The sequence below is a fragment of the Vicugna pacos genome, chromosome 21 (genome assembly GCF_048564905.1).
Source record: "Vicugna pacos chromosome 21, VicPac4, whole genome shotgun sequence".
In the NCBI taxonomy this organism is placed as follows: Eukaryota; Metazoa; Chordata; class Mammalia; order Artiodactyla; family Camelidae; genus Vicugna; species Vicugna pacos.
The window spans coordinates 32,810,609-33,085,632 of NC_133007.1; the positions used below are offsets into that span (position 1 = coordinate 32,810,609).

At 56.4% G+C, this 275,024-nt stretch overlaps 11 protein-coding genes, 2 long non-coding RNA genes and 1 other non-coding gene across 58 annotated transcripts in view; 9 read left to right on the forward strand and 5 right to left on the reverse strand.

Annotated features, from left to right (window-relative positions):
* Nucleotides 1-3,535: 3,535 nt before the first annotated feature.
* LOC140688145 (uncharacterized) lies at nucleotides 3,536-7,404 on the reverse strand. Its single transcript, XR_012062927.1, has 3 exons — nucleotides 7,222-7,404; nucleotides 6,966-7,130; nucleotides 3,536-3,794 (listed from the first exon to the last, which is right to left on the reverse strand). It is a non-coding gene; the product is annotated as an uncharacterized lncRNA (long non-coding RNA).
* A 128-nt stretch (nucleotides 7,405-7,532) lies between these two features.
* Nucleotides 7,533-140,704, reverse strand: ANKRD11 (ankyrin repeat domain containing 11). 9 transcript variants are annotated; one of them, XM_072946831.1, is made up of 15 exons: nucleotides 140,407-140,704; nucleotides 85,143-85,226; nucleotides 33,138-33,278; nucleotides 30,825-30,963; nucleotides 24,229-24,325; nucleotides 23,605-23,775; nucleotides 23,310-23,513; nucleotides 22,231-22,373; nucleotides 20,087-20,234; nucleotides 13,716-19,885; nucleotides 11,710-11,808; nucleotides 11,500-11,643; nucleotides 10,227-10,319; nucleotides 10,020-10,094; nucleotides 7,533-8,452 (listed from the first exon to the last, which is right to left on the reverse strand). In XM_072946831.1, the coding sequence occupies exons 4-15, from the start codon at nucleotides 30,849-30,851 to the stop codon at nucleotides 8,267-8,269; spliced, it is 7,557 nt and encodes a 2,518-aa protein (XP_072802932.1). In that variant the 5' UTR covers nucleotides 30,852-30,963; nucleotides 33,138-33,278; nucleotides 85,143-85,226; nucleotides 140,407-140,704; the 3' UTR covers nucleotides 7,533-8,266. The 9 variants fall into 9 exon arrangements, with proteins under 9 accessions (XP_072802932.1, XP_072802927.1, XP_072802929.1 ...); XM_072946826.1 differs by lacking the exon at nucleotides 24,229-24,325 and adding an exon at nucleotides 71,090-71,203; XM_072946828.1 differs by lacking the exon at nucleotides 24,229-24,325 and having other exon boundaries at nucleotides 23,310-23,510.
* Nucleotides 22,368-23,556, forward strand: LOC140688144 (uncharacterized). Its single transcript, XR_012062926.1, has 2 exons — nucleotides 22,368-22,583; nucleotides 22,761-23,556. It is a non-coding gene; the product is annotated as an uncharacterized lncRNA (long non-coding RNA).
* Nucleotides 140,705-151,424: 10,720 nt separating the features above from the next.
* SPG7 (SPG7 matrix AAA peptidase subunit, paraplegin) lies at nucleotides 151,425-175,066 on the forward strand. 4 transcript variants are annotated; one of them, XM_072946834.1, is made up of 17 exons: nucleotides 151,425-151,668; nucleotides 152,683-152,785; nucleotides 153,833-153,922; nucleotides 157,804-158,045; nucleotides 159,242-159,381; nucleotides 160,302-160,404; nucleotides 161,004-161,129; nucleotides 161,326-161,488; nucleotides 161,692-161,865; nucleotides 167,382-167,506; nucleotides 167,600-167,702; nucleotides 168,182-168,310; nucleotides 169,536-169,651; nucleotides 170,900-171,056; nucleotides 171,597-171,763; nucleotides 172,255-172,332; nucleotides 173,923-175,066. In XM_072946834.1, exons 1-17 carry the CDS (start codon nucleotides 151,456-151,458, stop codon nucleotides 174,082-174,084), a joined length of 2,391 nt encoding a protein of 796 aa, XP_072802935.1. In that variant the 5' UTR covers nucleotides 151,425-151,455; the 3' UTR covers nucleotides 174,085-175,066. The 4 variants fall into 4 exon arrangements, with proteins under 4 accessions (XP_072802935.1, XP_072802936.1, XP_072802937.1 ...); XM_072946835.1 differs by having other exon boundaries at nucleotides 168,200-168,310; XM_072946836.1 differs by lacking the exons at nucleotides 169,536-169,651; nucleotides 170,900-171,056; nucleotides 171,597-171,763; nucleotides 172,255-172,332; nucleotides 173,923-175,066 and adding an exon at nucleotides 168,448-169,521.
* Nucleotides 175,067-177,616: 2,550 nt separating this feature from the next.
* On the forward strand, nucleotides 177,617-179,860 carry RPL13 (ribosomal protein L13). The gene is made up of 6 exons (XM_072946839.1): nucleotides 177,617-177,744; nucleotides 177,919-178,039; nucleotides 178,125-178,266; nucleotides 178,480-178,653; nucleotides 179,132-179,188; nucleotides 179,678-179,860. Exons 2-6 carry the CDS (start codon nucleotides 177,936-177,938, stop codon nucleotides 179,834-179,836), a joined length of 636 nt encoding a protein of 211 aa, XP_072802940.1. The 5' UTR covers nucleotides 177,617-177,744; nucleotides 177,919-177,935; the 3' UTR covers nucleotides 179,837-179,860.
* LOC116277538 (small nucleolar RNA MBII-202) lies at nucleotides 178,328-178,411 on the forward strand. The gene has a single exon (XR_004186997.1). It is a non-coding gene; the product is annotated as a small nucleolar RNA MBII-202 (small nucleolar RNA).
* Nucleotides 179,861-186,488: 6,628 nt separating the features above from the next.
* CPNE7 (copine 7) lies at nucleotides 186,489-197,883 on the forward strand. The gene is given in 18 exon segments (XM_072945933.1): nucleotides 186,489-186,670; nucleotides 187,366-187,585; nucleotides 188,107-188,289; nucleotides 189,956-190,038; nucleotides 190,827-191,100; nucleotides 191,158-191,165; nucleotides 191,263-191,431; nucleotides 191,604-191,702; nucleotides 191,971-192,011; nucleotides 192,013-192,055; nucleotides 192,389-192,448; nucleotides 193,106-193,239; nucleotides 193,606-193,660; nucleotides 194,056-194,107; nucleotides 194,171-194,304; nucleotides 196,707-196,933; nucleotides 197,392-197,401; nucleotides 197,528-197,883. Coding segments are annotated over 18 exon segments (2,277 nt in total). The 3' UTR covers nucleotides 197,831-197,883.
* Nucleotides 197,884-205,852: 7,969 nt separating this feature from the next.
* On the forward strand, nucleotides 205,853-227,789 carry DPEP1 (dipeptidase 1). 5 transcript variants are annotated; one of them, XM_072946841.1, is made up of 11 exons: nucleotides 205,853-205,913; nucleotides 221,996-222,198; nucleotides 225,431-225,563; nucleotides 225,811-225,943; nucleotides 226,025-226,175; nucleotides 226,308-226,377; nucleotides 226,618-226,794; nucleotides 226,884-226,968; nucleotides 227,041-227,116; nucleotides 227,290-227,425; nucleotides 227,499-227,789. In XM_072946841.1, exons 2-11 carry the CDS (start codon nucleotides 222,095-222,097, stop codon nucleotides 227,664-227,666), a joined length of 1,233 nt encoding a protein of 410 aa, XP_072802942.1. In that variant the 5' UTR covers nucleotides 205,853-205,913; nucleotides 221,996-222,094; the 3' UTR covers nucleotides 227,667-227,789. The 5 variants fall into 5 exon arrangements, with proteins under 5 accessions (XP_072802942.1, XP_072802944.1, XP_072802945.1 ...); XM_072946843.1 differs by lacking the exon at nucleotides 205,853-205,913 and adding an exon at nucleotides 215,085-215,319; XM_072946844.1 differs by lacking the exon at nucleotides 205,853-205,913 and adding an exon at nucleotides 215,086-215,245.
* A 3,132-nt stretch (nucleotides 227,790-230,921) lies between these two features.
* Nucleotides 230,922-236,100, reverse strand: CHMP1A (charged multivesicular body protein 1A). Its single transcript, XM_031671894.2, has 7 exons — nucleotides 235,972-236,100; nucleotides 234,129-234,148; nucleotides 233,312-233,389; nucleotides 232,346-232,492; nucleotides 231,952-232,080; nucleotides 231,394-231,581; nucleotides 230,922-231,094 (listed from the first exon to the last, which is right to left on the reverse strand). The coding sequence occupies exons 1-7, from the start codon at nucleotides 235,976-235,978 to the stop codon at nucleotides 231,073-231,075; spliced, it is 591 nt and encodes a 196-aa protein (XP_031527754.1). The 5' UTR covers nucleotides 235,979-236,100; the 3' UTR covers nucleotides 230,922-231,072.
* A 53-nt stretch (nucleotides 236,101-236,153) lies between these two features.
* On the forward strand, nucleotides 236,154-240,740 carry SPATA33 (spermatogenesis associated 33). 2 transcript variants are annotated; one of them, XM_031671895.2, is made up of 3 exons: nucleotides 236,154-236,245; nucleotides 236,475-236,612; nucleotides 240,514-240,740. In XM_031671895.2, exons 1-3 carry the CDS (start codon nucleotides 236,209-236,211, stop codon nucleotides 240,714-240,716), a joined length of 378 nt encoding a protein of 125 aa, XP_031527755.1. In that variant the 5' UTR covers nucleotides 236,154-236,208; the 3' UTR covers nucleotides 240,717-240,740. The 2 variants fall into 2 exon arrangements, with proteins under 2 accessions (XP_031527755.1, XP_072802960.1); XM_072946859.1 differs by having other exon boundaries at nucleotides 236,159-236,375.
* Nucleotides 236,479-250,066, forward strand: CDK10 (cyclin dependent kinase 10). 14 transcript variants are annotated; one of them, XM_072946847.1, is made up of 13 exons: nucleotides 240,688-240,816; nucleotides 244,641-244,713; nucleotides 245,303-245,374; nucleotides 246,029-246,131; nucleotides 246,251-246,332; nucleotides 246,437-246,504; nucleotides 247,158-247,210; nucleotides 247,391-247,460; nucleotides 248,194-248,253; nucleotides 248,645-248,768; nucleotides 248,838-248,977; nucleotides 249,201-249,253; nucleotides 249,464-250,066. In XM_072946847.1, the coding sequence occupies exons 1-13, from the start codon at nucleotides 240,688-240,690 to the stop codon at nucleotides 249,568-249,570; spliced, it is 1,134 nt and encodes a 377-aa protein (XP_072802948.1). In that variant the 3' UTR covers nucleotides 249,571-250,066. The 14 variants fall into 14 exon arrangements, with proteins under 14 accessions (XP_072802956.1, XP_072802948.1, XP_072802947.1 ...); XM_006212399.4 differs by lacking the exon at nucleotides 240,688-240,816 and adding an exon at nucleotides 242,461-242,618; XM_072946855.1 differs by lacking the exon at nucleotides 240,688-240,816 and adding an exon at nucleotides 236,479-236,612 and having other exon boundaries at nucleotides 249,201-250,066.
* A 25-nt stretch (nucleotides 250,067-250,091) lies between these two features.
* Nucleotides 250,092-254,558, reverse strand: SPATA2L (spermatogenesis associated 2 like). Of its 3 annotated transcripts, none has more exons than XM_015246252.3 (3): nucleotides 254,394-254,558; nucleotides 253,673-253,976; nucleotides 250,092-252,031 (listed from the first exon to the last, which is right to left on the reverse strand). In XM_015246252.3, exons 2-3 carry the CDS (start codon nucleotides 253,973-253,975, stop codon nucleotides 251,099-251,101), a joined length of 1,236 nt encoding a protein of 411 aa, XP_015101738.1. In that variant the 5' UTR covers nucleotide 253,976; nucleotides 254,394-254,558; the 3' UTR covers nucleotides 250,092-251,098. The 3 variants fall into 3 exon arrangements, with proteins under 3 accessions (XP_015101738.1, XP_015101739.2, XP_031527744.1); XM_015246253.3 differs by lacking the exon at nucleotides 254,394-254,558 and adding an exon at nucleotides 254,113-254,339; XM_031671884.2 differs by lacking the exon at nucleotides 254,394-254,558 and adding an exon at nucleotides 254,190-254,325.
* Nucleotides 254,559-257,035: 2,477 nt separating this feature from the next.
* VPS9D1 (VPS9 domain containing 1) lies at nucleotides 257,036-269,094 on the reverse strand. Of its 12 annotated transcripts, none has more exons than XM_072946872.1 (15): nucleotides 269,075-269,094; nucleotides 266,317-266,510; nucleotides 264,978-265,067; nucleotides 264,709-264,871; nucleotides 263,296-263,407; nucleotides 263,166-263,228; nucleotides 262,708-262,760; nucleotides 262,516-262,603; nucleotides 262,289-262,374; nucleotides 261,430-261,923; nucleotides 260,279-260,408; nucleotides 259,825-260,033; nucleotides 259,449-259,533; nucleotides 258,017-258,121; nucleotides 257,036-257,748 (listed from the first exon to the last, which is right to left on the reverse strand). In XM_072946872.1, the coding sequence occupies exons 3-15, from the start codon at nucleotides 265,033-265,035 to the stop codon at nucleotides 257,547-257,549; spliced, it is 1,848 nt and encodes a 615-aa protein (XP_072802973.1). In that variant the 5' UTR covers nucleotides 265,036-265,067; nucleotides 266,317-266,510; nucleotides 269,075-269,094; the 3' UTR covers nucleotides 257,036-257,546. The 12 variants fall into 12 exon arrangements, 8 of the variants coding, with proteins under 8 accessions (XP_072802973.1, XP_072802965.1, XP_072802971.1 ...); XM_072946864.1 differs by lacking the exon at nucleotides 269,075-269,094 and adding an exon at nucleotides 267,788-268,244 and having other exon boundaries at nucleotides 266,435-266,510; XM_072946870.1 differs by lacking the exon at nucleotides 269,075-269,094 and adding an exon at nucleotides 267,788-267,860.
* ZNF276 (zinc finger protein 276) overlaps nucleotides 268,017-275,024 on the forward strand; it is a 13,526-nt gene continuing 6,518 nt past the window's right edge. Inside the window, exons 1-6 of one of the 3 annotated variants that reach the window (XM_072946874.1) lie at nucleotides 268,017-268,113; nucleotides 268,371-268,796; nucleotides 272,391-272,694; nucleotides 272,882-272,928; nucleotides 273,020-273,460; nucleotides 274,429-274,507. In XM_072946874.1, coding sequence (XP_072802975.1) covers nucleotides 268,577-268,796; nucleotides 272,391-272,694; nucleotides 272,882-272,928; nucleotides 273,020-273,460; nucleotides 274,429-274,507 — 1,091 coding nt within the window. In that variant the 5' untranslated portion in view covers nucleotides 268,017-268,113; nucleotides 268,371-268,576. Of the gene's footprint in view, nucleotides 268,144-268,370; nucleotides 268,797-272,390; nucleotides 272,695-272,881; nucleotides 272,929-273,019; nucleotides 273,461-274,428; nucleotides 274,508-275,024 lie in introns of all 3 variants that reach the window. The other 2 variants (XM_072946873.1, XM_072946875.1) reach the window with 2 other exon arrangements.

Here is a 275,024-nt window from a genome sequence, read left to right on the forward strand (position 1 = left end):
CCACGGTCTACCTGCAAGGCACAGGACACTGTTCACGTTGTCACCCTGCAGTAACACTGCTGTTTCCCCATACTTTTCTTTATCTGTTGTTGTACATGTTGTGTTGCGTGTGCTGTAGTCCACACCCTGCACTGTTACTGTTCTTTACACAGGCGGTGTATGTTCTAGAGAACTTTCTAAAATAAGCCTTACCTGTTTAACATGTAGTTAGTGGTTCTAAAGCTTCATTTCCTCATGGAGATGCAGAATTCTGTCTGATTTTATTCTACTTCTGCTGCAGGACTTCTTTTAACACTTCAGTAGTGTGGGTCTGTTTGAGATTATTTTTACTTTTATATTACATACGTCTTTATTTCACGTAAGACTGTTTCTTACTGTGTTAAAATACACATAACATAAAGTTTACTGTCCTAAGCATGGTTGAGGGAAGGGTTCAGTGGTGTGACGTGCACACACATGAACTGTGCCTTCCCGCAGCTGCAGGCCCCTTTCAGCTGGTAAACCTGAGCCTCCAGGAGGTGCTGCTCACTGTCCTCCCCCAGCCCTGTGCGCACCACTGTCCTGTCTCTATGACTTTGACTACTCAGAGCACCTCGTGTAAGTGGAGTCATACAGTATTTGGCTAATTTCATTCAGCATAATGTCATTAAAATATCTATCAGTACCTCATTTCTTTTCTTTTTTCTTTTATTTTTGGTACAGTTTTGTTTATTTATTTATGAGGGGGGGATAATTCAGTTTGTTTGTTTATTATTTAGCAGAGGTGCTGGGGATTGAACCAGAGCCTTGTGCACGCTACGTATGCATCACCCCTGAGCTGGACCCTGTCTGCTCCATTTCTTTTAAAGGCTGAAAAATTCCCTAGTCTGTATGTACATTTCCCTTATCCATCTGTCATCCAGACCCCACTTTCAGTTCTCCTGGGGTATACACCCAGAAGTGGGGTTGCTGGATCACATGGTAATTACATTGCTAATTTTGTAGACAGCCGCCATGCTTTTTTCCAGTGGCCACACCATCACCATCTTCCATTCCCACCAGCAGTGCGCAGAGCCCATAGCGCTCACGTCATGACCACCGCACCTTGTGCTCTGTTTCATTCTTGTGGTTAACAGCCATACCGACGGGTGTGAGCAGCTACCTCATTGTGGTTTTCATCTGCGTTTCCCTGACGGTCGGTCAGGTCCACGAGCTAACTGACCATTTGTTTATCTTCTTTGGAGAAATCTCTGCTCAAGCCCCTTGCCCGTTTTTGACTTGAGATGTTGGCCTTCTGTGGTGAAGTCACAGTCCTTTATTGTTCTGGATATTCATCCCTCATCAGACGTATGACATGTGAGCATTTTCTCCCATTTTCTGGGTTGTCTTTCTACTCCATTGATATAATTTTTTTGTTGCATTTTTGAATGTTTGTAAAGTCCAATTACTCTATTTTTGTTGTGGTCCCTGTGCCTTTGTATCAAGTCCAAGAAATCATTGTCATATCCAGTGTTCTGAAGATTTTGCATTATTTTCTAGTAAGAGTTTTTGAATTTCATGGTATCTGTTTAGGTTTCATCCACTTGGTGTTGACTTTTGTACAAATTGTTAGGCGATTATGGGTCCAGATCCACATTCTGCTTGTCATCCCAGAACCAGGCCTTGAAAAGACTGCCCTCTGTTCCGCTCCTTTGGTCTCTTCTGTGTCAGACCCTGTCCAGGGCTCTCTCTCTGTACCTTTGGTATCTGCTGTGTGTCAGACTCTGTACAGAGCTCTCTGTTCTGTATCTTGAGTGTCTTGTGTGTGTCAGACACTGTCCTGGGCTGTGTTGTGCTCTGCTGGTGTTCGTTTGTGGCAGCTTCACAGTGTTCCATTGCTGTACTTGTGAAGGAAGTTTTGAAAACTGTAATGTGCTTTTTCCTCTTTAGACTTTGCTCAGCTTTCTGAATCTGTAGGTTTATTCCTTTCACCTAACTTGAAATGCGTTTCCGCATTTCGTTTCCTTACAGTTCAGCACCACGTCTCTCTCTTCTCTCTTAGGGACCCCATCTCGTGCACGTTCAGCTTTTTGTTGGTGTCCCAAGTCCCTCAGGATCTTTTCATTTATAAAGATGTTTTTTCCGTTTATAATTCAAATTGAGTAATTTCTATGAATCTGCAGCTTCAGTGCATCTCTCCATGGTGTTGTCAGGTCCACACAGTGAGCTTGCTTTGGTTTATTGTTTCATTCATGAAATTTCAACTCGTACTTTCTTTTTTATCTTTTGTTTCTTTTACGAGATGTTTTATTTTTAACATCAAACATTTGTTTGAAGGACGTTGGCGACTGCTCCCTGCAGCATTCGCATCACAAGCAGTGTTGTGTGTCTGTCCGCTTATCCCAGGACCTCTGCCAGTTTCACAGTGACTGTCTTTTCCTGGGGGAAGGGAAATTTTTCTGGTTTTCATGTGAAGAATTTTTTTATTATGTCCCAAGAGCCTGGATCTTGTTTAGAAATTATTAGGCTGGTTCCTTTTGTTTCTCCAGGACACCGTCCTGGGTAGGTCCCCGCTGTCCATCCTCACTGCCCTGTGGCTGTGGATGCAGTCACTGCAGCCTCCCACCTCTGGTCTGTCCCAGGTGTGGGTCTTGTGGTGGCCGCCTGGGATGTGGGGGTGCAGGGTCTCTGTTCTCGAAGTTTGCAGCGGGCCAGTTGGGGACAAATCCATGTGGCTTCCGGGGGGAGGATGGGGCTGTGCCCAGGATTAAACCCACCTTATGGGATGGCTTGCTGAGCCCCTCTCTCTCCACATCTGCTGGAGTTTCTGCTTCCCTGCCCCCTCCGCTTCTGAACTTCTGCACAGAAACCTGGGCCTCTGTTACCCTGCTCTGCTCTGCACTTGTGTTTGGGCCCCATCCCGGCCCTGCAGCTGGAGGAGGGAGAGAAGCCCTGGGGGTCGGCCCCAGCGTCTTGGCCTCACAGCTGCTCCGAGAAAGTTCTCCTCAGCCTGGTGGGCCTCTGGCCCCAGCCCCGGACCCGGCCAGGGGTGCACAGGGAAGGAGCGGACGGGCGTCCCTGGAGCATCTGAGCCTCCTCCCTCCTCCAGCCAGAGGGGTGGTCGCTCCCGGACCCCAGTCTGGGCCGCAGCACACACTTCTGGGTTTCACGTCATGTCCACTTGGGGCGGGCGAGGCTGGAAGACAGTTGTACACTCGGCGCTGGGTCAGCAGAACCTCGCTTGTGGCGTCTCCCAGTCGCACTCGCTGCTCTACTGGGCAGGCCTCGGACTCCTGTCTGGAGTTGGCGCTGCACGCCGTGCCCCCTGCAGCTTGCACCCTCCTAGCCCTGCGCCCGGGGTCCCGGTGGCTCCATCTCAGTGCCCCCTCCACGTGGTGCTGCAGCGCGTTTTCTCTCCCTGTCAAAGCACCTCAAGAGTGTTTTCTGGTTCCCTGGTGGTTTCGTCTTTGAGGATTTAGGAGTGTGGTTTCTAACTTCCACACAGTTTTTGAATTTTCCAAATTCCCACCTGTTACTGATTCCTGATCTCACTCCACTGTGTTGGAGAACCCGCTTTACGTTACTACAGTCTTTTACAATTTACCAAGGCTTGTTCTGTGGCCCAACATGCGGCCTTTCCTGCACAGCATTCCACGTGCCCCGGAGAACAGGCTCTGCCGCTGTCGGTGGGGGTCTGGCTGGTTCCAGGGGAGCCTCCTGTTTCCTGTTGCTCTTCTTTCTCACCCTCCCCACGATGGAACGATGGGGCGAGGCCTGCCCCGTTGAGCGCTGTCTGTCTGGCTCCCCTTCCTAGTGCGCGGTGTTTGCCGAGGCTCCTGTAGGAAGCATATAGTCAGTCACAATTTTTTAAAAAGTGTTTCTGCCAATCTCTGCCTCTTAATTGGAGAGTCTAAGCCGTGTACATTTAATTCCTTGTAGACGCCTGGCATCCTGCTGCTCTCACCTGCTGCAGGCCTGTCCTCTCTGCTCCCGTGTCCCTGCGCCTTCGTGTTAGGTGCTTTCTTGTGTCTATATAAATTCCCGTTTCTTTTCTACATGTTTAAAAACTTGGTGTGAGGAGCACAGCTAACATCTTAACTAAAATAACCCAGCCGAGATGAATGTAAGGCAGTTTCAGAAGCGTCCTGACTCCGCTCCAACACAGGCGCCTCCTCCCCACCTTTGTGACGCAGAGACGCCCTTGCACGTGCGCCACCATCTTGTCGTTCCTGCTTTATCTTCATGCAGGTGTAAGACGGAAGATTTAAAGCAAAAATGCATTAACACGGTCTGTCTCCCTGTGTAGCTGCTTTTAGCCATGCTTTTTATTTCTTCATGTGAATTCAGGTTATTGTTCTGTACTTTTCAGTTGAGCGTGAGGGGTTCTTACCAGGATTTTTTGAGGGGCAGACATGCGAGCAGTGATGTTTTTGTTTCTCCATTTTTTGAAGAGTAGCTGCAGCAGGGACAGGAGCCTGGGGGAGGGTCTTTTCCTCTCGGGACGTGGCGCTGTCCCACCGGCACGGGGCCTGCGGTTTCTGGTGAGAAGGTGACGGCCGGTCCGCGGAGAGCCCTTCCTCGGGGCTGAGCTCTGGTCCAGGCTCTCAGCGTCCTGCTTCTGACAACGAGTCACGCCGCCTCTGGGTGTGGGCAGCCTTGAGTTTATACTGTTTTTAGTTTATCGAACTTCTCGGAGATAGATTAGTATTTTTAATCAATTTTGGGTAACTTTTGAACATTATTTCTTCAAATACTCTTTCTGCCCCATTCCCTCTCTGCCTAGGACGCCCAGTGTGTGCACTGGGACACTTGACAGCAGCTGGCAGGTCCCCGAAGCTCTGGGCGTCTTGTTGGTCTTTTTGTTTCTGTTCCACAAGTGAGGCCCTCATAACTGGTCTGCCTCCAGACTTGCTGACTCTTCATGAACTCAGTCATGGTACCTTTCAGTTACAGAACTCCCCTCGTCTCTGTATCTTTTCCTCTCTCGGTTCCCTCTGTTTGGTAAGATATCATTCTCTTACTGTCATGTTAATTCTTTAGACGTTGATTTCCTCCAGTTATTTGAACGTAAGTTATAGAAGCTGATTTTAAGTCTTTGTCTAATGTATTATCAGGATTCTCCAAGGAAACAGAATTACTGGAAGATACGTAGATGGATCAATTGTAGATTTTAAGGAGTTGGTTTCCAGGACTGTGGAGGCTGGCATGCTGGAAACCCAGGGATTGCTGCTACGTTGTGGCGTTAGAGCCAGTCTGCTGGCAGAACTCCCCCCTCACTGGGGACATCCGTCTTTTTCTCTTGAGGCCTCCATACTGAGGGATAATCTGCTTTACTCAACATCAGTGACTTAAATGTCAGCGTTATCTAGGAAATACCCTCACAGAAGCACCCAGAGTAACATCTGACTAAATTTTGGGGTACCGTGGCCTCGCCAGGCTGACATAAAGTTCACGGTCTTCCTTCCCAGACCCCCTGTAAGCATCACTGCTTCCCTTGAGCACATCCTGCAGGTCCCTGAAACTGTTCCCTTCCCTTCGTTCTTTTTCTTCCTGCTCCTCGGACTTGATCGTCTCAGCTAACTTACCTTCAGGTGTGCTGGCCCTTCTGCACAAGCTCGGTTACTGTATTTCCAGCTGCAGAATTTCCATTTTCTTTTGAAGCTAGCTTCTCTTCACCGGTATTCTCGATTTGTTGAGACTGTTCTCTGTCGTATTAGTTTTTTAGACATAATTTTATTTAGTTCTTTGAACATAATTTATCAAAGCTGACTTTTAAATTTTTTTTTTAATTGAAGTGTATAGTTGGTTGTCAGAGCTGCCTTTGTCTTACCCAGTATGTTTAACATTTGGGGTTACTCAAAGATAGGTTTGTATTGTGGAAGGAGGCTCGGGGTTCCCCGCGGCACCGGAGCTGCCTGGGCCCCTGTGAAGCTCTCACTCGAGTGTCCAGGCACTGTGTGGGTGTCAGCCCCTTGGAGGCCCTGTCCTCCTCCACCTGACGACAGGGCTGCAACGGCAGGTCTCCCGGCCAGCCCTCCCCTCCAGCCTGGCTGCCGGCCCTGCAGGAGGAAGGCTGATGTCTGGGAGACCGCTCATCTACTCCAGGCTGCTGAGCCTGCCATGAGCTTATGTGCACAGGTTGGAAAAAGGCCCCAATTTCTTCCATCTCTCTCTCCATCTAAGCTGGGGGTACCGTTGGCAGGGGGCCACCAGCCTCGCCAGCCCACGGCACCTGGGTATCAGGCATCCGGTTGTCATGTTTTGATGCCAACAGGTTCTGCCAAGGGGTTGAGAAGCGTCTGCACGGGTTGGGGAGGGGAGGTCCTCTCAGGTGAGGAGGCCAGGACCCCGCGCCCGGGGCAAAGCACTGCTCTTCTCCGGCCCAAGCCAGACTGTCCTGAGGGCGACCTGAGCCTCTCAGACCCGGGGGCCGGTCAGCAGGCTCAGCCCGGTGCCGTTCTGGGCTCGTGGACATTCTGAAAACACCTGCACAGCCTGCTGCACCCAGACTAGGGTGAGCAGGAGAACCAGACGGCCTCGGTTCCGGGACCTTCTTCACAAACGTCTAGTGGGCAGAGCCCACCTGTGAGTGGCCAGACAGCTGGGCTGTTTGTCTCATGGCAGGAAGTCGTGCTCAGGCCCTGTGGGGGGGACACTGTGGCATCACTGTGGTGCCTGAGCGGGGGCACAGTGTGGGCGCAGCTGCTCTGCTCTGCACTTGTGTTTGGGCCCCATCCCGGCCCTGTAGCTGGAGGAGAGAGAGAGAAGACCTGGGGGTTGGCCCCAGCGTCTTGGCCCCACGACGGAATCGGAGGCCCTAAGTGGGCCCGGGCTCCCTGCGCCAACACCCACGGGCTAACTCGCAGCTTAGAAGCTTCTGGGACCAAAGTTCTGCGACTCATTCATGCTCAGGCCTGGGGCTCTGCCTCCCGCTGAGGGACACTGAGCTCGGACCCAGCCGGGGGGTTAGCACAAATCAAAGAGGAAGGGCGAGCCTGGGTCCTCACCCCTGAATGGGGCGTGTCCGCAGCTGTCGCCAGCATGGGAAGTGCAGAGGCAAGGAGCACGAGGTGTCCGAGGCCGAGAGCAGGGACGGTCCACTCCTGACCCGTGGCCTCACACCCATCTAGCTGGACCAGAGAGTAGACAGGTCGCGGACGGAGCGGGGCTCCCTGGAGAGGAGAACCGGGTGAGCATGGGTGTCCTCGGAGCAGGGAGTTGTCAGCACACTCAGCCCCCCGGGGACTCAGGGTCGCGGCTTGCCTGGGTGCCAGGAGACCAGTCTTCGCAGCCTGTGCCCTGGTCTCCCCATGGCCACAGCGCTCAGCCACTGTTTTCATCTCTACGCCCTTGTCTGTCTGTCGTGTACCCCCTCCACTGCCAGCACCCCTGTCGTGAGCAGAGGAACCCCTTTGGGTCCTAGTAAGGGAAAGAAAGGAGAGGAAAATAGCATTTGTTTCAAAATTGAAAGCTAATTGGGAGGAAAAAATTCAAAGACACTGGAGTTTTTAGGGAGTGACCCTCATCTCAGCCACGGCGGCCCTGCCCGAGGGGCCTGTCATGTACAAAGAGCATGTAATTAATTAATTTATTTCTTTACACATAACTGAAGTGATGTTACAGTACATAAGTTATTTACAACTGTGCAGTAATGTGTTGCAAAATAAATTATCTAGAAGGCAGCAAAAGTACATTGTGAACGTGTATAAAACTGTACAGCGTTTACGGGTACACTTTTTATATGATTATTGGCTCTGTAGTGTTTCAAGTTATGTTCTCAGAAAGAGAAACAAAATGCCCAAGATTAAAGGAAAAAATATACAAACCACGTGGATTTGACTCCATTAAAAACACAACCGAGAGCCCTAGCGTCCCTCTGCGGGCGGGCGGCTTGTCTGCGGCCCGGCGGCCTGTCTGCGGCCCGGCGGCCTGTCTGCGGCCCGCAGCCGCCGGCAGCTTCGTGAGGCCAGGACAGCGGCCGGGCTGGCGCCCTCCCTGCCCTCCGACCTGGAGGTCGCTGTCTGTGAGGGGTGGACACCTTGGTTTTATTTTCCTCAGTTGATCACAACGGAACAGGAAATTCTAAAAATCGCACTGTGTCGCAGCTCCTGAAACACCCGTGCAGCTGGCTGGAAAGGCCCCGAGGCCGCCGCGTCCATCCCCATGTCCGGGAGGAAGGAGCTGCGCCCGGGGCCCAGTGCGGGCTTCCCCTGGTGTCCCCGCCTGAGGACAAGGTCTCCCTCCGCTGTCCGGCCCCGGCGGCAGCAGCAGGCAGACGTGCGGCCTGGTCTGGGTCCCCCTGTCTGGGTCAGGCTGGCAGCAGCACAAAGTCGTCATTGACGTCGACCATGGGCACGTAGAAGGACGGCACCTCATTCACGCACAGGGACTTGTGCCCGGCGGGGTCCAGCTCCTGCACCTTCAGCTGCCACTCCATCCTCTGCACCGCGTTCAGGGCCGCCGCCTCGTGCTGCTGCCGCATCAGGAGGCACGTCTGTGTGGGAAACGCACAGGTGAGGGGCAGGGGCTGGGACCCCAGCGCGCCCGCACCCGCGTCCCTCTGGGAGGACGGGCACTAGGACGGCCTCTCACACCAGGGCCTCACCCCGGCTACACGGGGGTCTGGCTGTCACTGCTCTGTGCCCCCCCACCCCCCGGGTTTCACTATAGCATCTAATCAGAATGTGCAAGAGCTTTTCTGTTTTTGTTTCACAATCATGTCTGGCTGCTGATACTGGTTTCAGTTATGTCTGGCACTTACAGTAGAAACTTTGCCTTTTAGAAGTGCCATTTTTAGAAAGAGTTACCCAGGGTTTAGTTTTACAGTGTTTAATACTCCTGGGTTTATTAAGTTGGTCCTAAGAGTGAACAGTCACATATTTCATTTTAGGCAAGTGGCAGGTAGAGACTGAAACCACCACCACCAGGATGACGTGCCCAGGCCGGCAGGTGGGGCCCGAGGCGGGTGGGATAGCACAGCAGGCAGACGGACACAGTGCGACGCGGCCACAGCGAATCACTTTCTTGGACAGGCACAGAAGTATTTAGGTAGGACATCATCATCTCTAATTTGGCTCAAAATAATTCGGTTTAAAAAACACACACACGTGTGGGGATAAACAGCTCCTCCAGCTTGTTCTGAACAGGCCACGTGCGCCTGGCAGGGAAGCCGTGTCCCCACTCTCTCAGCAGCACGTGCCAGCCGGGTCTGACGCCCGGGGCGGACTCGGAGGCTGACAGAACAGCAGCCCAGGCGCCCTCGGCAGTGTTCACTCCGGCCCGGTCGGGGTGCCCAGCCTCCCTCTACTCACTGTTCCTGGGCTTCTAGGGTTCCATTTTACTGGACTGTGGTCCCTGAGTTTTAAACAACTGGAATGAAACCGCTGGGCTACAGTACTGAAATAGGAGACGCCTCCATTCACCCTTCAGAACCAGCAAACGACGCTGGCTGTAGGGCTGCAGGGACTGGGGGCAGGCAGTCTGTCGTCTGAGGAGCCTCACGGTGACCGTGTGCTTGGGAAACAAGTGGTCACTGGAGCGTGGTGTCCTCGAGGTCTGGTCGTCCGTGTCTGGGCGCACTCCTCACACCACGAATCTAGCCTCCTGTCCACACTTTTCCTTCCTAGTTTAACTTCTTTGCATGTTAAGGAAATTAGACTGTGGCATTATTAATGCACCAAACTGAATTTTAATTCTCTTTTTTAAAGAAAAGAAAAGAAACAGCTCCCCTCAAGCCGGCTGGTGGGCGGAAGGGAGCTCTGCACCACCACTGGGGCTCGTCAGACGCCGTGGTGGCTGGGGCCCTGCTCTGGGCCTGTGCCCACCGTCGGGGGCACTGAGGTAGGGCACGCGGAGCCTGGGCCTTGCCTCGTGGGGGTTCCAGGGGTGCTGGCTTCGGGGTGGGAATTTTGTAGCTGGTGCTACTGCTGTGGTTCTTGGAGGTGACCCCATGTGCGGCCCTCACGGCTGCACAAGCTCTGGTTTCGCACTTGCTAAGCTACCCCCCCGCCTGCTGCACTGGCCCGCGCGTCAGAGCGGCGGTGGTGGGCGGGTGCTGTGACCTTTGAGGAGGGCTCAAGGTGGGGTCCCACAGAGGCCTGACCGCCAGCTGGTGACAGGAGCTGCTCCCCGCACACCTGGACAGGAGGGAAGACACTCTGAGAGGGAACACGGGGGTGGAGCGGCCTGGGCGGGGCTCCGAGCGCGGCCAAAGCCATCTCCTGTGGACACGGCTGCCCGGCGCCCCCCGCCGCGGCCCCGGGACTGACCTTCATGCGCTCGTACTTGTCGTCCACGTCTTGCAGCCACGAGATGAACTGGCGGGCGTTGAAGCGGTCCCGCACCGACTTGTTCTCGTCGCCCTGGAAGGACAGCAGGCCCCGTGTGGGCATCTGGAAGGCGCGGCAAGGCCCGCCCGCCTTGAAAGGGTGCAGATTCCAGAATCCACACAGTGTGCCCAGTACTGACCGGCAGGGCCCTCCCTCCCGCTCTGCAGACTTGGGAGGGCAGTGAGGCCGCCTTGCCGCCATGATCCGCACGTGCACAGCCGCCGTGGCTGAGACGGACCGACGGGGCAACCTTGGGAGGGCAAGGACAGTGCCGGCCCCTGGGCGTCAGGGTGGCCATCAGGCCAAGGACGGCATGTGAAGGTCTCTGTCACCAAAGCCATGCAGGACCACCGCCTAGGGGCTGAGCCCAGGCCCCACGACAAGCGTAGTGGAGGCAAGAGACCACAGCCTGGACCCCTCTCCCCTTGACATTCAGAAGGAGCCCAGGCAGTCCCTTCAAGGTGAGCAGATTCCTTTCCTTTTGGATACAAAAGGCGAGACTTCCACCCGATCCCTACAATAACCATCGTGAACAGACGTTTCTGCTGAGAGAGACGTGTCCCTGTGCACAGCACGTTACACGGGGAAACTTTAGAGATAGAGCCTTTAAAGTCTTACATGAATGGGAAATCCTTAACGCACTGAAGTTTTTAACCACCGAACCACGTTACCCTGTGGCCAGCCCAGGAGTGCTGCTCAGAAACCGAGATCCACGTGCCCCCCTACCCACCATGTGCCTGTGCTCACAAGAAGGCATCTGTCAGGAGGGGACTGGGCACCGAAGCCGGAGCACTGAGTGGGGCAGAAGGCGGGCCCAGAAGGACACATCCTGGGCTGTTTCCAAAAAGCCACAGTGGTTGCCGGCAAAAAGCCGATCCGGGTGGCCGGGGACACAAGAGTCCGCTCTCTGCGCGAGTTACCTCTCAGGCTCGACCAAGGACTTGGCGGGGGGGGGGGGGGGCTTCAAGGCCCAGGTAAACAAGCCCAGCCCAAGGGGAGGCGGCTCAAGGCAAACCGTGCGTCTGGGCCAGTGGGCAGCACCCAGCCAGCCCAGGGCTGTGGCCCTCACTGAGGAAGTGCTTGGTGCCGCTCACCCACAGCGTACGTGTTCGAGAGGAAAACCCGCCACTGCCGAGAGGGACCGACACGGAGGAGGCGCTGCTGCCGTCCTGGCCCTGGGCACACCACGTGAGCAGTCTGGGGCAGCACCGACCTGGCTCTCCAGAGGCATGTTGTAGACCTCCGAGTCCAGCAGCATGGTGCAGGCGCTGAACGGCACCGCCTGGTTCGCGATGGTCCTCGCCGCCCGGCAGTGAACCCGCAGGATCTCCTGTTCGCAGGAGACGATGAGCTTCTCCTGGAGGAGAGGGACAGGTGAGCGGGGCCCACGCGTGCCTGAGCCCGCCCAGCCACGCCCTCTTACCCGCTCGATGCTGTGCTGCAGCCGCAGCTTCCCCCGCACGGCCTCCTGCTGCCTGAACAGCTCCTTCAGGGGCTCCGCCAGGGAGGGGGGCGGTGCAATCTGCGGTCAGAGGGAGACGGAGGGTCAGCGGCCCACTCGCGGGAGTCGGCCCTGCAGACACACAGCCCATGAAACACAACGTGCCAGGCCACTGGCGTGCACCCCGCGGACGTGAGGTGGGGAGGGCGGGCAGGAAGGGCGCTGCGGAGGTGGGGATGCAGAGAAGGGAGTGTGTACCGCCCTCTGGTCTCAGCAGGCGCCACGCGCCCCCAGGTCAGCCGTCAACCCCCTGGGACGCAGGCGCCAAGAGGCAGACAGGATGAGCCCGATGGTCTCCTGGGGAGGGGGAGCAGGGAGGGAGAAGGCTCGCCTGGGTCACTTTGGAAAAGACGTGAGGCCAGAGAGCAGATGCCCCCCGGGATGCCGGAGGCCACCCTCCAACCAGCCACGGCGCTTCTCCCAGGAGGCAGTGCTTCTGAAACGCAGTCCACACCTGCGTCTTAATAGCACAAGTTGAGCCAGAACATCCCGTGGGGCCAGGAAGTGAGTGTTTGGAAAAGATGGGCCACCCAGGAGCCCCTGCCAGCCAAGGCCACGTAGGTCACAGGCTAGTGCTTGTCCACAAGCACAAACTGGCAGCCCAGCGAAGACACCTCCCCCCACCGCCACAGTGAATGCAGCAGTGGCCCACGCTGTCTTCAAAGTCTTTGGTCTCAAATTAGTTCAAAATATGCAATTACTACCTCCTGTGAGGTCTCTTCTGCTCTAGCCCCTGTCCTCGATGGCCTGGCCCCAGGGCGACTTCCTTGCCTGATGCTGCACAGCGGCCTGTGGTGGGACCAGGCAGGCGGCAGCTCGTGTCTCCCTAGAGCATCCTGTCCAGGCTGGCCCCAGGTCTGAGTATTTTCAGGGAGCCACCCTTCCAGCTTCCTCTGGCTCCACCCTCTGGAGAGGGTGCCAAGGCCTTGGCCCTCAGGCTCGTTGGGGGGGGGGGGGGGGCTCGCCTCTGGCCTGCCCTCACCTAACAGCCTGAGTCTCAACTGTGCGGCAACAGAAAGAGGAACGGACCTCTCTTCTGAAGGCCGAGAGCCAGGGGAAGAGGAGCGAGTGGTAGGGGCAGGAAGAAGGTAGGGCTGTCTATGGCAGTCAAGGTGCCGTTTTCTTTCAGTCTCACTCTCTGAGACCCTGAATCTAATGCCTCTGTCTCCCTCCCCGGGCAGCTTGGGGTCAGGGCTGAGAGCAGGGACTGCGGCTGGTGACATCAGATAAGCTGCAACGTGCAGGTTGGCAGAGGGTGGTGGCCGGGGCAGCCACCCCTAGCACGAGCCCCTTGCCCCGCTGCTCAGCGCTGGTCCTTGTTCTGAAGATGCTGGATGCGGGTAGTGCACCAGTGCCTGGGGGAGCTGCCAGCAGGGAGCTGAGGTCTGATAGCAGCACACACGTGAGTGACAAGGCCCCTCTGGAGGCCCTGGGAACCGGCTTGTCCTGACCAGCACTGACAGCTGTGACTGAGGCCCATCCTGGGCCCAACGGGCGAACAGAAGGTGGGACAGGACGGTCAAGATAAAGTCCACTGCATGCGTGGGACACGTGGGGCTGGGGCAGCTCTGGCTCCTGCCGAGCAGAGGGGGGTTGAGGGCAGGCTCTGTTGGCCGCACACCCCTCTGCCTGCTGTATGGAAAAGAGACTCCCGTGGGCCAGGAGGAGGGGGTGGGGGGAGCCCAGATGTGGGTGCAACGAGGAGGAGGGTGGTGTGCACGGCAGGGCTTGGGTGTGTCACACGGGCAGACATGAAGGAGTCACCAGGGAAGGGGCATGTGAACAGACTGCTGAGAGGGGTGGGGGACGGACGAAGGCCAGGTCTCCCCGGGAGCAGCCTGGAAGCTCACCGAGGAAACAGCAGAGGCACCCTCAGGCCCAGCGGGAAGAGGGCCCGGGGGAGGCGGGCGGCCTGGGGGCAGACTCACCACAGGGATGTGCAGCTTGCTGAGCGGCTTGCCGTCCAGGAGGTAGGAGCCGGTGTAGGTGACGTACTCGGCGTAGCACTGGGGCGCCTGCGGGCTGATGTAGCAGAGGATCTTGCGCTTCTCCTCGATCTTCTTTCGGATCTGCAGGTACTCGAAGTACGGGTTGGCCCTGTCGCTGTGGTACGGCTCGATGGCGTCCAGCTTGATGGCATCCACGATGGCGGCCAGCGTCTGCTGGATGACCTCCCGCGTCTGCCGCGTGGATGTGTGCATCTGCTGCGTCAGCGGCTGGCTGGAGCGCTGGAAGCGGCGTTTGCGCGGGTGCTGGGCCTGGGGGTCGTCCTCCTCGGAGGCGCGGCCCTTGGCCCTGGGTGCAGGCGCCGGCTCCTTCTCGGCGGGCGGTGAACTCTGCTTGCTCTGGCTGGCCAGCATCTGCGCCCGGGTCCGGGTCATGCGCTGGGGGACCTCCTCCACTCTGGGTGCCTTTGGGGCTTCGGCGGTGGCTTTAGGTTCGGGTTCTGCAGCTTCAGGCTGGACGCTGCCCGGAGACCTCTCCAGCCCCACACTGTCCTGGGGGCCAGCCCCGTCGGCCACGTGTGGCTGTGCAGAGCCATCCTCGGGGGCGTCGGCCATGCCATGGGGGGTGGCCAAGGAGTCGTGGCCCTCGGCCTCCTCATCTCTGCTCCCCAGTGGACGTGGTTCCGAGGGGGCCGGCGTGGGCTCTGAGCTCAGGTCGGGGTCCTCGGGGGCCCTCCCCTGCAATGCGCCTGCCTCCACTGCAGCCTCCAGCAGGATGCCCGGCTTTGGCTCCTCCAGGGACCCCGGTTCGGGCTCTGTGGGGAGCCGGGTAGCTGCCGGATCAGGAGGCAGCACGAGCTGTTCCTCAGCGGCTGGCGCAGCAGCATCCCCACCAGGGAGGCCTGGGGGTGCCCCTGCAGGGGTATTTTCTGGAGGAACAAGAGGACTCTCTTCTACAGGCTCTGTTTCAACATCAGAAACATCCTTAGTCTGGAGGGGAAGCTCTGGCAGTGAGAAAGGCCCCAGGTCGAGGTCGTCCTCAGAGGCAGGGAAGGCACCGGGCCAGGGCGCCGGCTCCACCTGGCCGAGGGCAGAGAGGCTGTGACCGCTCTCCAGGAAGTTACTCTCCAGGGGGCCCAGCACCTCCACCTGAGCCCCGCTGGTCGCACACGCGGACTCGGGGGGGCCGTCGGGGGGCGCTTCTGGAAGGGACTTGCAGTTACTAAAGAAGGGTTCCAACCTGGAGGTGGGGGCGAAAGGGGGTGGCTCTTCCGAAGCAGAGATGGAGGCCGGGACTGCCGCCCCCGTGTCGTCTTTGACTTCGAGTCCTGGCTCAGTGACCGGCAGTGGGTAGGAGACGGGGGACACTGGGTAAGGGGGCTCTGGGTGTGGGGACTCCGGAAACCTCTGTGGAGACTTCAGCAGAAGGTCTGACCCCACGGGCCAGCTGACAGGGTTGTCGGGGGCGCTCCCGATTAGGCCGGAGGTGAGGCCCTGCTCCGCGGCAGCAGGGTGTGCCCACTCGACTGGCTCCTCCGTGATGACCGTGCTGAAGGGGCCCTCGTCCAGGGGCTCCAAGAAGCTGGGCTCCGGGGGGATGATGGCCGCAGTGGCCTGCTGGTCCTCCGTGGCGTCCAGGGGAATGCTGAGGTCCGGGGGGAGGGCCCCCTCCATGGACGGGGCCAAAAGCTCATCCCTGCGTGAAGAGGGGGACTTTGCTTGTAAACCAGAGAAGGCGCCCTCTGGGGAGGGGGTAACGTTGACCACAGCTGCAGGGGGACAGTGCAGGGTATCTGCTTTGGGGGAGAGAAGGCTGTAGTCGGGGGAATAATACCCAGGGGACAGGCAGCTGAATTTCTCGGCGGGTCCTGGGGGGCCCGGGGCCTTGTCTTCCAGGGGCTGCCCTGGGGAGTTGTAGCTGGATGAGGCGGGGACACTCTGCTGTCGGAACAGCTTGTCCCCGATGCTGAATTCCTCCTCGGGGGCCCTCCTGATGTCCACGGACACTGAGCGGTAGAGGCTTGTGCACAACGGCCTCGTGGGCGTCTGGCCTGGGGTTTCCGACACGCCGCTCGCAGCCACGGAGAACCTGTCAAAGAAGGAGGGCGAGCAGGCGCTGGCGGACGTGCTGGAGACGGGCTGGGGGTCCGCGCACTCGAACATGAGGTCAGAGTAGTCGTCAGCGCTGCAGGACGGGGTCCGGGGCGTGTGCATGGCCTCCTCGTAGCTGGGGCAGGACACCACCGAGGCGGGCGTGGGGACCCCGGTGGGCCGGCTGTGGTCGGGCCGGGGAGAAGCAGGCAGGACCTCCTTCATGTGGGGTCCCGCCAACCAGTCTCGGGGGTCCACGGCCGGGCCCGGGTGTGGCTTGTTCTCAGCGGCAGGCGCGGCAAGAGCCGGCTCCTTGAGCTTTCTGTCCTTCAGGGCAGGGTCTGGCCCCAGCGGCTTCTTGGGCGGGACGTCCAGACCCTTCCTGCGTGCGTCCTCAGCCGGCCGCAGCTTGTCCTTGAGCTTGGGGTCCGCGGGCCTGTGCCGCAGCTTCTCCATCTGCCGCATCCTCTCCTTGTGCCGCCTGTGCCGCTCCTCCACCTCCAGGTCCTTCTGGGACAGCATCCTCTCAAAGCTAGTCATCATCAGGTCGCCATCCCCCAGCAGCTTCTCCCGGGGCCTGGCATCCTTCCTGCCTGGGTCCCTGGAGGCGGGGGGCCTGTCGCCGCCGTTGCTGGTCCTCACGGGGTCGCCCTTCTCCCTCTCAGGGTTCTCCTTGAACTTCTCCTTCAGCTTGGTCTCACCGAGCTTGGCGCCCTCGTCCCGGGGCCGGTCCCTGTCCCGGGCGGCGGGCTTCGGCTCCTCCCGGTGGTGCCTGGGGAGCCCGTCCCGCCACCTCTCCCGGTGCTTTTCCCGCCTCCGCTTCTCCTTCAGGAGGCCGGCGGCGCTCGCCCCGAAGGGCCGCAGCTCCTTCTCCACCTTCTTGGCAGCGTCTCTCTCGGAGTCATTCTTCTCCTTCTTTTCGGCGGAGAGCAGCTCGACGGCTTTATCCACGTCATCCTCCGTGTCGGCCTTCGAGCCGTAGGAGGCGCCGTACGCGTCAGAGTCCAGAAAGTCCCGCTCGTACTGGCCGCCGTCGCCCCGCTCCTTCCGGTCGGGCTTGTCTCTCCGGGCCCTCTCTCGCTCGTGGCTCTTCTTGGAGGAGGACGAGGAGTGCCGGTGCCGCTCCCGCTCCCGGGCCCGCTCCTCCGGGGGCTCCGGAAAGGACGCGTCCAGGAGGGCGCCCAGCCCCGGGTCTGGCCCACGGTCGGTGAAGCTGTCGGAAGACACCTCGCTGGCCTTGTCGTTGGAGTCCTCCCGGAACTCCTGCAGCGCCTCCTCCTCCAGCCGCTCCAGCAGGCTCTTCTCTGCGTCGGCACCCTTGGACGGCCTCCTGTCCCGGCCCTGCTCTCGCTCCGGCCTCTCTCGGTGCCTGCTCTTGGCCTTGTCCTCGGCGGGGGGCCGCCGCTCCGCCTTGTCAGGCGGCCGCTGCCTGCCCCTCCTGTCCTGCGCTGCCTCCGCGGGGCCGCGCTCCCTCCTGTCCCTGTGCTTCTCTGGTGGCTCCCGCTCCTTCTTCTCCCTGTGCTTCTCCAGGCCCTTCTCCTTCCTGTCCTTCACGCCTTCCGCGGCCCCCTTCTCCCGCCGCCTCTCCCGGCCGTCCCGGTCCTTCGGCTTCTCCGCGTGCTTCCGCGGCCCCGCCTCCCTCTCCGGGGGGCCGTCCTCGTCCTCGCTCTCATCCGTGAAGATGTCGGCGATGTACCAGCTCTTCTCCTTGCCCTTCTTGTCCTCCTTCTTGTCGCACGAGTCTTCCGCGGCAGCCCCGGGGAAGCCCTTCTCTCGCCTGTCCTTCCCTGCGTCCAGAGATGCCTTCCTCTCCCTGTCTCTGCCGTGTGTCTCCTTGTGCCTCTCCCTGGCGTCCCTCTTCTCTCTGAAGCACTTCTCGCACTCCTTGTCCCTCGGGCCCCTCTCCATGGCGGGCTTCTCGCCCCTGTCCTTGTCGCTGCACTTCTCCTTGTGCTTCTCCAGTTTGCACTTCTTCTCCTTCTCCCGCGCCAGGTGCTGCCTCTCCCAGGGCTCCAGGCTCTTCCCGAAGTCGCCCTCGCCGCCGTGCTCCTTGGGCTCCTCCTCCGGCTTGGCACGGCAGTCCTTGCGCTCCTTGCTGGCCTCAGACGGCTCCTTCCGCTCCCGTGCGCCCTCTGCGGACTCCCGTCGCCTCCTGTCCTTCTCCGCCGGGTGGCCGGGCCCGCCCTTCTGCTTCTCGGGGTGCTCCCGCCGCCGCTCGGATCCCCGCTCCAGGGGGTCCCGGTCCTTCTTCCTGTCACCCCGCTTGTCCCGTGCCCGGCCCTCCCGCCTCTTCTCCTTGCCGTCCTCCCGCACCGTCTCCAGGATCAGCCTGGCCACAGACTCGCCCTTCATGTCCCTGTAGTCCGTCACCGGGGAGTCCCAGCTGTCCTCCCCTCTGAAGTCGAAGGATGAATCGGACAAGTCAGAGAACCACCGATCCTGCTGGTCATCGGAGAGGCTGAACTTGGTGTCCTCGCTCTCCAGAAGCTGGCTTTTGTTGCAATACTCCTCCACAGCAGGGTCTTCCCTGTACACCTTCTCTTTTTTGGGTCTCTCTCTGTCTTCCCTGAAAGGCTTCTCTTTCAACGCTCTGTCTTCTCTGAAGTCACTCCTCTTGTCCGGCTTCGGGGGCCTGTCCTTGGGCCTCTTCTTCCGCTCCTCCCTGCAGAGCCTCAGCCTCTCCTCCTTGGGAGACTTCTCCTTCAGCAGCCTCTCCTTCTCAGCCCTGCCCGAGCGGTCCTTCTCCTCCCGGCAGCCCCTGCCCGCATCGCGGGCTCTCTTGAGGGACTTCTCCTCCCTGGAGGCCTTCATCGCCTCGTCTCTGAAGAGCCACTCCTTCTCCTCCGCCTTCGCCTTGCCGAGCCTCTCCTCTCTCTTGAGGTGGTCGCGGTCGTGCCGTGGCGCCTTCAGCCTGCCCTCCGCGGGCCCGTCGCTGTCCGGCCTCGCCTTGGGGTCCTCGTACTCGTAGGCGAGGCTCTTCAGCTTCAGCTCCTGGCCAGCTGTGCCCAGCCCCTTCTCCTTGTTCCTGTGTTTGTGTTTTGTCTTGTGTTTCTTGACGACTTTGCCTTCCTTGTCCAGCTTGGGGACAGCGCCGTCCACGCCGGGGTGGAAGGAGTTCTTCCTGTCGGGCAGAGCGCCCTGCAGGCCGCCCCTCCTCCTGTGCTCCTGCCGCTTCCGGGCCGGCTTCAGCGACTCCAAGCTGGAGCCCTCGGAGGAGCAGTCAGACTCGCTGCTCAGTCTCGTCCTCGTGGAGTCTGACAAGGAGCTGACCTCGGACCAGGCGGGAGAAGAGATGGTTTTCCAATTGTCCGTCCGCCAGTGCTTGGCATGGGGGTCCGTGTGGCTGGGGTTATGCTTCTGGGTGGCGGAGCTGCCGTGGGACGAGGTGGAGGAGGCGGACAGGGAGCTGAACAAGGAGGGGTCCTTCAACACCAACGGGGACTCCTTGAGGCAGCCGGGGCTCCCCGCCGAGTCCCCGCCCTCCTCGCCGCTCTCCGAGGACTCGCTCTCCGACTCGGACGAGCAGAACTTGTCGCTCCTCTTCCCAAACCGCACTTCTTTGCCTTTTATTTCTTTCTTCCGCTTCTTTTTCACTTTATTTTTTTCCTTCTGCTGTTTGGAGCTGGAAGGCTCCCGCGCCTTGCTGCCGGGCAGGACCGCATGAGCTGAGAGCCGCAGCTTCTCCCCACCGCCCACGGTGACGGCAACGTCCTCCTCGTCCGATGTGTCCGACAGAATGCGGTGAGAAGCCTTCTTGGGCGCGACAGCGCCACCCTTGCTATGCGTCCTCACCTCCATCTTGGGGATAGAGACGAGGCTGCCGGCCTTGGCCTCCTTGCGGTACTCCTTCTTCAGCAGATGCTTGTCGTCCACGGGGGGGACCCGGTCCTGCTCGTCGTCCTCGTCAAACTCGTACTCGTCCTTCACAGGGGTCGCTGTCTTCTGGGGCTCCGGGTTCTTAGCCTTGTGCTTGAGGCCCTTCTCGAACTCGGAGTCCGTGTTGTTGCCGTCGGCAGAGCTGGAAGGTGCGAAGGACGGGGCGTCCTCCTCCTCTGAGCTCTCTGTTGGGAAGGGGAGAGGTGTCAGCACGGCCTGGACAAAGGCCTCCCGGGTGCGTGCAGAGGGTGGGCGTGGGGTGAGCTCCCGCCAGAGAAGCAATGAGCTCTGCGGCCCACCCGGGGCAGAGGGACCCCTGGAGAGGATCCTCCCAGTCCAGACGCTCCAGGAGGCCCCAAGCTGCCCGCGCCACGCCTGGCACTGACCGGCCGAGCTCTCCTCGCTGGACGTGTAGGTGCCCTTGCCCAGCAGCAGGTTCACCATGGTTGGGGAGCTGGCCACCTTCAGCGGCGTCTCGCCTTTCCTGTTGCTCTGCTGAGGGTTCCCCCCGTACCGGAGCAGCAGCTTCACCACCTGCAAAGCAGCGAGGGGCATGCCAGGACTGAGAACACTGCCATGCCCCTGGAAACAGCGGCCCCTTCGCACAGCCTCGCTGGGCCTCTGCGGGAAGGAGCCCGCACTGTCCCCTCCGCCAGCCCCGAGCTCGCCGCCCAGCGGCCCCACAGCAGAAAGGGTTCTGGCAGTTCGGGGGAGTTATTTACCGGGGGTGGGATTTACAGAATGGAGAAAACAAAGACCGAGCTTCCGCAAGCAGGTTTGTGTTTTCGTTTAAGAAACGAGGGCACCTTGTCCTCACTTTCACTCAGGAGGGCAGCTCTGCGAGCTGCTCACAAGGCCCTGAGCCGCGCTGCGGGGAGACCTCGCTCCACCACACTTCCAGAATCCATGTCTCACAAACCCATGGTCTGGGGAGACCCTGTGCCCAGCAGGTCTGTCGGCGGCATTTCCCAACAGCACCTGCTCACTTCCTGTCTGTGTCACATCTTGGAAATTCTCACAGTATTTCAAACCCTCCACCAGCACAGAGATTAACACCTGCTGGAGGTCCAGGGTGGTCAGCGCTTGTTAGCAACGACACATCTCTTAAATGCAGTCTGTCTGTTTCTAGACAGTGCTCCTGCAGAGACCACGTGCGCCTCCCTTCACCAAGGCGCTCACTGTGCTGGGGTCTGGATCTCAGCACACAGCCTCCCCGGAGCCTGACAAATGGTAACGGCCGCCCCTACTTCTGTTTGGGCCGAGAGGAGCGCACGGAAGGAATCTCTAACCTGTCTCCCGGTTTTGCTCAGTCTCTGCTGCTCCACCCGACCCAGCTGACAACCACCCGGTCTCACGACTTGGCTTGGAGTCCAGGTCAGTCTCCCTCCTCCCGGTGCTAGGGCTCTGGCTCTGAGTCCCTGCCTTATGCCAGCTGCTGGAGCCCACCACGTTCCCCAGCTGTGGCCCCTTCCTCTAAGGCCAGCAGCATAGGTCAAGCCCACAGGGCCCCACGTGCCCTCCCTACAACTGAGAAAGGGGTCTCTGCTGTGAGGACCCCTGCAGGCCTCTAGATCTGCCTGGCTGGTCCAGGGTCATCTCCTGACCCTCCGCTTACTCTCTTCGGCAAAGGCGCCACCACCTCAGCTCACATGTTCTCAGGTTCCAGGGTCAGAACAGGGACAGCTTTAGGGACCACTATCCTGCCCCCCCTCCATGTTTCCATGGCCTTTGATGCTTCTGTAGTAAGCAGTTTTACAGAGATAATCACAAGAGTAGAGACCGAATGATGGCCAGTTCCTCCCAGCTCCAAGCCAGCCTCCCATGGCCCGCACCTGCCTACTCTCTGAGGTATTTTTAGCAAATCCCAGACAGTTCATAAATTTTTTTCAGTATGTTTCTTTCAAAGGGCTCTTTAAAAACACCAAAAACCTCGTAATGCCACTATCTTCCCTGAAAAGTGAACTGTCACTCCTAACCTCAGATCCATAATCCGTGTCCAGATATACCCAGGCCTCGTGGAGCCTGTAATTCCAGCCCCTCCCAACCCTGCAGACTTGCCACGTCTGGTCCTGCCCGACACGCTCGCCACACTGCTGGCTCCGACACCAGCTACAGACGCACTGGGCGAATTCAACAGGGCGGGGAGCCTTCCGTTTATCGGTTTTGTGTGCCAGCCTCCCTCCAGCGGTGCGACGGGCCTCAGACCCAGTGGACCATGCTCTGGGGGTAGGCCCACAGCTATCCCGCACTGGATGTCCCGATCAAGGTCTCCCAGGGCTCCTAGCAGCACTGGGACGAGGACAGATGGCTGCCCTTCCTCCAGGGACGGTCACTCACCTACTGAAAGCCAACCACACCTGCATGGCCAGAGCAAGGCCCTGTCCTACACGCTGCAGGTGGTGCGAGGGGTCTGGGTGCTGACCAGGGTAAGGAAGCTGGCCTGGTCAGAGGTCAGCTGGGGGCCTGCCACAGACTCCTGGTGACCCAGCAGACGGAGGACAGAGATGGACAGCAGCCGGGGGGCACCCACCTTGTAGTGCCCGTTGTTGGCCGCGTCGTGCAAGGGCGTGTCATCGTCCAGGCCCTTGGTGTTCACCTCCGCGCCCGCGGCCAGCAGCTGCTTCGCCACGTCGTAGTAGCCCCGGTTACAGGCCTCGTGCAGCGCAGTCCAGCCTGGAAACAGACACTCACACGTAGGTTATTTAACTCCCGAGGAGCACGTCCAGCCGGAAGGCCCTGCGTGTCGAGCATGGGGCGCCCCGGTTTGCTCAGTGATCTCTAGACAGTGACCCTATGGCTAACAGCCTGAAAGAGTCATCTGGACCAGCAGCCTGACGCGGACGCAGGACTGGCGGACGCACAGTGTCATCCATGAACGCTCAGGTAGGAAGAATCTGGTTTTGGAAACAGGAAAGCAGGCAGCGCGCTGAGGCCTCGTGGGGGAGTGGCTGCACACAATGTACACACAGGGCCGCCTGGGGACACAGACTCCAGTGGTTTGGAAAAACCTGATTTAGGGAAATTATTTTTTTTCTTTTCTTTTTTTTTTCTTTAACAAAGAGGCGCTAAATCAGGTTTGGGTCAGACGACCTAGGATTCCGTACAGAGAAGGCTTCCTGGTCCCACGTACGCCCGCCACTCTGAAGGCACAGCTCTGGGACCTGCCGCCGCCGCCGCCCGCCAAGGCCTCCTGTGCACAAAGGCAGCCCCAAGCCACCACCACAGACCTTGAAGTAAGTAAAGGGCCTCGTCCTCTCTCAGCCAGGGGCTCCCACGTCTGCCTCAAATGGTGACTGAGCTTCCTGGGGCTGTGGGAGGGTGTCCCTGGCCCATCCACCCCCATCCTCTGCTGGGGCAACCCACTCCCTCCTGCATGCGTCCGAGGCAGATGCACCAGCACCAGAACAGGGGCTGCTCCAGCACAGAACTGGGGTGTATATAACACAACAGGGTTAACGTCTACAATGCCTCAATTCTCTTAAGGTGATGAAAGACAAGAACGTGACTACTCCGAAATGCTCCTCCTCAGAAGGGCACGTCAGGCCGGGCGGGAGGCTGGCTGCCCCGCACCCTGGGCCGGCTCACGGTCCGGCAGCAGCCCCTGCTCACCCGCAAAGTCCTTGACGTTGACGTCCGCACCCTCGCTGATGAGCTCCTTGATGCGCCGCGCGTCCCCCCGAATGGCCGCCCGGTGCAGGCGCGTCTCTCCACGCTCGTTCCTCTTGTTCACTTTATCTTTGGTTTTGGAGGCAGAGTTGGGCGTCCCCTTTGGACACACGGTCGACTGGGAGGGGTGCTTTGGTGTGGTGTCTACTGCAGGCCGAGGAGAGGACAGGTGGGCGTTACGGGGGAGGAGGCACGGCAGGACCTAGGCCACGTGTCCGCGGGCGCCCGCCCCGCTCACCTGGGCTGTTGGCTGACTCCTCAGCCGTCATCTGCATGAGGAGCGCCACCTGCTGGCGCTCGGAGAGCGGGTAGCCAGCGCGGATCCCAGACAGCCCCATGCCGAACAGCAGCCCGGCCTTGCGGGTGACGGGCTCTTTCTTAATCCTCTTCCGCTCGGGACCCTGCTTCTCTGTGAGGCGGTGGAGGAGAGAGGGGAGACTTCATGCCGCGGAGCCCACAGACGCCAGAGCCTGACCCGGCAGCGCGGAGCCCGCTTCCCGCCCCGCAGCTTGCAGGGGAAGTGGGGCAGAGTCGGCAGCAGCCCACTGCCCACGTCACCTGTTCCGGCTCTAGCTGTGACGGGACACAACTCCAACACCTTGTCGCCAGCCGGTGAAGCCAAGCCTCGGCCCCACCGACCATTCACTGTACTGGGCGCCTCCCCAGACCGTCCCCTGCGCGCAAGGCGGTGGGACAGCTGCTCACTGACATCCTGGCTCACACAGGACAGTCTCAGTCTAGCGAAGCCTAGCATTTGTGGTCCAGGTCCTCCTTCCCCGCCCGCCTCCGCACAGTACAGGTGGAAATGCAAACACAGCTCAGAACCCGTGGAGAGGTCAAGGCTGTCTCGGCAGTACTGTACCTTTCTTCTTGCTTCTAGGAGCCTCCATTTCATGCCATGGCGCTTCGAGGAGCGAACCAGCCTTGCAGTACCACGGCGTGGACTGAGCTGGAGGCATCTAAAGGCATCAACACAGAGCACTAACGAGATACCGGGGACAGCCCGGCGCTCCCCTCTCAGCCTCCTCGTAACAAGCACATCCTCCACGCGCCGGCCCCTTACCATGCGCCCTGCCAACCGCGACAGACACAGGGGGTGCCGTTTCTTTTAAAAGGGGCAAGGAAGACGGGCAGAAGAGACACCCCAACTCCATGAATCAGGAGCCAAAAGCTCACTCTCCTCCACACAGAGCCTCTTGCTCATGGGAAACCGGGAATCCACCGAGAGCCTCAGACTCCTCCCCTGCTGCCCTGTGCATCCTGGGGGAGCCCTGGGGCGTTCTAGGTGACAGGCTGCCAACTGCAGGTGGGAAGCAGGGTTGCCACGGGGGCCTTGGGTCTGGGGGGGGTGTCTCCCTGCCCTCCAGGTCTGCTCAGCAGCCCCCACAGGACGTGTGTCTGAACACACGGCAGATTCCACTCCTAGGGCAACACCCTGCTGCTGCTCACCACCTGACCCCACAAATGTGTCATCTTCTATTTCCTTAAGAGAGTTTCCTATAAACCGCTACTTCCTGAAAAAGTATTATTTTTCAACTGCCTTTTTAAAAACTAAAGTGGTGACTTGCTGAGAATGCTGACCTGTGCGGTTTAGGTGGTAACTTTCCGGGCACCACAGGCCACTGCCGCCAGCAGCAACTGGTTTTTAACCAACAGACAAGGCACAGGTCCAAGCACGGAGTAAATTCCAGCAAGAATGCCCCTCGTGGACGACCAAGGACCCCACTCACCCACGCCTCCCCCCGGCCCCACCCAACCTCGTGAAGGCAGTGACGGGGTGGCTGAATGAGGCGTGGCCCGGCGGCAGGACCTTCGTGGCAGCTGGGACCAAGAGCACCAGGAAGGTCTGACCAGCTGAGCCACCTGCGCACTCAGTCCCGGACCTGGTCCGGGCAGCGGGGTCAGAAGCACGCCCACAGCTGAGTGCTGCACGGAGGGCCTGCGGCCCTGCTTGCCCCGCCGTGACCCGGGCCCCACTTCACCTAGTCTCCCAGGAAGCCCTGCCTGGTCTCAGACCACCGAAAGCCCAGCCTCTCAGGACTCCAACCCCCGAGCACACACCAATCCAGAGCCCACAGAGAACAGGACGGACGTGGAACCTCAGCACAGCACACAAAGCCTGTGCTTCCTGCAGTGTGGACAACGCCAGAGACAGAGCAGCAGCAGGAGTCAAGCAGGCAGACCAGCCCCACCTCTCTGCTGCATGTGTGTCTCCAAGACAGACAGTCCAGTGGTTTTTAAGACGCCAGAGGAACCTAGCAGAAGGGCACAGCCTCTGTCTTCAGGTGACCGTGAGGGCAGTGCCCACCCAGGGGGCAGGGCCTAGCGGCACCGGGCCTGCAGTCTCAGGAAGGGACAAAGGTCACGTGTGGACTACGTGCGGGGTGGGCAGGCAGCCATACGAGTCCACACAGTCACAGGACACATGGATGACACAGGTCTCCCCGAGCTCAGCACAGGAAACAAACCAAAATGTGATCACACCTCCTAAGTCAGTTTCTCAGGCACTGCAGTGGCTGGCATCTAGAAAAGTGTTAAGTCCAGCCAGGCTGGGCGTCTCAGGGGGCCGGGCCCACAGAGCCCACTGCAGGGGAGCTGAGGCCCGGGGCCCTGGTGCTGCAGGTGGGCCCCTCCTGCCACATGCCTCCCGCTGGCAAGGGCCAACCTGGAGGCCAACCCAGGGGAGGCCGACCTCTCGGACCCTGAAGAAGGAGGCCACAAAACCTCCGGCCCCGAGCTGGGCAGTGAGCCTCGCTGCCAGCACTGAGGCGGGGACAAGGCAGAGGAGGCGCACCGAGACAAGGGGCAAGCCCCTCTGGCCTCCACTAAGGTTCTGCGTGTCACACCCAAGCGGAAGCAGAAGAGAACCTGCACAGATTCCAGATGGCGTGTCCCAGTCAGACTGCAGAGCGGGCTGGATCGGCCTGTGGCAGGTGGGGGCTGCAGAGGGCAGGACTTCTTGCTGGGTCGGCCCTCCCGGCCATCAGATCTCCTCATCCCTAGGGTGGCATCAGCGGTGCCCTGTCCCCAGGCTGCAGCACATGGTGACGTGGTAACACCTGTGTCTCCGTCATGCCATTGTGCCTGGGCTCATCCCCTCACAGTCCAGCATCTTCTCCGTGCTGCTCTGTGGCTTCACGTCACTCCCACTCCCGTGTGGAACCCTCTCTCCCCGCAGGCCGCCCTGGTGCTCCTCCTTCACAGCCCTGGGCCGCCCCGTCTCCAGCCTCCAAGCCATCCCGGGGCTGTCCCTCTTGGAGCCTCCGTCCAGGCGCGTCTTTAGCGTCACCTCCAGCTCACTTGTTCTTGCTTATGTCCAGTCTGGCCCCTGAGTGTTCACTGTCAGTGATAACTTTCGTTTCCTTTGCTCCGTTTCACATTTAAACCTGTCTGACCTTTCTGTTCCATCCTGCCGCCATCACTGTCTCTAATCCTCGCCAGAACCCTGGGGCCCAGGAAGCAGCACAGAGGCCCGTCTCTCCAGCCAGAGGGGAGCGAGGGGAATGCCCCACGGCAGCGCACGTGGAGGGCCAGCCCCGCGGGGGCAGGACAGCCTGACTCTCAAGGAGGCCATTTTGAGCCAGAAGATACAAAGGCCCTTGCTTAGGGACAGTGTCCTCTGGCTGAGGTGTCCACAGGTTTGGCCTCCATGGCCCTGACCTTGTGAGGCTCTCAGCCTGTCCACTGCCCACCAAAGCCCTGGGGCTAGCAGCCAGGGCAGGGACACCCACCATCTTTCATCTCTAGGCTTTTCCCACAGAGGAATTTTGGGGGAGACAGTTTACCACACTACCCAAAATGGGAAACCTCCCACTCCTCTGTCCCACGTGAAGCCCTCAGGTGTCAACATCGTCTTGGCTCCACCCCTCGGAGGGCATCTGTGGTCTCCTGTCAACTCACAGGCCCCCACGTCAGGGAGGCCTGGCAGGTGGTGAGCACTGGGGACACTGCTGCCCCGAGGGCGTCCTGTCCCTCTTGGCCTCAGGAGCACACCTTCCACACCAAACAGGGCCTGATGCGGATGTGCAGCCAGGAAGACAGACTTCTTTCTGATCCAGGAGCCTAAGCCCCAGCCAGTCCACGCAAGACCGATGACCCACTGGGCGCTGAGCTGCATGGGACAGGCGCTTTCCCTCGGCACCTCACTCTGGCCCTCCGGGTGTGCAGGGCACCAGCTGCCGTTCAGGCTGTCCTTCCAACCTCCTGGTTTACGTCTCCTCCTCTCTCTTTTTAAGAAGATGACCATCACTGATCATTTGAAAAGAAACAGGTCTGTGAGGCCTTCAGCAAGTCCTCGACCTCTCAGAGAGAGAGAGACTGGGTCCCCCAACACCCCCCTCCCCTGCAGTGGTGCTGCTTCACCTCCACACAAGGGAGACACCGGCGCCCATCCCACAGGGGGCAGTGATCAGGACGTAAGGTCAGCATCGAGGGCCCAGACAACACGATCTCCCACCCAGTGCCCCCCGCCTTTCACTACAGCAAAGCACACTGAGGATTAAAACCAATAAATCAAAATCCAGACCTGCACCAACACACAAACCGTGTCATCAGTTCTCCTGGTCCCTGGGCCTGCCTGGAGGCCGTGGACCACCCCCCTTAAGGCTCCCCCATCCCCAAACCTGGGGGCTCATGGGGCTGAGCGGCACATCCTGACCCAGAGCCAGAAGTGGGCCTGGCCAGCCCTTCTGCTCCACTCAAGATGGAGGGGTCAGCGTCCGCCACCAGTCCTTCCCACTCTGGGGTCCTGAGAGCTCAGGGGTCATGCGTGGGTGGCATGCGCCCTCTCAATCAGTGTGTCACGGTGCATCACTTGCCCTCAGTCCACACTTGGTGGGTGGGTGGGCGAAGCCCCTCGTGGTCACATGTGGGGCATCCGGGGCTCGGCAGGGCACGTGTCTGGGGCTCCGAGGGGCCCTGCAGAGGCAGGGGCCGAGCTAGTCTCTCCCTGCACGCCCCAGGCAGCGCCCTGTCCGGAGAAGCAGCGGGACCAAGAGTTCAGTCCCCAGACCCCAGTACCAAGCGGGTGAGCCACACACTGGTCACCAATGCTGATCGACACCAGGTAAGAGCGAAACAAGACAACGTTAATTGTTCCTCCTTCCAGCAAAACGTTGGTGTGAAGAACAGGCCCCTCTCCGAAGGCCCCCAGGGTTCTAGTCAGGGAGCAAGGCTGGGGTCAGACGGAGCAGGGAGCCTGTGGGCAGGCCGTCACTTAAACCAGCCTCAATCACAGGTGTGTGGAGATTATTTGGGTTGTGGGGAAATTTAAATTTATAAAAAGCAGACAGAACAGGATGCTCTGAAGCGGGTCCCAGACATGATGTGATTTCTTCCACAGCCCTCTAACTGGTAAAACGCTTCACACCGAGACTGGCCCAGGTCGGGGGCGGGCAGGAGGGCCTCCTCTGGCCAGAGCTTCCTGAAGGACCAGTGCGCACGTCCTCCTGCCCTGGAGCTGTCTGGAGGCCAGGTGGCAGCCGACAGGATGCAGCAGGTCAGGGTACCCTGGCGGTCCTGGCCCTGACTAAGCGCTGCGGGGCTGGCCTCCAAGGGGGGGGTGGTCACTGCGGCCCCTCCTGGGGTCTGGGAAACAGGAGAACGTTCTCAGACAGCTGGGGGTCTCTGAGGGAAGCTCACCAGCCTCTCCCTGGTGCGGGGGAGGCGGAGTCGGCATTCGAACATCTTCCCAGCAGAGGGCGCAGGAGGGACACCGAGGAGCAGGCCAGGCGGGGGCGCGGGGCGCCGGGACCCTCAGCAGCCGCAGAGTGGTCAGAGCCCCTATCTCTGCCCCGCACCAGTCAGTAACTGCAGTAACGCTCAGAGAGCCGTCCCCGCCCAGCGCCCGGCCCACCGACTACATAGGCAGGGGGAAGGGACCAGGCTTCGGGGCGGCTCCTGCACAGGTGACATGGACACACCCATCTACTGGGAAGGCCAGCTGTGTCACATCAAGAAAGAGCACACACAAGAAGCTACAGTGGACCCTTGAGCCACATGGGGGGGCCTCCGCAGCAGCCTAGTCCAACACTCCCCCTGCACCCGCATTTGCAGGTTCGACTCCTCCAGCCCCTCCAGCCCTCCAGTAGTTCTAAAAAAAAAAACCCCATGTGTAAGTGGAACTGCGCAGTTCTAACCCGTGTTGTTCAAGGGCTGACGGTCTAGTAAAATCGGCCCCCAAGGGTAAGAGTGAGAGCGCAAATGCTGTGCTTCACGTGTCTTTAGGGCTTCGCAACAGTCCCTGCTAGCAAATCTTACTTCCAAAACGTCTCCTGGCTTCCCACTTCCCAGTGACTCCTCCCGCCCTGGTACCCAAAGGCCCCCTGCTGGGATGCTAACCACAAGGCCAGCTGGAACCCCCCTGCACTTGAGCTGAGCCAGCTCCACAGACACCCCGCGGGCTAGCACAGTGCGGGCAGCGCAGAGTACTCCTAGGCACGCAGGTGCCTCTGCCCAGGCAGCAGTCCTGCCGAGAAGCCACAGAACATCCCAGAGGATGACACCGACCTCCAGAGTCCAGGAAGCTCTTAACCAAACAGCAGCCCCACACCCTCTACAACCAGAACTGACACAGGCACTGAAAACGGGAGTCAGTTTCCAGGCCTGTCTGGTTTCCTCTGGACCTAAGGCCCAACTCACAGCATCTCTGTGAGCCCCTCCACTCTGCCAGGGCCTTCCCCCGGCCCCCAACACGTGTAGGAAGGACGCCCCAATCCTGGCAGGGCCTCCACTCCTTCCCCTGGGGCCGCATTCTGGGCTCCCTGTGGAGTCACTCCAGGCCTGCAACCAGCCTAGACAGCTGCCCTCAGATGACCAGCAGGCTGGGAAGGCCCCAGCCACCAGGGTCGAGAGGGAGAGCGAGCGGGGCTCCCGAGGGGCCCGGTTCTCACCTGGACCCAGCACATGTCCCTGTGAGCAGCTCAAGATGGAACCAACTTCAGACTGCGCACAGCACGTGCTGGTAACCAGCCCACGCTCACACGCACTCGTGGGGAGACGGCACTGGCTCCTGCTTACTCCCACGGCGCCCTCTGACTTTTATTTCCAACAACCGGGTTTAGTTTATGTGCTTCTGTGGCCCTGAGGGAGAACAAGTCTATCCTCCAATGCAAAGCTCTCGGAGGGCTCAGCAGAGCGCGGGTGCCAGGGAGCTCTGGGGGAGAGGCACCCCCAGTGGACACACACGGAAGGTCCCCGGGCGTGCCGCAGCTGGGGGGAAGTGGTTCTTTGCACACTTGAGGGAACTCGGCCTGGAAATCTTCTCTGTCAGCTCCGAGTCATCCCAACATCAGGAAAAGAGGCCTCGCTCCAGCACCCCCCACCCAGGGCTGCAGCAGGACCCCTCGGACGGTCAGCACAAAGCCAAGAGGTGCAGAGAGGCTCGGGGAAACCTGTCCTGGGGGCACCTCCAGGAGACCTCTGAGGGACAGAGAGCAGAGTGGCGGGGGTAGCGGGTACCTGTGTCCGAGTCCTTCTGCTCTCCATTGGCCCCCACGGTGAAGGGCAGCTTCCGCTTAGTCGCTCGCTCCCTCACCTCCTTCCCGCCATCACTGCGGTCCAGCTTTGGGGTCTTGGTTAGAGAAACTTTATCTTTATCCTGGAAAAGAAAGTGACGCTTTCAGACATTATTCTCAAATTGAATTCCCAAAGTCCTCAAGTCTACTGGGATTTAGTTCATGTGCCAGGAAAGCAAAAGCTGCATCTGGGCGTTAAAAGCCCTTGTGCCCAGCAGACTCGGACGTGCGCACTGGGCTTCCACCTTCCTCATAAGCAGACGGCCACACTCACCAGCCAGGCGGAGGGACCAGAGCTGCCACTGAGCCTTGGCCCTGACCCCATCTGACCCCACGTCTTGTCCTCACCTGGAAGGAGTCTCAAGAAACTGCCACTAAGGCACATTCCCATGAGTATAAAGAAAACAGAGCAGATACCAGCTGCAGCCTGCCCAGTTTTCCCAGAGACGGATGAAGTAACCAGGAGACGAGCCTTCCAAGGGACGCTTGACAGCGGAGCCCGCGGCCCACCATGAACTCTCCCCACGGAACGACACGGCAGCTCTCTCACAGCCCGAGATGCTGTGCTTCCCCTCTGTGAGCCCTGGTTTCTTCTTCCTGTGACCCCAGGCTTAAGCTGCCTCTGGCTGCACCACAGACCTGTGACACTGCAAGGCTGACTGCAGGACACCCCCAGAGCAGAGTCCAGTGCAGGAGGCCCACCCAAAGCAGGAGCTGGCTGGAAAGTAGGCAGGCATCGCCACCACCCCTGCCTCGCTCTCATCCCAGGGCTGGTCTCTCCTGCAGTGGAAGGCCCAAATCCCGGCCTGATCCTGACCTTCTGGCCAACCTTGGAGGTCCAACACTGTGGCGGCCTCACTGTCACCATCTGCAGAATGGGAGACAATGCCCACCTCACGAGGCCGGGTGGGGGCTCTGCATGCCGTGCAGAGCTGCAGCACAGGTTCTGAGGCCCCAGCTGGCCACGATAACATGCAGAACCCTGGGGGGCGAGGGTGGGACAGCCCATCTCAAAATGCAGATGGTGGTGGAGGTGCTGTGTGGAGCCAGGAGCCCCTGCCCCTGGCGGACGGTATTGTCCTGGGTGGGGGCTGCTCAGTGGACTCCACTGGCACGGCCTCCCCTCCCCAACCCCAGCGCAGGAAGAGGCAGGGGCACTGCGCAACGTGCGCAGGCAGCGCGGAGGACAGGCTGCTACAGACAACACCCTCCCAGCCCCAGGCCTGGTGCTCCGGGAGGGGGCACCCCGCACGGAGCACTGTGCAGTCTGTCCGTCTCCTGCGGCCCTGGTGGCCCAGTCTGACCATCAGCACAGTGCCCACCGATTGTGGCAGGCAATGAGAGACATTCTCCAGTGTCCAGGGGGACCTCCACCAGAAGGTCTCCACTGCCAGCTCTGAAGGCATCTGGAGTGCAGAGAAGGGCCACTGGGCAGAGCCTGGCCCTGCCACGCTACTGTAGCGAAGGAGGACTCTGGAAGACAGCTGTGCAGACGCTGGAAGCACTGGGTCACTCCACGGTCCACCGGGCGCCAGGACACGGGCCACCTGCACCCCCAGCCCTCCAGTACTGGGAGGGGATGGAACCCCCCAGCAAAACCCCCAAACTGTGATAAGCAACTTCCCACCAAGAACACTCCTGGCCCGGCCGGTGCGTCCGACCTACAGACACTAAGAAAGACAGTACAAGTGACAAAGAACCCAGGAGTGCCAGCAGTCAGAAACAATCAACGTGATTCACCACTTCAAGGGGATAAAGGACAGAAAATCGTACGATCATCTCAACAGCTTCAGGGAAGGGCTGAGGCACTGACACTAACTCTCAGCACGCTGCGGGAAGGGACCTCCTCCACCCGACAGGGCTCAGGTGCACAGGACTGGGCGCTGCCCCAGAGAAGGGGCTGAGGCAAGAGTGCCTACAAGCACCACATCTACTGAAAAACAAAGCAAAAGATCTGAATACGCACTTCTCATAAGAAAACACACAACGAGCCAAGTGTTGCTTGAAAGGTGTCCAGCATCAGGAAAACTCAAAGGCACAAGGAGACACCGGTACTCCCACTAGCGTGGCTGCAGCAAAGGAGGCTGACAGGACCGGCACTGCCAGCAGCCACTCGGTTTCTACGCCAGTGGAGTGAGTGGCATGTTATGCAAGCCTGCAGTTTCGTGCACAACAGTGCAGAGAAACAGCCACAGCCGCCCGCTGAAAGGCAGATGGGTACACCACCTCCAGTGCAGCCATCGGGAGGCGAGCCCACCTTTTTCCCGGGCTGCTTCTCCACCATGTCGGGGCCGAGGGAACGCTCCTCTTGCTGCGGTGTCCTGGAGCTCCCTCCCTTGGGCATCGTCTCCCGCCACCTGGTCCTTGTTCACGCTGCCATCGCTTCGTCGTCAACAGTCTGCTTCGGAAGAGAGGACACAGGGTTAGGGTCTGCTCACCTCCCACAAACTGCGGCAATCCTCCTCGGCCTGATGCCAGCGGCTCCCTGGAAGGGGTCAACACTTGCAGCCCAGAGAGGTGGGACCCTTGGCCCACCCGCAAGGCCCACCAGGCCCAGGAGCTCACGCCTGGGTTGCTCAGAAAGCATGGAGCACCCTGACCCCACACTCTAGAACAAAGGTCCAGAAGGTGGCTGTGGGCCCCTGGGGCTCCCAGAGGTGTGTCCAGGCAGCTCTGGTGCCCTCTCCCACCTGCATGTGGGCCTGAGCCCCTGGCCTGCATTTCCCAGATCACAGGATGAATCCGTGTTCATCATGTTTTTTATTTTCTGTATTTTAGGATGTTCAGGCACCTTCAAGAGTCTGCTGTCTGGGGAGACTGCCCTCCCACACAGGGCCAGCCCGTCCTTGGAGACGCCAGAGCTCCACACAAACCTCCCCCACTAACCCACCTTGCACACACCCTGACAGACCATCCCAGCCGCCAGGCAGCCGGAGACTGCCCTCCTGCCCTGATCGTGGGGGTGCTATCCTGGGCAGCCCCGCCCAACACGGCAGCCGCTCCGGGACCCGGCACGGAGTCTTCCTTGCCTGTGGCCGCCCTGGCCCGACCCAGCCACGCCGCTGTGGGCAGTCTACCCGCTACGCGTCCTCCCGTGTCTGTTCCACACGTCACGTCCAGGGTGGTCGCTGCGCTCAGCAGAAGGAACAGGGTCAAGTGCGCCTGCTCCGTCTTTCTGAGAGCCTTCCTCTCCAGACACAACTCTTCATGGTCAGAAAACACTTCATACGCTCCAGACCACACACTGGCCACCCTGCCATGTTGGATAAGGCTGTTTAAAATAACTCAGCGGGAATTAAACAGCCTCTGCTCTGTATGACCTGGGGCTCTGGAAACACACTGTTCAGAAGGTCCCAGAGTGGCAGCTCCCTTGTGTGCGGAAACCCAACTGCCCTTCACCAGCCTTTGGGAGAACCTGTCTCATTTTTTCATATTAACTGTTGAAATTTCACTGTCTCCTCTCAGCACCCAACTGGCCGGAACACACCTGCATGTACTTTGTGGGGAGGGACAAGGCTGACCTGACCGTCCTCCCAGCGCACGAGGCAGGGGCCGGGCGCCGGCCTCACGTGCTCCCAGGGCTGAGAAGGGAAAAGACAGTCTCTGTCTGTGTTTGAAACTATCCATGCAATGCTCTCTTCCCATCTTCCACTACAACACGGGGCCGCCCCCGCCTGAGGAGTGGTATCCCAGAGCCTGACGCCAGACAGCTGCAGCCACCCAGAGCCGTCTGCACTCATCAGCAAGGCTTCCACAGATTTTAAAGATTATCCAGAAGTTAATTAAAAAAAAAAAAACTCCTGCCTGCCTGCTCTCTTGATGGAAAAATCAAGTCAAGTAGCCACAGGATGGTCAGCCCCTTCCTCCCAGACGTGAGCACACCTGGGCCTGTGGGGACCACGTGGGGACACAGGAGAGCCCACGCGTGGCCTCCGATCCCCGGGCCCGGCTCCTGCAGCAGCCAGACCAGGTGGGCGTGGGAACCGCCAGCCCACTCTTTAAACTCCTGATCTCACTCAGTGGCCCGAGATGGCTCTGCTAGGCAGTCACTCTGTTCAAAGCAGAGTTTCAAGCCCTAAACGGAGAGCCCCCCAGTACCCCCTCCGGAAGGCCGCACAGGAGCCATGGGCAGCATGGCGAATGCCTCAACCTCCAAGCCTGGCTGTCTTCAAATACAGTCACAAAAGCCACCAGGCAAGAGCAAGGAGTGCCGTGGGGAGCTCAGCTCCCAGGAGAGGGCTGGGCAAGGTCTCCGCATGCGGACGCTCGCGGGGCCAAGCGTGCAGAACACACTCCTCGGGGGGGAGAAGGCGCAAGGCCAAGGCAATGACACTGCAATGACACTGCCTTCACCAGAGCAGGCGCTTGAGAAACACTTGGTGAACACACACACACTCTCTCTCTCTCTCCCCCTCTCTCTCCCCCCGTCCAAGTCTGAACCGCCAGGCCCTGCGGGGTAATGCTAACAGGGCCCCTACTCCCACGAACTTTCCCGCAGGGCTCAGATGACACTCATCACAAGGTGGGAACCTAGAACTGCCTTCAGAGGAGGGGAGGGGAGCCTCCTGCCCAGAGGCGGGGCCTGCGTGGGGTGTGGCCGATGTGGCCCCGCCATTCCTCCCACTCTTCACCACCCTCAGCACTTGCCAGCCCCCTAGGACAGTCTATGCGGTCAGACAAGTCAAAGGACAGATGACAATAGGGTTTTGTACCAGTGTGACACTTCAGACATAAAGAGACATCTCATCAGGAAACGGGGCAGATGGAGACACCAACCAGAGTATTTAGGTCAGAGTCATGCTCAGCCCCTCTCCTGCCATGTGAACACATTGGGTGCCACAGCACCGGCTTCACTGGGTCTGGGGTGAAACTGTGACACAGCGTTCTGCCGCACAGGAAGTCAGCATGTCCCAGGCAAGTCCCACAGAGAGACTAGACTGGGTATGTCTCTGCCGGCCCCAGTCTCGGCAGGCATGCAGACATGGGCAGCTCTGTGCACGTGGTCACTTCAGAAAACCAGCGCTCCAGGGAAACCGTCCTGTCCTGCAGCCCACGACCCCCGGTGCACTCCACCATCTGGCCGGACCATTCCTGCAGGGCTGAGCAGGCAGTGTGGACACAGGTCCACACTGCGCTGCCAAGCAGTCTGCAGGAAGGCCGCCCCTGCATGCCCTCACCCACAGCACAGGGGCACCGAGTCCCCCACCCTCCCAGACTGCTTTTAAACAGAGATCATTCCCATCAACTTACTGGGCCACACAACCTTACTGATGCACATGGCCCCGTCCGCACACGCCTCCCCCATCTGACCAGCTGCACCTCGGCTGGCCCCGCTCTGTGTGCTGGCCGGGCCCGGGTGCAGGCACGGCAGTTCCACAGGCTCATCCTTCACCTGAGTATTTCTGTGACTTAGGGTGTCTTTTAGGGAAAAGTCTGTGCTCAGCCTCTGAGCATGGGTGTCTGGGACACGTGGTATGGAACACACCTTGTTCACACTGGCAGGCTTGCGTCACCATAGCTGGGACGCAGCTTAGCCCTCATCCTTTCCTTCTCAGCCCGCCAGGACAAGCCTGGACCTATGTGGAACCCTGGCCTGCAAGGCGCAGCTGCTGCAGGACACACTAAAAACAGCCATCAGAGTCACCTCCCAGCACAGCCAGGTCACCGTGTCACTCCATGGTGCCACAGGACAGAGCCAGCACCCGCCTTCAGTGTGGACAACGCAGCCCTGCATGTCCACCCATCCATGCCGGCTGCCACAGAGGCCATGCGCCTCATGCTGCTGAGCGGCCAAGCCGCATGGTGATGTTCCCCAGGACAACCCTCAGACCAGGACAGCCATGCGTGACAGGGGACACTAAAAACGTGGACATTCTGCCAAACTGAAACGACAGCTTGGAAAAGGCCTGTCTCTCCTGGACACACTGTGTCCAGAATACTCTGGTTTTTTAAAACAGAAAACCTTCTGCAGAAAAAGGCGACGAAAAATGGTCACCTCTGCTCCTCATAGGTTTAGATCATCAGCTGCTAACCTCCCTCTTTTAACTGCAAGGTTTGTCAAGTGGATGCTTGGAGCAAAACCAGCTGAGTCAGTAACCACTAAGTCATCTAGAAATAAACCCGTAATGAAGCCACCTCCTCTGCAACACCCCCCGCCCCAGACAAAATCACCACCACCTGGCCTGTGCCTGGGCCTCCGGGGAGGGACACAGTGTCCATAGTTCCCACCGCTTCACCTGGAACCCGAGGGCCGGCCCAGGTCTCCGCTCGTACACAGGCCTCCTCCTAAATGCACGTCCCCCCGACACGAGGACGAGGCGCCCCAGCGTGAAGGCCCGTTTGCGAGGACAGTCAGCAGGAATGTTCCGTGTGTCATTGTGGATCAAAGAGGATAAAACTGCGTTTGCTGCTGGGAAATCGGGGCGCAGGCTCAGGGGCAGGGGTGGCCCGGCACCCTGTCACCAGAATGGAGCGTGGCAGGTGGGACAACAGAGTCTGCTCATAGCAGGCCATGGCCCGGCTGAACCCCAGCTGGTCACCAGTCCTGCCACACAGTGGGAGTCCTCGGCTCCCAGGAGCACCCTACGCATGTCCCAGCTCCCTCAGCCCTGCCTGGGACACCCGCACCATCAGCCCAGAATGCAAAACAACTGACCACAGCCAGAGAGAACCAGAGCCTCCACCCGGAAGCCCACTATGGACTGACCGCCGCCTCGGACCACTCACTTTGGCAAAACCAAATAAAAAGCTTCTCCTGGATGGAACAGCAAAGTGTCTGAGAAAACCAAGTGGTTTTTCCCTTAGTAAGAGGGCACTAATTCAGAGAGTATATTAAAATACATTTACCCAAACCCCCGACTTTCTGCAGAAAGGCGCTTCATCCACAAACCGTCCACCACGAACAAACCTGATGCGCACGCGGGTGGACACACACAGGGCTCAGGGCTCCGCACCCCAGTCCTGTTGGGAGGAAGCCCCGCCCACCTCAGAGGCGCTGCCGGCGCCCAGTCTCCTGTCTGGAGACGGCCCCGTGTGGCTGTGAGTAGCAGGGAGCGCACTTCGACCGCACACGCACTGTGTTTGTGTCTGATTACATCTAACTTCAAAAAGAGGAAAAAGAAAAACTATGTGTTTGCCTTGACGAAACATTGGCAGGGGCTGAAGGGCAGACCCACTTCAAATGATCTATCCACGCACAACTTGTGAGGGACCTTACCTGGGCAAAGGTAGGGAAGTCAGGCTCTCAAGACACACACCTCGATTATCCTGGCAGACCCTAAACCCAGTGCTAAGGGTCCTTACGACAGTGGGGAGCTGGTGGAGGGGCGGGAGGGATGCGGCCACGAGCCACCAGGAGCTGGAGGGGGCAGGCAGGGTTCCACCTGGAGCCTTTGGAGGGAGCGAGGTCCTGGCAGCCCCATGGCATCACGATTCCGGTCTGAGACCCCCAAGCGAGGTGAGGGTCCCAGCCACCCTAGGAATCAACACAGCATCTGCAAAATGGAGCAGCTCGTGGTGTCCAAGGCGGGAGCCAAGGTAAACAGCCTCTCCCGGTCTCCTCAGGCTGTGGTGGCATTGTAGGCAGCAGAGGCCGCGCCCCGGCGCTCCGCCAGCTTGCTGTGGGCCCACCTGGACACCGAGGGCCAGGCAGCACTTGGAGGAAAGGCTTCAGGCCAGGGTCCCGGCTGCTCCCTGTCCAGCCAGGATGCTCATCACAAAAATGGGGCTTTGTTCACAGCCAACTAAAAAGCTCTCAGCTGAGCCCAAAGCAGCAGGCTGCTGGCACGTGCGCACCTCCCTGGAAAGGAGGGGCCCCAGCAGCTCTCGTGCTGCCCTGCCAGGGCCACCCGGGAGCCACTGGCCGTTCTCACAGCTTTAAATGCTGGCGCCAGTGCCCACGGAACATCCTCCACGTGACTTCTTAGGTGGCAAAGCCTGAAATGCTCACTCACTGGCTTTTTAAGAAGACTCCCAGCCTGTGCGAGACCAAGGACAGACGCGCTGGAGTCCTAGAGTGACACCAGTTTCCACAAACCAGCTCCGAGATCCGCAGAGGCCGTCAGGGAGAAAACCGCTACAAGGTGGTAGGACCTCATTTTTTGCTAAAACAGAACGTGTAATAATAAAATACAATGAATCCATGAAACAAGAATCCAGAAGCTATTAACACTGTAGCCCAAGCAGGAATGCATTTCCAGGGTCTTTTGCATTTTCTAGTTCACTCAGGCAAGTCTGCGGCCTCGGCGGTCGGTCACATAGTGGAATCAGGGAAGGCAGTCTGCGCCCACAACACCTCATCTGCCCGATGCCGCACGCGTCACTAACCACTCTACCTGTGAGGTCCAGGCAGCACGCTGTGCTGGCACAGGATGCACAGTTCGCAGGTGACACGGGCGTTCGCACAGGGGGGACAGCATGCCCAGAGCTGCCAACAGAGCCAATGAGGGTCAGAGTAGAACCACTCCCCGCATATGCCCTCCAGGGCTGCCTGTCTGCCAGCTCAGAAGGGGAGGCCTTACTGAGAGGTAAAAAGGCCTGTCCTAGGTCAGGAAAGGCCTCAGACACGGGTTTTTCTGGAGACAAACAAGGCGCAAGATGTGGCCAGCCTGGTCAGAATGCCACCACCCACCAATTAAAAACAAAAGCAGAACTAACAAAACAAGTAGCAAAAACAAACAAAACTCCTCAACTGTGAAACCTTAATAACAAGATGGTGGGCTGGGCAGGTCAGCAGCGCCAGCACCCTGAGGTCAGATACGAGATCCCCGAGGTCTGCAGACCCCGGCGTCATGGACATTTTTAGTGCCCAGTGTAAAAGCACTTCTTTTTCAAATCATTCCCAGAACCCAGAGTGCCCTAAACATGTTTAAAATGGGCGATTACACTTTAAGACCCTTCACAAGAAGTATTTTCTCCCCTTGTCATCTCATAACAACGGCTAATACTGTCATCAAAATGTATCAAGCAGACAAAAAAGTATGAGAAACAATGTAACAGACATTCAGGTATCCACCATCCCGTGCTTCTGCCATATCTGGTTTGGAACCTTTCAGATAAAAGCTCCCCACACAAGTCTGAGCCCCAGTGAACTGGCTCCATCCCTCCTGCTCTCCAAAGACTTGGGGTTCTGCTGCTCATCATCAGACCTGTTCACACTTATGCTTTACTGTAAACCTACAGACATGGCCCGTGGTACTTTGCAGGGAACACTGCATGCATCCTCAAACACCTTCTCCCCTCCAGATCATGCTTTGGGGATTTATTATGCACAGTTTGACTTCACTAAACTTGCAGTGTGGTGCTCACTGTCTGAAAGGAAAAAACATTCTCTTGTTCACTGGCTTTTGTTTTCTTCCAGCTCTTTGGGACAAACAACGCTACACCGAGTATTTGTCTTTACACTGTTTTACCTGTAATTCTAGAAGCTTCTTCCTTTAAGGTTTGTAACCAGAAATAAATCTGCAAGAAACCAACTGTAAACTCTTTTAAAAATCTGATGAAGCTTCTCAATGTGTCATTCACACCACGCCCTCTTCCTTCTGGTTATGCTGTATGTCTTGAGTTGTAAAAGTATCAAGAGAATCTGACTGAGAAAGGGAAAAAGATATTTTGCCTGTTAAGAGACTCCTTTGTGGAAAATACATGGTTCTACCAAACAAACAAACAAAAAAGTCAACAATGCAGAAAAGACAAGTCTCTTCAGCAAGTGGTGTCAGGAAAGCTGGACAGCTGCATGTGAATCAATGAAGTTAGAACACTCTCAACCACACACACAAATAAACTCAAAATGGCTTAAAGACAAAAGATAAGACAAGACACTATAAACCTCTTAGAAGAAAACACAGGCAAAACATTCTCTGGCAGAAACCTCAGCAACGTTCTCCTAGGGCAACAGAAATAAAAGCAAAAATAAACAAATGGGATCTAATTAAATTTATAAATTTTTGCAAAGCAAAGCAAACTATAAGCAAAACAAAACGACAACCTACAGAACAGGAGAAAATATTTGCAAAAGATGAGACTGACGAGGGCTTAATCTCCAGAATATATGAACAGCTCATACAACTTAATAAGCAAAAAACCAACAACCCAATCCAAAAATGGGCAGAACAAAACAAGCAATTCCCTAGTGAATACATGCAAATGACCAAGAGGCACATGAAAAAATGCTCACTATCACTAATTACAGAGAAATGCAAATCAAAACTACAATGAGGCATCACCTCACACCAGTCAGAAGGGCCATCATTCAAAAGTCCATGAACGATGAATGCTGGAGAGGGTGTGAAGAAAGGGGAACCCTCCTACACTGCTGGTGGGAATGCAGTTTGGTGCAGCCACTGTGGAAAACAGGATGGAGATTCCTCAAAAGACTAGGAACAGACTTACCGTATGACCCAGCAATCCCACTCCTGGGCATGTATCTAAAAGGAACCTTAATTCAGAAAGACACCTGCACCCCAATGTTCACAGCAGCACTATATACAATAGCCAAGACATGGAAACAACCTAAACGTCCATGGACAGATGACTGGATAAAGAAGCTGCGGTATATTTATACAACGGAATACTACTCAGCCATAAAAATAATAAAATAATGCCATTTGCATCAACATGGATGGCCCTGGAGAACGTCATTCTAAGTGAAGTATGTCGGAGAAAGAAAAATACCATAAGGTATCACTCATGTGTGGAATCTTAGAAAAGAAAAGAAAAGAAAAGAAAAGAAAAGAAAAGAAAAGAAAAGAAAAGAAAAGAAAAGAAAAGAAAAGAAAAGAAAACACTAATGAATTCATCTACAAAACAGAAACAGCCTCGCAGACATAGTAAACAATCTTAGGTTTATCGGGGAAAGGGGGTGGGGAGGGATACCTCTGGGAGTCTGAGATTTGCAAATGTTAACCACTGTATATAAAAATACATAAAAACCATTTCTTCTGTAGAGCACAGGGAACTATATTCAGTATCTTGTAATAACCTTTAATGAAAAAGAATTTGAAAACGAACATATGTATATATACCCATGACTGGGGCAGTGTGCTGGACACCAGAGAGTCACATACTGTAACTGACTGCACTGCAATTTATGAGGCTGTCCTGGGCAAGAAGTCTGAGACAAAGGTCACACACAGATGGGGTGATGGGAAGTTCCAGAGAGCTCTGGAACTTCAGAAATCACGCAGGAAAAGTGACCTACACATTTGCCCAGGAAAGGATCCACAGCTGACCCAAAGGAGGTGTGGACAGTTTTTTCTTCCTGAAAGGACAAAGCAATGTGGCACGTGAACAGGAGGCAGCCCCAAACGAAGTCCAGAACACTTCCCTGTGCAAATTAAACCTTCAAAGAGACCAAATGTCACCAACATACTAGGGGGGCATCATGGTAATACATGGCTCACGACTGTATTCAACACTGGAAAAGTTGTTTAAACTGAGATCCACTGACAAATGTCTGAAGTTCTGTTCCTAAGGAAGACAACTGAAAACGACCATGGAAACACACTGCAGAATCTTTCTAAGGTATCAGGTAGAGCAGCCAGGCAGTCGAGCTACAAGGAGTGAGAACAAGGCCACTTGCAGACCCTCGTGTGCACCAAGTGTCCCACCTCCCAGAAGGACAATGTGGGCGGGGAGGCAGCGGCTCGTCACCTTGACAACAGCTCTAAACACACGTGTAGCAATACCAGATGATCTCTGAAAGCTGCACAGAGACGGTGGCATAAAACTCCAGATTAAAGCAAAGACCACCCCCCCCTCCTGCTGCCCTGCCCGTGGTTTAAGCCCCTCTGGCACCATGTCTGCAAACATGTTTTTCATCCCCGACTATATCAAACATGGCAGAATTACATACCTTCAGAAGCTAAATAAGGCCTCTGGACTGATCATCTTCGGGCAAATTCACGTGCAGACACGATGTGGCCATGAGCCAGCAGAGTCTGCGCACAGGACATGCGCCTGAAGCGGGGCAGCCACCTCAGGGAATTCTGAGCCCCCATCCTCACACATCCCCTCATCTCCCCAGGCCCACCCACCGGTTCAGGGTGTCTGTGACTTACTAAGCGTCTGGCTTTAAAGGAAGCCAGGAAGTCACAACAGAAAAGGAGGGGGTGTGGCAGGCCCGCAGCCTGTGGAGATGGTCCAGGCCGTCCAAGGAGTCAGCCTCAGAACCCAGCTCCAACTTCGTTTGAAAATCACAGTCCCTGCCATCTGGGGGAAGACAACATGGAATTTCTTGGAGAGTGTGAGACCTTGGAACCAAATCATTTAGCTGAGGATGAGCCAGCAGTGGAAGTAGGTGTACTCTGACCCGGCTTGCAAAGAGATGGCCCAGCGGGACAACACAAGAGAAACTGGGCCAGTTTGGAGTAACTCCCAGCACCGTCTCCGGTCAGATCAGGAGTATCGATCAGCCCATTACATTCCTTCTTCCAGCATGTGGTGTGGCAAGAGTAATATACTTTTCCCTTCTTTTCTTTCAACCGTATTTTTAAAGCACCATACAGAAAACTAGGCAAATGAGTTAACATTTTCAAGAGAAAAAACCAAACTTGATATTTCATGTTGCAAAAATCTACTTATGGGCCCTACAGATACACTTCTCAGTACAGTCATCATTAAAATTAAATAATATTCCAAGAAAACACACAATTGCATGTTGAAACTGAGATGTTAAAAATGTTCTGGGAAATTATTTTTATGGAATAAACAAACTTTTGTTTACTGTGTCCTCTGCAGTGACTGATCGAACTCCAGGCAAAGGAGCGGACAGAAGGAAAGAGATTCCACCACAGGCCCCAAAAAAGAGATCAAGACGCACTTTAGAATCTGAACTCGGTGCAAAACCAACAGAAATGATGCACAAATCAACACCTAGAAACGCCAGCACTTTAACTGTTTTAAAGATCCAGCTATTTTAACTGCATCTGTGGCAAACTCTTTCAAAGTAAATATTGACTCAGATTTGTCTTTTCCATGAGTTTATTAAAAGCCAGGTGCTCCTATGCACTTGCGGGGCTGGGGCTGCAGGCAAGCCCAGTGTCTCATGTCCACAATCTGCTAGGGAGGGTCTGGTCCAGAACCCACCCGAGAAAATGCCGATGAGTGAGGACATGTCCACCTGGTGCTGCCTGATGAGAGAAGCCCCATCAGAGGGAGGACAGCGGAGCTTCACCCCCAAAGTTCACTGCTCCAGGTTTTCAGGGAGGCACCTCGTGCCCTGAGGAAGGAATCCCAGTGCCAAGAACACTCCCTTCCCTATGCTGGCTCCAAACACTGTGGAGCTGGTGGGGTCAAGGGAATGGAGGTGCCCTGGAAACTGCAGATGACAGGCTGTTTCCAACCTGCAAATCAGACCCCCAAGCCCGTGGGTGTGGCTCTGGACACGAACCCCAAAGCAGAGCACTCCACCGCTCACTGGCTGAAACTGTGAGCAAGCCACTCAATCTGTGTCTCAGTCTCCTCATCTGTAAACTGGGAACGAAATCGCTGTCTCCCAGGGCCCCCTGGAACATAGGCGAGTGTCCCGCACACACTGGCGGCTGTAATTAATGACCGCCCCACTCCTTCAGGAAGTGACTGGGGTTTAACGATCTGTTTCAAATCACATTTGCACGGTGATTCATTTTCATATGGCATTTTACTTAAGAGCCTCTAACTAGCCTTGGCTGAACAGATGGTATTATTTCCCCTTTACAAAGGAGGGCGGGGCTGAGATAATCCAGACACACCCCCTGCGGGGCTCCCAGGGCCAGGGCTCCAAGTGAACTGACTGACACTGACTTTCTCCTCCCAGGATAAATAACTCCATCTTCCTCAATTTGCACAGAATAAAGGAGTGTCACCACTCCCTGGTAGAAAAGCTGCCTCTGGTCCGGAGGAAAACCCTGGGCATCCCTCGGCCGCCTGGAGGAGGGCTGGTGAGGACATGGGCCGCGCTTGGCTAGGGCGATGGGGGTGGGAGGGTGGTAGCGCCCTCACTAGTGAAAATAAAAGGAAAACAAATGCTGAGGTGGGAAACTTGAAACAACCTCACAATTCTTTTCTTCCTCCTCAAGTAAACACCAAAGTGCGTCTTCTCTGGTTTTATTACGAAGTCTCTTATGGAAAATACCAGAAAAAAAAAAGATCATTTGGAAGAAGTGAAAGTTGTAGGTGAAAATGTGTAAACACACAACACAATCACGAGTAGACAAGACCCGTGAAGAAAGGCGGGGGGGGTGTCCCCAGGTCATCACAAAGGTCATGAGGTCACTTCCTCACAACTCCACATGCAAGAAGTTCTTCAAAGCTTTTAAGTTTTCAAAATCTAGAAGCATCCACCAGGGAACCAACAGAAAAGGCCGGCTTGACACACATCAGTCTAACCTCCTAGGTGATCATAAAAAGAAAGTGTATAATTCCCAAATTTGTAGAGAAAAAAATGGAACATGGTAAAAATCTAAAAAGACAAAATAGGAGAAAAAGACAAGTCAGAGTAAACAGAAGCCAAATACAATAACAACAGTATCTTTGCTTTTAGTAACGATGGTGACAGAATTAAATGTTAAGTACAAGAGAAGAGGACCAAGAAGCGCAGCGAGGGATGCGGTCTGTCAGCCTGGAACGGAACGAGCAATCCACCCAGCTGGGAACGAGCAAGGACGTGGTGGACATGAAAACCTGGGGTGGGGGATGGGGGGTGGCAGGGGCGGAGCTGAGGCCGCTGTGCAACACTGGACATAGCTTGGGCGGCCACCTGAGGTCCCCCCCCTGCCACCAGCAAAGGCTCCTTCCACGACCTAGACATGGCCTCAGAGTGAAGACAAAACCTGAGAGAAGCAGGAAGCAGCCCCGCTCAGCAGCCGACAGGCCAATGAGCCACCGGGCCAACATCAGCGCACAGGAGATGGCCCTGGCCTGGCCGCCAAGCAGCACTGGCAAGACACCCCGCCAGGGACCACACCCCCATTCTTCCCCAGGACACAGAGAACAAACGGTCAGGAATACTGGCCACACACAGCCCCACAGAGCAAGTCTAAAACACCGGAAAGGACCAAGTTTTTGCACAACAATGCAGTTCAGATGGGAAAGGGAGGAGACCACGTGTGCCGCAGGTTTGAGAATTAAGAGACACCCTTCTAAGTATGAGGGTCAGAGAGGAATCGGCCTGGGAACTTCAAACCTTCAGAACTGGGAGTCACAAAATGCCACAAGGTAAATTGGGAAATCCAGGGATAGCGGTTTTATTTCCAAAAGGTGCCCCAATAAAGAGGCTTTAAAACTCAGAATACACCTATAAGCACAGAAGGAAAGTTTAACGACCCAAGACACAAAACCAACAAGCAGCAAACACTGGAGCCCAAAACGTCAAGACAGATTCAGTTTCACAAGCCACAGAGCACAGAACCCGAGGGCCGTGCAGCAGAGAGCGGCGGGCAGGCCCAGAGCAGGAGGGCTCCCCGTCAGCAGCAAGGAGAGGGGCTGCGCCAGACCCCAGCCAGGTAAGACACTGGCCCGCCGGGTCTGTCCTCGGTCCAGGTACTGGAGGAGGCAAAAGCTGACGGAAACGGAAAGGTGACCATCACTGAGCGTGGAAGAGGTTAAGATTTTATAAAATTAACAGACACACATTACTTACGTGTACCAGTCAGAGTCCGTCCGGAGACCCAGGAGCACCGCAGGGAGTCAGGGCTGAGGGCAGCTGTGCGCGGGGCCTGGGCGCTGCTGGTCCCGGCCGCCGGCCTCACCCCACCCACTGCCCGCAGGCTGGAAACGGCTGCCAGGGCTTCGCAGCAGCACCTGGGCCCCACTGCCTGACACACACACAGGGCTCTTCTCTAGGCAGTGCAGGTGTGGTGTTCTACGCCTTGTTTTTCCTTGTCAGTATTTCCCAATTCTCCAAAATGCTGTGTATTGCTCTGGCAACAAAGATGATCTTTAAGAAAAGGACAAAAGAGCTGCCACCACGGCCCCACTGCATGTGGCATAGGGGAGAGAACTCAGGCTCTCACAGTTCAGTGCACCAAGGTCACGGCAGCTCTCTTACAGCTGCCCACCAGATTCAGGGAGTCCCTTCCGTCCTCGGTGGGGAGGCTGTTTCTTTCATCGTGAATGGGTGTCAGAATTCGGTCAAGCCCTTTTTTTTTTTGCGTCTTCTGAGATGACCTCATGGGTTTCTTTTCCACCTCGTCAGTACGGCGCGTCCCATGGGTGTTCGTGTCAGGCTCCTCACATGAGTTTCTGAGATAAACCCTACCTCCTGCGTCACCACCTTGTAAGCTGCTATGCTCGATTTGCTCCAAAGCAAGGATTTTTACAGCTATATTCACGTGTGCCTTGGCCTATCACCACACCTTTCCCTGGCTATGGATCAGGGTAGCCCAGCCTGGGAGCAGGTGGAGAAGCCTGTGTATCACAGACAACCCTTACACGCGAGCAGAAGGCAGAAATCACCAGGGAGGCCCTCTGGGGCTGAAGGTTTCTCTGCACATCAACAATTTTAATTAGGAATTCAGTTTCTTTGACAGACATACAGCTATACTCAGGTGATCCATTTCTTCCTGAGTGAGTTTAGGTAGTTTGTGTCTTTTAAGGAATTTGTCCGTTTCATCTCTGTTGTCAAGTTTACTACTGGGATGAAGCTGTTCATAAAACCCCCTTATTCTTTTAGCAGCTACAGAATCACAATGCTGCTCCCTCTCTCATGCCTGATACTGAAAGTGTGTCTTTTTTCCTCATTACTTTCGCTAAAAGTCTGTCAGGTTTATTTCTTTTCAAAGAACCAACTTTTGGTTTCATTGATTTCTCTCTATTTCATTTTTTAAAACAATCATTTTGATAGGTGAAAAAAGCATAGGACAAAACTCCACTCCCGTTTGCATTTAAAAACTCTGAGCAAACTAAGGAAAAAAGAGAACTTTGTCAAGCTAATGAAGGGAATCTACTAAAACCTGACAGCAATGCACTGAACTGTGAAAGACTGAACGTGGCAAGAACGGACAGCAGGTCCTAGAGTGCAGTAAGACAAGAAAAATAAACAGAAGGTACACAGAGTGCAAAGGAGAAAGAAAGACTGTGTCACATCTGACAAAAACCTCCACACAGAAAACTCTGTGGATCTATTTCTCAAAAAATCACTCCAGTGAGTGAGTTTAGCAAAGCTGCAAAGTAGGTCACTACTATAAAAATACCAACTGTACTTCTATGCACTACCAACAAACAACGGGAAACTGAAATTTTAACAAAGCAATACAATTGTAACAGCACCCCAAAATGAATTACTTAGAGGTAAAATATGCACAAGACCTTTCTTTCAACACAACCTCAGGCAAAATCCCAGATGACGTCTTTGGGTATAAACTGATGAACTGATCCTGAAATGCTGAAAAAGAGCACTATAGAAAGGTGTTCACCACCTGATCTCAAGGTTCACCACAAAGCTACGGTCTTCCAGACGGTACAGTGGTGACGTGCAGATCAGCAGAACAGAGCGCAGTGCCCGAAACAGATTCACATTCAACTGGTCTTCAGTAGAAGCAAAGTGCCAATCTTGTCAACGAGTGGCACTGGAAAAACCGGAAATCCTCAAGTTCAAAACACAAACAAAACAAGCAGCCTTTCACCCTACCTCACACAAAAAGGGTCTCAGATTATAGGACTGAAGTTAAGAGCCCAAACTACATGACTTCTAGAAGAAAACCTAAGAGAAAAAGCACGTGACACTGGGTCAGACAAGTTTAAGGCACAAGAATCGTGACGTATCTGAGGGAAAACTGTCAGCTCGGACTTCATCAAAATAAAAACTTTTGCTCTTCAAAAAACACTGCTGAGGAAAACGAGAAGGTCAAGCCGCAGACAGGGAGGAAGTGCGTGCACAACACAAACCTAGTAGTGGAGCCGTGTCGAAAACAGGAAAGAGCTCTCTAACTCACAGAAGAATAAAGAACTCAGTAAGACAACCCGATTTTCTTAATGGACCAAAAAAAAATAGGCACGAAGGGATGGATACTTAACCAAAACCACACACGTGTACACACACACGAATGACCACACCGAGTGACGGTGAGAACGCAGAGCAGCTGGACCCTGGCTCGCTGCTGGTGGGAACACGAAACTGCATGGTCACTCTGGGAGACAGTCTGACAGGTTGTTCAAGTGATCCACCCCGTACCAGAAACCCCAGTCCTAGGTCCCCACCAAAGAGAAAGGAAAACCACCCACAGCGTCTGCGTGCAGCTGTGCACAGCAGCTCTGGTCCGAACAGGCAGGAGCCGGAAACTGCACAAACATCCCTGGACTGCAGACTGGCGCCACGTGGACCCCGTGGAGCGGGCACTAAGGAGAAGAATGAGTGGCTGCACGACTCTGCTCACACTGAATTCTAGAAAAGAAAACCTCTATGACCAAAGCACACCAGAGGGTTCCCAAGTCCAGGGAACTGGACGAAGGTGCTAGTTTCAAACAGGCACTTTGGGAAGCAGGGAATCCCGCGTCACGACTGCACTGACAGTGGGAACTTCCCACACAGTGCACCCAGAACTGCTGTGTCTCACTGTGTTTCCATCTCAGTAAAGCTCTCAGAGAGAGGGCCAGAGGGGATCCATGACAAAGGAACAGCCTCTGTGAAGGGCAGCAGAGAACTGAGATGAGCTGGCACATGGCAGGGCGGGGGGAGGGGGTGGGCAACAAGCCGCCGCTCTGGCAGGTGCGCAGGTGCCCTGAGCACTGCACGCGCCCGCTGCTTTGCCAGGTGACCGACGAGCGGTCCTCGGGTGGCGCCGTGGAGCTGGGAAGGAGGCCGTGTCACGGCAAACTGCTGCCCGTGGGAAATGAACGAAGCTGGCGTGCTCATGTGCAGTCTCACACAGGATCACATCGAACTTCAGACACCTGACACGATCTCGTCAAAGTGTCTAAGTTAAATCACGGACACGTGGCTTCTTTCTGTGTTTGCCGTTACAAACAATGCTGCCACGGGCATCCTTGAAACCTGTCCACGTGCACAACACGCGTGTGCGGCTCTACAGTACCAGGGACGCAGGCTTCAGGACATGCGCTGTCCGCAACCGGCACATCCAGGGACACAGCAGATCAGGGCTTGCTCAGGGCAGGGGAGGGGAGTAGGCAGTGATGGCCGAGGGGTGTGGCTCCTTCCTGAGCTGGAGAACATGTTTTCACCTGGCCGTGGCTACCACACCAGAGACTGCGTGGGGGGCTGTGCAGTGTGTCCATTATTTCTCAGCAAAGCTGTTATTTTACTACAAAACGTGAAACAAGGCTCCCTGGGGTGGATCTGTCCTGGCTGAGCACACCACACCCAAGCCAGGGTTGACAGCAGGTGTCCAGGCCCTGAGCAGCCCCTTGACGGCTCCTGGGCCCCTCCATGCTCCGCTGCTTCTGCTCAGTGCCTCATTTACGCCAAGGGGAGTATGACCACAAGATGACTTTTAAGACCAAGTTTGAAGAAAGGAATGGAATAATTAAACTTATAACATGTAAGTCCTAATGTTACAGGGTTTGTTTACTTCATGCTAACACAGATGGAAAATTATAAAACAAGAGAAAGTAAAATCAGCAGGAAGTCTCTACCTGTGTGTACAAAGCATCTCGAAGGGTCAGAAGCACAGGCAGGAATCAGCACAGGGAGCACCAGTCCAGGTGTCCACACAGGCCTAGCGACGTGTGACATCTCCAGTGACACCTACACGGCACCACACTCATCAGCACGATGGCAGACCTGGGGCCAGCCCTGTGCCCCCTCCCCAGTCTGGGAGGACAGCTCGCTGCCCACAGCACCCCCTCCCCAGGGTCTACCAGCCCAGCCATCTCACAGCTTTTTAATAATACACGGCATCGTGACCAAAAAACACACCTTTCCTCATTCAAATCTTCACAAATTAATTTTATATGTGATAAACAAAGAAACGGTTCTTGCTGAAGCTTCATGTCTCACTCTAAAATTTGATAAGCCTCCTTTTTCCTACTTTCTGAATTTAAGTAAATGGAAACTGTAAAAAATGACTTCACGAACATTAGCCAAGTCTCCAAATGCTTGAAAAGCTTCAGACAACCACCATCTCAGCAAGCGGACCCTCCCCAAGCAGCACTAACGGCAGAGCAGCCAGCCTCCGGCAGCAGCCCATCACCAGGGCAGGGCGAACACGGGCGCCCAGGCGCCCGGAGGGCAAGGACCTGCTCCATCTGGAGGCGCTCTGTGGTCCAGGCGCGGTGCCGTGGCAGGCCCTGTCCCCTACCTCCTGTAGGAAGAAAAGCCCCAAAGGCAGGAGGGGCCGGGAGGTGCAGACAGACCCTCAGAGCTCCAGGGGATCACAGAGCGACACTAGAATTCATGAAGGAAACGCTGGGACAACGGTGCGTTTTCATCTAAAACCGTCAGAAAACGCTCAATGTTGCCAACTCTCCCCAGGCAGAGAAGGGGAGGCTGGCTGTGTGTGGAGCGGCCCTGAGGCCGCCAGGCCAGAAGCACACGGGGGACAGGGGAGCGCAAGCCTTGCGGGACCCGCAGCAGCAGGTGGGGCGACCACAGGAGGCTGAGCTGGCACCCCACTTTCATCAGGAACTGCTGTCGACCTAAAAGACCTACCGGAGGTTGACGAGAACTCGGTAAAACATTCCCAAATTACCACCTGCGGTGACCTTCACCTCAGCGTAAGGCCTACGTGCTGCTTCTGAAAACTAGCTTTTCCAGCTCTGAGCCTCAAAATAAACTCAGAACCAGACCTGCAAATCACAAAGTGTTAAAAGAAGGTACTTTAAAAACAAAAATTTCATTCCATGATAAACAAAATAAAAAGCAAAGATCCTTATTTTCCCTTTGTTTCGGAATAGGCAGATATTCCCAGAGAGTACTCGCGTCCCACCTAACGGGAGGCAGAGCCCTCAAAGAGCTGCCTCACCCGCCAGTCAGATAACCCGTGAAATGAGGGGGCCAGACACAGCTGGGCAGACCGGCGACTTTCCCAGACCACAAGAACCGGACCTATACCCTCCCGACCTGCGGGTGGCGTGGCTGGTGGGCCGGCCTGGCCCTCCACTCCACTCCACCGAGGAAGGGGGCAAGCAGAGCGCGTGGTGAGCTTCTCATAACCAGGCCTCCCGTTCCTACTGCAGGAGCACAGACGCTGCAAGAGCCTTCGGAAAACCTTGCCACGAACACGGGCTGCTTTTCACCAGCAAAGCACAGTATTTTTCTTCTCACATTTCTGATCCTTATCTGTTAAAAATTCTAACAATTATAGACTGCAAACAGTAAACAATATGTTGTGGGGTTTAAAATTTTTTAACTGATTCTCAGCAAGTCCACATGAGACGTCTCTTGTCAAGGAAGTAAAGTGGAAACTTCCAGAGATGAGCACAGGCTTCCCAGGCCACCACCGCCTGAACCCAGGGACACAGGATGTCAGCTGACCTTGCTCAGCAGAGGAAACAGGCTCAGGGAGCTGGGAGGAAGTGAACAGGCCTTGCAGCCAAGATTCAGTGAGGAGGGCATCTCTGTGCGACTCCGCTGCTTCAAACGCCGGCTTTGTGAGCAAAGTATGGTGCGATGCTGGGGACCCCTCAGAAGGACAGTGCGCAGAATAGATGTCAACAGAAGCCAGCGTGTCACTTCCCAGAGCTTCCCCCAGCCCTTCAGCCACCATCTCCCTGGGCCCAGGAGTCCAGCCGCTGGCAGGGTCAGCTCCTGCACACTGTGCACTGCTGGCATGAATGTAAAATTTTAGCACAGATGCTGTGCAAAACAATACGGCAGATCCTCAGAAAAACTAAACTCAGGGTTCCCACATGCTCCAGCAACCCCACCTCTGGGCAGACACCCACCTCTCCAAAAGGAAAGCAGGGTTTCAAAGAGACAGTTGATGTCCCGCGGTCACAGCAGCTTTGCTCCCAAGGGCCAAGAACAAGGAAGCAACTCAAGTGTCCATTGACAAATGGAGGAAAAGAGTATGATTTTCTACACAATGGATATTCATTATCAGCCTTCAGAGGAAGAAAATTCTGCAGTTTGCCACCACAGGGACTGCAGAACACCAAGGACACTATGCTGAGTGGAAAAAGCCAGTCACGACAGGACAAGCACTGTGCGAGGCCACTCACATGAGGCCCCCCAGGAGGAGCCCACGGAGACAGGCAGCAGCCGGGTGACAACGGGCCACCTGGAGTCGCTGGCATCCCAGCCCCTCCGGGCCGGAGGAGCACAAATGCCGGGCACTCCCAAGCGCACTGGCCCCAGGTCCTCACCAAGGGGACCCTGCAGGAGGCCAGAAAGGGGCTGTGCCCAGCACAGAGTAAACGAGGGAGACATCGTGCTCAGGCACCACGGTCAGCCTCCTGGACTCGTCTTGGGGGGCGTCCACTGCCGACTCTCGGCAGCTGCACTGCCCCTGCCTGGGAGCAGCTGGGAGGTCAGCTCCTGGGCTGGGCAGGGATGGGGTGCATAGTCAGAGGGGAGAGCAAGGAGTAGGCTGGTGCCCAGAGTCCCGGGGAGGGGCCCCAGGGAGGCGCCGACACCCTCCGCCCCGGCAGGTCTCTCCTGGCTCTGTCCAGGACAACTTTGCTTTCTATTATTTTTTGTAAACATCACTGGGGCGAAAAGAGCCAGAAGCAGTAACTCCTTCAGAACACAAGCCAGGCACAATTACCCTGCTCGAGTTCTGAAATCTAAAATCTTTAAAAACAGCCCTATGAACATGTCCTCTTCCTTTCCAGAAACCACACACACTCCTCACAATCACAGGGCCTCCCCAGGCCCCCCCAGGAATGACCACACCTACAGCCTTGGGTCCCAAAGACAACCCCGGCCCCCTACTGGTTTTAACAACGGAGAAACTGAGGAACCAGGTGCAACTTCTAAGGCAACATCGCAGATGGAAGGTGAGAGCACTGCGGGAGGCCTGGCCTGAGGCCTCAGAGCATCTGGACAAACTCTGGCCCTCCCCGGTCATGCCACCCATTTCTGAATGAGTGCAGGAGAACGTGGAGATGTCACAAGCACCTGGGCGACCTGGGTAGGACCCGCCACTTTGTCCCTCACGGCTGAAGCGGGCCTCACGAGTGGTTGTGCTTCAATGGAAACAGGTGCGCAGGACCCAGCTCCCTCAGCTGCTGGGACTCTGCTCTCTAACTAGCAGGAGGCCTGCAAGGACGCACCCTGACCTTCCCCTTAAGGGAAGGGCAGCAGGCCCAGAGGCTTCTGTGCTGGTGAGTCAGCCCCACTGGCCCCAGTACTGACCCCAGTGCTCGCTCCTTGCACGTCCTAAGGGCTGCATCTCCGAAGGCAAAGCTCTAAAAGCCAAGGAGGGTGAACCTGCTTCCAAAGTGACACAGGACCTTGCTGCAGCCTATGTCAACGTCGACTCAAAAGCGCCAGCCACGACGTGCCTGCCCTGGACCCGATGCTGGGGACCCCGTGGCAGGCCTGGCCCCACGGCCCACGAGCAGACCCCATGCACCTCATCAGGGCCATTTACATGTCTGCTAGTGAAAACCAAGGGACCACGGGTGCAGTAAGAATGTGGGTACCATGAGCTGTTTCACTGTGTCTCACGAACTGCTTTCCTGCACTACCACAGAGGACCACATACAACACACACGTCCCCCAGGATAGATACCAGCTGTCCACCCGGGACACACGCCTGCACCACCGTCGCTGCCAGAGAAGGACAGTGAAGGACCCTGGTCCACCACGGCCACATTGCTGGGCCTCGCCTTTCCTCTGCCTCAACTTCCAGCACCCACTGCCAACATCCACGTCTTGAGTTAGGCTCCTGAAACGCCGTCTCAACAACAGGACCACGATGTGCCCTCTCATTGCTGCCCCCAGGGAACAAACACCAGAAGTTGGTGGCTCAGGATCCTTTATTTTCAGTGAAACCTAGTAAGATTCCCACAGAAGCTGTTTCCCACAAATCCAACTGCCATGGACACTGAGCCAGGCCCTCCCCATGAGGCGAGAGGCTGGCTTGCTAGGAGCCAGCGAGCCCACTCCTCGCACCTGCCCCCCCACCGCCCCGCAGCCAGACTGTTCCGGCCACTCCCCACACTCTGAGGTCAGCACCAAAGCTTTGGGTTTCACCACATCTACACCTGCCTCCCTGCCACACACACTCACAATGCAGCTGGAATCTCATTCCAGAAGAGGCACCTTCCCTCATCTCCACCCCCAGCAGACGGAACATCTGCACGTGATTCCACACTGCATTCTGAGCGGTGCAGAAAGACAGTGGGATGGCATTCCCCAGGTTCCCGCGCAAACGCTACAAACCCCAAAACAGTGTGTCACGGATGCCAAAATCAGCATCACATATTTTAATCAGTTGATAAACACATCTGTACTGAGCAGTAGTTAAGTTATGTGTAATGAAACCCTGAAAAATTACATACCTTAAATCACAAAATACTTAAAAGATGAAAGGCCTACAGATCTAGTTTCGTTTCCTGCATTCGCTGACACTGGTGCTTGGAGAATGATCATCCCTGAGAACATAGCAGCAACGCGGCACTAACACTGGAAAAACGGCACTCCGGGGCAGCTGCCCTCAAGACAAAATTAACTACCCAGAGCCTGGAATGTGTCATCAACACCCAGCCGCTTCCTCTAATATGCACGGCTCCCCTTCCGCGAGCACACGTGCGTGTGTGAAGGGGCTGCGGCGACAAGAGGGAAAGATTTAGGTCCAACAACAACTCCCATCAGTGCCCACAAGAAATATGTCATTGGGAAAGGTCTTGCTCAGCCAGCCCAGAGCCTCGCAGCAGGAAGGGCAGGTCTGCCGACCACAGCGCCTTCGGCAGTGGCTCCGGGGACATAGGCCCCTCACAGCTCCATCACGTTCACACCTCAGAGCGGAAACTTCTCTGGCCCCCCACGGCACGGAGCAATGGTTCCAGCCCGGGTGGCCCTCTCCGGACAGGCGGGGAGCCCTAGCCAGGAACCCCGCTGCCCAGCAAAGACACACTCCACATTCACAGGGCCACCTGCTTCAGTGACACACTCAAAACAGCAGACACAGTACCAGCAGGGACACCTTCCGTGGAAAAGGTGTGGCTGCGAGAGAAGGCACAGCAGAGAAGCTGGGCTGAAACCAGCCACTCAGCAGGTATGACCCACGTCTGAGTCGGGAACACACATCCACCCATGTTTACATAAAACCATAGTTGTCTCCAAGCTAAAGAATTCTGGTCAATAACATGTAGACTCTTGTTCCATTTTCTGTCATTCACTCTATAATCTGAAGCATCCCCTAAATTTACCTTGTATTTTGACAATAAAGACAAATTCACTATATGCTTAAATGCCAGGCAAGGATTAAGACAGTCTGATAAAGTTTTGAAATCTCTTAAAAAAAAAAAAAAACCTGGGTAGTTCACCCTTCTGTGTCCAGAATTTAGGGAAACCAAACCATGTTTTCTTCTCATTCTATTAAATTCAGAGGCAACCTCTGTGCCGTGCCTAAGCCCACACTTCTTACACCAAACACCCCACATCAACTTCTTCCACACACACGCCCCTGGCTGGACTGGTAATGGGTCTTCTCTGCTCAAGGAGGGAGCCTCTGCCCCTGGCACCTGGGCCCCAGAAGCTCCGGGAACACTCTTGTAACCTCACCAGGAAATGGGACACCCAGCCAGGGCACCAGCTTTTTGTCACTGGAGGACTGCAGGCAGGACCAGCAGAAAAACCACTCAGGCAAGATGAGAATTATGAGAAATAACAAATCACCGATGCTTTAACACATTAAGTTTGGGGGTAATCTGTTCCGCAGCGACAAAGAAATGTCACGCGCTTCCCTCAGGGCACGTTCCCCTTCGCGGTGTGGAGAGCACACCCGAGATGCTGCTGCAGCCACAGAACAGAGCACTGCCTTTCACCCCTTTTCCTGCCCCGTCCCCTACCCCACCCTGCCCTGTAAACGGCGATCCTCGTGCTCCCCGAGGGACTGCAAATGATGCTTGGAAAGGCAGGCCCTCTCCTGGCCCCTCCATGTGAAAGCACTGCCCCGGCCCAGCGCCCCTCGCTCCCCGCACGCACAACCACGTGCTCGATGCTAGTGGAATCCTCTGTATGAGTCAGAGTGAACAATGCTATGCTAATTCTCAAATTTCAGCATGGAAATCACATTCCAAGATCTTTCCCAAACTTTCTGGAGGATGCTGTGAAACCTCTTTCAATAAGCAACAAGTCTGGAAGCCAAAATAAGCAAGATTCTAAAAACGTTCTCAAACATGACAACATGAGTCTCCTTCCCACCACGCCCTCCTCCCTTCTGAGCGGTTGTTGCTTCTGCTCTGTGAACACCCCGACCGGAGTGCTGGCCATGCCACTGCCTGGAGAGCTGAACGTGTGGGGCCCAAGAGCCTGGCAGGAGGAGGTGTTTCAGAGCAGACTGCTGATTTTCGGAGAAAAGATTTGTGAATGGATTCCATGTGACAGCAGCACATACTTGTGAAGCCCAGGGCATTTTATCGTGTATTCTGAACCCCTGGACCCCAATGTGGAACTGTACCCAAGCACGTAAAAGAAAAAAAAATCACCTGCTTTTCATGACAGACTGCAGAGCTTTGAGAGTGGAGAGCATAAGGCTGAACTGTTTTGGAAGAAAAACGCAAAACACAAAATCCACAAGCATCATAAGAGTGAGAGCATCTGGGCACCGGCCCTCCAGGTGGAGCGAGCCCTGCCAGTGGGATCTGATTGAAGTGGGTATGGGACTAGTGGACGTTGCAAGCTGGTAGGTCTGGCGCCCGCCTTCTCAGTGGAGAAGTGGGCACGGCCCTGGCACAGGATGCACACGACAGGGAGGATGGTGCTCAGAGGGCACAGCAGAAACTGTCTTCCAGACAGTGGCTCAGACTTGCCTTTACCCAGCAAACTCTTGTGAAGACTGTGCCCCAAACCCAGCCCCTTCCCTCACTCGCCACGTGGTGCTACCACGCTCAGAGGCATACCAGTGGCACTTAATGGGACAGAATCCAAGAAGCTGGCTTAACAGAGCCAGTCCCTGGGGCCGGCCCTGCAGAGCACACCTTGCACCAAGCCTGGAAGGGCGGGACAGCACACCCTCTGGCCTTTGTGGGCTGTGCTGCTGTGAACAGCTCTTTACGAATGTGAAAACCACCCTCAGCAACCTGACCGAAAGAACGCAGACCACAAATGCAAACACAGCCTGTGGCCAACTGGCGCACAGCCCCAATCCCTCCCCAGGGCCTCCTACCTCTCTGGGTCCCTCCACCTGGAGATGCATCAGATGCCCACTGCCTGTGCCTCCTGCGATGACAAGGAGCAGGCCCACCTGCACACAGGGACAGTGAAATCACACCACCTGGGGTCTCAGTGCATGCGGGCTCCCCATTGGCACAGGTGGCACTGTTTAGAGCAACTCCGACTCCTGCCAGCCCGGCAGCCCCAGGGCCGAACCTGAGACATTGCTGCAAAGCAACCCAAGAAAAGGAGACGAGGCTTCAGCTTTCAAACAACCCCCTGAAGGCGCAGCTGCCCAGACCTTCCCCTGCCTCAGCCCCCTTCATGGTGGCCTCCCCAGTCCAGGGTCCAACTCCACCCGCCCCCCTGCACACGTGTGCTGCAGCCCCTCCCTCCCCAACGCCACCACCGCCACGGGCGCCACCAACCAGCCCTGGACAGGTGTTTAGAAATGCCTCTGAGACATACAACGTACAGGACCTGCTACTCCTCGTTTGGGACTAAAACCAGATGTTTTTAAGGGAAGTGACGTTAAAGCGGTAATTCAAAACTGGAGAACAGTTTGCATTCCCTTTTTGTTTCATTTACACAAAGGAGACCCTTCTCGTCTGTGTATCGTCTTCGCGGGACTCCTCTGCCATGGCCGCACCTCTCCAGGCCGACAGCCAGCTCCAAGTCCATGGGTTTCTCTGTAGACGCTGTGCCTGCAGCAGGCTGGTCTATTTACCTGAAGGAGCTGCCTCTCCTGGGCTCTAGCTCTGTTCACAAGGCCTGTACTCAGCGGTGTCCACAAGAAGCCCTCAATTCCATCAGCATCCCACACCTGTCCAGACACCTCGTCAAGGTGTCCTCTGCAGCATGGTCTCTTGCTCTCAAGGAAACACAGAGCAACAGGGGACCTCAGAACAGGGCGCCCTTCTGCCTTGCGGAGGTGAGCAGCTTGGCACTCAAGCAGGATTTCAAGCAGGGGACAAGCTGCTGGTGGGGAGAAGCTCTCCTGACTCGGTACGGCACACCAGCATCCCACTGTCTGTGTGCGCTTCCCCAAAGAGAGAGAGCACAAACCTCTTAACTCCAGAGGCTTACATCCAAGCAGAGCAGTGCTAGGTTCACTCCTGGGTACGTGCCCAGCAGAACAAAACATATCCCCACAAAACCTCGTGGGCGCACGCCCACAGCTGCACCGCTCACAATCACAGGGAGAGGAGTCGATTCAGGAGTCAACTCACAAACGGCTCAACAAAACACGGTCACCCCACACGCTGAATACCAGCCACAGAAGGGGAGGAGGCACACACAACATGGAGGAACCTGGAGAACACGACGCTCAGTGGAAGATGCGAACACCAGAGGCCATACAGTGTGTGACTCCACCGCTGTGGACTGTCCAGAGAGGCACATCTGGAGACGGACAGCAGCAGGAGCTGCGGCCGCAGGACGGGGCAGGCCTGCTGGTGAGGGAGCCACTCCGCGTGCTGACTGGAGCTGAACTGGGGAGCGCAGGCGGGTAACACTGCACGGAAGTAAACACACACCTAAGTAAACAGCGGGCAGTCTGAGTAAAAGCAGAGGAGTTGACCAGCGCCCACATCCCACCCAGGTTGTGATACTGTCCAGTGGGCAAAATGTTTAGAGAAACCAGGCCAAGTGTTCAAGGCTCCCTCTGTTTCTCCCCACAACTGCATGTGGCTGCAGCGATCTCAAGAAAACCAACACCCAGACATAAGCCAGGCAGAGCAGCCCACCCGCCCCCGCCGCCACCGCCACCACCACACCCTGCCCGGGCCGGGTCCCAGTTCAGGGCTGCCCTTCTGAGAGGCGGGGGGGTCTGGCCCCCACGCCCAAGCCCCCATGACCACGAACAAACCCCGGGAAGAGCAGGGAAAGAGAGGAGCTGCTTCCGCCAGATGGAGGGATGAGGGCTGATGGCTGAAGCACCAGGACCAGCAAGTCCATGTCTGCCTCTGCGAGAAGCCGCGTGCCCTGGGAGCGTGCACAGAGGACCCTGCATTCTGGGGGCAGTATGGGGCACACACGGAGAAGGTTCCAGACAGGCCTGTACATCACATCTGCAGTCTGCATCTCTCCAGCTGGAGGGCATCCAGAGGGGGTGGCAGCTCCTGCCCCTCAGCCCAGGGCGTCCCACACAGCACAGCCTACACCCCGGAGCCCCAGTAACTACTTGCGTGGGAGCCCACAGCACCCGCATCCTGCTAACAGGCCCACATACAATGCCAAATGCCGCTTCACCAAAACCGCATTTTAACTCTTCCTATTGACATGGTAGGCGCTCCTGCCTGCGGAGGGGCCTACGCTCTGCCGGCGCAGCGTGTGCGCCTGCACTTTCGACCAGACGCCCCACCTCCCTGACACGGCCATGCTGTCCATGGACCACACGTCTCCTGAACCATTTCCCTTCCAAGTGACACAGATCCCACTCGGCCTAGCGAGTGTGTTTCTCTGAGCAAGCTGGCTCTCACTTGACCATGCCTCCCTCCTGAACTCTTCCCTGCGCCAGGCGAGAGCCTCGTTCCCACAACACCTTTGGCTCAGCCAGCCAGGAGGATTCGGTCAGTCTCAGCCTCTCACCTCCCTTGCTCTTGAGAGGCCCGTCCCTCTGTCCCGCCGTCCCTCCTGTGCGTCCCCCCACTGCACCCCTAGCACCTCTCCTCCCTTTGGGCCTTACTCCACTGGGAGTGGGGAAAAGAACTTTTCTGGGCATGTCCCAACCATGTGGCATGCATCTCTTGCTGCTGCACATGCGTGGGGATTGTGAGGAAATGTCAGCAGACCTTACCAGCCATTCTCACAGGTGGCCAGGGACCACAACCAGAGGAGCCTTACTTGGACTGTAGGAGTTTCACTATGGCTAAGGCCACAGAGATTCCGTGGGGAGCTTCCTTGCGCTGCAAGCGGTCTGTGGGCAGACTTCGGGTTGGGAGACGGGACCGCTCTGCACTGCCTGGCTGTGGCTGTGATGGTGGGGCCGTGCCCAGCATCCAGCCTGCCCACCCCACCCCAACCCTTCGCACATCCTGCTCCATCTGTGCCCCACCCTTGTCTCACCCTGTCGGGGCAGGAAGGCTCAAGGCAGCTCACACCAAAGCCGGGTCATGCACATAGCCACACCCTGGGGACACATTTCCTGGTGGTGACCCAGGACTGCTGTTGCCACACTCGCCTCCCAGGGATTGCACAGCTCGGGGTGAAAATAATAAAAATAAAAACTCCTACTGAAGCTTTCAAGGTGGCACCAGAGGGATGATGGACCCAAGAAGGCGAGGCAGGCACAAAGGTCTGCACTCAGCCCCTTCTACCGTGGCCAGCCATGGACCAAGGGGCCACAGAGGTCACCAACAATGCTGCCCGTCCCTCACACAAACCCAGTACTTCAACCTCAGTGCGCCGGGAATTACCAGCATTCACACCCTTGTGAGGAAAAACCAAGCACACGCACTGTGCGGCGGACACCACCCCTGAAGTCTCAGGAAAAGGCAAAGGCCCTGCGCATGGCCCATGCGGGAGCGGGGGCCACCTGTCCCGGGGACCCTGCACTCAGCGCACTCAGCCATCTGCAAGGACGTCCCTGCCACGGCTGCTCATACCAGCCGCCACGGCAAGAACCACAGCACAGGTCCAGCTTTTTCTAAGTCTCCAACTGTCAGAGGCACTACTGAAGTATGTGCAGGTAAAATAATCTGCTGCCTCAGATCTACTTCAAAGTACAAACATGTAAATATTTAGAAGAAAGAAAACAGGGACACAGACAAGCAGGGCAGGAGACAGACCAAAGTGCCAGAAGTGCACACAGCGCCCCCGCCCTCTCAAGACCTGCTGAGGGAAGGCCAGGCAGAAGCACCACCTCCGGGCAAGGCCAGGGAGCCGCAGTCCCAGGGGTCACTGAAAGCACTCTTGACGGTGCCCGGGCCACCCCTTCAGGCGGCCGTCGCCGTCCGCCTGTCCCCAGAGTTTTCCTGAGTCAATGTCACCGTCACTCAGAGCGGCAGCTAGCAGAGGAGGAGGAGGCCAGAGAAACCACAGTTGGTGTTTTCATTACAGGAAATGAATCCTCAGGGCAGCACCGCCCTCTCTTCCCCCAACCTGACGACCTCAGAGGCCTTGCGCCCTCTCAGATCACTGACAAGACAATGTGGTCACATGGTGAGAGGTGCTCGAGGAAGCAACAGACGGGATGGGAAAGAGATCTTCAGAGATCACCCAGTCTAACCCCAGTGGCATCCCTCTCCCCCGATTCTAAAGCAAGTTAACGGCTGAACTTGAACAGAAAAGCCCTATTTCTGAAATCACACCAAAATGAGCGGTGTAGCGTGGGGACACCTGCACCACATCCACGCTGGACGCCAGACTGGGGACTCTCATGGTCAAGCATGAGGGCTGTGGTGGGACCGAGAGCAGGTGCCACCTGCCATCATCACCACGACCACGCGGGTGCCGCTCTGTCCACCAGCACTCTGCCCACCGCCCCTGCCCACCCCCAGGGGCCGGAGGGCAATGGCACAGGGAGCAGAGGAGTCCAGCCAGCCTCCCCTGCCGCCAAATGTGCGGGTGCCAACTCCTCAGTCCAGACGTGCGATCCTGGGGGCAGGAGACACGCTGAACACGCACCCATCGCTTGGCTGACCGCGGAGCAGTCTTCTGGAGCCACCACAGAGCAGGCTCCTGAGACGGATGCTGACAGATGGGATGGCCCTGCCAGAAACCGGCTCCTCCAGAAAGTACATAACTAGCATGTGACTTACACCAACACCTCAAGTTCATAGCTCCGTCAGCTGCTTCACTCAGCAAAAAGCAAAGTGCTGTGCGCTCTCACTGATGCCGGGCCGAGATGCGCAGCCCGGGGCTGGGGCGCATGCTCGTCCGCTGCCAGCCTGCCTGCCACAGGCATAAGACCGGCACTGTCAGGACATGTATTTGTGATCAGAACTGCTGACTCCGGTGGGGGAGGGTATAGCTCAAACGGTAGAGCTCATGCTTAGCATGCACGAGGTCTTGGGTTCAATCCCCAGTACCTCCTCCCTCCACCAAAAAAAAAAAAAAACAGAAAAACTGCTGACTCCGTGTGTTTCACAGAGACAGAGGTGGGGGCCGGAGTCAGGCAGGTGACAACCACTGGGCAGGCTCAGGAGGCCTGGGTCCTGGTCCAGGTGAGCCGGAAGGCCAGTCAGCTTCTGGAGGAGCGTCAAGACCTCAAGACTCCGGGCGGCAGCGGCTCTTCCCGGCCCTGGATGGGGGTCTTCTCGCCAAGCCAGCACCCACTTACCTGGGACGTCCCTGAGGGCAACCTCTCATCTTCAGCCACAGAACCCTTTCTCCATCCTGTGGCACGAAGGCTGAACCAGTACATGAGGTACCAAGTACAGGGGCCTGAAATAGGGACGGCGGGTGGCGGGCGGTCCAGGGTGAGCTCTGCAGCTGCCAAGGCCACATGTACCTGTCCATCCGGACCCAGCATGCAGGTGGAAGGTGACCAGTCTTGCTCCCTGGCAGGACTCTATGTGTGTATGTGTATATATTTTATTGAAGTATAGTCAGTTTACAACGTGTCAATTTCTACTGTACAGCAGTGATTCACACATGAACACACATATATTTGTTTTCATATTCTTCTTCATAAGTTACTATAAGATATTGAATATAGTTCCCTTGCTTATCCATTCTGTATATACATTAGCATCTGCAAATCTTGAACCCAATTTAACCCTTTCCACCCTCTCCCCTTCCATAACCATGTTTGTTTTCTATGTCTGTGAGTCTGTTTCTGTTTTGTAAGTAAGTTCGTTTGTCTTTTTTTAGATTCCACATATGAGTGATACCAAATGATATTCTTCTCTTTCTGACTTACTTAACTTAGAATGACAATCTCTGGGTCCATCCATGTTGCTGCAAATGGCATTATTTTTTATTTGTATGGCTGAGTAGTATTCTGTTGTATAAATATACCACATCTTCTTTATCCAGTCATCTATTGATGGACATAGAGGATGTTTCCATGTCTTGGCTATTGTAAATAGTGCTGCTATGAACATTGGGGTGCAGGTGTCTTTTCTAACTAGAGTGCCCCCTGGATATATGCCCAAGAGCAGGGTTGTTGGGTCATAAGGCAAGTCTAGTTTTAGGTTTTTGAGGAATCGCCATACTGTCTTCCATCATGTCGGCACTGAACTACACTCCCACCAGCAGGTAGGAGGGCTCCCTTTTCTCCACAGCCTCTCCAGCATTTGTCGGTTCTTGGACTTCTGTATGATGGCCCTTCTGACTGGTATGAGGTGATGCCTCATTGTAGTTTCGATCTGCATTTCTCTGATAATTAGCAACAATGAGCATCTCTCCACTGTGCCTGCTGGCAATTCTGTGTCTTCACTGGGGAACTGCTTGTCTGGGTCTTCTCTGGCAGGACTGCGCAAATGCAAGTGTGTGTAAGGCTCTTCCAGCTAAAGAGGGTGGTTCTGGAGCCGTCCTCCTAAATCCCCTGCCAGCTTTTAGCCTGAGATCTCCCCACCTCCTACCAGGAAGACAGCAATTCTTCGAGGAGTCTCTGCTCTCTGCCCAGCAGGGCCTCCCCTCTGCCTGCTTTGAGACCGGACTCAGACTGACTGTTGCTTCCAGCATGGAACCTCCCCAGTGCCATCTCTCACCCCCTTCCTTTCCCCAAGGCCTCGACTCCTCTCGGAAGTCTCTTAACTCCCATCAGCCCCACACGTCTCCTCACTTGCCTGTGCCGCTCACATCTTGTGCCTCATTTTATGAACTTATCTGTGAGCGGTGAGGATCCAGGGCCTTAAAAGTACTTAACACAGCACTCAGCACCAGCAGGTACTCAACAAGAAAAAACCTTGTGTAAGGGCTCAACAAAACGGTCCTGTTCTGCATTCTTACTTCCTTGTCGTTCAGAGCAAAGTCAGACCGAGAGGAGGTGGTTTCACCCGCACTCCTACAAAGCTGCAGTGAGGGAAACAGCTACTTCGCGTGAATCACAGGGGAGGCAGTGTTGCAAAAAAGACAAGAATAATAAGTAATTATTTTACTGGTAATTTTCTTCACCTCTTTTTTTTTTTTTGAGTAAAGGTAGATTTATCCAGAAAGACACATACTCCATAGAGTGCAGGCTGTCTCAGAAGGCAAGATAAAGGCCATGAGGTGTGGGGGTTGGGTGCTTGTAGACACTCCACACACAGTGTGACCCATCCCACTCAGAAGGGAGAGCAGCCTTGTGATACCTTTTAAAGAGACCTTTCATGCTGAACAGCTCTGTAAAATGCAGCATCAGATTCTGCAAACGTGCAGTATTTTCACAGAAGTCAACCAGGTCTTAGGCTTTTGACCCTAGTGCTTTGGTCACAAAAATGTCCCCTAGAGAGAACAGCAAGCGGCGGCACTCGTGCTGGGAGTCATGCTCACCAGGAACATGGCATCTGTGGCTCCTTCTGTATCGCACCCACAGAGGCCCTGTGGCCCACCAAGCCTACGACCCACACCACGTGGGCCAGTGGAAAGGCCCGCCCCTGCTCGGGACCGCCTTCCTCAGAGAATCAGGGCCCCTGCGAGCGACGAGCCAGCTCCTTTCCTGTGATTCTAGACCGGGCCATCCACACAGCATCCCAGCTGAGAAAACTACCACTCGGGTCATCTCGGCTCAGACGAGGGCGGCAAAGACATGAATTAAAGCCCTCAGGTTCAAGAGATACGTGGGGGGGAGGGTGTCTGTGTGTGTGTGTGTCTGTGTGTCTATGTCTGTCTCTGTGTGTGTCTGTGTGTCTCTGTATGTGTCTCTGTGTGTCTGTGTGTCTCTGTATGTGTCTCTGTGTGTCTGTGTCTGTGTCTGTGTGTGTGTCTGTGCATGTATCTCTGTGTGTGTCTGTGTGTTCGTGTTCTTATTAAAGATCAAAGTCCACCATCCTGACCAGAGTGGTGTTTAGTTCCAACTCTTGAAACTAATTTCACATCATGACACTGAAGCTTGACCACCGTAACAATCTCCATAGAAAATAACCAAAATGTAGGGGAGGGCACAGCTCAGTGGTAGTGTGTGCTTAGCATGCACAGGGTCCTGGGTTCAATCCCCAGTGCCTCCTTTAAAAAAAAACAAAAGAAAGAAAGAAAGGAAAGAAAAGAACAAAAATGTAGAGCCGGAAAAGATTCCAAGGTAAGTCTGTGTGTTACTAGGGCACAGATAAAGCAGGTAGCAGGACTAGAAATCACAGGCAGCTCCCACGATGTCTTCTCAGGCTTTCTTTAAGACACTAGAATACACAAGACCTTGAATACTGACAGACTAAGACAGACATGCTAAGTTCAGCCATCAGTCCGAGCTGTAAGCCTAGTCACACACAAAGGCAGTCTGCCGTGCGCAGTGGCCGGAAGGTCGGGAAGGCTCCCCACGATCCAGCACTGCACCCTCTCCGAGGCCTTCCCTCAGCCCTGCACACCGCACCACACCCCGGACCCAAATGCACAGGGCAGGAGCCCCCAGCCCCCTGTGCCGGGGGGACCCTCTTTGGGTTAGAATCATTTATGTGACCAGCACAACTTGAAAAAACCAGAACACAGGAGAGGAGGTGTGATCAGAAGAGGCAAGAAAGACTGACCAGAAATTCTCAGGCACTGGCTTTTGTTTCTTCTTCTGTGCAGGTTTTTGGGGGAAGGGTGGGGGTGTAAAGTTGAAAATCCTTTAATAACCAGAGATTTTAAGGGCATGAGTGGTGCACACGAGGACCCTGGACCCTGGTTCTCCCTGAGGGCAGCCCACCAGCAAGAAAAAGACGCAGCACGCGGGCTCACCATGGACACCGATGGTCTTAAAAGAGCTGGCCCTAAAATACGTGAAGCTGGGATGTGTCTGGAAAGCCTTTCTAACTGGTTCCTGGAAGGTGGGGCCACCATGTCTGCCCTACACCATCCATGAGGCAGCCGGAGCCGTCAGGGCCTGGCGGGGCTGGCGTGCACCCCAAGGAACAAAGCACACTTGGGCCCTTCACCTCCTCTCAAAGATGTAAGAGCTTCTGACACAGACCTTCCACCAGTTTCCAAATGGAGTTAAAAGTTTACAGGATAATTTGGAAAAGAAAAAAATCAAACGTTAGCAGTGAATGGGGCTCTCGATGTGCCTTGAAAACTGAATGTGGGGATAGGAGGCCACCCAACTGGAGAGGCACCGCCTGGACCACTGAGCGACGCTGTGGGCTCGGCAGGGCATCCAGAAACGCGAGCGCTCGGGGCAGGTTGCTTTGTCACGTCTCTCCCAGGTCAGTTCACGAAGATGTACACGTGCACAAGTCCATTTATGTGGTCATCGCTTTCAACAATTTCCTAAGGAATATTCATCTAAATTTTTGTAAATACAGAAAAACAAAAAACTTAGGGAAAAAACGATCTGCTACAGAAACTTGTCATTTCACAGTTTCCAATCCTCATTGCTCAAAAATATACACCTTCATCTTTATTCACCAAACACTCTATTTTCTGCATCTCCAAACTACTCAATTCAGGTCCAAATATAAATGCAGATATATAAAACTCCTCCCTTACACCAAGAAGTTCACTGCGGAAAGACGTTATTTCTGGCACCCCAGTTGCAGAACGCTGATCTGTTTTTAACTCCTTTTCTCCTGAGCTGGCTGCATGCCATGAGGCTCCAGGTGTGGACTGTGTAGGCTACACTGGGCCCGGCCCTGAGGCTACCGCATGGCCAGGGGGTTGGTCTAGGGAGGTGGAGAGTCCCATCTGTGCTGTCAGCCAAACAGGTCTCTGCTGAGAGACAACCACCAAGAGTACACAGGTCCACCTGCAGAAAACCCAGAGAAGACAGAGGACCCTGAGCGAGTACTGGGCTGGTGCTTCCCAGGGCGCAGCAGGGACACCGGAGTGACCGTCACCAGGACTCATGTTTGAAGGAGGAGAAGTGTGTGGCTGTGGCGCACACCCAGTGACGTGCATGCTCCTGGGGTGAGGGGCACGGCAACATCTGAGGGCGGCCGCCCAGCGCCTGCTCCAGAGGAAAGCCCACTGCACAGACCTGCACTGACAGGTCCCAGGGCCCGAGCCCAGAGCAGATGGTAAACAGCCGAGCCAAGAAGCCAATGCTGGGTGGATGACAGAGTGGACACTGCAGGAAGAAAGACACCAGCGCATGGCCAGCGCACCCGGGCCTGCTGCCTAACTCACGCTGTAAGAGCCCCAACCTTAAGCCATCAACAAAAAGCCAAACACTACAAGTACTCATGTGTATAAAGCAGGCCGGACGCCTCATAGGACAACACGCTTTCCAGCACTCGTGTGGGACCTCACTCTGCCCGGGGCCGATGAGGCAGCGTCACACAAAGGAGAGCCACCTCGGACCCCTGGGTCCAGGAGCCCCTGCTCCCTGCGCAGGGGCTGCTGGTGGCACGGGCGTGGCGTGACCCCCAGGCCTGCCCTTCAGATCTCCACCGTCTCCACACAGTCCACGTGAACTGGCCTCAGGACTCTTCCAGAAGGAGGGGAAGCTGCATCTGGACCTGACCTACCACTCAACTGAGTTCCCGGAGCCAGCGACTCCCTGCGGAGGGGGGCCAGCAGGACACAGTGAAGACCCAAGGACCCCCCTCCAGGTCTGGTTTCACGGCGGGGCCCTCCAGACAGCGGCAGTCCTCCGTCCAGACCACACAGAACCCACATACAGGCCGGTCAGGGAACACGGGCCACAGAACCAGGACCTCCGAATTCTCACTGTAAGAAATCAGTGCCTTCAGCTATTCAAACTCTGCCTGGAGGGCGTCTGTCAGTGAAGGTGTACTGTGTGCTCACCCCCAAATTCACTCACTTGACCGTCAAATGTTTAGTGAGCACATTCAGCTCCACAAACGGATGCGACAGGGCAGGGCGGGGGGTGAAGGGGCTCTCTGAGGGCAGCAGGGCAGGGGCGAGGCTATCCACCTGCAGGGGTGCACAGGTCGGCTCTGCCACAGACACACTTGCGTCCCATGAGGCAAAGTGCCATGTGCATCAGCGGCACTGCCGTGCAGGTGGGGAAGGCAGAGGAGGAGGGCCGCGGAGCAGGTAGTGGAGCCCCCGCAAAGCCATGAGAACTGCCAACAGCGACCACCGCAGGGGATGCACCAAGCAAAACCCAAAGAAGTCTATTACTTCAGCCTCTGCTGCACCGGGAACAGGACCGCAGGGCTCTGTCCAAGTCCAGAAATCGACATTCTGTCCCAGACTTACAGCCTAACCAAGAAATAAAGCGCAATCTTTAAAACACAAGGCCATTTGTTTACTCAACTAAGCCGTGTCAAGTAACTCTCTCGTCTGGAGTTTCAACTTTCATGTCACTGCCAGTCACTGAAAAACAGTTAGAAAAAGTGACTGGAACACATTCGACGGATGTGCTACCTCAGGCACGACTCGGGCACCGGGTCAGGGCTTGGAGAGAGGGAGCGGGTGAGGCCAGACCTCTACTGAAACAAACACTGACTGTGAGAACAGAAGCAGCATGTTTCTATTGTAAAAAATGTAGATAATGCAGACACACTAAAAGAAAACTAGAAATGAGCCCCCACCAGCCACGTCTCAAGCAGACACTGAATCAGCATCCCTCCACCCCTGTACGACGACAAGCCTCCCGATGAGCAGCGCTCCCTCAATGACCCTGGACTCATACGGCTGACTCCCCAAGGCCACCGGGCATGGTTCCACACAGATTTATAAAGTTGCAGGGGCCCATAATCCTAGCCTGTTTTCTCCTGTTGCTGTTTAACAGCAGAAAAGCAAGAATTAAACCACTTGTGCCACCGGGGCACAGATGGTGTTCACATGCCACCCTGCAGAGCACAGGGCACAACACAGGGTGAGATCCACACAGTCCACACACCCGACCGCCTGAGCAAACACTGGCCCCAGGACTGCAGTGTGGATGCCGCGCAGGCCTCATGAGCCCCTCTCCTCTCAGACTGGCCCTCTTGCCACCTGGAAATGGGTACCTGTGACCCAAGGCAAAGAAGACGCTGCGGTGTTGCTCAAGGTGAGGGACAGGTGTGAGAAGCAAAGTCATCTGGGACATAAATGGGGTGGGATTAAAGAGTCCCGGGGAAACTCAAAAGCTTCCTCCCGCCCACAACCTCCCAGGCTCTCTGGGGGACACAACTGCTTCGCCATGGACCAACAGAGCCAGGAGCAGTCAGCCGCCCCACACCTCCCACGGACATCTGCATCCCAGGGGGACGTCAGGGACAAATGACACCGTCCACCCTTTCTGAGAACTGATTTTCGTATGACTCTGAACCTCAGCATCGTGTGTGTGGATGCCTGTAACTCTGTGTGTGTCTGCAGTGACAGCCAACAGGAAACAAAGCTGCACCGGAAGCGGCAAGCCCAGGGCCCCAGCAAGTCCAGGCTGCATGGGTCCAGTGCTCTGCAGGCTCCAGCCAGGCGGACGAAAGCCAAGAACCTGGTAGCAGGGGTGCATGTGTGGACCCCATGGGCGCCAGAGAGCTGCCTCCACCCTCCATCCTGCCTTGCCTCCCTGACACAGCAACCTCGCACCCGCCAGCACCTGCGGGAGTATCCCACGCTGTGCAACTGTGGAGTCAGCTCCCTCCATGAAACAAGTGGCAAGGTAAAGAATCTAAAACAGCCCTCGGCCCTGAATCCTCAACTCCCCTGGGAGAGAGAAAAAGTCTAGGCTCTGGGCTGTCCCAGACTACAGTCCCTGCGGCAGCGAGGCTTACACGAGTGCTCGGCACCACTGCTGGTGACCCGTCCGGAACATCTCCTTTTGAGCAGGAAGCCCCTGCTCTGAAGCTGCTCTGAGCAAGTAAGACTACGGGGTGAGCCTAGGGATCAAAATCGAGCTGAGACCCAGAACACACCACCTACCTCCACACAGCAACACAAAAGAGCAAAGACAAATCCCAGCCCCAGGGTGAGTGCTGGAGACCCGGACAGGGGGTGGGGCAGGGGAGGGGAAGGAAGGCGGGCGCAGAGACATCACCGCAGGAAGGGACAGAGCGCGTCTTAACTGTTCTCCTCAGCAGGACAGCGTCTGTGGCTGCGTGGCTGGCAGACGGTGGCTTCTCAGCACGCACACACCACCTCCTCAGACAAGGTTAAAAGTCAACTATACCACAGTGACACTGGAGAAAAAATAAAACAAAAGTCTTTTAAATTAGAAAGGGACAGAAAATGGTTTTTTTCCTTCCTTTCACCTCAGTCAGGTGGCCTTTTGGTCTTACAACATTTTACAGCAGCCCACACTTAGTATCAGCAAAACTCAGTGCTGACAGACAGCCCCGAGTTGTCAGAACCAGGGGCAGCCAGGGAGGAGCTCGCTGGCCTGTGTGAGCACACACAAGTGCACTCTCACACGCATGCAAGGACACACGTGTGAGTGACCCTCCGGGTAGCTTTTCATGGCTGAGTCTGTGAGAGAGAAGACAGCTTCCAGGCTGTAGGAAGGCAACTCAAAACTTGTCTGCCCCGTGAGTCCTTACAAAACAAGCAAACAGCCCCCATCCACGTCCTCCAGCGCCAGGAAGCATGAGGAGGGAAGACGCACCACGGAGCCCTCAGGCGGATGAGGGCAGCCCTGCACCCGCGGGAGGCTGGGCTGGTGGCCAACAAGAGGTGCACACGAGTGAAGGTGGCCTCACAGCACCAAGGCCCCTGCCAACCCTGCCTTCAGAAACGCAAGTAATCCACTCACACACAACAAACAAGACTTGTGAACTTTCATCCTCTTCACTATTTCCTCATCAAACTATGTGACTGAGGCCACCCTCATGCTCACGCCTCGCCAACGGAGACCTGCTGTCCGTCTTCAACTCCAGCTTCTTTGGAAACAGGTCCCAAGGGAAGGTCGTAAGACATTCCAATTCTCCGTGGCCAAGAACAGGCTTCCAGGGGTTTACGAGCGGAGTGACTGAGTGGACAGCACACTTCCAGGCACCTCACAAAGACCTTCCCAGGCCACATGACAGCCACACACACCCACGAGCTCAGCCTCCAGATGCCTCCTCCCAGGCCACAGCCTCAAGGCCATCCACGTGGCCTGGACACTGACCCGGAGGCAGGCTTGGGGACCCAGAGAGCCCGGTGTCCCCGCAGTGGGCCGGCGCGGCTCTCTGCAGCCTCCCCGCGTCCCCGGAATGAGAAGGGAGACCGGCCCTCAAGGAACTGTCATCAAAAGGCCGGGTTCTCATCCTGCACTCAAGAATCGCCAAAGAGTACAGAAACAAACTCGCGTTAGGTACAAGCCATCACCACAGCCCGCCGGCACCATCTACCGAGTAACGGAAGGCCTGCGTCAGCAGTGACCAGACCGCGTGGAGAGCCCACTGGCCACTTGGGGATCTGGTGCTTCGAGGGGACCAGAAGGTCAGGGACCTTGCTGCCTCCCCACCGCCCCCCGGGAGACCCTTGTGCAGGCACCCGGCGCACACTACTGGGACACAGGGAGCCAGAGCGCCTCTTGTTCATTTACAAGGCAGCTACCGGGTCCCCAGGAGCTGCCTCCAGGGCCCCAAACCTCGTTAACAAGCCTCAGAGAGTAAACTTGAATATTCAACTGCTCTGACTAAAGGAGAGAAGCCATTCTAAGCTCTCAAATGACTCCACATACTTAAGGAACACACTTGCATGCGGCCACCATGACTAGCTCTGTCACACTCCCTGCAAAGGAAGCAAAGAGACTGCCTCCATCCCTCAGACTCCAGCTGTTTAAGTACAGCCCTTACTGATGAAAATGACGGGGCTGGGCTCAAGATGAACCATTTACCTACTTTCAACGTGGGTCAGAAAGCAAGAAAAGCCACACTGCAAGGCTTCCTCTTGCAGAAAATCACATTTTTAACAGCATGATGATGAAGTCAGCTCTTGTGACCACCTGTCCTGCTTCTCACAGCCGCAGACAGGGCTTGCCAAACCTGATGTCCCAGGAAGCCGGCCCTGCTCCTCCCCGCCACACCAACTCACGAGGCAGCTGTCCCTCCAGACCTGAGGAAGCTCATCCGTGCGGACACCACGGCTCCTGACACTCGCGGTCCAGAGAGGAGCCCGTCTCCTCCTGTGATGGCTGGGAACAGAGAGCACAGCACAGCCCCTGGGCAGGCCAGGCTTTCCAGCAGACGGGCTGCGGCCGTCCTGGAAGGACAGCTGCAACTTGGCGGTGGGGGCATTCAGAGCTGCCAACACCGGCTCAGTGGCCGTTTGTCCCCAAAGATACCTGTTAGGGACCAGCATTCCTAAAACAAGACATCACAACTGTCAACAAAGGTGCAAGTCATGACCTAGAACAATCTACCTCTTCCCTCTGGGGGATGGAGGAAGCAGATACTTTCACAAGTGACAAAACATTTAAGAAAATAACAGTCTTGACAACCAAGATGACATCAAGCGAAACAAACACCACAGTCATTTTCAGGTGATGCAATGAACTCAGCTCCAACTCTGGTGGAGCTGTGGGCAAGCGGATCCTCCTGGCACAGGCACCTGGGTGGGCCCCTAGGAGCCAGGGGGATGCCAGTAGCCACAGGACGCACTGAGAAGGCGCTTTGCCTCCATGGTCACCTCCCTCCAAAACCAAACCCCGCCTAAGAAGAAAACACCAGACAGGCTCCAGAAGACATCTTGCTGGTGGTCCTCAAAACTGCCCAGGTCAGAGGAGACCAGGAAAAACTGAGACTCTGTCCTAGACCAGAGGAGCTGGAGGGGACAGGACAGCCACACACACGGCTAGGCCGTACCCGTGTGGGACCCTGGACAGCAAGGGACAGGCAGCAGGATCTGAGTGAGTGTGGGCACAGTCTGCGGTGACAGTGGCGCTGATACGGGATGCGGGGCCCTCTGCTCTGCCAGCCCCGGTGATGGAGGTGTCCGCAACGAGGGGGCACCGGGAACCTCTACCCTCTTCGCGACAGCTCCACAGACAACACCTCTACAGGAGAGGCTGACAGGAGCTCTCCAGCCAAGGGGAATGACTCTGGAAGGAAACACTGAAGAGCACCAGAAACGGCCATGAGACCTCTTCTTCTGAAGACAGTCCACGGCCGAAGCAAAAGCAGCAGCAACGAGGTGCAGGGCATGCAGCACGCACAGGCAACAGGCGGCCAGCGAGGCCGGGAAGGGCACTCCTGAAGGTTCTCACACTGTGGAAGCTGCCCTCAACAGCAGACTTGCATCTGATCACACCAATAGTCACCCTGGGTGTAAGCGGTGTAAACGCCCTTTATTAAAAGGGAAAGATTGTCTGACTGGGTTTCTTTTTTTTTTTTAAAGCAAGCAAGCAATACCCAACTTCAGGCTGCCTACCTGAACCCTCCTCAAAGACAAATAACCCAGAAAGATGGCAAAGCACACAGGCGACAGCCAGCAGGGAGAGCAGCTGCCCGCAGGGCAGGGGGAGCCTGTGTGCAGGAGGTGGGGAGGAGAGAAGTGCCCGGAGGAACACGCAAAAGCACAGCCCAGCCTCCAAGGACCCTTCCCCACCCACTTCCCTCTCGCAGAGTGTCTGCTGCGTCTCTGCGGCCCGACATCTTTCTGGACGCAGTAAGGGCCTTGAGAGCTGGATGCCTGCCGGTCTCAGTGCTCACAGGTGACACTGCGCCTCGGGGCTGGAGCCCCACACATGCTCAGAACTTCCCTTCCTCTTGCGAGCAGAGTAAGGCCGCCCACCCCGGGGACCTCTCAGGACTGAAGGGAAGCAGCTGGCCTGGGCGCACAGACAGTGAGCAAGCCGGGTGGGCCACCCTCTCCGCCCTGGGAGTCCAGCCCGGGGAACATTGCCCACACGTCCCAGGAGGAAGCTCGTGGGACAGTGAGACCCACCACTGTGACCTGCATGAGGGGAGCTGCAAAGTTCATGCCAAGAAAGAATCACAGAGGAAGTTCTTACAATAGAGACTGTTTCAATTTAACTCTGAGTGTCGCAAGTAAGGAAAGCTGAAGCCACCGTGTGTCAAACTGGAAGTCGGTCCTCACCCTCAGTTTAGGTTCCACGAACACAGCGATGCCATGGCCACTGCAAAGTGAGCACCCACAGAGCACGCCCATCAGGGGGAGGTGACGCGCAGGTCCATGTGCACAACGGGGCGCTGGGCCTGGTGGCCTCCACACCGCAGACTCGTGCAGCTGAGGCCCCGCCAGGCCCCACACCCTGGACAACAAGGAGCCTCGACACGACGATGCCCGCCAGGGCTCCTCTCAATACAAACACGCCTTACACACGACTCAGAGCATTTTCTCACAAAATGATGGTGACCAAAGAAAGGGTAAGGAGGGGTTGGGAGTCTGGGGTCAGCAGACGCACACTGCTGTATGTAAAACAGGTAAACAACATGGTCCCACTGCACAGCACAGAGAGCTGTATGCAACATCCTGTAATTAACCACAACGGAGAAGACTATGTATATATTAGTATACAAAGGGCAGAATCATTCACTGTACACAAGAAACTAACACAACACTGTAAATCAACTACACTTCCATTAAAAAAGGAAATAATATTTTCTCCTGATCTTATTAAACCTGGAAAAGCTCACTTTCATGGGCAGGAGTCATGCTTTATGATGAAGAGCATCACAAAAGACGCACACACGGCTGCATGACAGCTCCGTAACAAACGGCCTGCAGAGCTACTTCTCGGTCATCAGGAAGAGTCCTGCTTCCTCACTTCCAACTAAAGCAGACTGATTAGCATCAGCATTATTAGAAAGTCCGTCTCGAGCTCTCGTAACAGTCACTTCAGAGACAACAATTTTATAAAAGACTACTTAAAAAAATAAAGTTGAGTACACAGTGCTCCATAACTTGAAAAAGTTCTCCAAGCCAGCAAATTCATAACAAATGTCACCTTAAAAGATCTGTGAAATTTGGAAAAACAAAGACATTTTTAAAGCTGAACTACCAAGGAAAAGAGAAAAGTGAGCCAAGAGCAAGAAATAAACGTGGTTCAAATGATGCCCGAGAGCTAGGGTCTAAACCACTGAGGCACAGTCAGCTCTGAGGCAGTTTCCGAGCAGGAAGAGCTCTGCCAGCCAAGTGGAGGAGCCCTAGGAAGGGCCATGAGTGGCCAGAGGTGCGGGCTGCACCTCCCCAGCCGCACCGCACGCGCTGTAGGGTTGCGGCAGAGACGAGACCCCAGGCAGGGAGCCCACGCACTGAGGACACATACCCAAAGACGTACGCACAGACTTACTTTAAAGGGGTCCAACGCTTACCCTTCCCTGAGCACTGCAGGAGGAGCACTCCTCACCAAGGCCCACCCATCAGGAGCCCCCTGAAAACACACCCATGCCGGGAGCTCACAGCAAGGGACGTAACGCGCACAGCCCGATGCTCCCAAGGCTGCAGATCAGCGTGACTGATGAGCACTCAGGCTGGCCTTCTGTGTCCAACTACAACTCCCACAGGGCGGAATCGCTCAGGACAGCTGCTTCCACAGTGTGGCCCAGAGACTCCCACAACCCCTTCAAACCCTTTTTCACAGCAACACTGCCTTTTTAGCTGGGATGATATTTGTACTGAGGAGGCACAGATGATGGTCCAACATGCTCAAGAACCTCTATGGTGAAGCAAAATGACTAACTTATGACACGCCAAGCCCTCCTAGACTTGTCTCTTTCATGTCCTCCCTGACAAACGTGAACTGGACACGAAGCCCTTTCTGCCGTGCACCAAATAACCACCGGCGTCTGCAGCAAGAGCACTGATCCAGCAAACAACATCTTTATGTGGAAGAATGATACACAATCTCTAGTTACAGAGACACAGGTATCTAGAGATTATTTCTAGAAAATGAACAAACTGAGACTGCCCCTTCAAGGAAGACACTTGATCTAACTTATTGCCAGTGCTAAAATTCAAGTATTCGTGAAACACTAGAATTTTGGGGAAATGAGCGGAGAACCTCTGAAGGCTACCCTGGAGAGGAGGGGTAACAGGAACAGAAGGAGCAAAGTCCAGCGTGTGAGCATCTGGGACACCATGCCTGAGCAAACAACCAGCGCAGGTGCCGCAGCACCACAGGCAGGGAGGGCCCAGGCACGGGGCGGACACAGCTGGGAGGGAGCCGCCAATACCCAGGGGAGGGTCCACGCTGCCCCGACCTTCACCACAGGACTTGCTGGATTTTGGTGTCTTATCAAATAAAACCTCCAAAGTTAAATCAAACCCTATTCACATATTCTTCCCTACTCCAACTACATTTGCGGGGCTATACTTTCACCAAAGCATCATACGACAAGTTTTCATTTGGAAAATACAGTGATTTTTAGTAAAGATGTGTTATTCACGGTAATATGCAGTGGGTTTACTCCCACTTTTAAATGAAATTAGTAAGTGAGCATCTCACTGAGACCAGTTCTCTGGGCCCCTCCATGTCCACAAGAGGAACTGCTCCTGAGACAACAGTGCCCAGAACACGGGTGTCCCAGAAAGACGGCGACTTTGGGCCCGCTCCATCACAGACCCTGCTGAAACCCCACCGGTGACAAGACCTGTGATCCAAGTGTCCCACTCCCCGGAGCCTGCTGTAGACACTGTCCCCTGGATGAGAGGAGAGACAGACGCACACGTACAAAATCTGAGCGTCTCTCTCAGAGAAGCGTCAGCTTCCTGACTGCGTCCCTGTGACAGCAGACGCCGGGGCTGTGCTGTTCCGCATCAGGAGCACAGAGGCGAGCAGGGAGGGGCCTTTCTGCCCCTCAGCCGCCTCCACTGGAGATGTGCAGAGCCGGCAGAGCAAGCCTCTGGCCACAGGACAGGGACACGGACAGAGGAGGCCCCTGGGCTGAGGCATGACTGGAACTCTGTCCTTTCTGCTCAGCAAGGATACGACACACTGTTTCAGACTTGGCAGAGCCCTTCCACAGACCCCAGCCTACTTTCATCCTCAGAATGTCAAGACTGAAAAGCATCCAGAATCATGCCGTTTACAGATGGGGAAATGAAGGCCCAGCAGTGAGGCTACAGCACAGGGGTGCCAGCCCCCAGCCGTCCCCAAGCTGGCTCCCAACACCGCCACAGGGACTCTGCTTCAGAACGCAACGCAGGGACCTGAGCATCAGTCCACATGCTGAGCTCACTCGCAAAAATGCACCGTGTGTGCTGAGTTAATGTCTGGAGAACTTGATGACATTCGGAAATAGCTACAGACCTCAATACACTTTAAATGTCCTAAACCCAGGTTAAGAATTCCTAGCCCTGTTTCTGAAAGAGAAGTTAAGTGGTGTGGGCAAAGGCACACTGGCCGCACAGTTACACACACCTCCCAAGGAACCCAGCAAGGACCTTGCACTGTCTCTGGACTGGGCTGTGCACCCTGAGAGACCCCAGACGGACCCCAGCCTGCGGCCAGTTTTCTCCCCACTCCCATCACCCACTCTGCAGCGTGCAGACCTTGTGGCGGTGCTTTCCACAAGAGGGGTTTCGGGTGTTCCCTGAACAGAGTCTGTACCAACCTTGAGGTGTCGTATCACAGGCCAGGGCTCTCAGAACTGAGGGCACAAGTCTGGATGGCAATGTCCCCTCTTCCGGGCAATTCACCAGAGCGGTCAGAACTGAGTTCAGAGGTCAGCAGCTGGTTTTTTTTTACTGCCTACTTCTCCATCAGAGAAGACCAAAGGGACAATTAAAAGTGATCCAAGACAGCCTTCAGGAGGTAAGTGGACACAAACTGTGGGACATTCAGACGATGGAACATTATTCAGCACTAAAAAAAAAAAAAGAGCTGCCAAGCCGTGAAAAGACGAGAAGGACCCTGAAATGCACGTTACTAAGTGCAAGAAGGCAATCTGAAATGGCAGTGTGATTCCAACCCTGTGACAGTCTGGGAAAGACGAACTATGGAGACAGTAAACAGCTCAGTGGTGGCCGGGGCGGGGGGCGGGGGGGCACCGGGGGAGCTCGGGGGACGTTTAGGGTCATGACACTTCTCGTGTGAGCCTTTAGCGGTGGGTACATGTCATCACATACGCGTATCCAAGCCCACAGAGTGCAGAGTGCCAAGAAGGCAGCCCAGTGCAGACAGTGCAGGCGTACGGCCTGAAACAAATCAACCGCTCTGGCGGGGCAGAGGTGTATGGGGACTCTCTGTACCTTCCTAAAACTGCTCCAAAATATAGTCTGTTTAAAAGTATATGTATTTTTTAATGCTCCTGCCAGGAAAACAGAATGTGCAGCAGGAGGGAACTCCGATTCACAAGCTATGGTAAGGGCTGAGTAACACAGGCAGTCCTGCCTGTCAGGCCGGATACTCCCATGAAGCCCCTCCCACCACGTCTGCTTCCCACCCACCTCCTGGGCTCACAGGCCCTCAAGCAGCAGCCCTGCTGCTGACCATGCGCAGCGGCAGAACCCTCTGCTGTGGGAAGGCCAGCAGGGTGCAAGTGGACGAGGCCTCTTTTCCAGAAAATGCAAAAGTAACAATTTTATCAGGCACATTGTAAACCACTCTCTAGATGACACAGTCATTGAGTCACGATTTACGGTTCACATCGTGGGAAATCCATGCAGAACATGAAAGCTGATATTCAGTCTGACCTCTATTTTGTGTAAAGTATATAAAAACATATAAAAGTTTTAATTTATGTTTATCTCTGAGCGGCAGAATTATCCATGATTTTTATTTTCTTCTTTATATTTAACTTTGTTTACTAATTAGTGTTACTCTTTGAATTGTTAGGTCCCCAAAAAAAATTATGTTGGGATACTAAACCCCCAATTCCTCAGAAGCCGGCCTTATTTGGAGACGGTCTTTGTGGCTGTAGTTAGGCAGATGAGATTATGCAGGTGGGTCTCACCCAGCACAACCAGTGTCCTTACAGAAAGGGGAAATTTGCCCACATGACGGGGCAGAGATGGGGGTGATGCTTCTACGAGACACAGACCATCAGAGCTGCCAGCGAACCAGCAGGAGCTGGGAGAGGCCGGGACAAAACCCCCTCGGTCTCAGAAGGAGCCAGCCCGGCCGGCACCTCGGCCTCGGGCTTCCGGCCTTCAGGACTGCGGGAGAGTGACTTTCTGGTGCTGCCCCCTCTCAAGCCTGCGGCCTCACTGGGGACCATCCCACTTCTAGACACTGGGCCCAGCACATCGTCTCCAAGCAGCCCAAGCCCATCACTGTCTGGGAATCCTCAACAGCCAGCCTGGCTGGATCTGCAGCCTCTGGCCACTCCCCCCGAGACCCCAGCCCTTGGACCTGGACACCATCTACTCAAGTCTTGAGAAAAGTGCAAGAGGGCCAGGAGGCCTGGTGCGTGGCCTGCCTGCAGGAACAGGCTGGATCAGCACTAGTTCCTCGGATGGGAAAGGAGGACAGCACAGAGGAGGCCCGTAAAAAAACGGGCTTCTGCCAAGAGCAGCTGACCAGGTCCTGTCAGTTCTGTGCCCGGCCTCACTCCAGACCTGACAGTGGACACACATGACATCTGGCCAGGAACAAAGGCCCAGGGAATCCAGTGATGGGACAGAGACTGCCCCACCCCCACACGGCAGCACAATCACGGTACAAGTTTAAGAAGGGCCCTGGGGACCGCCAGTGCCTGGAGCAGATGCACCAGCTGGTCCCTGAGTACTCCCTGCCCCTCCCCGTAAGTCAGACACTAGCACAGCCACCTCTTCGTTAGTGTCAGAAGGACCCCAAGGTGCACTCAGACTGCCACTGATCAGTTATGGTACCTTGAAAACCCCACTATTCAACATCTTTCAGGCCTAGAATCTTATAATAAAAATGTGGAAAACGCTATTTTCTTGGATTTTGTAGGGAGCAAAGAGGACACAAGTGAAGGAATCCAGCAAGTCCTGCCTCTCACAGATGCTAGGAGTTACTGAGAGAACCAGTCAGCAGACAGCTCCTGACCGTGACCCCTTCCAGGTGGAGGGGCACAGGAGGGGTCGCAGGGACAGAGCCCGACCCCGAGACTCTGATGCAGACACCGTGCTGGAGCAAACACTGTGTCCTCACGTCCAGAACACAGCACACTTCCAGCCTCACAACCCCCCCTTTTTTTTGGCACTAAGAACACCCAAATCCCTCTTCCCAAAAGGCCGTGCCAATAACTGTCCAGGGGCCTCCTCTGGAGTGCACAAGAGGCCACCCCAGCAGGCCCACTCCTGAAGGCGCCTCCCTAGTCCTGTCCTTGGCGATCCCCAGGCACAGCCCAAGGCCCTTCCACCGCCTGTTCCCCACTCCACCTCCTTCACCAACACCCAGGGGGCCACACCAGGAGCGCCTGAGCAGAGGTGCCTGCCCGCTGCCTGGGCCCACCCTCCCCATGTGAGCAAGACCCGCAGGACGCAAGGCGGCATCTCGGCCTGGCCAGCAGGACGTGCAGCACGCTTGAACAGAACACAGGGAGCACCTGCTCTAAGCAAGATACACACAAACCTCCTCACCCTCAATACAAAAAGCGCAGAAAACCCCTCAGCCAGCTTTTAAAATTTAATGGTATTAAAGAGTAAGACAAACTCTCCACGGGAGCCCCTGCAGCTAACGACAGAACGAAAGCCATCACAGTATCAGAACACACCACTCAAGGCTGCAGGCAGCCCACAGCCCTTCGTCGCCACGAGCAGGCCTCTCCGGGCCTTCCTCCCCAGGCCCAGTCCAGCTAGAAACGTCCAGAGGGCGGGGACAGGGCCCGACAAGCCCGAACCCAAGGCACCTGCGCAGCCACTGAGGGGCCCAGGCTGGGCTCAGACCTGCTGCTGTCCACACCCTCTCCCTGAGCACATGGACTCTCCCAGCAACTCAAACTTCTTGGAACAAGAGGACAAAGTTCTACGGACCAACAAGAGCTGGGGTGGGGAGAGCGAGGGCTTTTGGGGGAGTGTGTGTACACAACTGCCAATTTTTACAGGAACAAAACAGATGCGTTTAATGAAATCTAATTCAAGTGACATCAAATGTTCCACAGTTTATACGATTATCTGAAGGGAACCTAGCCGACGAATATTCCCCAGAATTCTAAAAGTACAATAAAAATTACATTCAGATTTAGAATACTCAAATTATATTGGCATAATTAGCTATGAATATTTCTTTGAAAATGAAGCAAAACTGCTTTGTTATCTATTTTTAAATCCTGATAAGCACCTTTGCTACAGTGGGCAACATATTATTAACATTAGGACCTACAAGTTCCTTACAACCTGCAGATCCAGCCCAGCTGCTGCCCTGCCCTCAGGCCACAGCACCCACAGACGGAGAGGAACCCCCAGAACCCACATGTGCCGTGACCAGGAAATGCCACAGTCCCTAGTGGCCAACCAGTACCCAGGTGGTGGCAGGGTCAGTGAATCACCACTCCTACCAGACAAGCTGCAGAGAAGGGCCTGCCCAGAGGCGTGTCTCTCTGACACAGCACCACAGGGCACAGCATGCTCTGTCAGAAGAGACACCAAGGAAAGGGTCCCCTCCCTGGGTCCCTGCCCCTCCAACTCTGCAGTTCAGGTGGGACCTCTGGTGTCACCAGCACATGGACGACAGGCAGGGGGGACTCAGTTCCACTGCTTACGAGACTTCCAGCCCCCAAGTTCCAGGACCAGGCACCTGTGGTGCACAGCTGTTTGCAGTGAGCACAGCCTGCTCAGAGCGCCAGCTCAGCACTGCATCCAGGGACACGAGAAATCATGCCTGTTGCTGCAAGTTCAACATTTTGACAAGTCAAAAAGTGATCACTTTCTAACAACTATAAATGGGGATGGGAGGGAAGGAGGAAGAGGGGAGAAAGAAGGAAGGCCTTTACTTTTGGAAACAATTCAAAACTCCTGTTTCACAGGAAGCAACCGTAACATCCAGGGATTGGGGCTGGACGACACCTGCGGGCGGCCCAGCCTCACTCAGACTCACACCGACACGCACCTCAAACCTGCTGAGACGGGAGCCATCCACTGAGAGCTGCTCCAAACTCTTCACTTCGGGAAGGCCAGACCCTTCCACTTTACCAAGAAAGAGGTTCACAAAGTGAGAATGACCCCAGCTCTCAGCTGAGAGCAGTTTGTACGTAAGAGGAAAGGAAAACAGACGCTAACTCTAGTTTTCTTACAGCTTCTATTTTCACTGAGCTTAGTCTCCACACACAGCATCACGAACCTCTCAGGGTCTGGAGGGCGAGTCCCATGCAGGGACCCCAATCACGGGGCAGGAACCAGGGCTCAAGACAGAAAGAGGACAGTCAGAGCCAGCATCAGCCAGCCCGGCACACACGGGGGCCCAGACCCCTGGAGCCACAGCCACACCTGAAGCGTCCTTCCGAGGGCAGGACCAGCCAAGAAGCCAACCAGCCGGCCCCAAACCATACCCAGGGGAGGCCAGAGCACAGCAGCGAACAAGCCCACCTCTGTCAGAAGTGATCTTCGGTCTGATCTAAATGGCTCCCATTCCACCTTAAGTAGCCAACATGAAAGTTAAAAATAATGATCATATGGATACAATGAAAAATCATCAGAAAGCCTGGAAAGTCACTGTGTTTAAACTTCTGCCTTTTGATGCCAGGAAAGGTGGCTGAGGGTAGACCCAGCAACTTGGGCTCAGCCGTGTGGCCACAGACCCCAGAGGTGCACGCTGGGCGGTCTCCAGCAGTACCTTCACCTTCATCTGACCCACACCACGGATTTTTCTGAAGACAATGATACCCAGTAGTAACTGCGTGTTTCTGGTCCACAAAAGTGACCCACGGCACCAGACGCTGTGGACTACCACTGTGGTGCTATTAGAAAGCCACCCTTCCTGGTCAGGAAAACTTCCACACGTTAGCACGCCTCCTGCCCGCAGTCCTCCAGGCATCCGTCAGCACCGCTGCTGACGACTGGGCTTCTTCTCATGAGATATCACCAAATACTTATTAATAATCTAATTTAAGCAGCATCGTGCTTTTCCTCGTTATAAATTACAATCAATATCATAGTTTTCAAACAAAGGCTGGCTTGGCCCACAGGTGTGGGCAGGCCTGGTCCTGCCCACACGGGTGCCCGGGGAGACCGCGGGGACACTCTGGCCTCATCGCCAACACTCCACTGGCTGGGCCGGCTTCTTTCCAACTGCAGACCAACCTGCAGAACAGAGAAGACAGTTCTAGGCCTATGTCAGAGACAGCTAACATCTCGACTCCTTCATAGCTTGTCCCCATTTCCAAGGAAGTTCTTCAGTCACGTCAGAGGCCAGCCAGGTACATTTAAAGTTGCCCAACCAGTGATGGTGAGCTGGCGGACAGCTAGCTCCTGGCCAATGACGTGGAGAGAAAAGGCTCCTCCTATCTGCCAGGAGCACCACCACAGAGCAGGTCGTACACTTTGGGACCGTCTGCTTTAAATCACTAACACCTGGCCAAGGTATGAAAACCTGAGCCAAAGTTTTCTTTCCAACTGTCCCCAGTCCACACATCAGAGGACATGGGTGTCTGCCCGGGTGGCACCCTCCGGAGGAGGGCAGCTGTCCCAGTGCAGCAGGTGCCAGTGAGCCCTGAAGCCTCGAGAAAGCAGCTGCCCCGCACTCAAAACCTGTGCCAGTAATTCCCAGGAGGAGGCCACGGGTAGGGGCAGCCAAGCAAGGACCCTATTCCATACCCACCTACCACACACGCCACCTCGACTGCCCAGAAAGCATGTGCTACTAAGGCCGGGACCTGAGTGGAGCACAGCAGCCAGGCTGCCAACGCAGCCCGGAGGGCACAGACGGTTCCAGGCCGTGCTGGCGCCACATACGGAGCACGGAACAGCACAGCAAGGGGGTCGCAGTGGTCTCCAGACGACTCAGGGAGGGAGTTATCAAAGACGGTAATGGGGTTGAGGGGATACGAACTTCCCTCACAGGCCAGGCTACCGGCCTGTTTTAATTTTTCCACTGAATCCCTCTTGCTGGTCACCAAGGATGCCACTCACTGATCCCACATGGCTCACTACTGCCACTCTGAAACATCTCATTTAAGGGAAATCCAGGACAAAATCCCAAACACTTAGCCAACACTGCAAAGTCCAAGAAAACCAGCTTGGAGATGCAAGCATTATTTTGATACTGCTTTTTACAAACCAATGAAAATAACACACACTGATAAGCGAGCAGCATGTCAGAGCACTTACCGATTCCATGGCTGAAGGTCACAGGTAACAGGGCAGCGTATGGAGTCTAGCAGGCAAGAGCCCCCGGGCAGTGCTGCGCAGCTTCTGAGAGAGGAGAGCAAAGTCAGCTCCTGGAAACAACCATCTCCACTCATTCCTTTCAGCATCTCAGTCTCTCTTCACTTGGACTTATTATTCGGACCCTACCACCCTCCCCACCCTGTCTCTCCAACTGTGGACAAGCAAGAGCATTTAGGACGTGGGCTGGGCTGTGCAGGCCCAGGAAGGGCTCACACCAGCGGTCTGTCTGAGGGCCCCACCCAAGGGGAAATCTCTGTTCTCGATAGTTTTTTCTGGAAAGCAGTGCCCAGAAAGGCCAGCTAAGGGAAGAACACTCAGATGGGCCTGTCACTCTCCACAGGGTCGGCCTGGGCCTCAGAAGGGCTGTTCCTAGAGCTCCTGCCTGCGTGCAGTCCGACAGAAATCCCAGAAATCCTTCGTCAAAGTCATTTTGCATCCTCTACAGCCCTGCTGTCACACTCAGAATAAAATCTCAACTCCTTCTGGTTCTCAAAGGCCCACAGCCTCCCCTCGCCGCCCTCCGCTCCCGCCCCCCTCACAGGGACATTCAGGCCACCCCTCTCCCCGCTCCACTCACTCTCTCTCCAGCTGCCTGGGGTCCATCTTCAAAGACAAAGGACCACAACTCGGAGCGCACACACACCCCATGACCCCAGGTCAGAAGCCTGACTCTGGCATCTGCCTCGAGCCTGAGCTATTCCTCCCAGGACATAGGAGGAACGGGCAGATCTGGCCCTGAGCACCAGCACAATCTGCAAATGTGACTCAGAAATGGGGGGGAGGGGGCTGGGCACCCAGAAAGCCCCTCAACTCGCCCTCCAGAGCCAGGGCCCCAGCCTCCACCCACAGGCAAATCTCCTCTTCCCTCAGTTCTCAAGGGCAGCTCTACACGGCCACACAGCGGAGTCTCAAAAACCCTAACAATGGATGAGAAAGGGTCTCAGAGGAGTATATGCAATGTATTTGTGTTCTTCAAAAGCACGTGAAACTTAGTATGTCTGACTTACCATGTACACAGTATAACATCAATGAAACACAAAGCATCACAAAGCACAGATCTCACAGCACCAGCTCCTCTAGGGCATCTGGCGGGCAGCCATCCGCTGGAGGCGCACGCCAGGCCTCCAGGGCCGCTGAGGCCGAGCTGCTGGCAGCGGGGGTGGGGACTGGCCCCCACACTCTCATGCATGCCAGCTCGGGTGACAGGCTGCAGGCCTCGTCCCCTCTGCTGCTCAACAGGGAGCCGACAGGGTGAAGGGCTCCCCCAAAGCAAGGGCCCCCCTGAGCCCGGCTCCCAGAGCACTCCCATTGCATGATTATTTGAAATAATTTATTTCTATCCTTCAAAACCAGGCTTTTAAAAGTACAGACACAACTAAAAACATTTTCATTCATCAAACATTTTTACATCAAAACATAGCAATTTCGACTATCTGAAAGTACACCAAAGTCTAATAGCAAAAAAGAGCAAATGGCACCATTGTACAATCTTCCAAAATGACTGTAAAAAACAGACTTTATTGAGAAGCCTCTCCAAAGACCCACATGCCAGAAATCAAATAAATCAAGCAACCACTGTGTCCTTGCCACACGAACACAGTAACACTCTAGTCAGAAAGGGAGATTACGGCAGTAACAGGACGAAAACTGAATAAATGCTACAGTCTCCCAAGAGAACTTCCAGATCTTCAAGAGCAAAACAAACCAGCACTGCTGGGGGACACACCCTTACACCCTTCCCCACAATCCCACGGGGCATCAGGCTCCCTCCCCTTGCAAGCCCCACCCGAGCAGCAGAGCAGGCGACAGCAGACAGGGGACAGGGATACGGTGCTTGTGGACAGTGCGGGCCCGAGGGCCGCACTCAGCTTCCTGACCTGTGCTGACAGGTGTGCAGGCGTGTCTGTAAAGATGGAGTAGGATTTTTCAGGCTTATACTCCTGGCACAGGATTTTTCAGAGCTGACACTAATCTAAAGGACTATGAAAACCAAACGTGGAAAAGCAGCTTCCATTGACCACACCTTGGTTTTACTGAAAAGCAAAAACTAAGTCACTAAGCTTTTCAACTTTCCAATAAAGATAATAACAGAACAACAGAGTTTATGATGAATGTCTGCACCAGGAATGCAGCCAGTAATAACTGCTCCTTGGTGCTGAAGGAAACCTGAGTTTCTCAAACCTACACCTCTGATCCTGGGGCCACGTGGTCTCCACCAGGACACCCTGGGCACCGCAAGCTGCTGAGCAGTGTCCTCAGCCTCCCTCACCCCACGCTGTGACAGCCCAACGTCTCCAAACAGCGTCCAAGTCCCCCGAAGGGCAAAATCATGTGGGTAGACAACCAATGCTCTATTCCAACTGGTATTTCACAAATAAGAAAACTGGCCCAAATTAGGAAAAGTGAGGTAAAAAATAAGTTTTCAGTTGTCCGGGGTCATGCAGGGAATCAAAACCAAGCTGGAAATAGAACCCAGGTCTCCTAAATCCTGGTCTAAAGGCCTTCTCATCTTAAGGGAAAATACATAGTAACTGACTCAATTATTCCTAGAAGACAATACAAACTAAGAGCCTCTGCGGGGAGGACAGAGCTCATTGGTGGAGCACATGCTTAGCATGCATGAGGTCCTGGGTTCAATAATCCCCAGTACCTCCTCTAAAAATAAGTAAGTAAATCTAATTACCTACCCCCCAAAAATAAATAAAATTTTTAAAAAGTAAGAGCCTCTAAAATATTTATCCCTGAGAGAGTAGTCCCATTTCTGGAGAACGCACACTGCAGAAACAGCCTAAAATATGAAAAAAAGCTCACATGTTCACCCCGAAACCACCACCACCCTCATCAAGCCACATTTGCCGAGAGAAACACACTGTCAGAGCTCCAGTATTCCGAGAGAAGACAGCCAGCGGGAACAGAGTGCAGACGAGACCCCGGGGATGTGGAGCTGCCAATGAGCAGGGAGAGGGGACTGCCGGCCCCACCGAGAACCACCAGAAGCAGCAAGGAGAGACCCCTCGATGGCGCCGGCAACACGGCCAAGACCGGACTCACAAGTGCTCACGAGGTGCGGGGGGGCAGTCTGCACGAAGAATGACACCAACGTTCATTTGAGAAAAACCAGGAAACATCTTTGCCATTACAGTGTCACCTCTGAACAGAGGGGCATGCGACAGTTTAAATTTATTTCCCATTCCTTCCTACCTCATCAACTCCTTCAATGAACTCAGAACCACATTAGGGGCTGAGAAAAATTTTTTTTAAAAATTACCAAGAAATATCACGATATTCATGTTAACCCACCTCATCTCATTTCTGCATAAAAGCTGACGCTGAACACTCCTCTCTCTGTGGACAAAGCCACCGCCTACAGCAAACCCAGTCCCCAGCACAGACCCGGATCCTTGTAAGGACCCTTGACAGGCTCTGTTATTATTCTGGGGGAGGGACCCCACACTTCGGAAGAGTCTACTTACACAATTATATTTGATACTAAATTCACTTCTATTTTTAGTATTCAAAGACCTGCAACTGCTAATCAGAGTTTCTGACCATCATGAGACAAGCAGGTTTTTAAACTACCTGGCTATGATGTTGACCCACACAGCGGAAACCACGGTGCCTGCAGCCGGCCCACACACCCAGCCTCCGTGTCAAGTCTCCCTCTGGGCTCACAGCCTGGAGCACTGCTCGGGCCTGGCCATCTCCCTCCTGCCCCACCTTTCCAAATGCCCAAAATTCTGAGAATCCAAATTTGCAGAAGCCTGGTCTTGCTGCACTGGCCTCAGCACACAGCGCTGTTCCATCCCCGCCTCTGTGCGACCGCAGCTCTCATTAGCAGGAGTGAGGATCTGGTCGAGACTGGCCGAGGGAGCCGTGCCAGCAGGCAGGCACCCCTCAGACGCTGCCACCGGGGTTCCAGGTACTGGTCATACCCCGAGGAGGGCTGCAAACTGCTCCTCTCCTGCCTTTCCTTCCTGCCCCCCACAAAAAGGCGGCAGCGTGCCCTGCCCGCCTAGAGCTCTGGGTGCACATCCTGGGCCAGGGGTCAGGAGCCCCACACAGAGCGGTGGCCTCCTGACCAGTGAATGCGTCCTCCGTGAGCGCCAATGCATGCACAGACAGCAAGATGTGCTTCCAGGTGTGTATACGAGGCAGGTGAGTACACAATATCGCCACGCCCTGCTGAGTACCAGACGCCTTCAGGACCAAACAGAGCTGGCTGAGACTGCCATCCTGGTGGGTCTAAAGTGGGCAGTAACTTCCACAGAATGTTCACAGCAGTTTTTCCCACAATTCCCCCAAACCGGGATGGGCACAGGTGCCCTTCAACGGGTGGATGGTAAATACACTGTGGTCCATGGGCCCTGGAGACCAGTGTTCGGCAACACAAGGCAGGGCAAGTGGGGCCATGCTCACTCGGCCCTCAGGGGCTCGTCCGGGCCACCTCAAAGGTGACGTCCACATGCTACCCCGGGCCGTTCTCACAGGACAGAGCCATGGTCACCAGGGTTTAGACCAGGGGTGAGGAGATGAGGCAAGACAAAGGAGAACGCACTTGTGAAAAGGCAAACAGGAGAGACCCTTGTGATGGTGGACGCAGGGAGCCTGCAGGGATGAGACTGCACAGAGCGCTCGAGCGCACACGCACGCATACACACACGTGCGTACACGCACACAGTGTAAGTGAGACCTGCCCACCTGAACAAGATTGACAGGTTGTGTCCACGTCAGTACTCTGGGGGGTGATGTTACACTACACATAAGTTTTATAAAATGATACCATTTCAAGAAACCGGGCAGAGTATCCAAGGGGTCTCTGTATTTCTTACAACTTCACACGACTCTACAATGATCTCAATTTAAAAACAAAACAAAAAACGTCTAATATTGGCAATTTTGTATGGTTTAGACTAATTTAACCCCAACAATCCCATAGGGTCGGTACGGTTGTCAGTCCCACTTCACACAGGAGACCTCTGAGGCCTCGTGAGGGCACAGAGCTGAGCCGAGCCGAGGTGCCCGCAGCACGGGGCCAGGACTCAGACCCAGGCCAGCGGGCTCCAGAGCCCACACTCATCCACCTCCTCCCCCAAAACTGGACAAGGGAAACACAAGCATCCACGCCTTCTCACTGTGGCTTTGAAAACCTCCTTAAAATGTAGTGGAGAGGATGGGGGCATGGCGCTGTCTGAAGAACACACGAGTGGCGGTGCCCCACTTCAAGGTCCTCCGTCACAAAAGCTCAGACAAAGTGCCTGCGGTGCCAGGCCCACCTCTGCTGCGGGCTGGGCACGACCTCCGCCCTCCAGGAGCGCAGGTTTTGAGGGAGGGCTAATTGTTCTTCCCGTGTCTTCAGACAGGCGCTAGCTGTCACTGCTCTCTTGGTCTGACTTGGGTGAAGGCTCAAGGGAACAGCGTGGGAAGGACCCGGAGCTGAGGCAGTAGGAAAGAAGCTGGGGAAGATGAGAGGAGAACACTGCTCTTCTCTTCCATTCAAACCCTTTTCTCCACAGGACAAAACAAGCAAGAAACAGAAGTAATGTTTCAGGACAATTCTCTTCTTACCCTTAAGAGAAGGAAGAGTGGAGAAGGTGGTCTTCAAACCACCCAGGAGGCAGGAAGGCGTAAGGCTCCGTCCAGGGAGAAGGGCCGCTCAAAAGCCACCACACCCAGGGGATGGCGGCAAACAGGCTTTTTAAAGTAACTAGATGCTCAGCTATAAAGACAAACACGAAAGGGGAACTCTGTAAACCAGAAACTGGGAAACTCCTGAAGGTGGACATAGAAGCGTGGACTCGGGCTGGAGAAAGGACCTGGAGCAGGCTGTGAGGCTGGAGGAGCTGACTGTTCACGGCACCAGAAACCCAGACTCCACAGCACGCGCGCCAGCCCGACTCAGAGCAGGAAGCCACGCCGCCCAGTCATGGCCCTGACCCCAGACCCTCAGCACAATGAGCCGCATGAAGGACAGTCGTCCAGACGCCACACACACCTGGAGCCCTCGTGAGAAGAAATGAAGGCGGCAACCCTGCTGAGGTCTAGGTTAGAAGACAGACAACCAGCTCGCGATTCCCACCAGCATCCAGCTCCGAGGACAAAGCCCCAACAGCAGGCTGCTGCCATCCGCGTCGTGGGGACGCCCTGCCCACCCGGACCTGGTGACCAGGGTCCAGCCCTGGAGACACAGGGAGCAGAAGCCAGGGCTGCCCCTCATTCGCGTGGACGACCGCGCACTGGTCTCACGCTAACGACTCTCCTCAGTATATTTCTACAAAAGGAGTAACCAAGGAGGACAGACCACAGGACACTGCCGAACAGGACCTCAGCATCAGTCCAGCTCCACGCCACACGAGTGCCACCGCAGGCACCACAGGAGAGTGCTCAACAGACACACCAGACACCCAGGGACACAGACAGGAAGGCAAACCCACCTCGACAGGACCCCACTAAAGCTGGACCTAAAATGGGATGTCCAGCGAGAAAACTCGCCTCAGGAAAGGCATACGAAGCCCTAAAGAACAAACAAGACACCGTGGGAGCTCGGCCACAAGCAGAGCCCAGCGAGGCCATGGGACAGAGCCGACGCACAAGGCCAGCCGCGCGCCTGCACGCCAGGTGACCCTCGGAAAGGGAAACCCAGGGAGCAGCAACATCAGAAAAAGTAAAACGTCTCAGAATGAATTCAACCAAAGAAGTGCAAGACTTGTCCACTGAAAACCACAAAAAACTCCTGAAAGAAATTACAGAAGGCCGAAATCCGCAGGGAAAGCCTGTTTCTGGACTGGGAGCCGATGCTGCTGAGAGCAGTCCCACCAGAGAGCCTAGGGCTCCAGCGAAACGCCGGCTGCCTTTTCCAGAGCTGGACGAGGGCCCTGAAAGCCACAGGGAACTGCTGCAGTGCTCTCCTTTAGGCACCATGCACACGCGCAGCTCACAGAGCTATGCGTGTTCTCTAAACATTATCTGAGAGTACCTGAGGGAGACGTAGCTGAAATGTCTACTATTCATCTGCCAGGTGTTTTGTTTTGTTTTTCCGTAAAAGGGTGATTAAAAAAAAAGTACTAAGGAAACAGCCCTCAGGTTATTAACCCATAAAACAAGGGCATCAAATGTGATAATGCCCAAAATGCCCTTCATTCTGAAAGTTGAAGACTCTTCAATATAACACTGTTTCTTTAAAAAGATATCACTCTGGGCAGGGACAGTACAGCCCAGGGGTGGAGCACATGCCTCACACGCACAAGGTCCTGGGTTCAGCCCACAGTTCCTCCAACCAATCAATGCCTAATTATCTCTCATCAACAAAAATGCAAACATAAAACTTTTAAAAAAACATCATTTTTCTAATGTGTGCAGCTCTTTTCACTGTGGACAGGAACTCCCACCACTGATCGGTACGGTTTAGCACCTAAATGCAATGCCTGTGCTGTGGTGCGGTGGCGCAGCCAGCCAGATGTCAGAGCGAGGGGCAGCTGGAGCCTCAGCTATTGGCAGGCCTCCGGGGCACACCTGCCTGCTGAGCCAACGCCTGCAGGCCCCACCCCAGGCCTGCTGCACGTGCCACCCTCTGGACACTTCACCAGCACACTGATGCCCAGCCAGGACTGGAAGGAACATCACCAAAATGAACTGGTTTATTTTTTTGGTGGAAAAGAAGTTGCTTCACTCAGGAGGCCGGCAGCCTGGGAGGATGGTGGGCTAATGTCCTAAGACCACCTCCAAGCTGCCGGTTAGGAGTCGAGGTCTTAGAGGCCGCGTGAGGGTGGGGCTGCAGGGGTGAGCGGCTGGAGCCCCACCTTCGGACGCCTGGGCATCAAGGTGCAGTTTCCATCATCACCACCGTCTGGTTTCAACCCGTCTGGGGTCCACATGCTTGCAGTCAGCTAAATTGCTTTCTTAAGACAAACAAGAGGGAGTGCGTTTTTCAATTTTCTTTTCCTTTTTGTTTTGTGGGGGGTTTTTTGAGGGAGGTGGACAATTAGTGTTATTTGTTTTTATTTATTTTAATGGAGGTACTAGGGATTGAACGCAGGACCTCGTGAACGCGCTACTACTGAGCTACTTCCTCCCCCAAGGGAGTGCATCCTTCATGTGGTTATCTTTTCCAGCTTCCATCTGGAGATGACAACATGAGGGATGACGACTGCCCCTCACTCTCCCTCCCCCTACAAACGCAGCCCGCAGCCTTGAGGGGGTGCAGGCGGAGAGACGCAGCCCACGGGTACCGGGCTTCTGTGCCATTGTGTGTGAGCGCTGACACTAGTGTCAGCTGGAGTCCTGCACAGAGGTGGTCCCCACAGCCCCTGGTGCCACCTGGCGCCCACCACCTCACCTGTTCTCCCTGCAGAGCTCCCTGACCCTCACAACCCTAAGGGTTACACCAGCTCTTTTTTCTATTGAGAAACCAGGTTCTGAGAGGCTGAAGCATCTGCCTCCAAGTCAGGACCACACTCAGGCCGCAGAGCCTGCGTGGGCAGAAGGTCACGGCACCACCCCTCCCAGGCAGTCACAGCTCCTGGAATTACCTTCTGTCTGTAAGTGAGCATGCCCTCCTGACCTGAAACACTGACATGATCCAGCATTGACAGTCAGACAGCGCCCAGCTCAGAAACCCCTGGCTCGAGCGCCTCCTCCCCAAACCAGAAGCAAGCGCTCCCGGCCTTGGTCTCTCAGCAGCCTCCACCTGCCCATCACTATGCCACCCCACTCTGCCTCCTGCAGACCAGACCAGTGTCTCCTGCCACCTCTCACTGGCAGTCTGCCTCGCCTATGGTCTCCCTGGGCTGCCGGCCTGCCTCTGTGGCTCTGACAACCAGGCTGGCCCATCAATCCCAGTTCTCCAGCTCAGAGCGCCCGCTCAGCCCACAGAGCCCACACACAACCCCACAGCACCCGCGCACGCAGGACAGGCCCCAGGTCGACAGTGACCTACTTCCTGCCCTGGTTCAGGGTGCCACGTGCAGAAGACTCTCCAAGCCGGAAAGCTGCTGTTCCCCACTCACAATCAAAAGCCAGCAGACAGACTGTCAGCTTCAGCTTCTAAACATCACTCTCCCCTGCCTGTGGCACAGCCCCAACTCCTAATCCAGCAGCCTGTGTTGTGTCTCTACCTGTGTCACCATGACAGCTTAATTATTTCCACTTCCAACCACACAGCCAGCCACCTCCCTCCCCGCAGTGCGGGCAAGTGACCGTGGCACACCTGATTCACCCCGGCGTCCACCTGCTCTCGCCCACAGGACTCACTGGGCTCCCGAGGCGCACAGGCCTGTCTTCCACATCAGGGTGCAGCATGCACACGAACACACCACTGAGAAGGCTTCACAAACACTTCCCTCCCAGCATGTGAGGCACCCCCTTGTCTCCTACCAAAGGCCAGGCTGGCTGCAGGCGCTGCGGGTGTTAACGTGGGTGTACCCATGGAAGTTGGCGTCACAACCCACCAGCGACACCAAGGTGACGGAGAGCCCCAGGGACGCAGGTGCTGCGTGACGCCATCCTGAGCTGCCTCAACGGCAGCTCCAAACTTCCTCTACTGCCCTTAGCACCACGCCTTGCTCTGAGAAGCTCCCGCCGCCCCCGCCCCCACCAGCACACTCAGGCCCGCCACCCTTCTCATCCTGCCACTGTTTTCCAGGTCTGCCGGAGGGACAGGGGCAGTCTCTCACTGTGCTAGCCTGTCACCTTCAGGCTGCGGGAACCCCACGCCGCACCCTGGACAGGAGGCATGCCTGTGAGGCCCAGGCCGAGGGAGACCCCCAGAGCACAGAGCTGACAGCTGGACTAGCCAATGTGGAAAGGAGGCCACCTTTCAGGCACAGTCAAGCTCTGTCCTCACCTCTGAGCATCTGGGCCCTTTCAATCCGGCCTGCTCGCTGTCACTCTTTGATACAGATAAAAATTCACCTCAGACACACCGTGGTTTACAGCCAGGATTCCTCAGAACACAGGAAGTGAGGTGCCCTCCCACCACTGCATGTCACTCCAAGCCCCAGGGCGGGCCTGGCCGGCTCCCCCTCAGGAACTCAGGGATTGGGCACCGCACTGCCCTCGGTCCCCTGGTTCCGCCTCACACCCCAGTGAGCACATTTCCATGAACGAAGCGACAGCCTTGCGCCACCTGGGACCGTCCTCCGCCAGCTGCCCAGCACCCAGGAGCTCTGCAACAACATCACCATGGAGCGCACAGGAAGGACCGCTCGCCAGCCCTGCATGAGCAAGGCCGGGCGCCCAGGGGAAGCGCTGGCTCACAGAGCAGTGAGGCTGCTGTGAGGACGCCCGCCCTGCAGACACAAGCACGGAGGATGTCCATCGCCCGTCTTGTGTCTCCTGCGTATTCCCACCCCTGAGATGCTTCAGGTTCTGTGGGTCTGAGGGTGAGGACTGTAACCCTGGGTTTTTATGTTTTCCAAGCAAATCTAATAAATAAGCACTGATCTAGTCCCACTCTCCCACCCAAGCCTGAATCATGGAACTGGAACAGTCCCCAGAAAGCAGTGTTTCTTAGACTTGAGGTTTCTCGTTACCCTTACCTTCTAAAGTAAGTGGGAGAGGCCTACTCTGAGGAAGAAGAGCCCAGAAATAAGAAGACCCCACAGAAGTCGCGTAAGTGGGAGCGGCAGTGCTGTGCGCACCCACACCCTGTGGAATCGGCCACCCGGAGCCCAGGTGCTCCCTTGCCCCGTCTGTTGACACCTGGTCCACCTCTGTGCGCCCAGCCAGCTCCTCAGCCCAACGCAAGCCTGCCCAGCAGCCCCGACACTACACAGGCCACAACAGATGTCGCCTGGGCCCGAAGTCAGCTATGAGGGCCAGGCCATCCTTACCTCCTAAAGGGGAGGGTGTGGGCAGGCTAACCAGACTCCTACCGCCGCACCACAGTGTGAAGTGTCAGGACCCAAACCCAGTTATCTTCAGGATTCTGGTGACCTAATGTCTGAGCTGTCTACTGCTGTGACCCTAGCAACTGAGGCCATCCCCGCCCTAAAGACTGCCCGAGCACACAAGCACAGCAACACCAACCTGAATGCCTCGGGCAGCGGGCTGCGGGGTGGGGAAGCCGTTTACTGGGCAGGTGTGTCCATATGCGCGACGACTCACCTCCCAGATGTGACGTCTGCCAGGAGCCTGGCGTCCACCTACCAGTTCGGCTGCCGTCCCTGCCCCAAGAGACATGCTTTCAATGTGTCAGGTCAGCGAGCAAGACAGCTTTCTCACTCCAGTGTCTATTTAATTCAATTCGCTGGCGATGCTCTTCATCCCTCAATCACCTCAAGTTTCCAGAAGAACAACCCCGTTCAGTGGCGATGCTGAGCTGCAGAAGCGGTATGCTCCTCAGCCCGCAAGGCTTCGGTGCCCGGCAGACACACACTGATCCCAGCCTCACTGAAGACCTCCAAGCAAAGAGTGGGGTGAAACCTTTTTCTAGCAAAACATAAAATTTCAAGTTTACTTCCTGGTCGATGACCTTCCTCGACAGGAGAAACCCCAAGAGAAAACACACTTGATTTTCTAACAGCGAGTGCCACACAGGACCCTCAAACAGCTGCCTGAGGTGCTCAGAGAGAACAAAGCAGGCTGACCACGCGGCAAGAGCCAAGCCGACGCAGAGCAGAGGGAGCACAGGAGCCCAGACCGAAGGGCAGGAGCAGGAGGCAACCGCAGCCCCCTTCCCAGATCCGCAGTCAGAGCTTTCCTCTAGCTGACCTCCTGCAGATTCAAAATTCACTGGCCACGAAGTGCAGGATACTTGCAAATCAAAAAACTTTGACTACCTATCTTTCAATACCTACTTATCTTAAATAGTTATGAGAGTAACCCAGCCAACCATCAGCTGAGACGCTCTGAAGTAAGGTAAGACGATGACAGTTCTTAAAAAGAGAAGTGATGTTCTGGCCTTGGATGGACCGAACTGCCTACTCTAACTGTACAAAACTCTGAATTTAATGGACATTAATCAACAGTATCTTTAAGGAGATGGGGGCCATGGGGCACAGGCCTCGAAATAGTTTCATCTGAACCAAAGATGGCCATGGCTGACAAGTTCAGCACTACTTGTCCCCAGTCTCCTAAGAAGTGGCGTGCAAGAAAGGAGTTCAAGCGAGATGAACGCTGCACAAATCTAACCTGCCACGCGCAGCTGTCTTCAAACAGTGCACAAGTGAGGGGGCTTCTCCTCCTTGAGGAGAGGCACTCCCTAAACCAAAAAGCCACGTCCACGTACAAACTGTGGGGAACGGGACTCGACACTCAACCTGTGAGTCAACGACGACACCTGTGCGCCTACAACAGAGAACAAGAGCCTGCAGTCACACCAGAAATGGAGCAGTCTGCCTCCATGCCTGCTTTCTTCCGTCCAGAGTCCCACCAGCAGCAGGGCCCCTCACAGCCTGTCCTCTCCTCCCAACCACTCCCGCAGCAGCCCACTCACTCCCCAGCCTGCCACTGTCACCTCCAAGAAAACGGCCCCTCAGCCTCCGATCTCAAGTCCGGCATCTCCCCGGGTTCCCAGGCCAGGACACACCTTCACGGGCTTTGCACACACAGTGCACTCAGCCCGGGGCCTCCCTGAGAGGGCTGGGCTCTCTGCAGGCCGATGCACACCCCTCCTGCAAGTCACCTCTCCCACACTCCTCCACGCCAGAACCAGCTGAATCTTCCTGGGGAGTAACATGGGCAGTGGGTCCAAGCTCAGGCCAGGGACACTGGCATGGTTAGAATTCTGACTCTGCCACTGTATTGGCAGTGACTTGGGTACACTCTAACAGCCTGTGTCATTCTTAAGTTTCCTCATCTGTAGGAAGAGAAGTTCCTGGATGCAAATATAAAGTGATACACACAAGCTAACTGCATTCCTAGACACCAGCAGCAATCAGAACTCATGACGAAGGCAACTGTCAGTGTCCCCAGGAGAGACAACAGACACAACAGCCCAAACACAACACCGGCACACCCGGGGAGACCTGGTTCACAGCAGGGAGCCCCGCAGGACAGCAAGCAAAGAGCAGTCCGCTGGAACATGGAAACCCACCACCAAGCCGCTGCGTAACTCTCACTGCACACAGGATCAGCTTGGGACAGAGTACAGGCTTAAATGTAAGTGGCAAAAGTGCAACATTCTCAGAAGGCATGTGCAGCTGTTGCTGCGGCCTTGAGACAGGGAAAAACTTCACACCCAGGAATGACAGGTCATGAGCCACAGTCTGGAAGACACTGGCCCACAGAACCCGGCAGAGACCTTTCTTAATAAAAGGATTCAACCTCCAGTCACCAAACGGACCTGCACTCCCTCTTCTGCTCCTCTCAGGGGTAAACATCCCCACAGAACACACACTGTTCAAAGGGCAAGTATACGCGTGACGGTAGCTCCTGTCTTCCCTGCTCAGCTCTCAGGTAAGGCCCATCGTTTTTGGTAAACAGAAAAGTTTTTTTGAAAAATGGACAATATTTGGTATAAGCTGCTTTAAGTCATGAGCACAAATATATGTGATCTCTGACTACGTAACACTAACTTAATGGCTTCACTTCTAGGGAGATAAAATCAAATTCACACACTCTGTCAGCGCTGAAAACCACACGGAAGGAAGAAACAAGGGACAAAGCTCTCCATGTAAAACCGTGACTAAGGCATGTGAGCGACAAAAGCTGTCTACAGCACACAGCGAGACTCAGGAAGACGGTGACACCCACAGGAGGGACCCTTGGTGACCAGCTCCCATGGGGGACAGCCCTTCCTGTCAGCCTCCGGACACCCAGCTAGCTGGCAGGTGTCCTCCTGGTGAAGCAAGCAGAGGTCAGTCGGGTCTGGACGAAGGCTGGCGCCAAAAGGGAGTCCCGCCTGCCCCGCACGCGGCCTCCCGGGGGCACCAGCATGGCCTGTGGCACAACACTCGCCCGCAGTCTGGGAGCGGAGCCGGGTCCACCAGTGGGGCTCCAACATAAAGGTGCCCGAGCTCACCGCCCACCCTGAGTTCCTCCTTCCTCTTTTCACGCTCTGGTCTCAAAGCGACAGCAGACTGCCTCCTGCCACAGACTTGCCCCCAAGAATACGCTGTGCTGCTGTTAAACTGCGGACAGCCGTCCAGCACAGCCATATAAAATGTCGATGCTCCCCGGGGGAGGCCGAGCATAACAGGAGCACTAAGACACGACAGCCACCAGACGGCACCAAGACGAACTAAGAGACCAGAGAAGAACAACCCAAAGAGCCCTGAGGGCAGAGCCCAGGGCTGGGGGACGCAGGAGCTGGGCAGAGGGGCACAGCCTTCAGTCTAGCCAGGGCCCTGTGCGTGTGCTGTAGTCCCTGGGAGGAAGCCCTGAACGGTGACATGGATTTTCATTCTCAAAGAGAATTCTCAGAACAGAGAACTAAAGAAATTTTCTATACAGATTTGTTTCAAAGATCTTGCAAATCCAGTATCAGAATATATTCTGACACCCACTAACAAGTGCAGCCACAAAAAAAAAAATCCATTCTTCAAAAGAAGAATTATTTCAAAGATGTGCAAATCTGATTCTAAAAAAATTAACCCTACCCTGCATAATTAAACAGGGGCCACAGGGCAGGCAGGCAGCAACCTACGTAACCCAGAGTTGCCACAGTGACCCCTTGGCACCGGCCAATCACAGCCACTCTCGGAAAGGTGCCTTCCCCATGTCCTCTCTACGGAAAGCTTTCCTAAAGTCATCCAAGATCTCAGCCTGACTGCATTTGTTGGCAGATTTCAAAACAATTTATTCTAGTTTAAATAACTCCAAATTCAAAGTCTGTCAGTTAAAAATTCTTGCAATGGAAGCAACATCAAGATCAGTTGTGACCAAGATCCTAAAATACCTTTTTTTAAACAGTAATAAGCATTAACCCACCAGTCTGTGGAGGGCCTGAGAGCTATGAGTCACGCGCACACAACACGGGGCAAGGAGTGTGGGGATCGTCGAGGGGCCTGTGTGACACCCAGACGGCAGTGCCTTGGGGAAGACGCCAGGACTGTCCTCGTCCTCCTCACTGGGGGCTTACTATCAACATTCTACATTCCCTTCTGACTCTTTGAAACATAACAAAACTGGTTTGGATATGGTGAGCCTTACCTAGGTAACACTTTGGAAATGCGATCTCAGCAAGCCACCTGTTAACAAAAGATTGAGACGTCTAAGACTCTTCCTTTCCCTAGAATTTTGCTCTAAACTGATGCTGAGTGAAGACAGTTCTATAAAGTTCTCTCCAGAAGCAACTTATCCAGAAACACAGTTCTGTCTGTCTGTCTCCCGGTTTCTCAATTCCTCTTGGTTTTAGGCCAAAACAAATCAATTTTTTTAACCTAGCTCGGGTGAGTGGTTTTACACATCTAAAACTCATTTCCAAAAGACATTTGTAAGCGGCTCAAGGAGGCCTGAGTCTTACAGAGGTTGGTTCAGCCCTCTTCCCCGACCACCCACCAGGAGTGATGTGGATTCCAGATTCTCACAGAAGCCCCTGCTCCGCTGTGCAGGGATGTGTGGCTGCCCACCAGCAGCACTGCCCCCTGTGCCCCCGGCCCACCTCCAGCCAGAACCAGCGCCTCTCCCAGCTGGCCCCTGGCCACCGTCATGGAGCGCTTCACCACGAGACCCACACTCCCCCACTTTCACTAGAAAGATGCAAACGCCTTTTCACTCCAGCAAGGGAATTTGTCAAATGTGAAGTATGTGGTACCAGACGTAGTCTCAGTGAGCAGAACAAACAGGTTCCTGCCCCCCAGGGCATGAGGTGCCCTCCAGCGTGAGGGAGACACACGTGGAGGGGCAGACCCCACCGCACCCGCTTCCCCAGCACGTGGCCTCTGTGAGGATGCTGGCCACACACCCTCACCTGCCCCCGCACCCGGAGACTCTTTAAGCAATACCCCCTCATCGGGGCTGCCAGACCCGTGACACCCTTTCAACGGGTTTTGCAAACAAGAGAAATGAATTAAGGACACTGTGCAAAGGAATGAGGAACAGCCTTTTTCACACGTAAAGACACACAAACGGTATGAGTTAAATGGGGGTACAGAGCACCGACCTGTTTCCGAGGCAGGCTGCTAAGAAGCAGGTTTGCACATGTGGTGAGGGATGGACCACAAGCAAAAATGGGTGCAGAGCAACCCCACTGTGAGATAGTATGAGCCACGCCTGTGCTCACATGGGACTACTGTGTGGGAAGGGAGCAGGGACACAGCACCTGTCGCACTGGGCAGGGCGGTGAACTCTGCAGGCTGGGTGTCCGGTTTTAGCAGAACATTCAGATGCACTAACGCTGAGTCAAAACTGCTGGACAATTTAAATCTAAAATCAGTAATTACTCACTTAGATGTTTTACCAAGGAGAGTAAAGAAGTTCTATGCTCCTGCCTGAAACGGTAACCAGACTTATGACAGATAAACACGGATGTGCAAGCTAAATGAACAACACACTATACCACAAGCTTCCACATCAAAAAGCAGTGAGCAAGAACGAAAAGTGGCTGCCTGGACCAGCACGAATCGTGTGCTGCAGAGGGGCACACCCGTTTTCCCTGAACACACCCCAGCTCTGGGCTAGGCACTGGTCGAGGCCCTCACCAATTCCAATGCCTGGTCCTCAAGGCACCGCCATCATTCCATGCCATCACCCTTGGCAGATTAAGGAGACCGAGGCACAGCTCATGCTGCAACACCACGCCTGGGGGTGCCAGGTTCACCTCTCACAACAGGAAGTGCAGTCAGACCTGCAGGTGTCTGCAACACAGCCCTAGGTGGCTGCTCCCGCTGCAGACAGCCTGTGAGCTCGGGACCCACCTCCCAGACGCATCTCAGACCTGGCACAGCCTCCTTCGTAGAACATGAGGAGATATGGGAAGTGGGCAGGGGATCCCACGCTGCCCTGACCAGGGCAAGGGGCATCCACTGGAAGACTGGCTTGAGGTTTCCATGATGGTGGGGCCCCAGGTGCACCAGTGGGCCAAGGTCTAACACAAAAGCTCTCAACAGGCTTCTAAAACCTGAGCCAAGATCATGAGTGTTGAGAATAATGAAAAGGCTTATGTGAAAAAGTGGTGAGGTTTCCCTAACATTTCCACGGCATTCGAATCTAAAAGGAGTTTGAGACAAAGTCAGTTCTGACCACCAGGCCATTAAGGGCTTTGAGGGGAAACCCTGCAATCCTCTGGCAGGTCCCCTGAAACCCTTTGCAGGTGCAGCCCCACCCCATCAGCAGGGCACTCCCTGCACCCATGTGCAGGGCAGAGCTCCCTCCAGGGCTGGGTCTCAGTTAAGGCACCAGTGCAGCAGAGCTTGGGAAGAACCAAGACAAGGCCGGCCTGCAGTCCAGCTGCCGCCAACAAGTACAACGCCTGACTCTGCCTCCTTGCCCCCAGCATGGCCTGTGCTGTCCCCACAGGAAGGGCATGTCCAGTGGACCAATCATAATGCTCCAAGCTCAACCCCAGGGACCTGCCTGCCTCCAATCCACAGCTCCCACCCTCCCCCGCACCACCCTCCTCATGGCACTTCACCCTGGGGACCCCTCAGCCGCAAACAAGCCAATACCAGGGGCTTCCCACAAGGTCTTCCCGGCACGGCACTGAACCAGCCTGAACAACGGAGGGGGTAGGGGACTGAGAAACTGCAGCAGAAACATTACATCAAGATGCAGCTGTGGCCCCACAGAGCAGGGGCACCCCAAGCACAGGGGCCTCAGGCCAGCCTCACCACCCCTTCCCATCAGCGGCTCCCTCTGGACTCTATACCACTCTCCATGGTACCACCTCACCTGGCCCAGGCACTGCCTCTTCCCCTGCTTCCTTGACTGCTCACCCCATGCTCCTCCCGGAAGCACCGGGATTCTGCCAGCCCATGGTCATCTCCTCAGGAGCCCAGCTGTTCTGGGCTCAGCGGGAGCCTCCAGAGTCACCCCCACCAAGCTTTACTTTCCACACCTAGATTGACATGTGAAACGTGCCAGCACACACCCGCACCACACACACTCCTCTGTGGCCGACCCGGCTCTCCCCAAGCCACGCTCAACACTGTCAGCCGGGCTCCTCGGCATCTCAGGCCCTGCTGCCCTTCTGTCCATCTGGTCACCTCCTCACTCAGCCCACAAAACCAGATCAGGAGCCCCTTCCTCAGGACACAAGGACAGCCCCTAAGCTGAGATGGCCACACATTCCTTGGGCCAGTACTCTGCCTTATGGCCACTTGGAGGGTATCTCTAATGCCACCACCACGCTTCCTTTCTGAAGACCCTATCCAGGATGTGCGGCAAGGCCCCCGTGACGTCCTGTGCCGTGTGTGAGCCTCGGCCCCTCTCAGCTACTCCAAGGCAAGTGGCTGCCCCTTGTCGGCAGCAGCAGTGCTTAGCTGCCGTGGGCACTCTTCAGTTGTAAAAGCACAGCAAAGCTTCAGTCATTAATGGGTTCCATAAAGCGCTAAGTCGTTGCTTTGCAAGAAATACAGAGCGGCCATCATTAGGCAGCACTGACTGCGTGCCTCGCTGGCAGGAGTCAGGAGCTGGGAGGCTACGCCATCCTCCTGCACCCACAGGAATGTCCCATTTCAAGGCTAAATCTCAGTGTAATCTTTCAGAAGACATTTGAACATCAACTGTACAAAGACGTTTCGTAACAAAATGTACAGAACAACTCAACGTAAACAGTTTAAACAGCAAAGACAAGTCCACTCAAGTGCAAGGGATTACAGCTAGTTACAAGCACTGCCCACGTCCAAGACTCCCTTTCCAAGCTGTAAAAACCATGCATCTGGGAATCAGTGCAACAGGACAGCAATGGTGGGTTTATAAAGCTGCTTCCTCATAGGAAGCAGAGCGACTTAAGGGCAGATCCTGAGCACCTACTTCTGTACCCAGCGCCCCAGCCCAGGGCCTAACATCTAGCAGGCACTCAATCAACACGATGAAAAAATAAAGCAAACCAGAATCTCAAGAGCTGGAAAGTCCCTTCAAGGTCATTCGGGTCAGGAGCTCTCACACTTTTCCAAATATGTGGGGGTGGGAGGGATGTGGCTCAGGGGTAGAGTGCATGCTTAGCACGCATAAGGTCCTGGGTTCCATCCCCTGTATCTCCACTAAAAAATGGTAATACTTTTCCAAACACTCCATGGTGAGCTGGATGCTGCTTGTCACTCTCAGCCCCACAGGCGTCAAGGGACAGGAACTCATCAGGCTGAGCAGGTTACATTTTCACTTCAGGAGCAAATACACGCATGTATTGCCAAAGAATACAAAAAGAAAGAGTCTCTGTAAGAAGTTCTCAACCACAAAACCAACATACACTGTCCGACAATAAAATCAAATACTTCCTTTAAAACTTGAACTAAAAGGACAAGTCAAATTAATACAAATGCTGTGTTCAAGGAAAAGCTTTCAACAATCTGTCAGAATTCACACTGTGGGCTCCAAATCTGGCCGAAGCTTCCAAGCCCGGCCCAAGCAAACCTCCTGTAGCATATGAACATGTCTTCATTATCTTTGAAAAAAATAACAAAGTTAGCCCTACTGTCATATTACCAAAACTCAAACCAAAAACTGAAGTTAAAAATAAAAGCCTTAAAGATGACACAAGTACAGAAATGCCTTCCAAGAAATATTCAAGTATGCCTTATTAAAAGCAGGAATTAACTGCACAAATTCCACGACTTTAACACCTGCCAGCAAAGCCAAGCCCAGGCGGTGCTGGCGCAGGGCCCCAGGACAGCAGCAGCGCAAGGCCCAGGGCCCGCCCGCCCTGGGAGTGCGCGCCCCGGCCCCACCCCCATCCCCGGCCAGGGTGGGCCCCCACCACGGCATGCTTCTCTGCGTGCTTGTGAGCAGCCACCACCCACCATAAACCGGCTTATGTACACACGTGTTACATATACACACTCACACGTGTGATGTGTTCACGTGTCATCCGTGTCCACGCATGTGTGATGCATGTACATACAGGTTATGTGCACGCTCCCATGTGTGTTAGTGTTGCACAAGCACTCACACACGTGTTACATGCACACCCACCCTCGACTGTGACACACTCCTTGCATTCTTCCATCTTGGAAAGGGAGCGTTGTGTCTTTCAAGGCACAGCACGTCTCCTGCACAGGGTCAGTGGTAAGAGGAAACTGCGGCGCGGGGGTGGGGTGGGGGGTGTGTGCAGCAAAGGGCACTCCTGTCCCCGGACCCCTTCAGGAGGCCAGACTGTCCCCGCGGGAGCACCCATCTGGGGAGTCAGCAAACATTCATGCATCTGTTAGGCGAGCCCACCACCAGGTCACAGGGAAAGCAAGCAGCTGACAGAACAGTGGGGCAACTCTGACTGTACCCCTCCTGTTACCCACATCTGGCACCACGACCACCTCACATTCCTCACTGTGACCCAGCCCGAAGCACCTCAGCTACCCAGCTATCCCAAAAAGCCCACAAGCCAGCTTCTACCTACGGGATACAGCATAAATTATTTTTAGTCATTTAAAATTCAAGCACCTTCTGTAGATTGCTTTGGGTAGTGCGGCCATTTTGATAATGTTGATTCTTCCAATCCAAGAGCACAAGACATCTTTCCATTTCTTCGTATCATCTTCAATTTCCTTTATCAGTGTTGCACAGTTTCCAGGGTACAGGTAACCTCCTTGGTTAAGTTTATTTCTAGGTATTTTGTTGTTGGTGATGCAATGGAAATGTTTATGTCAGTTATAAAATTCTGGGTTTTGAAGTGAGAAAAAAAGTGAATGAAGGGCTGCAAATGTCAAAAAACCTTTCTTTTGTTATGAGTGAGTTGTATTTCACTACATATATATGCTGCATCTTCTGTATCCACTCATCTACTGATGTGCACTTACAATGCTTCCATATCTTGGCAATTATAAACAATGTTGCTGCTAATACTGGGGTGTATGTATCTTTTTGAATTAATTCTTATTTTGTGGTTGGCTTTATTCCTTTGATAACTACGTAAGTTTAAAAAGCTAAAGTTCTAAACGTTCTTAGAAACAATGAATATATGTAAGTTTTTTAAAAATATACACAATATATTGTGTATATGTATTTACATGCAACATATTGTGTATGTTCAAATTGTAACAATTCTATCTAATAAAACTGAAAAAAAATCAAGATACCTTAGAAAAAACGCTATTTCAACATTTGCAACCTCATAGCTTTGTAAATTAGTGTGATTTAGCACTAACTCTACATGGCCACATCTTTGTGCTTTCTGACCAATATTACCTGTCTGGTTATGCCATCCAACAAAAGGAGGTGGGAAGGGATAAACTGGGAGTTTGAGATTTGCAGAGACTGACTACTATATATAAAACAAATAAACAACTAGTTTATACTGTATAGCACAGGCAACTATTTCAGTATCTTGTAGGAACTTATCGTGAAAAAGAACATGAAAATGAAGCAATGTATGTTCATGTATGACTGAAGCACTGTGCTGTACGCCAGAAACTGACACAACGTTGTAAACTGACTAGACCTCAATAAAAATAGTATTAAAAAAATGCAAGCACCTAAAACATACTCCCCCGAATTACGTTGTTACATATCCCTTTCCAAACTTAAAGACTTACTGAAAGCGTCGTGGGGCCGGGAGCAGGCCTCAGGATCTGTTCTTGTCAAAGCCGGCCTGCAGGTCCTAGCGTCCCAACCTCGTCTCCCTGCATGCTGGGTGCACACAGCTCACCTCCACCTCACTGATGAGCAGTGCTGTGCTGCCCTCTTCCAGGAGAACACGCAGGGGCCCAAGAAAGGAAGCCAGTCAACGCCAAAGGGCCTGGCAGCAGAGCACACATCTCACAAAGCTCTACCCCGGGATACAAGCACTCAGCGGAGCTGCCCAGAACAACCACTTGTATGTTTTTATAGAAATTCATGTAAAGATAAACACGCATCATATTAGTCACATCATCTTCCTGGAGTTCCTTTGTAACTCAGAAGTTGTCAGAAGGGAAAAGTTAAAATACTTGAGCTACACCAGAATATAAATTGTGCTCTCAGAGAAGTCCCAGAAAATCCCAAGGCTAGTCTCAATTCTAAGGCACGCAGCCAACTGCCCTAAGACCCACCCAACGCTGTGTTACTCAGGAGGGCTGAGCTGCTTTAAATAGCAGAAATAAATCAAAATAAGGCAGAAAATAGCCCACGGTTCTAGTCACAAAAGTGGAGGCCGACACAAGATCCCGCTGTCAGGGACACTCTGAGTGTCCTCTTGCGAGCCAAATGCCAGATTAAGAAAAATAAAGTCCACAGGCCAGAAATGTAATGTCCTGAAATGAAGGGGGTTGGGACGGGATGATGAACTCAGAGGTTAGGCTTCAACTCGGTCTACAATGTCACTTTGCTGCAGCCTTTCATGTCAAATGGTTCATGGACACAAGCCAACAAAGTGCTCCTGCAGGAAGCAGGTGCAGAGGCCCCACCCCCCGGGAAAACAAAAGCGTGGTCACTTCCTACTGCATGTGTCCCAGGAGCCGTCAGAGGGGTAGGAGGCCCCCTCAAGTCTCCAGCCCTGTAAACAGGGTCACTGCACAGCGGGTCATGCCATTCATCCAGCACACTCCAGGCCAGGCACAGCGGATCAGCCTCTGGGCACTGAAGGCAGTGGGGGACGCCTGTGAGCGCAGGTGGCACAGTAGGTGTGCGGCACACAGGTGCACGGTGCATGCCCTGACTTAAAAAAAAAATCATCCTGTTCTTACTTATGTCCTGGGAAACCTCTGTATTCCTTCCACAGATACTGAATATCCAGCAATCAAAGACGTGGTGGAAAGATGGGCCCAATACAGGAAGAGGAATCAAAGAGAAAACAGCACATCCTAGCACACAAAGGCCTGTGACTTTCATTCACAGATGAAAAGTCACGTTTTAACTCATACACACACCTACGTTCACACACCCGGGACGGGCACCGAGGCTCCATGAGAAGATGCACCACAGACCCACAGAGCACGCTCTCTGCGGTGGGCAGGCACGGCTGGACAGCTGTTCTTCATGTGGACGCCTCACTGTTGCTCAGAACACAGCACTTTTATAGACTGGAGAAGGGAATTTTTCCATTTTGTAAAAAAGTAAAAAAAGCTTAAGACTCAGAGACAAGATTCCCGAACAAGACTGAGCACAGCCTGCTGGAGGACACCTTCCACAGGAACAATCACCCTTAATCAGGACCAAAACCACACCACACAGTCGAGAAGTGTGCAGTGCTTCCAGTTAAATGTAACTGATTGATCCTTAAAGTAATAAATTTTAAGCCTACAACCCCTCGTTTTCATATTTATTGCTGATGGGTGCTTGCTTACGACCTTACAAAACGCAAACACTTTCTTGCAATTATCTTTCCCAAACTCTCTCTAAAACTCACCACTATAAGTGCACTCCTAAATTCCTCATTTCTCTGAAGCATCAGGATAATCGAAATTCTAGCCCTCTCTTCCCAGCTGTCTCCGCATTTCACTCCAAAGAGTACGTGCTCCTGGAAGCTACGTAAGCGCGCTCCACGGCACGTGCAGGAGTCCGGACGGTCCAGCGCCTCCCGGGATGCACAGCGGCAAGCCGGGCCAGGACCGCCCCCCTTGAAACCCGCCACTGCTCCCCCTACCCCTTCACCCAGAGCTGTTCCCGTGCCCCAGAGGAGGGCGCTTCTGACAGACACTACAACCCAGAGTCTAAAACATCGACTATCTGCGCTCAGGAGTTCACTCAACCAAAGATAAAACGTGTCTTCACAGAGACAAGTGAGCAGGCGCTGCTGCTACTCTGAAGGGTGTATAAGGGTTTTTTTATGTATTTATTTTCTCCCCTTAAAGGAGGCACTGGGGGCTGAACGCAGGATTCCTGCACGCCCACTTGCACTCCACCACGGAGCTCTACCCCCAACCCCCGTCTAAGGGTCTTCATTTTAGAAGTCAGTTATCTGCAAAGGCAAGTCTATGGAGGCGGAGAGCAGACTGGCCATCGCCTGGGGCTGCGGACAGAGACGAGACCGAGCCAGCTGTGACCCGCCCAGGCTCTCGACGGGACAGGAAGTTTCTGAACTTGAGCTCTGCTGCTGGTTTCACACCTCAGGAAACTCAGTACAACTCATTAAATTACAGACTTGAAATGAGTCGATTTATGCTATGGAAACTACACCTCAATATGTTTCTAAAAATTCTAGGTTAGCTATCTATATAACTGTGCTTTTGTCACCTGAGACACAATTCACAAAAATTCTCTGCCAATTCCCAAACTCTAGGCCTCACTGAGGCAGGAGGGGCAGAAAGTGGACACCCACACGCCCTGCCCTGGGCTGTGAACTGCGGGGCAGGCACACCCTCCACCCACACCGGTTCCCAGAGGCTAGGTGTCACTGAATATCATCTTTCTCCTAGTGACCACTGAGGGGGGTCAAGAATACTGTGACTACGTTTTAAACCCTCGCTATCCTGGGGTCGTCTGCACGTGTCCCCCCAGCTTCAGTGCTTGCCTTCTCAGCACAACCACCGGCCTCACACATGGGGACAAGCACCTCACATTTCAAGCACATTTTAAACATTCTCTACTATGTTAGGTAGCTTTAAAAATAGTCCTTTGTCATCAAATTTTGCTTTAGTTTGCTAACATCGATGTTTCAACTCTGGGAAATAAGATGATTATCATTCAAGGTAAAGACTCCACTTTCATATCAAACAAATTCCAATGTAAAACTGAAACAGGAATCCCTGAGACAGTACCTAGGTTCCTATTAACGTTCCCTCAAAAATTCTAAAAGGAATTGTATTTAAGTTGAAGTACAAATCAGCCAGATAAAGTTCTCGCTCTCCACGGAAGAGCAGGTCACGAGCCACATGCCTCTCTTGCAAGGAGGGCTGCCTACTGAGGTCTGGCCTGGGTCAGTGTCACCAAGCAGCTGAGAGCACTGTGCCCAGCACCTTCCGGGGCAGCCAACAGAGGTGGCAACAGAGATGAGACCTAAGTAAAAGCACAAATCGTCCTCCCGTGAGCAAGAACACAAACAGGGACGCGGGCAGCAGTGCAAAGGCAGGCTTCCCTTGGCGCCGCACACGTGCTGGAGACACGCTGCCAGCACAGCAGGGCTGTACCCTGACCACACGTGGGTAACTGCCCCCGAGGGGCACGCGGGGCATGTGGGGCACGCGGCAAGGGAGCGGGTGACCAGAGGCGGGGCTCTGCGCAGGGGGCCGAGGGCCAAGGCCCAAACCCCTCCTCCCCACCTCAGGGAGGAGGGGCAGTGCCTGCACCCCTGGGAGTCACAAGATCAGGCGAGTCACTGGTGGAGCCCTGGGCAGCGCGCATGCCCTCTGGCCACCCCTTCAGTGTGGACCAGGCCCCTGGGAGCCTCACAGAGGGCCTGCAGCTGGGCGGCCACGCGTCCAAGACGCTCACAGCTGCTCTCTGCCACTCACAGCGGAAGCCCCTGCCTCCGGGGCCAGAGGTCATGACCTCACCACTGACCTGCCTGCCCACAGGTGAGGAAGGGAGCCGCCACCTGGGCCCCAGGGGAGACCCGTACCTACGTGTGCCAGTCGGACGCCGGACCCAGCCGGAAGAGCACCCTCAGAAAAAGCACTTCTGAGAACCACACTCTCCCCAGGAAGGGGCCAGTTCTCCCACGAGCACCCTCCTTCAATCCTGGACTGCTTCTCTCCTGCACAAACGACAGGATCTCTGCTTCTGCAGCCCAGCTTCTGCAGAAAGGCTCCGGGAGAGCCTTCAGCAGGGACCAGGGTCACCAGGGCCTCAAGCTGGCTCCACACGAGCCGAATGCATCGACTCAGGAAGGAAACGTCACAGAACCAACACGAGCACATCTCAGAACACACGGTGGGGAGACAGCGCCAGAAATGGCGGGCCAGGGAGCTCCAGAACTCCCTCTCCAAGGAAAGCAACGGACAGGCTGAAAAAATGGTCAGAGTGAACTTCTTCAGAACTCCATGACCATGGATGGACTCTAACCCAGGGCCTCCGTGTGAGGGCGCGCTGACAGGGGCCCCAAGCTGGGGGCTCACCTGCCCCCATGCCAGCTCCCTGGAAGAGCACAGCCCACATCCTAGTGCAGCTGGCTGACAACAGATGGAGCGCTGCACACCCTCCCAAAGGACTGTGGCTGAGCTCTGCACTGCACAGTAGGGCTGTAGACAGGGCAACTGTTGTGGAGAAGAGTCTGGTGACTCCCCAAAACAGTAACTTCAAGAACTCTCACATGACTCAGCAATTCCACTCCAAGGTACACACCTGAAAGGTGTTCAAACAAACCCTTACACACCTGCTCACAGCAGCACTGCTGGTTACAGCCAGAAGGCAGAAGCAGCCCACACGCCCACCAACAGATGATGGAAACAAACTGTACTTCCGGACAACGGAAGCCTCTTCAAACATCAAAGAAGGAAGGGCCAGCACTGCAGCGGCACCGGTGACCTCAACACACCCGCGAGAGAGAGATGCCGGGTGCAGAAGACCTGCCTGGTCTGAAGCGTCTAAAGCAGGCAACCCCCAGAACCCAAGGACACCCGCGGCTGTGAGGCTGTGGGAGGGAGGGAGAGCGAGGAGGGACTGCTTCATGGCAACAGGGTTTCCTTTTTGGTGATAAAAACGTTATGGAACTGGATGGTGCTGACAGCTGCACAACACTGTGACTGCGCTAAAGGCCACATACCGCACACTTCAAAGTGGCTAAAATAGTGGGGTTTATGTGAATTTTATCTCAATTTTTGAAAATTACACCATGGGAATCATGTGAGACACAAAAAGATTACATCCTGTGTGACTCTGTTCCTGGGAGATTCTAAAACAGAGGCACAAACCTATGGCAAAGACTAGACAGGTGGCGGCTAGGGCTGGGGCTAAGTGCTGCGCAGAGCTTCTGGGGGCGAGAGAACTGCTGCTCCACACCGCATCAGTCTCTGCTGGCAGCCACACAGGGTAATGCAACTGTCAAAACCCATGCAACTACGGACTTCAGAACGAGCACTACTCCGCCCGAAGTGCACTGTGTGAGTATCACCGACACAATCATGGTGTCCTAGGGCCGCCCCAACAAACACCAACACAGAGCCAGGTGGACAAGAGCCACACAAGAGTGATACGAGATGGTTCAAGTCAGGTCAAGCTGGAGTCCCGGACTCCACCCCTGACGGGCGCTCCCCCAGAAAGACCCCCCCAGCTCAGGGCTAGGGACACCACTGCTGCAGGGCAGCCGGAGTACGAGCCCCGCTCTCCTGCGACTTCGGCACACACTATGTGTGACAGACTGGGGACGTCACTTCTTAGGAAGCACACACCATACATTCACCTTCTTCCTCAGCAGTGCCCTCCTTTACATGTAAGTCAGCTCCCTGGAAGGCTGACCAGCACCCCGTTGTGTTCAGGCATCTTCTATCAGTCCCCAAAGGGCTGGCTGCAAAGAAGCTGCTGCCTTCAACAGTGTCTCTCTGAACAAACACCAAGCTTGTCTCACCAAAGGCAGCAACACTTGACTCAAATTCCCAGAAAGGGAACTAAGCCCACAGTGTGTCTTCTGCACCCTAGAAAGACCTCGAATCCACCCCAACACCAGCTGCAGAGCCAGCCCTTCCCATGCTCACCGACGACCGCCTTGAGACTTTCTCTACCCAGCGGGGACCCCGTCAGACCCAAGACCACCGTCAAAGAGGACTGAAAAATGACCGGTCCTCCTCACGGAGCCAGCATATGCAAGGAGCATAAAGTGCTGGTGCCTCCACACAAACCAAGGCAGGGTTCCGACCCTGCTGTCCTCACACAGCCCCAGCCTCACCCGCAGTGTCACCCGACAGCAGCGACACTCGCTGTTCTGGGCCAGCCAGTAAAAACTAGCTTTACTGAAGTTCAATACTGGAGTGTGTGTTGTTTTAATACTGTGACAAAACTCAAAAGGGCAGGGAGAGGGTACAGCTCAGTGGTAGCGCATGCTTAGCACACAGAAGGGCCTGGATTCAATCCCCAGTACCTCCATTAACATGAACAAGTAAACAAATAAACAAACCTCACACACCCCCCCTCCAGAAAAAAAACAACTCAAGAGGGCACAGAGCAGGCCCACTGCAGGCAAGGGCAGCGGCTCTGAGCCCAGCACTGGTGCAACTGTCTGGGCTGCAACGGCGGCAGAGCCCAATTCCACTTGAACAAACGACTGACGAACCAGAGTTTTCCAAGTCAGCAACTGCCACTGCCTGCTGTTAATGATAAAATCTGAGTTTTCAAGCAAAAAAAGTAAAATTTTAGAAAACTCCTATCCCAGCTTCCACTGTCACCGAGATGGCATGAAAGGGGCAGATCCACATGCCTTCAACCTGGACCAAAGTAAGGCGCTCTGGCTGTCAAGACTCCAGACACCAGTCTGTGAGGAAAGTGACCCAGGGGTGAGAGGCAGGTGAAAGCAGGCGCTCCGGCTGCCTGGGGAGGTTCCAGGAAGCCAGCGCTCTCCCCGACTGGGGGGTGGGGCAGGGAGCCCTGGCCAGCAAAGCAGCTGGAGTCTGGGGCAGAGCTGCATGGGGGTCAGCCGAGACCAAACACTGCTCTGGTCCCACCTGACAAAGCCTGAAATAAAGAACCCACAGAACCAACTGCTTCAAAGCAGCTTAACTACATCCAAAACGAAGCCCAAGGATGTTTACAGCAACACAGAAACATCCAGCAACGAGGTGAAATTAACAATGTCTGGCACACAATCAAAACTCACCAGCATGCAGAAGAGCAGGAAAGTGATCAGCAACAGGGAGGAAGACTGGCCAAGCAGAAGTGACACACAGAGGACGGCCTGGGGACAAGGTCGTGGGCAGTCTGCACAACAGGGAGCCAAAGACCCACACATGCTCTAAAAAGGACCCAAATCACACTTCTCGAGAAATTAAAACTACAGCATGTGCTGTAATGTGTCCTGAGGCAAAGACGTCTGGTACAGCAGACAGCACAGAAGAGCAGTGGCTGCGACACAGCCACAGAAACACCCACAGAAAACAAGCAGAGGAAACAGGACAAGCACTGAACAGGGCGCCACTGCGCTGGGTGACATTCTAAGCAACCCAGAGACATCTAAGTGGTCTCCAAGAGAGAGTGGGATGGACAGAAAAGTATCTGAAAACATAATGGCCAAGAACTTTCCAAATCTGATGAACATGGCACAGACCTATAAAACTCTACAGCCCCAAGCACCAGAGACACGAAGAGAACTACGCTCCAGCATAAATCAAGTCACCTGAAATCTCAGAGCACTGGGGAGTGGGGAGGACGACACTCCATACAGAGGCTGGAGGAGCAAACTGACGGCACATTTCTCACTGGAAACGGTGCACGTCAGAGCTAGTGGGGGCAGCGGGACTAGAGCGCCGAGGAGAATGGGCCAGCCTGCAACTCTGTGCCCAGCAAAGCCACCTTCAAAGACACAGATGAGAGAAACATGTGGTAAGGCCGACAGAAGCTGGAGGAACCCGTGGCCAGGAGTCCACTACAAGAAATACCACACAGAGGAAAGAATAACACTAAAAATGGAAACGATCCTTCCTCTGCAGTTTACTCCTGAAACTTACAGAACTGCCAGCTGTACCAAGTAATTCAGGTTACCTAATTCTTCAAGTCTAGGGAAGAAAAAATGTTTAACTTATTACTTAAATCTATTTGGAAGAAAACTGACCATTTCAAGTAAAAATAACACATTATGCACTTTATAGCATGTAACAAAATAAGACGAAGCCCTAGAGGGGAGAGCTACAAATGTGCTGTCCAGAAGCAGGGAGAGCGCCCCTCCTCCCAGTACCCTAGCGGGGGGAGGACCCAGCACCCGTCCATGGACGATGGGCAAACTCAACGTGGTCCATCCACGAGAGAACATCACTAGCTTAAAGCGGGAGTTCTGACACCTGCTACAGCACGGACGAGCCAAACAGATAGGACAGGTGTTGTCTGACCCGACTTCCCTGAGGCCCCTTGTAGCAGGTCCACCCTGGAGACAGAAAACAGGAGTGTGAGGGGCAGGCGCTGGCAGAGTCCAGCTTCATGGGGACAGGGTTTGAGGTGGGGAAGAGGAAGAGGCTCAGGAGGTGGTGGTGGTGGTGGTGAGGGCCGCGCAGCAGTGTGAATGCAGTGCTGCAGAACTGCCTACTCAGAACCAGCTGAAGTGGCATGTTTCATGATACGTGTATTTTACAATAAAAAGAAAACTGAGGCTGGCGATAATCCCGCCTTGAGGGGTTAGGGCTTTATTTACTTACTGACTTACTTAATGGTACTAAGGATGGGACCCAGGACCTCGTGCACACTAGGCATGCACTCTACCCCTGAGCTCTATCCTCCCCAGCAACAGTCCAGCTTTCACGCCATTTTACTAAGCAGGGGGAAGAAATCACAGAATCACTAACTGCACCTTTCTATTTTGGTTCCCTCAATTCTCCAAACTTTTTCTCCTAATCTAGAAAACTAAGGATAAACTGTTCCTCTAACACTAACTGTTTGGTCATTTCCATTAGAATATTAAGTTTTAAAAATGAGGGTTCTTGTCTGAACCATGCTTACTAACAAACTAGCAACTCAGCCTCTGGAAGGAGCCCTGAGAAGGGACACACAAAAGCTCCACCTTCGTGTGGCTTCAACTTGTGGTCGACTTCCACATGTCACAAGCTTCGTCATCAGAGACGCTTCATCTCAGTGTGTTTCTCCACAGCAAAGTGTTTAGTTCACATTTAATTCAAAATTAACTCCTTAAGCCAGCATACAAGTATTCTGAGTGTTACTAGGTTTAATGCTCCCACAGCTTGCCACTCACTCAAGGAAGAACTTCATTTCTTCTGTACAAGTCAGAACACAGGCGGTGAAAGCGCCTCCTGCTCAGAGTACAGTTACGTTCACAAAGAGATCAGTACTGTTAGGTCGCGACAGTGGAATCTGTCCCTGCAACCCAAAATTTCTCCAAGTGACAAGCAGACAAAATCAATCTGTAGCAATCCTGGAAGACGGAGTGACACACCAGGAGCTGACCAGACGAGATGGACAGATCACCCACAGGATCACCCACGTCAAGGGCGACTGCAAATCAGACGGCACAGGGACCAAAGTCAAGACTGTTAGAAAAGAGCTCCGAGGACAAGTCAGTGAGTTCATGCACTTCCAAGCTCACCTCACATGACAGAGCTCGGCAAACTGGGGCCCAAGGGCCGAGTCTGGCCCACTACTGTTTTTTGACAGAGTCCATAATTTGAGAACGGTTTTATATTTGCATCTGGTTGAAAAAGAAAATATTTTGTGACAAGAGAAAGCTACATGAAATTCAGATTTTCATGTCAATAAATGAAGTTTTACTGAAACGCTGCCAGGCTCCTTCATCACACAAGGTCCATGGTCCCCTGCACGGCAGGGCTGAGGAGCGCAGTGGGGACCCCGTGGCCCATCAAGTCTGCAAAGTCTGCAACGGTTACTACCTGGACCTTCACAGGAAACCTGAGAGGTGAATGGAAAACGACCAGCCTGGATGTTCAGAGAGCTACTGAACACTGAACAGTATGAAAGTCAAGCCCAAACCCTAACAGTGACACTTCAGATTCCCACAAAAAGACAGAAAATCCTACAAGTTACCACAAAATCCTGAAAGATTACCTACGAAGGACCAAGAATTGGCCCAGCGTCTGATGCCATGGGACACAGAGCAGGGTGGGGAAAGCCGACCTGTAGGCCAGGTCCGCGTGCGGGCACAGGGAACAGCTGTCCCAGTAGGAGGGTGGCCCCAGCTCCTCTTTCCAGGTGGCCAGCATCCCCAACAACCATGTTCCTCCCAGGTGTCACAGCCACAGCTCCAGTCACCAGTGACACTCCCAGAATCGTCAGGATGCCGACGACAGCAGGGACCAGGAGGACGAGGCTGCACCTGAGCTCAGCAGGATGCCGGCCACGGGCCACCTCGCTCCCCTGCAAGGGACACCTTCAGGCCTTTCTGTAACGAGCCCAATTCTGCTAACAGTTCAGTTCTGTGAAGAAATGATTCTCTTATTTATCTAAAACCTGAAAGCATGGCTTCCGAACCTCTTCACTGCGCCTCAGTCTAGTCACAAGTAAAGCAGAGGTCATCCCGTCAACCACACGAGACCCCCGGGGGAGGCAGAGTAGGTGGGTGACGCCCAGCATGCAAACAGCCAGGTACTTCAACACACGCCCGCACGGTGTATCGGCTAAAAACGAAACACGTTTTGGAAGAAAATCACACTGACACCAAAGGGGATAAAAACTCAGCTTCAGTGCTCCCTCAGCTACATCCTGACCACAGTGAACTCAGCACCAAGCAGCTCTGAGGTCAGAGAGAACAGCGCCCTGGCACCAGGTGGTAACCAGTGCCCATCCCCACCAGCCTGCACGTGTGCAGCCCACCGCACACACACGCCCGTGCACACAGGGACATCGTAGGGTAACTCCATGGGTTTATACAAGTCACACACAACTGAGCTCCTTGCTCCTGCGCTCTTCAACTCTGTGACACGCAGTCAGGAAACCTGGCAAGAGTCTGCTGGCTTAGGGTTAATCCAGAAGGGAAAATCCAGAGCAGTGTCCAGAAACAGACCTACCCACACACAGACAACTGACTCTGCACAAAGATACAAAAGCAATGAGAGAAAAAGAGATTCCATTCACAGAAAATTCTACAAGATGCAAATTCTCCACAGCAGATCAGGAGCAGGGGGGCAGGGCCAGGCAGGGAGGATGAGGAGTCCCGGGCAGTTTCCAGGGGCGGGGGGTAGACACACTCATTATCTTAATTGTGGTGCACACATATACCGAACTGTGTCAGGCTGTGTGCTTTATTAAGCACAGTTTACTGTATGTCAACAGTACCTGAATAAAGGTGGGGAAGAAACAGCAGCTACCAGGCATCAAACATCACCCTCGGCCAAGCAAAATGGGGGGAAAGTAAGCAGAATTACTATTTAGGGCTAGTGCTGGTCACTGTGCTGGCTGCTTTAATGGTCATCAGCTCACTGAGTAATGTACCCACACAAAAGCCCTGAGAGGCAGAAGTAATCCCAATTCTTCTAAGAAAAACAAAAGAGAAATGAAGTGACTTACCCGTGGTCATGGCTTTCACCCTGTCTGTAATTCCTGCAGAAGAAGGCTGAGGGGCCACGTGCCACACGGTGTGTACGCAGCTCCAGGAAAGCCACCGTCAGTGCAGGGGAGTCTGAGGAGAGGGTGGTGAGCGGCCAGGCTGAGGACAAGTAGCCATGGACCTCACGTGTCCAGACTAAATGGAGGTGGGGAAACTGGTTAATCTAACTGACGTAAAAGGAGAAACAGAGTATTGGCCACCGAGAAATCTCAGGAAAGCTTAAGAACCAATCCCTTCTCTGCTAGATTCTAAACGTAAAAGCACTACTGAACTCCAAACTAGATACTACTTGGGAATTCTAACAATTTCCGTATCACAAGCTATGAGCAGCTGAACACCAAACTCAGAGGACTGGTAACCTGAATTCCTCAATCAGGACCTCACATCCGAGAAACAAAGACCTGAAGCAGGCGCTGACAGTAAGTCCAGGAGAACTCAAGACAAGTGCCAGAGAGTCTAGAAGGAGACCCCCAGGGAGACACTGTCAGAGGCTGCTCGGAGCAGAAGCTCCAGGTTTCCATGACGCCACTGTGTAGGTGTTTAAGGTACGGTTCACGACCCACATCATACCCTCCACTCCCACGCAGCACCACACAAAAGAGGGAAAAGGTCACACCCCTCTGGCCGCCATCTAAAGGCCCAACCTGTGCCCTCCCGGGCCCTGCCCAACCACACATGGCAGCCGGCGCATCACAGTGAAAGCAGCCTGGACAGCACGCTGCACTTGGTCTACCTCGACTTTCTAAACTATTTTCACTGTCTGCCAAGGGCACCTGAGTAGTGAACTTGGTCTAATTTGCCCTGTTTCCCACTTTCCAGGCATAAATTATCACTCACAGGCAGACAAGTCTGTGGAACGAGAGGCGCAGAACACCCAGTCCAAGGCCCCCTCTGGCCCAAGCACGTAGGGACGGGACAGAGACAGACAGTGGCACCTCGTCCAAGGCTCTAAATCTAAGAGCAGGTTTACCATCACTTTTCTGAGGCTGAAGCAGCTGCAGGTGCACCTCTCAAAGCTGCCGTGTGAGCACTCCCAGGGCAGGGGAGCAGCAGCTAAGCAGGAAGCCAGGAGGAGAAGCGAGCAAGGACATGAGCACTTCTCCAATCTTCCAAATCTGGGCAAAACCTAAGCAGGAAGAGGGCACCAGCGTCTCTCAGTGGATGCAGAATTTAGGAAAGGTGGACAATTACTGAAAGAGAACATTTCAGGTTCACACAACAAGCCCAGCGAGGGCACCAAGTAGACTTACTGACACACAAAGCTGATGAGAAGCAGAGATGACCAGTCATGGTGACATGGGTGCAGCCACAGCACTCAGTTTTATTAGGAATCCACTGTGAGTGTGCCAAGCCCGCACTTGCAGATACATGTTTCAACTGGTGGGAAGATAGGCAAGTAACGGACAGCTGCATCGCAGAACAATAAATCACCACTGGAAAGGGGTGCAGAGGGCCCCTGGAGACGGGGGATGAGAATCCAGCCAACTAGGGGCAGAAGGCACACCCAAAGGGAGTCACCCATGAGATCAAAAGGCTTATTGGGACGCTGAGGCCGGAAGGATGAGCAAGCATCGCCAATCAGAGGAAGTGGGGAGAAAGGAATCTCAGGCAGAAAGCACCCCACTTAAGACCCAGAAGACGGCAGTCTCCTGTAAGGAAGGGGGCAACTGGGTCAGATCTTCATTTCAGAAAAGCACTGGTAACTGTGGAGAGTTCAGGGAGCAGTTACAGAAGGGAAAGGAGGACTAGCAGTAAGGGACGGATGGTGGGGGCAGACATCAGTGGACACAGAGGAGGATGTGTAAGAGGCAGACTGAAGAGTGGCCAGCGCCGTCTGAAAGGTCTCATAGAACACCCTCTCCCCAACAGCCCAGTGCCCTCACTGAGCCCAGGCTGGACGAGCCAGAGGTCTGAGAGGCCACAGCAGGTGACAACCCTACACCAACTCCTGAAAAGAACTGGCCCGCGGCCTAGAGAGTGGAGAACAGAGTCCAGTTCACAGCCCTGCCCAGAGGTTCACCGACACACCCATCACCCCACCGCCTTCACCACGCCTGAGAGGGAGACAGGACCTCTGAGACACGAAGCAAACGCCCCAGGGCAGCAGGCCAGGTGCACTATGTGATCCAGGTGCTCCTCCACCCAACCTGGGGCCATCAGTCTCCTTCCAATTCGACCCATGCAAGGAAGCCAGGAGCACAGTGAGAACAGAACGGCCAGGGAGGGAGGGTGTAGAGAAGAGACAGCACCCTAGACCGCATGTCAGATCCAGGGAGGCAGAATTCTAAAAGGCACCCCTTTTCAATGGACAGGTGGCAGGCAGGCCCCGGCGTCCAGTGTCCAGGCCTCAGTGGAGGCTCCTCCTGGGGTGCGGCAGCCAGGACGTGGCTTTGAACCAACAGAATACAGCAAAGGGGTGGAGTCTCCCCCCTGACTGTGCTGCATCTCACGGGCAAAGCTGGTATGAGGCTCTCTCCCTGACGGCCTGGGAGGGTTCCAAGAGCCAACCGTCCTCAGGAGACATGCAGCATGAAAACAGGACTTTGCAAGGAGAGAAACCCTACCGACAACCTGAGAGCAGGGGGTGGACCGCTGCCCACCACAGCCTGTGCTGAGACCACAGTCCTGCCCGTGCAAGCAGGTGAGGCCCCGAGCAGGGACCCAGACATTGCAAGGCCGTCAGCGTGGGCTGCTTTCAGCTGATGAGTTTACGGTCACTTGTGAAGCAGCCGTGCAAGCATCTCGTGTGCCCTCTGCTGCGCCACCTCCTACACACGCAGGTAATGACCAGGTACTGCCGCCAAAGGGGCCCAAGCCTCCAGACACACAGTTCAAGGGAAGAGCAGAGCCCTAAGTGTCCTGGGCAGCCTGTCACTCAGACAGACTGTGCCAACCAAGATGAGACCATGGTCTTTCAACTCACCTTGTAGCTTCCACTAACTATCACACTGCAAGTTTGTTTGTTTTTTTTATAATTTAACAGAATGCTGCTCTCCAGGTTGAAATCTGCCACCAACTCCAAGCCCAGAACAATGCATGAGAGACTAAAATGTACTGCTCTATATTCACCAAAGACCTAACATCTCCTGGCGCTCTTCATCTGTGACCACTCTGGTGCTGCGCCAGGCAGTCTCCCAGATCCCCTGGGCAGTGTCGCACAGGGCCAGCCACGCCCTCTCCTCTGCTCTGCTGCTGCAGTGAGGTGAGGGCTTCAGCTAAAGGCCTAGCAGTGGGGACTCCCACAATGCGGGACAATTTTTAACATTTCTTGTTTAAGCAGGAATTTTTCAATAGACCCTGCTGAATGTTCCAAGGAGACAATCCTACAGGACACGCAGAGGCCGGAGAGGTCTCTGAAGGCGAGTAGGGTTGCACAGACTCAAGGTGGGGAGGAAATGGGTGAAGAACAAAAGCCTCTGGCACTTAAGCTGGAGAGAAAGAAGTCACAGCGTTCTGATCCAGACCCTTACGCCTCTGTGTGCCTGCCCCTCAGAGCCGGGCAGTGGCTGCTGAGAGCTCCTTTATGAAAGCTGGTCACCCCGCACTTGACTAGTATCACTACCAAACTGGGCTGTTTCTATAGAAACCAAGAAGAAAACATAGAGCAAGCAGCTTTAAGTGAAAATTATTCTCCACTGCAAAGAAATACTGCAGCCAGGAAAAGCATTCTGATAAAAAAGCAGGTAGACACCAATACCATTAATGCTGATTATGTACTCACCATCCATACAATTGTTCCTTAAATTTTAAAATAATTTTGTATCTTTCACCCTAGAAGTCTGAAAGCTATTTTATGAGCACTAAATATTACAATCAATAAGGTATGCTCAGTATTCCATTTTTAAATTAGGAAACAGTAGCAAAAGACATCACAAGAGCAAGTCAAGGAGTACAAAAACTGCAACCAAACCAACGTTCTGGTCTTTGCTCCAGTATCTGAGTCAAGGAAGACGTGCCCTCAGACGTCTGAAGAAAGATCAGGAACACAAAAACAGCTGAGCAAGACAGAGAGGAAAACAGAAACATAAAAATTCTGAGAACAAAACTACTTTAGCCAATGCCTCCTCACACCCAAAAGACCAAGTTACAAACCCAACTCAGGAACATCAACCCATTCTCCAAAAAATGGAATTAAATTAGAAAGACCTTGTCTTCAACATCACTAAAGCTAATTCTAACTCGTTACTGCGAGGACAGTCATGCTGCCCTTGAGAGAGAGAAATCAGAACTCTTCCTTGGAAGAACCCTAACATCTGATATTATCCTCTGTCTGAGGTTGCTCACAGAAAAGGAAAGTGATTTGCAATGACAAAATTATTATGTACATGTCAACATGAGGAAGAAACACGAACCAAACTGTGGCGCACACACAGGAGAGGGTGTCTGGATCGTGCTGGGCCATGCCTGCATCTGGCCAGACCGGGCAGGTAGGTAGTAGGTAGGTCCTGACTCAGCGGCTGCAGACGCCAAGACCTGCAGCTGCAGGGACTGGGACGTCCAGCAAGACTCTTCTCCCTGACCTCATGCCTGACTGCGGGTGACGATTCTTCCGGAAAGAGGTTCTAGCCTCTCGCCTGCCAACAGCACTGTGACCACCGCCAGTCCTCACACAGGCGGGAGAAGAGGCCAGAGATGCCCCTCACTTATGAAATGCAAGGCCCTCCCCCTCTCTCTTGATTTGATGTTCCATCCCCAAATCCACTTGTGTCTCTGGAAACTCCCTGCCTTCCCCTCCTCCAGACCTGCGCTCTGGTTTGAAGGTGACAGAAGCTGGGAGGGAAAAAACGCACAGCCCTCACCATGGCCACGTGTTGTCTGCAAAAGGGCTTTCCCGATCTGACTGACATGCAATCCTGTCATCTGTAATTACAAACTAAACCATGGCAAATTTTAGTAAAAATAGCCGTCTAACCAGCAGCTTTTTCAGCCTTTTCTAGACAGGAAGGGAAACTATAAAATACAAACACCCACCAAACACCAGCCCCTCCAGGTGTAAAAGCGGTCAGCCTATTCAGTAAGGCTGGCCACTGTGCCCTCTCTCCCCGAGGTCAGTGTGCTGCTGTGAAACAAACCGAAAGCACTCCCAGCTCCTTGGACAGCGTGAGCCAGCACAGTCTCAGCAGACAGCAAGCAAACGTCAGAGGCTCAGAACCCCTGGCCTAGCAACCCAAGGAACGGCGCCAACAGGTAACACACTCACGCAGAAGGACCATTAGGGCGCCACTGTGTCCTGGGGAGAGGCAGGAAATGAGGACACACCACGCTGACAGACAGGTGAGCATGTGTGTGCCGGCGGTGGGAAACATGCACCGATGCAAAATCCAAGGGTAAGTGAAGACACAAAGCACAGAGAGCCTGTGCCTGCCACTGTGTAAACTACTTCACAAACACACACACTGGCAGGCAGGGCCTCGCTGCAAGGACACCCGAAGGATGGGAAGGAAGCCGCCTGAGCCCAGCACGGGGGCCAGGGTCCAGGAGCCAAGACCTCCACACCAGCCCAAAGAAAACCACCACCTTTGGTGGAAAAGCGGGCCAAAGACAAAGTGAAGCAAACCTGTGGGGAGGGATAAGTGCACAGGCTGAGTCAGCACATAGCCCCTCCATGACGTGCCCACGCATCCCAGCAGCCCTGGTGGGAGACTTCTGCTTGCTTCTGTTAGACTGAAACTTACAGCCAACTGCGTCGCACTGCTCAAGTCACTTCTACCTCCGCTGCGGCACAGGTACCCGACACGCCTCTAACACTCCCCCTCAGAAGTGTTTCTGACCAGAGGGCACCACACACACTGCAGAGCAGACCTCAAGAACACTGCCTTCCTCTCCCAGCCTCCCCGTGACCCAGGGTGACCCAGGGTGACCCAGGCTTGGAGAGGCAGCAGAAAGGCTGGGGTGTGTGCAATTCCGAGCCTCTCTGGGGAGACCCGTCCCTGTGTCGGACCACACGCAACACACACTGACACGTGTGCCCAGGCTGCAGCTTGTGACGTGTGGAGCTGCCAGGGTGAAGGACGACACAGGTGGGAGTCCATCCCAGGAGAAGCTGCTAATGAAAACAAGCAGCTTCAGGGACAGCAAAGGAAAGGTTCCGCCCCAGCCTTCCCCAGTCTCGTCCACTGCAAAGGAGGAAGCATTTCAGCATCTACGTCTCGGGATGGGCACAAGATGAAGACCGCACACCACCTACAAAGTACCTTTCCAACATGAGGGACTAGCCCAGCGCACACACCCATCACCAGACCCGAGGCCTCACACTTCACCTTCTCCTGGCCTACAGACTGTGGGAGCAAAGAATAATCTCCTACAAACCACAAAATCATTCTCACATCTAAATAAACTCACTAATACCATCTGCCATCTGGTTCATATTTTAATGTCCAAGTGTCCCCAGAACATTTTTAATTGAGATTTAATTGACATACAACTCAAAAAACGAAAAACTTCTTAAGAGCGCTTTTGTTCCCTCCCTCCAAGCCAGGATCCAAGCAAGGCTCCCTCACGGCCTACAGGCGTTAACACGGAAGCCAGTGAGACGTCAGTTAGAGTACCTCGGAGACAGCACTCCCGAGGCTGAGCCCATCATCCGGCCAAAGTGGGACTATAAAGACACACGTGTCCCCCTGCAACCAAGAAGTCATCTTAGGGGTGACCCTTCGTCAGTACACGAATACTTTGACCCAAAAATTTTATCCACGAAGATAAAAATGTTTAATCTAAGTTTCACCAAGCCTTCCAACCTAACTTCCAGTTAGCAGGGAACACAGGACAGAGGAACAAGTTACACCCCAGAACCAGAAAAAACCCAGACAACCCAAGAATGCATTTCCATCCTCAGGTGACTGGTCTGGAGTCATGGAGAAACAAGGGGGAGGCTGACCCTAGAGACACCAAAGGGAAGTGTGACTGCGGGGGCCACAGGCTGACCTACAGGACGTGGGGCTGCAGCACGAGACCGTCGTTGCCTGAGGAAGGTGTCCTGAGGTCTGCATTTCACCTCCAAGCTGTCAGGCAGCGCACACCCTGCAGAGAGTCAACACGGCCGAGTGCAAACAAGGGCTGAACCCAGGCGGCAGCCCAGGGGCTAGCCCTAACCCTGCCTCTCCGTATCTCTGGAACTTTCCATACTTAAAAGTAGAGAAAATAACAGAACACTGATTTTTTTTTTGCTCAAGTTTGCCAGACTAATAGGTGCTTATACAATCAATTAAAAGTACTCTTTAAACGAAGCGTAAGATAGGAAATCCTTGTTTATTCTGTTAAGTTTGACAAAGGTAAGGTGACTGCAGGGAAAGGGGGTGGAGGGCTCGACTGGCAGTCTGGGGTCAGCAGACACAGATCATCACATATCAGCTAGACAAACATTCAATATCCTGTAATAAACTGTAAGGGAAAAGAATATGGAAAAGAATATGTGTAGATATGTAACTGCATCACTTTGCCATACACCAGAAACACAATATTGTACATCAACCATACTGCAATTTAAAATAAATAAATTAATAAGTAAAAGGAAAAAAGACAATGTGATTATGTAAGAAACTGGCCAAAATGAGGTTTTTGTGAATCTGAAGTTTGTGTTAAAATATTTCAACAAAAATAATAATGAAGCAAATACAGCAAAATGCTGTTATATGTAAATGATACACATGGGACTCTTTTTACCTTTTGCCTACTTTTCTGCATTTTATAACAGAAAGTGAACAAGCACTCCTTTAAAGGACAAACTGTGTCAGTGGGTGGCTGCGATGGAGAACACTCCAGCAGCCCCTGAAAAAACCACACACAGAATTGCCACCTAACCCACCAGTCCCACTATCCAGTGCACACCCAAACACTGACAGCAGAGACCTGAGCAGATACTTGCACACTCGTGCTCACAGCAGCAAAACCTGGAAACTTCAGTATCCATCACTGGAAAACGGAGACACAAATTCAGTACATCCACACAACGGCAAGTAACTCAGCCTGAAAAAGGAAGGAAATTCTGCCACAACACGGACGGACCTTGAAACATTATGCTAAGTGAAAGCAGCTAGGTGTAAAAGGATAAATACGGCATGATTCCACCTGTATACCCAGCACAGGACGGGGAGTCAGTGTGTCCCGGGGACAGAGTCCCATGGAGGGAGGATGAAAGTGCTCCGAAACAGAGACGGGTGGTGCTTACACAGCAGTGTGAATGTACTTACTGCTACTGAAGTGGACACCTGAAAGTGTCATTTACACTCACATTTTATCACGCTCAAAAAACACAAAGGGCTGAGAAAAGTTTATCAACACACAGATCAAGGTAACAACCCCTAACTATACCAAAGAGTACCTGGAGAGAAGTCAGGCTAAAAGTGAACATGCAAAAGACGAAGCCCACAGGAAACAACGCAAGAACGTGCAGAGGCATTTCCAGGAAACGGGGCTAAGGACAAGGGCCCCCTGTTCCTGACTCACTTGTTTCTACCACACCTGAAGACACCTCTTCACTGAACCCGGTGCTTACCTGTGAGTAAGAAACATGAAAATCATCTTGATAATGAGGACCAGGAATGACTGCCTCAAGGTCATTATCTTCTTCCTGCCCACCCTGTATCCCGACCTCTCTGGATGTAAGAGAAGCTGGGGGCGGGCGCACAGCCAGAATTTCTTCCTTTCTCCCTAACTTGCATTTCTTTTCTTTCTTCACCAAGTTTTCAGAGCACTGGTGATTGTACACCTTTCGATATGATTAACTGTGCTTCATGGAAAAACAGGTCACAGGAAACATTAAAAACGACTGATAGATTCTGAATGTTAACAACGAGGCCTCACGTCTGTCTCTGGTATGGATTCTGCTTCCCTTCCATCATGGCTTCAAAAGAAACGCACAGAAAAGGGGTGGCTTAATCTGAGGCGTGCTTAGGAAGCTGCTTCTGTGCTCCCCCCACCTCGGGAACGGTCCCAACCCCAGCTGCAGTCTGTGTGAGGACACTAAGAGCGTGACCTGCTCTGTGGCCTGTCCAGGACTCTGGAGACCTGCACACACCAGGGCCCCCGGGCTGGTAGGTCCCACGACTTGAGGACCCCACTTTCATGGCCAGGGTCTGACAACCAGGAGAGCACATATGAGCAATCACCTAACAGACACTCTGGTTGCAAAGATGAAAAAGAGGGACAGAAACTGGAAGACAGGTAAAGCCAAAGTGTTCAAGCTGATTTTTTATTGAAATCCCTCAAATCGGTATAAATATAAGACATCCCATTTCAAGGATCTCAGCAGAAAAGAGAGACTCCTATACGCTAACCACCCCACACAGGGACATCCTCACCAGGTTCACACACAACGCCCCACAGAGATCAGGTCTCAGGCCTCATGACCGGGCTGCCCTCAGTGACGTCCCACCCACCCCAGCAGCCAAGCAGCATCCACTCGTGTCCCTTCCACCCTGAGCAAGGGACAGTCACGTGTGTGGTGGGTGCTGCCTCCATCCAGCCCACACCCCAGCCTCCCACTGCGGCTGGGGGGAGCGGCTTAGGCACGTCCACTCCTCACACCGTGGGGCTACAATGGCAGCTGCCTCCTACAACATCTGTCGTTAACACTTCCCGTAACTCCAACCTCAAAGAACCACACTTCAACAGAATGAAACCACGGTTACCCCAAAGTTTTCCAGGATGAGACAGTCTGGAAACTAAACGTGCCTGACCTGAGCCCTCCCACCATGACACACTTGGGCCCTCACATTAAAAGACCCCACACCAGGTAAACATCCCACCGCGGTAACTACATGGATGTGTCCCCCGACCCCAGGGCATCCCCAACCCAACACTCAGTCCCTGGAGACCCAGTCCTTGACAGTTTTGGTGTCAGATAACTGACCTCAGGAAAGTCCAGTCACTAGAAGAACACTCATTACAAGGCAGGTTTGCTCCTGCACGAAACAAGTGTGACTTAATGTAAAAAATCTGTTAGTCAGAAATGACTTTTTTTAAAGCTTAGTTGTTTTTTTTTTTCGGGTGGGGCAGTCAATTAGGTTTATTTTTATTTATTTACTTACTTATTTAATGGAGATGTTGGGGATCGAACCCAGGACCTCATGCATGCTAAGCACGTACCCTACCACTGAGCTATAGCCTCCCCTCTTCAGAAGTGACTTTTAATAAAACTGAAGGCTACTTACAGTAGTCTCAAAAAACTACTTCCCTAGATTAATCAGCACTTGGTATTTGCTTTTGTGTAAATTCAGTTTATAAACAATCTGTGTTGGGGGCAGGGTATAGCCCAATGGCACAGCGCACACTTAGGATGCCAGAGGTTCTGAGTTCAATCCCCAGTACCTCCAAGTAAATAAAATAAATAAACAAAACCTAATTACCACCCCCCAAAATTTTTTTTAAAAATGTGTTTATCTTTTATCTCTTTAAAAAGACGCACATACAGATACACTAACACTCCAGCAACAAAGACAGAGTGGGGGCAGCAGTGGCCGTGGGGAGCCTGCAGACTGCAGCAGGAGGCTCCAGAGCATGGCCAGTGCCCAGAGAACCCACTGGCCTCACCCTGTTCAAAGTTTCAGATGACACTCCTACCACTGGGCCTTGGAGGGAACTTCTGCAAGTTTTTTCTAGTTTTGTTGAGAAAGAACTAACCACCATCACTGTGTGATCTCAAGGCACAGAGCACAGTGGTCTGGTTTACATACACTGTGAAAGGGGGATGCCCATCTTCTCACATAGACACAATAAAAAGGAGAAAAAAGGAAAACAACTGTCTCCCAACGAGAACTCTCAGCATGGACTCTCCTAACACCTTTCTGTCCGTCCACAGCAGGGTAAGCCACGGTCACCACGTTGTGCGTTACACCCCCAGGACTAATTTATCATGTAACTGGAGGTATGTACCTTGTGACCACCTTCCTCCAATTCCCCACCCTCCGCCTCTGACGACCATGAGTCTGACCTCTTTCTATGAGGTTAGTGTTGTCACCAACATTTGTTGTCTTTTTGTTGACAGCTACTCTGACAGGTGTGAGGTGACATCTCATCGTGGTTTCAATGTGCATTTCCCTGATGACGAGTGATGCTCAGCAACTTTTCAAGTACCTGCTGGCCTTTCGTACGTCTTTTTTGGAAAAATGTCTATTCAGGTCCTTTACTCTTTTTAAGTGGGTTGTTTGGTCTTTAGCTATTGAGTTGTATGAGCTCGATATATTTTGGATATTAACCCCTTATCAGATACACAGTTTACAAAAATATTTTCTCCCAATTTCATAGGATTTTTTCACTTTGCTAATGGTTCCTTTTGCAAATAATAAATTATTAATATAAATTCAGTAACATCTAAAATGAACTTGACTGTTACATTTTACATCCCAGAGTAATTTTCACCACTTAATCAGTATGTAACATTTGAGAAATGGGCCCATTCAGGGATGAAACGTCACACCACCGCTCACTCACACCATGCCCTACCTGCCTGAGCCCACCAGGGGCACAGGGAACTCTGGGCAAAACTGGTATGTTCTCCCCTATGATGGGGCCAGGAGTGCCACTGGCTGAGGGGTGTACTGAGTGATACCAGAAAGATCTATTCACCAGACAGGATCTGCTACTAATAATGAGGGTCTACTTCTCTGAATTACATGCTAGGCTTCCAAGTCATATTGTGAATTTATTTAACTCAGGAAAACAAATCACGTGTACTGAGTGTCATTTGTGTGGCTGTCTATCAGCTCTAAATCTTATTAGGTGACTAATTAATTACATTTTCCACAGTAAAAGCTACAGTCTAGGAAATTTAGCCACCAATGACAAATACTTACATGGGAAGTTTAAAAGGTACCCTAGTTTTGGTGAAGACACAGGCCCTAGTTCCAGCTCTCGGGTGGCTGCCTTGTAAAGGGAAGTGCGGGCTGGAGGGAACCCTACGCTGGAGCCTACATGCATGCGGGCCCCACCCGCATGAGGGCAACGCAGAGAAGACATGCGGCTCCATGAGCAGGTGCTACAGTCTCTCCACCTGCCTTCTCAGGCCCACACCCCCGCTCCAGCACCACTAAGAGGTCTAAAGCTGTAATTTCCAAACTCCGTGAAGGCTGCCACCTCTGTCGTCTGCTATTGAACACTCTTATTACTTCCGCCTGCAAACAAGTCAGAAAGAGCAGAGTCAGGGTGAGGGGGCACAGACCACTTCCCTTCTCCCTAACCTGCCAGCCAGGACCATCAAATGCAGCCCGTCAGCAAACACCTCAAAACCAAACAGCCTCAGCCAATGATCCTGAGTGATTTCTACATAGCCTGTTTCACTGAGAGCACAGCCCTCAAAAGCCCCCCGGACAAGCAGAACAACAGTAACAAGCCAGCCCCAGACAGGGCGAGGAAAGGCCATCCCCCGCCCCCACGGTGACGGGCAGCCGACCAACACTGCAGCGAGGGTCACCCGTCAGCACTGGGAAAACAAGTCTGCTCCCTCAGATGACAGCAGGTGCCGAGTACTGGTAAGGTGAGAGGCTGCAGGGTTATGGAGGGTGGGAACCAAGGGGTCCAGCAGAGCTGAGGAGAGTTTAAGGAACAGTAAACACACAGCACCGCACCACATGGGCAGTCCTGACCCTGGCTCCCTGCGCAGTCAAGCAGCCCAAACACCCACCGCTGCTGTTCACTGCCGCACCTGCCACCCACCACGTGCAATGCAGGCCTGAAAGAACCAGGATGGCCACAGCGACAGTCACTACCAGCAGCTCCCTAAGGCAGAGGCTGTGAGTGTCCCTGCTGCCCCGCCACAGACACAGGACCAACTTCCTGTGTCACAGCACATGACCAACGTAGCTCCTGCCAGATGTCACTCCTTTCTCAGGCTAAAAGCCCTATCTTAAAACCGTAACTTTTAAGATTGATCTTTCAAGCAAATACTGATTAGGTATCTAACCACACGTGCATAGAACCATGGGAGATACAAAACAAGAGCCCCTGCTAAGCCTAACGAACTGTCTGCCAAATAGCCACCGCAGACGGACCACTCCTCCAGCCCCTCCTGCAACTCTCCGTGGCCTGCAGCTGACACTGTCTGGGACATAAGAGGTTGGAGCCAATCGCAGCTCCTGGCCTCTGCTGTCAGGCTTCCCACGCAGTTTCTCCTCCTCGCTCCAGAATGCCAGCACCGCACAGCCCCACAGGGCAGAGCCCGTGTGTCAAAGTCACTGGGCACCCCTCTCGGTCAACTCACCCTCTCACTTTCGAGTATTTACATAAACACTTGCTAGCAAACACCATTAAGCCTTCACATCCAGCCCAAGCAGCCCACTTTAAGAGCCCCTCCCACTTCAAGGTTCCCTAGATCCTGCCAGGAAAGCCTCAGGAGGACAGGCCCTCCTCCCCCCACTTCCCTGACCAGCCTCCATCCAGGTCCCAGCAACCTTCGCCCCTCAGCCACTTTCCCGGGGCGGGCATTTCTGCAACTCGTGTGAACGCAGGTTTGATTCCTCCCATAAATGTTCAATCCCATCAGCCATTTCTAACTGGCCGTTTACATTTTTCCTAGAAAATGGTGTTTCTGTTTTCTCTAACAGTCCTCAATAACAATCTACCGAGAACTTCTTAAACCGGATATTCTTCCAAAAGCAGAGGGCAGTGGGGGTGGAGGTACACACGAGGAGACGAGGCAGTGACCTCTCGTGAGCAGTGGTCAACCAGGCTGTTTCTGGCTGCGCCCACTCCCCTCCTCCCAGCCTCCCGAATTCAGGCACTCCCTCTCACCAGTCACCCTGACTTTCCTCCAGCCTGTGCAGCAATGCAGACTGGACACACTGTTTCTGCCCTCCTCTCAGCAGGCTGAGTCCATGCTTTCTTGTTCCAAGCCCTTACAAGCTGACTGCAGCCCGCTGTCCTGGCTTTATCTGTACCATTTTCTTTCCTGGGCTCCACGCTCAAACAAGCCAGCCTGACATTCTCACGTTGCAACCACCCTCCCCAGCCTTTGTCCAGAGCCCACCTACATCTGCGACCGCCCTGACCCTGCTCCCGACATCCGCTTCCTCCACCCGCCCCCTCCCAGGCTGTAGAGCCTGTGTCTGCCCTTCTGTGCTTCCACACACAGCCCTGTGCACAAGGAGCCACTGGTCAACACCTTACTAAACCAGAGCACCTGCAGAAGTCCCTCCCCAAAGCATATAACTCATGGCAGTTGCAATTGCAGAGAGACACAAAACCGTCCTCCCCTAGACAGCACTGAAGAGGATTTGCAGCGATCATCTGAGAGAGGCTGGGCAACGGCCAGCCTGAGAACCTAAGACAGAGAGTCAAGAGAAGCTGTTATTTCCAGGAGTCCACATTTGGAAAAGTGGCCAGGTAAACCAGAAATCAGCTCTACAACTGACATACACAGTTGCTTTACAACTGTGCCAAGTGGGAGAATGGTTACAAAGAAAGAAAAACACAAAGACAGTACTCTTCAAAACTGCCAAGGTCATGAAAAGCAAGGCAAGACTGAGAAACTGTCACAGACAGAAGGAGAGCAGGGAAACAGTGTCCTGTAGGGTTCTGGAGCAGGAAGAGGACATTGGTGGGGAATGAGCGAAATCAAATGGATCTGGGGTTTAATTAATAGTGTTAATTTTTTAGCTTTGACAACTTACCATCGCTAAGGAAAATGTTATTATTAGCGAACCTGGATAAAGAATACAATGAAACTCTCCGAGGGTGGGGGGATGACTCAGTGGCAGAGTGCAGTGCTTAGCATGCACAAGGCCCTGGGTTCAATCCCTGTTACTGCTATAAAAACAATAATAATAATTAATAAACCGAATTACCTCCCTCCTCCCCCAAAAAAAGAATATAATGAAACTCTCTGTACTTGTACTACTTTTGCAAACTTTCTGTGTATCTGAAGTTATTCCAAAATAAAAATTGATTTAAACCCAAACAAAACCCTGCTCAGGAAGTACATTTCCACCACACCCACTAACCCCTATCAATGCCAAACTTCGCTGGCAGTCCGATGGCATGGAGTCTCTCCAAGAGCCAAGACAGTTCCGGAGAACCGAGGCCAAGCTCCAGAGCCTGCAGCACTGAGGGCTGACCTGACCTCACGTGCTGTGGCAGCACCCATAGCGCCCTAGAGTGGTCAGAAGATCAATGCCCCCCCACCCCAAGTCCTCATCCTAATCCCTGGATCCATGGGTATCTCAGGTTACACGGCAAAGGGGAATTAAGGTTACTAATCAGCAGAGAGGGGCCTTATCCTGGATTACCCAGGTGGACCCAGCGTAACCGCAAGGGTCTGTAAAAGGACAAGAGGGAGGCAGAAGAGTCGGAAGAGGAGGCAACTTTGCAAGAGAGTCAGAGAGACAAGACGCAGGCTGCAGGCGTCAAAGATGGAGGAAGGGGCTTAGTTTACACTTCAGGAATCTCTAGTTACTGATGAAAGAACAAAGGCCCTGAGTTGTCCTTGATTTGAAACCCTTAAAAAAAAAAAAAAAAAGACGGAGGAGAGGCCACAAAGAAGGAAGGAGACCCGGAAACGGAGTCTCCTCAAGCCTTGAGAAGGAAACAGCCCCGCTGAGATCTTGACTTTAGTCCAGGGAGACCCATGCCAGGCTTACAATCTATAGAACTGTAAGATGATAAATCTATACTGTTCTAGCCCTACATTCGTGGTCATTTGTCACAGCAGGCATAGAAAACATTCACAGAACTGAAATGTAACCCACAAGTGTCTCTCCAAATTCTAAGAGCCCCCCATCTCCTGTGTTGCCTCCTCATATCCTCTATCGACCCAGTCCCCACCTCCCTTGACCCAGCATACTGGGGGCTTGGAAGAAAATTATCAAGGAAAATGAAGGAGAGGCTACACGTTAAATTCTGGGACAGAGATTTTTCTCACCAGCTTTCTAAAATTTCATTGTGCCATGAGTCTTTGCTTAAATACTTTTTTTTAAGGTTAAAGCTATTGCTTCAAAGCTTCAACACTGTCTTCCTTAAAAAGTCAGTCATCTGAGAAGAACCCAAGTTTAGCAGAATCAGATCTAATCACTTCACCAAAGAAAAAGTTCGCATGTAAATCTCGTTAAGGTTACATTTGCTGAAAACTACTTAGGCTGTGAGTGAAAGCACATATCACTTTTCTAAGCTTCATACTAAAAGATAAGACAATTAAAAGCTCACCTTTCTCAAACATCAGGGAAACTTTTTCCAATAAAAGATTCTGAGTTTTAGTATATTTAATATATTAACCTCTAAACTTAAAAATTTCAAATTTCAGGTGAACTACTCTCAAAGTAACAGAAATACCTATGTAGGTCAACTAAAGCTAAATTAGGAGCAAATCACATACCTCTAGCAAAGAAAATTCACAAAGCCTAAAAATTTCTTGAAACCAGAATCACCTGAGGGCTATAGTGCCAGACCCCTGAAGACTGGCTTTTCTTCTCTGTAAGCATCCAAAAGGCAAGATCTTTTTTAAGTTATCCTTTAGTTAGTCAAGCATTGTAGTAATTAAAAAAAAAAAGTTAATTCCTTCAAGAGCGTTGCTTTGGGGGTTTTTTTGGTTTTTTATTTTAACTTCCTGTTTTACAGGATGTAAAACCACATTTAGAAACATGCTACATGCTAGCAAGGCTTAATTTCTTAAGGGAAATAAGGTTCTTCACTGCTTCTTCATGTTCTCTAGACTTTAGATAAGTTTACACAGTATGGCCATAATGCTTTCAAGTCTACATTATCACGCAGAATTAAATGAGTCTTTTTTATTTTGCTGGATATGAATGCAGTTTAAAAAATATATATTCCTGGGAGGAGGGTATAGCTCAGTGGTAAAGCGCATGTCTGGTATGCATGAAGTCTTGGATTCAATCTCCAGCACCTCCCGTAAATAAACAGGTAAATAAACTTAATTACCTCCCCCTACAAAAAAAAAAATACAAAACAAAAAACTATTCATAACTTTAGCCAAAACCTTATGAACCCAGCACCTTCCCACAATCTTCTCATTAATTAGTAACGTTCATTATTCCAGGACATTCACACGCTGGCTCTGAAGACTGCAACTGGAGGGGAGAGGAAGGGACACTTACTACTGACAAACTGAGAAAAGAAGTCTATTTGCCGTGTTTTAGATGAAAAATATTCTCTGATATCAAAAAGTTAAGCATTCTTAAGTTAAATTTCAATCCCAGCCATTCTTAAAGGTGACACTTTCTAGAGTTAAATAAGTAACTGAAGGGGAGAGTTTATGAATTTTTTTATATAAGTGATCAAAAATGTTTTAAATTGAGAAAAGACCAACATTCTGATATTGTAAAGAGATGCACATGGGTTTCATTACAAGTGGAAAAAGAGTGCCCACAAATTTTCAGGATAATAAGTAATTCACTGCACAGATGCCAAGGGCAGGACTGGGAACATAGGTCTTGCCCTCAGCCAGCCAGCAAGGATGCTGTAGCTCAGACAGCACCGCCCCCTCAATCCTGGCTAGGGTGGGCATCACAAGAGCCTTAGCCCTGCAAAAGAATTTTCAGTCCTTTCAGCCACTATTAATCGGACTTCTATTTTCACACTAAAAACCCACTCAACTCTTTATTAACAGACCAGAGTTACAACTGTGGGATTTCTTAAGTTCTAGAATGGTGACTTTAAAGGTTTTCAACAACACGCAATTCATTCCTCTTACCACCTAAAAAGCTAAAACTGCACAAATCTACTTTATCCAAACCACCAACTCAGGTCTCTATCACCCAGATTATACTCAGAATTTGTCTTCTGAGGGGGAGAAGATATAGCTCAAGTGGTAGAGAGCATGCCTAGCATGCACAAGGTCCTGGGTTCAATCACCAGTACCTTCTCTAAAAACAAACAAATAAATAAATAAACCTAAATACCTCCTCCTTCCCCCAAAGAAAAAGAAAAAGAAAAAAAAGAGAATTAGTCTTTCCAATAACAACCTTTTGCCAATTACATAAAAGGTTTTTTCCTTTTTTAATCAGAAAACAAACACAAATGTGAAAAAATAACACAACTCCATTATGGTGTATTTCTGTCCAAAGAGACTTTTTTTCCTTCATTAAAATGCCAAAACTGGGTTGGGGGAAGGGGGCAACGTTAAGGGGGCATCTACATCCTGGGGAATTTATATATGAACTGAGGCTTTGGCTTGAATGCCCAGGAGCTTTTTTATTACAGCCACTTAGGAAGTAACAGAAACAAATGAGTTAAAAAACGCTAACCCTTTCAAAGGACTCCCCGTGACACTAAGCCACTATCCACGTCACACACGGCCAGAAGGCGCTCAGAGCTCTAGACGAAACCTCTAGCGCCATGAGCAGCAGCTGCCTCCTGGCGAGCCTCTGACCGTGGCCCCAGAACAGAAGCCCTCCTCAACCGAATCCACAGAAAACATTACTTTCTTCGCACAAAGACAATCTTCCCCTTAATTATTTTCCTTTATCTCTTGCTCTGTGCCAGTTTTAAAAGCTCTGCCCCATACCTTTCTCTGTAAAGGCAACTTGTAGTAACAAATGGAAAAATGGCTAATATGCACATAGCCTAATCCCCGGTCAATCAAATAAATGTTAAGTTCATGATCCTAAGTTTGTCCTCTCAAAATTACTCAAACACTCCCATACACAGTCTTTAAAAATTCTAAAAATATTTCTTGAGCCACTCTACCTCTAGTGTTATGCCCTAGGCTGGCCCCTGGCTGACCATCCCTGTCTTCAGTGAGCTTACAGCCCTACTACCGCGGGAGCAAAGACCAACCACACCTGGTCAGCGTCGTTCAGTTCCATGTGCCTGTAACAAGGGGGAGCAGCTACTTTCCTTCCATGTGATGACTGAGACCCTCTACGAGGAAGCAACATTGAACAAAGACCCAAAGATTGGGTAGTTCCCTTAGAGATTTTTTTTTGGTTGGGAAGGGAGAGGATTTTCAAGGGAGGCAGTGATGGACACTCAGCAAGACCCTGGTCCAGGCAGAGGGTCAGCATGGTCGAAGTCCTGGAGAATAAGGCACATGCCCAATCTAGGAAATGAGAGGCCAGCAAAGCCAGAGCATTGGAGTTAAAGAGGATGCAGAGACGGACTGGGGGAGAGGCCACACAATCAGGATCAAGCCAGTTAATAAGCATTTGGGACATTTTCATAAAAATACTATTCGTAGTTCTGCCATAAACATAAAACACTATTTGGTCCTAAAGTGAATTTAAAGAGAACTTTAAATACAGAGAGGGAGGAATGGGAGTTAAGAAAAGCACAGAATAAAACAGACATTTAAAGTACACACCTGAGTTTGACTCTGGCCTAAAAGAGTTAAGATCCATCAAACAAAAGAAGAGCCACACAGGAAGAGAAACATTTCCATCAGAACTAACAAAGTAGTTGTTACAGTGGATTCTTTCCTAAGCCTTTTAAAAAAGACTTTCCATAGTATCTCTAACTGCCTGAGTTCCAGGCGCTGGGCACTGACACCATCTTTTTCATATAGCTTTATGATGAAGTCGGAAAAGCTGAATTGCACAGAAATTCCATTTGAAATTCAAATTAAGAGAGCATGCGCTGAAAACGTCTCAAGACAATCACTTTCAGTTATTTGAGTTCATTCTATTTTTGTGTAAAGTTTATCAGACGGGCCAAGCTCAACCTCCTCAGAGCACTGACTCCACTTGCGGCCAACAATTGCTGCGTCAGTCTCACCTGCTAACTAGCGAAGGTGATGCTAGTAAAGGAAGCTCGTCCATCATGCTCACCAGGTGAGAGAGGAAGGGACTCACAGGGCAGTGGACAGAACAAAACACTTTCTGGCAACAAATGCACATTATGCCTGAACCAGCGTTTACCAACACTCTTTAATTATGTTACTTAACTGATGATGGGCTCCCTGCTATCCTACACAAAATAACTCTCCTATTTGATGAAACAAACTTACTATGTCAAATATACTTAAAACCCAAGGTACACAAAGCTTATTGAAAAATATTCTCAAATAAAAATAGCATGGTCTCTCTATCTGTAGGAAGTTCTACTTGTCAACACATCGACGCTGTAATTAGAGCTAAAGTGAAGCCACTAGTCACAAGCAGCCCATCTGGTCTGCAGCAGCGTGACGAACATGACCGGTCCACAGAGGGTCCAGAGAACACGTCCAACAGCGGCCACTCGGAGGCAGAACTGCAGGTGAGGAATTCAACACTACATGGCACCTTTAAAAACAAACTTCAGATACATTTTCTTTAGCGTATTTTACCACAATTAAACAATATTTATAAGACATTTTCAAAGTCTCAAACCTGAATCAGTTTGGCAGTGTCTTTGGTTAGCTTTTTAACCATCTCAAGAGGCATGCACAAAGAACACAGGAAAATGTCACAGCAACTTGGCCTTTGTTTCCTCCGTCCATCGGAGAGCCAGCCTATCAAAGGGGAGCCTGCTTTGAGGGTGACACTACAGAAGGCCAACAACAGCTGATGGAGGGCGGGGGGCTAAGGGTCACAATCTCAGCTGAGCAAGATGTGTCCCCCTTTTCCTTCCTAACTACGGTTTCAGAGTAACACTATCATATTTGTGCAGTCACTCCCAAAAGACACAAACGGGACTCCAGGTCTTCCAGGACAGCAACATTCACTAACAGAAATCAAGGTCCCAAAGCCCTGAGGCACACGGTCTCAGGGTCTCTGATTTACAACAATCCAAGTTATTCCATTGACTGGGTTTGTACAAACCAAAAATAGTAACTGTTTCAATGGCATTTTTTCCACAAGCAGTGTCATCTTACATCTTTTGCCTGAGTGCACCTCACCCACCCCACCCCCACCAAAAGGATCAAAATATTCTAAGTTCTGCAGTCCAACAACTGCCCACACTTTGACTCCTCAGTCCTAAAGGAATGTTAAGGATATGCTCAAATCACTTCAGAAAACTCTCCCACCATATAAGAAAGTCTGAAATGTGACTTCTCTTGCAAACGAATACAAAACTTCTCAATGACCTGCAGAAACCATGAAACCTAAGCATGCTGCATCTGAACTGTTAGAAAGAAAATGGTTTTGAAAGCACAGTGCCCTGTTAGGCCAGCTTAATCTTCCAAAGCCTCTCTCAAAACTCTTTGGAAGCTGGAATACAAGACTAGCTTTCGAAAACACAACAGAAGCAGAAAACCTTGATGGGCACCAGGAAAAATTAAGACTCCCCCAAAACGGCAGAGATAGAAGATTTAATAACACAATCCCTCTTTGAGAGGGGACTGAATTCATGTGGCAGGGCCAACCACACACACACACACACACACACACACACACACACACTCACTCACTCACTCACACTCTCTCTCTCACAGCTACCGCCCTGCCAGGGGATGATGAAATGAGGAACGGAAATTAACATTTCAGGCAACGTCTCACATTGTTCCTTGAGGCCAAGGGCTGCTGCTGCAGCCGCCGCCGCCGCCGCTTCCCTCCCACCCGCCCCCCAGTCCCGCCTACCCTCCCCCCCGAAACACCCCCGCGCCGCTGCCCCGCATTCCTGCCCCTCCGCGGGCCCACGCGCCTCCTGCGGCCCCGGCGCCCCCTCTCCCTCCAGGCCCCGGCTCGCCCGCCCCCTCCGGCTCGGAGCCCGAAGCCGCCTGCTCCCATTTCAAAACAGCGATAATAATAGGGACGCTGGAATAACAACTACAGCCCACACCGCGAAAGCGCCCCTCCCGCGGGTCAGAGGTCGGCACCCGAGCCCCCCGCAGCCCTCGTCGGCCTCTCAAGGCTGCCCGGGCCCCCTCAGGCTGCCCCTGCCCACCTCCGGCTCCGCAGCTCAGCCCGGAACCCACCCCCTGCCCCTCACAGATGCCCCGGTACCCCCAGGTTCCCAGGCCCACCCCGAGCGCCCCGTCGGCCCTTCGGGCCCCCCAGGCTCACCGAAAGCCCACCCCGAAACCCCCTTCACCCCCTCAGGCTCGCCCGGAGCCCTCGGTCGGCCCTCCCGCCCCCCCCAGGCCCTCGAGCCCACGCGGACGGCCCCGCCGGCCCCTCACGGCTGCCCGGGACCCCGACCCCCAGGCCCGCGGGAGCGCGCCGCGCTGCTCTGCCCGGTGCGGGAGACCTGCAGGCCGCAAGCCGACCCACGACCAGGCCCGCCCCGACCCCGCGCGGCCGCGGCTCTCACCAGCTCCGGCTCCGGCCCGCGGCTCAGCGGCGGCGTGCGGGCGAGGCCATGCAGCCCCGGCCCGTCCCCGGCCCGCGGCCCGAGCGGGAAGGCGGCGCGGGCTCCAAGCGCCGGCGCGGCGGCGAGGCGGGCAGAGGCGAGCCCGCCCTCGGGCGGCGCCGCGGCGGTCGGGCGCTCACTGAGGGGGCGTCGGGCCGCGCGCTCGGCGGCGCCTCCCCGCCTGGGGCCCTCGCTCCATCGCGCTCCGGCTCGGGCGGCCTCTGGCTCCGGGACCCGGCGGCGGCTGCGGCGGCGCGGGCCGCATGAGACACTGCCGCCCATTGGCCCGCTGTATCCGGCACCGCCATTGGCCCGCCGCGGTCGGGCACAAGGCTGCGCACGTCACGGCGTCGGGGAGGAAGTGCGCGTGAGGCCAAGGGAGACAGCGAGATTGACAGCTTATGGGACAGGCCGGGGCGGGACCAGAAGGACGTCCCGGGATGGATTGGACAAGGTCGTGCGTTCAGGCGCAAGGGACGCTGGGGAAGCGGGCAACTTGTTTGGCTACTTGCGTCCCGGAGGGGGCGGGTCTTTCGTTCTCGGACGTGACGATTGGCCGTCCCATGTGCCGGAAGCGGGTCTGGTGCGGAAGGCGCTGGAAAGCTCGGTGTCGCGGGGTGGCCGCGGCGCCCGCTCTTCCCAGAGGCGCACCCGGCGAGGACCGGCCACCGCCCTACCCGCTGCTCCGCAAAGCGCGGGTCGTTAGCTGGGCTTGGGCGGTAGGTGCTCTGTCCACTCACACCGAGTTCGTCCTGTGCTGGGTGCACCTGCCGCTGGTCCAGGGGCGCTCGACCGCCGTCCGCCACCAGGTCACCTCTCAGACCTGCTTCTTTAAGGGAAACGGGAGCCTAAGACGCCCCACTCACGGGGCGGCCAGGGAGCTTAACCGGTCGTGTCTCGCCGGGAACTGGAAGGGGGCTCTCACACCTCTAGGCAGCCAGATTTTGCTCTCCGCCCCCCCCCCGCCACGACGCGCAACGCCCCTGGATGAGGAGACACCTGACATTACAGCCAACCCGTGGCTGACGAGCGTCGCAGAAGAGATGACCCAAGGGTTCCCCTATTTGCCACCGTAAGAATTACCCGGTGATGTTAAAATTTCAGACCACAGACTCCACACTGACTGACTGTATCAATCTAGCTGGGAGAGAACTAGGAATTAGCATTTTTTATTTTGGTCCCTGACAATACTCATCCTTGGGAACTTTTTAAAAACACTGACCTTAGCCAAATAGGGAATTTAAAATAGGAAATATGAATAAAGAAGCAATTTGCCTTGAAATAATCTGAAAACATACTACGGCAAAAGCAAAGTGAAGTTTCACAAAATCAGAACCTACAGGTAAAAATGTACAGTAGAGAAAAGAAGTAAAGGAAGGGACTGAGTCATTTAATACATTAATTAAAGAATGTTTACTGAGCCTCTGCCATAGGCCAGGCACACAGTCAGGCACTGGGACTGAACAGGAACAGCAGGTCCAGTCCAGCACGTGACTTCTCATCGGGCAGGGAGAACACATGTCCACCAAGTAGCCACACCAGTACGGTAATTACAAGCTGTGACAAGTGCTTTGAAAGAGAAGTATTGGGAGTCATGAAAGAATCCTGAGTGAAAATCAGATCTAGTTTGGGGGAGGTGGCTTGCACGTTTCCCTGCAACATTGACACATAAGGTCCTGCCAGAAGGTTGAGGAAGAGCCACTGAGTAAGACGTGAGAACGTCCTGGTCTGCTGTCCCAAGGGGTAGCCCCTCGCCACATATGACAAGTACCAGAAATACGGCAAGTCCAGGTTGATGTATGCTGTGAATATAAAATACTGGAGTTCGAAGACTTAGTATGAAGAAGAAAAGAATGTAAAATGTCTCACAAGTAAATGTTTTGTACTTACTGCATGTGGAAATGGTATTATTTTAGAAAATTACATTAAATAAATGTCAAATAATAAAAAGGAAGCCTGTTTTCCTTCCTGCAGTTACCTGGGTCCACCCCTAGATTCTGATTCAGGAGCTGTGGAGTGAGACCCAGAGCAGGCACACAGATGGTCCATGGGCCACATTCCATCTCCAGGGCATCCCCAGCCCAGTCAGGAAGGCCTGGCCCTGACAACTGCCTGTGTTCAGACATTCTCTCCAGTACTGCTCAGTGACCGAGTTCATAACAGCCCACCCAAAGCTCCTGGATTCACCTCGGAAACATTTGTTCAGGGCCTACTATCTGCCCAGCACTGACTTGGGAGCTGTGCACTTAGCCACGAACACAACCAAGTTCCTGCCAAAGGCACTCATGCTCCAGCATGTCTGTGTCCCTGGAACCAACAGAAGCTAATTGCCAACTACACGTAAGCCACTGGTGACCTGGTGGTGCTGGACGCCCTCTCAGAGAAGAAATGAAGCATCGTATCTCGTCCTGCCTCTGGGCAACAAAGGCACTGGAGGCCTCTGCAGGACTGCTGCCCGGCCAGGGCTGCTGTGCCTGCTGGGGCTCCTCTCTCCCTTGCAGAATGGCCAGAGGTCGCTGCAGAGAGGGAGGCAGCCCAGCCACCTTGCTTCCTCCTACTCCCTCTTGTACACAAGCAGCAGAAGTGGCCTGAGCAAGCCCACAGTCTGGCCCCTCCCTCCATCCTCCTCCCTGGGGGCCCTGTGATAAGCACTGACATCTGGGTTTGGGCTGGGCCAGCCCAGCCTCAGCCCTTTGCTCAACCCCAGCTCACCAGCGTTCTCAGCATTAGAATTTGGAACCCAAGCTTGTCTCACAACAAATTATCATGAGCTTTGCTTTCCAGTTACCGTCTTCTGTGGTATGTTGTCCCCCAAGCCTTGAGGGGAGGAGCAACTGTTGCACAAAGCAGGATTTAGATATTCCTGGGGCCCCGACCTTGAGACCACCAAAAACAACCCCTTCAGTTTTTAAAACTCTATACTCAGTACTTTTCCTGTAGCCCTACCAGTTTTGGTATCATCTTAAAATCAAAATAAATAATGTATTCTTTTCTTTAATCGATTTATCACAAATCCAACCAGGAGGATTGAGAGTAAAAGTAAGTCTTCTTAAGACTTTTTTTGTAGTAAGGCTGTCCCACTCTTGCACAGTGTGTTTTATGTAACAAATTTCAGCCTGCAGAGAGCAGGGGGCCAGCTCAGTTGGGAGGTGAACTGGTACTCATTCAGCAAATGATTGGAAGCCTGCTGTGTGCTGGAGAGCCTTACAGCCCAGGCAAAACACAAAAATCTCTTAACACTTTCACAGTCCAGACAGGACTTGAAGCACCAGCCTGTGGTGATATAAACTGGTGTATAAAATGCCAGAAGATTTGATGAGTGGCCACATTCAGCAAATGACATGACATCCACCTGCAGCCCTTCTCCTTGGGTTTGTGAAGGAGCCACAGCCTTACCTTCAGGTAGTCTGTGCTCCTCACCATCCCTGGAAAGCAGCCCTTAGGGATATGCAGCCCTCTGGCTGGTGCCAGTTCTGCAGGTAACTACAATGCTTATTTTCCAGGATGGTAAATTCAGAACTTGCTACTAATGCTGAATTCAGTAAAGACTTCATATTAAAAACAAATTCCCCAAATTGTTCCTTGGTACTCGAAGATGTCTCAGCTAGAGAAGTGCCCATGAGAAATAATCTCAAATCTAAGTTCCCTTGGTAAATGTATGGCACTCATAGGCATCTTTGGTAAAAAATAATCCTAATTACATCAGAAATTGCCATGCTTGACTTGGACCACCAGTTCTCAAAGTGAGGTCCAAGGAGCACTGGGGGGGTCCCCAAGACCTCTCATGGAGTCCAGAAAAGTCACACTATCTCCCTGTCCCTGCTAGGAGGTTTCTCTCTGTTTCGCACTGTCTCCTCCCAAGAGCACGTGCGTGATGTAGGATGACGTCGTCCCTCTGACAGCTGAGTGTGCGTTCTTGTGATTCAGACATTTCTCCATTTCAGTATGAACACGGTAAATATCAGTGGACACAACTCACAGATGCAAAATCTCTGTGGGATCCTACAGAGAACCTACATATTTTAAGGCTTAGCCAGTGCCAAGAGCAGTGCAGCTGTGAACATACCACAGCTGACTTGACCAAGCTCCATTGGCATGGAGGTCAAGCCCCAGAGAATATAAAAACATTTTAAGATAATGCATGACGTGTGTTGAACACAGAAGCAGTAAGATCAGGACTGTAGACCTGGGGGGGTCTGCACTCAGCCTCCTGCAGACAAACCCCCACAATACACGGTCACTGAGAGGACAGACTCAAGACCAGACTGTCTGAGTTCACACCCCAACTCTGCCGCTGGGGCAAGGTGTTCACCACTCAGGACCTCGGTTTCCCCATCTACAGTGGGGAATGAGCACGTACCTGGCAGGATTCTTTGGAAGAATAACAGCCAAGATGGTCAGAATGGCATCTGCATGGTAGTAGACCCGTGTTAACCGTAACTGCGAACAGAAGGAAACACTGCATTAGTGCTGCAATGTCTTTTCATAGTTCTTTTCAGTAGTTACCTGTCATCAAGCTTCAGTTATTGACTACCTAGTGGGAGCGAGCCCCCAGCAAAGCACGCAGAGGGTGGCGGTGTAGGTGAGCCTGATGGAGGTGGGGACAGATGAGGGTGGGGCTGGGGCTGCCGGCAAGGGTGGGGCTCCGGGAGCCCTGTGGTCTGGAAGACTGAGTCCTGTGTCACCAGACGGGGAGACGGGTGCAGGACAACAGGGAGGGATGGGGAGAGGTTGGGCCCCACAGAAGCGGAGGGAGTCTAGGGGACAATGAAAGGCAGCATGTGAGGAAGGGGCTCATGAGCCGGAAGGTGGCCCTGGGGCTGTCCCGCACGTCACTTGTGCACCTGGCGATGGGTCTGCTGTGGCAGGCATGCCCTGGCCAGGCCGGGGCTGCAGGAGCCGGGACACTGGACACCCAGCTCTTCCCGAGAACTGCCCCCTTCCTGCTTCCTGGGGTCCTGGTCCAGAGACAGTGCTCCAGGCATGCACATAACTTGTATGGCGCAGGATCCTGGAGACAGCATCCTGGGATCCCAGCTTTACTTTGCAACCTCAAAAAGTATTCAGAAAATGAAAGGAAAGAATTCACATGAGTTAATGGAGGGTCCTGGGCTGCACCCGGATTCCAGCATTGAAAGCTCTGAACCATCTCCCACCTGAGCTGTCCAGCCAGGCCAGCCTGTCCCTATCCACCCCTACAGGTGCTCCAGTTCCTCCCTTCTGCCAGTGGAGATGGATTGTAAATATAGTCCATGAGATTTGTCTTATTTTGTTTATTCTGTTTAAGAAAAGGTAACCTCGTATAGGACTGCCTTACGGCTCAAGTAACAAATAAACTGTCAAGTGAAATAAAACATAAAGCAGCAGAAACGGGGAAGGTGAAACTCAGACTGCGTGCTTTGATTTGAGGCCTGAATGAATCGAAGTATCCTTCTGTCTCCAAATAGTCTCTAACTTGACCTGACCAGCTCTCGTGCCTCCTCCAACCAGGGCAGCCCACGAACTCCAGCAACACAGGACCCTCTGAGGGAAGGTGCGGATCGCGCTGCAGGGAGACCCTGGCACCCAGCCACACCTGCTGGAATGTGTCTTTTTCCAAGGATCCATGGCAGGAGGGGGGCTTAAGTGAGCCGCAGCTCAAATTCTACATAGAAGTGGCCACCTCTTCCTCTGTCAAATTGACCCTGTCCATTACATGAAAAGGAGGCAGTGCCTGAAAGCCTCGTTCATTCCCCTTAGATCTGAGCCTGGTGGCCACTGCCCCCTGGCCTGCCTGTCCCCGTGCTCAGCCCTCATACCCTGGGCTGGGTCTGGGCCTCCAGCCACTGAGATAAACTGAAAGCTACCCAGGCTAACCAGTGCCTCTTGGAGCCCAGCCCCTCTCATCCCCCGCCTCCACCCAGGCAGGCTCTCCCATTTCCCTCCTCCATTCGCCCTGGAGTCCATTCCCCATGAAGTAGTCAGAACGATGCTTTTAAACCAGACCAGTTGGTTCCAGTCTCAAAATCCCCCACATCCTCCAGCATAGCGGCAGGCACCTCTGGGCTCTGCAGCCCCGGCCTGACCCCAGCCCTGCCTCTTCCCTCCTCCAACCCAGCCCCAACCATCTTCAGACCCGCACACTCTGGCCTTCACCCTCCCTTCACTCCTGCCCTAAAACTCCCTTCCAAAATAGCAAACTTTATATTATGTCTGTTTTACCACAACTTTTTAAACGTGCCCTTCTCTGCAAAGCCTCCCCAGCCACCTCATCACAGGCTCTGTCTGCCTCCGAGGACACTTGCCAGGTGACTTGTGTGCTTGGTTTACTGTTGTTTCTCTCCAGTCACCAGAGCGTCATTTTGTTCACTGCTGCGTCCTCAGCACCAAGGATGCAGACATGCAATAAGTGTCTATGTAAAGACAATTCCAGTTCATCCCACAGAAATCTCCTTTTCACTCCAGTTCCTTCATTCTCTGCAGGTGCTTTGGGGGCATCTCACCAGTCCCAGCTCTGGTGTGTCTTTCCCCATCCTCTGCATTTTTCATTATTTCTTGTGACCTGTTTTTACCCTCTCCTCTCCCCTTCCCTTCCCCTGTCGCGTTCCCTCACAGAGGCACTGGATGGAACCCAGGACCTTCCAGATGCAAAGCACACGCTCTACCACTGGGCTATACCCACCCTGTCCCCGTCTTTCTCCTTTTGTTCTGCACTACGAAACATGGAGAATGGGCTAGCAACCCTGAGTCTGAGGGCACAGGATAGGAGCTGGAGGGAGGCAACTTTTCCTCAGCGGGCTAGCAGGAAGGCAGAGGCATCTGCGGACACTGGCCCATCATCGTGTCTTTCCCCTGGGCTGCTGCCGCTGTCCACATTCCACGGGGCTCCTGGGAGCGTCTAGAGGCAGGCCCACCACGGACTTGCTGGTGAAACAGCCACATTATGGATCCAGAACCAGCCAGTCAGTGAGTGCTCTGTGTCTTAACAGGAAAGGCACAAAGGCTGGGGACTGCCCTCCTTCAGGGAGACCATGTGTGCTCTGTCCAACCAGAAATGGAGCCCCGTTGCTGACAATGGCTAGCGGCGTATTACGGGATGCATCCTCTGGTCTCTGGCTACATCCTGGAGACTAGTGAACAGAGCAACCTGTTGACTCCAGGGCACATTCACGGGAAGCTCCCAGAAGGTCAGACACAGACAAATGAATCCTTTCTTCTTCCCTTATCATTCACCTAACAAGTGACCTGAGGAACCAGAGAGGTACAGGTTGTAAACTGGACATCCAGACACGGCCCCTGTTTCCTGGTAGCTGAACCTAGACAAGGCTTCTGGACCAGTACTGGGGCATGGAGGAGGAACCTTGGGTGTCTGGCTGTGGCTCCCCAGCGGCTAATGGACCTGGAGAGGCACACCCCAGCTTGGATGGTCTGAAAGACTGTAAACATGCACTGTGAGAACGAGGTCGACCCAGGATAAGGGTGTGAAGGCGGGTCCCGCTTCCGGTAACTGGATCTAGGGACGCAAACCAGACTGCGCAGAGGCTCACCTGCAGCCTCTGTCTCTTGGCTGTGTGGCCCCACCCTCTCCAACCACAGCGGGAAGGGTGTTGCAGAACTGCTGATTCATGCTTCTGCTCCATGACCCCAAAGGCAAGGTCCCCTCCCTGCCTTCAAACACAAGTCCTAAGGAACGACTGTGGGGTTGACGCTCCTGTTCCCGAACCAGCCAGTGTGGTGATCGGTGACTCCATGAAGGGCTAGGACCACGTGACGGGGCACCGAGGAACCGAGGGGACCAGCTTTGCTGAGCAGGTCTGAACATCAGATTTCTCTGAACATCACTGTGGTCAGCAGCCTCCAGGCTGGCTGTCCATGACCCCTACCCCCTGGAATTAGCACCTGTGGGCTGTTCCTGCCAAACGGTACCACGTCATGTGAGTGGCCTATGGAGCGGCACGTGATGAGGAGCTGCCTGCTGTCTCCCGCCAGCAGCACCTCAGAAGCCTGGAGGTTTCAAAAGACTACAACCCCACCTCCATGCACCCAGGTGGGTGAGAGGCTGAGCCAGAACTCGCCAGCCAACCTCCTGACCCTCAGAAACCGTGAGGGAATTAACACTGGCTGTTCTAACCTGCTAAGTTTTAGGCTAGTTTGTTCCATAGCAATCGACAGCTGATAAAGTCCACAGAGCCAGTGGTTACATGAAGGAATTTAGGAAGAAGCAAATAATTATTTAATTTTTAGTAGGAAAGCCTAGATCTTAAACCCGAAAGATCAACTTCTTTCCCTAGACTGCAGAAGTATGATTCCTACTTTACAGCTGAGGTGACTGATGGGAGAGCAGCTGGCCTGGAGCCCTCAGCTGACCACGCGGGAACAAGAGCTGCGGGGACCCACGAGGACTCACACTCTGCCCCTCCCCCCGCCCACCAGTGGTGCAAAGGACAGCCCTCCCAGCCTCCCTGGTCATGCTCGGCACCCTGGTGTCAGGGTGGCAGTCCACTGACCTAGGCGGTCACCATGAGTGCCTCTGAGTCATGGGAGGCCATGTCGAACCGTCCTGGTGTACAGAGTTCAGAGCAGAGGAAGATATAAACAGAAATCACAGTACAGCAGGAACTGAGGGCAGGGGACGGGAGTGGCTGCAAGGACCATGGAGCTCCTGCTTCTTACATGGGGCCCAGAGGAGGCAGGTCTGGTGTGCCGCCCCCAGGCCCTTCTCTCCGGGAGGCTTGAATCCTCTAACCAAACCGGAGGCTGCAGCAGAGGTGAGGCTCTGAGTCAGGCCCACCTCTCACCTGAGGCCTGGGACACAGCCAGACTTCAGAGCGCAGTTGTTAAATAAATGGGTTTGGACAAACAATTGACCTTCCGGGGAGGGAGGGTATAGCTCAAGGGGTTCAATCCCCAGTACCTCCTCCAAGAAAAAACAAATAAACCCAATTACTTTCCCCCACCAGAAAAAAAAAAAAAGGAAAGGAAAGAAAAGAAAAGAAAAAAGATTGCATCCCCAGAACCTTACTTCCCAGGACATCCTGCATGTGAAAGGCTTCCCCACTGACAAGCTGCTTTCAGACTTTCATTGCATTTTACAACTCCATGGGGTACCCGGGGCTGCTATCAGCCTCATTTTGCTGACAGCTTTATCCCCATTTTCCTGAGGAGAAAACTGAGGCCTGGAGAAGGTAAACACTTGCCCAAGGTCAGAGACTCAGAAGGACTGGAGGCTGCGTTCTTCCTCCAGAGCCTGCCCCGCCGCCACCCTGCACTGCTTCCAGGGCAGTCGCCGATAACACTTCTAGTTCAAACTGTGTTAACAGGATAGATCTTACCCTCTTCCCAAACACATTCAAACTTGTGAGAGGCTGAGTCACAAAGCCTGCTGGCAGGGTGATGAAGGGGCAGGGGTGGGGGTGGGGCTCGGTCACTTCCTGTCAGGTCGGCATTGCACCAGCTTTGATCGGGTGCAAGGGTGCAAGAAACCACTCTCGGAAGCCTGGTCACGGTCACGGGACTGGTCTGGGGACAGTGGACGGCGGAATGTGGGTGGGACAGTTTAACCAGGGGGAAAAACAGTGAAGGAGGAGACTGGGGAGGATGGACTGTGGACAGAGCGTGAGAAAAGGCAGGCAGCCCCACCGTGCCGGTCAGGGCGGGCCCCTTCATAACCAACTGCACACGAGAACCTGGTGGCCAGGGCTGAGGAATAATAATCAGGACACCACTTAAAAAACAGTCCCCAAACCTTTCTAGCTTCAGGAGTGACGGGAAGGACGTGTGATTTATCTGTCATACATGTGCCTCCTATAACATACAAGGCCATCACGTGGAGAGCACAGGCCCCGAAGTCAGTCAGGCCAGCTCTGAAACTGTGCCGTCACTTTTTAGCTGTGATCTTGGGGCTGTGAGATCAAGCTGTTTCCAGTCTGTTTCCTTATCCATAAAATAGATGCAAAAGCATTTACTTTGCAGACTTGTGAAGATTCCAAGAGTGTCTAGGGTACAGAGCCAGGCACTAGGCAGCACTCAGCAAGGCTGGTTACTGTTTAATGATTCCTCTTTAGGAGTTTGGGGAAGACAGAAAAGCACAGAAAAAAACTTGTCACCATAACCCTACTTCTGTGAGACAATCAGCAGCCTGAGACCTAAGCATTCAAGTACCAGACCCCAGGTGGGCTGGGACAGAGTCGGGGACGGCCTGGGCCCAGGAATAAAACAACAGACTCTCCCCTTCTCCCAGGGACAGCCAGTGGACGAGGCCTCCTGGGCCTTGACCGTGGTCACCAGGGCTGCGCACTTCCAGAGTGAGTCATCCTGTCTCCAGAAGAAAACAACAGTCCAGGAGACGGTTGGCTCTCCAGAGTTAAGCATCTGAGGACAGAAAACGCCAGCCGCCTGAGCAGGGGCGCTCAGACCCTCCTCCCGACGCTCTCGTTCTGACCCTGAGTCCCTCCTCATCCTCTCCGAGCACAGGACTCTCCAGGCACCCCCCGGGCGGACGCTGCGGCCCGAGGCCTGCCAGGCGGAGACCGCCCGTTGGCAGCACCCTCCTCGAGCCAAGACGGGGCCAGGGTCAGGGTCCGAGTCCGAGGTCGGAGAACAGGAGTACAGGTCCTTGAGTCGGGGTCAGGGTCCGGGTCCGGGTCCAGGTAGGATTCCGGGTCAGGGCCGCGGTCGCGCCCCGCCATCTGAGCACGCTCCGCGCCCCAGGACCTCCCTCCTCGCCTCCGCAGTCCCCGGTCCCCCTGCGCCAAGTCCTCCCGGCAGCGGCGGCCCGGAGCAGGGTCCCGAGGTCCTCCCTCCCGGGCCCGCCAGGCTGCATGTTAACTCGCGGCGCTCCGCACCGGGTGGCACCTCAAACCGCCAGAGGGGCCCACCTGGATGCAAGAAGCCAGCCGGCCGCGCGCCCCCGATACCCGGGCGCGGGGCCGAGGCCCCCTACGCCGCACCGCGCAGGCGCCCCGAGGCGGCCCCGACCACGCAGGCGCCCCGAGGCGGCCCCGACCGCGCAGGCGCCGCTTCCGGGTCAACATGGCGGCCGCGTGGCTGCTGCTGCGCGCCCTCCGCCCCCGGCCGGGGCCGGGGCCGGGGCCGGGGCCGGGGTCCGGGCGGTTGTGGGGCCCCTGCTCCAGCGTCTGCTCGGTCTGGAGCCCAGGCTGCTCCGCCGGGGCCGGGAGGAGATGGCCGTTCGTCGTCCCCAGGCCTCACGTAGGTCTCGTCGGGCCTGGAGGCCGAGTCCTGCAGGTAACGTGAGGCCCTTCGGCGGCAGCGTTCGTTCGGGATGGTGCTACGAGGGTGCCCGGGGCGGGGCGGGCGGAGAAGGAAAATCATAATTTATAGTCTTAGTCTGAGTCTGTGCTTATTCAATGGAAATAGGGCTGAAACAGGCAGTTCCCTCGTACCTGTGGGCTCTAAGCATATTATCTCACCAGTGATTGTAAAGCAGTAATGAAGTGAAGTAATGAGGTTCGGACAGTGTTTGGGCCTGACTTTGAAGAATGACTTTTTTCTCTATGTCCAGCACCCTGCCGTTACCCGTTTATCACGCGGTCCACTCTGTGGCCCTCCTTTATGTGCCTTCTGGTCATCACTGAGCCAAGAATAGTGTGTTAACTAAGTGGACAGTAATTGCCTGGACGAGGAATTCTCGCCTTGTTGCTAACAGGAACTTACATGTAATGTGCTCCTTGCCAAAGAGCGCTTAGCAGGGGATTACTTTCCTCCATAATAGCTGTAGACCAGGGATGAACTAAGGGGAAAAAAAATAAATAAAACAAATGAAGAAATTGCCAACTCAGAGACAGAAAAAATTCAGCTGGACTGTTGACCTTAACATAAAACACTTTCCAGTGGGTACTGGTAGAGTCCCTGGAAACGTTCTAGGAGGAGTGTTGCCTGGAGACCTCGGAGCAACGGGTCTGGGCAGTCACTGCCGCCCTAGCTCTTCATGTCCTGCAGAAGGGTTGTGAGCCTTGAGGCACAGAATGGCAGCCAGGGTTCCACACCTCCAGTTCAGTGTTTCTTTGACTTGCTGGCTTCCTTTTGACTTTTTGATGTTACCTTTTTTCTTTTGATGTTATGTTAAAACTTTGAAATAATGCTCAGACGATCACTTCATAGTTCAGGGCAGTATTAATGTTACATGTAGATAAATTTTGTGCTTTTAAGATGATGGTGCAGCGGGGAATTAAGCTGTGTTGCCTGTGTGTGCTGTGGTGTTGGAGTGGCTGAGCTCCATATCATTCTTTTTTTCCTCAGAGCTTCCAGTTGCAACTGCTAACCCCCACCTTTGAAGGGATCAGCAGGTTGTTGGTGAAACAGCATCTCATCCAGAATCCAGTCAGACTCTGGAGACTTTTAGGTGTGTATCTGTCTGTTGAAAGACATTTGTGGATACATTCAGGTCACGTTGCTTGTTTGACATTGTCAGGAAAACTAATTCCGGAAGAGGACCTCTAGCTGCTGCTCAGTGTGAGCCCCCAGGCGCTGCGAAGTGGAGTTTACGGAAAGGAGATTTGTCTCAGGTCTGAACAGGCCAGTTTTGCTTTTCGCTTTTTTGAGTTGTCTTTTTATTTTTTTAATTCTGGCAATAATTGGGCTGCTTGAATAGGTTTCCATGTCCTCTCTCTGGCTGTTTGTGTTCTGTGTCCCAGAGGTAACTAAACACAGCCTGCAAGTAAGGTGCTTCTCCCCTGCAGTTGCCCTGTTTGATGAGACACTGTGAGGTCCTGCTGTCTCTCTCTCCTTAAGTCAAAGGGCCTTGAGGGTTGACACCTGTACTTTTAACTCCCTTCTTTATCCAGCTGGAACAGGGAAAAAGTAGACTCTTCCAGGTACACTCAGCAGCCTGGCACCCACTTGTGGTCGCGTGAGCCCACATGCACCCAGTGCACCCAGACAGCCCTGTGTCAGGTGGATGTGGAGGCAGTTTGACTTGTGCTTCTGTTAATGTCTGTGAACAAAGGGGCAGCTCACGTTGTGAGCGACTCCCCCACACCCCATTTTAAGCACTGGTCTGTTCAGAGCTTGGACAGGACAGAGCCTTTTGTGTGAGGAGTGTGACGTGGGGCTTGTCCTGGTGAAGGTGGCAGCCTGGTCGCTGCCGCCTGTGCTGGAGCCCTTGTGTTGTTTGTGTAAATCCGTTTAAAGTGACTGTGTGTGTTGAGAGGCTTGTTCTCCAAGAAACTCATGACACTTTCTCAAATTTACGTTCCTAGATTTTATTTCTTCGCCTAATTTCAATTACGAAGAGATTCAACTTTGTAAATCGAAGTAGTTCTTAATCTTGCGCACGTAGACTTCAGATGGTTTCTGTCTGAGTTTGGTTATTTGAGAAGATACTTTTCTCCTAAGTGTTTCCCTGCAGTTACAGGTCTTGACTGTTGAGTGCTTTCCCTCTTCCCTGTAGGAGGCACATTCTACTTTGATGTCTCGAGGAGGAGGCGGAAGATGAAGAACGATGAGAAACCCAAGGGGAGGAGCCCTGAAGACGAGGAAGGTAGATCTGTCTCCCGTTCTCCCCTGATGACGCCTGGGGTGTCTACACATGGGTGCTCGAGTGTGAGGACTGGGAGACCCACCCTGGAGGCCGCCCTGAGCACACTTGCCCCCAGTCTCCAACGCAGTTGCTGGTGCTCCCTGCCGGTCCTTTCAGAGATGCCTTCACCAGCACCTGTTCAGAGAGTCCGAAGGCAGGTGGAGTTTCTGTCCTCTGCTCGGAAAGGGTGACTCTGAACCCGGAATCTGGGGTGGGGAGGAAGGCTCTGGGACCCCTTGGCTGGACCCTGCCCTCCTCGACACCCCTAGTCAGTGTCGCCCCTGCCTTTGGGCCTGAAGAACAGCCCCATGGAGAGGGCAGTGCCAGCCTGCCCTTGAGGAAGGAGATCTCTGAAGTCTCACCTTCACTCTGGAATTAGGACTCAGCATGTATGAAGGTGGGGAACGAAAAAGGTGACTTTGAATTGACCCCTGAGATAAAAGTCGGCTGCTTGGAGCTGACACACAGGGAAACCGCCTACCCTAATGGATGCTTGGAGCACGCCCAGCGCTGTAGCAAGTGTGTGCTCTCCTTGGGTTACCTGTGGGCGGGGACCCTGGGCGCCTGCTCTTCACCCAGAGGTGAGCCCCAGGGGCTTGAGGGCGGAGGGCAGCCTCGCTGGAGGGACTGCCCAGCCGTCACAGGACTGCCCCCAACCACTCCTGTCCCCAGGTGCCACTGCCCCACAGGGCAAGCTCCTGACCAGGTTGGTGGGACACAGGAAGACCTTCCCCAGATGCGGTCCAGGGACTCTTCAGGGGGTGGGGCACCCAGAGCCCCAGGATGTGGGGTGCAGCCCCTGGTGCAGGAAGGTTATGTGTTCCTATGGCATGTGCTGCCCTTGTGGCCCCTTTGCCTTGCCTTGAGATGAGCTGCAACTTTCCGTTTTAAAGCTCCGTGGGGACAGGTTTTGCTCCCAGAAGGGACTTGTGCTGCTGTTTGGGTTTAAATTTAGGCATTTCTGGTTTCAGTCTTGGCATCGCCCTCCTTGTCCTTCACATGGTGTGGGGGGAGCTGCAGCCCCTCCTCCAGTGTCACCAAGAGCCCCGCAGGCCTCGGCTCCTCTTTAGAAGGCTCCTGAATCTGAGTCCTCGCTGTCCAAGCCGGTTTCAGGGCTTCCGTTGCATTCTTACGCATGTCACCGTTTGACTTTGACCATGGCTGCTGCAAGGGGTGTGCTGTCCGTCCTCAGGGTGACTCCTGGGCCACTGGCCAGGGTCAGCTCGTGGTGCCATCGGCAGGAGCTTGGCCCCTGCGTCCAGACGGGCTCTCATCCCAGCGGCTCCCGTGGGGTCAGTGAGGTCGCTGCTACCCCAGAGACGCAGCAGCGTCGGCCGCGTGGTCCTGGGCTTGCGTTGCTGACTCAGGAGCCCTGCGGTGCTGACGGCCCCAGCCCAGCAGTTCTGGTGGTGGGATTTCCCAGCGGTCTCATGGGTGGGGGGATCCAGTGGATGGGCAGTCCAGTGGCTTAGGGGGCAGCAGCATTTCCTGGGCACCTCAGGACAGCGAGGTGGGAGGAAGAGGGGCTTCCAGGCGGAGGAAATGTCCCTGATGTCTAAAATGTTTAAATGCTGCTTTTTTTTACTCTCAGAGTCAGGTTTTGTTCACCTGTTACACCCCGGAAATCCTGTGTTTATTTAGCCAAGCCTGTGAGTGTGTTGCATGTGCACCTTCCCCTGCATTCCCCTTGGCCTCTCAGACTGGCCCGCATGACTTCATACCTGGTTGATACTACAGACACGTGTTTTGCCGGGCATGGCGTCCTCAGGGTAAAATTTCAGAGGTGGACTTACTTCAGGAAACTAAATGTTTCCCACAGGCTTGGCCGAGATGCTTTCAGGAAGCACCTCCTGGTTTCCTCCGCCCGAGAACGGGGGCCAGTTCCTGGTACTTCGGAGCCCTGGGTTTCCAGGTCATTCTGAACCTGGCTCTCACCCCAGTGCCCACCATGCTGTGCACGCGTCTGAAGCCGTCAGCTCACATGTGTGACTGAGTGTCCAGGGCTGGGACGGACCCCTTGCCGTCCTGCAGGGGCTCTGTCAGGTTCCTCAGTGCCTGGGCAGGGGGCTCGGCGGTTTTGACTCAGAAGCTGGAGGAGGGTTTATTGGAAAACTGAAACTGTGTTAAGGGTTCAGTGTGCTCTCTCAGGGCATCAGAGCAGTCACCACCCTGGGTTGTGTAGGTGTGACCACGGAGGCTTCTGGAAGGGACCCTGTTACTCAGTGAGCCTCACCCAGGATGGCCCAGAGTAGCTGTCGGAAAGTGCAGCTGCCAGCCTTGATGGCTCACCACTGGTTCATGAGGAAAACAGATTGAAAGCTAAGTGTCTCAAAGAGATGGCTTCTAAATAAGTGCTCAGCCGCTCACCTGAGAACATGAATCTGTTCTCCACAGTAAGTGCTCACCTTCTTCAGTGGCCTTCTAGGGACGTGAGTTTGAAATGTCAGCTGCACGGTCACCTATCATGAGCTAGGACAGTGTCTGCAATGCACATTCATGTGTTCGAGGCAGTTGCTGGGGTAGCCTTCTCAGGCTTCATTTTGTGGGAGTTTTGGGGGGTGGTAGGTAGGTTTATTTATTTAATTGCAGCAGAGGGACTAGGGATTGAACCCAGCACCTCTTGCATGCTAAGCACGGGCTCTGCCCCCTGAGCTATGCCCGCACCCAGTGTTTTTAAGCTGGATTGGAAGTGCTCTTGAGTTCCTCCAGCCGGACTGTTAGAGAGGGGAGCAGACCAGGAGGTGCTTCCTGAAAGCATCTCGGCCAAGCCTGTGGGAAACATTTAGTTTCCTGAAGTAAGTCCACCTCTGAAATTTTACCCTGAGGACACCATGCCCGGCAAAACACGTGTCTGTAGTATCAACCAGGTATGAAGTCACGCGGGCCAGTCTGAGAGGCCAAGGGGAACGCAGGGGAAGGTGCACATGCAACACACTCACAGGACCGTGGGGACCGCACTGGCAGGCTGTGCAGAGAGCAGCGGGCCGAGTCGCGCCGCACTCTGTCCTTGGAGAGGCAACCACGCCGGCTCTGCTGGCGTGTGGCACGGACGGTGGGGAGGAAGCTGTGGCTGTGAGCTGGGTCTGTGCTGAGCAGGCCTGGTGAAGGCGGTTAGTGCAGGTCTGTAAAGCCCACGTGGGGTGTTGGGAAGGTGGGGCCTGCACTGCACACTGGACCCCCGTGGTCTAGGGCCTCCTGCTATGTGGACAAGGTGCCAGTGGGCGCAGGGCCTGGGTAGCAGGCTCCTGGGACTGGGTTGGTGAGACCTTGTGAAGTCCTGGGCCAGCAGCGGCGTGTCTGTGCAATGCGGCTCCAGCCCGCGCTCTGACTGTGTGTGCAGGAGGCCCAGGCCTGGCCCCCGGTGGGCCTGCTGCCCATCTGTGCTCTGGGCCCGAGGTCAGTGACCCCTGAGCTCCTCAGTTAGCGCTGGTACCTGAGGGGTGTGACGGGGGCTTACCTGACGGTTCTGGTCAAGAACGGGCCTGCAGACTCCTCCGCGCGCGACTTCCCACGTCTGTGCCGAGTGCTGGTGGACTCACTCCACGTCACTCGTGGGTGGGGGAGGGCAGGCGGGGGGGTGACTGTCATCAGTAACTTGTGTGTGTGCGCCCGGCCCGTGGGCCCTGCGCCATCAGCGCCAGCAGCCGCCTGCACTAGGCCGGTCCAGGAGGTTTTGCTTTAAAAGCCATTTCGTGAGGCCTCAGCGAGGGGGACGGTGGTGACCTCAAGCGGCTCGTGCTTCGCCACCTTGCTGGAGAGCTGGCCAGGATGCAGGGTCTTACTGGGCGGGTGCGGGGAGGGGCCAGGCCCGGCCTGACGCCCTCGCGCTGTGCTGCCCCCAGAGGAGCGGCGGCGCCGGGAGCGCGAGGACCAGATGTACCGCGAGCGGCTGCGCACCCTGTTCGTCATCGCCGTCGTCATGAGCCTGCTCAACGCCCTCGGCTCCAGCGGCGGCAGCATCTCCTGGAACGACTTTGTGCACGAGATGCTGGCCAAGGGCGAGGTGCAGCGGGTGCAGGTGGTGCCCGAGAGCGACGTGGTGGAGGTGTACCTGCACCCCGGGGCCGTGGTGTTCGGGCGGCCTGTGAGTCGGGCGTGCGGGTCGTGGTGCAGGGCGTTCTGGCAGGCTTGGGAGGCGGGGAGAGGCGGCGCTGGGGTGGGGGCTGGGGGCACCCGGGGTGTCTGGGCCGGTGGGGGTCAGTCAGGTAACGGGGCCGGGCAGGTTAACCCACAGTGACTGAGACCGGACTCAGGCCAGTCAGCCCTCGGGAGGAGCAGGAGGAGAGGGGAGCGGAGGTGGGGGTGCAGATGTCGTGCGAGGTGGGGCCAGGCCCTATGGATGGGAGAGATGCCCCTGTGACAGTGTGTGAGAACAAGCCCCTTGCCTGGCGTCCCTGCCCATCTCTGACACCCGTTCCCCCGAGCACCGGCCAGCGTCAGGCCAAGAAGGACGCTCCTGCCTCTGCTTCCCAGGGGCCTCTCTCCTGCCTTAGGGGCCTTTCTTGTTAGTGCTTTTAATCCAGGTTCCAGTTAGGGATCGTGAGTTATATTTAACTGTCAAGTTTCTTTAGCCTCTTCCCCACTTTTTGTTAGAAGTTTGCACAATGGGAAAACCAGGCTGGGTAAAACTGGGCCCCCTCTCTGTGGTGGGAGACCACCGGCCTTTATGCTCTGCTCCCCCCGAGCGAGTGCACTCTCCTGTACAGAGATGCCCAGGCTTCAGTCGGAAGTTGACACATAGTAACTGACTGTACTTCAGTAGAAATACATATATAGAGAGAGCTTGGAACAATTAAAGTTGGGCTGACTCGGGACTGGGCTGTTAGAAAGATGACGTAGGGCCCGTGGGCAGTCACACCTTCTCACCAGCGCTCCAGGAACACCGCCTGCGCCTTCCGCCTGAGCCTGTCCTCTGTCCTGGGAGTGGACACCCGCTTGGTGGGATGTCAGGTTCACCTGACGCGTGAGCAGCAGACTTTGGCAGGTTGACTGTGGTCCCAGGTCCAGCACCGCAGGCTCCTCAACTCTGACCAAATGCGAGGCAGGTGCCGAGGTTATGATGCACGTGCCACCCTTCGTTTGTGTGCCCTGTTGTATCAGTGACAACTTGGTTGTAATTGTGTTTGAGAAAACTGAAGCTTTCTAGACATGGAGGTGGTTTCCGATGGCAGGTGAAACCCTGAGGTTGTCTGCACAGCACAGCTGAGGCTCCACTCTGTCGCGTGGGCCGCCATTCTGTCCTGTCATCACCCTCATAGTCCCTCTGCTCTCTGTCCCCAGCGGCTGGCCTTGATGTACCGCATGCAGGTGGCGAATATCGACAAATTTGAAGAGAAGCTGCGAGCAGCTGAGGACGAGCTGAACATTGAAGGCAGGGACAGGATCCCGGTGTCCTATAAGCGCACAGGATTCTTTGGAAAGTATGTCAGTCATTTCTGTGGGGTCCTGAACTAAACTGGCTTTGTAGCGTGAGAAAAAACACAGACAGAAATCTCAGACCGGCCCTGCCCGCAGCGAGCCCCAGCCCCGTGGGGAGGTGGCGCGGGGACCTGGCGCTCCTCGGGCCTTCGCAGTTCTCATCGCTTCCTCAGTTGTCTGTTCTTAATGCAGCACACTGTGGGTTTGCTGTTTCCACAGACAGGAAGAGGGAGCAGGGAAGGGAGAGGTAGGGTGTCCCGCAGATGCTCTTGGTCCCACATCGCAGAGAGACATAGAGACCCGTGCAGGGCCTCGGGGACAGACAGATGCGCAGGGCACGGGGTGTGTGAGTGACGCTGGGACCGCGGCCCTGAGGCCTCATGCAGAGGTCTGTGTCTGCTCGTGGTTGAGAGCACAGTGACCAGCAGCTCCTGAGGAGTGACGGTCACGGTCCTGAAGGCGCAGGCCCTGAGGCTGCTGCCCTGGCTGCTGTGGGGCCTGGTGGGGCACAGCTGGTTCCTTTCCACGTGGCAGGGCTCCCTAGGGTCTGCTCTGTTTGCTGCTCTGGTGTACTTTGCTCTGCTAACCCAAACTGGTGGCCTCCTTTTGACACCAGAGTGTGTGGGACACGGGCACCTGCTTCGGGTGGGCCAGACCGTCTCGGCTCTGGCTTCACACAAGGCAGATGCTGCATGTCCTGTGTTGCTGCACTCCTGGCCTACCTATGGGGACACTGTGTGAAGGCAGGGGCGGGTGGGAATTGGACAAGGAGGACCATCTTCAGCCGCGGCTTCTACACATTTGTCTCAGAATGGGGGTTTCCTCTCATCTTTGAAGCATCTGTGGGCTGTAACGTGGTGCAGTGAGAGTGTTGGCTGCCCTGCGGCGCCCCGAGCCCACACCTGCCTCTCTCTCCCGCTAGCGCCCTCTACGCGCTGGGGATGACGGCCGTGGGTCTGGCCATCCTGTGGTACATTTTCCGTCTGGCTGGGATGACTGGAAGGGAAGGCGGCTTCAGTGCTTTCGTAAGTGCTCTTGGGGCCATCTGCCTTGTGCAGGGCTGGTACACAGTGAGAGGTAACCCGTCACGGAGGCCAGTGGGGCTGTTGTCTGACACTGCATCTTGCCTTCTGCTCAGCTGACGGAGGGTGGGGGGCACAGCACCAGCTCTGACTGTGACTGAGGCCCCCTCCACTTGTGGGGTGTCTGCGCCAAGGGATCTGAGACTGTTTATTCTAAGGTTTTCCATGTCAGCTGGATGTGACTTTCCTGGAGTTTCCCCATCGGCTGAGAAAATTCCAGGACAACCTTAATATGCTTTAAAAATATTCTCCTGTCATGGCATTCATTACAACGTGCACTTTCCCTGTGTCAAGCTATCTCTGGCTGACAAGCCTCATCGGCTGAGGGGCCACAGGAGCGGGGCCGTGGGGTGCCTCCTGTCCCTTCCTGGAAACCGGGGTGGTGGGGACGCAGGGTGCCGTGTCTCCATCTGCAGCTGGAGACTCGCCCTCACTGTGAACACAGCATGGTGTTCTGTACTCAGCTAGCTGCACCACGCTTGTGTATTTTGGGCTGTTTACCATTGTGTTTACATAATACTACCATTTGTCTTTCTGCCCAGAATCAGCTGAAAATGGCTCGCTTCACAATTGTGGACGGCAAGATGGGGAAAGGGGTCAGCTTCAAAGATGTGGCGGGTATGCACGAAGCCAAGCTGGAGGTGAAGGAGTTTGTGGATTACCTGAAGGTGAGCGCGTGGGCGCAGGTGCGGGGCACCTCGGGGCCACACGCCATGTGCTCAGTGGGCCTGTGGAACCACAGTGGGGGCGCCTGTTGCCCTGCTTTCCCAGACCACATGGGTGTGGCCGGCGTCCGATCCCAGAGCCATCTCCTGAGGACTCCGAAATGCTAGGCCAGCGCCCCATCACCCTCTGCTTTTCCAGAGCCCAGAGCGCTTCCTTCAGCTTGGCGCCAAGGTCCCGAAGGGCGCACTGCTGCTCGGCCCCCCCGGCTGCGGGAAGACGCTGCTGGCCAAGGCGGTGGCCACTGAGGCCCAGGTGCCTTTCCTGGCGATGGCCGGCCCAGAGTTCGTGGAGGTCATCGGAGGTAGGCGTGAGGGTGGGGAGTGGATGGAGGGGCTGGGTGATGATGCTCTTTGCAGCCGTCCCCCCATGGTGCGGGGGGTCCAGGATGGAGCAGCCCTGTTCACAGGGGAGGACGCTTGTGGAGACCTTGGGCGGTGCTGGTCCCAGCCCGAGAGGAGGTTGGTGTCCGTGACCCGCTGGCTTCCTGGTCATCTGTGTCCTCAGGCCTGGGCGCAGCCCGCGTGCGGAGCCTCTTCAAGGAAGCCCGCGCCCGCGCCCCCTGCATCGTGTACATCGATGAGATCGACGCGGTGGGCAAGAAGCGCGCCAGCACCATGTCTGGCTTCTCCAACACGGAGGAGGAGCAGACGCTCAACCAGCTGCTGGTGGAGATGGACGGTGAGTGTCGGCTCCCGCGGGCGGTGCCCCGGGACTCAAGCCAGGCCGCTTAGGAGGCTGCCGTCTCACCCAGAGACACTGCTTTCACTTTTACAAAGTTAAGGTGCAGAACGCCAGGGACGGAAGTGTCAGGTCAGGTCACGATGGTGTTTTTCGGCTCCAGGGAGTCTGGGTGATGGTGCCATTGTGTGGGTCTCCCTGCCCTGCTGAAGAGTGACCAGATGGAGTGTGGAGTGGACATGTGTGGACAGGGGGCCACCGGGGGCAGTGCTATGTCTGCTGTCCTTGGACATGAGCCCTGGATTGACTTCCACACAATTCTTTTCCTTTTTAATGGACACGACCCAGAAAAGATAGTATGGGTTGTTCCCTTTGGCGCTACCTTTGTTCGGAACTCTCGGGTCTGCGTGTGTAGCTCCTGCTTTCATTGTGGACAGACGTATGTACGTCTCCCCCATGGAGAGCGCAGTGGCACAACGCACACGACTACGCCCACTGTTGCTTGCCCACCGTCACCAGCTGCCTCTCAGTCTCAGCTTCCCAAGCAGAAACTGTCCGCATCCCACCCCGGCCCCGCGTCCCACCCTGGCCCCGCATGCCGCCCTGGCCCCGCGTGCCGCCCCGGCCCCGCCTGGCTCCCTGCATCCGGCTCCCGACCGTCCCTCGTGTCAGGCTTGTCTCTCCGACCTTGGTGTCCTCCAGGCCCTTCCCTTTTAAGACTGAATAATGTTCCCTTGCGTGGAGGGACCACAGTTGGTTTATCCGTTTCTGCGTCGATGACACTTCTGGCTACTGTGAGTCACACCGCTGTGAACGCACCGAGTCCCAGCTGTGTTGGGTTCATTTTTAACTTCTTTTTAATCAGAACTCTGGTTCTTCTGTGTTAAATGCTGTAGATAGAGAGTTTTTTTCTCAAAGTATTTTTGGTTCTAAGGGAACCATTTGTTTGTGAGGCTGGGCTGATCCCCAGACCACAGAGGATGCATCCGTGGGGTCGGAAGGGGCCTGGAGACACCCACGTTCTGGTCTCATCCACACTGGCCTTCGGGGATCAGCCCAGCCTCACACATCAGCTACCATCCTGTCTCACTGATCTCCTCCAGCCTGGGACTGTTTCTGCATCGTTGTCCTTGTGACGTGACACTTTTTCCAGGCCAGTCCCATGAAAGGATGTCCCCCCGAGGCTGCGTCCTGGGAGTGAGGTTGTGCCCTCACGTGTGGCAGAAGCAGCAGCAGCCTCGGTACCCCTCGCTGTGCACGGTGTGGACGCTGGTCCCTGCGTGGGGACGTGGCCCACAGGACCCCTCCTGTGCTGCTGTGCAGTGGATGAGGTGTATCGTCTGAAAGATCTGCAGGTTGAAAATCAAGTGTGCTTTCTCACAAAGCCAAGGAACGTGCCTTGCTCCGTCCTGAGAACGGTTTGCGCCTGGAGCTGCCCCTGGAGACCCCTGCGTCCAGCTCTTGGCCATTCATCCAGCAGAATCTGCTCAGGGACTCGGTGCCACAAATTCAGGGTCTGGGCAGGGAGTTCCTGGAACTCAGTGTCTGTAGTTGTATGAATCTTGGGACTCAGATTGTGAGACTCACCATGGATGTGGGGGCTTCTGAGAGCCCCTCCCAGGCCCCTCTCCTGCTCCGACTGCGCCTCCCACCCAGTGCCTGGCTGTGACGGCGAGGCCTGCGTTTTGATCAGCGCCCTGTCTTCCAGTTCACAAGGTCGTTGCCCGGAGTCTTTGGCTTTCTGAAAATCCCAGCAGTGCCACATTGCAGCGGGAGCCTCTGGTTCCTTGTGAAAGAATGGTGACCTTCGTGACACTGGGACAGAGGGGAGAGTGTTGACTTCCAGGGCCCTGGTGGGGCGGCCACCTCATGGCAGTGCTGCAGACGCCTGTCCCCCGGCTGGGCTCCTGGGCTGCGAGAGGCCCCCTTCTCTGCGCCGGCGTCTTCTGCTGTGTAAAGTGAGGTTCAAGTGCATGGCCTCACCTGCAGGGCTGTGACCTTGTGTGAGTGATCGGAGGCCCCACAGCCCCGCTGTGTGTGTGGCCAAGTGCTTGGGCTATGGGGCCGCATGCCTCTTCCTGCTCCTGTTTTTCACACGTGAAGACAGCCCCCTTTTGGGCAGACTTGTGCCCACCAGGAAGCGTGTACCAGGTGGCATCTTCCCTGACTGGGCCCCTCTGTGCTGCGGGAGGAATAGCTTCCACCAGGTTTGCTACCACTGAGGCCGCTCCTGCGAGGGCCCTGCGAGCGGCTCTTTGTGCCAACACAGCTGAGTGTTGCAGCTTTTGGGTGGCTCTGAGGAGCCTGCACGACGCAGACACCGTTCCGGCTGTGGGAGAGCCTGGGAGGAGGGGTGGCTGGCCTCTCAGGTCAGCAGGGGCCAGGGACCCAGACCACGTGGCAGGGCGCTGGATTCAGCTGAGCCACCTGATGGGATCAGCATGGAGGGGACTTGGGCCATGTGCCCCTGCAGGGGGCTCTTCTGCACGCTTCCTGGTGGAGGAGCTGGGGGCGATATGGACCTGATTCTGTGCAGAGGCCTTAGAAAGCCCCAGCCACCTTTTCCATTTTAGTCTGTGACCCACTTCAAGTTGATGTCTGCGAGGTGTTGGTCGCAGCTTAGTCTGTCTGCGGACGTGCAGGTGCTCTGCACCCTCGTTGGAAGGGCTGTCCTCCCTCCACTGAGCCTGCTCTTGCCTGGAGCTCAGCGAGCACCTCTGGAGCCTGTCTCTCTGCTCCGTTGTCCACCAGCCTGTCCTCCGCACTCTGCACCCTCGTCGTCTGGCTGCGTGTTGTCTTGAAAGAGAGCGAAGGAACTCCTCCCACTGTGTTTTTGACCAAAATTGCTGTCCTGCTTTTTTGCCTTTTCATGTAATTTTAGGGTAAGCTTGTCCGTGTCTAACAAAAACTCTTACTGAGATTCTGATAGGACCACACACCTGCCAAGTTAGCTAGAATCAAAAATAGTGGCAACACCAAACGTGAAGATGTGAAGAGATTGGACCCCAGATCTGTGTGTGACCCTGGATCCCACTTTGAATAAAGCAACTGCAGAAATGGATCCTGAGTGAAACCTGATGCACCTCGGTGGGCACGTAACAGGGAAACAGCCTGGCTGTTCTGAACAAACCGAGTATGCCCTGACCCATGGACCCAGTGTCACACTCCTAGGTGCTGGTCCCGGCGAAATGTCCACCCAAAACGCATGTGCACCACTGCATGTTCCGTTTGTGACAGCTGAAAACTTCTCGGGTGGGTGGTGGTGAAGCTCCGGAGGGTGTTGTCCTGGGACACCGCCGCAGGAAGAAGCAGCCAGCTGTCCTAACAGGCACCCGCTTGGGTGGGTTTCAGAGGAATTATGCTGAGTGAAACAGGCTATCCTCAGGAGTCCACGTAGGAGTGACTGAGCGTCTGTGCGGTTGTCAAAGTGGCCAAATCTAGAGCTGGAGCGTAGATGAGAGATCGTGAAGGGTCAGGATGGTGGCGGGGGGGCAGGAGGTACGAGAGGTCGCGAAGGGTCAGGATGGTGGGGGGGGCAGGAGGTACGAAAGGTCGCGAAGGGCCAGGATGGTGGAGGGGGCAGGAGGTACGAGAGGTCGCGAAGGGTCAGGATGGTGGGGGGGCAGGAGGTACGAGAGGTCGCGAAGGGTCAGGATGGTGGGGGGGCAGGAGGTATGAGAGGTCGCGAAGGGTCAGGATGGTGGGGGGGCAGGAGGTACGAGAGGTCGCGAAGGGTCAGGATGGTGGGGGGGCAGGAGGTACGAGAGGTCGCGAAGGGTCAGGATGGTGGCGGGGGGGGGGGCAGGAGGTCTTTGTGTTGGTAGACTCTCCTCATCAAGGCAGGGGTGGATCCAGATGCGGAGAAAGGGGTGCCCGTCAGCCTGGGTATGTGGAGTCAGCTTCGGCACGCAGCCACGGAGCCTGGGCCATGGGGACTGCCCTGTGCAGTTTTTGCAGCTCTCTGTGCACCTGTTTCACGGCAACCCCGTGGCCCGTGTGTGGCAGCACATAGGCCGTTGTGGCCCTGGGGTGGTCTGGTGGGCCGTGCCAGCCCAGCGCCTTGGCCTGGAGCCCCTGACGCTTGCTCACCCTGGCCCAGCTGCTGCTTCTCCTCCTCACCTGGCGTTCCCTGCTAGTGTCCAGCATTTCTCACTGTTAACGTAGTCTCAGGGTCTGTACCCATGGCCTTGGCCTTGGAAGGCAGGCATTTCGGGAACCTGAGGCACGAGCCCTAGCAGGTCTTCCCAGCCAGGGTTCTGGACGAGCTGGGGGGCTCCTCCGTCTCCAAGGGGCCCCTCCCTCCGCGAGCCTCTGGTTTCCCATGTCACTTTCACTTTTCCCTGAAACCGAGCGCGGACGGCCAGGCAGGGCTGGTGCCTCACATGTGCTGGGGCACTGCTTACTCTTGTCTGAGTCTGCTACAGAAGTCAGGGTTACTTTAAGACGTCACCTTTGCAGCGGGAAGCAGTCTTTGCAGTGTCCACTCGAGACAGTGAGTGGGACGGGGCTCCCCGTGGCGTCCCGGCTCCACGCTCCTGAGTGCAGGACCGAGGACGGGGTGCCTTGTTTCCAGGACATGTTTCTTTGACGTTCTGGGGTGGTTCCCTGGGGGGTGGGGGCTGCTGCTCAGTGCTTTGGTGTCGGCCCCTCAGTGAGGTGGGTGCCCTCCCTGGGTGGCGGGCTTGGCTGGGCCCTGGCTGTGTCCTGGAATCGTGGAGGGAAAGACCATCTGCTGTGAGACGCCACGCCTGACGGTCTTTATTTTTTCAAACTTGGTGTTACGGAACTTGTCAAACAGCCACCAGAGCGGAGGGGAGTGTGCGGTGAGCCCCATGTCCCAGCCCAGCCTCAGTGCCTGTCTGTAGCGGCCAGTTTTTTCTCCCACACCCCTCTGTGCTCCTCCCCATCCGCTGTGGGTTATATTAAAGCAAACCCGGAGTTCTGGCTCTTCAGGGCTCCAGGTGCACCTCTTTACATTAGAAGAATTACCAGTGTCCTCATCATCCGTGTCCCTGCCAGCACCTCATGTCCATGCAGGTTCAGGTCTCCTCGGCTGCTTCATGGATGTGTTTCTGCAGTTGCTTTATTCAAATTTGGGTCCAGCCCAGGTTCACACATAGATCTGGGCCATTTCTTATGGTCTCTGGACTTGCTTTTAAGTTCTAGTGAGAGAAACCTGGGACCAAAAACCCAGGCTCTAAGACCCAGTGTTGGAAAGGAAATGTCCCCAGTGTCCCCCCCCAGTCCCTGTTGCCCCGGGCAGTGCAGTGTGAGGAGGTGCCCCTCGCACCCCCCACGCTCTCCTGCAGGTGCCATCTGGACTGGAGGACGGCCTTGGTGCACAGACCTGGGTTCCGGTCTGTGGCTCTGCCCCTGGGCTGGTGGCCTGGGTGGAGCAGTTCCTCATTCAGAACGACTGCAGGGCCCCGTCTCTCCTGCCCTGTGTCCTATGGGCATCTGTGGGGAAGCCGTCGGGTCGGGGACCCCAGCCTCATGGCAGCCGTCTATCCCTCCAGGAATGGGTACCACTGACCATGTCATTGTCCTGGCGTCCACCAACCGCGCTGACATCTTGGACAACGCGCTGCTGCGGCCTGGCCGACTGGACCGACACGTCTTCATCGACCTCCCCACTCTGCAGGTGGGCGTGACCGGGCTGCCCTCTGGGCTCATCCATCCTGCTCAGCACCCCCAGTCTGGCCCTCGCACCATGTCCTTTGTCCTGTCTCTGCAGGAAAGGCGGGAGATCTTTGAGCAGCACTTGAAGGGCCTGAAGCTGATGCGGGCCAGCAGCTTCTACTCTCAGCGTCTGGCGGAGCTGACACCTGGCTTCAGTGGTAGGGGCTGGTCACCCCGGGGACCCTTGCCCTGCTCCAGGGCCCGTGGCTGGCACTGCCTGGGTGGGAGTGGGCTGTGTGCACAGCGGGCAGTCAGAGGAACGGCCCTCCCTGAGGTCCTGGCGCTCTGTCCGCATGCTGCCCTGTCTCCTCGCTGCTCCCTTGGGCGCTGCCCTGTGAGGCCATGTCCCCACCCCACAGTCTCACTTTTACCACAAATAGAGATTTTTTTCTTTGTGGCTCTTGTTTTACGGGGTAACGTAAATAAAAACCCCTTTTATTATATTGTTTCTTCCTTCTTGACTTCTTGTGTTCTTAACTGGAAGCTGGTGACTGTTAAGGATCCTTTTTTGTCTGTCAGTGTGCGTGGGAAGTGGTCCAGCACGTGGCATCACGGGAATGGGGGGGATTGGTTGTGCCATGCGGCCCTGCCCCTGCCCTTCCCGCCCCTCCCAGCTGCCCCCCTTTGTCTGCTGGAGACCCCCCTGTGCCGGCAGGCGCTGACATCGCCAACATCTGTAATGAGGCTGCGCTGCATGCGGCGCGCGAGGGGCACCAGTCCGTGCACACGTCCAACCTGGACTATGCCGTGGAGCGCGTGGTGGCCGGTAGGTATGCACCCGGCGGGCTCAGCCCGAAACACCGGACAGACGGTGGGCGGAGGGCATGGGTCAGGCTGAGATGCCACGTGCTGGCATTACCACCTGCGACAGAGGCTGCGTTGGTGTGTCTGCCTTCACTGCAGGCCTTTCTGCGTGCCGAGCTGTTCCTAGTTTGCTGCCTGCTGGTTGAGAGCGGACATGCTTTTCAAGTGGGTGCATAGACGGGTCTCACAAGTGCACGTCCTTGGCCCTCAGCCATCATCAGCCTGCAACGCGTGCCTGTCGGTGGGGCTGGCCTGGCGCAGGGGGTGCAGGCGGGGGCCTGGGCTGCTGAAGGTGGAATCCGTGTGAGGGAGCAGGATGGAAGCCGGGGAGGCGTCTAGAAGCTTCCACAGCCCCTTTGGCACCACCCACACAAGCCTCTTGTCCTCAGCAGGGTTCAGACCAGTCACTGAAACTGAACTGCAGGGCAGCAGGCCCCCCACAGGCGCGTCTGCAGGGCCGTCGCCCTCGTTCTGAGTTAAGGTCTGGGCAGGGGCCTCTGCCGCTCAGGGAGGGATGGAGTTGGCATGGGCACAGCACTGCTTCTCACTGCACACTCGGTTCTGTACAAGCTGTTGATTTTACGGGGATGTGGATGAACTGCCTCAGGAGTGTGGGAGCAGGAGGTGAGGACGGGGTCCCCGGGGTGTGCGGTGCCTCAAGCATGGGTGCTCCCCATCCTGAGCTGGAGTGTCTGCCGCGTGACTGGCTCCGGGTGACGCACTGCATCGTGTGGCCAGCGCGTCTCAGGACGGGCCAGCTTACTGCCAGGGGTGGTGGTCGCACCTGGGAGTGTGAGTCCCACGTGCCCTGAGCCTCGAGGTCGCACTGGGTGCAGGCTCTGGGGTGTCTGGGAAGTTGGGGGCAGGGGTGACCCCTCAGCAGTGACGTGGACTGGGCAATGGGACGTAAAGGCTGGGGTGAGAGGGCTGGAGAGTCGAGGCGGCAGCTACCCTGCTTGGTCTGGGGGGCCAGCCCAGCAGCCCCACCAAGGACCTCACTGGAGCCACTCGAGTTACGCCCACGTTTGCAGGAGTGGGGACGAGCCAGGCCCCTCCAGAGTTTCCCGAGGAATCATGAAGGATGGGATGGGGTCAGCAGGCGGCAGGGTCATGGAAGGTCTGGAGACGCTGGTCGCTGATCCAGGGTCGTCTGTGTCCTGAGCTTACGTTCCTGGGTGTCCTCTCAGGGTCAGCCAAGAAGAGCAAGGTCCTCTCCAAGGAGGAGCAGAAGGTGGTCGCGTTCCACGAGTCGGGCCACGCTCTGGTCGGCTGGCTGCTGGAGCACACCGAGGCTGTGATGAAGGTGGGCATGGCCGGGCGGGACTGGAGGGCAGGGGTCTCGGCCACAGAACCCAGCCAGCCCTGGAGCAGAGCTCCCTGTGGAGGGCCTGTGGTTGTGAGGGTCCAGGCTCAGGGCAGGGTGTGCAAGGGGAGGAGGCCTCAGCCTCACCGGTGGGCTTGCCCGTCGGAAAGCCACTTGACGACGTGGGGTCTCCCTCCCGTCTGCGCTATCCGTCATGGAGTTAAGAATTGCCAGGTTTACTGTCACTCTGAAACGTGTTCCTTTCATGATCTCTAAGCTTGGAAGGAACTGAGGTTAGCACACAGTTTAAAAGCTATTCTTGCAGACGTTTGCAAGCTAGATGAAAACGCTGGTCAGGTGGTGACGTCACGGGCACCTCCCCGGGCACGTGCACTCGTGACCAGGAGGTCCCTGAGTGATCATGGAGGACACTTTCCATGTATGGGGTATGGGTGCCCTGTCTTGAGGACTGTAACCTTGCCCTCCACAGGCGGGAACGGGGGCCTGGTCCCACCTCTCCTGGGGAGCCGCCCTGCGGTTGGCTTCCTGACGTCCAGAAGTGGGCCGCAGCAGCCACGTTCTGGGGCTTCAGTGTCCCGTCCTGGCATTTCCGGGGATGTGAGTTACAGCAGGGCAGGTTGTTGGTCTGGTTTCCTTGGATGCATCCTGCTGACCAGGCTGGTTCCTTTTGTGTCCTCGTCTGAGGCCATGACAAAGCCGCTGTGCACAAGAGGCACCCCCAGAAGTGGGCTGCACCGTCACCTGCCAGAAAAACCCAGTAATTGAGATAAATGTTGTAATGCAGCATCTCAGGAAAATCAACATAGAAAAACCCGTGATGAAGTAAATACCCTAACATGCAATTTCCTGTTCTCAGAATTTTCGATTCATTTGCCTAAATGCCAGATGAGCTAGTCACACAAGAACTCCCACTCCCCCAAGTTCGGTAGTCTGCCAGGGACCGATCGTGACGTTTCCCCTTCAGAGTCGCAGCGTCCCCCTGCTGCTGTAGCCCTCAGGACGGCACTGCTGCACGAATCTCAGCTGCCCAGGGCCGCTGGCAGGGGTGCTCTGGGCCCTTGGGTGGGTGGTCACGTGCACAAAGGACTCACATCCAGCAGTCGGGGCGCTAGCTGCTGCTGTGGTGTTGGGGATGGTCAGAGGCACTTTACCGTTCTGACACTGTCCCCACCGGCACTGCTGAAGCCTGTGTCCTGCCCACTCACCCGGGCCCCCGCTGTCCTGTAGGTGTCCATCGCGCCGAGGACGAACGCAGCCCTGGGCTTCGCTCAGATTCTCCCGAGAGACCAGCACCTCTTCACCAAGGAGCAGCTGTTTGAGCGGATGTGCATGGCCCTGGGTGGCCGCGCCTCCGAGTCCATCTCCTTCAACAGAGTCACTTCTGGTGGGGAGCCGGGTTTCCTGGGGGGCCTCCAGATCTGGTACCCCTCCTGCAGGGCGGGGGGTGGACCTGATGGACTTGTTGTGGGATGCAAACGTAATTTTCAGTGTCGTTAAGTGTTTTATTAAAGATGAGCTGTGGTCCAAGGAGATTTGGAAGCAGGCACGACTTTTTAAATAGGTTGTTACAAAAGCTTTTCCCTACTTATGGACTGAGTGCACTTGGGTGGTTAGTGTTGGCTGGGGCTCCACACAGTTCAAGAGCCTTCCCTGAGCCATCAGGAGTGGGCAAGGTTCCCGAGATGCGGGGTCCCTGTTGGCTGTGTGCCCTGAGACCTGGGCTGGTGCCCGGTAGCTGCCGGCACAGTGAGCCCAGATGTGCTTCCTTTGTAGCTGGTTTTAAACAAAAGAGCATTGTTTCTAAGTTTTAAAGATGGGATACAGTTGTCCCCTGGGCCCCCGCCTCTGCTGTCAGGCCCAGGCGCGTGCCGTGGGGTGCCCAGGGCAGAAGCGTCTCTGCTGACCCCGCTCCCCACCACTCCAGGGGCGCAGGACGACCTGAGGAAGGTCACCCGCATTGCCTATTCCATGGTGAAGCAGTTTGGGATGGCACCCCGCATTGGGCCTGTTTCCTTCCCTGACGCCCAGGAGGGCCTCACAGGTGTTGGACGGCGCCCCTTCAGCCAGGGCCTCCAGCAGATGATGGACCATGTGAGTCTGCGGCCTGAGCCGCGGGGCTGGGAGGTCGTCTCATGCCGGCGCCTGGCCTCTGCCCGCGGGTCTCGGCTCCGTGGGTGTCCTTGCTGGGGGGACTATCAAAGAAACGCCTTGAATGATAGAGCCAGTGACCCCCTTGGCCCACAGGCCACACTGCGCTGCCCATGGGAGACCACACCAGGCTGTGTCAGCACCCTCGGGGAGCTCCGGTCGCTTGGTGCGCTGGCACTTGGGGCAGCCTTGGGCGTGGATGATGTGGGTGCTGGGCCTATGGCTTCCAGAGCTGGTGGGGCACCTGTGGGTGTGATGGCTGCTGGGCCGGCCTCTTGGCAGGGCACTCTCGGGGCGAGGTCGGGGCTGGAGACACTTGGGCCAGGGACGAGAGGCCGTTTTCTGAGCCTGCATTTCACCATGGACTTCAGAGTGGGGCCGGTGCAGGTGGTTAGCCACTGGCACGTCACAGGCCTGCTCCCTTCCATTGGCAGGAGGCAAGACTGCTGGTGGCCGAGGCCTACAGGCACACTGAGAAGGTGCTGCTGGACAACCTGGACAAGCTGCAGGCGGTGAGGGCCCGCTGCTTTCTGACCTCCGAGCACTGCCTGTCCCACCACGAGGCCCGGCCAGGGTGCCGCCCGAATACACTGCCGACTCGGTGGCTGTCCTGTGCGGTGTTTGTATGTGCGCAGCACAGTAGAAAAGTATAGCCAACAGGAGTTTCACCCAGCTCAACGGAAATCCAACACCCTTCCCGCTTGTTTTGGCTTTTTATTACGAACACATCAGGCCAGTTCCTTTAGAGCAGGCAGGACCTCGTAAAGCACCCTGTACTCTTCACCCAGCTTCAGCAAGTAGAAGGTTTGGTCAGTTTTGTTGAATCCGTTTCCACTCTTAAACTTCTAGAATTTTTTAAATAAATTGTAAAGCTTAGAGCAGTTAGGCTTTCAGGAACGTTGTAGGCGTAGCAGAGCCCCTCACGCCCCACGCCCAGTTCTCTGTTAACATCTTTCACTGACGGGACAGTTTTCACAACCCCGTGAACCGGTGTGGACGTGTCACAGCTCAGGTCCGCACTCCATGCACGTTGCCTGGTTCTTACCTCCCGTTCGTTTCTGCTCTTGGGTCCCGTACTCTGCCGAGCCCACGGGCCGTCAGGTCTTTCTCAGCAGCTGCTTCTCCCTCCTGTTGTAACAGCCTGGGCCGTCTGAGGGGCGGGCTGATGTGAGGAGAGCATCCCCCAGGCAGGGTCTGTTTGATGCTCCTGCGGTAACGCTGGGTGCTGGGTTGGAGGAGGTGGCCTCGGGGGTGAGGTTACTGTGGACGCAGCAGGAGTGGGCAGCTCTTTGTGGGTGGGCTGTTGCTTTAATGTGAGATGGTGGGGGTGGGGGTTTGGGTCCTCAGCAGCAGCACCAGTCCCCCGGAGCCATGAGCAGCGCAGAATGTTGGGCCCACTGGGCCCTGCGGAGCCCGAACCTGCAGTGACCCGGGCCTGTCACCAGTGCGGTCCCTGCGCTCCCCCTCACAGGACTCGGGATGGTGCGGTGGGCCGCGTGTTCTGCCTCTGTCAGGAGTGAGGTTTGCTCACACTGTCCGGCGTCCCATGGGCTGGCAACATAGAGTTGACCTTCCAGCACTGTGGAGGGTGGGGTGCTGATCCCTTCACCTTTGAAAATCCGTGTGTAACTTGACAGTCGGCTGGCGATGCTTTGTCTGCGGATCCTACCAGCTGTAGACTGTGTGGTGCCGCCATCCATGTTTGTTGAAAATCTGCACATAAGTGGACCTGTGCAGTTCAAACCGTGCTGTCCGAGGGCCAGCTGTGTCAGAGCAGCCAGTGTTGGGGGGACAGGGACAGAGCAGCTTCTCCCCAGCTGTGAGGTCTCCCAGCTCTCACCGTCCTGCCCCGCAAGCCCCAGCAAGGAGTCCTGCATGGCAGCCCTCCATTCCCCCACATGTGACGCTCACCTGGCAGAGGAAATCAAAGTTGCCCAAAATAAACAGATTTGGACGGGGAGTGGGAAGATGGAGGAGGCCGGCAGGTGGGACTTCACACTCTTTAAGGTGGGGGTGGGGAGTGACTCTCCGTGCTTCCCGGGGCAGTGGCGGGCCCCTCCTCTGCCCCTGTCCTGCTCACGCCACCCGTCTGTTCTCCCCAGCTGGCGAGCGCCCTGCTGGAGAAGGAGGTGATCAGCTACGAGGACATCGAGGCCCTCATCGGCCCGCCGCCCCACGGGCCCAAGAAGATGATCGCACCTCTGAGGTGGAGCGACTCTGAGAGGGAGCGGCGGGACGCGGGCGAGGAGGTGCCCCAGCAGTAGCCCCCTTGCGGGGAGGAGCCGTCCTGGCCCGGATAGCAGGCCTGCTTGCCTGTGGCCTGGGGACCTGGGAGGGGCGGTGGACGGGCCTGAGATCTATTTACTGACTTCCCTGCCTGTGAGGAGTAAACAGACCGTAGTGCAGAGATGGTTTCATCTGTGTGTGTGGGTGGTCCTCGCCCGTGGGAGGGTCTTCTGGGCTTGGTATGGGTGTGCATGGAGTGGTCCCCTAGCTCCCAGGCTTGTGACACTGGTCTCGTGGGTGCCGGGCACCTCCCAGCCCGTGACTCAGTCAGAATGCTAGCAGGGCATGCCTGAAAGGACCCTCTGAACTGATGGTTGCCCGTCCTCTGCTGGGCCCTGTCCTGGGCTCATGTGTCAGAAGGGTCACAGTCGGACCGACATTGGATCTGGAGGACTAAAGCACCGCCACCTGCTTCCGTGAGGATGGGCGCACCTGAGGATTGTGACTGCGTTGGAAACTCTGTGAGCAGAGGGCCTGTATGTCCTGCGTGGTCAGCTCTGCTCCAGAGGCTGTTGGGTTTGTCCTGTGTTTGCAGTGCGTAATGTCAGCTCTCTGGTGACCAGTCAGGAGGGGAGGAACAGACAGATGCAGTCCGCTGCTTCACGCTGGGCTCCTTGCCTGGCAGAGTGGATATAGCGTGGCCTGACCGTAGCTTCTGGAACTCTGCATCTGAGGTGTGAGGGCTCCTCCTTCAGACAGACATGAGTTCTTTAAGTAAATGTATATTTAACATAATCAGAGCCTCAGGGGAATATTAGAGAATACTGAAAGCGTAATTTACAGTTCTTGGGTTTTGGGGGAGGGGAGGCAGGTGACTTGGTTTTTAGAGGCAGTGCTGAGGATTGAGCCCAGGACCTTGTGCATGTGTAGCTATACCCTCCCCGACTTACAGTTCTTAAATCATAATACAGATTGTTCTCCACTCTGATCTATGCTCAAATAAACGTGATTTCTTTGTTATGCTTTTTTAAATTCTATTTTTTAATTTTTTGTTGAGATGCAGTGTATTAGTTTCAGGTGTACAACACGACTGGTATTGAGAGGATCGCCACAGTTGGTTAACATCTGTCACCACACAGTTACAGAAGTTTTTCTTGTGATGAGAACTTTTAAGATCCATTCTCTAGGCAACTTTCAAATAAGACCATTTTGACAATAACGCACTTCCAGGTGCTCACCGACAGTGGTTCTGCTGTTTCCGGCATCTTTCCTTCAGCCTCCATCTGGGTTCCATGTAGCCTATGGCTCTGGACAGCTGTGTGGCTAGCTGGCTGGCTCCAAGCTCTGTGATTAAGCTCTGAAGTCGTCCTGTCCCTACTAAGTTATTAGGCTACTGCTTTTCCATATTTATGACATGGTTAGCAGGCTAATTTACAAAGTGCTATAGTGACATGACTTTTTTTTTTCTTAAAACATTACAAAAACCACTTTGCTGTTAGGAGATTAATTTTAAAAATCAAGGATGTGTGTCACAGGGCTCCAGGAGCTGCTGCCGAGCATCTCTGATGCCAACCTTGAAAGCTCCAGCTGGAGGCCAGTCAGGTGCAGGAGTGGAGTGAGCCCCGCGGTCTCTGGGGCCCGGTCTTGCAAGGAAATCCTGGGAGGCTGTTGAAGACCCCACAGCTCCAGGGGAGTGCATCCGGGAACCCTGCCCCTAGGTGGACACTGTGTCCAGGGGACATTAATGAGTCCCTTCAGTGACCCTTGCAGGCCCAAGCCTCGGACAGAAGCCTCTCAGCAGAGCTATGGCTGTGGAGTTCTGCGCCAAGGAGGACAGAGACAGTCCCTATAGCTAAAGACTTTTAAAACCCTTGAGCCAGCAAGTCTTTGTAGCAGAAGGACTCCTGCGTTACAAGTTCATGACAGTTCACTTCTTCCATCTGTACCAACTGAAAAGGTGAGCATGTTTTCAGCAGAATTTCGTATGAGAACCTTCCTTGCCTTGCTGTCCTGCATACTTTTCGAAGGAAGGAAGTATGGAGTATCCGTGCATGGGACATTATGGCGGGCTGTGTCGTGTGCCGCGGCCCAAGGTCCCGGAATTAGTTTCACTTCCTGACTGCTGCAGACTTCAGGCCCTCACCCAGTGACCTGGGCAGCATCCTGGCTGAGCAGACGGAGCTGCGTGAGTCTGTGGGTCTGTCTGGAAAGAGAAACTGGGGATGGGGACAGGGATGTGTTTGGGAATAGAAAGAGCAAGTTAATGGTGGGATCACCAAAGGGCATCTGGGAAAGACGTGGGAAACACGGGCTAACGCTAGACTGATTCAAACCCACGTCAAGGCCAGGGTCTACTCGGCAGACATTCTCTCCAGAGTCCCTCTGCTGCCACAGTGGTGAGTGTGGGTTCAGGCCTGGGTGGTGATGTGTGGGGCCGATACGCATTCTTGCTCTCCTCCCTTCTCTTCTGCACTTCCTTCACTGCTCTGGCTCCTACCACATCCCCTGGAAGCTGAGCTGGTGTCATTAGCAACAACCAGCATCCCTGACTTAACCATGTGCTGGCCCTGGCCTAACTGGCCTCCCAGCAGCTCCTCCCATTTCACAGAAAGAAACAGTTAAAATAACTTGCCCACAGCCTCAAGACTAGTACAAAGACTAACCAACTCCACAGCCACTCTCCTGTGGGTCACTGACCTTCCTGTTTGGTCATCTGTTTGTGAAAGTGGCAGGCTACAGATTTTACACAATGACGTCACAGATAAGTACCATTTTTGCTGAGAAGTGCTTCCATGCAGTAGCTAACATCTCTCAGCAAAGCAGGAGGGGGACCACCCTTGCTTCAGAGATGAGCACACACCTAGCCTCTGCACTTGTCCGTCTCCCTGACCATGACCGTGTACCTCCTCAGGGAGCCCCAGCCTGATTTTTCTAATACCCAAGGGTGACTCAATAGGGCAGAAAACTCTGCAACCTGGTTACTCAGGGGGTACGACACGGGCCTCCAAATTTCTCATTTTGTATCATGAAATTCTTAAAATACTCATTAGGTTTCACGAGGAGGAAGCTTAGTTATTGGGGTGAGAGCGGGGAAGAAGGGGTTACTGGGTGCAAAGGCTTACAGATGGCAGGAGGGTGCTGGCGACTTAACAAGGCAGTCTTGGGAACAAGAGGCGCACAGGGCCCAGGTCACAGATGTTTTAAAGAAGCTCGCCTGCGTGGGAGGCAGTGTGCGCGGACGGCCACGCGGGTTCTTAGTTCCACACTCAAGACCTCTCTGCGACAAGCGCGGGGCGCTCTGGAGGCCCGGCTGTAGCCCCATCTGGAGTGCGTTCTGCCCAAAGGCACGGCTCCCAGCGGCGGCAGGGGCTGCGGACCGGCCCGCGGGGGAGAGGCTTCAGGTGGTGGCGATACCGACCTCGCCTCGCGGCGTGAACAAGCAGAGCCGGACCCAAGCCGACGCTGTCTGCGGGACTGGGAGGGACTGGGGCTCGGGGAGCGCGGAGAATAAGGAAAAAGAGTTACGGCGCCATGCCCAAGGGCACCGCGAGAGCTCCCGGGAGAGCTGGTACGTCACTCGGCAGCCTCAGCTCTGATAGGTCGGAACGCTCCAACGCTTCTGATTGGCCGGACCCACTACCATCCCAGGGTGCTCTGGGACGCTTCTTCCTTTCCCCGGCTGTACGCCCTCGAAGGAGGTGAGTGCGCGCCGCTCGGCGCCATCGCTGCTATCCGACCCCATCCGGCCCAATCCGCCGCCTCCGGGGCCCACCCGCTGCCGCCGGCGTTAGGCCGTGGCCTGGGCTCTGTGCTCGCGCCGCGTCGGGCCGGCGCCGGGCCCTGACTCTCTCCCCGCCTACCCCGCGCCCCAGGCCGGTCAGCCGCAGCCATGGCGCCCAGCCGGAATGGCATGATCTTGAAGCCCCACTTCCACAAGGACTGGCAGCGGCGCGTGGCCACGTGGTTCAACCAGCCGGCGCGCAAGATCCGCAGGTGAGTGGTCCGTCCTTCCCCGGCCCTAGGCGCGCGCTTGCCCGGCGGCGGGAGGGTGACCACCGCTCGGCTTCTGTCTGCGCAGACGCAAGGCCCGGCAGGCCAAGGCGCGCCGCATCGCCCCGCGCCCCGCGTCCGGCCCGCTCCGGCCGGTGGTGAGATGCCCCACGGTGAGGTACCACACGAAGGTGCGCGCCGGCCGGGGCTTCAGCCTGGAGGAGCTGAGGGTGAGTATCGCCGGCCCGCGTCCTCGCAGCCCTGAGCTGTCCCTCGTGGCCCGCAGCCAAGTGATGACATTCTCCGGAATCGCTGTAGGGCAGTGATGAAAGTGCGTTTGAACCCTTTTCCATCTGATGGCTGCGCGCTCCCGCTAGGGGTGGGGACCGGGGCGTCCCCATCCGCAGATGAATGGACTCCATCTGTGTGTGTCCCTGGGGTAGGTGGCCGGCATCCACAAGAAGGTGGCCCGGACCATCGGGATCTCGGTGGACCCGCGGCGGCGGAACAAGTGCACGGAGTCCCTGCAGACCAACGTGCAGCGGCTGAAGGAGTACCGCTCCAAGCTCATCCTCTTCCCCAGGAAGCCCTCAGCCCCCAAGAAGGGAGACAGCTCTGTGAGTGCAGCTTTCCCGCCGCCCACGGGCTGGGGGCGGAGATCTCACAGGCTGTCCAACTGGACTGCGAATAAGCACCTGTCATTTTGCCCCGAAATCGGGCTGTTGTGCTTGGGCAGTGGGGAGCTGAAAGGGAGAAGGCCCCGAGCATGCGCGGATTGTCAACGGCCAGGATGCACTGATAGGGGCGAAAGCTGTGGGACTTGTAGTTTTTCCTGCATTGGAAGAGTCTTGCTTGCTAACAAGCTTTACGTGAGATTGACCACGCCTGTCCGATCTGTCTCCTGAGGGTTGGGCTGGGGGCACTGCTGGGCCTGTATCCCTGGTTTTGAGGTGGGTGGCCTGCTGGGTGGAACAGGGCTCCAGGGCCCACACCATGTGGCCCTGCAGGCACACGCGGCCAGCCAGGGGTTGTAGGCTTGGAGCCGTGGCCAGACGAGCCGAGCCCAGCCCCCCTGACTCCTCTCTCTTTGAATAGGCTGAGGAGCTCAAGCTGGCCGCCCAGCTGACAGGACCAGTCATGCCCATACGGAATGTAAGTGGGTGTGTTTGGAGGGAGTGAGGGTGGCAGCTGGGGTCCGTGTTGAGATTTACTACAGGTTTATGGAAAGCAGGCTTTTCACCCTGGGAAGATACCTCCTATGTCTTAACAGGAAGCTTCGGGGATCCTCACTTGTCACCCTTCTGCCTTGGGTCCTTTTTCCCTGCTTGCTGTTTGGAATGGCCGGGTGTATTTCTGGATGTGATTGGTGACCCTGTAACTAGACCAGTGATTGACTGGGCCTGGAGGTTCCCTTGGGAGTGGGAGTTTGGCCTGAGCATCCCTGGTGCAGGCTCCACGTCGTATCCAAGCACAGCCCCCCTTCACATGACTGAGGCAGTTGCTACTGAGTTTGGGACCCCAGAGAGGTGGTTGTCATCTTTCCGGTGGTGGCCTCCTTGCAGCGATTCTAGGATGGGCGGGCAGGTGGACTCCGTTCAAGGCCTCTGCTCTGCTGACAGCTGGGCCTGGGCCCCCTTTCAGGTCTACAAGAAGGAGAAGGCCAGAGTCATCACAGAGGAGGAGAAGAACTTCAAGGCGTTTGCCAGCCTCCGCATGGCCCGTGCCAACGCCCGGCTCTTTGGCATCCGGGCAAAAAGGGCCAAGGAAGCTGCAGAACAGGATGTTGAAAAGAAAAAATAAAGTGCTGATGGCAGATTGTGATAAGCCTGTGGTGTCCGTGTGACATCCGTCACGTAAGGATCTGGGACTTGGATGCACGTCCTTGTCCCTCGGTGCACACAACCTCCTGTGGGAGAAGCAGCTTTGGAAGCTGGGGGTTTTATGGGTTTTCTTGTCTGGATCCTCCAGCCCTGCAGGGTGTGTGGATTCCCATTCTGCTGCCTCAGATAACAGAGGACTATTAAACAACTATTAACACATCCAAAATTAACAGCTTTGTGAGGTGCTGACTGATTGTCATGCTCATTTCGTGGGGGGCAGCTAGTGTGGAGGAGTGGGAATTTGAGCCTCACAGTCTGTGACAACCTTGAAGGGGCCTCTTGTGGACGACTGGAGGCACTGCTTCCACTTTTACCGCATCACCTGCCGTCGTGGTCATAGTTTGGGGAGCAGAGCCTCCAGGGATGTGCAGGGCTGAGGTCCAGCTCTGACGAGGATCCCAAGTGGTTGCTGTTCACCTGGTCAGAACTGCTTGTGGGTTGTAGGTGCACCTCAGGGACGCAAAACCAAAGTGTTGGTGTCGCCCCCATGCCTGCAGGGGCTTGGTCACATCTGTCTCATTTCCTGTGTGTACCTGCTCTTTAATTGGTTTGCGCTGGTTTGGCAGTAGTTGCAAATAACATCTCAATTTGCTTTGCTCTTTTTTTTTTTTTAACTAGAGGAATTTCAATTTCCTAGGCTGTTCTTAAGGAAGAAATAATTTAAAGTTTATTTTCTAAGCTATACAGTATTCTACTTTGGAGAGAAAGTGTGCATCATGGAATTTTAACACAAGGAGTGTTAGCCCTCTAGGGTGAGCTTTGTTTTGAATCTGTATCCTGTAGCTGCTTTGTGAAAATGTAGGTAGTTGGGTGTTTTTAAAAGAATTGGAATTAATCCTAATTTCCAGTCACTTCTAAGTGTAATGTACAGGAAACTGTGGTCACTTTAAATTGTTTAGGCTCTTCCTTACCTAACTCAGTTGAAGCCGAATTCTTGTTTCTCATGAGTTTTATTTAGAGGTGATCACACTTGCCATTTTTTTCTCTTATGCTTTCTACATTTTATGAAAGAAAACTGGTCTCTGTGGTTTTGGGGTTTTTTTTAAGTAAAGTCTGGAAGAGAAAAGTAGGAATGAGGCCTCCCTCCAGCCCCTGGAGGCCTTTGTCTGGAGCGGTTCACGCCCAGCTCCAGGACTTCCCAGCGTCCTTGCCCTTGTACTTTTTGCTCCAGCTTAGAGGTGAGACGATACCAAGTGTGCTGACTCTGGCTTGGTCTCCTGGCCTGGACCATCTGGAGACTTGAGTCCAGGTGTTGGGCCAGGGAGGGTGGGCAGAGCTGGTGAGGGGTGGTGTTGGGTGGTCCTGGCAGTAGACAATGATGTGGGGGGTAGTTACTGGAAGAAAGTGGTGAGAACAGGTGTCCAGGTATTCACTGCGCACCTCCTGTGTGCCAGACCCAGTGGCAGGGACAGTAGTGAACCAAACAAGCTGTATCTTTGCTTGGTGGAATTTTCTGAAAGACCTCTAGGCCTCACTGAGGGTTTGTGGGCTTGGGTTGCGGTGGAGACTGGCCACCTATTGGCCAGGTATAGGAGGATGATCTGCTGGCTCGAGGCCTGGTCAAGGCCCTTCAGGCCAGGAAGAGGGGCTGGCCTTCCAGAGACTTGTGGACCCACCCTCCAGGGAAAGGCTCAGCACCCTAGGGCTCTTCCTCCAGATCACTGGGGTCTGGGGATCCAGGAGTTCCTGTGGGGAAAGTGGGCGTGTGTGTCAGACCTGGTCCCTCTTCAGCTGTGGTGCCTCAGCTGGGCTGCCCGCCTTTTTAAGCCCCAGTGTCCACAACTGCAGGTGGACTCCCTATCACACAATGTTGCAGAGATCCTGCGGAGGAGGCAAATTGGGTCATTGTTGAAAGAGACCAAGAGCATAGAGGGTGTCATCCCGTCCCAGCAGTTCTCACCAAGAGTATCACCAAAAGCCACCAGATGAGTCAGGTAGGAACAGCCGACTGTCAGCTAGAGACACTGCTCAAGGACACTGCTGCCGCCCTGGCCCACGCTGCCAGCATCCCTTGGGAACCCTGGGCAGCTATGTCTTCATGGTCTCCCTCCTACCCTGGCCTGTGGTCCTGCCTGTGTGGGCTGGACCCAGCAACTTGGCTTCTGCTGGAACAGAAGTGAAGGACAAAGGGTGCAGAGAGTCCACTTACCCGGGGAAGCAGTGTAGACAGGTGCCCTGGGCAAGCCTCCGCAAGTGGGCTTGGGGGGCTCCTGGGTCAGGAAAACCCCGGGTTGAGGGAGAGCCTGTCCTGGACAGTGTCCCGTGTCCCAACTGGGATGACAGACCTGCATGTGGTCAGCCAGGTCCCCTCTCCAGGCGCACCTGTTTCATTTCTAAAGTTAAAAGCCAGACCCTGCAGGAAAACCTGACAGGTTGCAGATGTTCTGAGATAAAATAACATTTCTTCAGGAAGAAAGAAACAGGCAGAGGGCAGCTTATAAAAAGCTCCGCCAGATGTGGAAATCCTGTTAGCCCTCTGCCACCCCACTCCCCCATTGCAATTTCTAGTTTCCACACGCCTTGCAGGGCTGGCTGGGCTGGGCCTGCGTGCTCTGCACTGAAGACAGGACACAGGACGAGGCAGGAGGGTATGGCGGTGGCCTTTTCCCACCTCTGAGTCCCACGCCCAGCCTTGCCAAGGCAAGGTCACTTGCATACAGCCTGGGGGTGGCTTTGCACGTGGCCCCACTTTCCAGGTGAGATGGGATACTGGGCGGCCTGGAACTTGTTGAGGCCACACGTGGACCCAAGGGTGGATTCCCAGGAGCTCAGGGCCGCTTATTGAATTGGGCGATGTAGCAGTTCAGTTGGGCTTTGAAGAGTAAGTAGGAGTTGGCTGGTGATGGGGAGCTGGTGCACACAGCACTGTGCCTTGAAAGCAAGGATGCTTCACTGTTGGGCCAAAAATTGGTGACTAGAAGCACTTAAAGAGACAGCCATGGGGTTAAGTACACAAGAAAGGACTGAGTGTTAGGTGGTCCCGCAGGGACCTTCGTGCTGCAGACCTGCATTCTCCAGAGAGTACGTACTTCAGGCTTTCTGGGCCATACAGTCTGTCCCAGAGACTCAAGAGTTTTTTGGGGTTTTCTGGGGGTGGTTCATCAGGGTTATTTTACTTCCCTAGTGGTGGCACTGGGGATTGTGTGCATTCCACCACTGAGCTACACCCTCCCCTTCTCAACTCTGCTCTTGCAGAGCGAAATCAGCCTCAGACAGCAAGTGGTCGCCCAGGCCCCAGGCATGGCTGAATCCCAGTAAAACTTGATTGACAAAGTGGGCTGTCAGATTTGGCCCCAGGGGCTGCAGCTCCCAACCCCCACCTACATTCCCTGAGGGAGCTCATTGGGTTCAGACTGCCAGAACAGAAGCACCGCAGATGGGGCTTGTGGACGGCAGACGGAGATCCCACAGTCCCGGAGGCTGCAAGTCAGAGAGGGAGGCACCAACAGACGGCATCTGGTTCAGAGAAGGCGTCTTCTCTCTGTCCCCGCGGCTGGGGGCCAGGCAGCTGTCTAGGGCCCTGTTTATAAAGGCACTAAGGCTCCATGCTTACGACCCGAGCACCTCCCGGGGCCCCCCCAGTGCTGTCACAGTGAGGGCTAGGGTTTCAACAGACAGATCTGGGGGGGACACAAACACTCAGTCTATGGAAGAGGGCCATATGATGTTACTAATAAAGGAAAGAAGTTATAGAACAGAAACTGCACCATGGTCTCCTTCAACATTTATTGGGTACCTACTATGTGCCAGGCACAGTCCTAGGCCCACAGACTCGGCTGTGAGAAGGAACAGGACGGTCCCCCAAGCTGGCAAAAAGGGCTCCAAGGGTAGGAAACAACTTTTAAAAATTCATACAAACAACAAAGTCCTACTGTACGGCACAGGGAACTATATTCAATATCTTGTAGTATATAATGAAAAAGAACATGAAAACGAATGTGTGTGTGTAGACGTATGAACTGAACTGTTACTGTACGCCAGAAATTGACACAACATTGTAAACTGACTACTTCAATAACAAAAATTCATACAAACAGATTGCGTGGGAGCTGGAGGCATACGCATCAAAATGTTAAGCGTTTCTGGGTGCTAGAATTTTCTTTCTTGCTTATCTACATTTTCTAATGTCTCAACAAGGAACATATATTACTATCTTCTGCACCACAGTAACAGCAGAGTGTATGGGGGTGGGGATCTCATTTCCTGCATGTGGGTGCCTGAGCTCCACCCCCCCTTCCGGGCCCTTCCCATCCCTGGGGCCTCCGTGGGCTGGCGGGCGGTGGGTCCTGCGCCTGGCTGGCCCTGGGGAAGACCAGGGCTACAGGAATCCAGTGTTTCCTCTGCAGTTTCTCTCCACTGGCCACCGTGCTGGCCCCTCCTGCAGAGTCAGCTCTGGAGCTGAGCCCAGGGTCGCCCCACAAGGCGGGGGGGGGGGCCTGTTGCCGTGAAGCTATGGTGGAGACCTCAGTGGGTCCATAAATCTTTGGACCTCAGAGACTCAAATTCCCAAACGGAATTCTCTTTCCTCTCTGCCCTTTTGGTGAAAATGCCACATTACTCGCTGGTGCTGTGCGTGTGGTGGTTAAGAGCTGGACAGAGGCCAGGTTTAAGCCTGGTACTTACACTGGCCAGCTGGGTGGCCTCAGCAAATTGCTGGGCTTTTGTTGGCCCCTTTCCTCATCTATGAAACAGGGCTGTTGTGAGGGTTTGTGGAGAGCACCATCACAGGGAGCACAAACAGTGCCCAGTGGAGATAGCCGTCCTCCATGCTGGTGGGAGAGAGGTCCTGGGGGTAATTGCCCAGGCCTGGTGGGCCAACGTGATGACCGTGAGCCTTGCCAGGAACTGCTGAGTGTGCCAGTGTGGGGCTGGATGCCCACTGGAGCCTCGCCTCTCCTGGGGTTTCGCATCCTCATCCCTGTTAAAACTCAGAGAGGCTGGGGGGCCTTGCCTAGGGTGCCGGTGGAGCTGGTGTCCAGAGGAAGCTGTCTCTGGGCGGGCATGGGGCCCCTGCGAGCCAGTAAGCTACCACAAGCCCATGTGCACAGTTGCTGGGCTAAAGATTGGGATACCCCCAGCTCTGGGAAGCAGGGCTGGGACAGATGCCGGGGCTGGAGATCCCTGAGGGGCTCCAGGCTGGTAACTATCTGCAGAGAGAAGCAGACTCTTCAACTGCTGGTTTTTGAAGCTTTTGGAATCTGGGCCAGCTTTCAAGAGGGGGTGACATGACAGGGAGGCTTGGTGAGGAGGAGGAAGCAGGCACAAGACTGGCCCGCTGGGCCTTTCCCTTTCCCGCAAATTGGGCACAAGTTCTTTGCCTTCCAGGCACATTAGAGATGCGCTCACCTTCCCACCCGTGGAAGCTCCTCTGCTGAGACTGGAGTGCAACCTCCGGCCTCCCACCTCTGCCCGGGCCGCGTCTTTGTCCTGCTAGTGGCTGGGCCCTCTGACCCCAGGATCTTCTTCCGGAGTGCCGGTGGCCGAGGCTCAGCCCGGAGCCTCTGGAGCTCACAGATCTTGCTGCACCTGGGATCTAGTCTCTGCGCCCCTGGTCCTTGGGCGCCTTCACCTTAACCCTCTTCCTGCCGCCCTTGCACCATGGCTTTTGGCCAGGTCTATGCCCTATTTTCAGGCAGAAACTAGCAAAGAGATTGGGCTTGGAGGTGGTTTCTGCCTCCACCAACACCCCCTCTTCCATACTGCTTCCGCTGCTGGGACCAGGTAGTCCAGGGTAGGAGTGTAGCTCAGGGCGGAATGGAGCCCCGGCCTCTTCCAATCTCCTGTAGGGGACAGATGTGGAAGAGCCCCCAGGCTCGGTCTGGTCAGACTCTGGACCTCACCGCAGACACCCTCCACACCAGGGTGGGGGTGGGGGGGGCTGTGCTGGTTCTGGGACTACAGGTTCTGGGAGAGCAGACAGGTTCTTCCTGTCTCCAGCCCAGCAAGGTGCCCAGCACACGGGAGGTGCCCACTACCTGCTTTCTGACTGAGCTGGTGCCTCACCAATGCAGCAAGGCCTGGAGATGGATCCCAGAGATGCGGGGAGAGGTGCAGATCTGGTGTTAAACTGGGCCTCTGTTGTCCCCTGGCTCCCACAGGGGCTGCCTATGTGGGACCCTGGACCAGGCCCAGGGCAGCGCAGAGCCTCCTGCTGGGGAACAGATCCTGACCCAGGGAGCTGTGGGGCTCTGCACAGTCTGGAAGGGCACACACGGCCCGGACCCCAGAACCCCCCACCCTGGAAATTTGAGCCCAGCTAACCCGGGACATCCTTGAGGGGGGATAGGGACAAAGGGCGGGCTGAGGCCACCGCTGGGAGCCCACTCCCCGCCCCCCTCGCCCTCTCCACTGTCCCCTCCTCTGTTTCACCCTCTCTGACACCCCACCCTCTACAGTCCCCGCGCAGTGGCTGCCGCCAGAGCCACGTGTGCCCGTGCCCCGCAGGCGCACAGGGAGGGAAGCGTGGCCACGCCTGGCCCGGCCATCATTTCCCCAGGCGGCCAAGGCGCGGATTCGTGGACAGCGGCCCCTTGGTGGGCCCAGACTGGTCCCCGAGCGCTAGCGCCGGGAGCATGAGCGCGAGGTCGGAGCGCGCAGTGGCGGCAGCGGCCCACGGGGTGGTACCAGCGCCCTGCGCCTCGAAGGTGGAGCTGCGGCTCAGCTGCCGGCACCTGCTGGACCGCGACCCGCGACCCGCTCACAGTCCGACCCCAGCGTGGTGCTGCTGCTGCAGTCGCAGAGCCAATGGGTGCAGGTAGGGGCGAGGGCGGGGGTGCAGAGGGAAGAGGCCTAGGGGTGGACGGTGGTGCCGAGTGGGGACGCAGAGACCCAGGTGGGTGTGGGAAGCTAATGGGGCCCAAGGCAGCGGCGTCGGAGCTGGGGCTGAGCGCAGGATCACGGGTGGGGTTACCGGGTCTAGGGGTGCGTGCCCAGGAGCTGTGGCAGTGGAGGTGTCCGGAGTGGGCTGGAGGCGGACCTGCACAGGGAGCTCCAAGCAGAGAGAGGAGCGCTGGAGTGGGGGGTGCGACCCAGGGTTGGGGGGGGCCTCCGGGGCCAGAGAGGCGCCGCAGGAGGCCTGCCTAAGGGGCAGAAAGGAGTGGAGGGGCAGGGGTTGGACTGGGGCCGCCGGTCCCTCTCCGCCCGCGGGGCAACCAGGAGCGCGGCTTTTCTGCCGGGTCCTCCTTCGCAAGGCGGGGGTGCCCGGACCTGGAGCAGGGAGGGCCGGGAGGGGAACGGCCGACCCGGGCCGGAGCTCGCTGGGAGCCGAGGACTTGATCTCCGAGACTGGGACGCCCCGTCTGCAGGGCCCCCCAGCCTGTCGCTTCTCCTGTTCTTGAAGACTGGCGGGGTCCCCAGGGACCTCGGCGCGTGGCCAGGGTTGGGGACCCGGCTCTGGGCGGGCGGGCCTCTGCGCCGCGGGGCCCCCCTTCAAACCTCTCGTCCTGGGAGTGCCCGGGGCGCCTGCGCAGGAGCGGGGCTTCCACGGGGCCCGCTGCCCTCGTCATCCCCGCCCGGCCCAGCCCTCCCCGCGGGCGGGTCGCGGCGACGGCTCCGGACGCTCCGGGCGCTCCGGGCGCTCCGCGCCGGACGAAGCGCTTTCTCGGTCAAAATCTCACGCGAGACGCGTGGCTTCACCTCGAAAGAGCAGGAGATCGGGGCGCGAGCCGAGGTCAGGGGCTGAAGGGGCTGGTGAGCAGGGGAGCGGGGGCCCGAGCCCGCGGCGGCTCCAGGCTGTCCCCGCCGGCGGGCCCCTCCCACGCTCTGGCGCCCCCTGGCGGGGTGGCGGCACGCGGGGTGGGGCGGGGGCGGGGGACGCGTCTGGGCCCAAGAGCCCAGGGGCTCGGAGGCCAGGAGCGCCGCGACCTTCTGATCCGTGACTCTGTACGGTCTCTTGTCATCTCCGGACCACCAGAGACAGATACCTGCTTCTGGTTTCACTGTCCAGGGTTCCAATCCGCTCTGTCCCTGACTTGGGGTGCCCTTGGGCCCCACCCTTCCCCCTTCTGAGCCTGTTTCCCCATCTGCGATGTGGGCGGCCGGGGGAGTGAGGAGTGAGGGAGGGGCGGCCTGGAGCCTCGCAGCATCTTGTGGAGTGGGGTCTTCCCACAACACAGTCTGGAAGCAAGGACCACCTGAGGGCAGATGGGAGGGGAAGGGGACCCTGAGGGCCTCACTCGGCGCTGCCGGCAGGTGGACAGAACCGAGGTGGTCCGGAGCAGCCTGGACCTGGTGTTCTCCAAGGCCTTCACGCTCGGCTACTGCTTTGAGGAGGTGCAGAAGCTGCGCTCTGAGGTCTATGACGCCCACGGGCCCAGCAGCCTGAGCTGTCGGGGTGACAACTTCCTGGGGGGCGTGGAGTGCACCTTGGGGCAGGTGAGTGCCCATCCCCTTGGGAAGGCAGGGGCAGGATGGGCACTTGGGCAGGTCCTGAGGGCTCGCTCTATGGCAGTGGTGGCATGGGGACAATGAATAGATGCCGACTGTGTACCAGCATGACCCCCAGCGCTGCCTGTCTCCACAGCTCCTTCTCTTAAAAAACTCTTTTTGGTTATTTTTAAAAATATGTAATTTTGTGCTGGGTAATATGGATCCAAATCCAGAAAGTGTGACAGGCACACATGGAAGGCTTCCCTCCTGCTCTGTCTCCAGGGACATTACATTCTTCTGCAGAGACGTCTTCTCACTGGAGCCAAGGAACGCGTGCTCTTTTCCCTATATTCATGTATTAGAAAACCCAAATGGCATACACTGTTCTGCAGCTTGCTTTCTTCACTTCCATGACACAAGGGAGCCCTTCCCGTGTCTCTCCCCGTGGCCTGTTGGTCCAGCTCCCACCTGAGAGACACTGTGTCCTCCACTCCAGTCGTCCGTCAGCTCCTCCATTATCAGTGTAACAGGAGTGCCTGCTCTCGCCACCAGCCAGGCTACTTAGCGCTAGCCTCTGTGCTGAACACTCCGTGTGTCCCACGTTAAATTCTTGTGAGGGCTACAAGGGCACTGCTTTTTATTGAGGTGTAATGTACACACAGTAGAATGTGTAGACCTTGAGGGTTGAGACTGATGAGCTTAGACGGTGGTCCACCTGACTGTCACCCAGATTACACGGAACATTCTCATCACCTGCAGGTTCCCCTGCTCCTCTCAGCACACCCCCCGCCCTGATAGCTCTGCCTGTCCTAGAATTTCATGTCCGTGAATCTCATGGGATGTTCTCATTTGTGTCTGATTTCTTTTACCCAACATGATGTCTGGGTGACTCATCCATGCTGCTGCCTGGGTTGGAGATGGGCGGGTAGAGCCTTCTGTCAGATAAAAAGACCAAGACCCACGCAGGGCACAACCCTGCACAGGGCGGCGGTCCGCCCAGCCTGGCCCCCAGCTGCCCTCGTGAGCATGGAAGACGGGGACCACATACAGGGACACACATGGAAATATGCATGTCCAGCATGAAATAAGACTTGTTCAGAGAAGATGTGACTCTGTTTATGTGACAGCTTTAATTAACATCCGCTCTGGAAACCATTCCAGTATAGTCTATTGATGAAAATTGATTTTTTTTTGAATGATGTTAAGATGAAGTTAGTGAAAGATAATTTTCCCCTCCAGGAAGAAGTGGAGATTTAAAAAGGGAAATATGGCATTTCTTCTGGGGGGAGGGTGTAGCTCAAGTGGTAGAGCGCATGTACAAGGTCCTGGGTTCAATCCCCGGTACCTCCTCTAAGAATAAATAAATAAATAAATCTAATTACCTCCCCCTCCAAAAAAAACCCCCCAAAAATAAATAAATAAAAGGGAAATATGGAATACAAATTGGTCTTTGCTCAAAAAAACTCACATGCATAGAGGCATGTAAAAGCCCATGCTTGCACAGACATCCGTGTGCAAACAAGTGTGTGCATGCCTGCACACGCAGACCTGTGCACGGCACACACGGACACATGTGTGGACACGCACACGTCTGGGTAAACACACACACTTTACATTATGGAAAGGTCCTCAGGACCTCCTGCTCTGCAGCCATTCTGGTCTGGGCTGGTAGGGCCACCTCAACGGCCAAAGGCTTGGACACTTCAAGTCCCAGGCGTGCAACACGGACCCTGCAGCTGTCCCATTTCTCCATAGGTGAGCCCAGAAGTGAGCCTTCAACTGAGAGAACCTGGGGGCCTGGCGTGGGGCCCCACATTTCGCACCTCACACCAAGCTCTCCCACCCGAGGCCCATTTTGGCCTCAGCTTCCCCCACCTGGGATGGTTTCTCTTCTGCACAAAATGTTCTTGAATGCTCAGAGCTGTCAGCCAGGCAGACTGGGGTGGGGGTGGGGGTCCTGTCTCCCGTCTGTCTCAGCTCAGTCATGGCAGTGAGGGTCAGAGCTGGCCACGCGGAGGCTAGAGTCCCCACCCACACTGCAGTCGCTGGTCCTGCAGCTGCCACGAGGGGCGGTCAGCTTCTGTCTGGTCTACAGGCCAGCCTAAGAGCTGCCCTCTGGTGTCCCTGTGTCAACTCTTGGCCCAGTTAGTGGGTTATAGCCTGAAGGGGCTGCAGCCTGGTGGTGGGGGGGAGGCCGAGACCGCTCGGAGGGCCCAGCGCAGGCCAGCCCTGGCTTGGGAGGCTCCCAGGGCCCGATGCCCTGCTTTTGCCGTAGGTCACATGTGTGCTGACCGAAGGGACCCTGGCATTCTCCCTCATCTCTGAACCTGTTTTCTCACCTGACCATGAGCGGTGGGAGGGCCCATGAGGCAAGGAGGTGAGGGTGCCTGGCAGAGGGAGAGAGGACAGAGGGCCAGTCAGATCCAGGCCCCAAGGGGCCCTGAGTGGTACGTTTTGAGGAGTCAGGTCACTGAGGGCGGGTTAGGGTCCCCAGGGGAGCAGGCGCGGACCCCCCCCGCCCCATTGCCTCTTCTGACTTGCAGAGGAAGACCCTCCTCAGAGCCAGGAGGGGCTGAACCTGGTGTTCCCCCACCGCCGCGTTCCCCGCCTTGCCGGGCAAAGCCTCTGCTCCTCCTGCAGGACTTCTTCAGCAAGCCGCACCCCTTCCTGGAGCTTTATCTGCTCAGTGACGCTCAGAGTGAGCAGCTGGTGTACAGAACAGAGGTGGGGGTCCCTGCCCAGCACCTGGGGGTGGGCGTGGGAGGGCGGGGAGGGAGCTGCCCCTGCTGCCCCTCTGCATCCCCCCGGCCCCACACCGCCACCTCCCTTTGAGCAGGGCCTTGTCATTACCTGCCCCTGAAACTGGATTTACAGCAGTTACAGCAGAGGGAGAGCATTTCCTTCTGAGATAGATTAACTTGGATGAAAAAAGACTATTTAAGGGAAAAGGAGTCCAGGTGTTCCAGGAACGCGGGGAAGTTATGAAGGAGCGAGGCTCAGGCCGAAGCTCCGGAACCTGAGGCAGGGCCCCCGGGGCCGCTGGCCCCTCCTGGCTCACACGTGGTGGAGAACGACGTGTCCCACGTGGCAGCCTTTCAAAGTGCCTCTGAGCAGCCTGCGCAGCTGTGAGGAGTCTCGGCCTCTGAAGGTGGGTGGGGCGGGGCCGGGCTGGGGGCCGGGGTGGGGTCTGTGATGGGGCGGGGCCAGTCCTGCCAGATCACACTTTGGAGTTGGGGTTCGTGGGGAGGGGTGGTGGGGAGGGGGCGCCCAGGCTGGGGGCCCCAGAGGGGCAGGGGGCTGAGGGCTCCTGGGCTCCCCAGTGCCTCGTCTGGGATTATGATTCCCGCAGGAAGCACGACTTGATTGGAGAATTCTCCACCACCTTGGAGCAGATGCAGAAAAACTTTGCAGAGGACCAGGTGAGCTGCTGGGGAGCAGCAGGGCCAGAGGGGCGCCCTGGGCTGTGCTGCGTTGCTGCATAAGTCGTGATGGCATTAGAGGAGGAAATTGAGGAGGACAGAATGACAACCGCCCTGCCAGGGGGCCAGAGTAGGGACCCTGGTCGGTCCTTTGCTTTGTTAGAGTTGGGAAAACCAGGGCGAGACTTTCAGGCCTCCCCTGCCCCTTGGGGTGGATGCTGGGCACTAGCACTGTGGTGTGCGGCCCCTGCCTGTCCCTGTCCCCCAGGCCCAGCGGGACTGCGTGAACGCCAAGTACAAGCAGAGGAGGCAATTACAAGAACTCTGGGGTGGTCGTCCCGGCAGACCTGGAGGTGGGCCTCAGGGCAGCCTGCAGACCCTCCCCACCCGCCCACGGTGGGGGAGGGGGCTTCCGCCCAAACTGCTGAGAGTCAGTGCCCAGCGGGGCCGCAAGCCCTTCCCTGCAAGGCCCCCCATTGTCCGATGGACCCTCAAGGGCTCCCCTCCCGGAGGTCTGGTGGTCCCCAGAATGTGGAGGTGGGAGGGGTGGAGGGGGAAGAAGGCTGCCTGAGGGCCTGAGGGGAGGGGACGGAGGCTGCTGGGCTCCTGCCCCCATATCCCTGGGGGAGGGCAGGCCCCAGGAGCCCCGGAAGCCCCGGCCTCGGCCCCACTGGCCGTCCTGGAAGTTCTTCAGGGTCTGCTCTTCGCTGGACTACATCATGGGTGGCTGTCAGATCCACTTCACGGTGAATCCACTGACCCCTCCACGCAGCCAGCTGGAGTACATCCCAGTGGGATGGGGGGGTCAGCACCTGGGCGCCGCCCCAGGCCTCCCGACGGCCCTCCCCACTCTGAACGTAACACAGGGCCCAGCTCAGCACCCTGGTGTGGACATGCGCAGGGACGTGGGTACAGTGAGGCCCTTCTGTATGGCCTTCGTGCTCCAGGCCGGAGGAAAGTGACTTGGGGTGCTTCAAGGGGACCCCAGCTCAGGCTTGCTCCTCCCAGGTCCTGCACTGGGAGGGTGGTGGCTGAGAAGACCTGCCTGGTCCCGCCTCTGGGCCCCTCCCTGTGCCTCGCCCCCACTGGTCAGGCTATGGGCAGGGCCAGAACTCTGCGGGAGGTCCAGGGTGACCTCCCCGGCTCTCTGCGGGCCTACAGAGGTGCGCTGGCTTCCTCTGGGGAGCCAGGAGCCTTGGGGTTGGCACGTCAGCTAGGAGGTCTGTTCCCCTCTGGTCCTGCCCTGCACAGAGCCGGGCCCTGGGGCTCACCACCAGCCTTCCTCGCAGCTGAGCCTCTTTCCAAGCCTCGGTTTCCCTCCCTGACCTGTTAGAGGTGGCTGCAGGTGCCCATCCCAGCCCCGGTGGGAGGGGCTCCCGGCTCATCACCTGGAACCTCTGCAGGTGGCCGTTGACTTCATCGCCTCCAACGGAGACCCTCGGAACAGCTTCTCCCTGCACTACATCAACCCCTTCCAGCCCAATGAGTACCTGCAGGCCCTGGTGGCTGTGGGCGAGATCTGCCAGGACTATGACAGGTGCGCCAACCTCCCTGCTCCCCAGGCTCTGCCTGCAGCAGCCCCAGGGACCAAGGCAGGGCCACCCCCACCCACATGGCCTCTTTTGTCCTTCACACAGACACGGAAGGACACGAGTCCCACTTCACAGATGATAAACTGAGGCTCCTTGTGGGTGAAGGGGGCCAAGGTCCTCCCCTGCCTGCCTGTGTGCTGGGCGGCTTCTTCGTGGCTTTGTACCTCAGTTCCCCCATGTAGTTTGGGGTGGGGCCTGGGGCCCCCAAAAGTGTCAGCCTGATCTCCTTGTTCTGTCAGTGTCTCCCCAGTGTGCCCCCCACCGACCAGGGTAATCAGAGACCCTGGGTGACGAGACCACCTCTCTTCCAGCGACAAGAGGCTCCCTGCTCTGGGGTTTGGAGCCCGGATCCCTCCCAAATATGGGGCGCTGTGTGGCGGGTGACAAGCAGGTGCAGGCACTGGCCCTCCCTCCACCAGAGGGCTGACCTGTGACATCCCAGCACCAGTGCTCTCATGACCGAAGACAGCCCTTTGGCCCTGTCGGGAGAACGGGGGACATTAGCCCAGAATCTTCCAGTTAGAAAGGACATTCAACTGGCTTAGACAGAAAACTTGGTGGTGGGGGGCACTTACTGGCTTCAGGTCTTGCGGGTTCCAGGGCTGGAGCGATGCCCAGCCCTGGTCTGTCTGTCCACCTCTGTCCTGTGACTCCCTCCACACGTGGTGGCCCCAGGGGCTCCAAACCTACCTCTCCCACCAGGTAGGGGTGTGGGTTCCTGGGGGGGAGCCAGCTGACAGGTCCTTTCTGTGCCCACCCAGGGGTCCCATGACTTTGCCGTCAACTTCAACCCCAAGGACGACGAGTGTGAAGGTCGGACGCGGGCGCCTCGGGTGGGGGTGCCGCGGGGCCAGGCTCACCCTCCCCCCGCCACAGGCATCCAGGGTGTGGTGGAGGCCTACCAGAACAGCCTGCCCAGGGTCCAGCTCTGCGGCCCCAGCAACGTGGCACCCGTCGTCTCCAAGGTGGCCCGCAGGGCTACAGCTGAGCCGCACACCCGGGAGGGCTCCGTGGGTGCCCGGGGCCGGGGCGCAGTGGGGACCAGGTGCGTCAGGAGGTGCTGCCTGCTCTGGGGGAGCAGGGCAGGAGTGGGGGCAGCTGTGGGGGGTGCATAGAGCTCACAGAGGCCACGGGGACAGCCTGTGCAAAGGCCCTGAGGCAGGGAGCGGCTGGACCGAGTGAGGAGGGGCGCCGGGGGCTGAGCTTGCGCAGGTGATTCTCACCCTGGAGGCTGACTTGCTGACGTCCACTCTGGTCACTGTCCTGTTGTGCACACGTTGTTACTGTGTTTGTTCGTGTTTAATCCGCGTGAATAACGCTGTGCTAAGCCCGGCCCCGCTTTGGTTGTCACGGTGCTTTGTGAGCCTGGCTGTGCTGCTGTTACTTTCTTCCAGCTTTCATCTTGAAAAAACGTCAAATTTATGGAAGAACAGCACACCCCTCCCCTGGACCCACCTGCACCCACTTCTTGCAGTTCCCCCTCCCCAGCTCCCTCCCCCTCCCCTCCCCCTCCCTCTTCCCGGCCCCACATTGTACGTTATTATGTCTTCTTTCTGAGCCATTTGAGAGCCGCCTGCTGGCCTCCTGACCCCCCAGCCCAGCCCAGCACTGAAGGTGCCCCCATCTTGTCTCACCCGACGCATCCACATTGTCCCAGGACCTGCCCTGCCCGTGTCCAGGTCTCCTGATCTGGGCTCTTCCTCCCAGCCGTGCTCCGTCCAGACTCTGGTCGCCCCCCGTGGGGAGAGGGGCCTGGGCTGCAGCCTCTTGTCCTCCCAGCCCGTCCGCCCTCAGGCCCGGTGTCCCTCACACACCCGCAGCCCGGGTGCTGATCCGGGTGACGGTTTGGATGCGGCGCTTCATCTGTGGAACACACTCCTGCTTCATCAGTTGCCCCAGCAGTAATTCCATCGCAGTGTTACTCCTGGCTCAGGATCCAGTCTGGAGTCAGGGTCACATTCAGCAGTCGTGGTCCCGCATTATTCTAAAGCGAGTCCCAGACACATAATTTCATCGGCAAACATCAGTATAAACCTCTTCGAGAGAGAAAATAGAGCCCTCAGGCCATCTTCACAGCTAAAAGGTGACCGTTCCTGTCCATGCCCTGATGGCTTTTCCAGTTAGAACGAGGTTGAGATACGGCCTTGCCCCGACAGGGGGTGTGTCCTTCCAGCTGCGACCCTGCCTTGCCTCACGAGGTCCCTGGGCTGAAGAAGCCCACGTGTGTGTCCAGTAGGGCCCGCGACTGGAGTCTGCTGCCCTCACCCTCCAGGTGGCCTCCACGCTGTCCTCTGATCCCTGGGAGGGGCCAGACTCCAGGAGGTGCTCAAGGCTGCCTCTGCCTTGTCGGTGCTCAGATATCCATCTTAGCGGAGCAGGGTTGATGCTGGCAGACAGTAGGGGAGCGTCCCGGGACCCACCCCCAATGCCTTCACCTGAAATTCCCTCCCACCATCTCTCTGCCCCGTGGTGAGGCCCCGCCCCATCTCACTGATGCACACGGCCTCCCAGGGCCCCGACTGTGATGCTTTCCAAGCTCAGGTGAAGCTTCCGTTCCAGGTGGTGATGGAGACACAGGGCTGTGAGCTCTAAATGGGCCCTGGCGCTACTCTCGGGGAGGCAGGCGTTGGGGGTTCCGCTGAGGAGGCACGTGGGGCAGTTCCAGTCCCGGTCAGGAGACTGTTCACCCCACCCTCGGCTCGGGGGCTCAGAGAGGGCAGGCTGCTGGGCTATCTGTGGGTTCCCTCCCTGGAGAGACGGTGCAGTGCTGGGTGCCCACTTGGCCGGGCTGGGCCAGCTGGTGGACAGCCCCCCTTCCAGGGCTGGAGGTGCAGAGTGAGCCCTTCTTCTCCTGTGTGTTTTCTCTCACTCAGATGTTTAGTAATGACTACTGAGAGGTTTTGTCTTTTTAACCCTGGCAATTGACTTTTATTTGAAGCAAGTCCCAGTCTGTCTTCTTGGCAGATGCACTGGGCACCTGGCCAGGCTAGACCAGGGTGTGTCTTCGCCAAAGCCCATTCCTTGAATCTCAGTGGCTCTTCAGAGTGTGGGGGCCCCTTCCCACCCCAGGCCCCACCCCTCCTCCTCTGGCCTCAGACGTGGGTCAGCCTGGTTCCCTGGGCCTTGGGGTCCCGTCTGTAAGATGTGGGCTTTCCGGCATCCTCGGGTCAGAGGCAGGGCGGAGGCAGGCAAACGTGTTCCCCGGGGGGGTGCTCCCAGATCAGTGTGGTCACGCAAATACTTAGGCTCCACAAAAAAGCTCCTGGAGCAGCTTGGAAACCGTGGGTTGAGGGACGTCTGTGGTCTCCCCTGGCCATCTCGGGGAGAAGAGCTGGTCGGTGGACTTGGGGTTTGACTGGGGAGATGCAGCCGCCCTGAAGGTCTCCGCAGCCCCTCTGCCCTGGGTCCCCAGCAGTACCACGTTCTGCTGATCCTGACGGATGGCGTGGTGACCAACATGGTGGACACGTGGGAGGCCACGGTGCGTGCCTCCCACCTGCCCATGTCCATCCTCGTCGTGGGGGTGGGCAACGCCAACTTCACTGACACGCAGCTCCTGGACGGAGACGGCGGTGTCCTGCGTTCCTCCCGGGGCGAGCCCGCCCTGCAGGACATCGTGCAGTTCGTGCCCTTCCGGAGGTTCCCACTGGGGCCAGGGTGGAGGGCCAGGCCTCAGGCAGTGCTGGGGAGAAATGGGCGCCTCCCTGCCTGCCCTCAGCAGCCTCAGCCCCTGCAAAACTTCTCGTCATGAGACCCTCAGGCTGACACCACAGAGGGCAGTGCACCCCCACATGCAGGCTCCCCAGTGGCTTCCAAACATCTGTGACACAGTGAGATATGCAGGGTGTGGGGCCCACTTACAGCGTCCACGCGGGGCCTGGGCCCCGGGACCTGCCTTCCCTCCCTGCCTCCACCCGCTGCCCAGAGCAGGGTCACACCCACCCAGAGGGGCCCTGAGGGGCCTCCCGCAGTGCCAGCTGCGTCTGGCTGCCATAGCCACTGTGGTCCCATGTTGCCCGGCAGTGCCGAGAACAGGCCCATGTGGCCACCAGCTGAGTTCTTGTTTGTGGTCACGAGCTAGGGCAGGACCACTAGAGGCTGGAGACCGTAGTGTGAACCTGGCTCTAGGAGGGAGCAAGAGGTGTGAGCCATGGGGGCGGGGGAGACGGAAGACAGAGGATGGGGAGGCCCCGGCTGGAGACACACAGTGCACTCCCAACCCCGGCCCTGCAGGCAACCCCCTCAGCGCTGGCTAACCGTGTGCTAGCCGAGGTGCCCAGACAGGTGGTGGAGGATTACAGCCACGGGGATCTGCACCCAGGGACCGCAGCGCCTACGCTTGGGAGGCCAGCCTGGGCTCCACGCCCTGAGGGCGCCCGGGGCGCGGCCAGGACTGTGTTCCCAGGCTCCGTCTCCAGCATCCTTGACCCTGACTTCCTGGAGGCCCCCTGTCCCCCAGGCCAGGCCCACCTCATCTCCTGTGGCCCTGCTGCCTGGTGGGCCAACCTCCAGGCCCCAGTACTGAAAGCTGGGTAGCCCCCGCTGGCACACCTGCTCTGCCCCAGCCAGGCGGGTGGGAGGGGTCCTGGGGGCGCGGAAGGGGGATTGGGGGAGTCCTCCTTTGCATCTGGTCCTCATGGGGGTGGATCAGCAGGCAGCACCCCCATCTCTGGGAAAACCTGGGCCCCCGACTCCTGTCCCTATAGCCAGATCCCTCCTTGTCCGAGCTGCCCCCCAGCTGCTCTCCCCGCCGTGTCTGTGGGCCTGCAGGGCTGGGGGCATTTGGGCAGAATACAGTGTCATCTGGTGCTTGCAGCAGTGCTGTGCCTTTACTGCCCCCCAGCCTCAGCAGAGGACTGCACCAACGGCAGGGGCGGTGCCCGGGGCGGGGGAGTGTCTAGTCAGGCTGACCGCGTTCTTCCTGGACTGAGCCAAGGGCCCTCTCAGGAATGAAAGGGTGCGCTGGGGGTGTCGGTGCTTGACCCCAGGAAGGGCCAGAAGCAGCCTCCCGTGGCCGCCACCCAGGATCTGCACGGGCAGGCCCAGATGCGGAGGGGCCGCTACACTTGGCGTCACTAGCACCCCCTGCATGCTGGGTGCTATGTGCTGTGTTGTGGGGGCGGGAGGGACCATCTACCAGACCCTCCTGGCCCTGTGTGAGTGATTTCCGATTGAGATTTTTCCTCAATTATCTTGTCTGGGAAAAAACGAACTGCTCCGACCCTGAATCCAGGCCCACCCACCCATCGCTCCTTCCCTCCTTCTCTCCATCCATCCATCCCTGCGTCCACTCTGGGGGCCTATTTTTAGCTCCTGATTCATCTCCTGTTAAGCAGGGATAATGGGTATCGCCATGGTAACCGGGCTACCACTGAATTCTGGAAGGGCTGATACTGGTCTCTTTAGGGATGGAGAGGACACCAGAGAGGCATCGTCTCTGTCCACATCTGGGAGGTGGCAGGGCCATGGGGTGGGGGGTGGGGTGGGTCCCGAGCGGGGAGGGCGAGTGTCACCAGCGACCCAGCCACCGAGACAGGTGTGGCTGCACCACCTTGGACGGTTTCTGGGTGCCTGCAGGGGTGAGCTCCTCAGTAAAGACACAGTGACTGTGACCAAGGCAGCCGACTCTGCCTAGAGGCAGTAATGTAGCAAAGCGATTACCGCTCCAGGGGTGGTTCAGGTGGACACTAACTGCTTCTGCCCACCCACCTCCTTTGTGGCACAGCCATACTTCCTTAGGGGCCCCATCACTCAGTCCATGTATTTCGTGGGTCTGGACCACTGTCCAGAGCCCAGGGTGTACACGTGACCCAGACCTGGCCAATTAGTGAGCGTGCTGTCCCCTGGCCACAGTGATGGGCTCAGGTGGACAGTCACCCCGACCAGCCAGTGAGACTTGGTCCTGGGGTTGCTAAGCTGGTGGGATGGGAGCCAGGAGAGCTGGTCACCTCTGCCACCACATGGGCAGGGCCCACCTGAGGAAGAGGGGGTGCAGAGGAAGTGGACAGAGAAATGGTGCTGGGGTGACGTGGATCCAGCTCCTCAGCCAAACGTCCTGTTAAGGGAGCCATAAACCCCCTGTCTGCTCAGACCAACTGGGGGAGGGAAGTCCTGTCTCTTGTCACCCACAGTCTGGACCAGAAGGACGGCCAATGCTCCTACTCCACAGAGAAGTAAAGCAGGGCTCCGAACAGTTCAGGGGCTTGCCCAGGGTCACACAGCTGGCCAGTGGCAGAAGCAGGGCCTGCCAGCCCCGTGTAATTCCTGGATATACACCTTTCAGTGCATGGGCCTCCATCAAGGGCTCTGGAACCCCAGGAAGTGAACCCCAGTACCGGGTGGTCAAAAACGCTGGCAGCTGGCGTGGCACCTGGCGTGGCACCTGCAGATGAGACCGATGGTTCCCAGCTCCTCAGCGCTGCCCCTCCTGGAGTGGGAGCCTCATTTGCTCAGAACAGCAGCACACATGGGGTTCTCAGCCAGCAGACCTAGAAAGTGTGCCGTGGCCAGGGAACTCTGCGGGAGCTCCTAGGGCTGACGCGCTCCTCTGAAGTCGCCCCCAGCACACTACTCAGAGCACCCCCTGTTCGGAAGCTGGGTTTGGAATTTGCAAAAGCCTGCGGTGGTCAGTGGCTCAAGCACTAGGCCAGAGTCAGGCTGGGTATGTGGCCTCAGCTCTCAATGGAAAACCCTCCTCAGCCTCTGCTGTCACAGGGTGCGTGGTGGCTTTAAATACTGGCCCTAAAAGGCTAGGCTGCCCCTCCCCTCGAGAGGCGGGCTGGAAGCTGCTTCTCCTTGAATCCAAGGCCAGGCCATGGTCTCTGGGCCCAGCAGACCGGCTGTCTGTAGAGGGGCTCTCCAGCCCCATGACGCCTTCCTGCACTTTCAGAGAGACCTGGCTAGCGCCACCACAATCCTTGCTGTTTCCCTGAGCCCAGAAAGGCTGTGAGTTCATCCTTGTTTTTTGCTGCTCTAAGCCGCTGAGTTTTGGTGTGATTTCTCTGCAGCAGCAGGTGACTGACAGCCTCTCGTAAGGACTGGACGGGGCATCCACAGGGCCTGGCTTGAAACACCTGTTTGGCAAAGAAATACTAGCTTCCCAAGGGAGCCAGGCGGCCTCCACCTGAGTGACGGTTGTTTCAAAGCTCCGCCCCTGACTGTGAAGTGCCCCCTGAGGCTGGCCGGCGGCCTCGCTCTGTGGGGACCCAGGGTCGGGGCCAGGGCCCCCACCCCCAGCCTCCTGGGTGTCAGCCGTGGGCTGAGGGAGCAGAACCCGCAGCTCGGCCCCCAGGCGTCCTTTCCTCTGCTGCGGAGAGCAAGCAGCGGAAGGAAACTTCTTCCTCACAGAAGCATTCTGTGTTCTTTGATGTTTTTGAGGGGAAGGTAATTAGGTTCATTTATTTATTTAAATGGAGGCCCTGGGGATTGAACCCAGGACCCTGTGCATGCCAAGCATGTGCTCTACCACTGAGCTCTGCCCTCCCTCAATTTGTATTCTTTGTAGAAAAATTAGAAAATGTAAATAAGCAAAAACAATGAAAACCCACCAGCATGTCCACGAGTGAGCACTTTGCCACACTCCCCTCCAGAGTTCTGCATGACACTCACACACCTGCTTTGTGAGGGAGGAAACCGTCCTTGGGGCGAGGGTGCACGATGGGGATTTTTGCCCACGTGCTTCACGCCCACTGGGGCCCTCGACTCTCTCAACTGCGCGAGGAGGCACCGTGACCCTGTGTGCAGGTGGCTCCACAGCCTGCCCAGGACGCTGTGTTGGAGGCAAAAGGGGCCTTGGCTGAGCCTGGGGGAGCTCCCCAACAAGACGGGGGGAGTGGGCAGCCCCGCGGCAGCGGTGAGAGGGGCACCACAGAGGCACCCTGCCGGCCCCCACTCCTCACGGCCTCGGGGCACCGTGTGGTCACTCCACATCAGGGACTTCTCTGTCAGCCTCCCTTTGATGGCTTGGAAGTGCCCTCCCACGTAAGCTCTGTCTCCAGTCACATGATGCCTCCTCCAGCCCTTTCAGTGGCTCTGAGTCCATGTGTCATGAGCCACCAGTTCTAGCGAGCCCAGCTGTCTTCTGCTTCCACCTGGCCCTGCGGCCTGCCGCCCGGCGACGCACAATGGGCCCCGCTTTGGGGCGCTGTGGGAAGTCCAGCGCCACAGACAGGCCCTGGGAGGTCCCTGCTCAGCGGCGCAGCAGCCACAGCGGCCTGTGTGTCCCCAGCCCACACCTGCCTTGGGAAGCTGTCAAAATGCAAGCGGATTCTCACTGGGCTCCAGCCACCTTCCTTCCCCTGGCAGCGGGGGAGAGGTCAGCTGTGACAGGCGGAGACGGTGGGGCCGCCTCTGCAGGAAGGGGCCGGGACGGGAGTGCGGTAAAGCTGTCGCTGCTCCCAGGAAGACCAGAGCACCACTCGGCCCACAGCATGGTCTGGTGGACAGGTAGGGGGCTGGGAGCAGACCCCCTGCCTGTCCCTGGCTCCCCAAGGCTGAGGCTGGGGCAGGTCCCAGGCCGTGGCTGCACCCTGGGCCTCGTCTGAGCCTCCCTCGTGGCCCAAGCTCTGACCACGTGGCTCCAGCTACTGGACACAGAACTGGAGCGACTGGTGGAGGCTCCGGGGATAAGGGCGCCTGCTCCCGGCCAGCGCAGCCGACTGCGTTCAGCTTCACGGCGGATGGGCACTGAGCGCCGGGCATGGCGTCGAAACATCGACAGGAGGGAAGCCATGCAGCCGGGCAGGAGGCGGACAGCAGGGGCAGTGCCAGTGCACAGTGTCCTCGCCTCCGTCAATTTGGTGGCCTCCCAGGGAGGGGGAGCACTGACACCCCATTTTGTTTTAACTGGGAGGAAGCAGGTATTAGGCTGGACCCTCTGTATGGCTGCCCAGTCTCAGGGTCTCCATTGTGAGGTGATAAGCCTGCCTGGCCTCAGGTTCATTTTCAGAAAATGTGCAGCTACTGTGCATGACTCAGCTCTCCTCTGAAGCCCAGCCTCCGCACCAGCTGGGGCACCAGAGTCTCCTGGGGAGGCAGAGAACACGGGGGGCCTGGGGCCATGACCAGGTGCCACCAGAGGAATGTGAGTCAGGCATGGGGTGCTTGCACCACAGCCTGACCTCATCCAGGGTCCGTGAAGTGCACCTGGGACCCCAATTATGGGCCTCTCGGAACCTCAGCTTGGAACCTGGACACTCGGCCCTGGGTCCACACCTGGGGAACAAATATACACATGCAGCCACTCAGACAGTTGTCAACAGGGGAACAGACCAGTGTATCGTGGAAAATCACACAACGGCCCGAGAGGGAAATTAGGCCAAAGGACTCCTGAGACCCTCAGCAAGATCAGGAGGAGGGGCAGACAGGAGGGGATCTACATGCTGAGGTTCCGTTCATGTGACATTCAAGGACGGGGCAGGAGGGGTGGGGGCATCTGTCTGTCCTGGGTGGTGGAGGCGGGTGAACAGATGTCCGTGCACGTTCACTTATGTATCACAAGCCACAGCCTGGCTCTGGCCTCTGGCCCACCCCTACCAGATCCTCTCCCCCGAGCCTTGGCGTCTAGTCCTTCCGACCCCTCAGCTGGACAGCAGAGCCAGACGGGAATCAGCACCTGATGGATGGTGGCCGTGCCCCTAGGCAGCCTCTCTACTCCCAGGCCCTCCTGCCTGGTGCTTTGTGGAGGCTCCTGAATGTCTGGGGCCCTGAGTAGGGGCAGCTGGTCAGCAGCAGGCTCAGGTGGTCCCAGCGAGGAGCCCACCTCCTACCTGACCCTGGTGTCGCCCCAGACCAGGTCCATGGCAGCTCCTGCCTCTTGTGGTTGGGGTTTGAGGCCTGGGCAGTGCCCACCTGTGGTGCTGTACCCCCCACCCCACCACTGCCGTATGCCAACCTTGGTTTTTCTCAGTTATGGGCCTCTCGGAACCTCAGCTCTTCGTTCCGGAAGAGGCAGAGGGTGCGGCTTCATGCTCTGTGTTCAGAAAGCCCCGGGTTGCTACCAGCTTCTTCGTCCTGGTCTCCTGTCACTGACACTCCCGTCTGCCTCTGGGGAGGAGGCCAGCGAGTGCCGCCCCCGCCACTAGGGGTCGAGCTGTGTTCCAGTTCTGGCCCTGGCCCCTGGGAGCGGGGCCTTACCTGGAAATAGGGTCTGCGCAGATGTGGCCAAAATCAGCTGAGGCCATGAGGATGGGCCCCAAATCTGAGGTCTGCGGTCCTTGTAAGAGGAGGAAAGAGCCAGTGACCAGATCGTGCAGCCCCAGCTGAGAATCACGGAGGTGACCCTCCCCCAGCCTCCAGTGGGAGCACCGCCCGGGCGGCACCTTAACTTTGGACTGTAAGAGGGCAAACTTCTGTTGTTTCAAGCCCCCGTCTGTGGCCCTTTGCACGGCAGCTCCGAAGAGGTGGCAAGGCTGCGAACGGAGAAGCCACCCTGGGATTTGGTGTGTCACAGGCATTGAGGACCATCTGCTTTCTGTTTTATTTTTCAGATTTCTTAAGTTATTTCATTGTTTTCAGCGGAAGGAGTCCATAAAGTATTTTCTCAACCCGGACATGCAGAGCTGTCATGTGGATTAGTTCCGTCCAGCTCTCCCCGACCCCTGCGGGTCCTGGGAGGCAGCCACCTCCCAGGATCCAGGGCGGGACTCGGGAGCTCCATACACGCCCCCACCCCCCTCAACGCGGCACCAAATGAGACGTGACATGACTCCGGCTTCCACTAGAGGGCGCCCCAACAAGGCTCAGAGTTTGGTTCAGCGCTGACGGCGAGCCGGCCAGCGTGCCGGCGTCTTCCCCAGTGTTGCTGATGGGTCACGTTGTGTCAGGTTAGAGTGAGTGATGTGATACACTTACACACTGGGAGACAGTTACCACACTTCACATCTACTCCCAGCCACTTCCAGCTCTGCACACGGCGTTGTTAGCTGTGGTCCCCGAGCTGTGCGTTAGATTGCAGAACTTACAGCTGGAGATCGGTAGCACCGGCCCGGCATCTCCCCACGTCCCCTCCCCCAGCCCCTGGCAACCGCACTGCACTGCCTGCTTCTGTGAGTTTGGCTTCACAGATGCCACATATAATTGAGATCGCACAGTGAGGACTGAGAGTCTTTTCCCGTCTGGCTTGCTTCACTCAGCATAACGCCCTCTCAGCTCACCCTTGGTCTCACAAGGGACCGGATGTCCTTCTTTTTTATGGCCGAGTGCTGTTTCTCTGTGGGCGTGTGGCGCCCGCTTTGCCCACCGTCGGTGGGCGCCGAGGCTGCTTCCACGGCTTGGCTGCTGCGAGCACTGCATGCAGGTGCTTCTCCGAGAGTGGTTCATTTCCTTTGGATAAAAACCCAGAAGAGGGGTTGCTGGGTCATATGGCAGCTGCTTTTAATTTCCTGAGCCTCCGTACTGTTTTCCATAATGACTGCGTCAGCTTCCTTCTTGTCCTTTTGATGACAGTCATTCTGACAGGTGTGAGGTGGTAGCTCATTGTGGTTTTGACTTGCATCTCCCTGATGGTTAGTGATACTGAGCATGTTTCTGTGTACCTGTTGGCCATCTGTGTGTCTTCTTTGGGAAATGTCTAGTCAGGTTCTCTGCCCACTTTTTAATCCGGTTACTTGGGTTTTTTGCTATTGAATTGTATGAGTTTCTCATATATTTTGGATATTAACCCCTTATCAGATAGATGATTTGCAAATATTTCCCCCATCCTGTTCGTTTCTTTTCCACTTTGCGGACCGTTTCTTTTGCTGTGCAGAGCTCTTTAGCTAGGTGTGTTCCCACTCATTCATGCCTGGCAGGCGTGAGGGCCTGGGCTCCATCTCTAGTACTCCATTAAAAAGTAAACAAATAGATCCAACTACCCACCCCACAACAAAATTAAAAAAACAAAAACCCAAGTGTACGACTGTGGCTGCCTGACTGAGGCAGGAGGGAGGGGTGGGGAGAACTCTCCGGCACCCTGTGGAGGCAGGACGGCCCCTAAAGGTGCCCCTCGTTCCCGGAACCTGCGCCTGTGCTGCGCCACCTGGCCCACGAGACCAGGATGGGCCCATTGAATAGTCCACGCCCTTAAGTGAGAACTTCCTCCGGCCGGGGATGCGGGGCTGTGTGAGGGCTCCACACAGGCTAGGCAGGGCAGTGCGGCCTCAGGCGGAGCCTGTGGGGCCCCGGGAGGGCCAGCCACCCACCTGGACCTTGACCTGAGGACCGGCTTGGTCTTGCCACCTCAGCGATTGTGGTCATTCTTCGAGGGAGGGAGAAACTCCCACGCGTACTGTTTAAAACCGTCTTGATCATTGAACTCTGTGAGTATGTTACCCTTTCAAAACAAAAGAGGCAAACGCAAAAATCAAAATTAAAGAGGGCAGCCCTGCAGTGGGCAGTTTTGTTCCAAGGAGGAGAAGCGGGGGTTTTAAATGTTTACGCTCAACATTGAACGCACCCTAAACACAAGACCATACCTGTGCTGACCAAACATTTAAGGAGCATTTATACAAAGTATTTATTTACACAGCTCAGCAGGGGAGTGATCGGCCCTGAGAGCCTGCGGAAAGGGGTAAGGTGGCCTCTTTTAGTTCTGCCTGACGCCCCTGGAAACGAACAGCCCTCCGTAAAGCCACAAGCCCAGGTACGTGAATGTGTTCCCTCGATCTAGGGTCCCTGTGAAGGCCTCTGCCGCTCCCAGGCACCCCCACAGCCTGAGCCCCCGCTCACCACACAATGCTCCTCCTGGCTGCCCCGCCGTGGACACCACCGCTCCCCCACGCAGGCCGGCCAGTGGCCCCGAGCTGGAATCTGCATCTGGTGCCAGATCACAGAGGGGGCCTCCCAACGCCCCACCCCCAGCCTCCTGAGTGTGGACTCTGCCCAGGAGGAGAGGGAGGGGAGGGATAGACCCCCACCCCACTGGACGAAGAGTCTGTAGCCTCTTCTTAAGGATGATTAACTAGATGGCACCTGGGGATCCAGCGTTGCTCTCCTGATACAAAGTGCAGTGCGGGGGGTGGGGGGCTCTCGGCGCTGGCTTCTCTATTGGTCTCAGGAACAGAATTCTGAAACCATGACTTTTCCTAATTAAAAAAATGTATTTATTGTAGGTAGTGAGTGTGGTAAACGCACATGGTGCAAACATACAGGAGTCGTGGGAAGCTGTGATGGCCCCCCGGCCCTGCAGACGTCTGCTTGTCGGTGTACAGAGAGCCTCCCCATTTCTTTTTGGGGGGGGAGGTAATTAGGTTCATGTATTTATGTATGTATTTTTAGTGGACGTGCAGGACCCTGTGCCCGCTAAGCGCGCGTGCTACCACTGGGCTCTGCCCTCCCCCCACTTCTTAACAGCTGCAGCGAACACCTCAGTTTGTAGGCTCCTCGCCCAGGTGGGCTCGAGCGGGGACTCCTGGGGCAGAGAGGCGTCCTCGTGTGTGTGCGCTGTGTCTGTGGGGCCATTTCCCAGAGGGGGCGACCTCGCTCAAAGGGCAGATGCAGGTTTGATTTTCACTGACTTTTGAAGTTTACCGCTCAGGCTGGTCCCAGAACGGGACCTTGCCGTGGTTTCGTTGCCTTTTTCTCACTCGAGTGAGGTTCAGGGCGTTTGTTTGTTACTGTGTCATCTTTTCGTTCATGCCCTTTGCCTGTTTTTCTGTTGAGTTGCTTCTTTGAAAAACGATTTGAAGGAGCTCCGTCTGCAGGATGCAGAAGTACCTCTTCCTGCTTGTCGCTGGCTCTGTACCCTCTGCTGTGGCTGCTGGCGAGGCCGTGTCCGTGCTTCTCTCTGCCGCCCTCTGATTTTCCTTCCAGTGCTTTCTGACTTCTGGCATCGAGCGAGACGTTGATCGGCAGTGTTTGTAGACTGTGAGGCAGGGTGTCCAACCTGGCCTTTTTTCAGACGGCTCTGTCCTTTCTCAACACGATGCTTTAAAAGCCCACTGGTTCGATGCGCCACTGCTTCCATATACCGGCTACTCTCGTGTGTTCTCAGCGGGGCAGCGAGTTGTGGCGGGTCAGCCCGCATCCGCCACGTCTGTTCTGCAGCATGGCGCGTATCCCGGAGGAAAATCAACGGTTTCATCCCCCACTCCCGTCCCTCACTTTTGGACATTAGGTGGATGAAAAGCAGCCTCAGTCTTCCCACACGATAAAGTGGGCACAGGCTGTTAGCAGTCCATCCGCTACTGCTTCTGGGGCATACACTTTGTGCCTGGCCTAGAGATGTGGTTGTGGGCAAGACAAATGTTGCCCCTGACTGCAGGGGCTTATGCGTGAGTGGGGTCCGGCCACAGCAGCAGACCCTCACCAAGGAGTCTGAGGGAACTGCAGGGTCAGTGGGGTCGCGGGAGGCAGTGAACCCCCACTAATGGTGAAAGCAAAGACTTCCCGGAGGTGATAGCAACTAGATGAGACTGGAAGGACGAGGGAAAATTACAGTCAGCCAGGCGAAGAGGTGGGGAGAGAGTTGGGGACCTTTGGCTGGGCTGAGGGCCTCTTACACCCTGGGAGGAGGGTTCACCATCCCAGGCCTTGGTGTGCAAGGCAGCATCAGTCCCGTCAGCTCAAGGCTTGCTGTCAAGCCACACACCCCGTGGGCAGAGCCGCTGCTGAGGTGGAACCCCTGTTGTTAGTTTACCCTACAAGCAATCGGCCGGCCAACCTGGGGCCAGCTTGCTGGGCCTGCAGGAAAGGGGCCAGGCAGCTTGGGGCGGGGTGCCCATGGGTCTCCTGCCGAGCCCTCTCCTGGAGCCTGGGGTCTGACGCTTGGGCTCTTGGGCACCCAAGAGTGACCAGGGTGGACGCAGCATTGCTCCTGCCCCCGAGCCTTCCTCCCTGACCAAACACCAGCCAGGCTCCTCTGAGACCCCTTCCGCACAGGCCTCCACCCTGGCCAGTGAAGTTTCGAACAGATACTAATATTGTTTCCATCAGCTCAAAAAGTCCAGTCTGCTGAATTTCACTTGCTCACATGTCTGCAGTCGCTACATAGATGAGATGTGACGTGTTTCTGTCCACCCAGACACTTCCCTTGGGCCCTCCCAGTCCACAGCCTGCGTCACCCAGGGACTAACGCACAGCACCCTTCTGGATTCTTCCCATGCACGACCTTCGTCCACGTTGCGTGTGTCACCTACAGATGGAGGTCAGGGGGCTCCCTGCACTGTTGTGGTGACGGCTCTGTTGAGACACAGCTGCATGTCATCTGCTGTGCCCCGAACGTTTGTGCCCCCATCCGTGTGTTGAAGTCCTAACCCAGATGAGGTGGCAGTAGGCATGGGGCTCATGGGCCTGGTCGGGGGAAGCAGTGTCTTTGAAGGCAATTGGGCTGCGTTCCCGGAACTGCTGTAAAAGTCACATGACCTCTGACCCAGTAACTGCAGTTCTTGGAGTGTATCTTCCAAGAGAATTTGCAGGGCAAGCCTCCTCTGATCTCTGGGGACCCTGTGATGAGTGTGCCCTGGGCTTGCCCACAGCGGGAGGCTTCGCAGCGGCCCAGTGCCGTGGAGGGCAGCCTGGGCCTGGCAGTGTCCACCCGAGTGGCAGACGCACTGGACCTGAGCAGGTGTGCACACGTGCCCCGGAGACGTTCACCAGAGCCGGGGCAGAAACGGCCCCATCTGTTAGCATTGCTGTGTGAGAACTACCCCAAACTCAGCACTTACAACAGCCCTGTTATGCGCTCACAGACCCGTGATTGAGGGGCGAGGGCTGGGCCTCAGTAGGGGACCACCAGAGCCGAGAGCAAGAGTGTCAGTGGACAAGGTACACGCCGTCCTGGACTGAGTGGTGGCTGAAACAGACTTGGGGACTGGGGGGCTAAAGCAACAGAGAGCGATGGCTCACAGGCCCGGGGGCTGGAGGTGCGGTGTCCGGTGGGGACCCACCTGCTGGGGTGAAGACACCTGCCTTCCCACTCCGCTCTCGTGCGGTGCAGGGCTATCTTCTCTCTCTGGTCTATTACAAGGACACTGACCATTTCAAGAGGGTTCCATCCTCTTGACTTAATCACCCCAAGGACCCCACCTCCTGAAGCCGCCACACTGGGAATCAGGGATTTGACACATGAATTCCGGGGAGACCCAGACATTCAGTCCACCGCTCAGACCCTGCATCAGAAACATTTGGTGTCACCTCGACCACACCCCATTGTCCACAGGCAGATCACAGACTCAGGCAGAGCGCCAGATACCACCCCCAGTGGAGGGAGGGCCAAGGCCGGTTGAGTTACTGGGGGAAAATACCGCCTGCCACGCACCGAGGGCCCCGAGCTGGAGGCAGGCCGGCCGGTGAAGGACTGCACAGCAGTGAAAACCAGGAGCAGCCCCGTGAAACCCTGGCGGGAAGTGCGGTGAGGGAGTGGTAGGTGGAAGAGCCACAGGGTCCCAGGGGCTGGGACTGCCCGTGGACGTGGGCAGAGGCCCCATTGCTGTAAGTCACCACGCTGTACATACATTTTTAATAGCTTTATTGAGATATTGTCACATGCCATAAAACTCACCCCTTTCGTGTGTCCAGCTCAGTGGGTTTTAGCGCATTCGGAGTTGTGCGGTCATCGCACTAGTCAACCTTTGGAACATTTTCACTGTCCCGAGTAGAACCCTGGCGCCCGTCAGTCCTCCGCACCCCATGGCTCTGGTGGCGGCAAGCTGCCTCCTGCCTCTGTGGACTCGCCTGTTCGGGGCGTTTCATGTCCGTGGGCTCACACCGTGCGCCTTTTGCGCCCCCCTTCCTTCACTGAGCATCGCCTTTGCCAGGCTCATTCGTGTTAGAGTGTGAGCCCGTTTCCTTCCTTTTTGTGGCGAAACAACAGTCCCTGTGCGGCTGGACTTCATTTGCCTCTTCCTCAGCCGATGGGCTTGGGGTTGCTGCCACTTTTCGGCTGTTGTGAACGTCTGCGGAGGCACCTGAATGTCTCACACGCTTCTTGGTGTATCTGTCAGATTCCCGCAGGTAAAACGTACAGTAAAACGAATGAAGGAGGCTGGCGGGTGCCTGTGTGGGGCTGTCTCTAAGGTCTGCCCTTGTGAAGCTGGATGAGGCAGACAGCACCAGCGGGACGAGATATGTCCTCTCCTGTCCCCTGGGCAGCCGGCCGGACACTGGGAGCGGGTGGAAGGGCGCCGGGAGGCTGAGAGGAGAGGGGACAGCTTCTTGGCACAGCAGCTCCCGTTCCCCTCCTCACTGATCTCCCCTCCCCTCCCCTCGCCTCTCCGGCTTTAGAGAACCTGGCTTCTTGGGGCGGAAATGGGGCATTTTTATCTTCCTGGGAGAGGCCTGGGAGGAGAGGCAGGTGGCCGGTGGGGCCAGCGCAGCTGCGAGGTCCCGGCAGTGAGCTCGTCCAGCCCAGGCGTGCCTGGCTGGGGAGAAGCCGGCACCATCTCAGAGGCCACGGTGAGGGTGAGTGGGCTGGGGGCCAAGGGGCTGCCGGGGGCTGGGGGTCTGCCACCCAGGGAGGCGCTGTCAGGAGGGGAGGTGGCTGGTGCCTGGGCTTGGCAGGGCATAGCTGGGCGACGTGCAATCCCAGGTGGCAGAGCTGTAGTCAGCCCCTCGGCTTTCGAGGAGACTGGGGCTCCCAGCATTTCTCTGTGCCTGGACTGTGAATCGCTCCGCCTGCTGTGGTCTTTAGGTCGAGGTCCAGACGCCCTGAGGCTGGTGAGGCCCTTGCCGGCCGCTCTGGCTTTCCTCTCCTCATCCCTGCTGTCTTCTGTCTAGAACGTTCCTCACCTGCTACTCGCCCTTCCAGATTCAGCTAGCTTGTCCCCTTCCTCCAGGAAGCCTTCCTGTTCTGGAATTCTGCTTGGCTGCCTGCTGGCTGCCCTGCCCACCGCGGTCCTGCCAGCAGGTGGAGAGGGTTTGTTGAAGGAAGGAAGGAGTAGATAAGTGTGTGAATGAGTCAAAGTGGGCTTTTCCCGCAGGAGCCGGTCTGGGCCGACGAGGAGGCTTTTCTGATTCTCAGGGAAAGCTCAGAGCGTTCTGCTCCCCGTCGGCACAGCCTGTCTTGCGGCAGCAGCACGAAGTACTGGTGGGCTGTAATCTCTGCATCTAACACAGAGGCGTCTCCTCTATTCCGCTTCCCCCTTTTGCCTACGTGGGCCGCAGGGCTCGAAGCTGGGGCTCAGGACCCTCTGAGGAGGTGTCCCACCTGGGCCGGTCTTGCCTCCTCCTTGAGACGGGGCGCGGTCAGCTTCCCCTTTCACCAGTTAGGGTCTTGGATTTTATCTCACAAGGTAAACAATGGTTTAAAGATTAACAATCTTACAAGGGGCCTGTGTCCGTTATCTTTTCCCTCACTCAGTCCCCTCCTTTCTGTGGACACTGCTGTCACAGCCACTGAGAGGTGACAAAGTTTAACTCCCTACGCGCCACAGGAAGGGCCTTTCAGGAGGGTCATGGGACATCCTAGGGAGGGGGCGCTGGGCACTGCGGGGTTGTGCTGGACCGGCTTGGGGGGGCCCTGCCTGGGCCCTGGGAGCTTGGAATCCACACCCCTTTTATCCCACAGAGCCACCTTCATGGGGGAGGGAACACGTGTAGTGTCTCCCCTGAGAGTCAGTGAATCATCGCGGGCCTGTGTCCAGCCCAGGGAGGTGGTGGCTTGGTGCCACTGCGGGAGAGGGCATCTGGTGCCCCACAACGTGCAGCTGTCCCCCCCGATGTGGCCCCGTCCAGCCCCCAGTCTCCTGACTTTCTGGTGAATCCAGTCCTGCATGTGGGTTCACAGCTCTGGAGACGGGGAAGGTGAGGGGTGGGGACGAGGGTCCCTTCTGCGTCCAGGAAGTGAAGTCGGGCCACATCTGATGACAGCACCCCCGGGGCAGTTCTGAGAGGCCAGCCTGGAGGGCAGCCTCAGACTGTGGGACCAAGGGCTCCTGGCTCCCTGGGGACAGAGTGGGCCTGGGAGGCCTGGGCCGTTCTGGGTCGTTCAAAACAGGGAGGTGATAATAGTGGACACACCACTCTGGAGCCTCCAGGACCCTTGGCCTGGGCTCGAGTCCCGGCTCTGAGCCATGCGGCCTGGGTGTGCACAGCCCTAGCCTCAGCTTCTGCAGCCCCTGAGCAGCCCCACCGACCCTCAGAGGGGCCTCCGGGCCACAGTGTGGGACCCCACCCAGCCAGCAGAGGGCAGCAGTGTTGGTGCCACCTGGGGCCCTTGCCCAGGGCTGTGGGTCTGAGGACCGCAGGCAGCCCCAAGGGGGACCCGAGGCCCTGGCCTCGCCCCAGCGTGTCCACTGGCCTCAGGCCAAGCTCGGGGCTCCAGGCCCATTTCACAGAAGGGACACAGGACCCCACACACGGAGCTTAAGAGACCTCTAGTATTTTCCTAGGAGGATCTCCTTCAAATCCTGAGTGTCCCCGTGTACAGTTCAGGGGACAAGGCCAGCCCCAGTGGGGGGCCCTAGCCCGCCCGGCCCCCGCCCAGCCCAGCGGCCACACTGCTCTGCACAGGAGGGCCAGGCCAGGGGCTGTCTGTCACTGTGCTGGGACAGGGGCTGGACACAGGGCGGTGCCCTGGACGGTGGGCCTGTGCCAGGGTGGGGCTGGGGGAGCCGCTGGCAAGGAGGAGGTGCCCACAGCAGGGTCTCCTGCGCCTGCTGGTCCAGCACTCGCTGGCCTCAGAATTGCCATGAGCCCCCCTAGGGCTGCACCCCCAGCCTGGGACAGGCCCCAGCAGGCGCTCTCGAAATTTTCCTACAGTGTCTCCTATGCTCAAATGCAGGAGTCAACAACTAAACTGGAAACCTAGTGTCCCTGACAGGACCTCAGTCCCGTGGCTGACAGTGTGGACGCAGGGGGCCTGCCTGGGAGGAGCCCAGAGCCAACCGAAACCACCTGGCCGCTGTGGTCCCCGAGGCCGGGCCAGGGGCTGTGCCGCACGCTCCCCGTGGGCCTGACTGGTCCTAGAAGCTGAGGGCAGCGCAGGGAGTGAGGGTGGAGCCTCCAGGGACAATACACCGACTAGGAGAAACCCCGCCCGACCGCAGAGGCGTGCATTCTGGGTAGGGGCAGCAGGGGGATGCCCGTCCCTGCCCATCGACTTCCTTATGAAACACGTCAAGGACAAATCTAGGAATTTCAGGGCGGCGACAGCAGTGCCAAACTGCACGTGGTGCTGGCGTTTCTTGGGCCCTGGCGGCCAGCCTGGGGTGGGTGGTGACGTCTCCTTGCCGGCCCACGGTCGGGTCCCGGGAGTCCGAGCACCGCTGCCAGGTCTCACCTGACACCCAGGTCGGCAGGGCTCAGGGCTGCTCCGGGGCCCTGAGGTGCCCAGAGTCGGTGGGGATCCCAACCCCCGTCTCTGTGCAGAGTGGGAGGCCCCTTGAACCCTCTTTTTCTTTTTAATCAAGTTGACGTTTCCATTTTACTGCACATGCTAAAAATTTCAAACAGACTAAAAAGTAATGACATTAAAAGTGGAAATCTTTCTTCCTCACTCCTGGTCCTCAGTGCCTCCTGCCCTTCTGGCGGCCCCTAATGTTGTTTCTGGTGACGTCAGGGCCCTGGGCAGACGCTGTAGGGGAGTTCTGCTCTCTGCCCTTTGTGGCCCCAGAGTGGCGGGGTCCCGTGTGTCCACCAGACCCTGGTCTGGGTGTCCAAAGAACACTCACACCTTTTTCTCCCTGCCCCAGCCCTACTCCCGGGCCCCTGCCCTGCCTGCCTGCAAACAGGCCAGCCCGCCAGGGGCAGGGAGGGCCAAGGGAGTTGACTTACTCCAGGGCTTGGCTTGGGGCCTGTCCTCGGAGCCCTGCCCATCAGAGACCCCGTCTCACTCTAGATCCCCCTTAAACTCTGAGGTGGGAGAGCACCCCCCACCTACCCCCTCCTCCCAGGTCTGGCATCTGAACCCATGACAGGGCCCTGACTGAGGCCCAGGGGGGAGCATAGGTCCCACAGCCTGGGCAAGGTGGGCCGGTGGGGGCTGTCCACCCCCCACTGTGTCCTGGGCCGGGGCGGGGGGCTGTGCACCCCCCACTGTGCCCCAACCCGGGCTGCTGGGACCCAGGGTGGCCTTGCCATGTGTCCCCCTCCCTGCATGGGGGTGGGACAGCCTGTGGCCCGCTGGAGTCCACCAGGGTGTGCCGCCCTACCCTAACCTCAGAATCCTGAAACCAATTAGTGAAGCCAGGCCCCAGCTGGGCCGGGTCTCCACACAGACCTCGCCCTGGTTTTGAAAATCCCGTGTGTCTGCCAGAGGACATTCCGATCCCTGACTGCTTCTGATCCCCTGTAGCGGGAATGTTACCCACATAGAACCGGGGCCCCCTGACTCCGGGCCAGGCGGGAGAGACAGAATGCTTTCTGGCCCTGGGACATGTCACGCTCGCCCCCAGGGAATGAAGGTGGTGGGCAGGGGGCAGGGCCGGAGAGAAAGCACGTGGGTTGGAATCCCCAGGTCCAGAGGTGCCCAGCCGACCGCCACCCATGGGTGCCGGGGCCTTGGCGGGAGGGGCTCAGGGCCCCAGGTGTCCTCCATCAGCCTCCTCCCCTATGACTCCTCACTCAGCACCCCCACCGGATGCCAACAGCTCGCCTGAGAGAACCCCTGCGTTATTGTCTGGGGACCCCGATTGCCTGTCACCCAGCCCCACCCTGCCTGCCCTGGGCCCGAGGCCCAGCCTGGGGGTCAGAGGGCGCCCAGACCCAGACAGCTGGCGGGCTGAGTGTGTGCCTGTGTGGTGTGTCTGCGGAAACCAGAACCAGCTGACACGTGTGAGGCATTAAGCCCCTCGTTCTGCTCTCTCTGCTCTCCGAGGCGTGCAATGAAGGCCCCTGGGGGACTTGCTTTGTGTGCAGGGCGGCTGACTGCAGAACTCAGGGGAGGGATGGAATTTGAGAAAAACAGAAACAAACCTCCAGGCCTCGTGGCCCTGAGCGGAGCCCGGGGCTGCACCTGCCCCGCCCGCCGTCCTGGGGAGCATAGGGAGCCCGTCTCCTCCCAGCGCTGAAGAGCCGCCTGGGAATGGAGTGCTGCAGGTACCTGCATCAGTGAGCACCTGCTGTGTGCCCAGCGAGACTGAGCTTGAACCGAGCAGAGACAAGCTCACCAGGTGCCCAGCAGGGGAGCGCCTCGTGGGCTGGGAGGGGAGGCCTTGATGGGCTGGGGCTCCGGGTGCTCAGGGCAGTTGGAGGGCCTTGTGGGAGCACCTTGGGGACCTGCTGCTGCTTAGGAGGAGGTCACAGGGCTCAGAGCGGTGGGGGCAGCAGGGGGGCCGTGCGGTGCCCTGGGAGAGTGGGCGGCAGGGAAGGAAGGGGGGGCAGCTCCTGGCAGCTGGGTAGACAGTGTGTCCTCCGCGAGCACACTGGGGAGCGAGGATTTGGGGGCAGAGGTCTGGGTGGAGGCCTCATGTCTGGGCCTGGGGACACCCCAGTGCAGATGTAGCCTGGTCTGGGCCTTCTGTGTGCCCTGCATGGGGCTGAGGGCAGGGCTACAGGCCCCCAGGTGGCACAGTGATGACAGGGAAAAGGCTAAGTGTGTGTGTGACAAGACATGCGGCTGTACCCGCAAGAGGACAGGCCAGCGAGACTGAGAGCCATGTCTGTGGGCTCGTGCTGCGTGTCGGTGCTGGCGCCTCATGCTCGTGTGCGTGTCCACGCATGCACGTCTGCGTCTGCGAGTGCAGGTGTGCTTACCTGTGCACAAGTCTGCGTGAGTGTGTCTGCACACGCAGGTCTGGGACGTTCACGTGCAGGCGTGTGCATGGTGTGGGTCACGGGTAGGTAGGTCTCCACGGTGCAGATGTGGACGTGGGGGAGGTCTGTGTTGGCTACGTTGGTGTCTGAGGTGTGGGCGTCTTTGCATGTGCGTGGTTGTGTGTGCATCTGTATAACTGTGTGTGGATGTGGGTGTGCTCTGTGGCTGGGGTGGGTGTGTGGTTAGCTGTGTTTGCGTGTTTCTCTGTGTGTGTTGCTGCTGCACCATAGCGTGTGTGTTCTTAAGGGAGGGGGTGTCATGGATTCGGGACCTCCGTGCTGCTGTGGGCTGTGTCCTGACCTGGGACTAGCCCACGGGGGGCGGGAGTGCAAGTGAAGCCTTGGTGAGAGGGGCTTCCTCGAGCGCCTAACACGGCACAGTTTTGGTGGAACAGTCCTCGCCGAGCTCCAGGCTGCTCCCTGGACACGAAGCTGTCTGCTGGGTCTCTTCTCGGCCCCTGCCCTGTGGGCCTGGCTGAACTGTAACAGCACTCTTCCGTTTTTGTGCTTATTTTCACCGTGTTCCCTCTGTTTATGGCAAGTGATGTTGATTTTTCCAGTTAATAATTACTGTCTTTATTTAAATAAGTGATGGCGATTTAAGGCACAGCATGAAGGGCACTCCTGAAAGCAGAGTTTGAGACAGGCTCCGACGTCCTCCCAGGTACCTGAGCGGGGGAGCGTCCGTCCTTGGCGTCCATCCCCGGAGATGTCTCTGCACTAACGCGGCACATGGGGCAGGCAGAAGGGCTGGGGTGGAAGATGATGGTCGTGCTCCTCCAGCAGCCGGACGAGGTTAGGGTGCCCCACCCCCATCACAGACACGGGAGCCTGGGACGGGAGGACAGCCCCGGTCAGTTCTCTGCGGCTGCATGACAGACCATCCTAGGACCCCACAGCCAGCGCAGCAACCACCGGCCGGACTCTCATTCCAGCTGGTCTCTGGCCCACAGAGCCTGGCTTCAGCTGTCACCTGCAAGCCAGCGTCCAGCTGTCAGCTGGGCCGAGCTGGGCCGGTGGCCAGGTTCCCGGGGTGGGGTGCTAGGACAGAGCCCAGAGATTGCACCTGCCGCCTTCTCTCTGTGGGTCGAGCCAGCCACGCCCTTGCTCCCTGATGGATGCTAGGAGGGCACGTGGTGGGGAGACACCACCAGAAAACCCAGGACTGCTGTGCTTTTAGCAAAGCACGAGTGGGTCTCCTGACTGCTCTCCTGAGAGTGGACCTCCAGAGCCAGACGTACCGGCCAGGCCCTCTTGCTCGCTGAGCCTCACAGGACAGGACCACATGGGAGCTGGGGCCACACGTGGCCTCCCGCGCAAGCGGATGGAACAGGAATGAGAAGCAGTAAGGCTGAGGGAGTCTTCTGGAGACACCACCCAACCGCGTCCTCTGGGTCAGAAGGTCGGCCCGGGGCAGGGACTTGGCCTGAGCATCCTTTCAGGTGGGAGCAAGGGCTCAGGCAGAACCCACAGGATGAAGGGAGGCGGCCTCGGCCGGGGGATCTCAGCCCATTTCGGGGACTGAGAAATCGGATGGAGCGGAGTAAGGGAGCCCGTCGGAACGTTCACGGAGGGGCTGCGGGGGCAGCCGCCTAGCTAAGACCAGAGAGGAGCCCAGCTCACACATGGCAGGAGTGGGTGGAGGTGAGGGACACGCCGGAGGCTGGGTTGTCAGCAGCTGGACGGTGGGTAGCGGACCCCCAGAGCCCTCTTACGCAGATGCACAACCCTGCTGGCCCACAGCCAGACTTACTCTGGAGGGAAAAATACCAGGAGGTCCTTCCCTTAAAGTATTTCCTGATTTCGACAGTAGTTGCTGTCGAAAGTGCTTGTGCCAAATTCTGGCATTAAGAGATCCCACCGTAATGTCGACCCCCACCCCCGTTCATCTCACACAAAGCCTGAGGCTGGGAGGCTGCTCTGTGTCCTTCAACATTAAACACGAAGTCAAAGCTCGCAGGCGGTGTGGGGAGCCCGCACCCCGACAGCAGGTCTCGATGAACGATGGGAAAAAGCGTTCAGAGGGAACACTGTCGTCCAGGAAACAGAAGACAATAAAAGAAAACAAAATTTCTAACAGATGTTAGACAATATTGCTTCCACAGCGGCACAGGGCACAGAGGGAGAAAACCAAAACCAAACACTTAGGAAAGCATTCTTGGGAGACTAAGTGTATAAATCCTGGGGGAAGTCATGTAGAAGTGCCGGGAGTCAGAACTGAGGAAACTCACGGCATAAATTAAAAAAACAGAATTCCTATTCTATTCATAAATCCGTAGAACAGCAGCACAAGAAAACCTAAAACAGGAGAGAAAAACACAAGAGACAAAGAGGACCCCTGGGGGTCCAGCCCTTGACTGACAGCAGCCCCAGGGAGGGAGGGGAGGCAGCCGGAGGCAAGGGGTTCGAGGGCGCTCCCTGGACCAAAGGCTGGGAGACCTCCAGCCGGTTAGTGTGGAGCTTGGATGAAAAGGTCTCCAGCTAAGGCCCGTCCCTGAGAAACTGCAGAGCCCGAGGAGCAAGAGCTGACCTGGGGAGCTCACGGAGAGAAAGCGGCCTGCCCCCTACAGAGAACTGGACTCCCCGCAACAAGGGTGTGGACGCCCTGGGGCCTCCAGGCTCCGGAGAAGATGGTCTGCAGGCAGCACACCTGCTGAGCAGCTCTGAGGGCACAGCAGCGTCACGTGCAAACTCCCCCAGGCTCCGCGAACGGCCGCCACACCCCCACTGCTGGGCAGTGGCGCCAGGACTAGCTCCAGCAGGCAAGAACGTAAACCGGAAGGAGGAAGACTTGGGGCAGAAATTCGGGAAAACACAGATCCAAAGGCAGGTGTGAGGCACAGAGCTTGGAAGGTGGTGGGAACGTGACGTCAGCTCCCTGTGGAAGAGAAAAAGGCAACGGAATGTCCAGGACGAGCAGTCAGACCACACTGTGGCGAACAGGCTTCAGGGATGGGGGTGCCTGACCCGTGGGGCGGTTCTGAGTGGTTCCGAGGTTAAGGCTCCAACAGGACTGCTGGGCTATAGGGACCACGATGAACTCTGTTTATAGACAGTTGCAGAGCCTGGGAAATCTGACCCCGAGGCCACCTGGCCACGCCGCAGGATGTGAGTCAGGGACAGTTTAGGATCCCCTGGAGCCGGCCTCCTAGGTGTGTCCTTGGGCCCCTCCTCCGGGCGATGTTCCAGGGCCATCGTCCTGGACTCTTCCAATGTTTGCACAAGGATGCCCAGGCCGCCGTGGGGTGTAGCCAAGTGGCCTTGACTCCTCTCCTCCCAGGGGCACCGGAGGAAGTGTGGTCACACCCGCAGCCTAGGTCCTAGAAATGTTCTCTGTCACCACCTGGCAGGAACCACCTGCAGCTGAAGTTAGCAAACTGAACTTGGATGTCCCCGGGGAGGCCAGCGCCCTGTGGAATCACGCTGGAGCCAGGGGCAGAAGGAAAAGTCAGAACACCAGTCTTGTCTTTCCTGGAAAGTTTCATGTTTTGTTCGCCATGGATTTTTGGGGCAGGAAGTTTTGAATTTTAAAAATATTGCATTAAAGTGCTATTTAAAAGTGGGGAGGGTGTAGCTCAGTGGTAGAGTGTGTGCCTAGCATGCACAAGGTCCTGGGTTCAAGCCCCAGCACCTCTGTTAAAATGAATAAATAATTGAATAAATAAATAAACCTAATTACCTTACCCCCCAGAAAAAAAATTTTTTAAAATCCTATTTGCCCCATGAGTGAGGTTCCTCGTGTCCCGGCTTTGAAATTCACGCCCGAGGTGCGGGCATCACTCCGCAGCCTCCACTTTTGGTGCTGGGACTCAGACTGCATCCCCAGGAGGAGGGTGCAGGGAGGAAGCCCCTTCTCAGCCATGCACCCCTCCCACCAGGAAGCAGGCTGGGGGGGCTCTAAGTCCCCCCTGCTACTTGGCTGTTAAGCTGATCATGTATTACACAGGCACGACCAGACAACTTACAAATGTTTAAGCAATTAAGTGAATTCTGAATTTAAAACGAAAAGCAGGTCAAAGCCAAGGATCAGGCAGGTTTACAAACACAAACATGTGGCGCTGTCTGGGGAAGGGTGTGGGGTTCAGACCTCGTGGACAAGGAGGGACCGCCCACTCAGAGAGGAGCTGGGCCATGCGGGGCATCACGGCTGGAAGGCGGCTCGTCAGCCTCGAGAGCAGGGACACGTGACTTCACACAGGATGCCACTGTTCCTGGGAAAACGGCCCAAGACAGTGCCGCAGACAAGTGACAAAGAAAGCAGAACAGACACGTCGAGAGAGGAGAAGATGGCACCAGAGAAGCAAGGAGCCTGGACAGAGGTGTGGTCGCACCCAAGGGAACGCGGTGCCCAGTGGGATGCACCCTTCGCGTGAGGGCCTGTGTGTCGAGAGCAATTCGGATGCAAACGTGACTGCTGCTCGGGGGAGGGCAGCCCCTTGGGGGGCAGGAGAGGAGCCTCCTCGCTGTGGTGGAGGAGGACCAAGGTGACCTTGAGAAAACAGCAAAACAAGATCGGGGGGAACACGAGAAAGAGCACGTTTAGAGGAAAGCGGCGACTGCTCTTCTCATTCTGACTTAAACTGTGACTTAAATGGTCACGTGTAAAGACAGGTGTTCAGACGAGGCTGAGAAATAAAATACAAGGTACGCTTAAAAAACCCTGAAACAAACAGTAAACCGGAAAAACGCTGAAAACACAGAGAAAAATGGAGCAGCAGTCGTTGGTGAGGTGGACATGTGTTAACGGCTGTGTCGATGAAGATGGTTCCAGGGAGCACATGGCATTGTCACCACGTGAGCAGTGTCCTGGTCACGAGAGCGAGGCCAAGGTGTGGAAGGGGAGTGGGCGTGGAGCTCAGAGAAGAAGGGACGTGCTGGGGCCACAGGGAAGGCATGAAGGGCAGACGGGTGTCCCCACGGCGAGGGCACCTGTCCCAGGGGCTCCAGGCGCCGGACGTGGAGGGTACAGCCCCCAGGCAGTCTGGCCGGAGCGCTGGGTTCCCCACCCATCGAGGGCACCTCTCCTGCACAGGGTGGTGGTGGGGGTCAGATCCCAGGGACTGGCGCTGAGAACGCCCAGGAGCCCCCTGCTTGGCGTGCGCGGTGGACAGAGGGAGAGAAGGTGGGCCTTGGGCTCATGCTCCTTCACAGGCTGCCTTTTCCACGGGAGGAAAACAGGCTGAGGCCCAGGCACCGGGACACTCGGCTAAAGACGGCAGAGGCAGGGCTGGGCCATGACCTGACCTCCCGTCCCAAGCTGGAGAAAGGGCCAGGAGCTGGGCCTGTCCTGGGGGCCAGGGAGGGGACCTGCCTGTGACCCAGGCTTCGCAGGGCAGGTCCACATGGCCCAGCAGCCCTGAGAATCCAGACTGGGCTGGGCTGCCCAGCTGTCCACCAGAACCCAGGATGCTGGCCCAGCCCTGGGACCAGGATTCGTGACTCATCGTCCTGGCCTTGCCTGGGCGTCTGGTTCTTAGAATCCCACCCCGCCCCCCAGGCCTGAGTGTGTATGACAAGGCCAGAAAGACCCCCAGCTTGAAGGAAGTGCGGACACTCCAGGCTTCCGACCCCAAGCCCCAGAGTCCCACCTGCTTGGCCAGGAGCCTGCAGCTGGAGTGTGGGTCTCGGTGATGCCAGGGGCCGCAGGCACCCCACCCCTGGGGTGGGGTAGGGTGTGGTGGGCGCACTCTGTCTTCCATGTGAAGTGACACAGAACTGTTTCCCAGGCAAACACAGGGGTCCACTCAAGGACTCACTGCTGAATCTTGCTGGCAGACCTCCGAAACCCCCACATCGGGTCCTGGGGGTGGCAGGGAGGTAACAGGACACAGCAGTGCCGTTGGCCACTTTCCCTGAGCTGCCTCTTCTACTGCCTTGTTCTGTGACCTGGGCACCAGCCCCGCCCTGGGGTCAGCACGCTCTGCCACACCTCTGCCTGGCCCAGCCTTGGTGGGTCCAGGAACTCCCATCCACCCTCCCTCGCGCCCTCGCAGGGAATGTGCTGATTACTGATAAACAGGAGGGCTCCCACAGGTCACCTGGACCAAAGGCCTCTGCCTGTCTCCTGGCCAGGACAGCCAGTCAGGAGGGCACATAGGACCGGTGGGGAAGCCAGCTCCTGGGGACCAGATCATGTGGGCCAGCTGGTGGTTCTGGCCCCTGGTGGCCATCTGCATTGCAGACCAGTTCCGGGACCAGGCGGTGCAGATCATGCAGGACACGCCTGCCATTGATGGGTAAGCAGCCCCTGCTATGATGGGCCCAGCAGGGAGGTGGGGTCGAGGCTCCAGTGCCTTGCCTTGGGACAGGAGTGGCCATCTCTGCCGGCACAGCCTCCCCAGCTGCATGTGGCTTTGCCTTTTGCTGCCTCAGCTTCTTCATGGGGTCTCTTCGGGCCTCCAAAGGCTTCAGCAGAGGAGAGCCTGTGGGGAACGGAGCAGGAAGGCGGAAATGACCGGGCCCCCATGGTCCTCGGCCTCTCCATGGGGGTCAGATCCCTGCTCAGAGTGGGTGCTGGGGTCGGAGGACCTTGGGGCCTTGCCTCTTGGGGCCTCAGTCTCCCTAATGAAGCTGCAGGTGAGGGTGGTGTCTGCCCTGGGCCCCCAAGACCCCCGTCTTGGTCCTCTTGACCCTGAGGCCCTCTTGTCCAGCCCCTCCCTCTCCTGCATCCGCCGGGGTGAGCCCCCTCGGGTGCTGCGCATCCGGCTGGGCCTCCTGGAGGTACATCATGCTTCTGTGCCCCAGACTCGGCTCCTGGGCACCTGCTCCCATGGCCCCTCTTCCAGGCAAGACCCTGGCGACATGCTGTCACTCCTTCTCTGATGTCACAGCCAGGCTGGCAGCACCTGTCCCCTTCACTTACCCTCCCACCTTCTGCGCAGAGTCATGCCTGAGCCTCTGATTGTCCCCTACTTCTGCTGGCCCAAGGTCAGGTCTCAACACTGCAGCCAGATGGAGCCTTGGAGACACAAGTCCCAGCTGCAGTCCTTCCAGCTCGAACCCCCACCATTGTGGCTCCACTGAGCTCAGGGGTCAGCCCGGTCCTCCCGGTGGCCCCCACGGCCCCTCGTGGCGCCCAGCTGTGCCATGCCCTTCGAAGACGCTCCCCTCAGTGCCCTGCCCACCCTGCATCCAGCCCCCTCCCTCTGCACCTCCAGGGCCTTCCTGAGCCCTGGGAGGACCCCCCCCCACCGCGCACACATTCCAGCCTCCAGCTCTTTCCACATGGCCGAATCCAGCCCAGCAGAGTGGCCTCTGGTGCATGCTGGCTCTTGGGTGCTGGGAAGTTTAGGGGAACACCCCTGAACTTAGCTGGACAGAAGCTCTGCAAGAAAAGCAGAGGAAACAGGTGCCTTGTCACATGGGACTTTCAGCGAGCTGAGTGCAGCCCTAGAGGAGGAAGTTGCTGTCAAGGGTCAGGGTGCAGCTCCCCCCGTCCCTCCCTCCCTCAGTACCCCCCCATCACTCCCCTTCTCCTCCTGGTCCTCCTGTCCCCTTGCTCTCCCCTCTCGGTCTCTCGAGGTCCCTGCAGGGCTGGGTCCCCTCACCGGCACAGGAGGTTGATTGCAGAAGCCCCTGCCCTCAGCTTCCATACTGCAGCCCCTGCTATCTGGCAGGAACGGTCTGGACCCAGGGACTAGGCATCCCAGGCCAGCAGAGGCTGACAGGAGATGCTAACAGAATGAGCCAGGGAGGAGTCCCTTCATTCTGGGGGACTTGGGACAGCTGGGCACAGAGAGAGGGGTCCGAGGTTAGGTGCTATGGGCTGTCCAGGCCCATGTGAGGCATACGATGGCTCAAAGAGCCCAGAGAGCCAGGAATACTCAGGAAGCTGGGACTCGGGGATCTAGGATTGTCCAAAGGGCTAGAAAGCTAAGACTAGGCTGAAAGAATACAAGCCAGTTTGTATTAGCTACTCTTATTGGTAAGAAACCCAAGTAAGTAGCTTCAACAACAGAGAAGCCCGGAGGAAGTCCTGGCCCAGCATTCCACGATGGTATTGCCAACATTCCCACAGTTACCTAACAGTTTAACGTCGCTGCACCAACTCCAGCCATCACATCTGTGTGCCGTAGCTGGTCAAAGCATGTGTTTGGCTGTCGTTTGAAGCTCTTTCCAGCACTCAGACTCCTCCCCTCCCTCCCCTCTCTGAGTAGGATGGCAGGGCCTCTGCCACTGCTGAGGCTGGTACCTGGCCACACAGATAAGGAGAGGAGCTCTGCCAGGCTCCAGGCGGTGTTGACCATAATGTGGCGGTGGCGGCTGTCCCTTACTTTGGGTTCCAACGAAGAGCAGAGAGGCTGGGAGGAGGAGGGAAGAGCAAAGCGGAAGCAGCTGGAGGGTGGGGCTGGATTTCCCAGATGAGCAAAGGAGTAAAGTCTTGCTTCAGGGACAGCGCCCAGAAGGCGAGAGACTGGGCATGCTGCTGGGCTGGGGAAGGGAGGGCGGGAGGGCCCGCGGTAGGAGAAGAGCCCTCCTCCAGGCTGTCCTCACAGACCCCTTGTCACCAGGTTAGGGGTCCAACCTGGTACCTCCCTGGATGTCCCATGCGTGTGCGCAGGCTAGTGAAAGCCAGGTTCTGACTGGTGGGGCAGGGCTGGGCCTACGTCTCTAGTGAGACCCCAGGGGCTGAAGCCACGTCCAGCATCTGGAGCTCATGGATCAAGTCTGTCCCCTTGGGGCCACTCCTGGTCCCTGCCTGCCGGTTCCTGGATCCAGGGAGGAACCTGCCCCAGCTCTGTGGGTCCTGTCCTGGAAGACCCTCGCTGGTTGCTGACAGCTTTCCTCCCTCCCCGTCCCCGTTTTCCCCCTTCCTGGCCCCTTCTTCCTTCCCCTCCTCCCCTAGAGAACTCCCCTCCCTGGGAAACCCTCAGAGGGCCTGCCCTTTGGGGGCTCAGAAGGACGGCAATGGTGCAGGACTGTGCCCAGGGGCAGAGGCGGCAGAAGGCCTGGGGGCCCCTAAATCCTGCACCGATGCCCTGCTCCCACGGCCGCCCTAGGAGGATGGACTGGGGATGCCAGGCCCCGCAAGGGTAGGCCACGCCCCACACTTCCCCACCCTCTCCCTGCAAACATGAGAATTTCACGTTCAGTCTCTGAAATCCGGCAGGGGTGTAACTGTACACCCAGCTACCCTCATGTCAACCAGCCTTGTTCATGGAGGTGACTTCAAGTCAGCACCCTGCACCCAAGAAGACTTCAAAGCCAAGCAAGCATCTGCCCTCCCTCTTCCGCAGGGAAAGACCTACCCATTTAGGGCTCTCAGCTCAGTTACCTGGCCTGGGGGTGGGGCCCAGCTGAGATGCTCACCTGTGCTCAGGTGTGTTCAGAGGACTTTAATCACCCTGGTGACCCTGTTTGTCCTCAGCCTGTGAGAAGAGGGGTGGCCTGCCTGGGAGAGAGTACGAAGGGCCCAGGTCCAGAGGGGCTGGCCTGACCTGCCCCGGCCCCTCCTCCTGGCCCCTCCAGGCACAACGACCTGCCCTGGCAGCTGCTCAAGAGCTTCAACAATCAGCTCCTGGACACGAGGGCCAACCTGAGCAGCCTAGCCCACACGCACACCAACATCCCCAAGCTGAAGGCCGGCTTTGTGGGGGGCCAGGTACAGTCTGGCCCCGAGCGTGACTACTCTGGAGTCCATCGCCCCTTCCCGTGGCTCTGGGCTAGCGTGCTGCCGCTCCCTGGTGGCAGCGTACCTCCCTGGGCCTTTAGAGGGGATTCCAAGAGCCACTCAGCTGTGCGGAAGGCTTCCAAGACAGAAGGGACACCAGAGGCCCATCTGCGTGTGGGAGGTGGGGCCTGGGGCCTGGCTCCTCAGCTCCCAGCCCCTCCCCTCTGTGGCCCCGCAGTTCTGGTCTGCGTACACACCCTGCGACACCCAGAACAAAGATGCCGTGAAGAGGACGCTGGAGCAGATCGACGTCGTCCACCGCATGTGCCAACTGTACCCTGAGACCTTCGTGTGTGTCACCAACAGCACAGGTGGGTCCCCAGAGCCTGCTGGCGCTACGCTGCCAGTCTCCACGCGCCGGCTCCCCGGACACCCAGGCACCCTCCTTGCAGGCATCCGGCAGGCCTTCCAGGAGGGCAAGGTGGCCAGCTTGGTTGGCGTGGAGGGTGGCCACTCCATTGACAGCAGCCTGGCTGTCCTGCGGGCGCTCTACCATCTGGGCATGCGGTACCTGACCCTCACCCACAGCTGCAACACGCCCTGGTAAGGAGCCCCAGGAGGGCCTCCGGGTGGGCTGGGCCGATGCTGGCCCCGCCCTGCTCTGTCCTGGAGCGGGTGGGCTGGGACGACCACTCCGCCCCTCGCCCCTCAGGCTCCCGCTGTCTGCTCTCCCAGGGCCGACAACTGGCTGGTGGACACGGGGACTGACACGGCCCAGAGCCAAGGCCTGTCATCGTTCGGGCAGGTGAGTTGATGGGACCAGGGTCACCCTCAGATGACAGGACTGGGTTTGTCACCTGAGTTTCCTCAGCTGGCAGACCACTGGAGGGTTTGTTAACACCTGGCCCAGCCCGGGGCCAGCCTCTAGCCTGGACCTCTCAGGGGGCCGTGACAAACCCCAGAAGGCTGTGACCCCGAGTGTGCGCAGCTCAGCCTGTGTGGTCCCAGGGCACCGGCCGTGACCCCTGAGCCCTGTCCCCCTCAGAGTGTCATAAAGGAAATGAACCGGCTGGGCGTCCTCATAGACTTGGCCCATGTGTCCGTGGCCACCATGAAGGCTGCCCTGCAGCTGTCCAAGGCCCCCGTCATCTTCAGCCACTCCTCCGCCTACCAGCTGTGCCAGCACCGGCGCAACGTGCCTGACGACGTGCTCCAGTTGGTGGTGAGGGCGGCGGCGACAGTCTGCCCCCGGGTGGGCCCGGTGCCTCGCTGCTCCCGTCCACAGCCCCCCTCTCCCCCTCCCCCGAGCAGAGGCAGACAGGCAGCCTGGTGATGGTGAATTTCTACAATGACTACGTTTCCTGCAAAGCGGAGGCCAACTTGTCCCAAGTTGCAGGTGGGTGGGCCTGAGCGTCTGCAGTGTGGGTCAGGGGCTTCTTGTGGGACCACATGTGCCACCTCCCCGCAGACCACCTGGACCACATCAAGGCGGTGGCAGGAGCCGGAGCCGTGGGCTTTGGTGGGGACTTTGACGGTGTTTCTAGGTAAGGCGAGACGTGCATCCTGTGATAAATTTGTCAGGAGAGGCTGGAGGAGGGGGCCGTGTTCTGAGGAAAACTGCTCCACCAGATTCTGGGGCTTGGGATGGGGGTGGACAGGCACCCAGGCCCCGACCCCCCCTGGATGCAGAGCTGGGCCCTCTCCACCCTTGCCTCAGGCTCCCCTCAGGGCTGGAGGACGTGTCCAAGTACCCAGACCTGGTCGCAGAGCTGCTCAGGAGGAAGTGGACAGAGGCGGAGGTTAGGGGCGTCCTGGCTGACAACCTGCTGAGAGTCTTTGAGGAAGTGGAGCAGGTGAGGAGGGGCCATCCACCCCCATTACCGCCCCCACCCTGGAGGCAGGCAGCCAACTCATGTCTGTCCCCAGGTGAGCAATCACACACAGGCTCCCGGGGAGGAGGTGATTCCGCTGACCCAGCTGGAGCCTTCCTGCAGGACCCAGTATGGCTACTCCAAGTCCTCTGGGAAACACCTTCAGCCGGGGGCCCTGCTGGCCTCCCTCGTGCCCCTCCTCCTCTGCCAAGGTCTTCTGTGACACCCCGGGGACCTGTCCACTCGGACCCGCCCGTCCCGAGCAGGCGCCTGGGCTCCCCGGGGGCAGCACGAAGCCCAGGCACAGCTGGACGCTCAATAAAGGCACTGGCCTTTTCACTCTTGAGGGCGTGTCCTTGAGGGGCTCCTGGCTGGGCACGCACACACAGGAGTGCCCGAGTCCTGAAGGTCAGGGCCAGAGGGGTCAGGGTCGGGAAAGGGCTTTGCCTGGACATCACAGGAGGGAGGGTCTTGAACAATACAGTCCAGGTCCAGCTGCCACCCTCCCACCTGTACACAGGCACATATACGCACACACACGTGTGCACACCTAGACACCCACATCCTCACACTAATGCACACCCCCTACTCCCCACTGCATGTGCCCACAGCCCAGCTGCTGGCCCAGCCTCTCTTAACAGGAAAGCAAGGTCTGGAGCGAGGGGCTCTCCTGGGCCCAGCCCTGCAAGGCCCCTCACACACCACGAACATGGGCCGGCAGGGCAGAGCTACCCAAGGGGGCCCAGTACCTTCCCCTGGTCAGTCAGTGGGTGTATGGAGATGACAGGACCCCCAACATGTCCCTGCCGGCTCCTTTCCAGACCAGAGGCCCTGAGATCGCCCCTCTGCTTAGCTTTCCTGAGTCCTCTGTGAAGAAGCATGAACCCCCTGGGTGCCTGTCCCTTTGGATGGGACTTCATGGGGTGGGGGGCAGACAACGGAGAGGGCAGGAGAGCCCCCACTGGTGGCCTCGGGGTCGGGGGCCTGTTGTGGGCCCGCCTCTGGCTCCCAGCAGGCACCCTCTCCAGGCAGATCTCAAGTGAGCAGAAGGGACACCTGTGGGCCCTTGGATCAATTTCATGGTACAGGAGAAAAAAGCAAGTCGAGGGTTTCTGTCCTGAGGTGGCCAAATCCTGCCCAGACCCCTCTCCCCGCCACAGCTGATTCTTCTGTGGGGCTACAGGAGGCCGCAGGTGGGCACGCCTAACTGCTAACCGGGAGGTATTTTCCCATGAGAAATACCAGCCCATGCGCACGGAATCACACCAGAGGCCACACCTCAAGTGAATCCATCTGGATCTGGGGATTCCTCTGCTCGCCTATCATTCCAACCTCAGAGAGGCAGATGCTCAGGCCTTTCCTGGTGGTCCTGGTAACGGGCTCCACAGAGGCGAGCACCAGGCAGGTGGAGCCTGGGCCACTGAGGGAGGCCACACCTGGAGGGCCGTCTCCCCGGGCAGGGCCCACCTCAGCGATTCTCAAAGCAGGTGAAGAACAAAGCAGACTAGGACTTGGTTCAAACAGACGCGCTCAGAGCAGGGACAGGGAGGCCTGGAGCCGCAAGTGGTCACGTCGGCAGGCTGGCTGGGGACGAGCCGCACAGGGTCACGGCTGAGGTTCTGGCTCTAGGACCTTGGTCCTGGTTGGCACACCCATGAGACAGTCAGGCTGGGAAGTGCTCTGTGGAACACAAACCACTGACTCCCATAGACACTAACAGCTGCTGTGAAGGGGGCGTCGGTGAGACCAAGGATGACCCGATGAGGCACTGAGAGGCCACAGCAGGGGCTGCACAGTGTCCTCTGGTTGGAAAGGGGTGTGGCCAGCAGTGCTCTGTGTGGGCAGCAGGGAGGTGAGGACCTGAAGACTGGTTTTCACTGTCCAAGAAGTTACCAGCGAGGAGGGGGAGTCCCGACTGAACCTGATTAAGGGTGACTCGTGGTTTCCATGCATAGGGGTACAAGGTAACTGGCCAGCACGCCTCAAGACTGTCAGGTCACAGAGACAAAGAAATGGGAGCTAGTGACATCAGGGCAGCTTCCTGACTCGGCGGTTACGTGCGGTCAACCAGGAAGTGGTGTGAGGAAAGCTGGCCAGCGGGAGTGCACAGAAACCGGGTTCTTGGCAACTTTTCCATAAGTTTACACTTATTTCAAAATAAAAACTTGACACTGTGGATCTGAGTCCCTCTGTCTGAGGGGCCTGGGAGTGTGCATTCCTCCCACGACCCCTCCTGTCCTCCTCAGGCACCTCTGCTCACCTCCTACTGGGGGGCTGTGGAGCACACTGAGGGTCCCAGCTAAGGCTCCCACGCCACCCAAGGCTCCGGAGCGAAGATGGAGAAAGTTCTCAGCAATCAACTTTTACTCACAACAGCATTCCAGGAAAAGGCAAACTTGGCTTCTGCCCCAACCCGGCATCTCCGAGGAGCTCTGCATCCACTGGGGGCCACGGCCAGGGAGCCGGGCGAGGTCGGCATCACGGAAAAAAAGCCAGGTGGCACTTTGGGTCTCATGCCACAGTCCAGAGTGCCGGGCACCCCATACACCTTACTGCACGAACGCGCAGGGGCTCAAGTCTAGGAAGCACCAAACACAGTGAGCCAGGGAAAGCGCTCCATCTCCATCCATGTGAGCCATTACTGTGAGGATGCCAGATGGCCTCTGGCCGGCACTGACCATGCAGCGCTCCTCAGTGGATGTCGCAGAGGGGCTGACGCCCAGAGCTCCTGTCTGCTGCACATTCCTTTTCTTTTGGCAAAACAAACAACTCCCCCACCCCAAACCCTGGAAGCTTCAAGAAACGAAATAAACTTCGGGAATTAGGAAACTAGAAAACTGCAGCCTGTCCCAAGCTCTGTTAGGTGCCCAGCACGTGTCGGGAGAGCTGCCGCCGCTGCTCGCCAAGGGCAACTCTCCCAGCAGCCACTCTGGCTTCAAGTAGCCGGTGTGAGCCCACAAGGTAGGGTGAGCCAGACAAGCGAGGGAAGGCACCCGATTATTTACAGTGACAGGAGAGGCCTCAGTACAGACTCTGGGCTCCTGGAGGAGACACAGGACACCCCTGCGGGGCCCGAGCCCTCCAGAGGTGTGGTAGGCGGAGGATGCAGACCACCAGTGGGCACGCCTGGACTTGGAACTGGGCGTCTTATACTGGGGAGCTAGGTGGGGCAGCTGGCAGGGGGGAGGTCCAGCTGGAGTGGGGGCCTACGGGGGCTGCCTGGCAATGGGGAGCAGCCCTGACCCCCACGGACAGCACACCTGCCATCACATGGAGTCTGGAGTCTGCAGGTACCCACATTCATGTGGCCACCGCTGGCCAGTCCTCAGCAACTCCTTGGAGCATGGTTGGTGGAGGGGCCTGCAGATTCCCAGCTGGTTGGGCCAGAGTCACAGAAATTACCCAGAGAAGTCTGAAGTTTGTGCAAACTCACCCCCCAGGACACAGACCCACACCCATGCTAAGAGAAGAGGAATGGTGTCCAGGCAGGCCTGGCAGGTGAGGGGCCGAGAACAGCAGGGCTGCCAGCTGCTGCTGCGGGGTCGGGGTCATCAGAAAGACAAGGCCGGTGGGGAGGGAGGCAGGGGTGTCCTTTCCGGCCCTTCCCGCACGAGGCTGGAGGCAGTGCACTAATTCCTCAGGGCAGCCAACCTGCAGACAAGAGGATCCCTGTGAGACCCTGGGAACCTCCCACCCTCTTCCTTTCTGCTCTCCAAGGCTGCCTTGAGGAAATGGGTGTGCAGCCCTGGAAACAGCCACGTGTGGCCAGTCTTGTTGCTCCCTCTCTAAAGCGAGATGTAGACTGTGTGTCAGCTGCTCCTGGGCCTGGAGGCACTGAAACTCAAGGACCCAGTGGGGTGGTGGTTTGGGGTGTGATTTCTCAATCTCTAGGCCAGCCGCCTCCCACTCAGAACCACAGGGTCAGAGCACAGGCTGGTGACCGGGCCCACCTCCGAGACAGCTGGTCCTCCTGGCTGCGCACGGAGCTCTCGCCCACGGCGGAGGCGCCCTCGGGCAGCTGGCTCAGCTGGTCCAGGACCTCTAGGCCACTCTCCTCGGCGATCTGCATGATGAGGCTGTCCACCTGCTCCTGCGGTGTGGTCAGCGTGGTGGCCGAGCTCATGGAGTCCTCCATCACCTGGGGGCCGTGTGCTGGGCAGTCAGCCTCAGGCCCAGGACCTGAGAACCCCCAAGGCAGCCTCCCCAGGTCCCCTCTCACCTGGCTTCCTCGAGGCCCCTCCCCCAAGACCGCCCTCTTCCCCACTCTGCTCTGTCCAGAGCCCTCCCTCCGGCTGTCTGGGTCCTCTGGGCACAGCTGCCCACACCCTGGCCCCAGGCCTCCGTCTCAACTGCTAGACCTCCAGAGGCTGGTCTGGATGCCCCACAAGGGGCCGGGCTCCTGGGAGGTGACTCCCACAGAGGCCCAGCACAGAGGATACCTGGCAACACCGGCAGGGGCGCACATGCCTGGCTGGCCACCTGCACACCCAGACCCCAGGCTGACGTACCGATGTGTGCACGTCAAGGTTCTGCACCTGCTGCTCGAACCTGTCCATCACGGCCGAGACCTTCTGCAGGTCCATGGTGCTGAGCGCCCGGTCCAGGGCCTTGGTCACCTGCGCCATGTTCTTGGTCACCTGACACAGGAGGGAGAGAGGAGGCAGTAGGGCTGAAGGAAGGAAATGCCACCCACCTGGGATGGGCCCTCAGTGTGGCTCTCTCCTGGCACAGCACCAGATGACGCCATCAACTAAAGGGGACACCAGGCTGGGGCGCTGAAGACAGTCTGAGGACACGGTGGCTTTGGGGTGTCTCCTTCTTGGTGTGTCTGGAGGTAGTCCCGGCCTGGCCTCTGCCCCAACCACGGCCCCCTCGGCACACAGCCCTCGGCCAAGCACTCACCCCCTTCATAGTCACGGCCGTCTGCACCTTGGAGGCCACAGCGTCCACACGGGATGCCATGCGGAGCCAGTTCACACCTTCGTTCTTCTTGCGAATGGCATTTTCAGCGTACACGCGGGCACACTCCACATTTTTCTGCTGAAGGGCCTGGAATTCAAAGAGAAATGCCAGCTGGGACTTGGCCTAGGCCTTCCCCAGGTGCACTTTGCTCTGGGTGGGTATTTTCACACGTCTGTGAGCCTCACAGAAATGCCAGAGCTCAGGCCCCAAGTTTGCTCAGGAGTGAGTACATCCAGGGCAGGGCTGCCGGACCAGCCCTCAGAGAGGCTCAGACCCAAGAAAACACGGCCTCTCCCCACTCTCACCAACGCACTCGGCCCTCCCCTGCTCCTCCCGGAGCCTCATGCTGTCAGTCCACCCGGAACAACCAGAGCGCAAGGATTCAGACCCGAGAGCCAGCTGGCCTTTCCTTTCTGCCGTGGGAGCCCAGTCTGGGTGACGGGCCACTCAACCCAACACCCCCGGGAGCTTCTCCAGCTATTAACCAGCTGTAGAGAGCCCCCATGGAGAGCAGCCAGACTGCCTGGAGAGGTCCCACAGGAGCTCAGGTGACCCCTGGGAGCTTCCCGCCCTGCCCTCACCACACCAGGGGGTCCGGCCTCTGCCCAGGTTCTGATGCCGAAGGCACCAGCCACACAGGGAAGAGTTGGACGTGAGGGGCCCCGGGCAGGCGCAGCTGGAACCTGCTTCCCGAATAATCTGTGAGAGAAGCAAGCTCAAGACGCAGGGTGTGGCTGTTCACTAAACAGAAGAAAAGGCAGTGCAGATCCTTAGCCTGGACGCTCTGGGCTAGGGGCTCCCTCCCCTTCTCCCCGGGGAAGCAAACACCCGATCGCCCGCGCCACAGTCCTGGCAGCACCTCGCACAGAAAGAAGACCCCGGCCCAGCCCAGCAGCAGCTGCTCACCTTCTTCACCTTGGCCTGCTCCGCCTTGGAGTCCTTCTCCGCCTTCTTGGCCAGCTTCTCCAGCTGCTTTGCAGTGAACTGGCAGAGACAGGCGCCAGGTCACCCCACGACCTGCCCCTGGGCCGCTCCCTGCTCTCGTTGGCCCCAGGCTGTAAATTTGCTGAAAGGAGACACCCCATACCCTAGGGATCGCGGTTTCCTAACCCTGGCCTTGCTAGCTCTGTCCCTCAGTGCACATCACTCACCCACCTGGGAGAGCTACCGTCCCCTTCCACAGCCCCGGGATCCCGTGCACTTGGGATGTTCTGTAGTGGAAAAGATTTCTTGTCTGTCCACCTCACACTCCTACGTTCTTCAGGGAAAAATCTAGATCTTCCTGACCCGGGAATCTGGTCCAGAGGCCACACGTCAGAGCCAGTGCGGCGCCTACACTCAGGAGCCTGTGCACAGCACTCCCGCCCAGTCTTCCAGAACCAGCCACGGATGGTCACCTACCCGGAACCTGAGGGAAATGCTCCAGGAGCTTCATAGCACCACCCCAGGGAGGAGGAACACTCCACTTCAGCGATTCTGAAGGACCTGGGCCCACGGCCACAAATGCACAGTGGACAGTGAAGGCAGCAGGCACACCCTCGCTCCCACGGATGAGCCCAAGTGATCTGCTTCTGCTTGGCCCAAGACCTGCCATCCAGCCGATTCACTGAGTCCCTCGGTCATCAGTCTGGCTGGGCCCTATCCCCTGAGGGTGACTCACATCATTTGTCCCCACTGGCAACCACCAGGCCAGGCTCGGGGTGAATGGCTGTTCAGTACATACCTTCAACTGGAACAGGGTATCTGTGAAGAGAGAAAAGTGTTTTCAGGGTTTTAAGAAATGAGACAGGCAACTCTTCCAAGAGGTTGCTGGGGTCACTAAGACCCTCCCGGATGTGAAAAGTGGGAACAGAACTGGGGTCTACAGGGAGGCCCACCCCATACCAGCTCTGCCCCCACCTCAGCCACAGGGCCAGGCAAACGCAGAGCCTCCCTGACCCTCCGCTTCCTCACAGGTACCACCAGGACGGCCCCGGCTCACCTTACCCATTAGTGTGCAGGGGAAGGAGGTCATGGGTGCAGCCAGCAACCCACGGCGAATGCTCAAGAGGGTTTGTAATCAGTGCAGCTTTACCAAAGACCCTTGGGACTCCTTCCCAATTTCATAAGGCTGAGTACTTGAGTCTGTGTTTTACACACTCTTTATTCCCAAGAGCAAACGGGTAAAGACAGCAGGGTGATGACCCTTCTGTGGTTAAAGAGCTGGCCTGCAGAGCCCACTCTCCGCAGCAGCTACCATTTCTGAGCCATCGAATCAGACTCAGGTGACCCCTTCCCACAACAAGGAATCACTAACGTCCTGGGCATCCAAACTTGCTACTCACTAAAACCCAATAGCCAGGTAGACTCAGGTTCATCTTAAAACGATCTCAATTTATTCCATTCCTAAATTTGGAGAATGACTCCTGAAAGGGTTTACCACACTAGCCCAGAATGAAGAAACAAGATCCTGTAACCAGAATGGGGGTCCTAGGGGTTCACAAAGGCAGATACAGACTCCCAGCTGAGAGCCCAGCTTCAGATGCGCTCTGTGCAGCCATCAGCATGGTCCTGGTCTGTGCCTCTGGAGACACACGGCAGGTGGTGTGCTTCCTGCAGGGAGAGCGAGGCTGGGTGGGGTGTGGCCCAGACTTAGTGGGAGGAGCAGACTCTGAAGAGCAAAGTTTAAGGCAAAGCCTGACCGGGAGAAAAGTGACAGATACACAGAATTCCCTGGAGCTGAGTGAGCTGTGGGGCAAAGCCAACACTTGAGTGTGTCTGTTGGGGGTGGGGGTGCTGTTTCTCTCTGTGAGGCAATTTCACAAAGTGATTTTCAAAACTTCTGTATCACACCAGCCCTTAAACATTCTATCTGATGTAGGAACCTTCACTTTATCTCTGATTCTGCCAGTTCCTGAGCAGAGCACGGCAGAGTGGGCCCTAAGGTGGTGCTGCAGACAGTGGGGGCCGCCTGGGGACTGTGCCTGCAGGGACTCCCTGTCACCCTGTTTTCCTGTCTGCAGAATGGGAGCATATGGTTTCTACCTCAAGAGCTGTTGCGCCTGGCACATAGTGAGTGCTTTCTGCCTGAGTTCTTCCTACTGTCAGTGGTGTTCTGGGGGCAGTGGTGCAACTGTCTCCTTTCGGGGGCCCCATGACCTGACATCCCAGGTCTGCAAAGGCCCATGTCTGTCGCCAGCACTGCAGCCGGGGGGATGGGGCAAGGGTAGTCGGTCGCTGACTACGGCAGGGGAAGGGGTCGGGGATCGGAGTCCTGTGTAGGAGCCCCGGAGCTGCAGACAGATGTCGCGGTCTCGATCCGCAGTCGGAGTTTTGGGTTGAGGCCCCGGAGTTCAAGGTTGGGGATTGGGGTCCCGGCGTTGGAGATCCGGTTCCAGGTTCCGGGTCTCGGCCCCAGGGCTGCGGATCGGGTGGGGTCCAGGGTCGGGGTCCTGGGTTGACGCCCCGGAGTCCGGGGTCGGGGATCGGGGTCCGGGATGGAGGCCAGGGGCGCCACCCTGAACCCCGCCGGCGGGAGAGGCGGCCCCGCCCCGCGCGCCCCTGGAGGGCGGCGGCCGTAATCTTACCGTCCATGGTGGTCCAGCGGCGGCAGCCGGGCAGAGACGGAGGGACGCGATAGGCCCGCGGCGTCGACCCAACCGACTGGCGCTGGCGGGCGGGCACTTCCGGCGGCCGGGCCCTCTCGCGAGAGGACGGCTGATCCCGCGCGGCGTTGCCGTGGTGACCGCGCAGCGCCCTCTGTGCGTCAGCGCGCCCGCGGTCGTGGCGGCCCGGCCGCGTCGGCGGGGGCGCTGCGCTCGGCTATGGGGCTTTCCAAAAGCAAACGCAAGCCCGGGAAAGGTAAAGGGCGCCGGCCTGCCGTCTCTCGGGCGCCGCGCCGCCCTCGCAAGTCCTCCTGCGCCGGGTCCTCTCGGACAGCCCTGCTGCTGCATCTTTGAATGCCTACCTTTAGGGAAATGGAGTGACCCAGGTCCTTCAGGCTGTCTTACTTCGTTCTGGACCAAAGCAGGCACCGAAGAAGGATGGAATCCATTGCCCTAGAGTCTAATTCATTATTCACATATTTCAGGTGAGGAGTCAAAGAACGAGAGGTCGATGGACAGGCCTTGCCAGGAGCCTGAGAAGCCCCGAGACGTGAAGCCTGCAGAGAGCTTACTTCAGAAGAAAGAGGCGGCCGAACGGCAGTGGCCTTCATCTGAAGTCGAAGGTAGGACACGCCCCGGAGGGGCCAGAACCTGAGGTGTGCGACTTCAGGTAGTTTGAGGATGGGGTGGACAGGAGCCTAAGTGAGAGGATGCTAAGAGCAGGGGCCATGCCCTAACGGTGGAAGGGGTTTTAGGACCTTTATCTGGGAGGTAAATATCCAGAATTCTAGGTGGAAGATGTAAGTTCAGTAAAAGTTCCCGGGTGGCAGCTGCATAACATGCAGTCAGGAGGAGCTTAACCGTGTGCAGACAGGAAGCCACCCCATCACCCCAGGGTGCATGTCTCTGGCCGCATCCCGCAGGCTCGAACTCCGCAGGCTGCCCCGGTGTGGAGTAGGTCCTGTGTCAGAGGGAGGTGGGAGCATTCTCCTTGACACAGTGATCCCGAGGAAGTAGAGGGCGGAGGGACAAAATGATGGGACAGGTGGCAGAATTACTCACTTTGTAACAGCCCAGTGTGGTCAGGCCTCTGGGGGTGGGTCAGGGTTGAAGCCACAGAAGATGAAATCTTTTATCAGTTTCCTCATGTGAGTGGTGGAAACGGAATGGCTGAATCATTAAAACAAGGGAAGTATGTTGGATTGGTGCATTGGAAACGTTTGTCTCTAGAATAGAGGCCCTTAGGGGCAGCAAGGCCCATTGCTGTACCTGGGCAGGAACGAACGAGGTGGTGGCAGGAGGCATATCCAGAAGGATCCAGGAGGGAGAACCAGCAGAACCTGCTGTCTGATAAGATGGGGGGGGGCGTGGTGAAGGACGGAGCCAGGACATATATGGTTTCCACATTAATCGACCACATTTTAATTGTCCACATTAAAATGTAAAACATCTCCCCACACGCTCCACGGGTAAGTGTAAGACAAATGGTAAAGCTCAAAAAAATATTTGCAACAAAACTTAGAGGCAAGAGATTGACTAACATGTGACAGGTCAATAGCCCTGACACATTGCTGGTGGGAGGACCTTGTTGAAGGCAGTTTGGTAATGTGGGAGGGCCCCTAGGACGGCTGTGCTGTGACCAGCAGGGGCAGTTACGGGTGGGCAGGGCCTGTGCAGAGGGTGGGATGCCTCTCCTGCGACCAGGCTATTAGTCAGCTGGCTTTGGCTTAGAATGGGGATCACCCTGAGTGCACCTGCCCTGTTAGGAGGACCATTAACAGAGGAAAGGCAAGAGTGTCAGAGGGGTGGCTGTGAAGAAATCACCTACCACATCAATTATACCTCAATTAAAAACAATTTTAAAGGAAGTCAGTTACCAGTTGTGAGAGCCAGCAGCCAGCAAGAAAGTGAGGGCTTCGTCCTTGACCCAAAAGAAATGAATTCCGCCTACCCCCAAATGGGTGTGGAGGGTCCCCAGGTCCAGATGAGAATGCAGCCTGGCTGACAGCTGACCCAGGGGACCGAGATGCTGTTGGTCCTGGTTTAAGTTTGCCACCGAGTCTGTGGTCATCTGCTACGCAGAAACTGAAGACTAACACGGGTCGTGTGTGTAAAGAACCCTAAAAAGCTTCATGTTTCTCTGTGAAGAAGCTTCATAACGGAGGAAGAGAAAAAAAGGCTTGTTTTGGACGAGAAAGCCTCAGTGATGAAAAGATGTTAATTCTCCCTTAATCCATCAAATTGATGTGCCCCAGTCAAAACACCACAGGTCTTTTTGGGAACAGGACTCAATTATCCCAAAGTTCATGTAAGAATAAAAACATAAGACTAGTTTCCAGAAACATGTGGAAAAGCAGAGGGATTGAGTCCTCCGCACAGAATAATGGACATGCTGTGTCACGTTTGGCTGGGATCTGAGGAAGGATGCCGGGGAAGGCACAGGGGAACATGGCATTTTCACTGCGTGCCAGTTGAGAAAACAAAAAGCTTCATGTTTTCACCGCAGTCCTGACTCCAGAAGTTCTCTGAGTCAAAAAGTTGAACATGGAAAGTGAAACTGCACAAGTGTGAAATGGGAATGGGTAAGCACTCTGTAGCTTTAGAGCAGGGAAGGCCTTTTTCCAGTCCGACAAACTCTAAAGGCCTTGAAGGAGGTGGGCACAGCTCAGTGGTAGAGCACATACTTGACTTGCATGAGGTCCTGGGTTCAATCCCGAGTTCCTCCATTCACACATTTTTTTAAATTTAAAAATAAATAAAAGTCATGAAGGAAGAGACTGATGAATCTGCTGCAAAAAGCAGTAAAGTGAAGCTAAGAACAGGGAGCTGTTTGCAGTGTGAATCACTAAGAGTGAATTTGTTAAATATAGAAAAGCTCACATACACACACAAAAAAGGTCAAAGTAGACAATGCGAAATGACGTGCATTCACAGAAGTGCCAATGGCCGCTGAGCAAGGGGGAAGATGCCCCCTCTCATTTGACTTGGAAAAAGATGCAGCAGAAAACTGTCAAGAAACAGGAGGGTGTGGGGAAGTGTCCTGCTTATGGCCTTGTAGCGGAAATGTACGTTGATATCATCTCTATGGAAATGATTTGACAATATTTACCCAGATTTTCCGAGTAACTTTTACCCGACAGAAACCTTCACAAGTCTGCAGATACACACTTGCAAGGGTGTGCACTGCACCACTGTTTAAAAAGAAAAACTGAAAATAACCTAAATCATGTTCATCAAAGGGAGCTGGTTCCATACGTGCTGGGTCCCGGCCGCCCCGGAGGAGGGGCCGCCCCTGCATGGACGCGTAGCTCCGCCGAGCTCGCAGTCGGTGCAGGACACGCCTGCACAGTATGACTCCAGATGTTTCTGTGCACTTGGAGTGTTGGGGAGGAGAATTATTATTCTGTGTGCAATTTTAAATCAACATGTTTTACTTTTAAATTAAATATACATAACCTTTTAAGTAGTCTTAATATGTAAAAAGCTTGTATAAATCAATGTGAAAGATGGCAATTTAAATTAAATCCAAAATACAATAAAATGTACATTTGGCTTAATGATAAAAATGAAACGGGCACTTAGTGCTGAGTGCAGGCCCAGGATCACTGGGTAGTGGCCACAGTGCTGAAGGTCAGGGCTCTGTACCAGACTGCCTGGCCCCAGCATCCTCCTCTGCTGCCAGCCTTGGGCAGGTGACTTAACCTCTCTGGGCCTCAGTTCTCCATCAGTAAAACTAGGTCCTAGGAGGACCTGCTGCAGAAATTGTTGTGGGTCTCTATTCTGGGGCTCAGAACAGTGTCTGGGAGAACAGGCAGCTCTTCGTCCCCTGTACAACTGAGTTGGTGAGGTGCTGAGTGGGGAACAAAGCGGGTAACAGTGTATTCTAACTTAGTACTCGTGTGCACACAGGAGGCCTGATGGGGGGCCTGACACTCACCAGCCTGGGGAGCAGGCCAGGAGATGAGGCTGTGAAGGAGCTTCTGCTTTTGTATTTTGTAACATCTGACAAACTCAGCATTTCATAAGTCCCAGGGGTTCCTTGTAATCTTAACAAGTTTGAGAAAATACTGTGGCCAACATCAGAGTGTTGGTTTCTGGAGCATCCTGATGGATGAAGTTCTTTTACCAGGTTTAGGATTCTTTGGAAACTGTGCCTCTGAACCTTCACCTCGGGGGCAGACCCTGCCTTTTCCAGGTCTCTCTCCTTTGTCCCTCTCTCCTCCCTGCACCTGTCACCCGAGCCACCCGGCAGCTCAGCCTTTCCCCATGGATGGTGGAAGGGTCTCTCCTGTTCTTTTCCTTGAAGGAGGGCTCCTGGCCGTCACCACCCTCATGGCTGAGTTGCTAATGGGTTTCAGTTTTGGGAAGGTCGCTTCTGTTTTTGGCCGCTTTCAGCCTCGCCTGTTTCTTTTCCCGAGCCACAGACCTAATTCTTCTGCTCTGGCCTCAACACAGATGTTGTCTGCTTTATGGAAGTGTTTTCCCACAGACGTATTAAGTACCTGGATGTTTTCTCCTTTCTAGAGAAACCTGACATCAAGTCAGAAAAGAAGGTTGCCGTCCCACAGATCGTCATCACCAAGGCCTCAAAGGAGACTCTGGTCAGCACTGGTTCCGTAGCGAGCCAAGAGCAGAGGACCATTTGGGAGCGAGCTGCCTGGGGCCCCTACTACCGACACAGGAACCCCAGTACGGTAGATGCCTATACTGTACAGACCACAGAGTAAACAAGCACCCAGCAGCTGGGGTTACTCCCTGTGCTCTGAGTCTCAGTGGTGGAGGCAGAAGGGCCGCCCTGTCCTGTGGAAGCCTGCTGGTGCCCCTCCAGTAAGTGATGTCCCCGTGTGAGCACCGTGATCTCACCTTCTCCAGAGCCACCCACAGCTTAGCAGAGGGCAGGAGTGACTGGCTCCGAGAGTGAGCTTGTGTAATAACTGAAAAGGTGGGCATGGCCCTATTGGACCAGCTGGCTATGTAGAGTGAAGGACACCTCTCTGACTCTCTGTGGGCCCTTGTGAGGCAGCATGCTGAGTGTGCTCAGTGAACCACACGCCCCCACACTTGGACAAAAGGCCAGACTCTGAGGACTAAAGCTTAAGGTCTTAGGTCCCAGAACAGGGATGTGCACGGTCACCTTGGAGGGTCCAAGGGCTCCTAGCTTGAGTATAACCTGATCAGAAGAAGGGGTGGGTGGAGGCAGCTGTGGCTCTTAGGATTTGGCAGTGGCTCTGTTGGAGCTGCCCTGGAAGAGGAGAGTTGAACTGAGGACCTGCGTCTTCCTGGCTGTGGATGAGGGCGCTGGGTGCTGAGGGGCCATTCAGGGGACCCCCAGCCTCTGCTGTTCCATCCTTGCCAGCAGCTCTTGGGTCAGGGTCTGCTCTCCTCTGGTGTGGCTGGAGAGCGTGCCCTGCCCTGTTGAGGCCACCCATTTGGCCTGGAGACAGTGTGTATCAGCTTCCTGCTTCCAGCTTTACTGACACGTTGTTAACATCATTACTTCTACTTGTTTAACTACTTGTGACTGCCACTACTAGATACCTATATAGAAGAATCGAGCCCATACAGAGGTGAACTTGGCCCCACAGGGTCTGCATGACTACTCTTCTCCATAAAATTTCTAGTAGCTTTTGCAATTCTATTATTTGACCTAGAAACTGCTTTTCTCATACCCCTGTCTTGAGCATCTCAAATAATCTAAAAGCTATACTTAACCATGGTGTTAATTCTAGTCTCATTAGCTATTAGCTTAGCTTATCAGAATTCAAATATGGCTAGAATGAACTAAGTATATTTGTTAAAACATTTTGACTCATTAGGATTACTTAATTTCATAATTATCAAATGCCCTTAACTTACATTAATATTGTTTCAGCACTTATAGCACAGTCCCCTTCACAAGAGAAGCTGCACCCGCCGACACATCCCACTCACTCTCCTGCCTTCTTTTCTCCTTAGCAGCATAGCTCTCACAGCCTAGAGCTAGAATGGACGATTCACCAGGGCAGAGCCTGACAGGGTGAGCACTTTGTGGGTGCCAGACACGAATGTGTTAGGTGACCTCGAGGTCCCACAGCGCGTTCATCGCGCCACATCCTGTCAATTCTTTCGGACGCCCCCTCTGCTCTTGCCCAGGCCGCCTCCCTCCATGCTGCAGGTCGTCCCTCCAGTGCTCCAAGGGAGAACTCTGAAGCACAGCTCCCTCTGCCCCAAGGTCCACTGCAGCCCACCCCCCCAAGTTCCCGCAGCCCCTGGGGCCCCCCGGCCCTGCAGCCCCTCGGACGTAGGCCTTCTTGTCCGGTAGCCTTTACTCAGCGCCTCAGCCCAGTCCGGTGCCGGTGCTTAGAACTAAAATAAAGCCAGAACCTCAGTAGTCCCATGAGATCTTAGGAGCTGAGGTCCTGTGGGGTCGTCGGGAGGTTCCCTTGGTAACCGTTGCTAAGGAGCGGACGCCCCGAAAGTACACTGCGCGCCTGCGCGGAGGAACCCCCTGTCTGCGCCTGCGCCTGCGCACACGGGCAGCGGGAGGGGGGCCCGCACTCGGCATGGGGGAGCCGGAGCCGGAGTCGGAGCAGATCCGTCTGAAGTGTATCCGTAAGGAAGGCTTCTTCACGGTGCCTCCGGAACACAGGGTGCGACTTGGGGCTGCTCAGGGTACCGCTGCCCTCTCGGGCAGCAGGGTGGGACCGAAACGCACTAGGGCCCTCAGTGTCGCGTTAAAGCGCCCAGGTTTCCGGCAGGGGCGGGAACGACAGTCCCAGAGTTCCGCGCGACAGGCGCGGAAGCCGGCGGGGGCGTTCTGGGTCCCGCGTCGGTGCGGGCCCCGGTTCGCGTCGTGAGCAGGCGGGCCGGCTCCCAAGCCTCTGGGAAGAGCGGACTCTGGGCTCCAACTCGGGCGTTTGTTAGTTTTGCGCCCGGGACGGGCACCTCGTGTCGCGGAGAAGAGCCATGGGAAGTGTCGGAGGCCACACCTGTGACCCGGCACTTCGGTGTGTCTTGCTCCGTGCGGATCCCCTGCGCGTGTTACTGTCGCTTGGTCCTCTCGGGGACCCGCTGCAGAGATGAGGAAGGCCAAGCTTAGGTGTGGTGAGTGGTTTTACCAGGGCAGACAGCTCGTGCAGGGGCAGGTGTGAGCGCTGCGGCGGACTGTTCCAGCTACTTGCCGGTGCTCTGAGAGGCCACGTCAGTACCCGGTAAAGATCTAACAGGTTGGCCGAGCGAGCGCAGGAGAGCCGCCCGTGAGCCGCCCGCTGCCGTGGTCCGTCGTCGAGATCCGCGGCAGGTGTTCTCAGTGGGGAGTTAAGACGTGCCTGGGTGAGGACAGGGCAGAGGCCACAACAGATGCTTCAGGACAAAAGCATCGGGATTTTTCGAAGCGTCGTTTTCACTTGGGGGCCAGGAAGAAATTTTTAGAAGGGGTGGCATTTCTGCTGGGCCAGGATGTGTGACTGGGTTTTGGACACGCAGACATGAGGCAGGCTTGCCAGACCTCAGGAAAGGTAGGAGCAAAGTCAGGGGAAGTACAGAGAGTGTCTGGGAGGCACCAGGAGTTCAGCAGAGGGAGACGACCTGAGAAGGACAATTCAGTGAGAAAGGGAAGTTGAGGTGAGACCATGGAAGGGCTTCAGGCCACACCAGGTCATTCTGACTTTGTTCCGCAGGTGTTCGGAAGGAAGAGGATGGAGCACAAGGTAGAACAGAGGCAGGGAGGGTGGCAAGGGGCTATTAGAATTCGAACCTTACCGCATGTGCTTCTTCCACCCAAGGAGAAGTGGTCATTCAGTCTGCTGTGAATGAAGGTGTGTTGGGGTATAGGCTCTTTGCTAGAACAGACAGACCCCAAAATATGGTGGCTTAAGTTCAGGACTTTATTTCTGTCTCCCCTAACATTCCACAAGGTGGGCCAGGCACCTGGGTTGTCTGTACCACTTCCAAATCCCAGCCTGTCTTGGGCAGAAAGGAGTGGGTGGCAGCCAGCTTCCTTTGACCAGGAAGCTATCCTTGTCCCTTCTGCTCACATCCCATTGGCCAGAATTTAGTCACATGGTCATACCTGGCTGCAAGGGAAGCTGGAAAGTGTGGCCACCAGCTGGGTGGCCACATGCCCCTGGGCTGTGTTTCATAACTCAAGAAGTCACATGTGATGTTGGGGACTTTCAGTCTCTGCCACAGAAGTGTTTCTGCTGTGTTTGGTAGATGCTTCATGAAGGTCTTCAAGCTTTTTCCATCTCCAGAGCATAATTCAGACCAGTGCTGCTCAGTGGACTTTTTGTGATGGTGTAAATTTGTTTTCTGAATCATCCAGTCTGGTCACCAGGAACCACATGGGGCTGTTTAGCACTTCACACATGGCTCGTGCAGCTGAAGGAATGAATTTTTAGTTTCATTTTAGTTAGTTATAACCACGTGTAGCTTGTGGTTACTGTTTTTAGGCAGTATACATCTGGACCATGGGATTGAAAGACTGGTTAGATGGTCTTTGACATCACATTCTAAGTGCCAGGCCAGCATCATCACCTCATTTTCACACCTAGAAACTCAAGTGTGTGGTCACTTTTCTGTTTGGTGAGCAGGACATGAGCTGGTTTCTTGGTACAAATTAAGTATCAGTGTCCATCTCTGGTTCTCTCACTGCCAGCACCTCTCTCTTGCAGCTGGGACGATGCCGGAGCGTGAAGGAGTTTGAGAAGCTTAACCGTATTGGAGAAGGCACCTATGGCATTGTGTGTGAGTGGCCACCCTGGGAGGCCGGGTGCCCAGGAGGGCATTGGCAGCAGCTGTGTCGGGGCTGGAAGGAGGGTCATGTGAACTCCAATCCCCAGTGTTGTTGCCGGAGATCTCACACCATGTCTGAGGAAATGTAGGCATCAGGTTGCTAATGTGTACCTATGAGTGGGGTAACTTACAGCCAGAGTGGAGCAACAGCAGATGCAATGTGGGTGTGCATCACAGTGCTGAGCTCTCGGAAGTGGCACGAATTAGCACAATGCTTTGGGGAGCCAACTTGGCCCAAAACAAGAGTTCGTGTTTCAAGGTAAAGCACCTTGTTTGCTGTTAGAGTGGAGTAACCACAGAACACAAAGCAGCGATCGCACGCTGGCTCTAGGAAGGCAGGCTTACCGGGGGCTTCTCACAACCTGGTGCTCACACAACCATAACAGCTCACACAGGAGCCTCCCAGGGAACACGTGTCTAGCGGGGCTGCGCTGTTGCTCGCACAGAGGGTGGTCACGGTGTCCAGTGGTGAGGAGGACGGGGAACGAGGGCTCACAGTGGGGATGGGCTGGGATTCTACTGTTGTCAGTTTCCATTCCAGATCGGGCCCGGGACACCCAAACAGATGAGATTGTCGCCCTGAAGAAGGTGCGGATGGATAAGGAGAAAGATGGTGAGCGCAGAGGGGCGGCAGGACCACTCTGGGTTTGGGTCAGGGAGAAGGTGTCAGTTGCCTGAGGCTTCCTCAGGACTGCCCCACTGAGTTGCCCCGGGTTTCCCAAGGGCGTCTGCATAATGGTTACAGGCTGCTGGGCTTGGGGCTGCAGCCTGGCCTGCCTGTCCCCACACGCTGGGCCTCAGGTGACTGAGCCCCTCCTCTCGCTCCTGTTGGGTGACTGCCTCAGCTCAGGTCACCCCTCCATGGGGCTTTACCCACCCAGACCGGGCTGGCATCCCCTGTGTGCTCCGTGCAGCCTGTGCTGACCATGACCCCATCATCTCCTTGGCTGCCCGGGCACGCAGGGCTCTGCCTTGCTCATGGTGGAACGCCTGTCAGGCTTAGTGCTCAGTGTGGGGAGCTGCTGCCTTGCATTTGATGAAGAAGGAAGGGCCAGAGGTGTTCGTTAGGATGGCTTTAATCCTCCTTGAGGTAGCTGGCAGAGCCCTGACAGTGGCAGGGTTGGGAGTCACTGAGAGCTGATGTGGGCTGAGTTTGGGAGTACACTGAAGTAGCTGACTGTCAGGGGTCCCTGTCTGCAGGGGTGGGGGTCGCTGAGGCTGGCTGGGTTGCAGGGGTGGGGGTCACTGAGGCCAGGCTGGGTTGCAGGGGTCCCCATCAGCAGCCTTCGCGAGATCACACTGCTCCTTCGTCTACGTCACCCGAACATCGTGGAGCTGAAGGAGGTGGTTGTGGGGAACCACCTGGAGAGGTGAGCGGCCTGCTGCCCCCCAAGTGTTTCCCCCAGGATTGGGTGCTCTTCCTGCAGGGTCCCTTGGCCCAGCTGGGAGGAGGTGGGAGGTGACATGCATCTGCCTCTCTTTTCTTCAGCATCTTCCTGGTGATGGGCTACTGTGAGCAAGACCTGGCCAGCCTCCTGGAGAACATGCCGACGCCCTTCTCTGAGGCCCAGGTTTGAGGCCAGGGGTTCTAGTGGGAGGCTTCCCGAGTCCTTGCCTGGCACATGTGTGCCAGAGACAGGCCACCCTAACTGAGGCCTTCTGGCACCCTGTGCAGGTCAAGTGCATTGTGCTGCAGGTGCTCAGGGGCCTCCAGTACCTGCATCAGAACTTCATCATCCACAGGTGGGCGGGGTCCAAGGGCTGGGCTGGGGGTGGGGGCCTCAGGAGACAGTCTTCCAGATAAGTGCTGGCTTGTGACGTGGGGGAAGGGTGACCACCAGTACTGACCAGTGCCAGTGAGTCACTTGCTAGTACCCAGGGCGGGAGCAGACAGCCTTGATGCAGTAGAGGTTCTGTAACTGCCCCTAGGGGAAGGGTCCAGGGCCAGATAATACTTGCTTTGCCCCCTGGGGGGCTGATGGTGTGCGTGTAGTCAGGCCCAAAGTCCTGTGGTGGAGAGAGCTTTTCTGGAGCCTCAAAAACACATGTCGGGGAAGGCAGAGCCTGGAGGGCAGAGGGGGCGCCTGCCGAGCGTGGAGCAGGACCACGCAGGCAGCAGCTACCTGGGCCCTGGGCTGGCTCGTGCGACCTGGGTGGGGAGCAATGGCAGCACTGGAGGTTAGACCTTGGCTTGAGGCCTGGCTTTGCGGCTTCCTCAGGAAGTTCCTGAGAGTCTGGTGTCCCAGCTGCCGGGGCCTTGCCCTGCCTGCCCTCATCTTTAGGAAGTTCAAATGGGAGGAGATGTAGGGAAAGCGTTCTGAGCATCACTGCAGTGGTGATGACCCGAGCACTCCACGGGCCTTCTGGGAGCCACCGATGTCCTCTTGCCATCACAGGGATCTAAAGGTCTCCAACCTGCTCATGACTGATAAAGGCTGCGTGAAGACAGGTGGGTGCGGCGCTGGCTCTGTGCAGGCGTCTCCGTGAGCGCCACCTCGCGGGGCTGGCAGGCCAGTCCCTTAAGTACCCTGAAGACTGCCTGCTGGCTCTTTGTCTTTTTGGTTCCGACGGTGACTGGAAGCCTTCCCTGGGTGACACTTACCCTCCCACCTCTCTGCCTCTGTCACAGCGGATTTTGGCCTGGCGCGGGCCTATGGCATCCCAGTGAAGCCCATGACGCCCAAGGTGGTCACTCTCTGGTGAGTCCTTGGGGTCCAGGTGTGCCTGCTGGAGGGAGGTTTTGGGGGTTCTGGTGAGGTTACAGAAGGATGTTAAGGGTCTTTAAGCTGTAGAGGCCAGTGTAGGATAGCTCCCTGAGACAGAGCAGGGCTGTCCCAGGGAAGGCCCTGCCCCTCCAGATGGGGCTCCAGTCTGCCCTGAGGTAGCCAGACACCTAGCCTGGCTCTGTGCCTTTTCGGGAAGGGGAGGTTGCTTCACCGACTGGAGGGCAGGACAGTTTGTGTCCTTTTTTTCTTTTTAAATGGTGGCTCTGGGGGTTGAACCTGGGACCTCACATATCTTGTGTGCACCAAGCATGCGCTCTGCCACTGAGCTACACCCTCCCCTAGTTTGTGTCCTCACTTGATGTTTTGAGGCAGAACAAAATTGTGATTAAGGGCGGGACACTGAAGCCAGTTGCCCGGCCTGTAGAGCACAGGCTGGCAGCAGACCCCTGCTGGAGACTTGGTGCTTTTTGCAGTGCTTCGGTCACGGCTGCACACGGGAGTGGTCTGTGGACAGCTGCTGTTGCTGGGGTGCCGAGCTCTAGAGGAAGGCAGGGCCCAAGCTGGGGCTTACGCTCTGTCATCCAGGCCGTCTTGGGTCCAGGAGGCTGGTGGCTGGCAGCCGGACAGGCGCAGAGCCATGGTGCCCTTGGAGGCCAGGCGGGAGGAGAGGAGCTTCCAGACCCAGGGTGGGGTCTTCCGTTTGCAGGTACCGAGCCCCTGAACTGCTGCTGGGGACTACCACACAGACCACCAGCATCGACATGTGGTAAGAAGCAGATACTGCCCCTGGGGCCTTGGGAAGGGCTGGGTGACTACGAGGAAGCTGGCAGGGATGGGAGTAGGGCTGGAGTTTGCCAGCCTCCCAGCTCCCAGGAAGAGGGGCCTCAGCCTGTGATCCAGAGAGGAAGTGAGACAGCTCTGGTGTTCATGGGCCCCTGGCACCGAGGTCCTGCCCTCGTGGTCACCGGGAGGCCTGCTATGACTGGGTCACATGACACAGGTGGAGGACCCAGCGTTCACCCGCTGGTCCTGTCATGACCTCCTCCCAGCTCTGCTCATCCTCTGCCCCCAGCACACAGGGACACGGGGGACAGTTCCGGCGCAGCGGCGCTCTGCAGAGCCAGAGGCCTCTGTGCTGAGGCCGTTCTCCTCTACAGGGCCGTGGGCTGCATCCTGGCCGAGCTGCTGGCCCACAAGCCCCTTCTCCCTGGCACTTCCGAGATCCACCAGGTGGACCTGATTGTCCAGCTGCTGGGGACGCCCAGCGAGAACATCTGGCCTGTGAGTGCAGCCCCTACCAGCCCTGCCCCACCCCTGCTGGGCCCTGTCTCCAGCTGCTGCTCTCCGCAGGGCTTCTCCCAGCTGCCGCTGGTCGGCCAGTACAGCCTGAGGAAGCAGCCTTACAACAACCTCAAGCATAAGTTCCCGTGGCTCTCAGAGGCTGGGTTGCGTCTGCTGAACCTCCTCTTCATGTATGACCCCAAGAAAAGGTGCTGACGGGCTGTGGGCAGGGACCCCAGCCCAGACACATGCACGGGGCCAGGTCCTGGAGCCCTTTCTGAAGTTCCCGTTGGTTTCTGGGCCCCAGACCCTTACTTGCCACCTAGTTTTCTGTTGTGTGGAAGTTAACCGGGGTCTGCAGTGCGGGACGGGTGTGAGGGAGACCAGCCTGGGTGAGGCCCGGATGCATGAACAGCGAGGCCTTCTCTCCAGGGCGACAGCTGGTGATTGCCTGGAGAGCTCCTACTTCAAGGAGAAGCCCCTGCGTGAGTTCCCCAGCTCCAGGCTTGTTGTCCAGGGCGGGGTTGGGGCAGGCCTCTCAGCGCCCCAAGTCTCTGAGGTGGGTGGTGGGCCACGGGCCACGGCCAGGCAGGGCTGCTCTGGGCCACGTCAGCTGTGCACAGGCTGAGGAGGGGAGCAGAGGGAGGTGTGGGAGGCTCTGCCTAGCCCAGTGCTGAGCAGCCCCCTCCCCATAGCCTGCGAGCCGGAGCTCATGCCCACCTTCCCCCACCACCGCAACAAGCGTGCTGCCCCCGCCACGTCCTCGGGCACCGAGAGCCAGAGCAGGCGCTGCAAGCCCTGAGCCGGGGTCCCCTCGGGCCCAGCTCGACCCTTGGCTGGGACTGACCAGCTGCTCCAGCTGCCTGCCCCTGCCCACCACTGCCCGGAGCAGCAGGGCGTGGACATGGGGGTGGAGGCTGCACTGAGTCCACCTGACGCGGTGCCCGCCACTGGCGGAGGAGGTCAGGACTCTAACTTCCTAGGAGAAGACGCAGCCCAGCTCAGCGGGCGTCGCTGGCTTGGGATGAGCAGAACCCTGTGGTCACTTGTGTCTCCACTTGATCAGGTTCTGCCTGAGAAGGGAGAGGCTAAGTGACCTGTAGTGGGGCTGGGAAGGAGGGGTAGGGCGTGGGGTGCAGCCAGCCTGGTGGGGAGGAGCCTAGGCTGCTGACACCACCGGAGCGAGAGCCTCGGGCTGGGGCTGCGCTCGGTCCCCACTGTGGAGGCCCCGATCGGCAGGGGGCACGGTTGGTTCCAGCAGGTGCTCAGGGAGATAAATGCTTTCCTTACACACGCAACTGGATCCAGTGTCCTTTAATGTACTTTGAGGTTCTGATTCGTGTGATGTGACAGGTGCTGGGAGGGAGGGGAGGTGAGACAGATGGACTGGGGTGGGGGACAACCAGTGGGGCCAGCACGGAAGACAGGCACTGCCCTAAGGGCAGAGGTGGGCAGACCCACCCCCTCCAGCCCTGTGAGCTGGTGGTTCTTGGAGGACCACCCCCAGGGAAAAGTGACTCTGCCTGTCTGCTATGGCCTCAGAAGTCGGCCTGGAGGCAGCTGCTTTTGCGTCTTCACCACTGAATCTGGGGTGGGCTTTTGGGTGGGAAGCTTTTAAACTCTTCCACTCTGTCCTCCAGAGTCAGTGCAACAGTAAGCATCAGTGTGGGGGGCTCAGGAGCCCCCTCACACTCCACCTGTAAGTGGCCACCCGCCACCCACCTCCCACTCGCTGCTCTTAGGTCTTTACTCTGGTGGGAGATGAGACCATTTCTCCTCCCCTAGGTGCAGCCGGGGCCCATGGGGCTGGTCTCAAGTCAGCACTCAGCTTATTCAGTGCTGGCCTCTGATACCCATGGTGGGCCCAGGTCCCCCCCATCAGGAGGTCAGCTATGCACTGAAAAGGCGCCGAGACTGGTCTCAGCAAAGCTCAGGGGCCCATGAGGTCATCTGCAGGCCCCAAGGACAACCCTCTGTGGAGCATCCCCCTGGACACTTAACAGGGAGCAGGTCGGGAGCTACGGGCTGACCTGAGGTCGGGTGGCGGGAGGGGTGAAAGAGGAGGGTGAGGGTCGTTCCTGGTGACAGGTGTGCTGGCTCCTCTACCCAGCATGTCTGGGCATGGGTCTAGGTGTCAAGGGCGGGGATGGGCCAGCCCGAGGTGGGGGCTCTCCATGGAAGGCGAGACCCCCACGTCACTGCTCAGGGCTCCTCAGTGGGGGGCAGGAGGGGCAGGGTGGCCAGTGACCCAGGCCCGAGGATGGACGAGGCCTAGAAAAGCACCACAGAAACTGTCTCCAGAAAGCCCTTGACCCAAGGCCTGGGTGGGCCTATGGCTGGGCCCCAGGGCCCTCGTAGAGCAGGGTTTCCACCTGTGCTCGCTGCAGCCACAGGCGCCGCTGGGTGTCCCCACGTAGTACACGCAGCACATGGCCTGGGCGGCAGGCAGGCAGGGCAGGACAGTGGGCAGCATGCAGCTGATGGCACGTGTCACAGCAGAGGATGGGCAGGGTGCCAGGGGCTAGGCAGCTGTGAGCCTGGTAGCCTGGGGGCTCGGGGACAGGCCTGTGCACACGTGGGGGGCCGGCCTGCTCAGGGCTCCTGGGGCTCTCTGGAGTCATTGCGTCTCTGGGCTGACTCAGCAGCTCTTGGCGCAGTGAGAGGAAGGAGAAGGCCTCAGGCTCCAGCTCCTCCAAGGGCCCATAGGGCGGGCTGCTGGCCTCTGCTGGCTCCCAGGCCTCGCTCCCTGCCCCCCAGAGTTTGGCGCTCTGCTCCCAGAACAGAGGCCGGTAGGCCAGCTCTGAGCTGGGTGAGTCCAGGCCTGGTGAGGGCCCCCCATACAGGATGGCCTCCTCCGAGCCCTGGTCTTCCTGCGGGTCCAGGTACAGGTCCAGCTGGGCCCGGTACACAGTCGGGGAGCCTCGGGGGGGCAGGGGCGGCGGCTCCTCCTCCTGGGCCAGTCGCTGCTGCAGCCTAGCCACACAGGAGGCCACGTCCGCACTGGCCCGCCGAGCCTGCAGCAGTTCCTCAGCCGGAAGCACGCTGGTGCCCAGCTGCGCCAGCACCTCACTGAGGATCTCGCATTCCAGCCTCAGGGCGAAGCAGCCCAGGGCCACTTGTACCAGCTGGCAGGCGGGGGGCGGGGTGGCCACCATGAGGCGGTGGTTGTCCCCACGCACGTAGCCCATCTTCTGGAAGCTCTGGATGAGGAGGTCCTCCGAGAGTGCACCCTTCAGCACGTGCACATAGCCCCCTGAGAAGGTCTGCAAAGGAGGGGCCAGGTCAGGAGCAGACCCCTCCCATGGACCTGACCCAGCCTCAGCTCCACCCCTGCCCTGGCCAGCTTCAGGGCCCACGTCTTCACTCCAGGCTGTGGCATGGTGCCAGGGGACCAGGCCGTCTGGGCTGTCTGACGCTCCCTCCAGAGCAGCTTTTCAAAAACCTGGATGCTTAGATCCACCCCAGAGACTGACCTCATGGCCGAGGCAGGCCCAGGCATCACAGTTTTTTAAAAACGCATACAGCTCACCTGGGTCAGAATAAACCAAAGAACCCCTATGTTGAGAACTCTCACTGCCCTCTGGCCCCTCCCCTTCTCTCACCTGTGGGTGAGTTAATTTCCATGTACCTGCTGAGTGTCTGGTTATACAGACATAAACACAGGTGCAGAGCTGCCCCTCTGACCCGGCAGCCTGCTAAACACGTCATTCTGAGCTCTGCCTTTCCAGTTTCCGAGAGCACTCCCTGTCAGGACAGAGGCCCAGCCTTCACTGCCCGGCTGAGTACGTTTCCACCACACAGACGGAACAGCTGTGGTTTTGGAGGCTCTAGACGGCGGAGGAGCCAGGAGCACTGCTAGGGTGGTGATCACATCTCTGCCACTCTACAGCTGCATGACTCTGGGACCCAGGGCGGGTTTTTCTGCTTACAGTTTATGACAGCATCTCTGCAGAGGGGTCACTACTGTGTAAGATTGTTCTTAGGGCTGGGCCTTCACCCCTCACCACGGATCTGGAACTGGACTATTCTTGTGTCTGTTTCACAGAGGAAGAGGTGGATTCAGAAAGATAAGGTAACTTGCCCCCAGCAACACAGCCAGGAGGCAGAACCAGACCCCATCCAGGTCTGCCCAATGCTGAAGCCCTGTCCAGCTCTTGGCTCCCCATGAGGCTGGACCCTGCCCTCTGGTCTGAATGGATGAATGAAAGTCCTGGAACCTCAGACCAGCAGGTGTCTTGAGTGGAGCAGTGGGCTCCAGAGCACACCTCCCAGAGAGAGGCTCTGCTGCCATGGCAACCAAGGGAGGCAGCCGCCCACGTGCCCAGTGACACATCACCTTCCTACTCTTCCAAATTAGCTCAGAGCACAAGGCAGCCTGCCCACTCCTGCCAGCCCACAGCTCATGGGAGGTTGGGGGGCCAGGCCAGGGTGGAGGGTGAATTAGGTTCATGTTTAGCCCAGCTACTCTAGGGCATGCAAGGGTATCTCCAGACCCTGCCTACTTCTAGGGGATGCACCCACACCATGTCATCCTCTATAAATGGAGGGTTTAGGGTGACCATGGAAACAAGTCCCTCCTGTACACGTGTCCCAGGATTTCTGTGGTAACTGGGGCCACAAGGCCACTTTGGGGAGGGCAGTGATGTAAACTTTAAGGGACAGGGTACCCCTAGAAGGCAGGCTCCCAGGTGGGTGCCCTCCATCCATCTTGTGTTCAGTCCCAGGAGTACCAAGGGCACTTTTGGCTAAGGGCTGCTCCGACACGCCCAGGACGGGTCAGTTCACTCAGCCCTCTGAAACCTGTGAGGCTCTGAGAACTCCTGAAACTCTCACCCTTGACGGTAGTCACCCTCTTGGCAGCAGGCAGCCTGGGCAGAGGGCCTCCACTCAGCCTGGCGCCCTACCTTGATGGTGGTGAACTCCTTCCTCCAGGGCAGCAGATACAGGTGGACTGCGGCCAACTCCAGCAGCTCAAAGGCGCGGGCCAGGCCGCGCAGCGCGGGGGCCAGGTCAGCGCGGCCCCACAGGCCATCGGTGAGCAGCGCCAGCGCGTCATCCTGCAGCGCCCCGTGCAAGTCGAAGTCTTCCACCAGGATCTGCCAGAGCACGGCGCGCAGTGATGGGTCCCCGCACACGCCCGCGCGGCCGCGCCGCAGTTCTCGCTCCAGGCACAGGCGGTAGTCCTCGGACAGCGAGCTGCTGCCCATCCTGGCGGGCGGAGATAGGGTGTCAGACACTAGGTGCCCCTCCCTGTCCGCTGTGCTCCCCCAGAGCCCAGCCTGCATCCACAGGTTCTCCTCCAGCCTGGCGACCCTGTATCTACAGCACCCCCTTCCCTGGAGACCTGCTGCGCCAGCCGAGTCTCCCCATCCGAGCAGAGACCCCAGATCGTGCTGTGAGTTCCGCAGGCGACCGCGCTACCTATTCATCCCCAGCCGTCCCCCGGCGCCCGCCGCTCAGCTCCGGCCTCTCCAGCAGCAGCGCGCTTCCGCCAGGGCCGGCTCCGCCCATCGGCCGGGGCCGCGACGTTCGGGGCGGGGTCTCCTCGGGCACCTACCTCTGGTCTAGTCCAACAGGGGACGGGGCAGGGCCTGGTGACGGCCCGGGAGCACATGCGCCACGCACCTGTACGGCCACCTGTCCCTGCGTCGCCCGTCTCCCCACGGTGCGGAGGACCGGAGGCACACAGCGAGCGCTGGATAAATGGCTCTGTCCCAGCGGCCCGTCCTACGGGGGCGGGCACCGAGATGCTCTCCTGCCGCGGTCTCAGACCTCCGGAGCGGGGCCCTCGGGAGCGCCAGGCCGCCGGGATATAGGTGCCGGGGCCGGCCGCGGGGAGGGGCCACCCTTGGCGGGGCGGGGCGTCTCCAGGCGGGGCGGGGCTACCCATGACGGGGCGGGGCCTTCAGGTTGCCTAACCGGGACTGGCCAGATAAGGGAGGAAGGAGCCGGCCACCCTCTGGCGGGGCCGGGCCAGCGCTCATGGTGGGCACCCGACGTGCGCTTCAGCGTGATATAAAACAGCAACCTAAGGGTGGGTGGGCGACCTTGGAGCCTATTTCTGTGACTCCACTTCCTGGTTTCTGTAGCTCTCACTTCGGTCCCTGAGAGCATCCCGGGTTGGGGGTCTTTGAGGCACGTGAAGGCACCTTCCTGTCTAGGTCACCAGGCACCTGACCTGACGCCGGCCAAGTTGACCAGGGCTGCGGATCACCTAGGCCTATGCAGATGTAATCAAGTTCAGATGGAGTCACACTGGATTCAAGTGGGTCCTAAATCTAACAAAACTGAAGATGTCTTCGTGAGAAGTAAGCTGACACAAGTGGGAGAGGTGGCATTTGAGGCAGCAGGGCCTGCAGGAGCCACCTGAGCCCCCAGACCAGGGCCAGGCAGGAGGGAATTCTGTTCTGGCGATTGGAGGGAGCATAGTCCTATTGACACCTTGCTTTCAAGCTTCAGAGCTTTGAGTCAATTTTTGTTGTTTTAAGCTACGCAGTTTGTTCTCCTTTGTTCCGGCAGCTGTTATAGGACCCACGTGCAGGCCTTACATAGTTGTCCTGACAGCCCTGCCTGAGGTCCTGGCTGACAGCAGACACGTGGACAGATCTTTGGGTGACCCCAACCCCCCAACATTGGGTCACCCCAACTCCAAAGCCGATGGAGCTGATGCTGGGGGTAGAGGCAGAGATGTCCCCACTGCACCCTGCCAAAATGAAAGTTTCATGAGCAAAAGGCTTTTGTGTGTTTAAGCCAGTGAGTGGGGCTGGTTGTTACACAGCAGCAGGGTGGACGCCACACTGCCTCAACTGCAGCTGTGTGCCTGTCCTCCTGCGTCAGAACCTGGTCCCAGGACTGCCCCTGGCTCTCTGGGCCCTCTGTCCAGCCTGCTGCATGCATGCACATGGCCTCCCATCTCCAATACACCATGCTCTGCCCTGTCCAGCATCCTAATTGTCACCAGTTCGGTGCATAAGAAATTCTATCTTGTTGTTTTAATTTGCATTTCTTGATCTTTTAATGACTTCAGACACCTTTTCTTATGCTGATTAGCTTCTTAAATTTCCTTCTCTGAAGACAGCCTCTTCGTAGCTTTTGCTATTTTTCTAAGTGGGGCTGCTGCCTTTTTCTTGTTCATTTGCAGGATTTCACCAAAGTGAAGAACTGATTATTCATCTCTTTCATAGAGGAGCCGTGGGCTGGGAGAGGCCAAAGCAGTGGCCCAGAGTCACACAGCAAGAAGCAGCCTATCTGAGCACAGTGCTGCCAGCAGGTTGCCGAGGAGACAGCCCTCAGAGCTCAGCACCTGCCCAAAGCCAGCAGGTGCTTCCAGGGTCAGGCTTAGCTCCAGACACACCTTCATCCTCCACCTGCCAGATGAAGTGGGGCTTTAAAATCTCATCCTGGAGCAGGGGTGCCACCCTCCTCCTGAGGCTTCATGGCTGCTGGGAGCTTCCTCTGGAGAGGCCAGGGATGGGCACAAGGGCAGGAATTCGGGGACTAAGAACTTTGAGGTCCGGGCAGGGTGAGTGGGAGGGTGCCCGCCTCTCTGTTCCTGTGGTGCCGATGGGCACAGAGGCTCCTGACAGAGTTGGCTGCCCTGGCCCGCTGGGCCCAGGGCCTGCCCTTGGGGTCACATCCCCTGGTACCCACTGGTTTCTGGAGTCAACCTGCTGGGCTCAAACCCAGCTCTGTCACCGTGAGGCAAGGGCTAGAGAAGGCACTTCACCTCCCTGGGCTTGTTTCTTCTTGGGGCCCTGCAGAGGGCCTGGAACCCTGCCCACACAAGACACACAACAAAACCAGCAGTTGCCAGTTCACAAGTCTTTCCCAGGGATCCAAACACGGCTCCCCAGCCCAAACCAGCTTGTGGTGTGGGCCAAACTGCCCGCCTCTGTGGCAGCCTGGGCTGCTGGGGGTCCCACCTTCCCTGGAGAGGCTGCCCATGGCTAGGACCAGGCCACGTGCTGTCTTCTCGCGAGGGGCCCCCCAGTGTGTGCCCCACCTGGAGAACAAAGATGATCCTCAAGAATGCTTCAGGGTGAGTGCTCTGGGTTCCCGTCCTGTCACCTGCTTGGCCCCAGAGACTTGCGTCCTGGCCTAGAGGCTACAGACCCAGGGACCCCACTCCTGTGCAGAGGCTGGGTTTGTGATGGACCCCAGTGGTCTCTGGGACTGTCTGGCTCTTGCTGGTCAGCTGTGGGTGGCTACGCTGCCCAGGCCTCCACCCAGCCAGCAGGGTACGGGGAAGTGACCTGCACGGACAAGGATGTGAGTGACCTCTTTATTTGTAGCTGGGTCAGCGGCTGCCCAGGGGCCTGTAACAGTCAGAGTGGGCAGGCGCTGACTGTTGGGTTCACAGTGACCCAGAAGGGGTAGGGATTGTCCAGGGATCTCAGGATGTCCAGTGTCCACTGCCAAGGGTGGGAGTGTGGCTCAGAACCCCCAGACATGGACAGGTGACCTGGGGACACCTGGGCATCTGGGACAGAGTGGAGTGGTCAGTGCCCAATGAATAAACAGCACAGCCTAAGCCCCCGGGCCCTGGGCCTCTGTGGGGGTGACAGGCTCTCGCCTCCAACAAAAAAGTGGCTCAGGAGACAGAAGGGTAGAGAAACCAGGTCTGCCCTCAGCCGGCAGCCCCTCTGTCCTTGGGTCGGTGGGGCCCTAGAGCATGTGCAGCCCCCGGGGAGTCTGGTTTCCCTGCTGGGGTCTCTCAGAGGCAGGGACAGCAGGGAGGAGGGCCTGGCTCCTGGGAGCTGACTGCTCAGCCACATCCCCTCAGGAGCAGAGGGGCCGTCTTGAGCCCTGAGGGCAGTTGTCAGATGGGGCCAGGAGTCCCAGGAGAGCCTCAGCTCCCGCAGCAGGGGCTCCTGGACAGACCTTGGCAGGCCCGCCCAGGGCCCCCCGGGGCAGCAGCTCCACGTAGCTCAGGGCACTCTGCAGCGACGTCAGGCAGTAGCCCTCTTCTCCAATCAGGTACCTGCATGGAGGCAGGTACGGCACCTGTCATCTGGAGGGGACGCACCCTCACTGGATGCACAGGTCCCACAGAAGGCTGTGAGGGGGCTGGGCTGCGGGTGGCCCACTCCCCGGGCAGACGCTGCTCAGGGGATGGCACCCCAGCCCCTCTCAGCAGTGTGCTAAGTGGGGGTAGGGAGAGGGGGCTGTGGGCTGTGGGCACAGGTGGACCCCCAGCTGGGGAGCGCAAGCCCAGACCCTGCTGGCGTGGTGCTGCCCGGGGCTCCTACCCCTCGTGGATGAACTCCTCCAGGGCCGCGCACTCTGACACCAGCTGGGGGAGGCCGCTTCTCAGGGCCACGAAGGACAGGATGGGCAGCAGGTCGTCGGCACCACTGTTGGGAGAGGGCAGCTGCTCTCCCTGGGCCCCTCAGCCCACTGGCCTCCGGGGCTGGGTATGAACTCTGGTCAGTGTGACTAGAGACCACCTAGGAGCAGCCAGGCCATCCCCAGACAGGGACCCTGCGCTGCAAAGCCCAGGGCGGGGTGGGGAGGCCCCACAGCGAACCTGCCTGAGCCCAGGGGACAGGATGAGGGAGAGGGTGGCCCATGTGCCAGGCAGCCTGCTCCCTCCTGTCAGGTGTCACTCAGCTTGTCACGCCAGGTACTCCAGACCCTCTGCAAGAGGCACCTAAGTGAGCAAGGGAGGCCCTAAGGGACACTCGGAGCCTGGCCCAAGGCCTCACAGCCAGTGGGCTCTGCAGTGAGCACGGAGGCAAAGCATGGGGTTTGAACCGGATGACCAGGGAAGCCTCACATCCCAGGGACTTCTGGGTGGCCTGGCCCCCTCCTCCCCAGGGACCACACACCTGTAGGTATGCTCCCTGGCCCCTGGGATATCCCTGGGAGGAAGCTAGTGTGGGCTGCTGCCAGGACTTGGAAGCACTTTCAGCCCTGGAACCCCATCACTGGCAGCAACTCACTCCACAGCCAGATGGCAACATGGTGAAAGCAGCCGCTGAGAGCCTGGCTGGGTTCCCTGGCCAGACCCTGCAGCTGAGGCCCAGCACCCTGGCCCTGGGGGTGGGGTGGGAGTGGGAGGAGTGCCTCCCTGCTGACCTCACACTCAGCTGAGACTCCCACCTGTCGCACCTGTAGGCCTCTGTGCAGGCAGGCGCCACAGCCTGCCCAGCAGGCTGCAAGGACAGGGGCCTTCCAGGCGACTCCCTCTCTGACCCAGGGGTGGGGTCAGGAGGCAGAGCCCCAGCAGGTGCTAAGAGGACAGCAGCCCGAGTGGTGCCAGGGCTGAGGAAGAAGGCTGCTGGCCACAAGTGGGTCCAGGTAGGACTAAGGTAGGGCCCAGGTGGGGAAGACCTCTGCCCTACCTCAGGAGGGTGGGGCAGGAACCCCAGGGATGGGGACCCAGTGCAGGGAACACTGGGCCTGAGGTGGCTTCCCCCAGGCGTGTGACTGAGGGGAAGCACGCACTTCTGGGACAAGTAGTCCTAAATTTCACCGGATGAGCTAGCTAGGGATGACAACATGCTGCCTGCGGAGGCTGGAGCCCAGGGTCCTTGGTGGAGATGGGTCAGGCGGCCGGCAGAAACCCATGGTCCCAGTGCCTGGGGCAGGGAGGAAGGGAAGGGTTCCCTCTTCCCCCAGGCTTCCAAAGGCAGCCCCCCAGCACCCAGGGCCCACCTGGCTGTGCCCCCTGGGACTCACATGGCGGCAGTGCCGGGCTGGGGTTCAGCCTCCTGGTCCCGGTAGTAGCCTTCAGCGCAGGCACAGATGACCCGCAGGGCCCGCACTGTGGCGCAGAAGTGAGGCTTCGATGAGGGGCTAGGGACCCCATCCCAGGAACATCTCCCAGGCACGGCTCCCACCCACCTCGTGCGCAGGGCTGGGCAGAGCCAGGCTGCGCCCTCCTGGGGGTACTGCTTCCACACCACTCATGCCCCAGAGGACACACCGCCATGGAGCATGAGAAGGGCCCGAGGCCCAGAGGTGAGGGCATAGGCTCCAGGTCACCCTCTGAGACAGGACCCTGTCTTATCTGACCACATCACCCCTTCTCTCCTCCCAGACCATCTCCCCTTACCAATGCACTCCAGCTTCTTCTGGGGGCAGCTCTCCAGAACCAGCAGCCCCAGCTCCTGGGCTGCAGCACAGTAGGGGTAGGCACCAGCTCCTGCGGCCCCGGGGTCCCGTGGGAGGAGCTTGGTGGGGACACCAATGGCTGCCGGGGGGGCATTCCTGTACAGCTCCATGCTCCTGCCAAGGGCAGCCTCCCGGAGACGGTGAAGGCTCCTGGGGCAGAGAGAGGCCAGGCTCAGCTGCCCTGGGACGCTGCCAGGGAGGGAATGGAGGCAGGGCTGGGGAAAGCTGGCCATGCCCCGAGGTGGGCGTGGCACCACCTGCAAACCAGAAACACCTGAGGACCGCCCGGGAGTAAAAAGCACTGGCTGGAAGTACGAAGGTCACCTCGGGGCTGGAGATGGGGGCTGCGAGGCTGCGGCAGTGGGAGGCTGCAGGGTACTGGGGCTGGGCCGCACCTGTAGACGGCCAGCAGCAGGGGCCACAGTGGGGAGAAGAAGGGCTCCTCGATGCAGGCCAGGCAGCGGTCCTTGGAGGCGGCCGTGTTCAGGCCTTCAAAAGCCAGGAGGGTCAGCGCGAGCAGCCTGTCTGCCGAGAGCAGAGCCGGCACAGCGGCACTGTGGGGATGGCTGGGACCTCTGGCCGTGGCTGGCAGTCCCTGGAGGTCACTCCTCCCCAGCTCAGCCAACCTGGGATGCCCAGCCAGACCCCACCTGCCTCTGCCTCCACTCCCCAGGGGCAGCCTCAGTTGGGTGGGCAGAGCCACAGTTAGCTTCTGGGCTCTGTGGGAGGGCTTCGCATGGCCCGGCCTTCCCTCCCCTTCAAACTCCGCAGCCTATGGTCAGAGTAGGGGATCTAGGCCCTCAGCCCCGGGGGCTCACAGGGTCATAACTAACTCCCCCAAGGGGCCAAGGAGACAAGCCTGGTAAGGAGAACAGAAGACAGCCTCTTTCTGAAAAGGGTCTGTACCCCAAACTGTGGGAACCCAGATGAGCTTTAGACACACATTTGAAGACAAGAAATCAGAGGCCCAGGGAGGTGAAGGACCCCCAGGAAGGAGGCGGGACTGGCCCAGGGCCTCCCTCACTGGTCCTGAGAAAACCCTGACAGCCTTCCTCCTTGGAGGGGATGTTGAAGTCACCTGCTGCCCTGGCCCCTGAGGGAACCCACACGCTATTCTCAGGACAGAGATGCTGAGATGAGCCCTTTGTCATCAACAGGTGGCACACACACCGAAGCCCTTAGTCTGGGATGACGTGGGTCCACCCTGAGGCTCTGAGGGCAGACCCTTTCCCAACAGAAGACACGTAGACCAGGCTTGTCTCCTCGAGCAGGCGGTGAAGAGACAGCCAGGGATCGAGGGAGACCCTGGGCCCACAGCCAGACCCAGCTACCCTCCAAGCCCTGGTGCGTCCTGGCCTGCTAAGCAGACCGTGTGGTCCTGAGGAGGGTGGATGGGGAGGGCCCTGCAGGTCAGGGCTGGTCTGCCTGCCACCCAGATGACGGCCCCTTTGCCCTGCCCTGGGCCTACCCCAGGCTGTGCCAAGCTTTTGCTTCAGAGCCAGCGCAGCTCCACCGCCCACCATTGCTGCAGGTGCGCGAGCCTCACCAATGGCGTCGTGTATGTCCTTCACCACGCACTTCAGCTGCTCTGGCAACGGCTCCTTCCTCACCCCTGGGGTCTGGGGCTCAGGCTGCCCCCCAGGGCCCCGGCCCCACCTCTCAGAAGTGGCCAAGAACTGTTCCAGGTCCTCAAAGGAGCTGTCCTTGCCTGGCAGGTGGGATGAGGTGTCCACTAGGGGTGAGGGAGGCCCCAAGGGGCTGCTGTCCACCCCTGTGTCTGGGGAGCCGTGGTAGGGTGGGGGTGTAGCAGGGCTGGGGGCCGGGCCAGGCTCTGGGGAGGAAGGCAGGCAGTAGAGGCTCTGTGAGGGCCGGAGCCGCCGGCTTCCAGGAGTCAGCAGCCCGTCAGCATCAGGGGGCAGGGAACAGCAGCCAGGGGCTGAGGTGGCGCCCCCTGCACCCCTGCTCACGATGGGGTACAGTGCCCGGTACACCGCACACTGGAGCTTCCTCAGGAGCTGCGAGATGGGGTGGTCGGGGACGCTGCGAGCAGAGGAGGTGGCGTGTTAGGGCTGGAGGGGTGGGGTCCCCCTGGTGGGCTCTGACCTGGTCTGAGAAAGCCCATAGCCCTGCGAGGCCCTCACTGGACCCCTGCCCACCTGTAACGTGGCCCTGCCGGGTGGGATTTCAGAGGACTGACTATTTCCCTGTGGGTCAATGTGGCAAATCAGGTCTGCCTGCCCTTGGAGAAGGTAGGAGGCGAGGCCATCAGTGCGAGGGGGCCCCTGGGGGCTAGTGTGGCCCGCTGCCCCTTGCAGTCACCCTCAGACCTCCCCCTGCTCTTTCCTTTTTAGTCCTTTTCTCCGCTGTCAGCCTGCAGCCCGGGGAGGGGCTCAAGGCCCTGGTACCTGAGCAGGTGGGAGACCAGGTTGGTCACCAGTGACAGGTCCCCTGGGCTCTTCTTGAGCTTGGCCCGCCAGTGCTTTGGCCAGTCCTGCAGGACAGGAGATCGTGGAGGAGGACTCGGGGAAGACCCTCCTCCCTCACCAAGGCTGCACCTCAGGGGCCAGCGCCCTTCACTGGTGCCCCAGCGGGAGTGGAGGGAAGGCCCTGCCTGCACTCGCCCCAGACTCACGTGGTCTTGCTCATACTCCAGGATGGCGGCGTAGAGGGCCCGCTGCTCCCGCTCCTCGGGGGTCAGGGCGACCTGACTGCAGAACCTCCTGGGAAGAAGGACGGGTCTGGAGGCCTCAGGGCTGAACAGACAGGTGCAGGAGTCCCCACCTGTCCTGCTGGTGGCTTCTGGGCCCAACAGGAGGACACACACCTGTTGGCAGCCTCCTGGAGCCGCAGCCGGCGTTCTTCCATCTTCCTCTGCAGCTGGGGCAGCCGAGTCAAGGCCCTTTCTTTCTGATTTCTGATGCGGTGTCCCCTACACACGTGCACAGACCTCTGGGATGTCCCGCTGTGCTGGATACAGGGTCGAGCAGGGTGGGTGGGAGGAGGGGCAGGGCCAGAAGATGGGCCCACTCAGGGCAGGAAGGCAAGTCCTGGCTGACTCGAGGGGTGGGGAGGAGCCTGTGGGTGCTGAGAGGGCCAGGGCGGCCTGTGCAAGTGTGGGGAGGGCAGAGACAGCCTGGCTAGGCAGGAATCATCCCGAGGACATGTCTCTCTGAAACTGGAGTTCTCCCACACCCAGACCCTGGCACCCTTACCTGCCCAACCCAGCTGATGGTCACATTATGAATTTCTGCCCCTGAACACCAAGCATGGATGGAAGGATACTGTCTCCTCCCGGGCTCTGGCGATCACTAGGTTCTCCATCATCTGCCGCTGCAGGGACAGGGTCTAGGAGGGAAGGAGGGAATCAGGCCTGCTCCCTCCACCAGCCCAGACCCTCCTGGGCCCTGCTCACCAGGGACGTCTTCTGCATGGCCTGGCTGGGGTCCAGACGGGCCATCCGGGCCTCATATGCAGCCTTCAGCTTCTGATTCTGCAGGGAGGCCTCCTCCAGGGGTGTCAGCTCCCTGGAATGGTGACAAGCTGCTGTCCAGGCTCCAGGAAGCCCAGGAACACTCTGGCCACCTGAGGACCCTTCCTGACCCTGCCCTGAGACCAGAAGGTGAGGAGGTGGTGATGGGGCAGACAGGAGTGTGAAGGAGGGATGCGGTCCAGGGTGGATGGGAGATACCTGCCCGCTGAGACATGACCCTGTTGGCAAGACTTCTGACTTTTCAGCAGAACCTTGACCACAGACCTTTATGCAAGTCAGTTACGTGTGTTTGGTGACAGCGTGAAACTCTGAAGGCACCATGTGGGCCAAACAGCTAGGTTAGTTTGCGACCCATGAAGGGAAAGTCAGGTCTACCAGGTAACAGGCGCTGACAGCGCCCCTCCCCACTGCCCCCATCAGAACTTTCTGTCCCGCACTTTCCTGCTGTCCGGGCGGGAGAAGGTCAGCTGGGGGACACGGGCAGTCCTGGGTCGTGGGGTGGAAGTCTGTGCAGGCAGAGACAAGGTGGAGCAGTGGCCCGAGGCCTGGCAGCAGCAGAGCCTGTCCTCCACTCATCCTGCTGGGATCCTGGCAACTGTGGTCTGGTGTCTTTCGTCTGTTCTGGAAGACTGCCTTAATCTCTTCAAGTAACGCCCCTCTTGTATTTTCTTTCTCATCTTTTTCTGGAATTCTAATGACCTATGTTGGACCTTCCATGTCTTTTTCAAATTTTCTTTTTTTCTTTCCGTGTGTCTTTCTGGGTATCTTTTAATCTTTTATCCAATTCACTAATTGTCTCTTCAGCTGTGTCTGCTCTGCTGTTATAAACTTGTCCACTCCTTTTTGTGTACATGTGTGGATATTTACAGGAGAATATAATCTGTTGTTTTTTTCTAATTAGTTTAAAAATAATTTCATTATTTTTTATTTCTTTTCTGCTTGGTTCTTTATTTGACCCCTAGTATAAATCAGGGTCAGATTTTACAGCTTCTTGTTTCTTGGAGGTATTTCCAAACTTGCCTTTCATTTCTCTAAAATGTAGAGAGCATGATGGTTTCATAACCTGTCCTGTAACTCTATCTGAAGATTAGCAGGTCTGTTTTTGCTACCATTCCTTCACAGTTTCTTGTTTCTTTCTGTGCTTGGTTATCTTTGACTATGTACCATTCATTTTATGACAGCTGAAGGTGATTTTCTCCAAAGACAATCTGAATTTATTTCTGCCAGACACCAGGTATTTCCATCCTGGGACCCATTTTGACTAAATCCACCATGGTCAGCTCACTTTGCCTCCAAACCCAGGCTCAGCCCCCCTTCCATTGTGCCCCATCTTACTTCTTAGAGCTTTGCGACTCTACCACCTGAAGCTTCTGGAAGATCTCAGGTGGCAGAAATGGAGAGAGCTTGCCTCCCTCATCCGAGTACACTCGGCGGTGTCGGCTGGTAGGCGAGGGGGCAGGAGCAGCCACAGGCATGGCTGGCTTCAGGCGTGTTTTCCCTGAAAGAAAATGTAGTTAAGGGTCCACAGGGGGCTCCATGTTGCACAAAGGAGATGCAGACTCGAGGTAGGGGTTACCCCAGGAAACCTTCTGCTGGACACCCACCAAGTCTGGCGGCTGTTGACTGGGCCCTCTCCAGACACTGCTCCGCCAGCTTCAGCATCTTTGACGTGTCCGGGGGTACAGTTTCTGCTTCTGGGGAGCAATGGACAAGACAGTGGTCACATCAACCTATCACTAATCAGATTCTTGCTGCGATAAAAACAAAGGCAAGCCCATCCCCTCCTAACCTCTGACCCCTGGGTGAGCCCACCCCCTTCTCATCTCTGACCATCAGCTCTGGGTTTACCTTCTGGCCCTGGTGTGTGTAGCTGTCCTGTCTGTCCTCTTGGCTGGACCATCAGAGTCTTCTCTCTACCTGCCTGGGCTTTTTATCCTCACTGACACAACTTCACTTGTACTGACAGCCCTGCTCCAGCTGGGCCCTGCCGTCACCATGGCTGTTTCACAGAAACAGCTTTTTCACCCATTTCGTGCCCTCCAGCTGTGTTCACCCAACCCTGGTGCATCGGGGGACTTCTGTTCTGCACCCCCTCCTCTGGGAATCACTCCTGTCAGCGGACTCTCCTGTGGGAACTACACCTGAAACCCTGCCCTGGACGCTGCCAGCCCCTCAGCACACCCTGTCAGCCACCTGATTCCCACTGAGACTGCCCACCCACCCACATCCTGCCTTTCTCTGAAAAGCTCCCTGACCTCTCTCCTCTAGGACAGCTCCCTGGGACTTCCCTCCACCATGCCCTCCTCCCAGTCTTCCATCTTGCGGTGCCCAGAGCTCTGCTGAGCTCCCTGGCTCCCCAGGGCAGCTCTCCCTCTGGCGATGCCCACCTCACCCTGTCCCCTGTTGGGCTGCTGGACATCTTGAGCAGAATGTGCTCATGACAGACATCTCAGCTCCTGCACCTCCCACCCCACCAGACTGTCCACTGTCCCCTGAGAACGTCCGGTGAGGCCCATCTTCACAGTACACCTCCCAGACCCCTCCCTCCTTCCCACTCCAGGCGGTCCCACCACTGCGGTCCTTCTGTGGGAGCTTCCTGGAGGCTGTGCTTCCAGGCTGGCCTCTCCCCACAAAGCCTCCACGAGCTTCCCCTCAACCGGACAACCCTAATCCCCCCATGGCCCTGCCTGCTGACTGCACTTTCTCCTCCAGTTGGCCCCCTCCCTGTATCTGGCACCCACCCTCCTCTCAGGGCCTCTGCACGTCTGTCTGCTGGGAATGCTGCCCCCAGCCCCCAACCTGTGTGCAGCTCATTCCTCCCTGAGCTGGGGTTCAACATCCAGTCTCGGGTCTCTGCTTGACCACCTCTATCCCCTTAGGCACAGCACCCGTCCCTTCCTGCTCCACATCACATTTATGCTTCCTGAGTGCTCAGCCATTCACCTTCTGCTAATGACCAGGTGGAGAGGACACAGGACACCCCCAGGCCTGGGACCCATCAAAGGCTAAGCTGTCCACAGTCTGCCCAGCACGGGAGGAGCTGCAAGGCTGGACGCTGTACCTCTGGGGGTCGCCATGTCTTCCAGCAGCGCCTGGGAGATGTAGTGAACGGTCCTCAGGTACTCTCTGTATGCCTCCTGTGCCAGGGAAGAGAAATGGCAGGGGTCAGGCTGGAAGAGGCAAACAGTCCATCGTGCACACTTGGTGCCCTCGTGGTGCCTGCTTATCTCAGATCCACCTGCTACAGCCAGACTGGCTAGCTGGTAACCAGCTGGGGCACAGAGAGCACCCCTCTTCCCTAGACCTGAAGCCAGCATCACTGCTTTTTTTTTTCCAGTGCAGAAAGGAACTGAGGTTCTCATTCAGTGCGCCAGGCAAACCAGCCTTGGCAGTAACTGCTGTTTTTCAGTCTGTGCAACAAGTTTCTGTCCTCTGCAACTCAGGGGCCATTCATTTGGTTGCTTAAATATATATATATATATATATATATATATTTTTTTTTTTTTCTGGAGGTTAATGAGGGAGTGACGTTGCAACTCTTAGAATCACTTTCTGGCTTGGGTCCTGGAAAATCCCTTTCCTGGACCCCAGAATAAGTACTCCCTGGGCATGCAAGAGTCTATAAAACACGAGGATATTGGCACTTTCAAGGGTGTGAGCATTCTGTTCAGGGCTCCCTTCCAGAGCTCAGGGCATTTCGAACCACAGCATGGTGCTTTGTTTTTTGTTTGTTTTGTTGCATCCCAGTTCTCAAATTACCCACCTTTAAGTCTACATCTCAGGGATAAGGATAAAATGGATTCCGGGAAGGATTTCTGACTTGTAGGGGCACTTGCTGCCCTAGAAAACCAATTTGGGGAAAGCAGCGAATGGAAGACCAGGATGCCTTTCTTAGGCCCCCGCGGCCTCCTCCCCTCCTTGGGCTCCCCAGTGTGGCTCGGCCGGCTTTTCCACGCGGTCACCACCCTTCGGATTAACACCCGTTCCGGTGACAAGCCACACCCCTCCCCCGCCGGCATTTTCCTTCCAAACAAGCTCTGAAGGCGACTGGAAAGGCGCAGTTAACCTCTTATGAATTCCTTCCCCTTTGGAGATCTGGCTAAATCTGCAGGGTCCGCCCCCAAAGTCACACACACGGAGTTGTCGGCCGGATAACCTTTGGAGGGCCGCTTCACGGACCCTTTGGAATCCCCTTCACAAATGAAAACGCCTCGCCTCCAATTTCCGACTCGCTGAACAGACGGGAAACCCGAGGGCAGGAGCCGGCGGGAGCTGTCCAAGGTCACAGCCGACGCCCGAGCCAGCGCCCCGCGCCGCCCGAGGGGCCAGGAGGCGCCCACTCGCGGCCCCGCCCTCGCCCCCGCCCACCGGGCGGCAGCGGGTCCGCGACCGCCCCCGCCCCGCCCCTCCTCACCCGGGGCCGGTTGCTGGTGTCCAGCTCGATGGCCTCGTTGGCTAGCTTCATGGCGCACTGCAACGGCTTCACCGCGCCGTCCCCGGCCGCAGCGGCCATGGCGCCGGCGGGGGAGGCGGTGGGGCAGTCGAGGGGCGGGGCGGGCGGCTCGGGCCCCGGAACGCAACCCGCGCGGGTGCGGGCGCCAACCGAGCCGCGGACCGCCGGAAGAGGGCGCACCGCGCGGGTGCACTTCCGGCGGCCCAGCCCCCGACGCGCCGCGCGCTCAACTCCTGGGGCCGAAGCGGCGGAGGTGGGGCTGCGGAGGTGGGGCGGCGGAGCTCCAGGTAACCGCTTCACGCAGTTGCCACGAGTGTGTAAGTGGTACTACCCGCACCCTAACTCCATGGCGGTGACACGCCAACCACGCGGGACCCGCCTCTTGCCCTCCCTTTGCCGTGCCGCCCCGCCCCTCCCCCCTCCCATCTCTTCGCCCCGTCCCCCTTGCCCCTCCCGTCGTCTGTCGGCCCGGGCCGTCTCTGTTCACCCTCCTCGCCCCCATCACTCGCCCCGCCCCTCTCTCATCGCCCCGCCCCACTTCCAGTGAGCCCGTTGGAGCCGAAAGGCGGAGTCGAACGGAAACGAGCGAGCGCAGTCCAGCCGAGCGGAGCACACGTATCCTAGACTAGCTGCCAGGCCCGGCTTGCCGAGCGCGGCCGAGCGGGGCCGAGCGGGACCGAGCAGGACCGAGCAGAGTCGGACTGGGCGGAGCGTCAGGGCCGGTCTCCAGCCACCGCCACCGCCACCGCCATGAAGCGGGACCGGCTCGGCCGCTTCCTGTCTCGCGGGGCGTCGGGGCAGCGCGGGAGCTCGGGCGGCGGCAACTGCAGCGGTGGCCGGGCCCGGGGCCGCCCCGCCCGCAGCGGGCCGAACGTGGAGGAGGAGGCGGCGGCTTTGGTGGCGGCGCGGCTGGGCTGGGGCCCGGTGCGGGCCTGCGGGGACGCGGGCGAGGACGGCGCCGCCGAGGCAGGTGGGTCTGCCGGCAGGGCGCGAGGGGTGGCGGGGCCCCCGTGACCACTGTCCGCCCGTGACTTCCCGGCCCCCCGCGACCATCCTCCCCCAGGGACCACTGTCCACCCGCAACTTCCCGGCCCCCGCTGCGGCGCCCGGCCCCCCGGCACTTCCCGGCCCTCAGTGACCACCGTCCCCCCAACCCCGAGCCCCCGGGCGGCTGCGCGCCTCAAGCAGCGGGCAGGCCTTCCCGCTGGGAGGGGGGCAGTGCGGGGGCTGTTTCGCAAGATAGCTGACCCTTCGCGCCTTCTCCGATCTCGTTGAGGAATTGGCGCTCAGGCTGAGCGGCGGGGGCTTGGGTTCCAGGCGCGTTTTCGTCCTGCGCTCTGTAGCCTTGAGGTAATGGCTTCATCTCTCCGGGCCTCAGCTGCCTGTTCCTTGACTCAGTGGGTTCCCTCGAGAGGCCGTGCCGGCCTGTCAGGGTTGTGCGTTGGGCCACGGTTTCCGCCTGATGCTTCGCCCGCTCGGCCGGTGCCGCAGGCCGAGACGGAGGCGGCATCCTCCGCCTTGCAAGAGCCGGTCCGGCTCCTTGGCGTTTGTTTCAGGAGGGTGGTGCAGGAAGGGATGGAGTTTCCAGCCTCCTCCATCAAGTTTCGCAGCTGGGGAGGCATGATTGACAAGTAGCACTGTATTGGTTTCAGGTTTACTTTGTTACTGACTCTGCATGTGTGTATGTTGTGAAGTGATCTGTGAGGCTTGTTAGCAGCCACCACCACATGTAGTTACAGGCTGTTTCTTTAGGCTCTAAAGCTCTCAGCAGTTTTCAAACGCACGGTACAGTACTGTGCCGCAGTAACTGTAGCTACCTGACTGAACACATCACCAGGACTCGTTTTATAACTGGCAGTTCCTCCCTTTGACCCCTTCACGCATTTCACTCACCACCCGCCCCAATCTGGCAACCACCAGTCTGTTCTCCATATGTTAGGTCAGGGTTTTTTTTTTTTTAGATTCCAAATATTAGTAAGATCATATGGCATTTATCTTCCGTCTGACTTATTTCACTTAGTATAGTGTCATTAAGGTCCACCTGTGTTTTTGGAAATGGCAGAATTTAGAATTTTCTCATTTTTATGGCCGAGTAGTATTCCATTGTGTATGTGTACCCCAGTTTTTTTATCCAATCATCCATTGATGGACACTTTGTTTCCATACCTTGGCTGTTGTAAATAATGCTGCAGCGAATGTAGGGGTGTGTATACATTTTCCGGTTAGTGTTTTCATTTCTTTAGGATAAATACCCAGCAGTGGAATTGCTGGACCATATGATAGTTCTATTTTTATTTTTTTGAGGATTTTCAGTACTGTTTTGCATGGTGGCTGCACCAGTTTACATTCCCACCAGCAGTGCCCAAGGGCCCCCTTTTCTCCACACTCTTGCCAGCGCTATCATTACTTGTCTTTCTGATGACAGCCATTCTGACAGGTGTGAAGTGATACCTCCTTGTGGCACTTCCCTGATGATTGGTGACACTGAGCACTTTTTCAGGTGCCTGATGGTTATCTACGTGTTCTCTTTGGGAAAGTGTCTATTCAGGTCCTCTGCTCATTTTTTAAACCAGATATTTGTGGTTTTGCTTGTGTTTTGTTGGGGTTGTATGAGTTCCTGACATGTTTTGGATAGTGATCCTTCATCAGATGTAAGATGGGGAAACATTTTCTCCAATTCAGTAGATGGCCTTTTCATTTTGTTGACAGTTTCCTTTGCCCTGCGGAAGTTTTTTAGTTTAATGTGGTCTCATTTGTTTATTTTTGCTTTTGTTGCCTTTGCTTTTGGTGTCAGTTTAAAAAATCATCTCCTAGACCATTGTCAAGGAGCTTACCACCATGTTTTCTTCCAGGAGTTTTATAGTTTCAGGTTCCTTAATTCTTTAATCCACTTTGATTTTGAGTGTGGTGTAACATAATGGTCCAGTTTCGTTTTCTTTTTTCCCCCTGCATATAACTGTCCAGTTTTCCCAACACCATTTATTAAAGAGAGTCTCCTTTCCCCATTGTATGTTCTTGGTTCCCTTGTTGCAAATTAATTGACTGTATATGCATGAATTTATTTCTGGGCTTTTTATTCTGTTCCATTGATCTGTGAGTCTATTTTTATGTCAGTCATATACTGTTTTAATTACTATAGTTTTGTAGTATAGTTTGAAATCAAGGAGTGTGATGCTTCCAGCTTTGTTCTTTCTCAGGATTGCTTTGGCTATTCAGAGTGTTTTTTTGTGTCCATATAAATTTTCTTTAAATTTTCTTTTGTGGGGGGGGTGTAATTAGGTTTGTTTGTTTACTTGTTTACTTATTTATTTAGAGGAGATACTGGGGACAGAACCCAGGACCTTGTGCCTGCTAAGCATGTGCACTACCACTTGAGCTATACCCTCCCCTGGTTCCATAAAAATTTTAAGATTGTTCTATTTCTGTGAAAAATACCACTGGGATTTTGATAGGGATTGCATTGAATTTGTAGATGTGTTGGGGAGTACAGAGATTTTAATAATATTAATTTTTCCATTCCATCTGTATGGAATTATCTTTCTACTTATTTGTGTCTTTAGTTTCTTTTATCAGTGTCTTATAGTACAGGCTTTTTATCTCCTTGGTTAAATTTATTTCTAGGTATTTTATTCTTTTTGATGCAATTGTAAATGGAATTGTTTTTAAATTTTCTGATAGTTTATTAGTATATAGAAATTAACTGATGTTTGTGTATTCATTTTGTATCCTACAACTTTAATGAATTTGTTCACTAGTTCTAACAGTTTTTTGGTGGAGTTTTTAGAGTTTTCTATATATCGTATTTCATCTGCAAATAGAGACAATTTCACTACTTTATGATTTGGATTACTTACATATTTTTCTTGCCTTATTGCTCTGGCTGGAACTTCCAATATTGTGTTGCATGAACATGGCGGGAGGGGGCATCCTTGTCTTGTTCCTGATCGCAGAGGAAAGCTCTCAGCTCTTGACTGCTGAGTGTGATGTTTGCCCTGGGCTTCTCATGTATGTCATGTTGAGGTGCACCCCCTCTGTGCCCACTTTGTTGAGGTTTTTATCATGAATGGATGTTGACTTTTTATCTTTTATTTTGTTAGTGTGGTGCAGCACAGCAAGTGATTTGGGATGTTGACCATCCTTGCATCCCTGGAATAAATCCCAACTGACCACTGTGTGTGACCTTTTAAATGTATTGTTGAATTTAGTTTGCTAATAATTTGTTGAAGATTTTTACATCTATGATCATAGGAATATTGGCCTGTAACTTTTCTTATTTTGTGGTGCCTCGTCTGATTTTGATATCAGAATGATACTGGCCTTACCGTGGAGGCATTTAGAATCCTTTGAAAGGTTTTCTAGACCAGAATGCCCTCTGCTAGCCATATCTCCTCAAAGGCTGTATATTCAGCCAGGTGCTCAGAGCCAGAGCCCTGTGTTTGGCCCAGATGTGGGCCTGTGTTTGAGGGACAGGTCTGGGGAGGCCCCAGCGAGGGTTCTTCCCCAGCCAGGAGCGTCTGTGCAGCGGCAGCCTCACCGTGCTGTGCTGTTTCTTGTGCTTGCCCAGGAACAGGCCGGACCCTGGCCATGGGGCACTGTCGCCTGTGCCACGGGAAGTTCTCCTCACGGAGTCTCCGCAACATCTCTGGCAAAGCTTCTGGAGGGAGCTCAGAGAGGCTGCCCCCAGGGGAGCATGTTTTCATCAGGGACTTCCAGCGCCTCCTGGGGGTAGCCGTCCACCAGGACCCAGCTCTGTCTCAGTTTGTCTGCAAGAGCTGCCATGCCCAGTTCTACCAGTGCCATGGCCTTCTCACGTCCTTCCTGCAGAGAGTCAACGTCTCCCCGACAGGCCACCGGAAGCCTTGCGCAAAGTAGGCGTCCCTCCCTTGTTCTCAGGGAGAGCTGTCAGAGATGGGGAGGGTGTGGGGGAGGTGAGGGCCTCGGGGCTGCCCTTGGACAAGAAGCCTTGGCTGCATATTAGCAGCCACCTGGGGAGGGGCACGCTGGATCCTACTCACTGCCAGCCCCACTCACATGAGCCACGATGATCCTTTGCAGGGTCGGTGTCCAGCCCCTGCCAGGGGAGGAGGAGGGAGCGTGTGTGGGTGAGTGTGCCCCGAGCGCGGGGTTGGGGTGGGCCCAGGGCAGGCTGGGTCCTAACCAGCCTGGGGCTGGCATCTCTGTGCCTTTCCTCAGTGGACCTGATCACTTCGAGCCCCCAGGGCCTGCGTGGCTTGGTGGAGTGGGTGCACGGACATGCAGCCAGCTGTGGGGCCCTGCCTGGTCTCCAGAGGACCCTGTCCTCTGAGTACTGTGGCATCATCCAGGCCATCTGGGGCTGCGACCAGGGCCATGCCTACACCATGGATGCGGACTCCAGCTGCGGGGCCCTCTTGCTGGACAGTGCTTTGGGAGTCAAGTGGATGTGGGACAAGGAGACGGCCCTTCGGCTCACCCAGCATCGTGGCTCCAGCCCCCCTGGGGCTGCCCCTCAGAGCTCCCAGGACAGAGCGACTGTGGCTGAGACCGGGATGCTGCCCAGCACAGACACAGCTCCCTCGCCTGCAGATGGCGACCCCGTGGGGCCTGGGCCAGGTCCCCCGCCTCAGCCAATCCTCCCCGCAAGTGGGGCCCCAGGTAAGAGGCTCTTCTGGGCTGTCAGACCAGGATTCCTAGTCCTGAGTTAGGCAGGCCCTCAGCAGCAAGTGGATGTCTGCACCATTGTGGCACTGGCCATGGTTTCGTGTGCAGAGGGGCCAGGCATGGGGAGCGACCAGGAACCAGCCTTGGTGCCTCCTCGTGGGCCTAGCAGCAGGGAGGGCGAGGTCCCTGCTCCAGCACTGCTAGGAGGGTACTCTCATCTGTGTCCAGTCTTCCTCTGAGCCTGCTTGGGGCCACGGGCAGGGGCGGGAGAAGATGGGGCCTCGTGGAAGATGGAGACAGCTGGTGTATTGAGCTAGCTGCAGGTCATTCTCTGGGCCTCTGCCAGCAGCCTGGTGATGCCCAGTGAGACCAGTGTGGACAGGCTCCTCTGCTGACTGACCGAGGGGGAGCACAGGGCCCTCGTTTGGGGCCTGGGGCTGCAGCCCTGCGTGTTGGTGCAGTTGTTGATGGATGTTGTGCTGGGAGGGCCCGACTGGCTTCCTGCTTGCTTCTCCCAGCTCCACATGTGCCCCTGTCTGTGTATGGGGTGCTGGGCCACTCCCGTGGGCAAGTCCTCGGGCTGTTCAGAGAGCAGATGCTGGAGGGTGAGGGGGCTCGTGTTGCAGTGCCTTAGAGCTGCTTGGCTTCTTAAACCGTATGCATGCAGCTTCGTTATCAGTGACTTTTTAATGTCCTCAGACATCCACAAAGTATGAGTCTTCCTGTCCCCAGGTGACTGGATTCAGCCTCTGGGGAGGGGTGGGGCTTGTGCTGCTGTGGGGCTTCTTGGCGCTGCCTTGCTGACTCGGGGCCGGTGCCCGGCTACACAGGGACCTTGGGGAAGGGCTGGGGGTGGAGGACCGCAGGCCCTGTCGTCAGACATACACTCAGCTCCCTGAGGGGAGCACTGCCTCTCTGTCTGTGGGTGACGGGTGACTGGGGTCTTGTTCTTTGTTTCTCAGGACAGTTGGGTGAGAAGCAGGTTCCGACTCCAACTTCGGATGATCGGGTAAAAGACGAGTTCAGTGACCTTTCTGAGGGGTGAGAGAAGAGTGGGTTTACGTAGCCTAAAACCTCTCCCTGGAAACCCAGCTCTGCTGTCCTCGGGGCTGGCTGCTGGTGTCCTGCTGGCCTCTCTCTCTCTCTGTTGGGAGGACAGGCGTGGCCGGTGCCTTGCACTCCTGAGCAGGGGCTCCTGGGTCCCAGGGGCACCTCAGACCCAGTGGAGCTACCAGGAGGCACAGCTGGGTGGTGTGGAAGTTACTCTGTGAAGATGGTCCTCTGGCCAGGCCTTTGCTGATTCTGGCCTGTCTCCAAGGCCTGAGTTTTGTGCCAACCCCAGATGTGACTAAAACAGAAGCCAGTCTCTGTTCCTTTATCATAATGTGATTGTGACTTGGGCTGGAGACCCGTTCAGGAGGACAGCCTTTCCAGGAAGGGGCATCTGTTTGCGCCAGGGGCCACTAACCCCTCCCCACTTCTGACACGAGAAGCCCTCAGGGTAGAGGCGGCGGCTGCCCCCCCCCCCCCCCGCCCACTGCCATAAGCTTTGGGTGAA

What these genes read in the sequence shown, in the direction of transcription:
- ANKRD11 (XM_072946827.1), bottom strand. Translation starts at nt 33,224, where the DNA reads ATGCCCAAGGGAGGGAGCTCCAGGACACCGCAGCAAGAGGAGCGTTCC. An exon ending in GCAGAAGGACTCGGACACAG is followed by an intron (nt 23,776 to 30,824) that starts GTACCCGCTACC and finishes ACCGCCTCACAG; the next exon opens with AGAAGCAGGGTCCCGAGCGG. An exon ending in ACAAGTACGAGCGCATGAAG is followed by an intron (nt 10,095 to 10,226) that starts GTCAGTCCCGGG and finishes CCTCCTGTCCAG; the next exon opens with GTGTGCGGGGAGCAGCTCCT.
- SPG7 (XM_072946834.1), top strand. Translation starts at nt 151,456, where the DNA reads ATGGCGGCCGCGTGGCTGCTGCTGCGCGCCCTCCGCCCCCGGCCGGGG. An exon ending in CCGTGGTGTTCGGGCGGCCT is followed by an intron (nt 158,046 to 159,241) that starts GTGAGTCGGGCG and finishes CTCTGTCCCCAG; the next exon opens with CGGCTGGCCTTGATGTACCG. An exon ending in AGTTTGTGGATTACCTGAAG is followed by an intron (nt 161,130 to 161,325) that starts GTGAGCGCGTGG and finishes CTGCTTTTCCAG; the next exon opens with AGCCCAGAGCGCTTCCTTCA.
- RPL13 (XM_072946839.1), top strand. Translation starts at nt 177,936, where the DNA reads ATGGCGCCCAGCCGGAATGGCATGATCTTGAAGCCCCACTTCCACAAG. An exon ending in TCAGCCTGGAGGAGCTGAGG is followed by an intron (nt 178,267 to 178,479) that starts GTGAGTATCGCC and finishes TCCCTGGGGTAG; the next exon opens with GTGGCCGGCATCCACAAGAA. An exon ending in CAGTCATGCCCATACGGAAT is followed by an intron (nt 179,189 to 179,677) that starts GTAAGTGGGTGT and finishes GCCCCCTTTCAG; the next exon opens with GTCTACAAGAAGGAGAAGGC.
- DPEP1 (XM_072946840.1), top strand. Translation starts at nt 220,669, where the DNA reads ATGGAGCAGCAGTCGTTGGTGAGGTGGACATGTGTTAACGGCTGTGTC. An exon ending in CACAGCTGCAACACGCCCTG is followed by an intron (nt 226,176 to 226,307) that starts GTAAGGAGCCCC and finishes CTGCTCTCCCAG; the next exon opens with GGCCGACAACTGGCTGGTGG. An exon ending in GCCTGTCATCGTTCGGGCAG is followed by an intron (nt 226,378 to 226,617) that starts GTGAGTTGATGG and finishes TGTCCCCCTCAG; the next exon opens with AGTGTCATAAAGGAAATGAA.
- CHMP1A (XM_031671894.2), bottom strand. An exon ending in ATACCCTGTTCCAGTTGAAG is followed by an intron (nt 233,390 to 234,128) that starts GTATGTACTGAA and finishes TGTCTCTGCCAG; the next exon opens with TTCACTGCAAAGCAGCTGGA. An exon ending in GAGGACCAGCTGTCTCGGAG is followed by an intron (nt 231,095 to 231,393) that starts GTGGGCCCGGTC and finishes TCTTGTCTGCAG; the next exon opens with GTTGGCTGCCCTGAGGAATT.
- SPATA33 (XM_031671895.2), top strand. Translation starts at nt 236,209, where the DNA reads ATGGGGCTTTCCAAAAGCAAACGCAAGCCCGGGAAAG. An exon ending in CAAACGCAAGCCCGGGAAAG is followed by an intron (nt 236,246 to 236,474) that starts GTAAAGGGCGCC and finishes CACATATTTCAG; the next exon opens with GTGAGGAGTCAAAGAACGAG. An exon ending in GCCTTCATCTGAAGTCGAAG is followed by an intron (nt 236,613 to 240,513) that starts GTAGGACACGCC and finishes TCTCCTTTCTAG; the next exon opens with AGAAACCTGACATCAAGTCA.
- CDK10 (XM_072946846.1), top strand. Translation starts at nt 240,688, where the DNA reads ATGCCTATACTGTACAGACCACAGAGTAAACAAGCACCCAGCAGCTGG. An exon ending in GTGGGGAACCACCTGGAGAG is followed by an intron (nt 246,132 to 246,250) that starts GTGAGCGGCCTG and finishes TCTTTTCTTCAG; the next exon opens with CATCTTCCTGGTGATGGGCT. An exon ending in CCCAAGGTGGTCACTCTCTG is followed by an intron (nt 247,461 to 248,193) that starts GTGAGTCCTTGG and finishes TTCCGTTTGCAG; the next exon opens with GTACCGAGCCCCTGAACTGC.
- SPATA2L (XM_015246253.3), bottom strand. Translation starts at nt 254,138, where the DNA reads ATGGGGAGACTCGGCTGGCGCAGCAG. An exon ending in AGACTCGGCTGGCGCAGCAG is followed by an intron (nt 253,977 to 254,112) that starts GTCTCCAGGGAA and finishes TCCGCCCGCCAG; the next exon opens with GATGGGCAGCAGCTCGCTGT. An exon ending in AGGAGTTCACCACCATCAAG is followed by an intron (nt 252,032 to 253,672) that starts GTAGGGCGCCAG and finishes CCTCCTTTGCAG; the next exon opens with ACCTTCTCAGGGGGCTATGT.
- VPS9D1 (XM_072946864.1), bottom strand. Translation starts at nt 267,886, where the DNA reads ATGGCCGCTGCGGCCGGGGACGGCGCGGTGAAGCCGTTGCAGTGCGCC. An exon ending in AGACATGGCGACCCCCAGAG is followed by an intron (nt 265,068 to 266,434) that starts GTACAGCGTCCA and finishes ATTGCTCCCCAG; the next exon opens with AAGCAGAAACTGTACCCCCG. An exon ending in CTGGTCTCCCACCTGCTCAG is followed by an intron (nt 261,924 to 262,288) that starts GTACCAGGGCCT and finishes CTCTGCTCGCAG; the next exon opens with CGTCCCCGACCACCCCATCT.